General features: G+C 46.6%; 1 protein-coding gene and 1 pseudogene across 6 annotated transcripts; both read left to right on the top strand.

The window, feature by feature from the left end:
• Positions 1-107,376: 107,376 nt before the first annotated feature.
• On the top strand, positions 107,377-286,851 carry NPAS2 (neuronal PAS domain protein 2). 6 transcript variants are annotated; one of them, XM_049696068.1, is made up of 22 exons: positions 107,377-107,692; positions 152,298-152,574; positions 184,925-184,978; positions 214,418-214,566; positions 222,269-222,360; positions 229,333-229,422; positions 240,380-240,500; positions 241,491-241,604; positions 253,652-253,770; positions 254,516-254,598; positions 255,319-255,425; positions 258,247-258,394; positions 260,756-260,840; positions 263,948-264,089; positions 264,612-264,712; positions 267,397-267,486; positions 272,613-272,759; positions 278,286-278,483; positions 280,291-280,466; positions 280,800-280,892; positions 283,372-283,537; positions 285,403-286,851. In XM_049696068.1, the coding sequence occupies exons 2-22, from the start codon at positions 152,537-152,539 to the stop codon at positions 285,568-285,570; spliced, it is 2,481 nt and encodes an 826-aa protein (XP_049552025.1). In that variant the 5' UTR covers positions 107,377-107,692; positions 152,298-152,536; the 3' UTR covers positions 285,571-286,851. The 6 variants fall into 6 exon arrangements, with proteins under 6 accessions (XP_049552025.1, XP_012391391.1, XP_033257663.1 ...); XM_012535937.3 differs by lacking the exon at positions 152,298-152,574 and having other exon boundaries at positions 107,378-107,692; XM_033401768.2 differs by lacking the exons at positions 107,377-107,692; positions 152,298-152,574 and adding an exon at positions 158,976-159,738.
• LOC117195816 (protein Njmu-R1-like) lies at positions 224,907-229,324 on the top strand (annotated as a pseudogene).
• Positions 286,852-288,358: the final 1,507 nt, after the last annotated feature.

Here is a 288,358-nt window from a genome sequence, read left to right as displayed (position 1 = left end):
ACCAGTTAAGTTGGTTGATATCCTTTTGCCTACTATTTCTATTACACGTCTAACTATGATCATGGATTTTTCTATTCCTTTCTTTTTTTCTGAATGTATTTTGAAGCTCTTTTACTAACAACACATACATTGTCAGGTCTTCTTGATGAATTGACCCTTTTATTATTATGAAATATATATTCCTCATTATCTCTGGTAATATTCCTTAAAGCCTATCTGGACATTTTAATATAGCTACTTAAGCTTTCTTATAGTTAGTGTTTCCCTGGTATATCTTTCCCTTTCTTTTGCTTTTAACTTCTCTGTATCTTTATTTTTAAAGTGTTTGTCTTATAAACAGCCTATAGTTGAATTTTGTATTTTTATCCTGTCTGACAAGCTCTGCTTTTTAATTGAAATGTTTAGCCAGCTCTGCTATTTGCTTTCTATTTGTCCCATCTGTTCTTTGGTCGTTTGCTCTCCTTTATTCCTTTCTTTTGAATTAATTGAATAATTTTTAGTATTCCAATATAACTGCTCTATTGATTTTGAGTTTTGTAGTGGTTGCTCTAGAGATTAAAATATGTATTCTTAAGTTATTATTTTTAGATGAAATTATACCACGTCGTGTAAAATACAAAAATCCTACAATAATATTCCATTTATTTCCATTCCATCCTTATGCTATTTTTAACTACATTTTAATTCCAGATACATTGGGTTGGCCAAAAAGTTTGTTGGGGTTTTTCTGTAACGTAACTCCAACGAACTTTTTGGCCAACCCAGTATTATAGGCCCTATAATATATTCTTAATATTTTTGTTTTAAAGAGTCAATTGTCTTTAAAGAAATTAAGAAACAAAAAAGTTTACCATTACTTCTCTCTTTGTTCCTTTGTGTAGATTTTGTGATTCCATCTGATTTTATTTACCTTTACCAGATGAACCTCCTTTAATATTTCTGGTAATGCAGTATATTGATGAATTCTTTCAGTCTTTATTTAGTTTGAAAATATTATAGTTTCACTTTATAAAAAGCATATATTAACAGAAAATAGAATTCTAAGTTGATAGGTTTTTTTCATCAGCATTTTAGAGATAGCATTCTATATCCCATTATCCTTATTGTTCTCTATCAATGTATCTTTTATATCTTCCTGGTTAAAAAATTTTCTATCATTGGTGTTTAGAAATTTTACTTACCCCAAAATGTAGTCTTCTTTTTGTTTATAATACTCAGGATTTGTTTACCTTGTTGGATTTGAACTTGGGTTGATATATTTCATCAAATTTGGAAAATTTTCCACCATTATATATTCAGTATTTTTTTGCTCTAATATCTCTTGCCTCTCTTTCTGAGATTACAGTTACCCATGTGTTAGAAATGTGTGTCAATTTCTTTTCTGAACATCCCATCTGTTTACTTATTATGTCCACATTTTTCTTATAAATCCTTGAACAAATATGCTACAGTTGTTTTAAATTGCTTGTCTGCTAATCCCGTTACTTGTGTCATCTATGTGTCTGTTTCTATGGACTGTTTTTCTCCTGGTATTAGGTCATGTTTCCTGCTTAGGTCATTTTTCCGGCTTTATTTGTCTAATGATTTTTGAGTGTATGCTGTACATTGTGAATGTGATATTGTTGAGGGCCTGAATTATATTTCCTTCCTTTAAAGAAGGTTGCATATTTTTTTGGCTGACAGTTAATTTACTGACAGTGCAGCTTGATTTTAGGTTTTGGTATGATGGGCAAAGAGTAGATAGGATAAGAAAGAGTAGCCCTTAATAATTTAGGACATAGCTTTTCTGGGGTCTTAACTGAATGCTTAGGGTGTTCAGTGAAGTTTCTCCCCTTTGGAAACTTGGACCTCCAACATTTCCCAGCTGTGCCGTCTCTGGAATCTCCATTCAGTTCCCAGCTCCCAGTAGTTGTTCTCTGCCAGGTCTTTCAGAGTCTCACCTGTGCATGTGTAGCTTAGCATTTGTCCATAGACTTAAGAGGTCCTTTATGCAGATTTCTGGTACTTTTTTTCCTGCACAGCTTCCTCTTCTTTGGTGTTCTGCCTCTAAAATTCCAGCTGCCTCACCAAGAACAGACTCTAATCTTTTTCCTCCACCCAATGAGAACACTGCTGTCTATTTCAGTTCCACTTCCACACCATGACTTAGAAAGTGTTCCCAGGCAGAAAGCTGGCAAAAATGTGAAGTTATTCCATGTGTTCTTCTTCTCACAGGGTCATAACCCTGCACTGTTTGTTGTGGCTGAAAACATTTATTTAAAAAATCTTTCCAGTTTCATAGTTGCTCATGGTGGAAGATAAATCCAATACCCAATATTGTGTTATGGCCTGGACCGGAAGCCTCCACGAGCCCCCATTTTACAGATGGGAGTGTGGAGGCTTATAAACTCTATATGTTTTTGCCCCATTAAGGTCACTCAGGCTATGAGTGTCAGAATCCTGAGCAGAGCCCTGATTTCTATGTCTACTTTCAGATCTCTCTGTATCACACCTCACCTGGTGTGAGAACATGGCAGTTCAGGCCATGGGAGCCTCCTGTTCTCACCCCTGGTGTGTTCTGTATTAGTGCTTCAATCTTTTGGAGACTCTGGATAGCAACGTGTGCCAGGTGGGCTTTGGGTCTGGCAGGCCTGTGGCAGAATCAGAATCTTCACTTACCAATGGGTTGACTTTAAACAAGTTTCTTCACATACGTACCTTCATTTCCTTATCTGTTAAAAGAGGATAAAAATACTCACCTTGCGAGAGATTTATGATGATCAAATGTTTAGAGCTCAGCATTGTGCCTGGCAAAGACACATGCTCCGTAAAGGTGAGCCAGGCCCACTCAGACTCTGTGGACTGGGGGTTGATCACTAACAAATGCTGCTCTGTCTCTTTCCATGCACATGGCAAGCCCAAGTTGTTTTGTTTATTCAAGCATTTTGAGGCATTAGCGCTTGGCAAGTCCCAGGTGTTACTAATATCTCTGAATCACTATGTAGTTCTATAAATACCTTTCCTAGATGTTATTGTTTCCCCTTATCTCACTAAAATGTAAGTCAGCAATGGAGTTATGAATTACCAGCTCCCTTATTCTCTGCTCTGTAATTAAGGAAGTGCTAGGTGAGAGCCCTCGCTGAGGAAAGGGGGGTGGGTTAGTGCAAGCAGGCAGCGTGAATGCAGGAGGCTGCCTGCAACTTAGGCGCTACCTGGAGAGAGAGCGCTGTGGAAACCACTCGACTCAGAGTAGCGGAGCTTGATACCCAAAGGCTGAAGGGCATACTCAGTCTCAGTCCACGAGCATTCTCCTTGTTGGGCATTAGCCTTGTAAAACCCAGTTTCCCAGCCTGGCAAGCACTTTGTTTTAGGCCTTAGCATTTCATCAGCATCTCTTTTTGTTTACACATGCCTACCAGAATCAACCAGCCAATTTCAGTTGTACCCCGTGTTCTTTATTTTAAGTTGGAGAAGGAATATCTTCAGTGGAATTTGATCTTTTACAAAAGTCTAATTTCTTAGGACCCAGGGCAGGCAATCTTGTAAAGCTACTCTGCCTCTGATCCCATGCATTTTGAAAGACCTTAAAACATGAAAAATGCTCTTAGGAAGGGGAAAAAACACATAATTTCTGGGGGGAAAAAACATTGCATTTGTTTTCTTTGACCAACAAGATTACTTCTCCCTTAATTACTCCCAGTTCTTAGAAAGAGAGAGAAGTATAACCAGTCAGAATGGCATCATCAAAAAGCCTACAAATAATAAATGCTGGAGAGGGTGCGGAGAAAAGGGAACCCTCCTACACCATTGGTGGGAGTGTGAATTAGTGCAGCCACTATGGAGAACAGTATGCGGGTTCCTTAAAAAACTACAAATAGAGCTACCATATGATCCAGCCATCCCACTCCTGGGCATATATCCAAAAAAGATGAAAACTCTAATTCAAAAAGATACATGTACCCCAGTGTTCATAGCAGCACTATTTACAATAGCCAAGACATAGAAACAAACTAAATGTCCAATGACAGATGAATGGATGAAGAAGATGTGGTACATATGTACAATGGAATATTACCCAGCCATAAAAAAGAATGAAATAATGCCATTTGCAGCAACATGGATGGACCTAGAGATGATCATACTAAGTGAAGTAAGTGACACAAAGACAAATAACCTGTGATATCACTTATATGTGGAATCTAAAATTAATACAAACGAACTTATTTAGAAAACAGAAATAGACTCACAGACATAGAAAACAAACTTATGGTTACCAAAGGGAGAAGGGGTACTAGCTCCAGAATATGACTTCATAGGGCCTGTGCATAGGAGTTACTTGACTCATCCCATCCTTGACGCTAGTGAGGACCCTTTCTTTACGTGGGAACAGGGTTGTGTTCCAACTTTCAGGAGATTGTCTGAATAAGAAAATAACGCAAAAGGCATGAGCTGGGAACTTCCAAAATGGCAGAGCGAGGAGCTCAGTGGGTCCTCTTCCCAACAAAACCACGTTTAACTGGAGAAAATTGAAAAACAGCAACAGGTATCCAGAAGTGTCTGCAAACCTCCATAAGGACATACAGAAAATGAAAAGGTATTAATTCAAGAAATCCATGAACAGTGGGTCCACTGTTCATGGATTTCTTGAACAGTGGGTGCTTCTTCCTACACCCAGCCTCATCATGCCTCGGGGCCTTCGATTCCAGGGTTCAGACCCTGAACCTCAGCTCCCACGAGTATGATCACACCCTGGACCTTCTGCTCATCTGGAGCTACTCCTCTGTTACCACCGCCACTGAGCCTTCCTCCTACCAGCCCCACTGAACCTGTCCATCTTGCCACCTTTATCCCTCCTCAACACTGTTAAAGCAAGCACCTTAGAAGAGGAAGCCCTGAGAGGCTGAGGTCCACCTTACAAATCTGGGTTCTGCTTCCCTGGTCAGACATTGCTGCTCACCCACTGCTTCATCCTAGTGTCCACTTGGCCCCTGACCTCAGGCTTGGCCACCCCTCCCCCTTGAATAAGACCACAGATTCCACCTTTTGGCTTGACTGTGATTGGCCTCTCTGTAGAGTTTTTGCATTTACCCCCAGGCTTCATTTTTCCCCACATCCCACTGCTTAACCAGACCCCCCTACTCGGCCCCAGTTCAGCCCTGTGAGTCTGTACAGCTGGCCTCTCTCCACGGTGGGATCAGGCAAATTCTACTCTTTCGTGTCCTGAGACCCTGATCCCCCGACCCCCCTGTCTATCAGCTCCCTTAGCGGGTCCTCATTACCTCCCACACCATCCCTAATTATCTTGCTTCCCTGTCCCTTCCAGCTGCCGCTCCACCCTTGACACTTCCTCCCTAACAAGAGATACCTCCCCACTTAACGCAGGGGGAAGTGCGTAGCTACCTCATGATGTGTATTGTGAGAGTGGGAATGCGTGTGTGTCAGAGACTTCTGAGCAGGTCAGAGCATTGTTGTGGAAGGAAGAAGAAGCCCTGCGATGCTCATTTCCAGCAGAAGTTCCATTTCCAGGCCAGGGGCTGAAGAGATGCTACCCTTTCACAGTCCCTGTCACAGGAAGGGGAGCATAGAAGCCTGGAGCTTAAACTCAGCCTAAGACCTTGAAAGCGTCACAAGAGGAATAGAGACCATGGAACCTGGCGAGCAGGGGAGAGGTAGGCTCAGAGGCCAGCAATGTGGCATCTCGTGGACCATGATTTCTCTTGGTGGACGCATGGGCTCCTGCTGTCAGCATCTTTGGGAATGTGCAGGGCTCCTCTGTTAGCACTGCTCACTACAGGTTTCAGGATTGTTTTCAGGTCAGGTGAGGTACAGATTGGGAAATGTGCACGGGCTCCTCTGTTAGCACTGCTCACTACAGGTTTCAGGATTGTTTTCAGGTCAGGTGAGGTGCAGATTGGGAAATGTGCACGGGCTCCTCTGTTAGCACTGCTCACTACAGGTTTCAGGATTGTTTTCAGGTCAGGTGAGGTACGGATTGGAGGAGAGGGCTGTTCCATTTTCTTGTGCTGAACCTCAGGTCTTCCCGGCACCCGGAGACGGGAGGCTCTGGGAGCATCAGGGAACGTTATTGTCATCCCTGAGGCTGGTGTTCCCGTGCAGGGCAGCAGCAGGGCTCACCCAAGCGGCTGGAGAGATGTAAACCCACCCGAAGGGCAGTAGAATCCAAGAGGAAGAGGTGGCTGCCATCGTGGGATGGGCTTCATCGTTTGTTTTCTCCAGCCTCACTTTACTCCTTCCATGTTGAACCCTTCCATCCACACACCCATGTAGCCACACACACACACACACACATACACACACACACACATGCCACTCACACATGCCGTCCTCAGGGCCCTGCTCCAGTTGTCACCCTCCTCTGGCACCTCCAGACTTTCCCACCCCTCAGCTCCGTTGCCTCCCCGCTACAATATAGTCCAGCCTCCCCCATCCAGGGACAACCGCCTGTCAGTATTTTCTTTCCAATGGACCATTGGCCATCCCTCTCCTTCCCTCATCAACACATGTCCTGTAAGAGCCGTCTTCTCTCCTCGTCCTCAACCACGGCAGCCTGAACTTTGACCCTCAGCAAAATCACGCCCAACTCCGAGCTCCCGGATCCAGGGCTCTCTCCTGGGTTTTTGTCATTTCCACATCCTCGGCAGCATTTGACTGACCGCTTCTTGCAGCTCCAGACACCTCCCCCTGGTTCTCTGTTTCCTAACTGCCTTTTCCTTGTCCTCCGCCTGGTCTGCACAGGACGCTCCCCTCCTGACATCCCATAAAGGCCTCTCACCTCTTTTCTCTACAACCTTGACCAGAGAGCTTCCTCCCTCTTGCAGCTTGAAGTCTAATCAGAATCTCCCTTCTCACAAGCAGCTGAGCTCCAGACACCAGATTCCTAACAGCCCTCTGCACACTTCTTCCTGGAGGTTGGGAACCATTCAGGCATCTTCAGCTCAACTTGTTCAAATGGAACTTTTCTGTACGACCCTCCAGTGAAACGATGAGGCAGAGAAGGAGGAACCCCACACCCTCCTCTCTCGCATCTCCAAAACCAGTGTGCCGTGTGGGGCTATAGGTGCATCGAGTGACAACGTCACCCATACCGTTTTCTAAGCACAGGTGAGCCACGGTGCAGACCAGCCAAAATGAGACCAAAATTCTGACTGTAACTTTTATGGAAAACAATTGACCATGGTGAAAGGCTTTCAAACTAGTCTATTCTCTAGGTAATTACACGTTATGTTACTGCTAAATGTTGTCCCAATCATAAAAACAATGCACTGGTTGGGTGAAATGTTGTCTCTGTTGTATGCCAGCCCCGTTGTACAGCCCTCTTCTCCTCCTCCACAAGCATCAGCAACTTGGCCATCCAAACCCTTCTGGCACCCTTGCCTCTCCGTCCAATTCTGTTTCTGTGCAGCACCCAGGAGCACCCAGTTATTCCGCTTTTTTACTTTACCGTCCAGGGTGTCAGTCACAGACAGATTACAGGCGAGCCTTCAGCATGGGCGACATTTCTGTTCCGCATCCTCACGGCGAAAGGCATGATTTGACTTTTGCTCTAGTTTTCTTATTGATGTCAGTGCGGGAAGGAGCATAGAAATATATCCATGTTACAAGTCACAGTGCTTCCAGCAAAACACCACTGCAACAACAAAGGAAATTCATTTTCTCACCCTACTCATTGGTGCATGATTTGTTTTCTCATGGAGAGACAAGCACACAGCAGAAAGTGAACGCCTGCAAGCCTGCAAAAGGATTTAAATGGCTTGTATGTTCCCATTAAAATTCAGTCTTAATGTCACAGCAGGAAGGCAAAATCATAGAAGTAAATGATGTTGTTTAGAGATAATAGAGCTGCTGTGGGATGAAAGAAGGATGGACCAGGAAGGGGGAGAAGGAGGGCTTGGGGAGGCGAGAGAAAGATGTTGGAGGGGATGGGGGTTAGTGGACAGATGAGACCTGTGATGCTTACCCAGGCAAGCTTAGCCCCTCTGTGCTGTGTGAGTGCATTCCTGAAAGCCTTACCTTTTCTTTCAGAGAATTTTAAACCTTATGACTATGAAGAGAGAATTGAAAATTGGGGCAGAGATGAATTCTCTAAATCTGCAGCCCCCTTGAGGTTCTCACAGGATTTCCTAGTGACTCTCTTTCCTGTTCTGTGAAATACAGTTGTAATGAAAAAAAAAGTTTCCTAACCCTCTAGAACACCTTTCCATAGGTGTTTCATCTGTGAGTGGATGCGGAGGTGCCTCCGGTGAACGAGTCCAATGTTGGACGCACAGCTGGCTGACCTGCTGGAGGGGTGCCCAGGGCTCGTGTCAGGGTGGAATCGAAGGTGGTTTGTCCAATTCATAAACTGCTAGGTGTCGACACCACAATCAGTGCTCCTCTGGAAGCTCCAAAATGAGGGAGCATCATTTAAGTCAAAAGAGTAAGAAAGAGGTAGTGGTCAGCCACGTTCCCACGGGTGGCCAGGGGAGGAGGGAAGCCGCGTGGTCAGACGGTCCTGGAGGCTGAGCTGTTCTGTCACCTTGATTCCGGCATCGACTGGTCCTGAGTTCAGTTCCCAGCTCCACCAATGACTGCTTAGCACCTCTCCAGGCCTCTCTCCCCCAGTCTAGGGAATGAGAGTGACAAGGGACACATCTTGTGAGAGCGTTGATAGGACTTTAAAGTGTTGTGTGTATAAAGTGCTTATCTCAGCGTGCCTGATGATGGACACGTGCTCAGAAAAGCGGTGGCTGTTTCCGTGGGCTTTCTGGTCTCCAGTAGATGCCACCGCTCCTCAGTCTCTGCTTCTTTTCCTTTGCGCATCTTTCCCTCCGTGAGTGGCCCCGCTTTGCTCACCCCAGAGGTGGACACCTGACTAGCCTGGCCAATCAGCACATCCTCCCACTTCGACACAGACATAGGTCAGGTGGGCTCGGGACCCTCAGGGGCCAACGAGAGCCTTCTTCAGCCATGCCACTGTCTCTGGACTTATTCTCTGCAGGGTGATGGTCATCTCTGCCTTCCCTCTAGAGAGAGTCGGTCTGACGGGGGACAGTCAGAGCTGAGAGATGGAGAGAGAGGATCCGCAAGGCCCACGGGGTCCCGCCGAGCCAGCTGGAACAACCAGCCACTGAAACATTCCCAGCAGGAGCCAATAGACCCTCCTTTCAGCTTGAGCTACTTTAAGTTGGATTCCTCTCTCTCAATGCTAAAAAGCCCTGGCTACTGCATCCTGTCCTCCTTTTTAGGGCGAGGAATGTGAGTGCCCACCTGCACCGTGGTGGTTGTCAACCCTGATAGTGCACCAGGATCACCTGTAGGGCTTTGGAAGCAATGCAGAGTCTAAGTCCCAGCGCTGGAGATCCTGATTCGACTGGAGGGCGTCTGGGCATCCTTCTGTCTTAGTAAAGAAAGAAAGAGAAACCAGGCACCTCAAGGAAAATCCAGGGCATCTCAGTTCCTGTGGGGAGAAGGAGGCTGGGCTGTCAACTGAAGTTAGGATACGGGAATCAAAATGGAAAACCCAAAAGTTTTCTTGTAAAGAAGTCAGAGGAGGGCCATCCCGTCGTCGTCTTTGTTTTACCTGGTGACACTCGGGCTCTTTTTGATAAGAATCGTGATCTTCCATTTGATGCGAACAGAGATCTAATTATAGCATCTTAAAAGTAAGAAACCATTTCTACCAACCCTTAATTGAGGTTCATGCTGAGTCTTAGCAGTGGTTACTTTCTCCCACTGGTGTCACCAAATGTCATTTGTGTGCGGGCACTTCCTGTTCGCAAGCCCCTCCCCCAGCCCCTGGAAGAGACCTGCCAACCCTTGCTGAGCCGGTGTGTGTTGTCGTTCTCCATCCGGAGGGGATTCTCCCCACCGCCTCCCCTCTCGTCTCCAAAGGGCACTGGCACTCCTGACAGCATCTTTGTTCAGCCAAACCCTTCTCATGTTTGAAGGAGAAAACAGGACAGTCTTCTTTGCTGTCATCCTGTGTCAGATGAGGAAGGAGGAAGGATTTTGTTTCAGTTCAGGCCTGATTTGATTAGCCAGTGCTTGGAATGAGTATCTTAAGGCTCGTTTTCCTTAAAACCAGCCCCAGCCATCCAGCACATGGGACTCAGCTTCTAAGCTGAAACCTGGGGTCCACTGTTATCATTCTACACCCAGTTCCAGTGTGTGTGGTTTTTCCCCCGCACCAAGTAATTCTCTGACACCAACTGGGTGTTGTACAGTTCTACTCAGTTCTGACACTATGTACCAGAAGATGACGTCAGATCCTATAGATCAGGGGTCCCCAACCCCCAGGTCGCGGACTGGTAGCGGTCCTCGGCCTGTTAGGAACCGGGCCGCACAGCAGGAGGTGAGCGGCGGACAAGTGAGCAAAGCTTCTTCTGTATTTACAGCCGCTCCCCATCTCTCGCATTCCCCATCCCGCCAACCCGTCCATGGAAAAATTGTCTTCCATGAAACCGGTCGCTGGTGCCAAAAAGTTTGGGGACCGCTGCTGTAGATTAAGAGCTCAGTCCTACAAGACCACCCCCCAACCCCTTCAGATGCCAGTTGCAAATCCAGGTCGTCACCTGTGCTTCTGACTATAGATTGGAGGTTCCAGCCACCCCCTCCTTGGGTTCAATTAATTTGCTGGAGCTGCTCACAGAGCTCAGAGAAACATTTTACTAAGCAGGTTACTGGCGTGACATAAAGGGTACAACTTCTACCTGGAACAGACAGAGGGAAGCATTTATGCACAGGGCAAGGTTTGGGGAAGAGGCTGGGAGATTCCGTGCTCTCCAGTGCTTTCCTCTCCCCAAATCTCCATGTGTTCACCAAGCCAGAAGCTCTCCGCACCCCGACCTTTCGGGTTTTTCTGGAGGCTTCCTTACAGAGACTTGATTGATTCAATCATTGGCCATTGGTGACTGAACTCCAGCCCTTCCCCAGAGGTAGGGAGTTGGGACTGAAACTTCCAACCCTCTAATTACATGGTTGGTTCCAGTGACAACCAGCTTCTCTCTTTGGGTGCTTCCAAAAGTCACCTCATTAACATAACAAAAGACACCTTTAGCACTTAGGAAATTTCCAGGGTTTTAGGAGCTCTGTGCTAGGAAGGGGACAAAGACCAAATGTATATAATCACCATGTCACAGGGGTCTCGCCCTCACCCCTTCAGCCGTATCCAGTCCTATGGTCAGCACCTTCTTGCTCCAAACTCCCAGACTCCTCCACGATTGTGAACTCATGAGTGTAATTTCTAGGCACTGGCTTCAAGGGGAAGTTTCTCAAAATGAGGTCCAGGGGCTGTCCACACCCAATCCCTGGAGATGCTTGGTTTGAAAAAAAAAGAAGAAAAAGCCAGATCTGTATTCCTAGACCTCTCCCAGAGCAGTGGAATCAGACCCTCTGTGGAGCAGGGGCTGGGAATCTGCATTCTCTGCAGCCCCCAAGGCATTCCAAGGTGCAAAGTTTGAGCATCTCCGTGGTAGCGGGGCCCCTGCCGCTCCTCCTTTCTCCTCTCCTGTGTTAAATACTGGAAATCAGACAGCTGGGCCCTGAGCCGGGCACCGGAGGAAGCTGGGACCACTGCTGGTCTCCTGGGTGAGTGTCATGTGTTAGGAGACCAGGGCTGAAAGGCGAGAGGGGAAAATGGTTCTTCCACTAGGCTTGGCATTTTAGAAAACCCTGTTTCAAACACCCTGAATTTCGAGGCCTGAAAATAGTGATTATTTTTGCCCTCATTACCTTCTTTCCCTATTTAAAATGGAATCATTGTCAAAAGAAAACTGCAGCTCTGCACACCCGTGCCATAGCCTCACACAATAGACGCTAAAAATAGGGCTCTGCCTCCGAGCTCGGCGAAACTCTGCAAAATGAAATATATATACACAGGCGTATTACCGGAGGTCCATCCTGTCTTGTCTACTGACATCCATTTTGCCTTCTCTTTCCCCAAAATAGCTTCTCCTTCTTGTGCCGATGACCTCCTTTTCCTGATGTGCACTGGTCAGCGGGCAGTACGGGCCTGGACTGGCCCCCTTGGCCGCTCTTCTTGGGTTTTGTATTTGGATTCCTGATCTAGTTAACTGGGGACAGAGCCCATCCATCTGGAACCTTCTTGGCAAACATCAGCCTTGCCCACAGCTGTGATGACACCATCCCATCCTGCCCACCCTCACAAGAGCCCGGGAGGTGAAAAGCGCTTGGAGATTGACTTGAACTTGGGCCTGGCCGGTGGCTGCCCAGGGTCAGAGCAGGAGCCAGGTGCTGAGAGGCGGGTGGAAGGGAGTGGGCCGCACAGCGGAGCACCCGGAAAGGCGGATTACTACCTGGGAGCCCCAGATCAAGCCAGTGTCTGGAGAGCGGGAATTTCACTCGGGCAGACATATTGCTGCCTTGGCGTTCCGGCAGATCCTAACACCCGAAATAGCACGACTTCTTTTCGATTCCTCCTGGCATCTGCCCACAGCACCCACACCCAGGAAATGGGGTGTGGGGTCTGTTTGGACCCACTGCAGTGAGCTAGAACCACTTCACTCGCTTGGGCAATGAATGCGGTGCAGCCCAGGGCAGGGCCTTCACGGAATGTGTTCGTTCTCTCGGGCTTTTCCTTCTGTGACTGGGGCCTTGCTGTCAGTGTCCCGTGTGCTGTCACACACACCCTGGTGGGGCTCTCCATCCCCCACTAATGTGAACCCGTCCCCATCAGCTCCACAGCTCCTGACCCGGCGTCTAGAAGCTGACGTGTCCCTCTCCTGCTCCCGGGCCAGGGGTCCCGTCACCTCCGCAGCCTCCCCTGCATCTGGACCGGGTTTTCTTTTTTTTTTTTTAACATCTTTATTGGGGTATAATTGCTTTACAATGGTGTGTTAGTTTCTGCTTTATAACAAAGTGAATCAGTTATACATATACATATGTTCCCATATCTCTTCCCTCTTGCGTCTCCCTCCCTCCCACCCCTCCAGGCGGTCACCAAGCACCGAGCCGATATCCCTGTGCCATGCGGCTGCTTCCCACTAGCTATCTACCTTACGTTTGTTTTCTTGTCTCTGCAGTACCACCCTGAGCGGCTCTCGTTTGCTCTGTGAAGCGGGCTGAGCAGCCCAGGGCTGACTCCCCTGCGGTGTCTTATTCTGCTGAGAAGCCAAGGTCAGTCATGTTAACCTCAGACTTTTCCAGTATCACCTTCTCTGGGCCCCTCTGGGTGCGCTGTCTCTTGGGCACCAACAGCTGTGTTCCAGAAGAGTGACGTGTGAGAGGGATTTTCTAAATCTGACCTTGTGCTGAAAGCAAATAATGATCTTAATAGTTGCAGAAGTTCCGTTTTCGGGCCTAATTCTCTTAAGCTGCAGCTCACCTGCAAATTTTTAGTGGCTTTCCAGAGACCCGCACTGTCACATATACGCGGATTCTCTCAGTTACCCCTGCTGTATGAGAAGCCACTCAGATCTACTGGCTGAAAGTAACCATTTTATTATTTCTCATGACTCAGTGGGTTGACTGGGGCTCCGCTGGAAGTTTCCTCTGCTCGTCTTGCGTGGGGCCTCTCATGGGCTTGCAGTCAGATGGCTGGGACGTCCAGTGTGCCTCTGCTCTGGTGCTTTGCCGGGCCGGCTGGAAGGCTGTGGCCTCTCGTTTAACTCACGTGGTCTTTCCACGTTCCTGGCTTGAGTGTCTTCACAGCATGGAGGCTGGTTCCCAAGGACAAGCCCCACTTTGCAAGCCTCTGCTTTCATCCCTCTTGCTGATGACCCTTTGCCCAAAGCAAGTCACATGGCCAAGCCCAGGGACATCGTGGACAGTCCCAGCGGGCAGTGATCCCTTGGAGCCAGAAATGTAAACCGTCCACCCCACCAGTTATTCCACTGAGGCAGCCCCCTCAGGGATAACCAACTCTGACATACATGCAACACCATAAGCAAATCGTGGTGTCCGCTTTGCACAGAGAGGAAACTGGAACAAATAGAGAGCCATTCAGTGTAAAAGGAGGAGCTGACCAGCTCTCCCTAACAGGCAAATTCTCATTAACGCCAAAGGAAATTGGAGCCCTTTTTGTTTTGAAGAGACGTGATCCACTGTTTTGGAGACCAGCAGATAATAAGTTTGAACTTCAAAATCTCAGAAAGTAGATTCAAGGGACATTACTTTGAATGATAGTAATAGACAAGAATTCAAGACATGGAGTATAACATGAAATAGCAACCGGTTTGCAAGGCAGAAATAGACACAGATGTAGAGAACAAATGTATGGACACCAAGGGGGGAAAGCAGGGGGGTTGGTGGTGGGATGAATTGGGAGATTGGGATTGACATATATACACTGATATGTGTAACATAGATAACTAATAAGAACCTGCTGTATAGCACGGGGAACTCCACTTCGCTGTACAGTAGAAACTAACACAACATTGTAAAACAACCATAACCCGATTAAAAAGCAAAAAACAAAAACACGAAATAGCACAAGAGCAAGATGGAGCTGAAGAAGTAATTTTTTTAAAAACTTTTTCTTAAGGAAAATTTGAAATATTTATATAAGTAGCCAGAATAGTGTGATGAACTGTCAGGTGCTCGTGATCCAGCTTCAATAATTACCAGTTTGTAGCCAATCTTCGTTCACCTTCACCTCCACCTGCTGTCTCCAGTCAGGGAAGTTTGAGGCACATCCCAGACATCACATCATTACATCTGTAACTAGTTCAGTGAATCTCAAAATAATTATGCTGAGGGAAGGGAGCTAGACAAAAAGAATATATACTTTATGATTCTATTTATTTAAGATTCTAGAATGTACAAACAAATTTATATTGACAGAAATTAGACCGGTTATTGGGGACAGGAATGGAGAGAAAAGAGGGGGATGATTACAAAAGAACCTCAGAAACTTCTGGGGGTGACGGATGTGCTCATTATCTTGTTTGTGGTGATGGTTTCACAGGTGGCTACCTACGTCACAACTCGCCAAATTTCACATTTTAAATATGTGCTGTTTATTGTACGTTAATTGTACCTTCATAAATCTATCTTATCACATTAGGGTTGAAGGTTGGGTTTAAAAATAAGCAGAGTTTAAAAATTGAGTTAGATGTTTAAAATCATTTGTTTTCTTCTTTCTATTTTTATTAACATAAATATTTAAGGATATACATTTTCCTTTGAGGCTTGCTTCAGCTATAACTCACAGGTTCTGTTGTATAGTTTTTTTTTAATTGTCATTGACCTAATAGATGTTTAGGAGAGAGTTGTTTATCTTTTTTAAAATTTCAGGTAGAAGAATCTCTTCTATTGCTCTATTTTGTAATCGATGTCTAGGGTGGGCAGATGATCAGAGGATTTTGCCCAGTACTGTTCCTACTTTTGGGAATTAGTTAAGATTTTCAGTATGGCCTATTATGTTATCAGTTTTCACTGACCCTTGAAGAGAAGGTAAATTCTCCATTTTCAGGAGATAGATTCTGACATGTATCAAGTCAGATCAACTTTCTTAATTTGTACTTATTTTTGCTACCTGATATAAATTCTGACATGAATTAATAGAATTGAAAAGTTTCCCACCACAGTGTGTTTCTGTTTCTCCTTATCTCTTTTCTAACTTCTGCCTCATGGATATTACTGCTACGTGATTTTTACACGTAGATCTTCATTAACTCCTCTGTCTCCATTGTGTGACGTACCCCTTAGTGTCCTCCGCCCCATATAATGATTTTTATCATGAGTTTCCCTTTCTTTGAAGGCAGTCTGACAACACGTGCTTTCTTTTGGTCTGTGCTTGCCTAGTACACCATGTCCATCCTCTTCATTTTGAAACGTTATGTTCACTGTTTTAGATATGTTGTGTTTAAACAGCATAGAATTGGATTGTGCTTTATGACGTAAGCCCATTTATATGAGTTAATCCCATTTATGTCTGTTGATGTGATAGATGAGTTTGGTTATTTTTTTGGCTGCGTTGGGTCTTCATTGCTGTGCGCAGACTTTCTTCAGTCGCGGCGAGCTGGGGCTCTTCTTTGTTGCGGTGCGCAGGCTTCTCATTGCGGTGCCTTCTCTAGCTGCGGAGCACAGGCTCCAGGAGCGTGGGCTTCAGTAGTTGCAGCATGCAGGCTCAGTAGTTATGGCTCGCAGGCTCTAGAGCACAGGATCAGTAGTTGTGGCGCACGGGCTTAGTTGCTCTGCAGCATGTGGGATCTTCCCAGACCAGGGCTCGAACCCGTGTCCCCTGCATTGGCAGGCGGATTCTTAACCACTGCGCCACCAGGGAAGTCTTGTGATAGATGAGTTTTATCGTATATCTGTCATATTATTTTGTTCCCTGAATATATTGTTTTAAAATATTTCCATATAAGGTCTATTTGTTTCCTGAGGGGTAGGGGGTCAGGGTGAGGAAAAAGAGAGGAGAAGGGGGTGGAGGAGAAAAGGCCTCAAAAGAAGAGAAGTTCTGGTATTTAGAAAGATTTGTAATGTCGTTCTATTGATTATCTTTATAATCACATCATCATATAACCCCCTCGGACATCTGCTTTTTAAACAGTATTGAGCAATGATAAAATTAGTATGTACTTCCTTCCCTTTCTCCTGCCATTCCTCCACTTCCTGACTTTACTCAATAACATTATCTATCAGTTTTTACTTTGGACTCTGTGGGATAGGGAGGGTGGGAGGGAGACGCAAGAGGAAGGAGATATGGGGATGTATGTATATGTATAGCTGACTCACTTCGTTATACAGCAGAAACTAACACAACATTGTAAAGCAATTATACTCCAATAAAGATGTTAAAAAAATTTATATGTCTATTTGATTCTTTAGTTTTAAATTCTTTCCTTTGTCTCCCTGGTTTTGTAGGTATGGCAGTTATCAACTTCCTGTCATCTTTACTCGTTTCCCACCCCAGTTTTTATGATTTGTACTATTTCTGCATTGTCAGAGCACATAACCTTTACATTCTGTGTTGTTACTCTAATCGTCACATTACATTTGCTCTTGGATCTAAATTCAATATAATCAATGCTTACAGTGGGACTTCAGGCTAAAGTTCCTGTAGTTGACTCTCAGTGGGCCGAAGTTCATTTTCTGGTCTTTTCCTCAAGAAGGGCTCATGGGAACCATGTTTTCTGAGTTCTTGAATGTTCAAGTGGTTTGCTCTAGCCTTTAGAATTGTCTAACAGCTTGGATGATATAAACTTTTTGGTTTACACTTTCCTTAAATATCTTCTAAATGTTGCTCTATTCCCTTCTCATGTGAAATGCTGTTTTTGTGAGGTCTGAGTTCCACCTGATTTTTTCATTCCTTGTAAGCAACTTGATTTTTTATGCTTTACTGCCCAAAAGATACCTTCTTTAAGTCCAGTAACTTGAGTAGGCATGTCTTATGGGATAACTGTCCTGAATCAGGTTTCCCTAGTAAGTGTTGGGAACGTTCAATAAGTAGATTCAAGTCTTGTTTTATTTTAGGAAATGTTTTGAGTTATATTTAAAAATATTTGTTACATTGCATTGCTTTGATCTCTTCAGGGACTCCAGTTTTGCATATGTTGGTTTTCCTTAGACTTCCTGCCATCATTGTCATTTTCTCTCTAATCCTTTTAAACTCCTTAACTCTGTTTCATTTAGTTTGCATTTCACATTTCTGTCCTTTATGTCCCTTACAGTGTTTTCTGCAGTGACTCTGCTCCCTTTTTCTCCTTCCAGTTTTGTCTTCATCTGTGTGACGGCTTTATTTTTTTCTACTTCTTTTCCGAGTCTTCTAGCCCTACTTTATCACCTCGCATTGCCTTGTCATCTTTTGAGTTCCTGCTTTTGTGCTTTGTGGTTTTCCTTCAGAGAGAAAATTGTTTTGTTAAGGTTTTTTTTTTGTTCTGTTTTGCTTCTAATTCATGGTGGAATGTTTGATCGTAATTTTCTGTCTTCCGGGCTGTATTTTTCTGGTGCGTGTTCTTCTGTTGACATGATTTGCTGCTCTTTGTGTCTTATGCTTTATCAAAAGTATTCTGTTTCCTTTTTCATTACATATAGAGCATATGGGTTGAACTTTCCTAAATACAGCTTGTTTTGCAAGAAGTTCTAACCAGAGGTGGGGCAAGAACAGCTTTCTAGAATTCTTAAACCCAAAGGATCTCTCTTTCTCTGTTTCCACAGAGGTGGACTGCTTTCTGAAAATATTGTGTGACTCTCTGTAGGGTTCTGCCTCTTCAGCTTCTCTGAATCAAACCTGGTCCCCAAGGGCTCCTGCTGCCCGTCTTAGGACTTCCAGGTCCTTCACCAGCCAGCGCAAACAAGGGAAGATGAGCACCCCACCTTCAGGAAGTGTAGCTGTGCTCGCACTTTCTAAGCCCCACTGCCACGAGCCCCTAGACACTCCTGCACTTCTTCCTGTGAGGTTTCTGCTCTTGGCAGCCCTTACACATGTTTTAGCCCTTACACATCTCTAAATTTCAGTGCAAATTAAACTCCTTGAAGCTGCGTATGATTTCCACGAGGAGGAGTAAGCACCACCATCATGCTCATTTCCAAATCTGATAATTTGGGGGAGTCAACGCTAAGCTTCCGCGCTCTCCTTCTCGAGGCATTTAGCCAGGTGCTGCTTGAGGCATGATGGGGGTCCAGTCTTCCTCCATCACTCTCCTTCCCCATCTCTGACTCTGGTAGCCCTGTTCCAGCAGGTAATGTGGTAATGTACATTAGTGAGAAGGACGGTCAGTGGGGACAACCAGAAGTGGTGGGAGCTTTAGCAAAGTGGAGAACACACGTGTCATCCAAAAGCCATCCATATCAACTAAGGGGAAACATGCACACACACGCACACACAGAACACACAGAACACATCGGCAGGCCCCTGGTGTGCCACCTGGTCTGGACTGTCTCTAGGGTCCTGCTCTGCTCTCCTGCATTAAGAATCCTCACCATGACTGCATACTGTCTTGGTGGCTTCTCTGCCCCGCACCAACCCCAAGGCCATCCTTCATGCTTACTTTCTCTGGTCACAATGAGTTTGTGAAGACACCTTGTTTTTTCCACCTACCCTACCACCCCACCTTTTGCCCTGCTCCAGTCCCACCTCATTCCCTTTAACAGGTACCTTCCTATCACGCAAGGCCTTAACCCAAGCAGCTCTGTGCAGGCTGGAGTTGTCCTGGGTGCACGCACCACCCCAGGGGCTCTGGTTGATTCCAGAGTTAGACTGTGGCCACCCCGACCTTCCAGTGCCCAGGCCCACATGTGGAGTGAGGAGACATTGGCGTGGGCCAGCCCTGTGCAGAGAGAGAAGGCTGGGTGAGCTTCCAGAAGGGGACAGGGACGCTAACATGACAGAGCGGCCTGGGTGGGCCCGAAGGAGAGCTGAGGACAGGCCCGGGAGAGGAGGCCGGTGCCCCTGCATGTCATCTGGGGCCCTGCACGGGGATTTCCAGGCTGCTGTGAAGCTCCAACAGCTCTGGAACAAAGTTGGAATGTTGCTGGAGAACAGCCTTGTCAGGACTAGGGGCCAAGTGTTCTTGGACACTTACCAGCAATAAACAGACTGCCATGAAATAGATCAAGAATGCTTTCCAATTAGGACAGTTGTGTGGGTTTAAAAAAATTTTTTTTTCCTGAAGTTAAGAAAGGGAACAAAATGCAAAAATCTGTTCTTTTCTTCCAAAAGTCTTTAAGTAGCAAATAAGCAAGGTGTCAGGACTGGGAAAACCTTCTGTCTAGGCTCCGAGTAAATGAACTTGCCTTTTGATAAAGAGCTTGAGTTAAAATTAAACAGATACATATGCATTACTTGCAATAGAATGATCCTGCATGTGGCGCCTTAAAAAGAATTCTGAACATTTTTCTGAGTAGGGCAAGCACAGAGACTCAGACAACAGTCCCTCCTCCAGAAATCCATAAACAGCCCTCTCCATCCACAGCAGAGGAAGTTTCTCAGAGTGCCCACCAAATGTCCTCCTGATCTTAACCAGATGGCCCAGGCCTTTCCCTGGGCGCTTCCAGACAAAGCCACTTCGGCTGCTCCTAGAGACAAAGCCAACCTCCAACAAAGTCAAGTATCTAGGACTGCTGCGCCTACCCCAGGTCCACCCCCATCCCTGGCGGTGTCTTCAAAGTCTGCAGAAACGTCTCCAGTCCTTATACCAATTACCTGTGTTGGGCCCATTTTAATGTAAATTTGAATCCAGTTTCAAATTCCAATTTAGATCCTGTGTTCTCAAGACATAGAATGCTGCCAGGCTCATGGTTCACGCTCAGCATACATCTAGAGATGATAGAGGATGTCGTTATAACTTCACGTAGTAGATTTAGGAGAACTATGGAAACTTTGAAAGCATTTCTAACACACATTGCTTGGCTGTGGGAGATGGGTAGAGTAAAGACAATGAACCATCATTTAGGCCGGTAGTTCTCATTGCTTTTTGGTCTTAGGATTCGTTGATACTGCTAAAAGTTATTAGCAGAAACTAACACACCATTGTAAAGCAATTATACTCCAGTAAAGATGTTAAAAAGAAAAAAAGTTTATTGAGGACTCCAAAGAGCTTTCGCTTATAAGGGTTACATGTATTGCTAATACAGAAAATAAAACTAAGAAGATTCTAAACTATTCTTAATTTATTTAAAAACGATAATGATAAACTCATTGCTTATTAACAGAACATTTTTCCTTAGGAGAAATAAAACCAAAAATAGTGGGAAAAGTGGCATTGTTTTACATTTATCAAAAACAAAAAAGAGGGCTTCCCTGGTGGCGCAGTGGTTGAGAGTCCGCCTGCCGATGCAGGGGACACAGGTTCGTGCCCCGGTCCGGGAAGATCCCACATGCCGCGGAGCGGCTGGGCCCGTGAGCCATGGCCGCTGAGCCTGCGCATCCGGGGCCTGTGCTTCGCAACCGGAGAGGCCACAACAGTGAGAGGCCCACGTACCGCAAAAAAAAAAAAAAAAAGAATGAAACTCATGCCTTGCTGTTGCGTCCTGTCTTCTAACTTCCTTTCCTTTCCTCTTTCCAACCGTAGTTGACTCTGAAAACCTGATCTCAGGGAGATCAGCTTTCTCAACATGGCCACAGGTATTGCCCAGCAGAAGGCCATCAACAACCTTAGGGAGGGCTCTTGGGGCGCTTGGGTGACACCCCAGCCCTTCACTCTGTAGAAGAAAGGGCCCTGTCAGGTTGACTCAAGGGATACTGGCAGATACTAGAAACAGTCTGAGCAACGCAGACTCAGGAAGATAAATCACTTTTGCAGTGAACCCCTCACCAAGGGCAAGCTGTCTAGAAGTACTGTGGCAGGAGGTTGTCCGCCCCTGACCCCTGGATGAGTCACAGGGAGCGGACCACCCCATGCATTTTTCTTTCACACACTTGCCTGTGTCATGACCCCCGCATTCTTATTCATTGCTTGTCTAAGTAGACAGACCACTTGAACCTCACTGTAGGGTCTGGACTGACTGGGCCCCGGGAAGGGAGGTGTCCTGTAGCATCACACACGGAGGTGAGGAAGAAACCAAGCACCCCAGGGCCACTGGTGCAGAGCACAACTTCTTTGTCCCTGAGCAGTGCCATGGAATTGGATTTTCCCCCCGAAACTGCAACGCAGTCAGGCCCCAAAGATAAGACCATCTGCTTGACACATGGACCCCCAGTTCCATATTGTGTGCCTTCTGCCCTTCAGGGGCCCCACCCTGTCCCCAACCCCCTCCCTCCGCCTGGCAGCCTCACCCTTTAGCATCTGGGTTTTTTGTTTGTTTGTTTTGTTTTTGCTGTACGCAGGCCTCTCACTGCTGTGACCTCTCCCGTTGCGGAACACAGGCTCCGGACGCTCAGGCTCAGCGGCCATGGCTCACGGGCCCAGCCGCTCCGCGGCATGTGGGATCTTCCCGGACCGGGGCACGAACCCGTGTCCCCTGCATCGGCAGGCGGATTCTCAACCACTGCGGCACCAGGGAAGCCTGCATCTGGCATTTTTGCCAGTAGAAACGCCCACCAGGTGTCACAGGCACTGGCTATCTTCTCCTACTGGTCCCCCTTCTCAGAAGCACAGTTTGGCTCATTTATACTTTTCCTCTGTGTGCCTCGTGATGACTCCGCGCTCCCCTGACACCATTCTCATCCCTTCCTTGCTACTCGTGCAGGAGTGGCCCATGGGATGGATCTCAACCAAAACCTCTGGTCAACAGTGTGAAAGTCTTCAAGCACAGGGAGGTGCTTCCCGACCAGCTGTGGGAAAGCCAGAGGCCCTTTTTCAACTGCCCAAGCCTCTCCAAACATCGGTGCAGCTCCCTGGGAAGCAACATTAACTCTTGTTCCTGGAGTACCGCGTGGGAGCTGGGTGGGATGCTGGGAGATGATAGAAAATATATATTTGTCTCTGCCCCCGGTTCCTGGCACAGAGCTCCTAAAACTCTTGTAATTTCCTAAGTGATAAAAACACTAGCATCTTTTGTTCTAATGAGGCAACTCTGAGTGGGCTCCTAGAAGGGGGCTGGTCCTGGAAAGACCAAGGCATGATTAGAAGCTTGGAGTTTTCAGCCCCACCCCATCCACCAGAGAGGGGGTGGAAATGGAGTTAATGAAGGATCATGCCCGCGTGAGGAAGCCTCCATACAATCCCAACAGTAGGGGGTTCAGAGAGCTTCCAGGTTGGCAAATACATCCACACTGGGAGGGTGATACATCCCCTTTTTCCCCCAGACCTCGCCCTGTGTATCTCTTCATCTGGCTGGTCACCTGTATCCTTTATCATATCCTTTAATAGACTGGTAAACATAAGTAGGCGTTTCCCTGAGTTCTGTGAGCCACTCTAGCAAATTAATTGAACCTGAGGAGGAGGTCATGGGACTCTCCGATTTGCAGCCAAATTGGACAGAAACTGTGAGGAACCTGGAGGCTGTGACTTGCAACTGGCATCTGAAGTGGGTGGGAACAGTCTCGGGGGCGCTGAGCCCATACCTACGGGATCTGACACTCTCTCCAGGTATTGTGTCAGAACTAAGTTAAATTGTAGGACACCCAGCTGCTGTCACAGAGGATTGTTCAATGTGGGGAAACCCTGCCACCCGCTGCTCTCAGAAGTGTCGTGAGTGTCCTGTGTGAGCAGTAAAGGAGACTCACAGAAAGAGAAACACAGAAGGACGTGGAAAACTGGGATATGCACTACAGAGGAGACTTTTTCCTTTCTAGATGCATTTGTGATTTGCGTGATGTGTCCATTTCAGAGAGATCTGCCAGGAATGTTCAGGGGACTTGATTCATTTTGACCAAGTTTGGTATTTGCTTTAAGTTCCATTAAATCTACCACCTCGAAATGTAATTTTCTTAATTAGGAATCTGCAAAAGGGTTTTTTTAATGGGTTTTAGTGCATTTCCAGGATGTTAATAAGGCAAGAGCTCCGAGTGACAGCAGCTGCGGGCTCTTTGTGACGCAGTTATTATTTCCATAGTTAAAACCCCACTCATTGTCGTCATAGGGAGACCATTCAAACCTTGCTGTGAAGGGGACACAGGGTACCACACAGTCCTCCAAGACAGAGCTTCTAAACTTTTATAACGCAGGCCCCTTCTTGTGAATGTACAAATCTCACCCTGTTCCCACCCCACCCTCAAATCCTGAAAGGTCCCCAGCTTAAAATCACTATACATTTGCTACTTCCTTCACCCAAAACACTTCTCCTGAGCTTTCCTTTGGGTTGTTTACACTGCAAGGACTAATAGCTTTTAAAACCTACTTTGTAATAAATGTTTCTGTAATGTTGACTAGGCTTTTTTCACACCAGCATACATGGCTCCTTCCATGTCCCTGACTGGGATGAAATCTGCGGGTAGACACCCTCCTCCTAGACAATCTCTGCTCTAAGAAACAACTTCCTGAGAGCAGAGAGTTAGGGCTTTTCGTGTTGGTTTTGCAGATGTTTAAGCCTGGACCACCACCGCTTTCTGCAGGGACACAGGAGGGTAAGGGAACATTGGGGCTTGACGTGGGGAAGTAGCCGTTGACAACACCATCGAATTTCCTGGAACAGTTGACTTGGGAAAATCATCAGCAAATTAGATACGTTAGAATGGGGGCGAGTTACCCAGGGCCGCTGGACCACTCCAGCCCACCCCACTTCTCCGCGCTGCCTGGGTGTTAGTTTCAGAATGAAAGGTTAGAAACATGCTCAGATATTGTGTCATCAGCAACCTTTTCGTTGTCAATGTTCTCATCCGTATTTGCAGGGATCAGCTGTTGCCGCATCACCAACTGTCTCAACACTCAGTGGCTTAAAGAAATACTGATTTACTGTTACTCACAGCTGAGCAGTCCATACCTTTTATTTACTGATGCTTTGATGTCTGGGGCCTCCGCGCTGACCCTGCAGGGACCACCCCCCCCCAGGTTGGCTAATTCCTAGAGACAGTAGGTGACTCACCTGCACGTGTACCTTTCACATGCAAACCAACCAATCCACAGCCCACATCCTAACCACCACCTTTATGGGGCTCCCACACTCTGGGCCACTGTCCTCTGCCCTAACCACCACGGGGCCAGGTACCAGACAACTAGGGACAGCCCTAATGCCCCAGAGCCCGCTGAAATTACTGGAACTAGCAAATCCTAAACTGGATTACCCCGCCTCGATCATTCCTTCCATGGAAACCACAGTACAGCCTCTTGCTCACGTCCCCCCAACTCCTGACTGACCCTGGTGCTTTCCCATGTGACCCCACCATAGTGTGGTGGGCCCCCTTCTCTTGGGATCTGTAAGTATAACAAACTTTCTTTTCAATGGCAGTCATCTCCCGCTCTGTTTGCCTCACCATACCTGAACCATAGTACAACCTATATTTTAAATCTACAGTTTACAAGTCAGTGAGGCAGCCCTTCTGGACTCAGTAGAGCACCTGCAGTCAGCCATGGGTCCAGCAGACAGCTCTGCCGGTCTTGACCGTACTGCCATGTTTGTTTGGGGATTAGCTGCTTTCTGGCTGTAAACTTCTAGAATGTCCATGGCTGAGCCAGCTGGGCTCTCCCTCCTAAGGTCTCTCTCCCTCCAGCAGGCCAGCCTGGGCCTGGTCACGGGGCAGTGGCAGGGAGTCAAGGGAGTAGACCGGGCAGGACCTCTTCCAGCCTCAGCTTGGAATGGGCACACAGCACTTTCCCTGCATCCTGTTGGCCAAAGCAATCACAAAGCAGCCTAGATTCCAGGGGGAAAGAAATAGACTCTACTGTTTGATGAAGGGGCAGCAGTGTCACATTGAAAATGGCCTGGACACGGTGGAGACATTTGCCAATCACTCCACCACCACGTTCCTCTGCTCAAAAGAACAAAATCTCTAAATACAATTTTCCCTTGTGGACTCAAATAAAGCTATTGACATTTTAAATTAAAAAAGAAAAAAGGAGGAGGCAGCCTGTGTGTGAACAGCTCTTCACTGTTCCATTAGAACTAGAAATCGTCTCAGTGGGTGGAATCACATAAACATGAATGATTGGGACAAAATGTGGGAACCACTTGGAACACTTGTTAAAAATGCAGGTTCCTGGCCTCAAAACATCTAATTCAGTAAAACTCAGGATGAGGTCGAGGAGTCTGTATGCTAACACACACTTCAGGGAACTCAAGGCAGGTGATCCTAAATACATTTGAAAAATGCTGGTGCCAAAAAATGTGTGTGTGTGTGTGTGTGTGTGTGTGCGTGATAATATCTCCATTTTACAAAAAGGAGACTAAAGGCTCTAAGGCCTAGACCTATTTAGTGACCTGTCCAGGTTCACTTAGAAGATTAACTGCAGAGCTGGGATTAGTACCCAAGTCTCTTGGCCCTTGACCTGTGACGTGTGGTTTGAAGGGTGCAGAGAGCCCCCATTCCCCTTAAAAGCATTTCCTCTTAGGTCTCACCACAGTGCCTGAGGGTCTCCCATCAGCTATCCCTGGGCTCCTTTTCAGTGTGAGCAGGGTTATTCCCACCCATTTCCAGACCTTGCAGGGGGTCTAGAATGACTCGGGCACTGGGAAGGTGGGGTAACAGGGAAGGCAGACATGTTAAAACCTGCTGCCCTAAAAGTCTCACACCTTAGCTTAAACTGATGTCTTGTATTAGTTGCTAGCTACCAGCTTAGTCCTGGGGGAGCCTTTTTCATCCCTTGAAAGCAAGCAGTGAAAAGAGAGCAGGAGGGAGAAAGGAGGAGGAAGGAGGACATTTCTCTGATTGGTCCTCTCTCTACACAAGTGATCCTTGTACTCCCATGATGACGGGGCCAGCGCTGTGCCCATTTTACAGATGGAGAAACAAGGATGCACAGAAGCCTACCCATACTTCCAGAGAGAGACTGGACCCCGCCTCTCCTGCCCTCCTCCTGGAAAATGACGATTTGACAAATAGAAATCCCCAAAAGGCTTCGATTTGGTGTTGTTCCTCAGGACCCTGGAAGAGGTATTGATGGGTTTCTCTGGAAGGAAAGTGAGGAATCAGCTCAGTTTTAAGATGAACTAGGTCTTCAAGCTTGATGTGGAAAATGACACCCAGGACATACCCCCAGCTGGGAATTTGTGATAATACAGTTCTACCCCAACTGCCCTTAGACGTAGCGCAATGTTGTCAGGAAGACAGAAATGCAGCCCTGCGCCCAGTCTGCTCAGAACTGTAAGCAACAGTGTCTGATCACTCCTCAGACTGTTGAAGGAAAACAGTCTTCATCAATTTGGCACTGGCCTCATCTCTGAGTTGTTCCCCTGGGGCTCTGTGGCCACTTCAGACGGTGTATTAGTCAGGTTCTCAAAGAGGATATCTGTGGATGTTACATTATTACCTCTCAATAGATAGATAGATAGATACATAGGTAGATAGATAGGTGGATACGTAGGTAGATAGACGGATACATAGGTAGATGGATACATATTTGATAGATAGATGGATACATGGGTAGATAGATGGATACATGGGTAGATAGATAGATAGACAGATAGATATAGAGAGATTTATCTTAAGAAATTGGCTCATGCCACTGTGGGGCTGACAAGTCCAAAATCTGCAGGGCAGGCTGGCTGGAGACCAAGGGAAGAGCTGACGTCGCAGTTCAAGCCTGAAGAGCATCAGCTGGCAGAATTCCTTGTCCCCCAGGTACCTCAATATTTTTTCTATTAAGACCTTCAACTGATCGGATGAGGTCCACGCCCATTATGGAGGGTAATGTGGTTTACTCACAGTCTCCCAATATGAATGTGAACCTCATCTAGAAATACCTTCACAGCCACGTCTAGACTGGTGTTTGTCCAAGACCTGGGTCCCATAGCCTAGCCCGGTTGACACATGAAATTAGCTCACAGCTGGACGGGGAGTATCGAGATGAGGGTGGGGATCTGTGCCCAGAAACAGGCTTAATGCTGAGCTGGATGTGATGGGAGGAAAACAGCACAGCGGTGCAGCCCCTGCACCTGCACCTCGGCGGACAGGGTCAAGAGCTGGTGTGGCCTCCCACACAGCGAGCTGATTCCTTCCGACTGTGTTTTGAGCACACTGGACTCTTGCTGCTGGGATGAGATGGCCTGGCTCCCTTACCCCTCCGCCTCCTTGTGTGTGCTGGACACCCCGTCCTCCCAAAGGTACCCCCAGCACACAGGCGGGAGCACACACACAAACCAGCTCCCAGAGGGACCCACAGAAGGCCTCGGAGTGACAAGAGCCCTGGATTGCTCTGCATGGCGGCTCCTTGATGGTTGTGCATTCGGCCAACCTGGTCCCTGGGAGCCGCGGTCCTAGGAGTGCGACAGAAGAGCTGGGGCAAGTCCAAAGGGGATGCTTTCAAGCAGCGTGAAACCCAGAGAAATGTCAGAGCGTCGGACACAGTAGGAAAGCGCCTCTTTGTTCTCTCTAATGAGCTTCTGCCTCAAAGACGGGAGGGGGTGGGGACACCGTGGGGGGAGGTATAGGGGTTGGGCGGGGCTGCCAGCGACTCAGGGGAGGTGGAGGGAGGGGGCAGGGGGAGGGGGGAAGAGCTGGAGAGGAGAAGCGGGGGAGGGCGGTGACCCTCCGCAGCAGAGAGTTCCGGCTCTGGTCTCTATACAAGACAGAGTGAGCTGGAGACACGTCCGTCACCCGGAGCCCCGCGGGATCAGGGCTTAACTGGGGCCACGCTGGATGTCATTACCCGGATATTCCTGGCGACAGTCGGATATGTTTAGCCTCAGTTATCTGAATAACTTACTTGAATATCTCTAACCGGAGGTAAAATTTGATTGGAAAAGTAGAGAAATGTAAAGACCTGGGGAGGGAATTCCGGAAGCAGGGCTGGCCTGATGCAAAATCGGAGCTTGGCGCTTTGTGTCTTTCCCTGGACCCCTGTCTGCAGGTGACCTTCCCACTCTGTGCCCCGTCCCCACTCCTCAAGGACCTCCGTGCACCGGGGTCGCTCACCTGTGACTCCACTTGACCTGCACCAGGGTCAGCTGCAAGGTGGTAATGATGCTAACAGTCACTGTGCTCTGACCATGCGCCCCTAACATATAGCATCTCATTGAAGAATTAAAAGTCCCATTTTACAGGTCTGTGACACACATGCTAGTGATTCAGACCTCCCTCCACCTCAGAAGTCCATGTCAGGGCCCCTCTGCAGTTCCCCTCGTGCTGTTTCTGATAAAATACTGAGCTGTCAAAGCCCAGAAGACCTCAGTGCTCACCCGGTTGACCCCCTTCATTGTACACGAGAGGAAGCTGAGGCCCAGGGAAGTTGAGGGACCTCTGTAAGGCTGCACAGCTGGTTGGCGGCACGGTCAGGACTAGAATGCAGGCGACCGGACTCCTAGGGTTGCCAAGATTCCTGTTTGTGGAGAAGAGCTGATAGACTCATTCACACCGTGATGTTCAGTGATGTTCATGACTGAGAACAGCTTAATCCCGCCACCCTGCATTTTAATCCCATTCTCTGCATTTTTACTGAGAAAGGAAACTGTCAAACACTGGCCAAGTAGGGCCTAAGAGGCTGGGTTAAAGGAGGTTAAAGTTAGGGGCCGAGGAAACACATTTTGGCTCCTCGGATCGTAACACATGGGCATCGGCTCTGATGCTTACTTAGTGGGCTAGAGCTGCAGAATAATTTACCCACCATCCTGCCTTAGGGTCTGGCTGGAGTGACTGATAAACTCTTAGAAGCTTTGACATGGGAGGGAACTCGGAGACTGTCCGATTGTGGAATGGCAAACACAGCACCCGACCCATGGACGGCATACCAATCAATCCCAGATCCCCGGCTCCCATCACCGCTGAGAAGGGGCTGGTTCTGAATCCCTTTCACCCAAGAGCTCTAGCAGTTAATGACAGTAGATTCAGGCATTGTAATCAAACTGTGACTTGTGGACCAGCAGCCGTGGCATCACCCCAGAGCTGGTTAGCAATACAGAATCTTGACCTCGCTTCATATCTACCAAATCAGAATCTACCTTTCACAAGCTTCTGGGGGGTCCACATGCACAGTGAGTGTTCAGAAACACTGGGTTGGGATTCCTGCTCTGCTGAAACACAGAGAATATTCTTAGAGTGATGGCACAAATACACTTTAGAAGTGGTAGCGCAGGGAATGGGAGGGTCAGGAGACTGAAGCCAACCCCGCTGGGGTAACCCATGTCCCTAAGTAGCTGTGTGACCTGGAGGAAGGGGAGGAGGAGAAAAAAAATAGATCTAAAAAAGAGACAAAGGCACCTGAGCTATTTGGGGATCTTGCCTGATCCCGTACCTGACGTCTCCCCACACTGCCCGCCTCTTCGAGAGATCGTCACTGGGTCTCCCCAGGGCTGGAACCCAGCACCACTGTCATCCCACCAGGATGAATTCCCCCTAATGTTTTGGTAAAATACAACTGGCCTCTTGGAATCCCCAGGCAAACCAGCCATGGCTCAGTTTGACAGAAGGTTATTTTACCTGACACAGGAGTGAGGTTCTTAAACGAATATTTGAAAAGTGGCCTTGTACTCTTGTTGAATTCATAGCATAATTTATTGGGAAGATCACAGGAAAACTGAGACCTATAAGAATGGGCACCCCAAATGCATGCTTGCAAAGCTATCTCCCAAGGAGCCTGTTAAACTCAAACATTTAACAAATAAGCCAGCCAATCAGAATGGATTCCTGGCCATAAATTCTTGGGACTGGGAAGGCAGCCCTGCAGGCTGGGTTTCTATCAGCCCTGCTTAGGGCCCTGAGGTGTGCCTGACATGCTAGTTTCTTGACCACTGGTTCTCCCTTCCTCTGCGAGTCTGTTGATTAAACGTAGCAAAACCAGGATTTTCAGGACCCCTGAAAGTAAAATGACCAAGAATTCTGAGCTGACATGTGTGGTTACAGGGTAGACAAGCACCCATCTCCGGGACCGTATCCTCTCCCCGGCAGTCTAGGGAGTGGGCTGTTCCCATGGTAACCGGATGGTTTATGAGATATGAATTCAATCTTGTTCTTACTATCAGTGCCAGTAGAGTTGTTTTTTCCTTTGCCAGGCCTCTGAGTCCTGGAGAATGTGATGCCCTGGCCAAAGGAGAGAAGGATCCAGCCTTTGATTTCTAAGTCCTACGGGGCTCTTTATCTGAAAAGGGAAAGTTTCTGATGAATGAGTGACACAGGGCAGAAGGTATGGCTCAATCTTGGGGGGTGGGATTAATAAACAGTTTGGTGAGGGGGGCGGTCCACATGTGCTGGAGACCTGAGCCCCAAATATTCAGAGCGCCCATAGGGAAGAATGGCTTCTTGGAGGGCCGAGGGAGCCTGGACTCTAGGGTCTTTTTACCAAAGTGTGGTCCATGAACAGCAATGACCATCACCTGAGGACTCATCAGAAATGCAGAATCTGGGGCCCCTACCAGACCCATTGGATCAAATCTTGTTTAACTAGATGGCCATGTGTCTCATGTACACATTAGACGGTGAGAACTTCTGTAGGTCCCACTGCTGGGGCCTTGGCAGTGATGCCAAGACAAACTCAGAGCAAAGGAAGAAAATGGGGCTGCATCATCAGAATGCTCCCCACTGGCCTTGGACAGGATACCTTAGAGCAGCAGTCAGAAGCCATCCTCCAGTTTCCCGGGCTGTGAAAGCACTAGTGTCTCCTTACCACCAAAGTGGAGGGGTCCTCCAAGACATGACTGAGATGGAATTTCCCATCAACCCTAAAGGTGATTTAGTGAATTTACACAATGTAAAGACACCTGATGTGCCATCCACCTGGGTGCTGTGGAGTCAGTTTAAAGCCTTTACGTGGTTAAATGGATTTCCCGACGAGTTGTGTGTGTGAAATACCTCTTCCCGACTATCAACGCATTCAATAGGTTTTCATTCTTTTTGTTGAAAATTCACCAAGATACGTGTAAGTAGTTTTGCTGCATAACAATCTCAAGATCTTCGTGGCTTAAAACAAGTGTTCCTTTCGTTGCTCAGGGGCCTCAAGCTCCCTGGCTCTGCTGGGATCAGCTGGGCTTGACCCTGAGCCACAGGTGGAGTTCAGGTCTACTCCATGTGTCTCCACATGGCCACAGCCATCCAAGGCATGTTCTTTCTATTGCAGATGGCAGAAACCAGGCATCCAAGCAAAACCATAATGCATCTGCTAGCATCACACTTGTTCACATTTCATTGGCTGAATCAAGTCACATGGCCACGCCCAGGTTAAGTGAGAAAGTCTGCTCCACCCAGTCTATTGAGAAGCAGTGCAACCGCATGGCAAGAGAGGAGAGAAATGGGAACAGAAATCCCATCTTGCACAATATCTTAGCCTGTTTCCTGCCTTGGTAAACCTAATGCACCCAAGCAAGGCTGTCTGGAATGCTGAAGGCTCTGAGCAGCCAGGGTCAACCCAGGACCAAGAATGTGGGCAGGAAGAGAAGGCTGCTTTCTCCATAGAATGCTGAGGGTGTCCTTTTAAATACGCCCTGCTCATTTCTTATTAACCTGATTTGAAAGTAGCAAAAAACAAAAAAAAGAAAAACAAAAAACAGTTAACTTTGGGATTAATTTGTGTAGTTCTGGTTAGTCAAGATTTTCCTGATTGAAAGCAAATGGCTTTATTTTCTTTAATATTCAATAATCATGAATTTTAAAGAAAATTTAGTACAAGTTCAGAACATGCTTTCTTGTTTTTTTTTTGTTTTTTTTTGTTTTTTTGCGGTACGCGGGCCTCTCACTGCTGTGGCCTCTCCCATTGCAGAGCACAGGCTCCGGATGCACAGGCTCAGCAGCCATGGCTCATGGGCCAGCCGCTCTGCGGCATGTGGGATCTTCCTGGACCGGGGCACGAACCCGTGTCCCCTGCATCGGCAGGCAGACTCTCAACCACTGCGCCACCAGGGAAGCCCAGAACATGCTTCCTTATAGAAAAGTTTCAAATAAATAATATATGGTATAATTATAGCAACAAGGATGATGGCAAATTTTATTGAATGCTTACTATGTGCTAGACGTATTTAATCCTCAACCAACCCTATAAGTTAAGTTATATTATTATCTTCATTTTACAAATGAGGAAACTGAGACTTAATTACTAATTAAGTCATTTTCTCAGGGTCAGACAGCCAGCCAGAAGCATGAAAAGGCCTTGAAGTGAACATCTCTTAGCCTCATTGTTCTTGTCCATGAAATGAAGTTAAGAATCCCCACCCTGATATTATTAGCTATAAAGGTAAAATCTGTAACAGCCAGGTATATTGTAGGCTTTCTATTAATGATGCCTGCTTTAAAGGAACACAGCTGCTTGACCTGTAACAGGAAGGCAATCCCTGCACCCCTTCCTCCCTGTAGGAAACAGGTTTAACTATTCTGATAATCAACTCCCTAGAAGGATTAACAACAGATAACAAAATTATTATTTGCTTCCAAGCTTCTCTCCAAAATGCTAAATAAGGACTTGCAAACAATATTAAGGTAAGATGGAGGGGTTTCTAAGAGAGAAGTACTGTGCATTCATCTCTTTCCTCTGGTAGGAGGGGGAGGTTCAAGACAAGGGTGGAAGAACTGAAAAGAAGTGGTTAAACTCGTATCAGTCTTTTCCTAGGAGCTAGCTGGTGGGATCTCTCCCAGGCTGGGGAATGGGGGCCTGACAGCAGCAAAAAGCCCACATACCAGAGAAATCAGCCACCTCCTATGTTTGGTATCTAGACTAAAGATGCCATTCCTGCTGCAAATCCATTTATAATCCCTAAAGACGTATAAAATCCAAAGACCATAGGAGAATGTCACCAGCAAGTTGAGAAGTCATAAGAAGGAACTTAACATGCCTCTTTGTGGAGTGTGTTTAAAAGAGAATCAACCACAGACCCCATAGCCATTGAAAGGATAAGAAATACTATGAACAAGTCCACATGCATAAGTTCAACAACTTGGATGAAATGGACCACTTCCCTGAAAACCACAAATTATCCAAACTCAACCAAGATGAAATAGACAACCTGAATGGTTCTATAACTATAAAATCAATTAAATGTATAGTTAAAACCTCCCACAAAAGAAATCTCCAGGCCAAGATAGTTTCACTGGCAAATTCTACCAAACATATAAGAAATAACGTTCAACATACACAATCTATTCCAGGGCATAGAAGAGGAAGGAAATGTCCCAACTAATTTTATGAGGCCGGTTTTATCAAAACCAGACAAAGACAATACAAAAAATTAAAACTGTAGACCAATATCTCTCATGAATTTAGGTGCAGGACTACTCAACACAAGATTAGCAAATTGAATTAAGGATTATATAAAAGGGGCTGAGTCAGGAAGAGGGTGTGACTTGGGCAAGACAGAACAAGAGAGTCTTTGGGGTGATGGGATTGTTCTACATCCTGATTGTAGTGGAGGTTTGCAGATCAAAGGTGTGTTTAAATTCATGGAACTGTACATACAGAAAAAGTCAATTTTGATGTATCTTAATTTTTATTTTTTATATATTTTTTCAAAATAAAAAGTTTAATTAAAAAATCAATTGGATATAAAATCCACAAAGAGATTTAATTACATTGAAACACTTACCCAAAGCCCCACCCATCTATTGCACTTGTAAATACCACATTTCCCTGGTCTGGAGAGAAGGGAAGGTGAGAATCATCTGTGTCCTTTAAGCCAGTGCTCCAGTCATACACTTGCTCTCCTTGCTCAGAATTTGGATTCACTTGGGATTCAGTCTCTCTCTCTGCTCTTTCTTCTAGCACTTTAGAAGTAAAAAGAGTTCCTGTGAGTGCATTAATCTTTTGCATAATGTAGTGAAATGGCACTGGATTTCACAGTGATCCCTCGGACCTGTTCATCCTCTCTGCTGTCCATGGACCTTAACTTGCCTGCCAGGCGGCTGGAGGTGATGCCATTGTAGATACAAGACAGTCAGCCAGAGTAGCTTTTCCATGGTCAACATGAGCCAAAACACAGATATTCCCGATGTCAGCCGTGTTTTTCTGGAGTTGAATCATCTTATCCAAACTGTTGAGCACCACGGTCACTTATTTCCTGTGACGGCTGCCGTCGCCCAGCCAGCCCAGCTCGAATCACAGCGCCGACCGCACCACGCGCATCACAAGTGCCCTGACTTCCGCGTCCACCTTACGCCCGCGCGCCGGGGCTATCTTAATTTTTAAACACACTTAAAGTCCTATTTCTTGGGGGAATAGATTTCTTAATCAGAAAAAAATACACACCGTGGTAGGCATGGTTATTGTACCCAAATATCCATGCTCCCTGTCTTCTTTGTGATAACGAGTCCTCTATGTGAGTGCTGGAAGGGCACACAGCTGCCCAGCTAGAGCCTGGTTCCCACCTCCCGTGCAGCTACGTGCAGCCCTGTAACTAACTAGGTTTTGGCTAGTGAGATATGAGTACCTCCTTGAAAAAGAAGGTAAGTACACCCTCCTTAACCTTCCCCGTCTTCTCCTGGAGGTGGTGCTGGTGAGCTACTCGCAGCCAGAGGATGAGGCCAAGAGGAGCAGGTGCCTTGGGTCAAAGGACAGCCATCTGTTGACGAAGGCAGCCGTGCAGGGCTAGCTGGGAAACCGGATGACTTCACAGAGTGGAGCCCAACCTCCTGTGCTGGACCGGTAACGTGCGATAAAAAGAAACTTTGAACTTGTATAGATTAATGCGTCTTGCCATCTCTTTGTTAGAGCTGCTTAATCCTTCCCATAATTAATATACATATTCATTGTTGAAAATTTTCAAGGGTAAAATAAAAGTCATCCAGAGTCCTGGACATGGGAGACGGGATATGGGGATAGATTTCCTTTTCAGCCCTTCGATTGAAGTAACCTGCGCAGGAAACACCACTGTCCGGAGATGCCACTGCTAACACACTAATATTTAGCACCAGAGTAAAACCAGGTTTGCAGCCAAGTCCTGTTCAGGCTCTGTTCCTGTACCATCCCTAGTGAAAGGAATTAGTACAATCAAATAGTTAAGAGCTTGGTGTTCAGAGCTGGAAAGCAGTGCGTTCAAGTCCTAGCTCCACTTCTTACTACCTCTGTGACCTTGGGCAGGTGTCTTAATGTCTCAGAATTTCAGTTTCCTCTGCCCTAAAATGGGACTAAACAATAGCACCTTCCTCGTGGAGTTGTTATGAGAATTAAATGTGATGATAGACAGAAAGGTCCTGGCACGTCGTAAGTTCTCAATAAGTGGGAACTATTGAATCATTTTTTCATACGCTGCATGTCAACTAAGTGCCTACTGTGTGCAAGGCACGTTTCTATGCATTGGGCTGCAGAGTGACACAAAAAAGATCCTTGCACCCCTGGAGCTTACCTTCCAGTGGAGGCGACAGACGCCAAACAACATTTTAAAACAATAGATCTGATGAAATGAAGATGGATGGAGAGTGACGTTGTTAGTTGTAATGATAGCTCTGACTTGCATGGGGATGTTTGGATCCAGTATCCTCCCTCGGTCCTGTAGGTCATGCAGAAAGCTGTGCAGGTGGGTGTGGGCAGTGAGGACATTCAGGGATTTGTGCAGGAGAGCCCATGCAGAGCTCCACCCCGTGGCCTGTGCCAGGCACCCTGCTCTGGGTGGTGTGTGCGCCCTCACTGAGTGTGGAGGATGAGCCTGGAATTCTAAGGACAATGGCAGGCGACAGAAGCCTCTGGTACCGCAGCAAGGCTTCAGATCGTCCAGCCCCTCTCCCGGCAGCATAGGTCGATCCCCTTTAGGGACCACTAACAAACAAAGTTAACTTTTCCGACCTAATGGATGGCAGGCTGTTTTCTTTGAGATGAATTTCTCTATCGATGGATCAAGAACTGAACAGCAGTTCTCAACCCTGTAGTTCATCAGAATCACGTCTAGATCTTTAAAAAGCAGCAACACACAAGCCCTCACATTCCCAGACAGTGTGCTTCGGTGCAGCTCTGGGATGAAGACTGGGCACGCTTGGCAATGTTCCGAAGTGGCTTAGATGTGCCCTCAAGGTTGGGAGCCACCCGCTCTAGATCTGATTTTTGTCCCTAAACCAATCACAGACCACCTGTTGCCCCCAGGCAAGAATGGTCCAGATGCTGTGACTCTGTAGGGCCGTCCTGTCACCCTCCCCACCGAAGTTTAGAGAAAGGTGACCATGATAGAGAAGGAACTAGGAACATTCCCATTGGAGAAGCAGGCTGCTTCCCCGTGGTGAGGAGTCCTTCAGTCATGCTCTCCCTATAGCCTGGGATGTTCTCTCCTCCATTTCTCCACGGCTTCTCCAAGGCCCAACCAAACTGCAGGCTCTCCCCTTCCAAACCTCCTCTCTGGCAACAGCAGCCCCCAAGAGCCTCTGCTTTCTTTGGCCCCTCTCGGTAGTAACTGGGTTTTACAGTTTGTAAAGGATCACTGCATATGTTACGTTATTTAACACTCTCAACACCCTATGAGACAAATGTTACAACCATTTTACAGAGGGAGAAGCCACACATTTAGATGGTTTTAAATGAGTTGCAAAGACCCCTTAACCTGCAACTGGCAGGTCTGGAGCCCAGGTCTTCTGCCTTCAACTGCTCTTAATTTCTACCCTACCTGGCAGATTCCTTTAGGCAGCATCCTACCACTTGACCTCTTAATTTCTGTGGGTGTCAAGGTTGTTAGCTTAACCTTCCCAAGTACTTGATTATAAACTTTGCATTTTGTTTTCCTCCTGTGTTGTCTGTTGTGATAGAATGGTTTATTCACGGTAGTACCAATTCGAATACATTTATTAAATTTATTTATTAAATATATTGTTCACCTAGTGCCTAATTGAAAATGATATTTACCAAAAAAAATTATTTTTCATTTTCTTGGAAATATTGACTACACAAAGTAAGGCACACTTTTCTAGCTTTAGTTCTAAGTTCCAGATTTTGAGAACTGACACAGACGTGGGCCAGGCTAAGCTGGTCTTCCTGATTGGTTTACTGTGAGCATAGGAGGCTCAGGGTAATAAGGGTTTGCGTGCTGTTGTATCTTTAACAAGGCTCTTCATGCAGTCACGTTTTCCCCCACATCAGCTTCTATGTGGGCATTCATTTAGTCTAGGTGCCAGAAGGTCTCAAGATAGCAATAAGTCACTTTTTCTGGAAGGCCGGTGGCCTCATCACTTCCACATTTTCTTGCAGGAAAATTGCAAATGATTAACTGAAGGTACAGAGTCATCTGGAAGGGACATTCAAACGATTTGCACATTGAGTAAAAAACATTACCTTCGCCTCATCCTCCGGATGAATTTTTTTTAGGACCCATCACTTTAACATGCATTGATAGAAACGATCAGGTTGCAAATCTTTAAGCAATTGTTAATTTCATTTGAATCCCAAGGATACCAGCACAGAAGGTTTGGCAAAGGGCATTTGCTATTGTCCTCTCACATAGCTCAGATTTCTTCATCTTTCACAGCAGTCAAGTGAAGCAGCGCTGTTGGATGTGGAGGGAACTGGTGGGCTGCCAGCTGTGGCATTGTGTGGACCTGGAGATATTTCCAATTAGACGAGAGTAGGAGGCTGCCTCTGAGAGAGATGACTACTCCGTTTGTGCTGTGAAAGGGAAGAGAATTTGACCCTCTGGGGAGAAAGTTCACCGTCGAGAAATAGCTACCCTCCCATTAAGTCTCCCACAAGGGATCCATGCAGCAGACTAGACTGTAGACCTTCCCTCTCCACGGCTGAGCTGAAGCTGAGCACGGCGAGACCACGCTGGGTCCCTAGTTAACAGAGTTCCCACGGGTGCTTCCCACCTCTGTACTTTTGCACAGTATCTCCTCCTACCCCAGATGGGAATAGCAGTGGACTAGACACCGAAGAAGAAAATATATGAACCTGAAGATGAATGCATAGCAAAATAAACTCTCCAAAATGTATATCAGAGAGGGAAAAAAAACTTTTAAAAGTTAACTTTTAAAGCCATCAGTGACTTCTGGGACAAATCAGGATGTCTAACGTACATGCAGTTGGAGTCCCCAAAAAGAGGGAAAGAGGAAGAAGAAAAAAAAATGAAGAAATAATATTTTCAAATTTTATAAGAACTATAAACCCAGAAATCCATGAATAGCTACAAAACTGAAGGAGGATGAACACAAAGAAAATCACACCACAATCAAATTCCTGAATCCCAGTCGTGAAGAGATCATCTTAAAAGAATCCGGACAAAAAAAGACATTTTAAATACAAAAAGAACAAAGATGAGAGTGACTAGATTTTTAGGAAGAAACGGAAAAAACAGAAGAGAGTGGAACAAAAATATTTAACATACTAAAACAAAGAAAAGGATCAACCTAGAATTATGTGCCCAGTAAATGTCTTTTAAATAAAGAAAAACAGAGACTTTTCAGACAAACAAAAGCTAAGATATTCTTTATCAGCAGACTTGTACCGTGAAAAGTGGTAAATACAGTTCTTCAAGGTGAAGGAAAATGAAACCTTATGGAAACTTGTATTTATACAAAGAAATAAAGAGCAACAGAAAATTTAAACGTGTGTAAGTATGAAAATTTTTTTAGTTAAAAAATACTCCTTAAAAGATAACTGGCTGTTTAAAGCAAAAATAATGAGAATATATTGTGGGGTTTATAGTATAGAAATAAAATACATGACAGTAGCACAAAAGATGGGAGGGGAAATGGAAGTATATTTGTAAGGTTCTTATATGTGAGAAATATCATTAAAGGTAGGCTTTTATTATTATTATTTTTTGCCACACCATGTGGCATGTGAGATCTTAGTATTCCAACCAGGGATTGAACCCATGCCCCCTGCAGTGGAAGCACGGAGTCTTAACCACTGGACTGCCAGGGAAGTCCCAAATAGGCTTTTATTATTAAAGATGAATATGATAAACTCTAAAACACACAAACACACACACCCTAAAACAAAAGAGATCGCTAATAAGCCAATGGTGGAGATAAAAAAAAAAGAAGAAAATATATTCAATACAAAATAAGGAGAAAAGGAGAAAAAAAGAAACAAAGAAGAGGTGGAAAATATTGTTTAAAAATAGAAAACAAATAAGATGATAAACTTAAACCCAACCATATCAATAATTACATTAAATGTGAATGACCTAAACCTAGGCCATCAATACACTAGCCACTAGCCACATGGGACTCTTTAAATTAATTAAAATTTTAATAAAATGAACAATTTACTTCTTCAGTCACACTATCAATATTTCAAGTACTTAATAGCCACCTAGTTAGTGGCTAGCCTATTGGACAGATCATTTATAACATTTCCATCATCACAGAAAGCTCTATCGGAAAAGGCTGGTCTAAATACTCCAGTTAAAAGCAAAGATTATGAGACTGAATTTTTTTTAAAAAGCCATCTTCCAGAAGAAAATATACAAACACATATATATGAGGGTGGGGTAGGGTCAAAAGTTAAAAGATATAAGAAGATTTACCATGTAAATACTAACCGTGAGAAAGCTGGAATGGTTCTATTAACGTCAGACAAAGCAGATTTGTGAACAAGGCACATAACCAGAGATAAAGAGGACCCTTTCAAAATGATAAATGGATCATTTTACTTAATCTCTACGATATTACAGAAGACTTAAACATACTAAAGATGTTTGTACCTCATAACAGAGATTCAAAGCCCATGAAACACTGCACTGGACATGCCCTCCTGCATGAAACATCATATGAACAAAATACGTGAAACAATGGTTTTCAAGCATTGGACATCAGACAACAGAGGATAGGGAGCCCTGAAGGACAGGAAATGAACGAGGTGAGCCCTGTAATTGCCTCATCTACAGGCCCTGCTGCAGGGATGGGGAACTCAGGTGGAGCCTGGTGGGCTCCCCGAGGGGAGGAGACAGAGCTAGTCGCCCAAGGAGATGAAAGTGGCTGCGGATTACAGGGCAGATGCCAGAGGAAAGAGAGAGACTCCAGAGATGGACAGCACTCCCCATCAGTTAGTAAGCAGTGCACCGATCAGCGAAAACGTGTAAGCCTGGGGAAAGAGCCACCCAAAAAGATTAGGGGAAACATTATCTGGGGCTGATGCAAAACCAGGAATAGCGTCTGCTCACCAGACAGGAAAACCTCATAGTTGAGAGGGCTTTGGATAGAATACTCAAAGGGTCTTGCCTACACAGTGTGCAAAAGCTAACCCCAAATTGATTTCACAGGGCTATACATATGTCAAAACTGATCAGATTGTACACTGATATGTGCACAGTTTACTTCATGTTAATTATAGCTCAAAAAGCCACTTTAAAAAAAAGATATATATGAGTGATTTTATGCCAGTAAATCCAACAATAAGGATAAAACGAACAAATTCCTTGAAAAACATCAAGTACTAAAACTGTCTCAAAAAGAAATAAACAACTGAAGAATTGGATATGTATTTGAGAAATTGAATTCATAATTATAACATTCTCACAAAGAAAATTATAGACATAGATGACTTCCCTGACAAGTTTTCTGAAACATTTAAGGAAGGAATACACCAACCCTATTCAAATTCTTTCAGAAATTAGAGAAGGGAACACTTCCCAGCTTATTTCATGGGGCCAGCATTATCCCGATACCAAAACCAATAGGCAAATACATTACAAGAAAAGAAAATTACAGGCAAACATCACTCATGAACATAAATTCAAAAATCCTTAAAGAATTTTAGGAAATCAATTCCAACTATATGTAAAAATAATAACACATCATGACCAACTGGGTTTTATCCCAGGAACGCAAGTTTCACTTAACATTGGAAAATTCATCAATGTAACTCACCATACTAGCAAACTAAATAATAATGAAAAACCAATAAGTTTAGGAAAATCATTTGACAAAATTTAAAACCAACTTGTGAAAAAAACTCTCAGCAAACTAGGGATAGAAGAGAATGTCAACCTAATAAAAGGCATCTGTGAGAAACCTACAACCAACATCATAGTAAGAGTAGTGATGAATAAAGAGTACGCTGCCCCCTGAGTTTAGGAATAAGGCAGCGTGTCCATGTTTACGGCTTTTATTCAACATCACACCGGAGATCAAAGCCGGTGTAATAAGGCAAAGAAAAAAAGATATAAAAGGCACACAGATTGGAAAGGAAGAACTTCAGCTGTCGTTATTTGGAGACCGTATATTTGTATACAAAGAAAATCTTTAGAATCTGCAAAAAAGCTATTAGAACTGAATGAGTTTAGCAAGGTCACAGGATAAAATTCACAAATCAGTAAACAAAATTAATTGTACTTCCATATACTAGCAACAATTGGAAATTGACATTTAAAAATAATACTGTTTACAGTACCACCAAGACCCAGACATAGTTAGGGATAAATTTACACAAAATATTTCAAAGAAATATACAATGTATACCGTAAAGCACTGCTGACAGAAATGAAAGAACACCTAAATAAATGGATAGTTATATCACGTTCACGGGGAAAAAAGACTCTATTATTAAGATGACAATTCTCCTCAAACTGATCTATAGACTTAATACAATCCCTAATTATCAACAGACTTCTTTTGTAAAGTTAGGTAATTCTGAAATTTATATAGAAATGCAAAGAATCTAGAGTATCCCAAGAATTTTGAAAAACAATAAGAAAGTTAGAGTACTATAAAATTTACAGTTATCAAGACAATGTGGTATCAGTGTAAGAACAGATACGTTAACCAATAGAGCCAGAAAAGTGTCTAAATATTATATGCCCACATATCAATTAATTGTTAACTAAGGGGCCAAGGTTATTTAATAGGAAAAAGAGAGTCTTTTCAACATATGGTCTATAACAACTGGATATTCATAATGAGAAAAAAAATGAAGTTCAACCCCTTCCTCCCAGCATAAACAAATAAACTCATAATAAAACTCAAAATGGATCACAGACCTAAATGTAAAAGCTAAAATCATAAGGCTTTTAGAAGAAAATATTGGGGAATATGTTACTGACTTGGGAGCAGAGAATGGTTTCTTAGAAAAGACACAGAAAGCAATAACCATAAAAAGAAAAATTGAGACGTTACATAAAAAATTGAGACATTTAGGGGCTTCCCTGGTGGCACAGTGGTTAAGACTCCATGCTCCCAATGCAGAGGTCCCAGGTTCAATCCCTAGTCAGGGAACTAGACCCACTGGCATGCTGCAACTAAGAGTTCACATGCCACAACTAGGGAGCCCACGTGCCGCAACTAAGACCTGGTACAACCAAACAAATAAATATTTTTTAAATAAATAAATAAAATAAAAAAGATTGATGATACCAAGTGTTGGCAAGGACGTGGAGTGTGGCAGACAGACTTAAAGATGGTACCCAATGACCCCCTCTTCCTGGTGTTTCAGCCCCTGTGTACTCCCCTACCTTTGAGTGTGGATGGGACCTATGACTTGCTTACATCCAGTAGAATATGGCAAAGGTGATGGGGTGTCACTCTCGTGTTTACATTACATAAAATTGTGATTTCCATCTTGATGGCCAGCTCTCCCTAATGACCATCTCCTTTGCTGGGTTTGATGAAGGAAGCCTCCATGGGAAGATGCTCATGGGGCAAATGACTGAGTGTGGCCACTAGCCATCATTGCAGGGAGCAGAAGCCTCACAGCCCACAGGGAAGTGAATCCTGCCCACAACCACATGTGCCTGAAAGTGGATCCTTCCCCAGTCGAGCCTCAGATGAGCCCCAGCCTGCCAACACCTTAATTGCAGCCTCGTGAGAGATCCCCAAACAAAGGACACAGTAAACACTGCCAAAATTCCTGACTTGCACAAACTGTGTGATAACAAATGCGTTGTTTTAAGCCTCTAAGTTTGTAGTAACTTGTTAGGCAGCAGTGGATGGAACAAATGGACCCATCATACATTTTGGCGGGAGTGTAAAACGTCACAACCAAGTTTGGAAGAGAGTTTGGCAATTCCTTATACATATGCATTTACTTGAAGACCCAGCAATTGCACTCTAGGTATCTATCCAAGAAAATTTTTTTATGAACAGCCCCCTCAGGCAGGCTTATAAAAAGGGTACATAAAATAAACCCTTCACATTTTTCTCCCAGCCCATGCTTTCCTGGGAAATCCAAGTGTGGCAAAATAAAGGCAATCTAGCTGCGTTTCCATCCCCACAGCTCCTTACGACTCACCTTGGCCAAGCAAGTGAGCAGCGCTTTGTCAAGCTTACCCCAGGTATTCCTGCAGGTAGGTAAGCAGGTGTGGGAGGCTGAATGTTCATTCGCCCACAGACCCTAACGTTATAGGTTTGTGGAGAAGCAAGAATTAACAATCTAACGCTTTGTTTCCAATACAACATGAATGTTCAAAATTAGCTTTAAATGTTGATCCCTCCTGTGTTTAAAACAGTTCAGTAAGATTTCCATCTACCCTGTTTTCTTGTGATCGCGGAGCAGCGGCCCCATGTAGCTGGTCTGGCCCCTTCCCCATTCTGGGGTGGAAAGCTACTCATCTTTGTATCAGAGACATTGCTCAGTTTTCTTCTTCGGTGTTTCTAGAGCACAGGAAGGAAGAGAAAGCTGCTTTGAGGGTGCTGTAGGTCTGTGTGGCTCAACCTGGTAGCAAAAAGACAGCTCAGTGGGGTTGTGAAGGCTGGGGGTAGGGTCGGGGGCCGGGAACAAACACTGCTGTCCTGCTAAAGCTTCCTCTTCCTTCCTTGGGTCATCAGTGGGGACAGACATGGTACAGCCAGGGGCCACACTGCATTCAGTCACGCCTCACACATTTTTTTTTCTTTTTTGCTAGCTGCAAGAAACTTACTTTATCTTTATTTTTTATTGAATTACAGTTGATTTACCATATTGTATTCGTTTCAGGTGTACAGCAAAGTGATTTGGATATATATATATATATTTTCAGATTCTTTTCCATTAGAGGTTATCCCAAGATATTGAATATAGTTCCCTGTGCTATACAGTAAATCCTTGTTGTTTATCTAACACATTTTTAATAATGCTGCGAATCTCTCCCAAAGCTCAATTCAAGTCAGAATGTGTGTATTCTCATCTACCATAAGGGGTCCTGGACACATCGAAGGGCACAGTGGGCTTTCTCCTGGCCCAAAATGTCTGCATCATATAATTTGTTTTTCTATCGACTTGCTGCTTCACTCCCTTGATCTCCAGCAAGACACATCACACCTTTCTATAACTCAGGGCCAAGGAGGGTGTCCCTTGAGGTGCGCAGAGCCGCCGGAAACAGAGAAGCCCTTACTGGGGCCCACGGAGACCCAGCAAGCAGATGGTGAAGCAGCTGGCAAAATCAAAGTCAACTGGCCCTCAGCGATCTCTTTCTCGTCTGGCCCTCACATTTGCTGGGCAGCTCTCCTGGCCCTCACACAGTGCCATCACTGCTGAGACGGCATAGGACAGACAGACGCAGGCCTGCCCCCGGAGGCCGAACACTGGGATTTCAGTTTCAGAATCTGGTCCACCCCGTTCAGTCCAATCTGACTGCCCCGAGACCAGCCCCTTTCTTCTTGGTTACAACTGCACCCACCCCGCCCCATGGGCCTCTGGAGCTGGCTGCTCTGTTCCCTGGTCCCCAAGTGGCTGCCCCACAAAAATAGCCCAGAACTGAGAGGTTTCCCAGGACGCAGGACTTTTAGTGCTAAATGCAGAGCATCCCAGGCAAACCAGGCTGAGTCGGTCACCCTACTTCAGAATGAAACATTACCTTACAAGGAAGGCAAGGAGGGGTGGAGAAGCTCGGAGCAGCTCCTCACCTGGACCACACGGTGGGTCCATGCACCCCGCACAACTGCACTTCCCTGCAGCGCCTGTGTTCACACACAGACGTGATGGAGTGGAATTTCACAGGCTGTAGCCCAGAAAAGACAGGCCTCGGTGATGTCTGTAGCCCAAGTGCACAGCGGTCCAGTGGACCCAGACCACAGTGGGTCCCGGTGGCCTGGCCCACACCCGCCCCCCACTCCCTGATTCTGCCCTCAGAGTTACCGCCATTCCACCCTCCACCCACATGTCAGTCCCAGAGCCTGCCGGGTCATCCTGGACCTCTGGACGTTTGTTTAGATGGCTCCCTCTGTGCCCTGGCAGCTCCTCATGGATACCCACTTCTTCATTTCTGCCCCTGCCTTGGCCTTCACCCCTTTTCCCATCACTGTGCCCCCTGCCCTGGGAGGCACTAGGGGCAGTGGTTAAGAGCCCCTAGTGGGACTCAGACCCATTTGGGAAACTCAGGGGTTTCCCATATTGCTTCTTTCCAGGGGAAATTGGCCAAATTAGGCTCTTCAAGCCTCAGCTTGCTCATCTGGAAAATGGGAATAACAATGTCTACCTAAGCCCTCAACTGCCGTACACACTCATTTGTTTACAGGCCTTTATCCCTTGGTTCTTATATCCCGAGTGCCTGGCACTGAGATGTCTGTTGAACGAATAAAGCGGGCTGAAAAGATGAGGGTGTGACTTCTTCTAGAATTGGTTCCTGAGAGCGCACCCTCGGTAAACTTTGGAAGCTGTCGAAGTGACGGGTTTTGCCTTCTCAGCTCAGAGGGTGACTGACCAGGACATTCTCACACTCCCCGCATTCAAGGGTGGAATCCCGTTTGGCACACACACAGAGAAGAAGCTTTCCAAAGAGTCCATTCGACCATTGCACTTGTAGGAATTTTTGCTAAGGGAATCATCGGAGATTTATACCAACGTGTCTACACAGGTGGCTAAAATCAGTGCCGTGAATCAGAACGAGGATTATAAATAGCCTAACTAGCCACAGTGGTTGGTAGTTAAATCGATTAAACATGGCGGTGAAGAGGGGCTGCAGCCGGGAGACGGGGAACCCAGGTCCTGAAGCTAGACTTCCCAGCGTCTGTCCTGCTCCTGCCACGGACCCCTGGGCAAGTACTTCACATTTCTGTACCTCTGTAGCCTCACGGTAAAGTGGAATGCATCAGGCTTTTGCTGTGGCTTAGCTACTTTAATTGTCTTCCTACCATTGAAAGTCCTATTGTAGGAGGTTAATGACATGAGAAAATTTTCACAAATATATTATTAATTTTTCTAAAACAGGATACAAAACTGAATATTTAGCACAAGCCTAATTTAAATGCTAAAATGTAGCTTTTAGAACTAGAGGAATAGGTGTGATAACCATCAACGGTTATCTCTGGGCAGTAGAGTTACAAGCGACTTTTCTTTTGGTGCTTTTCTGTGTTTTTCGTTTTCTGCAATAAACAGTGTCTGGCCACATTCATGCTAAAATGATACGGTGGGTAGCGCGGTGACCGCGGGGAACCTTGAGTGGGGAAGGGTGCCCAGGTGTGAGTCCCTGCTCCCCCCAGCATCTGTGGGTCCACATAGCCCTTCCCCTCCCTTGTGGAGTGAAAGGGGGGCAGAGGCAGACCTCCCAAAGCCCCTCCAGCCCCGAGCTCCTCTGAAGGGCACAGTTCCTATGCAGAGATGGGCCAGCTGCTCGTAGAGAGACAGCATGGAGAGCAAGCTGGCTGAAAAAAGTTACCTTTAATTAAATGACGTGGAAGTCATTCTCCACACAAAGGCTGATTCTGACCTCTCTGTTAGTCCAACATGAAGGCCTGGGACGAGCCTCCCACCCTCACCTAAGGGAGTTTGTAATTGATTGTTGAAGCGTTTCACGAAGGCTGCTTTAAAATGCTTGTCAGATGATGCCGACATCTGATTCATCTTGAGGTTGGCGTTAGTTCGCAGTCTTTTCTCACTCAAGTGGAGCTTCTTCTGCTTCTCGGGTGATGTCACAGTGAGTGGTATTCGATTGTGTTCTGGGCATGTTGTCTGCTTGGTTTGGAGATTCTGCTTCCTCGTTAAATCTTTTTTTTTTTAATTTATTTATTTTATTTATTTATTTTTGGCTGCATTGGGTCTTCGTTGCGGTGAGTGGGCTTCTCATTGTGGTGGCTTTTCTTGTTGCAGAGCACGGGCTCCAGGCATGTGGGCTTCAGTAGTTGTGGCTCACAGACTCAGCAGTTGTGGCTCGCTGGCTCGAGAGCACAGGCTCAGTAGTTGTGGCGCACGGGCTTAGTCGCTCCGCGGCATGTGGGATCTTCCCGGACCAGGGATCAAACCCGTGTCCCCTGCATCAGCAGGCGGATTCTCAACCGCTGCGCCACCAGGGGAGCCCTCGTTAAATCTTGTATTTCCGTAGGCAGTCACCTGTTTGCATTTAGCAAGAGGTCCCGGCCTACTTGGAAGGGCTGTGCTTCCAATGACAGCTTTTTCTGAGCATTTGGGGTGTTGTTTTGATGCTTGATGTAGTAGGAGCTGCTGCGGCCCCCTGGGCTGGGGGTGGTGTGGAGGTGGGTGGAGTGCCTCTGGGTGAAGGACGGAATCTTAGACCTGTGGGGACAGAGAGGCTTCCTGAGCCAGGCTGCTTGTTGTGGTGGGATCCCCCTTGCTGATGTCCCCCAGAGGTCCCCCCATCACGCTGTGGGCAACTGGAGTCCCAGGCCTGATGGGGGTGAATGCCAAGGAGAGGAGCTGGAGGTGAAGAAGGGGCGATTCTCAGGAGGACGCTGCAGGCAGACATGTGGGCAGCCTGCAGGTGTGAGGTTCACAGCAGCTTCCCTCTGAGGACCACTCGCCTAAAAGTGTAGGCAGTGGACCTAGTAGGTGGCAGCTTCTGAAAATGCTGTTGGCTGAGACGGTTGGCAGGAGCTCCCAGGGTTTCTTGGGACTCCCACCAGGTCCCAGGTGAGCTCCTAGAAGCTCTGGCTGCAGAGCTGCAGGCTGAGATCCCCTGCTCTCTGCCCCTCCAGCTGTCCCAGTGACTGCAGAAGTCCCAATTCTGTGCTAAAACTCTGTGCTTCTTCATCTTGAAGCTGTGGCTTCTGCTTTCCTGAACTGTGTTTCCATTCACTGTACGTTTCTGGTTTGTTTTTTTCTTCTGGGCTCAAGGAAGGAATATATGGCCATGCAATTGGGGTTGACCACTCAAATGTGAGGGAAATTGACACATGACCCTTAGAGGAAGAAGCTGGAAGAGGCACTGCACCATTCACTACGTTCTCTTCCCTCTCCATGCTCTGATGGTGGCTCTGTCATCCAGACCATCACTGGGCACGTAGCTCGAGTGAGAAGTAAACGTGCCATGTGCTTGAGTTTGTTACAGCAACATAACCTTACCTATCCTGACTGATACAGAAACAATAAATATGCAGATAGGCCAAGACCCTAGTGCAGACACTTCACACCACTGCATGGGTTATACAGTTTGAAGGTGACATATAATTTCAAATTACAGCCTGAATGAGAAATCTGAAGGGGAATCTGCCCATCTGCTAAGAACAGCAGCAACGTATAACTGAATCACTTTGCTGTACACCAGAAACTAACACAACATTGTAAATTAACTATACTTCAAAAAAAAATAAAAACAACAGCAACAAAAACACAGTTCCTCAACTGTCTACATTTGGAAGATTGGAAGTTTGGGATTCACGAACCTTTTTTCCCCCAGTCATTCAAAAAGTATTTCTTGTGCAACACCTATGAATCAGGTACAGGGGTGGATGTGAAGAGTAGAAAGATGAACAAATACAGCTCCTGTTCTCCAAGAGCTTGTCATCTAGCTCTGCAGATCGTCTGTAGCCAAGTGGAAGACGTGTGATATGTGGGGAAGGAATCATATTCATCCATTTCTCCAGCATCTGCCGTGCACCAGCTCAGTGTGCATTGAAGCCTCGCCACAGCCCCATTCATTGGGGATTATGGTCCCAGTATTAGACTTGAAGGAATCAAGGCTCAGAGTGGGTAAGTAACTCATCTAAGATGACCCAGCGGGTGAGTGGCAGAGCCAGAATTCAAGCACAGATTGGTTTACCTCCTAAGCCTAAGCTCTTTTAACACCCATGGCGTGGTAAGTGTTAGAGACATGGCCCCGGTGCCAAGGGAACCGAGACTGGGCCCACTGCTCTTGTCCTGTGGTTTGGGGAGTGTCAGATCAAAACACTCTGTCCTCAGACCAGCTACAGAAAGCCTTGGCGCAAGAGAAAAGCTTTGCTCCTCAGGATTCCCAGAGGTCCCCAACCCTTCAAATGTGGGGACCTGGGACACCAGCCCTTCCTGTGGGTCTGTGTATATCTCGCATGGAAGGAGGCTACAGAAAGTGGACATTCTCTGAGAGCTAATCTTCCACCAGGCTCTCTCCAGCAGCACGGATCTGCCTTCAGTTCACGGATTCCAAATGAAAGTGTCCTTCTAGCACCCAAGGAAGGAAGCCTGAAGGCCCTTCGGTGGCCTCACAGTAAGACACTAGGAAGCTTCCAGAAGCAAAAAAGAGAGCTGGAGGTCAAGACTCTGATGGATCCTGAGCCAGTGGGGCTTGTTGAGTATGTGGGAGGAGCAGCCCTGAGGCTGAGAGCAGAGGCAGGCTCCCCCGCCGCTGCGAGGGTTAGGGAGCCAGTGACGCCAGGCACGTCATGCGGCCCACACTCCTGAGAAGGTTCAAGGGGCACCTTGTCTGCATTGTGCCTCCTAGTGTCCAAAGTGGTCAGGGCGGGCTGGTTATCCTCATTTTGCAACCCAGGAAAGCTTGCCCGGACCAGTTAAGTGGCCCGCCCTGGTCCAAGCCAGTGTCCTTCCTCTGCACCCAGAGATGACCTCTCAGGCTTGAACCAGGGACCTGAACTTCAAAGTGAAGTTTCCATGATGGTTCAGACAAAGATGGGGTGTCCTGCGCCGGGCTTCTCGGCTCTCCCGGGTCCTTCAGGCATTATCAACTAACGCTTAGCTGAAGAATCAGAAACGAGTATCAATTTCCCCAGGGAGAGGGCTACAAGACCCACAGCATCCCATTTTTCAAGCCCTTGGGATCAATTAGTGAGTTGCGATGCCCGGTTTTGCATGGCCCAGACTCTGAGACTCATTAAAGGCCGAAGGGGGAATTTTCATTGTGGAAAAACCCGCTTGTACCTAGCTTGCAAGCGACTCTCAGGGTCCTTGGCCCAGAAAAGCCAGCCTTTCAGATACTTGTATGATTCTTGCAGCGCGATTCCAATGTGGGTAGATTTGCTTAGCGATGCAGTTGCATTTGCTTTATTGTTTGTTTATCCAGAAGGTGAAGAGGAGAACTTTTCTCTACTGACCGTAGGGGTTTCTCCAGAGAGAGTTTGGCAGCCTCTTTTATTCAAACGTTATCCATTGATTTTAAAATAAAATAAACCAAAAACAAACCCGAGTTTGTTAACATTCAGTAGTCACCGATCACCAATCCAAGAGTAGCCTCCCTTTATTTTCCTTGTTCTGGTTTTATAATTTTTCTATTTTTGCTGTGTCCTGTGAAAATAAAACATGCTGGAGTTTTAACAAGACACGGTTTCCAGTAGATAATATTGGTGTGAAGTTAAACTTCATGTTTACTTGTATTTTATTTTTCAAATATTTCTTATAGCACCATAGGGGCTGCATTTATCACCTACTCTATCCTTTGTCTCTGACTGATTTTCTAATTCATGATCAGCAAGCTCTCCAAAAAAAAAAAAAAAAGAAATTGTCAAGTTATAAAGGTTTTTCTTTTCAAGTCTATTTTAATTTAGTTAAGTATCATCCTTTCCAGTTTTCTCAGATATTCTCATCTAGGAATTATAAGAAAGGACTAAATGGAGTACAATTTTATATTTGTAGAGTATGTATGTGTGCTTTCAACTGCAATAATAAACTCAACTGTAGATGGCATAAACAATAAAGAAGATTTACACTCTCATATCACAGAAGTCCCAAGATAGGATAACTCCACGTTGGTGAATTCAGCAACTCAGTGACATCAAAGCCATCCTCCCTCTGCCGTCCTCAGGTTCCCCATTGCCTTCATAATACGACTGACTCGTTCTCAAGATGACAACGCCCAATAGAGGAAGAGATTGACTCTTCCTCTGCATCTCTTCCTATGAATGAGGAAACCTCTCCAAAAATATCCCAAGCAGATATTCTCTGATATCACATCAGCCAAAATTCATCTCCAAGCCTAGACCCACCACCAGCAAGAGGAAAGGGACAAGCCAATGAGCTTGGCAGTGATCCTGGTCTCCTAAAGTTGAAAGATTACCTGGGCTAAACCAGGAGGAAAAAGAAGGGATGTGAGTGCACACTCAGAGAGAACTGCTACACGTAACTTATTTCATTCAGTCCCCATAACACTCTTATGGGCTACCTATTGTTATCCCTATTTTAGAGATAGGAAACAAAAGCCTAGGAATTTCAAATCATTTACCTGATTACCCACACATAGAGAATATGATGGATCAGGAATTCAAGAATCGTTCTCCCAATGAATTCAGACTCAATTGGAACCATTTCACAACTTAGAGGTTACAGAGCTTCTCTGTTCTGGATCATTAATACAAAATTAGGCATTCAACATGTAAAAAGCTCACAGCACAAAACCCACAGAATTTTAGAGTTGAGAAGGATCTTTCATATCCCACCTCCTACAGCATTCATCCAAGGGGTTTTGAGCATCCACCCAGTTTGAAGCACCACATTGGGAACAGCTGGATGTGCCAGGATGAATAAGATATGGCCTCTGCCCCCAGGGCTCACAGACTAATAAGAAGAATGAGAAAGGCATACAAATAACAATACCATATGGCAGAATATGGTAAGTGCCAGGAGAGTTACCCAAAGGCATTAGGGTACTATTCGGGGGGAAAAAACGTTGGCCATAAAAGTTATCATGGAAAAGACATGAAGTGGCAAGTTTCCTTGGAGATAACATTTCAACAAGCAAAGATAGGTGGGAGAGAAGTGGATCCCAGGATGGGAGCCATGCAGGAGCAGTAAACTGCAGGTCATGTGAACAAACATCAGGAAGTTAAATTTGACTGGAGGACGGGAAACAAATTACCTTGGAAAGCAAAGCTTGATCTTAAATTGAAGCGTTTATTTTTAGTGTGTGGGACTGAGGGGGGGAAATGAAGGTCTTTGACCAGGTGTGGCATGATCAAAATTGCCTTCTATAAAGATTAACCTGGGAATAGTATATATGGGAAGACATTCTGTATATCTGTTGGGACGCTTGGTCTGCAAGCCAGAGAAAACCCAACGCAACAGAGCTTGAACAACAGGGACATTTATTATCTCGTTTAAAAGATGCCTGGAAAGTTGGCTGGTTATTTCAGCAGCAGCTTTCCATCTGTCCTTCTGCTCCCCCACTCTCAGCGTAGCTCCCCTTGAGAAAGACGTTGCTGCAGTTTCCAAGTCTCTCGGTTGTAATCAGTAGCGTTCAGGGGAACAAGAGACAATCCCTCCCTGTTGTCCCACTCAGGAAGGAGGGAATCGCTCCCAGAAGACTTCCCCTCTCACCTCATTGGCCAGAGTTGAGTCAGATGTCCTGACCTAAACCAATCACTGATAAGGAGAATGGGGCCGCCATGACAGGCTTCATCAATGAATGAACACCCTGAGGAACAGAGAAAAAGAGTAGACTCGTCAACCAAATTAGGAATCGGCGACTATGGAAGAAGAGAGGAATGGATGCTGGAGAGACAGTGACTAGGGCCACTATGTGTTCCATAAGAGGAATCCGAAGCAAAAAGGCCAGCTAGAAGGCTAGGGCGCCAGTCCAACGAAGAAATAACGACTACTTAGACTGAGGTCGCGTCTACAGAAATGGGAAGCTGCTCTGGTTCGCGTATGACATAGAATCCCTTGATTCATCATATGCACTGCTTGGTTATCTTCAGTGATGGAGAACGCTCAACCTCCTGGGGCTACCATGTTCCATTATTTAACAGCCATTGGTGTGGAGCTGAAACCCTCACTCTTTTTTTCATAGGAACAGTTTCCAAACCAAGAATTCCCCATATTTATGCAATTGGGGTTTTTTTTTTTAATCTGAAATGGTCTTTACTTTTATTACCATAAAATGTAGTTTTGCTGGTTCTAGTACAACATTCCAGCCTGACTTTTCAACAACCATTGGTTAACTCTCCATGGTGTGCGGGTATTGTCGTAGGCACTAGGGGTAGACAGAGAATAAGGAGCTCACAGCCTGGTGGGGAAGTGGACACACGGACAAGGAATTATAAATCTAGTGTGACAATGCTATAACATGGAGTGGGTTGTGCAAAGTGTGATTGTGACAATGACCGATGATGAATTATAAGATTATGACGGATGTTAGAGTAGTCTTGAGAGTGATGAAACAGCATCGTGGCCCCCTGACCCCCGCCTCCCAGCCCTTAAATTCCCTTTGGAATTGTATCCCATCAGTGACTGTGACCACAATGTCCTAAGTTTAAGCAGACACAACTGTCAGTGGTTGATTTGATCAGGGTTGAGATGGGCTGAGTCAGGCCCAAATTGAGGAAATTACACTGAGCAACTTAATTTTCACTTTGCTCTGTGTGGAGCAGACAGCACTCAGCTCAAGTGGTTATTTCAACCTGGAGAAGAAAGAGATGGGTTGTGGTGGGGCTGCGGATGGGTTGAGAAAGGGGGTGAGGTGAAGGGGAGCTGAACAAGGGTTATCAAAGGGCCAGAGGACCCTGGAGGGAAGAGTGGTTTTCAAAAGCATGTTTTTCAAAGAAATGGTATTTCAAGCGGCTGCCCTCAAAATTTGTCCCAAGTCTCTGGTTTCTGTCCTTCTAAGCGTTTGTGCTTTATTGAACATTTATATGGGTGGGAACCTGTAAGTCTTCCAGGCAACGAGGAGACTCGTTGTATAATATCTCCTTCAGTATATTATTGTTGATGCAGGTTTAATTGTCTGATCTCAGTTCATCTATTCACGGGAGGATGGAGTGGCTGGGTCAGCATCTTGTCAAACAAATGACTGAAAAATGGAAACACGGACCCGTGAGCCGGGGTTTGTTGTCGGTGGTGTTTGTTTATATGCGTGACTGAAATAATTGGCTGCTTTCTGAGTAAATGACTCATTGTCTTGGCGAGGAAGGCTAGGAAGGCTCCGAAGAGCTGTTGGAGCTTGGTTCCTCTCTCATTTTTAGGACAGAACGACGGCAATGGACGGCCAACAGGTTAAAAAGAAAGTTAAGGAATCAGGAGAGGGGTGAGAATACATGGTGCTCAGAGTAAGTGGTGCAAAGGAGTCCTCTTGATAGAGCTAAAAGATTTATTTCATTTTTTTAATTGAAATATGGTCGATTTACAGTATTGTGTTAGTTTCGGGTGTACAGCAAAGTGATTTGGTTATACATATATACATGTGTATATGCTTTTTTTTGATTCTTTTCCATTATGGTTTATTACAAGATATTGAATATGGTAGTAGAAAGACGAGTGATGCTGGGAATATGAGAGGACACGACAGACCATGTTGCCCAAAGCCTCAGTTCAGGTCACTCAACTTCCCTTGACGCTAGAGGCTGCCTCCCCTGTAGCCCAGGAGTGAAATCACCACATTCATATCATAGCATGGTTATAAGAATATGTGTGGGAGCTTTGTAAACTGGAAAGTTCTCTCCATGTGGGAAGGGATCTGCTTCCTACGAGGCCTTCTGTGGCGCTGATACATTTCTGAGACTGCCAGAGACTACAGATGGTCCCCCTGAGTCTGCAATGGAAGCACAGACATGGAGGCTTTCCCTGGACCAGCCATTCGATGAAGTGTCCCTATGCTGGCTTGTGGCCTGGGCGGCTAAAGCTAGTTTTACCTTCATGTAAGGGGGGCAAATACAACTATTGTGCATTCAGTCAATGCATTTCTTGTGTATCTGTCATTGCCACACACGGTGCTCATGTACTTGATCATCTAGTCGGGAAGAGAGACATTGTACTCATAATTACCTGTAAGTAGGGTGGCCCTATATCTCAGTCTGCTTGAGACAGTCCTGGTTTACTCCTGGGACTTGGTATAATTATAAAGAGATCTTCCTTTTAGTCTTGAGTATCTAGGCTTGAACAGGAAAATATATGGTCCTCCTACCTATACATCATCAGCGTCTCATCTGATTAACAAACTCTAAGAGTCTAACATGTCTCTAAAACACACATCATTCATTCATTCATTCATTCATTCAGCATACTTTTTTTTTTTTTTTGCGGTACACGGGCCTCTCACTGTTGTGGCCTCTCCCGTTGCGGAGCACAGGCTCTGGACGCACAGGCTCAGCAGCCATGGCTCACGGGCCCAGCCACTCCGCGGCGCATGGGATCTTCCCGGACCAGGGCACGAACCCGCGTCCCCTGCATCAGCAGGCGGACTCTCAATCACTGCGCCACCAGGGAAGCCCTCAGCATACATTTGGAGTGTCTACTGTGTGCCAGGCATTTGGCACAAGGAGAATCTGGGAAGGCCACCTGGGTGGGGTGAGAGCTGAGCTGACCCTTACGTGGGAAGGAGGAGGAGACAAGCCCCGCAAAGAGCTGGGGGAGGGCCCTCCTGGGGAGGGGGGCGCGCGGTGAGGACAAAGGCCCTGAGATTAAAGGACAGAGAGGTCAGTGTGGCCAGAAACGAGGTCAGAGAGTGACAAGGGGCCAGATAAACCCTGAAGGCCATCTCAAAAGGTTTGGCTTTATTTCCTTTTTTTTATAGTTGATTTACAGAGTCGTGTTAATTTCTGCTATACAGCAAAGTGATTCAGTTATACATATATACATTCTTTTCTAAAATATTTTTTTTTTAAATTTAATTTATTTATTTTTGCCTGCGTTGGGTCTTCGTTGCTGTGCGGGCTTTCTCTAGTTGCGGCGAGCGGGGGCTACTCTTCGTTGTGGTGAGCAGGCTTCTCATTGCAGTGGCTTCTCTTGTGGCGGAGCATGGGCTCTAGGCACGCGGGCTTCAGTAGTTGTGGCTTGCGGGCTCTAGAGTGCAGGCTCAGTAGTTGTGGTGCATGGGCTTAGTTGCTCCGCGACATGTGGGATCTTCCAGGACCAGGGCTCGAACCCATGTCCCCTGCATTGGCAGGCGATTCTTAACCACTGCGCCACCAGGGGAGCCTTAAATATTCTTTCCCATTATGATTTATCACAGGATATTGAATCTAGTTCCCTGTGCTGTTATAAGAGTTTCCAGCTGCTAACCCCAACCTTCCACTCCATCCCTCTCCCACCCCCCTCCCCCCTTGGCAACCACAAGTCTGTCCTCTATATCCGTGATTCTGTTTCCCTTTCGTAGATAGGTTCATTTGTGCCGTATTTTAGATTCCACATATAAGTGATATCACGTGGTACCTGTCTTTCTCTTTCTGACTTAACTTCACTTAATATGATCATCTCTAGTTGCACGTTTGGCTTTAATCATGCTTGCAGTGGAGAGCTATTGGAGTGCTGTGCACAGGCTCTCTGACCGCGGAGTGGAGAGTTGACCGCAGGGATGAGAGTGGCCACAGAGAGGCTGATGTGGTTTTCCAGGTGCCCGATGACACATGGACCAGGACACTAGTGCTGTTGCTTCTCTTTTGTTCAAATGGTAGAGTTCAAATACTTGCATTTCATCTTTCCAGCCCTACCTCCCATGTAAAGGCCACAGAAGTTAGATTTCTAGTTACCAGTCTGAGTCTCTATGTAACTCAGAAGTGTCAAGGGGCAGGGCAGGGGGGGTGGTCAAGGAAAATCCAACAGAAGGTTCATTTCCATGGAATCAAAAGCAGAGTGTCTGAGGCTCAAAGAGCCGTGGAACGTCCTGGGTGTCATCAATCTTGGCTTCGGACATCTGACGCTGTTTCCCTTGGGTCCTTTTGCAATAAAAGGGTGCAATGTAGTCTGAATAACAGTACAGTGAGGTGGATTCATTACTGGTTGGACTTCTTTACTGGAGGGTATTGATTTATGGTTCTGAGAAGTCTTGGGGGTGGGCATTGCTACCAGTTCATCCTGGTCATCATTCTCCTTAAGGACTTGAGAGGTGTGGGTGTTTGTTTATCCTTTTTGCAGATGCCTTAGGCCAGGAAGGATGAGTCATGTTTGGAAGACAGACTCAGCATTCAAAGAGTGCCGGAAGTTCACGTCCTCCTTTGTACCAACCTGTTCCCTCCATGTCTTAGTAGGTATCCAACATAATGTGCATGAGAATCAACCAGAATGAGGTTTTAAACACAGGAGTCTGGATTCCACTCCTAGAATGTCTCGGGAGGACAGGAACATGTGATTTTCACAAGTGCCAACAGGATGCTGAGGAAGGTGGTCTGGAGTCCACAGTCTCCTCACTACCTTTGAGCTCCTTGAAGGCAGAGATAGTCTTTTCCTTTAGCATGTGGTACACACAGTAGGTGAGCACTCTGCTTGGCAAGGAATATCCTAACATCCCCTTCATCCTGAGCAGGGATGAGGCCTTCTGCCAGGGTTCTCCCAGCATCCTCTCCTGCTACCTCCAAAGGGATCATAACTTCACAGAAGACACTCATGTCACTCCCTCTTATTTCAGAAGAAGAGTGTGGACTTTGGAAGCATACAGGTCTGGGATCAAATCTGAACTCTATTATTGATTATCCAGGCCAACAGTGCTCAAACCGTGGTCCACACCGATCAGCGGGGGGGCTTGTTCAAACAGATTCCGATGCAGTAGGACTGGGCTCTGTGTCTACGAGCTCCCAGGTGACGCTGAAGCTGTCCAAGGCCACACTCTGAGGACCACATCTCAGAGTCTCAGGCTGTGAATGACCTTGCTCGAGTAGCTTCAACTCTCTGAGCCCATTCCTTTCATTGGGGAAAAAGAGAAGGTCATGTTGGTCAAGGTTGCGTTGATTCCATGTGATAGGAAACAAACAGTGGAAACAATTCATGGGTCTATTTTTCTCACTTAAAAAGCAGTCGAGGGATAGAGAGGCCAGGGCTGGTGTCGGTGCTCATGGAACCAGGCTCCTTCACGCCCCCTGCTTCGGCAGCACACAAAGTTGGAGCCTCCAGGCCACGAGATGGCAGGCAAAGGGCAAAAGCCATGTGCCAGCTGACCCTATTTTTTAAAAAATCAGAATATGTAATAACTTACCCAGAACCCCACCTGGACAACACACTGGTGAGATCTGGGTCAAAGGGCACTCCTGGCAGCTCAGGAGTGTGACAAGGTGAGTATTCTAGCTGGGCACGTGGCGGCTCTGAGCAAGGTCGGGGGTTATCAGTAAGAAAGCAGGGAGGAGTGGACATTGGGTGGCCTCTAGCAGAGACCGACACAAGTATCTATTTTGTGCCATTGTAATGGGGTTTGGTGGGGCTTAATGGGGCCCGGCCTAGCACCTGCCCCAGAGTAAAACTCAGCAAACCTGGGTTTCCTTCCTTTCTCTCCTGTGGTCCTGAGTGCGTCTCCTCCAGGCATTGCTGCAGCCAGGATTGCTTCTCCCTGGTGTCCAGAAAAATCTAATGTGTTGGCTTTTTCCCTTCAGCCTTCTTGACTTACCCTTCCCTCCTAGACTGAAAACCCCTCTCTTCCTGGCTTCCACTCCCCACCATTTTGCACACTTCCCCATCTGTCACCCTGGCAACCATCTGCATTTAATGGGCTTAATTGCCCATCTCTCCCCTCAAACTGCATTCTCGAAAATCAGAAATATCATCCTACCAATGAATTCCAAGAGTCTCTGTTCACTGTTTTTCCCAGTGAGCTTCCTGGCAGTATTCTGACATCACCGCACACACCTCCTGCTTGAAGGACCAGCCTCTTGTCTCTGAGGCACTCTGCTCTCTGGTTCCCCTCCTTCCTCTGGAAATGCTTCTCTTTCCTTCTCCAGCTCTTTCTCTGCCTTTTCCTTGGAAATAAACATTTCCCAAGGTCTCTTTTGCATACCAATCACCCTACATGCTCATTTCATTCATCGCCCATAGTCTAGAGCAGAGGTCAGCAAACTGCAGCCCACTGGACAAATTTCACCCTCCGCTCCCCTCCCCCCAACTCCCACTCCAACTCCAGTTGTTTAAATAAAGTTTTATTGGGGCATAACCACACCCAACTCATTTGCATATTGTCTGTGACTGCCTTTGCACAGCAGTGACAGAGCTGCCACAGCGACCCTATGGTCCATAAGCCCAGAATATTCACGATCGCCCTTTACGGAAGAACCTTGCCAACGTGTGCTTCTGACTCTTAACAGTGTCCAAACACACTTTGCTCCCTGGTGTTCGTTCGCGCATGCACTCCAGACTCTGGACAATGCAGCAGGATCTCCTCCAGCATAGCTAATCCAAGTCCCAAACTGTCTTCCTCCTCAAACCTGTTTCTGCTCTTCTTGGCCATCAATTTTTATCAGTTACCCCATCCGTGACCTACCTGTGGTGAAACTAAACCTTTGCAGCCCATCAGTGGCATCAGGACCATGGAGGGACGAAGGGCCCCCAAGTTCAGTCTTTCAATATATCCATCATGGACACTGAACTGGTTTTGCATGTAAAAATCAGTATGACATCAGCAAAAAAACAAAACCAAAGAAAAAAAAAGACACTTGAATTCAGCTCCTTTTTCCTTGAAATCTGTCTCTAGGTCACAGTGCTGACATACTCACTTAAATGAGGTCCCTTCATGACAAGAGGGGAGGCAAAATTCCATAAACATGATAGTCCTTTCTCTCCATTGACCTAAAGAGCAATCATTCAACATTTAAGTGCTTCCTTCCTAACTTCTAATTGTTTGATTTGCCGCAAGACTGAATTATATATCACTGTAGAAAATGTAAGGACCAACACATAAACAATACCACAGTCCAGTTTGCTGAATAATTTACTTTTTCTGCTTCCCCCAAAGAATGCCCTTCTCAATGTATTCCTTCTCAAGTTATTGAAATGAAATAGAAATTATTTGGCCTATTAAATGCTGCAAAAGTATCGAGTGAACATACCAAGATCGCGGGCAATGGTGGGAGTCCCCTGTGAAAGCTCTTTGAACTTTGCTGGCTTTTTAGCAAAACGGATTCAGAAGACTTTAAAAGCATTAGCAAAGACAAAGAGCAACTGCTGGCCCTTTGATTTGTCCTTTCATCTGTCAGATTCCCGTGCCTCTGCTGTTTGTTAGACACACGTGATAGCTGCTGGAGATGCCAGATGACTGACACGGCAGAGCCTCCCTAGAAGACTTACAAGGGCTCAGTGAGCCCTGCTCACTTTGTAAAATCAAATCCACGGGGCCACAGAGCAAGTGATTCATGATATATATAGAATAAATGAATGTAGGAATGACACTCCCTGGTTATGACTTGCCATCAATTACAGAAGGAAGGAGCTGACCATTTTAGTGCCTGTTACGTGACAAGTGCTGTATTATTTCCTCAGTCTGCAGTATAGGCTGGATAAAATCCTGAGCCTTGTCAGAGACTGATGGCAAGTCAAGAAATGGGTTGTAATAATCAGATTTCTGCACACAGGGACTATATCATCCTTTGTTATACGGTGGAAACAGTCTTCGGCGCCAATGAGCTCTTGTTTATATTTGAATGATTGTTGGCAGTTTCAAAGCACTTTAAAATATGCTGTATCTGTATTCCACCCCATAAAGCTGTGGCCTATGTATTTTCATCCCCATTTGGTAACTAAAGAAACTAAGCGTCGGAAAGTTGCAATGGGTTGCCCGCGCACAGCTAGTGAGTAGTGGGTCAGGCGCTGAAGCTAAGCCCCCTGCCTCTGTGTCTGTAAACCTTGTCACCTGAATTCTCCAAAGAGCCACACAGCTCATGAGTGAGCAGGGGACTCACCACCCTCACCTTGGGCCCAAGCTACTTGCCACATTGGACTTGGCACTTTCTCTCTTACTTTTTTTTTTTGCGGTACGTGGACCTCTCACTGTTGTGGCCTCTCCCGTTGCGGAGCACAGGCTCCGGACGCGCAGGCTCAGCGGCCATGGCTCACGGGCCCAGCCGCTCCGCGGCATGTGGGATCTTCCCGGACCGGGGCACGAACCCGTGTCCCCTGCATCGGCAGGTGGATTCTTAACCACTGCGCCACCAGGGAAGCCCCCTCTCTTACTTTTAAAGTTTAAATGTAACGTTTGAAAATGAGATCTGTGATCCCATAGCAAATCCCTTCTTCATGGCTAGTGAGTAATAATGAAAAGGAAATGATAAAACAGTTAAGTAACAACCAAAGCTCCAACACTGGGTCCCTTTAGGAGAGAGCTTCCCAAGGGACTGTCGTTTGGGCCCCAGCACATCCCAGCCACAGAGCAAAGAGCAGGGGTCTTTCAGCTTGTACCTCAGGTACCACAGGCCCTAGGGACAATGCAGGCAGCTCCCCCAGCAAAGCAGCCACAGGCCAGGCAGGAGGCCAACGACCTCACACCTGGCTTCCTTTCCCTCTCTCCTCGGAAGCAGTCCATTCTTGGCCAGATTTAATATGCTGTCCTGGAATCCAATCTCTGACTTCCTTGCACGAATAATCAGCGCTCCCTTCCCACAAAGCGCAGCGAGGACCCTGGGGCCCTGCCCACCTGACGCAGCTACAATCCCCCAAGGTCGGAGATGCTAATGTCAGCTGCCCGGCCGGCCTTCCTGGCTAAAGGTGACTGATCCTCACATAAACTGAGACGCATTCCTGAAAATGGAAAACAACTTCATCAAAGGTAAATAACAAGGAACCTGGTCTTCGTGTCACATCCCCCACTGGAGAGAGGCGAGCAAGCAGTGGTGCCCGTCTCCCGTGGGCAGCCTCCTGGATCTTCCACGCGTACAAATAAGAAGTCTGCTCAATGAACTGGTCACTTAAACAGGCTTTTTCACCTGCCGAGTTTCCATTTAAAACACCGACAAAGCCATCTTTGCAAAATATTCTCTGGTATTTATCTCTTCCAATTCACTTAAATTAATTGCTCTGCAATTGTTCTCAAAGCTGTGTGATGGCAAGAGTTTCTAAGAATTGAGTTTCTTCTAAGAACATGAGCTCTCTGGCTTATTTGATTTGCCAAACACAGCAAAGGAGCATTTTCTCGACACTTTCCCGAGATTTATTATGGGGCCACTAATTTATTCTCTGTTCAATTGGGCATCTCTAACCTGAGAAAGTTGTTAGAAAATGAATAGAAGAGAGGGACATGTGATCATCCTCTGTGAACAGGGTTCACTTGAATCAATGGAAACTCTTAACACAGTTTCCCCAGAATTTTAGGAGTAACAATGAACGGGTGACGGAGATGGAGCGTGAGATGATACTGCTCCCGAAAGGTTTCCTCATCTTTACGGACGTGCACTCAGCAAGCTCATTCCACCCCACCAGGCAGACAGAGAGTCAAGTTCACCAACTCACATGTAAGGAGAAAAGAGAAGGCAAGGTTCTGGCTGCATCGATGCCAGCCACACTGTCAGTGGGTTATAAGAAGAGCAGAGTTGTTGGCTCAAGCCCCCTCCATGGTGGAAAGTGGTTAAGAGCAGGAGCTTGGGAGCCAGATGGACAGGGTTCAGATCTCAGCTCCAGTTTCTCAAAAAACTAAAAATAGACCTACCATATGACCCAGCAATCCCACTCCTGAGTATATATCCATAAAAACCAAAAACACTAATTTGGAAAGATACGTGCACCCCAATGTTCATAGCAGCATCATTTACAATTGCCAAGATATGGAAGCAACCTAAGTGTCCATCAACAGATGAATGGATAAAGAAGATGTGATCCATATATATCCAGTGTGTATACACACACACACACACACACACAGACATATATGACATTGAAATACTACTCAGCCATAAAAAAGAAACAAAATTTTGCCATTTGCAGCAACATGGATGGACTTGGAGGACATTATGCTAAGTGAGATAAGTCAGACAGAGAAAGACAAATACTGCATGATATCACTTATATGTGGAATCTAAAAAATACAACAAACTAGTGAAGAAAACCAAAAGAAGCAGACACAAACATAGAGAACAAACTAGTGCTTTCAAGTGAGGGCAGGGAGCGGCAATGTAGGGGTGGGCGAGTGGGAGGTACAAACTACTGGGTGTAAGACAGGCTCCAGGATGTATAGTACAACACAGGGAATATAGCCAATATTTTGTAATAACCATAAATGGAAAAGTAACCTTAAAAAAATTTTTTTAATTAACACCTGAAATACAAAGACTTCATCACTTAAAAAAATAATCCAAGCTACTACTTACTGGGCGGCCCTGAACAAGTTACTCACCTCTTTCTGCTTCAGCTTCCTCCATGGAAAATGAGAATAATAACAGTCCCTGACAGGATAATTGTGAGGACTCCTTGATTAATATGTGTGAAGCTGTTAGAACAGTGACATAAACCACCATGAGTTTGCTAGTATTCTATGCACGTAGCAACAGAACAAAGATATACAAGTATTGCTAAGAAGGGGTGCTCTGAGACCCCCTTTGATGCATACATCAGGGAGAGGTCATTTTTCACATGCAGACATGACACTGCTATGGTGGAATTCTGGTGTTTTTTCTTTAAACATTTAGAAACTCTTTGGAGTTTTTTTGGAATGTATAAAAGTATTTATCACATATTTCTTTGTTTCTTAGCTTTGATGTTTCTCTTTCTTGTTTAATTTTTATTTTATATTGGAGTATAGTTGATTTACAATGTTGTGTTAGTTTCAGGTGTACAGCAAGGTGATTCAGTTATACATATACAATATATCTATTCTTTTTCAGATTCTTTTCCCATATAGGTTATTACAGAGTATTGAATACGGTTCCCTGTGCTATACAGTAGGTCCTTGTTGTTTATCTATTTTATATATAGTAGTGTGTATATGTTAATCCCAACCTCCTAATTTATCCCTCCCCCCTACCTTTCCCCTTTGGTAACCATAAGTTTGTTTTCTAAGTCTGTGAGTCTGTTTCTGTTTTGTAAGTAAGTTCATTTGTATCATTTTTTAGATTTCACATATTAATCATATTATATATTTGTCTTTGTCTGACTTACTTCCCTTGCCTAGTATGATCATCTCTAGGTCCATCCATGTTGCTGCAAATGGCATTATTTCATTCTCTTTTATGGCTGAGTAATATTCCATTGTATATATACACACATCTTGTTTATCCATTCATCTGTTGATGCATATTAAGGTTGCTTCCATGTCTTGGCTATTGTAAACAGAGCTGCCATAAACACTGGGGTGCATGTATCTTTTCAAATTATGGCTTTCTCCAGATATATGCCCAGGAGCTGGATCTATTTTTAGTTTTTAAGGAAACTTCATACTGTTTTCCATAGTGGCTGCACCAATTTACATTCCCACCAACAGTGCAAGACGGTTCCCTTTTTTCCACACCCTCTTCAGCATTTATTGTTTGTAGACTTTGATGATGGCCATTCTGACCGGTGTGAGGTGAAACCTCACTGTAGAAACTAATTGATATTTAAAGTAGACTAGTATGGAACTGGTTTGGGTGTAAATTTACTTTCGTTTTTTTTGTTTGTTTGTGTTTTGCGGTACACGGGCCTCTCACTGTTGTGGCCCCTCCCGTTGCGGAGCACAGGCTCCCGACACGCAGGCTCAGCGGCCATGGCTCACAGGCCCAGCTGCTCCGCGGCATGTGGGATCTTCCCGGACCGGGACATGAACTCATGTCCCCTGCATCGGCAGGCGGACTCTCAACCACTGCGCCACCAGGGAAGCCCTAAATTTACTTTGTTAACCCCGTCTCTTCATAGAAAGTGTGAAGAGTCATCACAAGGTTCAAATCACCCAGTTCTGAATAATGAAAATTTTGTTAGATTCCTATTTTACCTGGTTTACATGTAAGAGACGATTTTGAAGCAGAGAAGGGACAGCCTCACTGGACAGCCAGAAATTACCATCTATCCCAGGATATTTTAAAGACACATTAATTTTATTTTCATTAGAACAATAAATATGCCCACTATAGAAAATGTGGGGAACTCAGAAAAGTAGACAGAAAAGAAGAAAAAATTTCTACTACCAGCTTCCAGAACAATTACCACAAATGTTGTGATGTGCTTCCTTCCAGTCTTTTTTCCATACATGGAATGTACAACTTTTGTTGTTTTTACACTGGAACTATGTTAAATAGAAGACTTGTCCTCTTCCCTTTTACCATAAGCATTTTTCCATGTTAGGACCATGCTTCAGATCCCGTCTCATAGCTTAGGATCCCATCTCTGTTTCTACACCAAGACCTCATTGTTCCATTAGAAATAAACAGGCAGCCCAGCTCCATCCTTCTGATGTGTGTGTGGGGAAATATATAGGCTTAGGTATAATAAAACTAGATCAATAAGATGTTATTTTTAGGGTTCCTAGCACTATAAATACATTTATTAGTATTTCAACATAAGAGTTAAATTACCCACAGTAATGCTCTTTTGTAACCAACTGTGGCAGTCCTAGTGTCCTGAGTGGTCAATTCCAGAGGAGATTGTGTTAATTAGCTTGGGTTCCTGTAACAAATTACCACAGGTTGGGGAGCTTAAACAATAGAAATGTATTTCCTCAAAGTTCTGGAGGCTAGAAGTCCAAGACCAAGGTGTGGGCAGGGTTGGTTTCTGGGGAGGCCTCTCTCGTTGCCTTGTCGATGGCATCTTCTCCCTGTCTCTGCATGGCCTTCCCTCTGCACATGTCTCTGCCCTAATCTCCTTGTTTTCTAAGAGCTCCGGGTGTGTTGGATTTGGGTCCACCCTAATGACTTCATTTTAACTTAATTACCTCTTTAAAGACCCTATCTCCAAATACAGTCACATCCTGAGGTACTGGAGGTTAGAACTGTACCATATGAATTTGGGGGAGTGGGGGGCAATGCGCAATTCAGCTTATAACAAGATCTGTTAGGCCATGCTACTACAACTATGAGTTTGCATGTTTGATTGTTTCTTTTAACACAGGGATAAAATTCTTTTTAGTGATGTCAACTTCATATCTAGGCATCTGAGAGCTGAGACTGGGTCTGAGGTCGCTCTTGGCTACTCAGATCTCACCATAGTGCCTGGCACTTAACAGGCAACGAAAGATAGAAGTAAAGGGGGCAGGAGATTAAGTGCATGGACCCAATGCACGTCATCAGTTTGCTCAGGCCTTCAAAACTAAAAGAGGAGGGAGGCTAAAATACCTTGATTTGTGTTCTAATTCAGCTCCTCACTTTATCCTCAGTCATGAAGATATGCAGTGGCTCATTTGCCCAGAGTTAGGGTGAACTAAAACATACTGTTCTTATTTAGTCTGCGGGAATATTTTCCTCAATTCATGTGTGCCTTCAAAGACTTTTTCTTGTATGTGTTTAGTTTTTACATTGAAAATAAAAAGAGTAAAAAAAAAGAGAGAAAAAAGGAAAGGAAGGCTGGAAAGGAGGGAGGGAGGAAGGAAGGAAGGGAGAGAGAGGGAAAGGAAGGAAGGGAGGGAGGGAAAATTTTTGAAAAACCGAAGAGTCATTGTCTTGTATAAGTTATTTTTTCCCACTCTTGCAGCTATTAAGAACATAAGTATGGAGTTCATACACATTATTTCACCTTATCATCCAAAGTACCCAGTTGAATAGATGTTTTCATCAGCACTTTGCACTAGAGGACCTGAGGCTCAAAAAAGTGAAGGTAATTGAACAAATCACACAATTATTTGTGGCAGAATCAGACCTTAACTTTTGTCTTCCAAACCTAAGCCCAGTGCTTGTTCACCTCTATCCTTGGCTCTCCCTACAAAAATAGAGATTCACATGCTAGGCTCCCACGCCTTTTCTACCTTGAAGAACAGTAGGAAATTCGGGGAGAACCATAAACTAAAGGACATGAAAGTCAGACTCTGCATTACACTGTGTTACTCTGAGCACATTACTTCCTGTTACCCTGGGTTCTCGTCTGAGAGAGGATGCATTGCACACGATCATCTTTAAGGTCCCATTAGTTGTGTAAAGATTTATGGTGAACAGAAAGGAAGTCCACATACTGTTGGGAGAGCAGCGTTCGATAATTCTTGCAGTTAATTTCTAACGGGTATGTGGGCCTTTTGCTATGACCACATCTATCTTATCCCTGCTACAGCCCCAGTGAGAGACACATCAAAGGTAAGCTTTGCCTGTTTCACACTTTTGTCTCCATTCTCCTGGATCTTTGTGAAGAAACTCTGTGTAGGACATAGCTGAACCTGTACTTCCTTGGAATTTTCTCCACTGTTAATTTAATAAACATTTATTGGGCACCTGCTACATGCCCATACTTGTCCGGGTAGAGAAGCTAAAACCATGAGTTAGAAATGATTCTCACCTTCAAAATTCTCACCGTTTAGTGGGGAAACATCCATGTAATGGAGAAGTTAGATGGCTTGAATGGCTAATTGAGGAATTGTAAATTTGCCCATCCAACAAAGCAACGAAAGCACTGTCAAAAATGGTCAGGGGCATCCCTGGTGGTGCAGTGGTTGAGAGTCCACCTGCCGATGCAGGGGACACGGGTTCGTGCCCCGGTCCGGGAAGATCCCACATGCCGCGGGGTGGGTGAGCCCGTGAGCCATGGCCGCTGAGCCTGCGCATCCAGAGCCTGTGCTCTGTAACAGGAGAGGCCACAACAGTGAGAGGCCCGCGTACCACAAAAAAAAAAAAAAAAGGTCAAAATCAACTATTTTAGAACTACAGATATTAACCAAAGACTTACAACAGTCTGAGAAACATTTGTTGAGGAAAAAACTGAACCTCTATAAGAATGGCTCAGTGTGTTGTTGACCTACTCCCATTCTTCCCTTGATCTACTCCCATCCTTCCTTCCCTAACTCCATGAAACCTTTGAAAACCAGCAGCCTCACAACCGCAGTGGCTGTGAAAACCAGCAGGCTTGAAGCTACCAGACGGAGCGGATCCTGTTTGAGCACCTCAAGAAGTTTCATTCAGAGCATTGTCTCTATTTGATCTGTTTCTTACATTTCCTGGAAGAGGCCCATTCACAGCGTTTTCTCATTGTTTGGCCCGACTTGCACCTTGTTCTATGGTAAAGAGCCCTACCCTTAAAGCATTTTTTGAAAGTAATCAGCAGCTGCTACCTAACATTGCAGCTGCCTGAGGCTTCTAAGCCACTTGGGGCAAACAAGATCCTGGCTAAAAACTTAAAAGGTAGATCAGGAGCAGGGTGTCTATAGGGGGTATTGAAAAGTTCTGAGGGATGTGAGACATTCTTTCCTGGGGATCTAGAAAGTTGTACCTCTAGTTGGGTCTGTGTACATGCCTAGGAAAGACCTATGAGGGCTCCAGTCTCCCACCATGGGGTGACCCAGAGACCTTGCACAAGCAGGAAGTGAAGGGCAAGGCAGAGAACAATCTAAGTATTGAAGGTATGCCTCAACACACGAAGAGCCCCTTGGCAAGGGGTGGAAGACATAATGGTTCAAAGCATTTAAGGAAATCTCTGATCAGTCATTAGCTGAGCATGAAGCTAAGCAGGCAGAGACTTCAGTGAGCAGACACTAGAGGGAATATAGACTTTAAATAATTAGTCCAGGAAAGTCACTAAAAATACAAACAGGGACAACAAAGCCCGGGAACAGAGGAGATATGATTCCCAGAGTTGCCACATTATATTATCAAAAATGTCCAGTTTCTGGGGAATTTCTTGGTCGGTCCAGTGGTTAGGACTATGTGCTTCCACTGCAGGGGGCACGGGTTCGATCCCTGATTGGGGAACTAAGAGCCTGCATGCTGCACGGTGTGGCCAAAAAAAAAAAAAAAGTCCAGTTTCCAATGAAAGATTATGAAACACAAAATGGAATAGGAGAATATGTACCATGCAGAGGGAAAAAAAAATGCAACCAGTAGAAACTGACCCTGAGGGGGCTCAGATGCTGTACTTGGTAGCCAGAGACTTTAAATCAGCTATTAGAAATATGTCCGAAGAACAAAATGAAACCATGTCTAAAAGAATGAAAGCAAAGTAAGACAATGATGTCCCACCAAATAAAAAATATCAATAAATAGATAGAAATTATCTAATTCTGAAGTTGAAAAGTACAGTAACTGGAAATCGTAAATTCATTAGTCGTGCTCAATAGCACATTTGAGCTGACACAGGGAAGAATCAGTGAATAGAATAAAGATCAATTGAAATTATCCAATCTGAAAAATAGAAAAAAATGAATGAATAAAAGTGAGCAGAGCCTCAGAAATGTATGGGACTTTATCAAGTATCCCAATATATGCATAATGGGAGATGAGAGAGAGAGAAAAGGGGGCAGAAGAAATATTTGAAGAAATAATGGCCTAAAACTTCCCAAATATGATGAAAGACATAAATCCACACATCCAGTACATTCAATGAACTCCAAATAGAACAAACTTAAGGAAGTCCACACCTAGACACATAGTCGAACTGTTGAAAGATGAAGACAAAGAGAGAATCTTGAAAACAGCATGAGAAAAATGACTAATTGTGGGAACAAGCGATCCTCAATAAGATAAATAGCTGACTTCTCACTAGAAACCATGCAAGCCTGAAGCAGTGAGATGATGTATTCAGAATGCTGGGGGAGAGAGGAAGGAAGAAAAACTGTGACTCAGAAATTCCATATCCAGAAAAATTATCCTTCAAAAATGAAAAAAAATTAAGACATTCTCAGATGAACAAAAACAAAGAAATGTGTTGCTAGCAGACCTATTCTACAAGAAATAGTAAAGGGAGTCCTTCAGGCTGAAATAAAGGATAGTAACCAGTCATTTGAATCCACACAAAGAAATCAAGAGCACTGGTAAGGGTAACTACAAGGTAAATATAAAAGAGAGTATAAAGTTTTTTGTACCTCTTTTCTCCTCTTATGTGATATAAAAGGCAACACCATAAAGCAATAATTACAGAAATGTGTTTATGAGCTTATAATGTATAATGACGTAATATGTATGACAATAGGGCTTCCCTGGTGGCCCAGTGGTTAAGAATCCGCCTGCCAATGCAGGGGACGTAGGTTCGAGCCCTGGTCCGGGAAGATTCCACATGCCGCAGAGCAACTAAGCCCGTGTGCCACAGCTACTGAAGCCTGCGCACCTGTGGCCTGTGCTCCGCAACAAGAGAAGCCACCGCAATGTGAAGCCCGCTCACCACAACGAAGAGTAGCCCCCGCTCGCGGCAACCAGAGAAAGCCCACGCACAGCAACAAAGACCCAATGCAGCCATAAATAAATAAATTTATTTTAAAAAAATATATATATATATGACAATAATACCACAACAGTGGAGGAATAGAATGGAGCTATATCAGAACAAAGCTTCTGTATACTATTGAGATTAAGTTAGTATTAATATGAACGAGATTTTTTTAAGATGCTAATTATAATCTCCTGGGCAACCACTAAGAAAATAATAATAGTAATAGTAATAATAAATAAAAAATAAGTGAATTAAAATGGCATACTAGAAAATATCTAAAAATCTGTTTAACACAAAAGAAGGCTATGTTGTTATGTGTATATATGTGTATAATTGTTTATAATCTTTCTGATTAATTGGCCTTTTTGTCATTATATAATGTCCCTCTTTGTCTTGAGTAACATTTTCTGTGTTAAGGTCTCTTTTATCTGGTATGAGTATTGCCTCTCCAGCTCTCTTAGTTCTCTTTGGTTGCTACTTGCATGTTTTCCATTCTTTTACTTCAGTCTAACTGTGTCTTTGAATCTAAAGTGAGTTTCTTGTAGATAGTGTATAGTTGGATCCTGTTATGTATCCATTCTGCCAATCTGCCTTTTTTTCAAAAGTACTTAAATTTAGTGTAATCACCAATACGCAGAATTTACATCTGCCATTTGCTACTTGTTTTCTTTATTTTTTATGTCTTTGTTTCTCTTTCTTCCTTTTTATCTTATATGTCTACATTTATCCTATTAGTCCTGTTTCTCTGGAGAACCCTAATACGCACTACGATGGAATTAAATTATAAATAAATAAGAGAAGGAAATTTGAGAAGCTCACAAATAATGTGGGAAATAAGCAACACACTCCTGCATATATACCAAAGAGAAAAGTTGAAAAAAAAGTGCCCACACAAAAATTATACATGAATGTTCATAATCATATTATTTATAATAGCCCAAGGGTGGAAACAACCCAAATGTTCATCGACTGATAAAACTGATGAATAGATAAATAAAATGTGATATATCCGTGCAATGGAATATTACTCAGCAGTAAAAAGGAATGAAGTACTGACACACACTACAACACATACGACCCCTGAAAACATTACGCTAAGTGAAAGAAGGCAGACACAAAAGACCACGTATTGCATGATTCCATTCGTGTGAAATGTCTAGAATAAGCAAACCTATAGAGACACAAAGTAGATTCGTGGCTGTCTAAGCCTGGGGTTGGGGAATGACTGCTGACAGGTATGAGGTTGGGTTTGGTTTGCTTTTGATATAATGAAAATGTTCTAAAATTAAATTGTGGTAATGGTTGCACAACTTTGTGGATATACAAAATCCCTGAAGTTGTACCCTTTAAATGGGTGAATTTATGATACGTAGATTATATCAAAAGAAAGAATAGCAAACTCTGTGATAGGAAAGGAAAGGTGAGAAGAAGGAAGAGATGATATTTGGCTTTCTTCACAGTTTTGCTGGGCCAACTGTATCTCTGTCCCGTGGCTACAGCCCCAGCCTGATGAGTGCTGCGGAGAGAGGAGTGAGTGACACACCCCAGAGGAAAGGGGAAGAAGGAGCTGGTGTTGGAGTTGGGATGTGAGGGATGCCTTGACCTAGGAGGCGGAGAACAGCACGAAGGGTGTTCCAGGTCAAGAAAAGAGCTGCACTGAGGAACGGATGAGGCTGGGAGAGAAACGAGTCTCGGGTGGGGCAGGAGGGACGGGTGGCCAGGACCAGGGAGAGGAGAGCTGAAGGTGTGCTGAAGAGGCTAGATTTTATCCTGGTTTGGAAGAAGCCAGCGACAGTTCTTAACAAGAGCATCAGAGCTGCTCCTTTTTTTTTTTTTTTAACATGTTTATTGGAGTATAATTGCTTTACAATGGTGTGTAAGTTTCTGCTTTAGAAGATATACAGATTGCCAACAAACACATGAAAGAATGCTCAACATCACTAATCATTAGAGAAATGCAAATCAAAATTACAATGAGGTATCACCTCACACCAGTCAGAATGGCCATCATCAAAAAATCTACAAACAATAAATGCTGGAGAGGGTGTGGAGAAAAGGGAACCCTCTTGCACTGTTGGTGGGAATGTAAATTGATACAGAGTTGCTTCTTGAAAGGTCATCTTGGCTTCAGAGTAGATGATGCATTGGAACGGGGGAGGGGTGGAGAGACGGAAATGAGTGAAACTTGCTAGAAGCCCGATGTAACAGCCGGGGAGAGAGAGCGTGGCTGTTCTGTCCTGATCAGAATGCAGCATTAGAAAAATTCATTCTTCTTATTCAGGCATCCATCTATCATCTGAAAGATTCTAGTTTGGGCTGTCAGAGGGTGGCATTCAATTCTATTACTCAAAGAGAACATCACTCCTCCGATAAAAAGATTTGAGGGCGGAAGCTGTGATGAGAACGTAACAAGCTGAAAGAGAATGCACTTCTACACATCCCCTGCATCGTCTTTCACTGGATACGTTGGAAAATTCTATCACTGAGATAAGTCTCAACTCTATGATGGAAAGAAATGTCATTTTCATCACCGCTTTAATGGGCTCATCTTAGAGGCAGGGAGATACTTAGAAACATGGATGAAGGAGCCTTGTTGTCTCTAATTTGGGGAGGTGGGTATGAATTTTTGCAGGCCCAGTGAATCTGGAAGACTGTGGTCTGTGCTGTTCTTATCGAACTGCTTCATTTCTAAGGCCTCTATTTTTCTAAATGCTAAATAGATCATTGTCTCTTATCACAACTATTAAGTAGCATGGTGAGAATGAATAAACTTCCATTGGTCGGAAAGAGAGTGTTGGGGCCAACAGATAAAAGACCTCAGCAGACATGACCATCTTTTAGGAAATCTGGCTTCTAGAGAAACTGTCAGTTCACTGAAGGGCCCCTATGGAAATTAATGGAAGCATTCTAACTGCTGTTCATCACAGAAGTAGAATTCCAAATGCATTGGAAGAGAGGAAATCAAGTGTCAGAAAAATACTGCTAAGTAACTAGACTCATTTTTTCCAGGAGAAGTAGTAGATATTGGGAGCCGAAGCATTAGGAACTCTGATTTTCCCATAAGAATCCGTCCAAGGGGAAAGGATCGTCCGTCACATCCCATGTTTTGATTTGTTATAGCCAGAAACCATCTGAATGACCTCAAGAAATAGAGGAGTTAATTAAAAATATTACAATACTATCTAATATTTTAAAGCCCTTATCATGTTCCAGAAACTGTGCTAAGCCCCTCCTGTATCATTGAGGCCTCACAATAACCCTATGAAGTTGACAATAGTTTTCTCTCTACAATACAGCTGGAGAGATTGAAGTTCAGAGAGGTTAAGGGGCTTGCCTGAGGTCACACAGCTCCCATGAGGCAGAGTCTCCGTTCAAGTCAAAGTCTTGGAGACTCTGAGCCCCAAACTCTCAATGACTTGGTTAGTGCCTCAAATTTTAAGATGCGAATGCCCTGGAGCTGGAGCAAGAAAGCCACCCAGGCCCCAGGCAGGGCTCAGGGATGTCTCTCTCAGCCTTCACACTTCTGTCCACACCTCCTCACCCTGTACACCCCCACTGCTGCTCCCTCACAATGTCGACTCAACAAGGGGTCTGGCTCGTCCTGGCGTAGAATCAGCCCCGCAGCACCCTGGCCATTGGAGCCCTGCTGCCAACCAGTGCTGTCTCTAAGGACCCAATGCTAAATTCCTGTGAAAAGAACCTTCCAGGTCCAGCTCATCCTCTCATCCGGTCTCACAGGTCAGAAGCCCCTGGCTGATCTACCCAGTGCTACTCTACCCTCATGTCACCTGGTCCAGTCCATAGGGCAAGGCAGGGTCCAGCCCAAGCGGCAGGAGGTGGGTAGGGCAGATGCCACCCCCCACCCCCAGGGGGAGAGGGTGAAGGGTGGGCAGGGTGGGCAGGGCAGGCAGAGCTCAGAGCTCGAGAGCACACCCGGAGGACGGAGCATTCCTCACCAGGACCTACTCACTGCATCCAGGCTCCTCCTCAAGGAGACGTGAGCCTGAGAAACTACAGGGTCTATTTTTTTTTAAATTTAGATCGGAGTAGAGTTGATTTATGATGTTGTGTTAGTTTCAGGTGTACGGCAAAGTGAATCAGTTATACATATACATATATCTGCTCTTTTTTAGATTCTTTTCCCGTATAGGTCATTACAGAGTATGGAGTAGAGTTCCCTGTGCCGTAGAGTAGGTCCTTATTAGTTATCCTTTTTTTTTTTTTTTTTTTTGCGGTATGCAGGCCTCTCACTGTTGTGGCCTCTCCTGTTGCGGAGCACAGGCTCCGGACGCGCAGGCTCAGCGGCCATGGCTCACGGGCCCAGCCGCTCCGCGGCATGTGGGATCTTCCCAGAATGGGGCACGAACTCTTGTCCCCTGCATCGGCAGGCGGACTCCCAACCACTGCACCACCAGGGAAACCCCCCTTTGTTTATTTTTTTATTGAAGTACAGTTGATTTACAATGTTGTGTGTGTTTCAGGTGTACAGCAAAGAGTTATATATATATAAATCTATTCTTTTTTCATATTCTTTTCTTTATGGTTTTTACTGAATATTCACTATAGTTCCCTGTGTCCAGGAGTAGGTTTTTTGGGTTTTCTTTAACATCTTTATTGGAGTATAATTGCTTTACAGTGTTGTGTTAGTTTCTGCTGTATAACAAAGTGAGTCAGCTATATGCATACATATATCCCCATATCCCCTCCCTCTTGCGTCTCCCTCCCACCCTCCCTATCCCACCGCTCTAGGTGGTCGCAAAGCACCGAGCTGACCTCCCTGCGCCATGCAGCTGGTTTTGATCAACTCCCAGCTGCCCTCTCTTCCTGTGGTTCTTCGGGGTCAGCGTCTTGTCAGATCTAATGACTAATCTGGAACATAAGGAAAATGAGGGGGAAACCTTGCCCAGCTTGTTATCGAGCACTGCAACGTTTGCTTCGCAGTCAGAGCTGGAAACCATTTGACCCCCAGAAACCAAAAAGCAGGTTGAGAAAATAGTAATAACAGGCGTTGTCAAAGCCTCCGTCAGGAGCCAGTCACGTGACCTCCGTTTTCTCTAAATTGCATGAAAACCTTGCTACCTGAGGGTTATTGATGCTGCTTATAGATCAGGGGACTGAGGCATGGAGTGTTCACAGACTTGCCCAAGTTCTTAGTCCAGTGTTTCCTTCTGGCTCTGGCCCGGATCCTGGCCTCACGATGGAGGCCGTCTATTAAAATCACACACTCAGGGGCTTCCCTGGTGGCACAGTGGTTGAGAGTCTGCCTGCCGATGCAGGGGACACTGGTTCGTGCCCCGGTCCGGGAGGGTCCCACATGCCGCGGAGCGGCTGGGCCCGTGAGCCATGGCCACTGAGCCTGCGCGTCCGGAACCTGTGCTCCGCAACGGGAGAGGCCGCAACAGTGAGAGGCCTGCATACCGCAAAAAAATAAAAATAAAAAATAAATCACACACTCAGCCCCTTCTGGTCCTTGAGATAGAAATAACCAGAATAACGAACTGTGGCGGTTGATTTCTAACTTTTTGAGTGTGACTCAGCTGAGAGGCCTAGGCCAGGCCTTAGGAGCAGGTGCAACAGCGGGGAAGGTGTTCGCTGGGCGTTTGCTCTGGGTGGGACCCTTGCCCTGCGCACCCAACGGCTATGCTGTCCTGTGGCTGGTGACGCCCGGGACTGTCAATCACGCTGTCCCAGGTACCATGCCAGGCTGGCTCTGCCCTTGGCCCAGATGTGCCGTGAACTTCATCTAAGCCTCCGCTGCTCTCCCCACAGACTAGGCTGATGACCTTTGCTCCGCCTGTCTCATGGGGCCACTGAGAGAGAGAACGAGGCACCGGAGGTGACAGCACCGCAAAGTGTTCTACCTTCTACTGTGACAGTGCTTTCTGCTGTGACAGTCCTGAAACGATATTGTAATTCATGACTGCAAGGCTCTTCCTTCCGCTTACTTGTCAGTCTTGCTTGGTTCTGGTTTGAGCCAAGTGCTGTGGACGTTACAGACCAGCCTCCCGCGTGTTGAACCCCTGGTTTGTGCCAGCCACCTCGACGATCTCATTTAATCAGCACAACAGCTCTATGGCCTGGGGACTCCTGTGACGATCCCTGTTTATCCAGTGAGGAGACTCAGATGCAGAGACTTTATGTCACTTGTTTCTGGTCCCAGAGCTGCGACGGGGCAGTGGGTCAGTCACCCCAGAGCCCACATTGAGCCACCAGGATCCGAGGTCTTGGAAGAAGCGGCTGCCTTAGGACTGGGAGCTGAGGGGCATTTTTAACCCACTGGACACGTCAGCCCTCAGGCAGGCCTGAGCCCCCTTGCCCTGGGTGCTTGCTTGAGAGGAAACCTCCCTGGCAGGAGTGGTTCTCCAAACACAACACCGCAGATGAGCATGGACACCTGGATTTAGTAAAGCAAAACTCACCTTGTTTAGATCTCCTCCCAAACCCCAGGGTTGGGTGTGAACAGTGACCCCCGCTTAGCAACAGAGACACCAAGTCTGCTTGGCTGGCACGATCTTGTTACTCAAAAACTATTCTGTGTGTGACACCTTAGACGTTTGGTTTTGCTTTCAAGCTGAGTACAGTTTGGGGGACAGATTATTTTATACCCTCACAGGTAAATGCCATTTTCCCATTAATGAAAGGTAACCTGCTGCCATCACCGTCCCGCAAGGCTCCTCCCTGTGTGCTGGGTCCCTTCTTCCTGCCTGAATCTGCTCAGCTCTAGAAAGATTCCCCCTTGGCTTCGAAAAAAATCAAGTTGATATTTTGCCGAATTTGAATAGCAACCAGAAAAGAAGGTCAAGTTTTAAAAGAAGCAACGGGAGGGGATTGTAATTAAATCCACTCTGGGCTGGGTACTGATGATTCATCTCACATAACATTCTGGAAACCATGTGACCGAAGGTATTTTTCTAAATAACCTCAACTGCTAGTCAAGTTATTCTTTAAATTGCATGCCAGCGACATCTCCGAACTGGTATTTTGCTTGGCAGGCGCTGAGCCTCTGTCACAGCCCGGATTTTCCTGCAGGCAGAGGCCGGCCTTGTTTTGACAGTTGTTTCTGCCGCCTTCCACTTCTGCCTGGAAGGATGACACAGCCGCACAGGCCCGGGGAGGGAGGTGCATGCTGGGCTCCAAAAACACAAAGGCACCTCTGCTTGGGTCGGAGGAGCTGGTCAGGGCCCTCAGTGTGGGCAGGATGAAGCCTTAGGTCTTTTCCAGAGATGGCACTGCTGAAATTCCTCTTCCAGGAAGCTTCGATTGAAACAGTGAGGAGCCCCCGGGCAACTGTCTGCTCAGAACCTACTCTACCAGCAAGTGACCCCACCCACCGTACCATTCCTGCCATCCAAAGGGTTCCAGAGGTTTCTCTGGTTAGTATATGGTGATGCCGCTCTAGGTGGGTCCTGGGCTAGCCGCCTGAGCCAAGCTGAGCCCATCAGAATCCTTTCTTTCTTTTTTTTTTTAAATTGAAGTATAGTTAATTTACAATGTTGTGTTAGTTTCTGGTGTACAGCAAAATGATTCAGTTATACATCTATATGCCTATTCTTTCTCATATTCCTTTCCATTTTGATTTATTACAGGATAGAATATAGTTCCCTGGGCTATACAGTAGGACCTTGTTGTTTGTCTATTTTATATATATAGTAGTTTGTATCTGCTAATTCCAAATTCCTAATTTATCCCCCACCGCTTCTTTCCCCTTTGGTAACCATCAGTTCTCTATGTCTGGGAGTATTTTTCTATCTCGTAAGTAAGTTCATTTATGTCATGTTTTAGATTCCACATGTAAGCGATATTATATGATATTTATCTTTCTCTGTCTGACTTGCTTCAGTTAGTATGATCATCTCTAGCTCCATCCATGTTGCTGCAAATGGCATGATTTCATTCTTTTTTATGGCTGAATAATATTCCATTCTGTATATACACCACACCTTCTTTATCCATTCTTCTGTCAATGGACAGTTAGATTGCTTCCATGTCTTGGCTATTGTGAATAGTGCTGCTGTGAACATAGGGGTGCATGTATCTTTTTGAATAGTAGTTTTGTCTGGGTATATGCCCTGGAGTGGGATTGCTGGATCACATGGCAATTCCATTTTTAGATTTTTAAGGAACCTCCATACTGTTCTCCGTAGTGGCTGTACCAATTTACATTCCCACCAACAGTGTAGGAGGGTTCACTTTTCTCCACACCCTCTCCAGCATTTGTTATTTACAGACTTTTTAATGTTGGCCATCATGACAGTCCTTTCAAAACCAGGCTCTATCTTGGCCACAAAAGTGGGGAAAGCTGATCTCAAGAAGGGGGGTGTGGGACTTCCCTGGTGGTGCAGTGGTTAAGAATCCACCTGCCAATGCAGGGGACATGGGTTCGAGCCCTGGTCCAGGAAGATCACACATGCCGTGGAGCAAGTAAGCCTGGGAGCCACAACTACTGAAGCCCGCGTGCCTAGAGCCCATGCTCCGCAACAAGAGAAGCTACCACAATGAGAAGCCCGCGCACCGCAACGAAGAGTAGCCCCTGCTCACCGCAACTAGAGAAAGCCCACGCACAGCAATGAAGACCCAATGCAGCCAAAAAAAAAAAAAAGGAGAAGGGGGGTGGGGGTGGATTGATCAAATATGCAGAGAGGAGTGGAACTAAAGCAGAGGGATAGTGTTTGGATGGTGTCTAGGTACCAGGTCCCAATTCTCCCTGAAGCTCAGCTATCCTGAAATCCTGGCAGCAGAATAACCTTAAAATTAATTTCCTTTTCCTTTAGGCTAGTCCAAGTGGAGCTTCTGTCACTTGCAACCGAAAGATTCCTCTTGCACTCATGACCTCACTGGGATGGCCATGAGGGGAGGATGTTGTCTAGTCCTCTTGTAAATGTTGGTCTTCTCCCTGGGCCTCTTCATAGTCTCTTCCTTCTATGTGTGTCTCTGTTCAAATTTCCCCTTTTTATAAGAACACCAGTCATTTTGGATTAGGGCCCCACCCACATGACCTCACTTTGACTTGATTGTCTCTATGAAGACCTTGTCTTCAAATGAGGTCACGTTCTAAGTTACTAGGAGTCAGGACTCCAAAATATCTTTTGGGGGGAAGATACAATGCAACCCATAACCCCATACAATGGAATACTATGCAGTCAGGACAAAGAAGGAGCTGTATCTGCATGTGCTGAGACCACACATATTATGTGAAAAAGCCAGTCTATATGTCTGTATCTTTTTTTGTTGTTGAAGTATAGTTGATTTACAATGTTGTGTCAATTTCTTCTGTACAGCAAAGTGGTTCAATTAAACATATATACATTCTTATTCATATTCTTTTCCATTGTGGTTTATCACAGGATATGAATATAGTTCCCTGTGCTATATGGTAGGATCCACTAATCCCAAACTCCCACTCCATCCCTTCCCCACCAACCCCCTTGGCAGCCACAATTCTGTTCTCTATATCTGTGAGTCTGTTTCTGTTTCATAGATAGGTTCATTTGTTTCATATTTTAGATTCTACATATAAGTGATATCATATTGTATTTGTCTTTGTCTGACTTACTTTAATTAGTATGATCATCTCTAGCTCCATCCATGTTGCTGCAAATGGCATGATTTCATTCTTTTTTATGGCTGAATAATATTCCATTCTGTATATACACCACATCTTCCTTATCCATTCCTCTGTTGATGGACATTTGGGTTGTTTCCATGTCTTGGCTATTGTGAATAGTGCTGCTATGAACATTGGGGTGCATGTATCTTTTTGAATTAGATCTTTGTCTGGATATATGCCCAGGAGTGGGATTGACAGATCATATGGTAGCTCTATTTTTAGCTTTTTGAGGAATCTCCACACTGTTTTCCATAGTGGCTGCACCAACTTACATTCCCACCAACAGTGTAGGAGGGTTCCCTTTTCTCCACACCCCCTCCAGCATTTGTTATTTATAGTATGTCTGTATATTTTGACCCCTCTATAAATTGTGTACATGTGAGTGTGTGAGCACTGACATTAACACTGATACATATAGGTGTATTTCTTTAATTTCTGGAAGGAATCAAGGCAAGTTGACAATAGTTACCTTGTTGAAGAGAGACCTGAAAAAGAAAGGAAAGAGACTTTGCCTTTTCCTCCATATTTTTGACTTTCTGTTTCTATATTGTCTGAATCTCATGTAGAGGTACACATAGATGTGATTTTGTGAGTGTGTATATATACATATATATATATAGACTTCTTTTCTTTCTTATGCTTTTCTGTATTCTATTAACAACGTAAGCTATGTATTGTCTTAAAGATGTGAGTTGATTTACACATACGTTCTCAGGAATAGGTTTTATATGCCAAGCATAACCTACATTCTGTGTACCTGTCTGTACTTGTCAGCTCTTAAGAGCTTGTGTTTGCTCTTGCCCTCATATGTGGTGCTTAGCGTGATCAGCCGGGGAATCAGGTCCTTTCTAGTGTTCTGGAGACGGTGATGGGGAGGGAGTGACGGGGAGGATGATGGTAAAGAAGACAGGCTGGTCATGGCTTAGCGGTTGGCTAGAATTGCTTCCTTGGACGATGAAAGGCTTCTTTTCTAAATACCAGAGATTCATCAGGCAAGGCCTTGGACATACCACAGGCTCTTACTCTATTCTGATACCTGTGGTATTTCTGTAGGTCTGGGAGAAATGTCTTTGGAAGGAATGAGAACGCTGGGATTCAGCGCATCCTTTTTTCTTTTTAGAGAAGCCTCTTTAGGTCAGTCTTTCTCAACCACAGTTCCAGGACCCTAAGGTCCTGAGACACCCACTGAGCGTAATCAATTCACTTTTCCCGCAGGTACCTAGAGCGGTTCTAGACGGGCACTGCTCTTGGGAACATGAAGGGGACAAGCACTCCCACTGTATTCTTTGGGGTCTGATTCTCCTGCAGAATCCAGTTTTAAAAGGATGCCTTAGCATCTGCCGCCTCCTTGCCGTGATCCCATCTCACAGAATCAAACATCAACTTCCGAGAAGGAGCCAGGACTCACTGTAGCCCGTGTAACAGATAACAGCCCGGCCAGGCCCTCTGGAACCTCTGGAAGGTTCCAGCCCCATCCAGAAGGCGGGGAACTATCTGGCACCCCCGACGCTGGGACCTAGAATCTAGCCTGTGCTGTTCAAAATGGTAGCCGCTTGGCTACTTGGACTTAAATTCAAAATTCAGTTCCTAAGTCGCACTAGCCCCGTTTCAAGTGTTCAGTGGCCGCCCTATTGAACAGCGCACATTGGAGAACATTTCCACGACCACAGGAAGTTTTACTGGAGAGCCGTGACAGACTATGATAGTAAGAGGGGCCCAGGACCATACCTCAAGGGAGTCCTTGCTCCAGACTCCACGAGGTCCACACAGGGAATCCCTGAGAACGTCCAAGCCCGCAGCATGGAATGAGAGCTCTACCCAGCTGATCCAATAGTTCTAATAATAAATAATGATAACATAATAAGAAGAAGTTAACTTAAGCATAGATGTGAATGCCAGGGATTATAAAAAGTCCTTGGAGAAAAATCAATTGGTATTAACTCCCCGTCTCTGAACCGTGAGTGGGTACGTGGCCCCTGATGGTACTAGCACATTTGTCTCCCCTCATCCCTCTGTCCCCAGCCCAGCAGCTCTTTCCCTTCCTCTCCATCTTCACGGGAAGGACTCTTTTTCATGCACACTTCAGAGAGTCTGTTGGCCTCTTTTTTCCCAATTGCTCAAAGTTATTTTTCTCTCTCCTTCGTTTGTCAAAGAAATCTGGTAAATGTTTTGTAGAAATGCACACACTCTAGCTCTTCCCGAAGACATACATATTTTTTTCCAATTTTCTTTATTGTGGTAAAATACATCTAACATCAAATTTTACCATTTGGACCATTTTTAAGTGGTATTAAGTACATTCACATTGTTGTGCTACCATCACCATCACCCACCTCCAGAACACTTTTCATCTTGCAAAACTGAAAGTCTGCACCCATTGAACACTGCCTCCCCCTCCCCTCGTCCCCGCAGCCCCTGGCAACCATCCTTCTACTATCTGATTACTCCAGGGGCCTCCTATGAGTGGAATTGCACAGTATTTGCCCTTTTATATCTGGCTTATTTCATAGCATAGTGTCCTCAAGCTTCATCCATATTATAGCATATGTCAGAATTTCCTTCCTTTTTAAGGATGAATAATATTTCATTGTATGTATGTGAAAAAGTTTTCTTCTTTTTTTTTTTTTTTGCGGTATGCAGGCCTCTCACTGTTGTGGCCTCTCCTGTTGCGGAGCACAGGCTCCGGACGCACAGGCTCAGCGGCCATGGCTTACGGGCCCACCCGCTCCGCTGCATGTGGGATCTTTCCGGACCGGGGCACGAACCCACGTCCCCTGCATCAGCAGGTGGACTCTCAACCACTGCGCCACCAGGGAAGCCCGGTCAGCCTTCTTGTTACTGTTCTGTCTCCACTGTCTTTTACTTACACCTGTCACAGAGCAAATGTACACAGTTCCTGTGTGTTGAATTGATTAATTGAAGTGTAACCATCCCAGTGATTAAGTAGGTTAGTACATTTGCCCCCTTCACGTTCCCCCTTGGGGCTGATGTCTGTAAACACCATCTCCCCTGGAGGCCCTTGCTGGTCAGTCCTCCCATTCACAGGGCCACCTTTTTCCTCTTGGCCGCCCCAATCCCATCCTTCAGGTAAGTCCCAGAACAAGTCTGAGACAGACCTGGGACCAGGGACCCTCTACTGCAATGCTTGCACCTGGACAAACTCTCCTCTAGCAACAAAATACAAAGAAACGATAAGGGACTAAAAATAACTGCACTCACGCACAGCTGGGGCAAATTCCGGGCCAAAGGATACAGAAAGATAAAAACAACAACAACAAGAAAAACAGCCAACTGCCACTTCTGAAGAGCCAGGAGTACAAACTGGGCGCTGGGAGCAAACGCAGGGTACTGAGCATGCGCCCTGCACACGACACACAACCGAAGCTTGATGAGACTGGTGGCCGAAGTAGCAGCAAAAACAAAGCAAACAGCCTTGCTCACCAAGTCTTTGAAGCGCTAACAAGATCGTTTTGGTGAAACATGAAATACTTCGGGAAGATAGGGGTGGAAAGCAAAGATATCCATCCATCCATCCATGCATTCCTTTCGGAGTTCAGGTGCACAGGGCTGAGTTAATTACACTTCTCGGCTCAGGGGGCACTGCCATCACAGCCTGGGGGAGGGGCCACTCGTGTTCAGTTCATTAATTCCCTTTATCCCTTTTCCACACTCCCATCCCCTTCTCCCTCCTAACCTGACATGACCATTCTATTTAAAATGTGTCTGGGCTTCCCTGGTGGCGCAGTGGTTGAGAGTCCGCCTGCCGATGCAGGGGACACGGGTTCGTGCCCCGGTCCGGGAAGATCCCACATGCCGCGGAGCGGCTGGGCCCGTGAGCCATGGCCGCTGAGCCTGCGCGTCCGGAGCCTGTGCTCCGCAACGGGAGAGGTCACAACAGCAAGAGGCCCATGTACCGCAAAAAAAAAAAAAAAAAAAATGTGTGCACTTGTTTGCACGGGCCCTTGAAGGTAGAAGATATGAACGGGTATTGACCCAAGACAGGACAGGAATCTAAGGCTTACAGAGAGTGGAACTTCCCTGAGGAGGCAAGGATGATTTCAAGAGAAGAAGCGGGTGCCCGAGCTGCACAGCTCCCACGGTTCTCCTCCTCCTGGGACCTGGCCTCCTGGGCACACAACACCAATGCCAGCCTGTCAGGGAACGTGCCTGGGCTGTCGAGCCAGTGGGAGTTTAGGTCAGGTTATTGCATAATTTCTGTCCACTCTTCCTTCTCTCTCCCGGTCATCCTCCTTCCTGCAGAGACTTGTTCAAGCCTCACCATGCCTGTCTCATCCTATTCTTGTCTCATCCTGGACGTGGCCCTTTCCAGGTTTGGGGACAATCCTCCTGGCCCTGCTCTGATTCTGTGTCTGTGTCTCAGGCTTAAAAATCGAGTTACTGATTTACCCAGGTGGCCAAGCTCCCCTAGTTCCACTGTCTAGCTCCCTCTGCAGTCAACTGAATTACTGTTTACCAACATTAGGTGCCCCTACCTAAGAGAAGATCTTCCCTGCTGTGTTGAATTCAGGCAGTGCCATGCGACAGTGGCCAGTGAAGTGTGAGCCAAAGTGACATGTGCTACCTCAGGGCAGAAGCTGTGAGAGCCACCATGCTCTTTGCCAAGCACTCTTTTCCCTCTGCCCCCATGACCACCAGAGGCTTGGGGTCCAGAATGAAGATGCTGTAGGTAGAGCCACAACCAACACACGATGCACCTGCCACTGGAGTGAAAAATAGACCTTTGTTATTGTAAGTCACTGAGGTTTGGGGTTGTTTGTTACTGCAGCATATCCTAGTCCAGCCTGACTGATACAACCTCCACACCCAAGTCTTACCTTCATGGCCATGTGAGTGCGACTGAGACTGCTGTTGCTAACAGCTAACATTCACTGAGCACTCACTCTGTCCTTGCCTAGGCCCTTTACATACTTCCTCATGGTCAATGCCATTTCATACTGTGTTGTCATTTTGCAGATGAGGAAACTAAATACCAGCTAATTTAACTATCAATAAATCGTCCAAGGTCACAAACATAGTAGAGCTGGTTTGGGAACACAGATCTGACTCTAGAGAGTCAAATCTGCTGCTTGAATTTCTTCCAAGACTGACCACGTGCCTTCCTGTCACCAGTTTCCATCCAGCATGATACCTTCAACTGTCATCCCAAGCATCTGATTCATGCCTCCCAGTGGCAGCCACGCCTGGGGTACAAACCCCTGCTTTAACTCAGTTCTCGCAGAGCTGCAGGATACTGAGAATGCCCTGCTCTCCCATCCCCGTCCTCCCTCCCTTTCTGCAGCTGGGGACATCCCCAAGCCCTGTCCTCATGGGGGCCGGGAGAGCTATGTCTGACCTCCAGGACTTGGACACCTTGTCTGGGTTGCTTGCCCCTGGCAGGGCTCTAGCCCAGACACCACTCTTCACCCCATCTCATCCTTCCCCTCTGACCCCCCTTTCCCCACCATCCCCTAAATGTGGACAGTTTCCATTGTTCTGTGCTCAGCCCACTTCTTTTCTCTCCATGTACAAACTCCCTCAGCAATTTCAGCAGATCTATCCTTTCAACTATTACTTCCATGTGAATGCCTCCCAAACTAGAATTCCATGCTGACCTCACTCCCGAGCCCTGGTCTTGCTTTTCCCCCTCCTGGAGCCGTCTTTCAGGAGACTTGAGAGCGGGACCTCCAAAATGAAGCTCACTTCTTCTACCCCTTTCTGGTGCGGTCCGTGTCTCCTGCCGTCTTCACTTCTAGTAAGAGCACCTGCAACTGTGTGCACCGCATTACCACTCATTCATTCACCCGACCTCTCCTGAGCACCCACGTTCTAGGAGGCCACGTTCTGTGGCCCCCTCTTTCCCCTCTCCCGCTCTCTACAACCGGACTGCTGCCACATCCCGTGGCAGCTCTTCACTGTTTTCAGAATACATCCCCTAGTCATCCACCATTCTGTTCCTTTAAAAGGAACTCTCTTTACAACTGCACACAGAAGAACTTCAGCTCTGTCTTTCAGAAAGTAGAAGCTGAAACCAGAAATAGGAGTCTCTACTGAAGAAGGCCATTTGCTTTCAATTAAATGGAAATGATAAAAGAAGTCACTTACATGGGAAAGCACTTCTCTTATTTGGACGCTGCTAAAGTTTCTGTATCTTACTTTTAAGGAAGCTGAATATATAATCTAGTGAAGAAAAGTGCTGTGTTTAGCCAGGTAAGCAGTTGGAAACACGGGACTTTCAATCAGATCAAATGCCCTTCTCACCATCCCGAGTGACGGATTTTCCTCCGCTGTTTCTTCCATTCAGTGTCCAGCGATAAGGACGGTCTTGCTAGCAAATTATATTCTACGAGACTATGTTTACCTGCCTGCGTTAATAATCATATTGCTATAGATGTCAAGGTTCTTGAGACGCACTTTAGGCAACTGTGGCAAGTCCTAAAACGTAATGTATTCATGTTTTGGTTCATCATCACCCATCCCTGAACTTAGAATGAACTCACAGCATATGTTTTCTTTTTCTTGTCTGCGGCTAATACCTCTCATCTTTTTATTCACTAAAATCTCCAGTCTGATTTCCCACGTTTGAAACTGCCCCTTTGCGCTCATCGCTGTGCTTGGACACTCACAAAACTTTCTGTTGAGCTGTGTCCCCCTAAAAAGATATGTTGACATCCTAACTTCCAGGACCTGTGAATGGAAAGGCGGTCTTTGCAGATGGAATCAAGTTAAAACGAGGTCATACTGGATTAGGATGGGCCTAATCCAGTGGCTGGTGTCTTTTTTTTTTTTTTTTTTGCAGTACGTGGGACTCTCACTGTTGTGGCCTCTCCCGTTGCGGAGCACAGGCTCCGGACGCGCAGGCTCAGCGGCCATGGCTCACGGGCCCAGCTGCTCCGCGGCATGTGGGATCTTCCCGGACCGGGGCACGAACCCGTGTCCCCTGCATCGGCAGGCGGACTCTCAACCACTGCGCCACCAGGGAAGCCCAATTTCTGTTTTTTTAAGCCACCCAGTTTGTGGTCATTTATTATCAGCTCTAGGAAATGAATACAGTTGTTGTTGTTTTCTGAGCGTCTCTAAATGTAAACTACAACATCAAGTGTGTTTTAAAGACTTCAACACTCCCCACCCTACTCTCCAAACCCCACGTGACTTCGCAGGCTCCACCCCGCACCTGCCGTTTTCCTGACTGTTGTCGAATTTCGCCTCCTATCTTGCAGCATCAGGGGAATTGCCAACCTCAGTCATTCCCTGGATACCTAACACAGAGCTGAGAGTCTCTTGTGCCCCCTTTTCTTGGTGGTGGGGAGAGATTCACCCTCACAGTCCACCTTCGATCAGCAGGGGGTCAGGTCCATGCCACAGGCCCAGGAAACTGTATTTTACACAAGCCAGTGGCCGGAGCGTGACCTTCCTCTGACCTACCCTCCCAGGTGCCTCAGAGCCTGGTGTTACCCACCAGGGTTCTTGACCTCCTTAATCAACAGAAACTGACCAGAGGCCAGACAAGAAATTCAGACAAGGCCTGCTTGGGGTCTCTGCTACAGTAGAGGGACTGAGAAAAAGTAACAGTTGCCCTTTGCTGGCTCTCTGATGGGGGGGCGAGCTGATTCCTTAAGTGGGGTGAGGGTAGGGGTGTGTCCAGGGGTCGGACTGCAGGGGGGGCTTAGGTGGTCTGCCCACCCCTTGGTGGTGCGGTGCACGGGGATGAGGACCCTGCTTTTGCTCCCAGCTCCTCAGAAGTGGCAGCTGGGTTTTTGGTCTTTTTGTATCTTGTGGTCCATAACGTGCCCCAGTTACTTTAGTCCCTTATAGTGTCTTTGTATTCTGTTGCTGGAGGAGACATTTGTCCGGGTGCAAGCACTGCAGCAAAGGGTCCCAGGTCCCAGCCTGTCTCAGTGGGATGTGTCCTCCCTCCCCCGTGGCTCACTGCCATGGCTTCCTCCTGAGGCCACACACAGAGGACCAGCGGTGAGCGGAAAGCCAGCAGAGAATGTTTGCAGGAGGGTCGGGGGAGGGACACGACACAGGGAAGCCACAGCTGCTGGGCACGGAGACTTAGGAGGGCAGCAATCCTCACCTGAAGTGGGCCAGGAAGGGGTGCCGGGTGCCATGTCAGGGGGAGGGAACTCCTGGTCACTGCCGGGGAAATAAGACCTTATGTCTCACCTGCAGTGCTTTCACTTTCCTCTCCCTCCCATTAATACAGTCAACTCCTGGCTTGAAACCATCATTATTAAAATAAAGAGTGTTGGGCTTCCCTGGTGGCGCAGTGGTTGGGAGTCCGCCTGCTGATGCAGGGGATGCGGGTTCGTGCCCCGGTCCGGGAGGATCCCACATGCCGCGGAGCGGCTGGGCCCGTGAGCCGTGGCAGCTGAGCCTGCGCGTCCGGAGCCTGTGCTCCGCAACGGGAGAGGCCACAACAGTGAGAGGCCCGCGTACGGCAAAAAAAACAAAAACAAAAACAAAAACAAAACAAAAAAAAGAGTGTTGGTATGCAGGGCAGGAAGCATATGTTTGAGTCTAACTTCTCTGAGCCTTAGACAGTCTCCCTAGGAAATGGTCACGGGCCCACTCCTCCTGCCTTGGGAAGTTGTACCTAAGAAGCCAGGTACTGCAGGTGAAAATGCTTTGTAGGTATAGAATGTTACACACGTGGACCTGTTATTTGTTATCGTTGCTGTTATCCATCTGTTAATTAATAGAAGCTCCCCCAAAGCAGGAATAGTTGGCTGTGGGTGTGATGCAGGGGGCAGCAGGGTGTCCTGTGTGTCACTGGCACATGGTATAGAAGGATGCTGCACGAGCGAGTGAATTTTGCCAAGGGTCAGCCTCCCCATGGTCTGCTCCACAGCCTCCCAACATGCCTGCTGAGCCTTCCCTTCCGACTCTGCCCCCTTTTTCCAGGGACCAGCCCTTCTCAGGAACCCAGGCTGAAGTCCACCCCTCTGGGTCCAGGCAGGACCAGGGAGATCCACCGGGGCTATGCACTCACCGAAGGGCCTTGGGCCAAACTCGCCGTCCCCTTCTTCATTTCATGCACCCATTCCGTGAAGTGACAAACAGAAACGCCAGCCCAGGGTTGGTGTAGGCCAAGTCCGGGAATATTCATTCTTGGAGACAGATGCTGCCTGGTGTCTGACCTCGTGGGGGGCTGATCAGCGTTTTCTAGTTCCCTGGACCATCAGCTCTCTACAGGCATCTTGCCAATCCGCCCCACGTGGCAAATAAAAAGCACGTGTCCCATCCTGGCCTGATTCCCCCCGCTACCCTGGCTTTGTTAAGGTAGAACAGGGGATAACTATGGTATAAACTGCTGAGTTGTAAGATCTCAACTGAAAAATGCAACATACTACCTGCCATGCGCTGTAGGTGACATATATACATTTATGTAAAAATTCATAAAATCTGCATGAGCACTTCACACACACGACACTCACCCCAACACCAAACCTCCCACCTCCATCTACTCTTGTTCGTATCTTTATGCCAAAAGAGTAAGATATGCGGAAAAAGAACCTCTTCCTTGAGAGTCACCAGACCAGAGTGGCTGTGTTACTTTAAGCAAGTCACTTAACCTGGCTGAACTTCAGTTTTCCCATCTATAAATTGAGGATAATTCAACCTAGCCCACAGGATGGTTATATATATGTATTACAGAAGCACAAGCATAGTAAAAATCTAATGATGTCATTGCTGTTACTTGCCTCTTTCAAATAGATCCATAATTCTCTTAAAACCTTGGGATTTTTATGAAAGCCAAATAAGAAGAAATAAGCAAAGAAAACATAAAAGGAGTAGCTGTACCATCACAGCGCGGCTTTCTCAGGCTGCATGCGGACACAGGCAAGTCTGACCTTGTACATTGCACTTGAGAGCCTGAGGCCGCACCCGCAGGGGTGCAGCTTGGAGTCGAAGCAGCTGCCACCTTCCCAGAGCCAGGGCCACCCAGGGGGAGGCCTGGGCACAGAGGAGGCAGAGAAGGTGTGTGGGGGGCATTCCAGAAGCCCCCAGATCCTTTGGGGGTTGGGGGAGAAGAGTGCTCTCCAGACAGAAGACCCAGGCGCTGAAGCCATCCTCTGGCCTTCCTGCAGCTTTGCTTGGGAAGTGGGCCCGGAGGGGTTGCCAGAGGCACCACTCGTTAGACTCCTTCAGGGTGCCAGGACCAGGGACCAATGCCAGCTTCTCCACCAACTAGTTTATACCGAACTCCCCAAGCCGGGGAGTGTGAGCTGGCAAACTGAGCTGCAAGTCGTTTCTTTTGGTTCCACCCCCCCCTCCCCACAGGGTGGTCTGTTTCACACGTGGTAGCTACTGTGAGCTGACCTCAAACTCCATTCCTGTCTCGTTGGAATGTGCCTTCCAGCACGGCAGGAGCTGGAAAGTTTACATTTCCCAGACTTCTTGGCAACTAGGGTTCAGGCTCAGACTTGGGACCTAAGGATCAGATGGAGACCCAGGCAGCTGGATTCCAAACAGCGTTACACGGAGAGAGGGCACAGGTGCCTGTAAGCACCAAATGAGGCACAAGTGACAAGGTGCCGGGCCCAGCGGCCGAGGCAGCGTCTTCCTGGCCAGGAAAGAAGCATCAGCTGCCTTGGCAGCCTGTTCCGTGTGTGATTTTAGATATGATCCTGTTAGCTTATTGGACAGCATGTCTTCATCCTTCCCAGTGATTCTGAAGAGGCTACCTTTACCCCTGCGCAGACCTCCTTCCACCCAGAGCGGATTCTGTTATCTGCAGCTAAGAGTGTGGGCCAATGCAGTCCATTACATTTTGCAGACCCTGAGAGAAAACACACGCTTCAGTGTGCCAGGGAAGCTCTTGCTTATGATTTTCTTTAAAAGAAACGTAACCTGGCATCAGCAGATTGATATATTATGCCATGTCTAGTGCCCAGTGTAAATACAGTTAAGTCCCCTACATACGAATGAGTTCCGTTCCGAGAGTGCGTTGGTAAGTCCAATTTGTTTGCAAGTCCGACAAAGTAAGCTAGGTACACAACTAACACAATCAGCTATACAGTACTGTACTATAATAGGTTTATAACACTTTTCACATGAATAATACATAAAAAACAAACACAAAAAATTTTAAAAAGCTATTTTTAATCTCACAGTACAGTACCTCGAAAAGTACAGTCGTACAGTACAACAGCTGGCATACAGGGGGGTGGCATTGAGCGAACAGGCAAGAAATAAAGATACTGTACTACTGTACTCTGTACAGTACTGTACAGTACACAAAAGCGCAACCCAGCCTCTTGTAGAGGATGCACGCACGTGACAACGTACGCCAGACACGTGAACTAACTTACGTGATTGGACGTGTGAACGCACGTTCGCATCTTTGAAAGTTCACAACTTGAAGGTTCGTATGTAGGGGACTTACTGTAAATAAAACCAAGACTTCAAAAAAGCATCGTTTGCCTCAGCCGGCAAGTTGAAAATAGTTTAATTCACAGAAGCAAGCGGGAAAGAAAGAAATCACAAAAGTGAAGGGTTGCACAAAATAGCATCTGAAAAGACTGGTTTTCATTTACCTTTTATATTAGGTGGTCATTCAGGCTAGACCTGTAACTTGCCTTTTATAAAAGAGAATTCACAATTCTAATTGGAGAGAGTTGCAAACCATTTAGGCTCTCATGTCAGACATCCAAATTTGCATCATTTCCAGAGCTAGTATCATCTTTACGATCATCTGCCTTATTTCTATTAAGTACACGCACATAGTTTCTTCTGCTGTCAATACCAACCACAGGAGGGAAAACAAGTGATACTAAATAAGTTTTGAAAGAGTCTTCTTTGATATTTTTGGGAAGAAGGCATTTTGAATATTTTAAGTTGTGTGAGACAGCCTGCTGTCGGGTGGGGAAGGGAGCCTTGCTTGCGTGAGATCCATCTCTCCATGGAAAAAAGGGTTCTATCCTCGGCACGGCTGCATCTACCCTGGCAACGCTGACGCACAGAATGTTATTGGAAAAGGTAACCTGAGTAAACTTAGTGTCTGCGTCTCTGCACTGTGAGAATGACACGCCCGTTAGGGAGCCTTTGCATCTGGAACCCTCGATCTTTGATGAACCCGATGCCACGGATGAAAAGATGAGATGACTCAGACAGAGATGTCTATTCACTAGGAATAAACAGAGAAGAAATAACGACTTCCTCTCTGAAAACTTAACGGGTCTTGCCGATTGAAAACGGGACGAAATTCTGCTGACCGTTCGGAATTTAATATTAAAAATGGCCTTGCCACTAACCATCATAACAGAAAATTACCATATGGAAAAGTTATCGACGTGTCCTTTTTGGAAGCAGGAAATCACTGCAACATGTTCAAGCATCAAAAAAATCCCATTAAACATGTTTCTGGGCGTTTTTCCTCCCATCAGGGTGAGACTAGCGTTCCCATTAACGACGGAGTGAACTGTTCTTGTTATCAGAATAGGCTGATTGCAGATGAAGGATATGAATTCCGCTCTAGAGCCCAGGCCCAGCTCCCAGGCCCACACAGGCCCGTTCCTGTGGATTCAGGCGCTCAGATGGAGGCATTACTTCTTTATTCCAGAAGCCTTGGTGGGTAGTCCAGGGCCCACACATCAAGGGGCTGGATAACTATAATTTCCCAGCAGTTTCGGCAACCTTCTCCCAGATCCGACTGCAAGTGAGTGGGCGGCGCAGGCAGGCGTGTGGGCGTGCGTCAAGGTGGGCGTGCGTCAAGATGGGCGTGCGTCAAGATGGAAGTCGAGCCTCATGTCTTTAAATTGGCCTTATTTTCTTTCTATGGTGCCAGTGCACTGCAGGTTACTTGGATCTATCTTTTTAACAATCGTAGGGTAAGGGGCAAGGTGTGATACTTAATAATTGCCTAATGGGACATCCATCAGAAGAGAGAGGCCACTGCGGGGAGAGGCTGGGGAATGAATGCACACACGCCAGTCCCCCGAGAGCCCTGGAGCCCAGGGTTGGGGGTGTGTTCCGGGGTTCTCGGGGTGGGGGGGCAACGTGGCCGTGACGGCCCGTGGCTGCTGCGGGGACGGGCACTCTTCTCATCCTGGGTCCTGCATTGTTCCCCATTTCCTTTCTATTCCAGTGAAAATGTGCGAAATTTCCCTGTTCCTTCCCCCATGGGGCTACAAACGCAGCAGGGAGAGAAGATTGTTGGGGAAATCTGGGGAACAAAGACAGGAGAGGGCCCAGAGCGGGGTTCTGAGTGGAAAAGTTCTCCAGCTGGTAGGTCAGAACAGACGGCAGATAATTGACATCTGATGGCGAAGTCGTGTCCCAAGAGCCAGAGTCCCAACTCCAGGTACCAGCTGGGGATGCAGGGCTTGGAGCCAAGAACAGAGCCTGGGCCGCAATTCACCCCCAAATGCCTCTTCTTGGGGCCGGGCATCCCGGGCTTGCACGCCGCCCAAACCTCTGGTGTCCTAAGTCTGTGGTTCCTTAACCACAGTGCACAGAGGTTCTCTGAGCTGGATACAGGCTGTTCTTCGTCCCTTTCTTTCTTTCTGGCGAGAATTCGGAAAGCATTTGATGAAAAAAAATTAAAGAAGAGGAGGGTAGGGGAAGGAAGGAGGAAGAAACAATCTTATTCTAGGAAGTAGGGTATTAAAATGTGCCCAGACCAAAAAAAAAAAAAAAAAAATGAAATCACTTGTTGCTGTTATGGGGATAGTAAACACACATACACAGGATGAAGCCGTTGTCTTCTGGGGTAGGAGCTGGAGGCCACTCCCTCCTCGGAGCTCGTCTTGATGCCTCAGTCAGGAGAAACATCCAACCCTATTTTGTGTTTCCTCTCGCCACCGGCACCTGAGCCCTGTCTTCAGGACAGGCTGTCACCTGTACACCTTGGTGATGGACCAGCAGTGACTCCTCTGGTCCCATCACTTCTGAGGAGATGGGGGGATTTCCATCTCTCTGCCCACAGCAATCTCAGGAGGCTGCCGCAAAGAAATAAAGGCAACTCAGAGGTGTTTGGCATTAATTTTAAAAATATATGTGCAACACCCACTGGGATGGGTATTATTTAATAACAGTAATAAGCACAGATGAGAATGTGGAGAAATTGGAACCCTTGTGCAATGCTGGTGGGAATGTAAAGGGGTGCAGTGGCTGTGGGAACAGTATGGCAGTTCCTCAAAAAATTAACCCTAGAATTACCTAATGATCCGGCAATTCCACTTCTGGGTCTATATGCAAAAGAAGTGAAGAAAGTCTCTAAGAGATATTTGTACCCCCATGTTGATAGCAGCATTATTCACAAAGCCAAAAGGTGGAAGCACCTCAAGTGTCCGTCAGTGATGAACAGATAAAGAAAATGTGGTCTCTCCATGCAATGGACTATTATTCAGCGACTATTCGGCCTTAATTAGGAAAGAAGTTCTGACACAGGCTGCAACTCGGAGGCACCATGAAGATGTTACGCTAAGTGAAATAAGCCTGTTACAAAAGGACAAATACTGTATGTTTTCACTTCTGTGAGATCCTTAGAACCACCGGATCCACAGAGCAGAATGCAGAATCGTGGTTTCCAGGGGCTTGGGGGAACCCCAGTAGCTCTTGTTTAATGGGGACAGAGTTTCAGTTTGAGAAGATGAAACAGGTTGTGGAGATGGACGGTGGTGACGGTTGTACCATGTGAATGTATTTAATGCCACTGAAACTGTACATTTAAAAATGGTTAAATGGGCTTCCCTGGTGGCTCAGTGGTTGAGAGTCCGCCTGCCGATGCAAGGGATGCAGGTTCGTGCCCTGGTCCGGGAAGATCCCACATGCCGCGGAGCGGCTGGGCCCATGAGCCATGGCCGCTGAGCCTGCGCGTCCGGAGCCTGTGCTCCGCAACGGGAGAAGCCACAACAGCGAGAAGCCCGCGTACCGCAAAAAAAAAAAAAAAAAAAGGTTAAAATGGTATATTTTATGTTATGCATATTTTACTATGATAATATATACGTGTGTGTGTATATATAACATATATATAATATATATATTATATATATAATATATGTATAATATATATATATAAAACATTTGTACCTGCCTGAAGCCCTTTGCATTTGGACTTGGGTGGTAAGGGATCTTTTAGCTGGGTCACTGACCCCCAATTTGTCCCCCTTCCCGGCTAAGGAGGAGTAGAAGGATGCGGGAAGCCACAGGCCTGACAAGTAGGCAATAGGCCGCTGGGCACAGAGGGTCAAGGAGGAACCTCCCATCATCCCTTTTACAGACTCAGAGAAGTTAAGTAACCTGCCTGGCGACCCAGCTACTAAGTGGTGGTATGGTGACAATGGGACCTGGACTGCTTCAAAAGCCCTTGATCTTGCCACGGGCTCTATTTGTCCCCTCCTGCAACGTATGTCACCCCCCTCCCAAATCCTCTTGCAGAGTTACCCACTTGCCATCATTTGCATCATCTCCCTAAGGGCTTCCTGAGTCCAAGTGCATTTTTCATGAATCAGTAGTCTGACTACAGGCCCCAAGTTGTGCAGTGCACGACCTGCACAGCTGAACGCTGGACCGTTGATAACGCTTTATGTTACCTGAGGAAGGTAATATAATAGTTAACCAATGTTAGCAGCATTCCTTTATTGCAGAAGCTTCTCCTCTGGTAGAAAACCGGGCCTGCCTTAAACGGGATGCCCCATGGCCTCAGTGCCCGCCTTTAGATCTGACATGACACGCCTCGAGCAGCCTCTTGTGCTCCTTTGCTCTACCTCACCCCCACTTGCTTCTCTTTTGCTCAATAACGAAAGCAGGATTTAGGTGCTGCTTCAGGGATTTCTCAGTTCCTTCATTTGATTTCAACACCATTTCCAAAAGTTCTCAGTCTGCGTCTGCCGAAATCCCAGCGTTAGCAACCCTGAACCAGGACAGCCCCCATCTCACCAAATGATTCTGGGGGCGACCTGGGTGGAACCAGACATGGAGGGACCGTGGCTGGACCCCAGCTCCTCTTACAAGGAAAACGAACCTCCCTGGAGACAAATAAGCGGGTCGATGCTCTGTGGAGGTTCTCGGGCTGAGAGCGTCAATTGAGCTGATGCCACCAGGCCCCCCAGTCCCAGGGGCTCCAGGAGGACAGAGGAAGGCAGTGGATGAGCAGCCTGGGGGTGGGATGCTGTCCCCCAGGGAATCAGGGACCAGAACTCGGGGAGGCTGAGTGCATAAGTCACGTACAGCTCCTGACGCCTCCTGGTGTCCTGCGTACGCGGGGGTTAGACTGGGAAATGACTTCACCTCTCTGAGCCTCAGTTTCTCGTCAACAAAAGGAGAAATGCCTACCGCAAGAGGTAGCAGGAGTATTCAGTGAGAATATCCTAACACCTGGCACATAGTAAGAACTCGGGTGTTCTCAAAACAGTCTCTAGGTCTCCTCCAAAAACCAATCACCACGCGTAAAGCGCTCCAGGCCATGGACTAGCCAGGCGGCTCCATAGGAGAGGGAGTCGTGCATGACTCCTCTGACCCTGAGATGCTGGAACAGGCCACCGAAGCTAAACAAACTCTAAAATCCTCAGCTCCGTGTCTGGGATATACAATGAGAGCTCTGGTCCACTGGGAACCCCACGAGAGAGTGTTGGGATGTTTTTTCCCCTCTTGTTCCAACAGAGCATAAATTTTTATAAGAAACGTCCAGAATCTGCTAGCCAGTTCAGGAGAGCTAGAACAGTCCCTACTTAAAAAAAAAAAAAAAAAGAAGCTGTTGAAATAAAATGTTTCGCTCTCAGGCAGGGTACAGCTTACAGCCCAAAGCGCATGAGGTTTAATTTAAGACGAGACATTTCAGTATGAGGTGCAGCGGGAAAGGCTGTGAATTCTGCATCTATTGGATGCCATCCTCCCGCTGCCGAAGTTAGGATTCAGGAAGTTTCCTTCGCCAAGTAGGCAAAGGGGGTAGAGAAGCCTGGAGTCACCCACCTGGGAGCCATCGGCCTACAGAGTGGACAGGACTCACAGCCATGAGGCCGTGTGGTGGATACAAGGGAGATGCAAGTTTGGGGAAGCAGAGTTGTTTCTGCTCCTACATCCAAAATAACCCTAATTGATACAACTTGAAGGTACTGGGCTATAAAAATTGAATAATACATTCAATTATATATATATATACACACATAAAATAAAAAGATAGATATATTAAATACATATATAATAACATGCATGAAATATACATGTACGCTTATAAATATTATTTTTTTATAAATAATCAGGGAGGAAGGAAAAATTCACACCTGGCCAAAGGACTCTAGGATGACTTCTCGAGAGCACATGAACAAGACCTTGGGAAAGAGAAAGAATTTCAGCAGGGCAGGGAGGGAAAGGCAAAAGCAGAACTTGATGTGGGGACAGTACACGTCACATAGGTGCAATGCAGTGTAGGGAGTGATGGACAATGGGCTGGAGAGCGGGGCTGTGGTTGGGTTCAGGTGGGTCCTGAGGACGCCAAGGAGTGTGCACGTGGTTTGACGGCCACTGGAAAGGCACCGAAGTTGAGACCAGGTGCTTATAGAGTCAGAGCCGTGTGACGGCACAGCCACCAGCAGGGTTCTCACCATCACTGTGTGGTGCGGAGTTTCAGGCCGTCCCGGGGGAGCAGCAGGGAGATGGGGGGCAGTCAGTGGGCTCAGGACGGTGGCTGTTTACCCACGAGCACAGACGGATTTTAGTACATCCACCACTGGCCTGGCTGCACCGGCGTCCACTGGCTCAATACCAGGCCCGTCGCAGGCTCTCTAAACCCATACCCCGGGGCATGTGTCCATTTCCCCTGAGATGACCTGCTTCCTTAGCTCATGGGTTTCCTTCCAGGCCCTTGGGTGTCATCTTCTCTCGTACAACTCTCTTAAAAAATCTCCTGCATGGAGTTCAGGGCACGGAGTTTTGAAGCCCTTCCTTAGGTCACGACTATGTTCCTTTTCTTCCACAATTCATATTCTGTAGTTTCTTCTGGCCAGTTAGAATGCTAGCGAGCCCCCCTACTTAGGGCTGAACCACAGAAGAGAGAGACAACGGGCGTGGGAAGGAAGAGGGGAGGGAACGAAACACCAGGAGACGAGCACCTATCAGCCTCAGCGATAGAATGACAAGAGCAGACGAGAGAGGAAGCGTTTAAAAGCAGAATTCAGCTCTCAAGCGCAGGTAATTGGAAGAAAAGTCACATCATTCATAGGACTAGGGCAGTTGGGAGAATGAGCTGGGGTGGGGAGAAGAGGGAAAAGGAGAAAACAAACTGGTTTTAAGCAAGTGAAGTGGGAGACATCCAAATGGAAATATCGGCGGGCAGTTGGCAACACGGGAGGAGAGCTGTCCCAGAACCAGAGAGAAAGATTTGAAAGGCTTTGGAATAAGAACCACAGGACTGGATTCTCCCGAAAAAGAAGGAAAAGAGCCAGAGGCTGATGAGAGAGGCGCGGGAGCCTGTTCACTTCTGGGGCAGCAGGAAGACGGGATGGAAGAAGGAAGCGGGAGGGGCACGGTGGGGAGAGGAGGTCGGTGAGGACCTTGGTGTGAAAGAGGCACGATGCCGTACGAGTGGAGGAGGCTTCAAATGGGAAGAGACGGGCAGATATGGTACCCTTAATGGACCTTTTTCATTTTTCTGTTAACATTCTTCTGCCGATGGAACTCACATCCAGTGCAATTAACCCACTTATTGGGTACAACTCAGGGGTTTTTAGTATATTCACAGAGTTATACAGTCATCACCACAATCAATTTTACAACATTTCATCACCCAAAAAACCCTATACTCTATCCATCACATCCCAAACCTAAATGCCCCCAGCAGTAGGCAACTATAATCTACTTTCCATCTCTATAGACTTGCCAGTTTTGGAGTTTCCTATAAATGAAATACTCAGTTATTAGTCTTTTTTTAAAAAATAAATTTATTTATTTTATTTATTTATTTTTGGCTGTGTTGGGTCTTCGTTGCTGCGCGCGGGCTTTCTCTAGTTGAGGCGAGCGGGGGCTACTCTGTTGCGGTGCGTAGGCTTCTCGTTGTGCAGCATGGGCTCTAGGCATGCGGGCTTCAGTAGTTGTGGCTCGCGGGCTCTAGAGCGCAGGCTCAGTAGTTGTGGCGCACGGGCTTAGGTGCTCCGTGGCATGTGGGATCTTCGCGGACCAGGGATCGAACCCCTGTCCCCTGCACTGGCAGATGGATTCTTAACCACTGCACCACCAGGGAAGCCCCAAGTTTCTACTTTTGATGAAGTCCAACTTGCCTTCAGTTGTCTGTACTTTTGGTATCGTATGTAAGAATCCTTGGACAAACCCAAGGTCATAAAGATTTACCCCTATGTTTTCTTCTAAGAGTTTTATAGTTTTAACTCTTACATGTATGCATTCGATCCATTTCAGGTTAATGTTTTATACAGTGTGAGGTTGGGGACCAACTTCATTCTTTTGCGTATTGATATCCATTGTCCCAGCACGATTTGTTACAAACACTATTCTTTCCCCATTGAATTATCTTGGCATCCTTGTCGAAATCCATTGACCATAATTGTGAGGGTTTATTTCTAAGCCCTCAGTTCTGTTTCTTTAACGTTTTATACTTGCCATCCAGGCACTATCCTCACATTTTAACTTTTACGTTAATTTAGAGTACGAGTGTCTATTTCTCGACGTGTTGGCTTAGGTCAGTATCTTAGACCTTAGACCTCCAGCTCCCTGTGAGTTCAAACAACGCCAACGGAACCCACCTTGTACAGCATGGGTACAGCTTGCTGTGTTTACTAAACCCCCTGGGTAATATGCCTTTTAACTTAATATCCCTCCCTGCCTGCTTCACTTTCTCTGAAGACCAGAGTCAAGCCAACTGGCTCTCAACACAGCCTGAAGTCACCAGATGCTGGCTCAGCTCTGTGCTTTAGACTTGGCCGGGCTGGACTCTGATGAAGAGCTGAATGAGAACAATGTGAAAGATGGGATGTAATATTTCAAAGCAGTTCATTTCCATGGAGGAGGATGAGGGGGGAGGGAGAGAGTGAGAGCAGGAGCAAAGAAATGACTAGAAGATACTGAGAGAAAGAGAAGGAATAAAGAACTAGGAAAATAGGGAGAAGAATTGAGGAAGGGGGCTTATTAAATTCTTATCAGTCACCTGGCCAGGTGTGCCCATGGCCTGCAAAAGTGCAGGGTGGTCAAAGCATCAGCTTGGGCAGCAGAAAGACCCCCGTCTCCATCCTGCCTCTGCTCCCGGCTGGCCCCGTTCCCTGCACCAGTAACGTAACCCCTCCAGCTCCCATTCTGTCATCTGTCAAAGGGGATAATAACAAAACCATCCTCACAGGGTGATTGTGAAGATTGAATAAATGAATCCCAGCTCGCTCTTAACCCAGAGGCTAGCACAGGAACGGCAATAAACTTAGCTCAAACCGTATCATTGTGGAACAGTCCCCTACCTGCGACATCACCAACTGTCTAAATCAGCAGCTCTCAAATGTTACATCCATTAGAATCTCCTGAAAGTCTTCTTGTCCCACTTTGCTGGGGCCCATTGCCAGGGTTTCTGATGCGGCAGATCTGGGTGGGGCTTGAGAATTTGTATTTCTAACAAGTTCCCAGCTGAAGCTGATGCCATTGGCCCGAGGAACGCACTTTGAGAACCACTGGTCTGAATCATTCAGGGCCAAGAAAACAAAATGCCACCCACTGGCATCTCAAATTCGCAAGTGAAAACTCTTTAAAGAAAAGCCCTAGTACTCAGTCAATCCCAGACATAGACACTTTGCCTCATCTGAACCTCGCTAGTATCACAAAAAGGAAAAGTGGCTTTAATTAGAAACTTCTGGAATGCAAAAATACAGTCAAGCCCTGTTGCCATGAGGAAAGCATCTTTCATTTCAGGGCAATCCCTCCTTTGCCTTGAAAGGAAGAAATCTAGAGAGACATGCAATAGCACATGTTAAGAACATCGAATGAGGTTGTCTTTATTAGAGAATCATGTTCACTGTCAGTGCAAGTGTTAGAACTAAGCCATTGAGAAAAGCTCTTTCTCACCAAAAGCTTGTAACAAAGCTTACTGAGAAAATAATGCTTGTCCATACAGGAAATGCATCTCCTCTGCCTACTTAGGAGGGGTTATAAATAGCTCCTTGGAGAACATTTTTCTATCATTAGCTGTTCACTTCAAGTGAACTGTGTGTAATGAATCTTGGATCACTAAATGTTGTTCCTGGGCAAAGTACATGGTAGATTATGCATCTGTTAGTATAGAAACTTAACTATTCGAACAGCATTGCTCCCAAGTCAGAGAATTTTAAAACGAGACAGAAATGGAAACCACTCTGAGAACGAGCTGAATATGCCCATTTTAAACAAACAGACACACATAAATACATTAAATGACCTCTTAGTTGAGTTCAATGGGACATGAGCTGAGAACAGCAAAAGACAACAGCCACTTGTGTGTCAACACAGCTGTCTTTCTGCCCTGCGTTTAAAGGGTGCTTCTTGTGCAGGTTGGAAAAGCGCATGTCTCTGCAGCTGGCCGGTCCCTTCGTGAATGGAGGCTAGGAGCAAATGCCTTACAGAGTGGCAGTGATTTCTTCTATGCTGTATGTGTTTTAGCTCTGACTCTACAATTGCTTCTGAAATCTGCTCAGCTAATCGCAGGAGCTGAGAGACACCCCATCCTCCTGGCACATTTACAGCCCACCCACGTCTGCATCCCAAGGACCTTCCTTCCTCCATCTCTTGGCATCCTGTGCACAAAAGACTTCCTGCGTTCAGTTTTCTGCCTGCTTTGGAGCCACTGTTCCTTCCATATCTCACAGTCTCACCACTTTCTACAGGCTGTGAAAGGTGGGGTTGCCTAAGTACTTCCTGGCAGCAAATCTGAGCTGAGCCAGTGAGAAAGGCTACAACCCCGGCCACCGCCTTCAGCAGAAGGATGGCCAGAGGCAACAGCTGAGCAAGGCGTCCTCCTTGGGCTGGCCCACCCTGGTCCCACTCTCGTGGGCCAAGAGAGGAAAGCTTTACTGTCACCCAAACTTTCCCTTTCACGGGAGGAATTTGCTTCCTTTCCCAACCTGTGACCTAGAGCCGGTTTGAAGATCACCGATGTTGACAAAAGGACACTCCCATCCAGGCCTTCACCAAAGTCCAAACAGTGCCCTTGGCAAGAGGCTGAGATGCCAATAACACGCGTATGGACCCAGTGATTTTATTTCCTTCTGTGTTTTATCAGGACTAAGTGTTGCTCTTTTGCCAACCCCAAGCCTTCATTCTGGAATTCTATTTCAAGTGCTTGGAAGACAGCTGATTCAAGAATGGAGTAAAGATATTAATAACTGATGTATTGAGAGGAGAACAAGAGAAAACAGAGGCAAGAAATGTGCATACACAGAGCAGCACATGCCTGCTTTGGCGCTAGTTCATCATCCAGCAGGATCTCATGGCGAGTGGATGATGCCATGAATATCTTGGTGCTGGCATCTGACACAGCCGAGTGCTGGATCAGGTGGCAGGGAAGGAGCACAGGAGCAGTGGTCTTCAAGCGAAGATCAAACCTTGGTCTGCCACGCATCGGCCAAGAGACTGACGGTACCTTGAGCCTGAGTCACATTCCTTATCTGTCACCTGGAAATCCTAAATCACTCTTCTTCAGGGACTTCCAAAGATGAAATGAGGTCACGTAAATACCTGGCATGTAAGTGTTAGACAAGTATTACCTGTTATTACTGAAAGCATTACTTACTAAAATATCACTTTAAAAACCCTCTTATCCAGACAACGGAATATTATTCTGTGCTAAAAAGAAATGAGCGCTATGAAAAGACATGGTGAAAACATAAATGCATTTTAATAAGTGAAAGAAGCCAATCTGAAAAGCTAGATACTGTGTGATTCCAATTATATGACATTCTGGAAAAGGCAAAATTATGGAGACAGTAAGAAGATCAGGGATTGCCAGGGTTTAGTGGAGAGGGCGGGATGAAGCGGTGGAGCACAGAGGACTTTCAGGGCAGTGAAAATACTCTTGTACGATACGATAACGGCAGATGCGAGTCATTATACTTTTATCCAAACCTATTGAAGTATAACCCTAAGAGTCAACCCTAATGGAAACTAGAGATCTGGGTGATACTGATTGTCAGTGGAGGTTCATGGACTGTAACAGACGTACCACTCTGGTGGGGCTGGGGGCAGGGTGTATATGGGAACTCAGTACTTTCTGATCAATTTGGTGCTCACCTAAAAGTGCTCTAAAATTAAAGACTATTTTTCTTTGTTTTGGAAACTAAATTAATTATATTGCATATATACAATAAATACCATGAAGAAAGCAAACACACATATAGTCTTTGGTTGAACCATATACCATTCTAAGTGCTCTAGATTACATATACTATCTCACATAATTTCCCAACAATACTACTACTATCCCATTTTACAAGTGAGACAAGAAGTTAAGTAACATGCCCAAGATGACACACACACACACACACATATATATATATATATTTTTTTAAAGATTCTCTTAGAAGAGAAATAAATGGGACCTAAAATCAAACTTTATTAGAGAAAAGGTACATGAAGGGACTTCCTCAGGCGGCTTAACTGTAAGGAAAGATTATTCTCAAGAGCCTATATTGTCAATAGTCTTGCCACCTCTTTTTCCGGTGTGCGTGTGTGTGTGTGTGTGCGTGTGTGCGCGTGTGTGTGTGTGTGCGTGTGTGTGTGTGTGCGTGTGCGTGTGTGTGTGCGTGTGTGTGGTGTGTCCTCAGAAGCACTGCAATTAACTAGTGGGGATTAGCTGGGGCTTTAGGGCTCTGTCACCTCCAGGCTCCACCAGCCCAGCTTTCTCCCCGGGCCCTCCATGCCAGCTTTGTAAGGGAATCTTACTTCATTCTTTGCTTTGCCAGCCACGTGATCTAACAGGCACCAAGGCCAAGTCCAGCCCTCACTCTCCCAGGCAAGCTGCGTGAGGCCTTGATTCTCTCCTGGTGGCATCCTCAGGCCCAGCCTGCTGCAGTGACCGAATCCCTAGCCCGTACTTTTCTCTCGCTATGAAGCTTCTGCAGAACCAAGGCATTCAAATCCTAACCTCAAATTCTAACCAAAGGCAGGTGGACATTCTTGAACCTTTCTTCTCTCATCAGCCCTGGCCTCTGAGTATTCAGTCTCCAGTTATGGGCTCTGAGGTCTCTTCTTCATCTTTATTCTAACCCAGCTTTCCCTTCTGCCTCAGTTGCAACAATTGTCTTCCCTAGCGCGATGTTATTCTACTTGATGATGTATAGAATTGTGGGGATTTTTTCTTTTTAAGTGAAAACCGCTACTCAGAGGTAAGACTCCATAAAAGGACTTCTGGGCATTCGTACAAAAAAGAAAAAAGAAGGCTCTTCTGTCTTAAAATTAGTAAAAAACACGAGATGATGTCATCCAGCATAGAACACTGTCCTTGCTGTTTCTCCTAAAGTGTGTGTTTAATTTACCAACTATACATGCCTAATATGGGGCCCTGAGCTAGTGCTGTAGTTCTTGTAACCATCCACACCTTCCACCTGTGTGTAGCACTATATATGGACACTTCTACCGTACATACTTTGAGAATTTAATTGGCTAAATATTTTTAATTAGGATATGCCACAACTTCTATGAGGGAAAAGAATATCCGATTAGACTGAAAAAACTTTCAGTTGTTTCTCTGCTATCTTCATAGATTGACATAACCGACTAGAGTGAAACAATTTGATCCTCCCCTCCATAAATATTCACTTTTTGAAAAATAGCTGGGGTTCCCGGACATATCACTGCACCATACACTCAATAAAGCCATGTTCTTTTAAAGGACGAACCATGTGAAACTTCAGAATTTCCCCAAATTGGCAATGCAGTTTTGAGATGGTTCCTTTGTTCTATGCTGTACATTTTGAGTAATGCATAGATTTTGATCCAATGAGACTTTGTTATGTGGTCGATGAAAAATTCTAGCAGCAATGTCACCTCCTCCAGAAAGCCCATCCTGATTCTTCTGGCCTCATCTTTATCCCTGCCTTTACATTGTAAACCCTTCTTGTACAGACATAAACTGCTATCAAATTTCCCTCCATCCCACACAGGCCAAGCCCAGCCTGATTCATGACGAGCCTTCAACAAATGCCAATAAAAGGAACTGAACTGCCAAATGCAAAGAATGAACAGGAGGTAAACTTCCCTCTTTGACTCTTGTCTACATCTGGGGAAAGGGCATGATGTGCTCTGGTCCTGACTGGGTTCTCTGCTGCAGACTCCACTCCCCCTTATGGTCAGACAGGTGTCCTACCCCAGTGGAATTAACATTAGGAGATGGGATGGCGTCTGGAATAAGTACAACTACGTATACAACATCTCCGTGATCAAAAGGCAGGAACCACACACTTAATAGGATGTCCTACCAGGCAACAGGTAAAAACAGACTATAGCAAAAATATTTGTTGCAATGTGGAATTACTTGCTGTGTTATTTCTGTAGGCCATTTGTTTCCTAAAAGATCGTTTAACGATTGTTCAACTAGTTCCCAAAAGGGAGAAGGAGGAGGGAGCTGGAATCGTTTTCAAAGCAAGAAAGGAAGGGAGGTGGCTTTAAATTCTGCATTAAATCCGGTTAAAGGCACACAACTTTATCCCTTAGTAGATATTAGTCACGGCCACGCTTTAAGGGCAGGGCAAAACATACTTGGCCGAAGTAAAGGGAGGGGATAAAAGAACAAAGCAAAATAAAGTTTTAAAATGTTCTCCTTTTGGAAAGGGAGGTACTTCAAGACCACAACGTGCCAAACGCGTCCTCCTCCTCCTTGAAAAGCCCTCCAAGTCAGAAGCAAGCCTAAGAATAACAGCTTCTCAGGATGCGCAAGGCTCCTGCAGCTGATTATTTTTCAGGAGGAGAATTAGACAAAAATAATACAAGAGGGAAATAAAGAGAATGACCTACTTTACAGGGGGGAAAAAGGAGCTCTGTGTGAGCGTTTTGATCTAATTGACAGTGCGGCGCTGCATGCCCAAATAAGGCGTTGTGGGTCGGGTCTGCGCGGTACAGGGTTTGTCTTGAACTCGAGCCGGGGGAGAATAAAGCCAGGGCCCTGGAACCGAGTTGGGGGCCCCGTCTAATGTTCAGAGGAAAGGCCCTAGGAGATTCCTTCTGGCCGCAAAACAGGAGTGTGATGGAAAAGGACCGGTGGGGGCGCTTTCCTCTCCAGGGCTACTTGCAGGAATGTGCGAAGGACCCAGGGACATCCAAAAAAAGGCTGCTGGGCGCAGAGCGCTGCGCCAGGCACTGTACCACTGTGATGTCTGGGAAGGGGGACCTCCCGGGGGTAGGAGACCTCGCCCCTCCTTTGGGCTTCTCGCCAGGCGCCTCCACGTGGGGAACGCCGCCGCCGAGGATGGAGTGGGGTCTGCTAGGCTAGGGGAAGCTTGTCACCGATCCGGGCCTCGGCGGGGCGCGGGGTCTCCCCTTCCCACCCGACTCTGTCTCGGAGCCCAGCAGACTATGGAACAGCAGCTCTTGGCTCCTGGGACTATTTATGTGCACGTGTCTGTGTTCGGTGAAAGCCTCCCTGTTTCCTCGCGCGCGCCGCTCCAGCTTCTCCTTTTCTTGGATTCTCGCCTGTCTCCTCCCACAGAAGGAAAAAAAAAAAAAAAAAAGGTCACGTATGTTTGGAAAAATATGTAGGTCAGTGGAACATTTCCTGCACTGGTGCAAAATGAGAGGAGGGCAGCGGGGGAGGGGAGGGAGCGGCCGCGTGGAGCTCCGGGTGCGCGCTCCTGGCCACGGTCCCCCACCCCTCGAGCCTCTGCTTAGGAGGGGGGCAATGAGCCCGCTCCTTTCCATCCTTGACCCATTTTCCGGACCAGCTACGTTCGCCTTGAAAAAAACAGCGATCATTCCTCCCCAGCAGGCGGTCCTCCGCGAACCAAGCTCGCCGGCGTCTCCCCGACCCTCGCCGCCTCTCATTGAGAAAGCGCAGTGGTCGGCGCGCAGAGACGCGCCCGGTGCCCTGGCTGGGGCTCCGCGAGCAGGCCCGCCCCGCTAGGACGGCGTGCAGGGGACCGCGGTGGCGCGCTCGTCCCCCAGCGCACGGGACAGCGGGGTGGCCGCGGGCAGGGCGAGGGTCGGCACGGGGCAGGGGAGGAAGATTCCCTGCCACCCCCATTGACAACTTTGACGGGACATCAGCCGCAGCCCGCATCTGCCGGCCTTCCCTCGGGCCAGTTTCCCTCTAAGCACATCCCCGCCCCCGCCCCGCGCCCAGCCCCGACCCCTCGCCCCCGGCCGGACCCCGCCGCGCGTCCCCGGCAGCCCAGCGGAGGTGGTGGCGGCCTCGGGGCGCGGGTGTCTGCGCCGCCCAGGGAAGCTGGGGGGTCCGGGGGTCCATCTGCCCGTACGGCGCGCAGGGTGCTTGGCCCAGGCTAGGTCGCGGCCAAGGCCCGGCGTGCGGCCAGGAGAGACCCGGCCGGCGGCGGCGGCGGCGGCGGCAGCGGAGGGAAGGAGGAGGCGGAGGTGGAGGAGGAGGAGGAGGACCGAGAGGAGGCGGGAGGAGGGAGGGGGAGGGGGAAGAGGCGGCCGCGGCTCTCCCCGCCGGCGCTGCGTGCGGAAGAGTTTGCCGCGCGAGCAGCGGGCCTCCTGCAGGAGCCAAGGGAACCCGCGGCGGCGGCGGCCCGGGAGCCGCGGCCGCGTAGCTCCGAGACCCGCAGCCGCGGCGGCGGCGGCGGCGGCGGCTGCTAGAGCAGCGCCTCCCGCCGCCGCCCGGGAGGAGCTCGCCGCGCCCGCTCGCCGCCTCGGCTCCCAGCGGCGGCGGCGGGAGGCGCGTCTTCCCGGCCCAGTCCGCGCCCGGCCCCGCAGGGCCGCCCCGGCCCGCTCCGAGGTAAGGGTCGCACCCCGGGACGCGGGTGGCCCGGGTGGGAGGACGTGCGCGCGGGGTCGCGGGACTCCGTCACCTGCTCGCCGGCGCGGTGGACACGCGGGGTGGGGAGGGACGCTTGGGCCCGGGGCTGCGCGGCGCGGGGGTCGGGGGCGCGGGGCGATTGGGTCCCCACCCCCAGTCCCGAGTCTCGCGGCGGGGACATCGCGTCCTGCGGGACCGCAGCGGCGGCCGGGCGGGTGGGCGCCGGCTGCGTCTCGCCAAAGAGGCAGAGGACGAGACACCCCGAACCTCAGGGTCTGGGGTGCTCTGAGAGTACCCTCGGGGTGGGCGGAGGCCGTGCCCGGGTAGCAGCCTCGAGGGTCGCCCATTGGCCTCCCCGAGCCCCACCGCGCGCCGCTCCCCGGAGCGTGGGGCGTCGCGGACCCCCGGAGAGTGCCGTGCGCGCCCCGGGCACCACCTAGGTCGGAATTGGCTCCGGGCTGGAATGGGTGCCGAGCCTTCCCCCTGGACGCCCGGAGAGCGCGTGGCTCAGCCCCTCGCGCCGCCGTGCCACCCGGAGCTCCTCAGGTTGGATGCCAGGGTGTTGTTTTGTGGGGAGGTGTGCCCCCTCCCAGAGGCGAGGAGGGAGGCTTACCTTTGACCTTTCCGTAGAGCGCCGCGGGGTCGGTAACGAGGGTGGTGGTGGTGGTGAAGGGGGGTAGGGACGGGTACCAAGGGGCCAAATTAAAAACCAGCCCCTCTCCTCTGCCTGCCCCTGCTTAACTGCTCAAGGTAAGAAAGTTTGTTTTTAGGCTTGTGGTTCATAAATAATTAGTAACCAGTTTTGTCGATGAAGCAAGAGGGAAACCTTAAAAATACGTACACACTTCCAGAAAGTCTAAAAGCTCCCAAGGTTGTATCCAGGAGGTTTTAGTTCGGAAAGTTAAAAGCCCCTGAGTTCAACAGGTGTTCAGAACGGGTCCGAAAGGGGAGAGCTTGGCGAGTTTCGTCTTTTAAGTACGTGCACCTTTGATTCATTAAATTGACTGGCCTGTTTCTTTAAGGTAAAATATTGAGTAATTATTAACTTAATTAGCAGAGACGAACTGGTCATTCTTGGTTATTCAGAACCCAAATCTTCTTTTCCTTAATAGAAGGGTTTTCCCCATTTGGACTTCCCAGATAATTAGCTCTAAGGCAGTTCCTGGCAGGGTTCAGCCCTGTCCATCCCTCTGTCTGTCGGACACTAGCTAACTCAGTCCCTGATCAGTGAATTGACCAACTCATTATGACTTGCATTAAAACACAGCAAGTTTTATTTGCTCTTCCTTGGGAGGTGCTAGTTCAGAATTCAAGGGCAAGTCATAGCTGTGTCTTTCTTCCCAGAAGATTTCTTGAAGGAGAAGTTTGCCAAAAATAACCCCCAAATGTATTTTAAAATAACTCCCCAATACATATGATGTTTAAATGAGCTATTCAGGCTTGGGCCACTATTTTGCAAAAGCAAAAAATCTGTTTGACTGCACAGCTAAACCAAGACCGGTAGAAGTATTGGCATTTCTCAGCAGTCTACCTAAAGATTTAGTTAAAAATAAAGTGTGCACCGTAAAGGTTTTCAATAATTGTCTTCCGTCTCACGGAGAGATGTGGAGTGTGGATTAGAAGAATTGTAAATATGCTGTTTTTAGCCATTTTCTTCTTGGAAATCGATGCCTCTGTTTATTTGCTGATCTGTCCCACTGTAGCAGACGTAGAATCAGTTTTATTCTCACTGCTCCCCGTACTGACTCCCATGGAGGCCAGAGAAGGGAATATATTCCAGAGGAAATATGTTATTAATAAAACGTTACCCCCCAAAGAGTTAAACATGCCAAGAAAATAACCAAGTGAGGCTTCACTAATTAGTGTGATGAAAAAAATTCCCTGATTGGAGAAGCGAGTGTTCAGATGGTGACTCAAGAATTCATCTTTCTGTAGAAAATGACAATTGTTTTTAAGCTCGTTTGATTCTTGTAAGCGTTTGGGCCCCTTTTTACTATTTCTGGCTATTTAATTATGAAAATGATTTAAAAAATAGTTTAAAATGACGACATCATCTGATGTGTGTCGTTATGAAGTTGAACTCATCTTATTTTTGGAACAATCTTTCTTAACTCTTGGTAATCTTTATAGCTGGCTCTTAGCACTGCTACTAGTTTTTAGGTTAAACATTCAAAGTTAGTGATTTCTTTCAGATTAAAATAACAATGCATGCATATGCTCTTTATATCACCACCTTTATAGTAATTTTTCATAAGTTTGGCTTTTGAACCTTAAGCCTCCAGAGGGCTGTCCTTTTTCGTAATTTCTAAAACAAGTATGTATTTTATTCTTTCCGTGAAAAGTCAGTTTTGCCATGGTGATCCAGGCACCGACTGTCCCATGCTGATACCACGCGCAGGGTGGCATCTCTTTCCCAAGTGAGGTCAGATTATGAGGTGTTGAAAATAGCCCAGTGACACCGGATTCTTGGCTTTCTTACAGCAACAGTGTAATTGGCTGCATCAGAGAAGCATCTAATTGAGTTTTGCATTTAAATAGTGGAAATGATATGCATTATTTGCTAACAGAAATATTTGATTAGCATGTCCCTGATCTTCATTCTATGTGTAGCAAAGATAGGAGGTCAGGGACCGCCACAGTCATACTCCCCCCAGCATCTCATCCCTCGGAGGCCTTGCTAATCATCAGTGCTCAGTAATAAGTAGGTGGAGGAAATGAGCTGACTTGTCGATGACAGTTATCCAAAGGGTAGAAATTGCTGAATGCTAATGGGGTACTCAACTCTGAGTAATTCTAGTTTAAATATGAAGATGATTAATAGCACCTTAGAGCACTAAATAAACACTCACTAAATGTGAACATACTTAAAGGGGGAATTTGTTTTTAATGCAGTCTTTATCTAAGGCGCTACTGTTTCTCACGGAATTCTTTGAGATTGGGGTTCACTTGGCATTTTAAGCAAAGTAATCTCTTAGGTAAAGTTCCCCCAGAGATCACTTGAAGTTTTTTGGGTCATAAGACAATATGTGGTTTCCGTATGATGACTCGGAATGGAAACGTAAGTTTATCTTCTGTGTTGGTGTGAAAAAACAAACAAACAAAGGTATATTAAAAAAAAGTGGAGGGTGCGGAACATCACGTGTCACACTTTATAGCGCGTGGCATTGATTGTCTGGGGACCTTGGGTCTGGGTTGGGACCTGAGATTCCGCATTTCTTACAAGATCCCAGGTGCTCCGGAGGCTGTGACACACTAGAAGTTTCTGGAATATTCTTCATTCAGTTCAGCCTGTGTTGACCAAGCATCTATTGCATAGTAGGCCCAGGTGACGGGGGAAGAAAGCACAGGGGTCCAGCCTGCCCTCAAGGAGCTAAAATGAGGAAGGGAGATTCTTTCTAGACTGAAATGAGACCCTGGAACACCACTCTTCGGCCGTGTGGCCAGAGAGGGGCCGAGGAAAGGGGCTTTTTCTGGTACGGCTCTCACGTTGGTCATCCTGGATCTCTAGTCTTCTTTAGATGGAAAGCTCTGTGACTCGCCAGGAAACAAAATGCAGATATTGAAATCAGACAGACCTGGGGTAGCCTCCCGGCTCAGCTACTGTGTGACTTGGGGCAACTTTTTTTAACCTCCCTGAGGCTCAGTGTCCTGGTCAGAAAAAATAACGGGAAGAATGCTTGCCTCGTCAAGTTGGTAGGATGACCAGTGAAGGACACAGGTAAGGCATAACAAAAGGGATTGCTTTTACTACTGCTGAAGGCTGCGAGGCAAGGAGGAGAAGAGGGTCCTAAAAATATTTTCGTGCGTGGTTCACCAATTAAGAGATTCCATTTGGTTAATCAGCAAACCCAAGGTCGGCAGTAGAGAACCCCGCCTGGGGATGGAGGGCGGGCAGCTGTGCAAGTTAATGGGATGCACAGTGGAATGATGGGAAGCACCCACATCTCCACTCTTCCCCTGCAGGGCCCTGGCTTCTGGCGAGCCTTGGTGATACTCTTCTAGCAATATGTTTACCTGAGACTGTTCCTGGTACTCACCCTGTAGGTTCTGTTGATCAAGACCGACTGGTGTTTGTGGCAGTCAGGCACGCCTTAAAAATATGTTTTGGAGGGAAAGGCATTGGTGTGTCCCTGGCCAGGCCCTTTTAAGGGTCAGAGCCATCCGTCAGCCCTTAATCTGAGCTCCCTGAAGGCAGTGCGGGGCGGGTGGGAATTCACCACCCAGCGCTTTTTTTTTTTTTTTTTTTTTGTGGTACGAGGGCCTCTCATTGTTGTGGCCTTTCCCATTGCGGGGCACAGGCTCCGGACGCGCAGGCTCAGCGGCCATGGCTCACGGGCCCAGCCTCCGCGGCATGTGGGATCTTCCCGGACCGGGGCACGAACCCGTGTCCCCTGCATCGGCAGGCGGACTCTCAACCATTGCGCCACCAGGGAAGCCCCCACCCAGCGCTTTGTACTTCATGCTCTGAGGCGACTGCTTCCTCCTGACGTCTGGGGAAGATGGATTTTGCAAGGTAGCAGTCTCCTTCACCCTGATTTTAGGAGGGGTAGTCTGGGTAGCACGCTGCTCCTATGTGTATGTTTGAGAGTTCCACTTATTATTTGCAAAGGAGATTTCTCTGCGCCCATTCCTACCCCATGCCCTGCCCAAATAAACCTTGAAAGCCAAGCGCAAGAGAATGTTAACGGCCTGTGTGACCCTGTGATATGCGTGAGGCAAGGACAAGTAGAGCAGTGATTGGAGCCAAAGCAGACCTCGGGGAGGGGGTGTGGTAACAAGGGAGGGAAGGCGGGGCAGGGAGCATCTGAACACTTAAAATGGAGATCACAGCAGAGGCGGGGCCCGAGGGTAGGAGGTGGGACCCAGGGCCCTGACTTTATGCATTTAGCTACGTTGCTGAAGGCAGTGGAGGGTTATGTCCCAGGTCACTGAAAATCGTCTGGGCTTCTGGTGGACACAAGCCTTCCTAAAGGAAGGCAGGTGACAGAGCTGAGCTGCGCGATACTTCCAGCCTCTTCTGAACCCAAAGTGGCGCTGTGCAATGTCTCGAGGGATATCTGCGCCCCTTTGAAAGTCAAAATACTGAGAACTGGAGAACATTGTAAAAGTTATTTTTCTGTTATGAAAGTATACTTAATTTTTGGCAAATGTAGAAAAGACTGAAGAAAATGAAATTACCCACAATCTCGAGGTGTTTCCCTTCAGTCTTTTTTCTATGCATTAGAATTATTTTTTTAATGTTAGATTTTTAAAAATAATACAATCTTTTAAAATTTTCAAATAATCCACAACTACTTCTTAGTGAAAAGAAAAAGATCCGCTTTGCTGTCTGGTCCTACCTAACCATCACCCCCTTTTTTCTGCTGGGTAGAAACCTGATTTCATTCAGGAATCAACCCTAGGCCACATGTCTCAGGGGTAAATCCTGATTGGCTGAGCAACCAAATCCTGATTGGCTGAGCAACCCAAACAGGGGCGGGGCCTGTTGTCCTCACCAGTGATTGGCTCGAGGTGAGCAGATGGCCCTCATCTTTGCCAATCAAAAGTGAGGGTGGGTTACTGGAGGGCTTCCCTGACTCTTAAAAAGAGGCGTGGGAGGAAGTGGCAGCTTTTCTTCTTATGGACACAATGCCTGTAAGTGGGGCAGCCGTCAGCCACCAGAGCAGGCTGGGCCAGGTCCCAACTGACCTGGGGAGGAATGCAAAGGTGAAGAATGGGGCCTCCACAGTGCCCTTGACCTTCCGAATTACCCAAGAGGAGTCTCTGATTTAGGACGTTTGGGAGATCCTGAAACCTTCCTGACCCCTTAAAGCAGGTCGAGTTGGGTTTTTTGTTAGTTGTAGCCAAAAGCATCCTAACTGACGCATCCCACAGCTCTCCACCCCTCTCAGGAGGTGATTGCTGTTAGCCACGGGGGTGTAACCTGCTAGTCATTTTCGCTGCATTTACATATATACCCATATCTGTACATTTTCTTTTGAAACCAACAGAACTAATTCTATGCGTTTTATTTAGTGATTTTTTTTGTGTGTGGCATGAGGTGGTTTTTTTGGTCATTTCTTATATCTATTCTTTTTAAAGGTTCCACAGTAATATTCAAAAGTGTGGCTGACACACAATTCATTTAACCCATTCCCTACCGTTAAACATTTATTGTGCTTTGTTTCCACTTCTTGACTATCGCACTCAGTGTTTGTATTAACTTCCTGATCTGTATCTTCAGGTACATTTCAGATTGTTCTCAGGGACTGCCAGTGGAGGATTCCTGGGTAAAGGGGCACACCTCTTGGAAAGATTGATAGATGCTGCTAAGGTATATGGCTAAAACAGTGTGGAAGGGTGCCGTGTCTCCATGTCTTAACCAAACTCCAATGCATTGAATGTTCCGGGTAAACATGATTTTAATGGCCGTGTAATAGTCCACGATAATTGTTCTTGGAGTGTCTCAGTGGTTTGTGAGGACACACAAGAGAATATTTGAAATGGAGGCTGTCCATGAAAACTAACTAGACATGATCAACCTTGCAGTAATCTCCAAAGAGTTCTGAAGGGGTGTTAGGAGACACACCCCTCCAGTGATCTGTTTCCAAGGAGACTTGGAGGAGACAGTCTACCAGACCCTCCTCAATCCAGTCAGACAGTGGGCTGCCCAAGCGTTTCTAAGGAGCTTTGTTGTTTCTGGGATCCACAGAGTTTTTACTCTGACAGACGTTCTATCTCTGCATATACAGGAGTCAGTTAAACAAAGACTTCGTGCATTTCACGAAGCAGAGCTGAAATACGAGTTTGCTGTATGAAATTTTCCAATTCTGCGAGAGAAGACAGGAAAGCAAATGGGATGGATGAAACACATAAAACATGTTAATCACATTTTTTCGCCTTAATTCAGAGAAGAAAATCTAATGTTTCAAGGAAGTTCCCAGGGACAGGGTAATTCCATTTCGAGTCTGGTGCCTAATCATTGATCCTCACTAATAGCCCATTTCGGTGAAATTCAGATTTATCTTTAGTGCTATCTACAGAATGCCAGTATTATTTCAATTTCAGAACTAGAAGGCTTCAATTTTTCCTCTGTTCCGTTTTGCAAGGTTAAGGCCTATTTAGAAATATGCAGCATGGGACTTCCCTGGTGGCGCAGTGGTTGGGAGTCCGCCTGCCAATGCAGGGCCGCCGGCAACTCAGGCCACCTCCCCACCTGGGGGCAGCTCATCACTCATCTTCATCCTGGATGTCCAAGCACTGCCTTGGGAGGTTCTCCCGGCTGGATCTGCCCTGGCAGGTCCTCAGCCAGTGCCTCTACCTTGGCTGCCCAGGGCCAGGCCACCATCCCCTGTGCTCTGAGAAGACACCCACGTCTGGGCAGTGAGACATCTGCCCAGCTTGTGCCCATTTATCTGGACCTGTGCTGTCGGGTCCATATGGAGTTACTGGGTGGGAGTGGCCTGTTTCTCCCCTGTCTTATCTCCCCGCCGGCCTCGACTGGTGGCGTTCTCCAAGCACACAGGAGAAGCTGCAGCTAACCAGCTCCAGAGGCTGGGATGGCCCCTTCCTGCAAAGACCTGGGAACCTGTGGGGCATGCCTATATTTTAAAAAGAAGAATAGTTCCCTCTGTGTTCCCAGTTTCTCCAAAACTATGCTGCGTTTGCACTGGTCAGCTGTTCAGAGTGGCCAGCTGTCTAACCTCTGCTTTGTGGACCAAACCCTGGTTTCCGTCGTGCCACGTGTCTAAGTTCTTGTCTCTGTTAAGCAGCAGAGTCTCATCCCTCAGGTTGTGGGGTGGCATCGTTAGGAGGAACTCACTTGAGGCTGTGTTTGTATTTTCTAACGTCTCAGGTTGGCAGCTCCTATATGTATATTGCAACCTGTTTACATGAGATACTTGTAAAAGCCTGCAGCCTTTTTCTCCCATGTGGCAGCATTGACCTCTGACCTGATTTTAAATCACAGCATGGGGTGGCCATCGCCATATGGGTCAGCAGCATTTTTTTCTTTTTTTATTGAAGTATAGTTGATTTACAATGTCGTATTAGTGTCTGGTGTACAGTGGAGTGATTCAGTTATACATATATAGACATTCTTGTTCATATCCTTTTCCATTATGGTTTATCAGAGGCTATTGAATAGAGTTCTCTGTGCTCTACAGTAGGACCTTGTTGTTTATCCCTGCTCTGTATACTAGTTTGCATCTGCTAATCCCAGACTCCCACTCCATCCTTCCACCATCTCCCTCCCGGCCTTGGCAACCACAGGTCTGTTCTCTGTGTCTGTGACTCTGTTTCTGTTTCACAGATAAGTTCATTTGTGTCATATGTTAGATTCCACATATAAGTGATATCATATGATATTTGTCTTTCTCTGTCTGACTTACTTCGCTTAGTATGATAATCTCTAGGTCCATCCATGTAGCTGCAAATGGCATGATTTCAGTGTTTTTTATGGTGAGTCAGCAGCATTTGACAGTGACTTAGTGAAGACAGCTTGTGGCCCGCAGCAGAAAGCCCTGACACCCTGCCTGACACGGTCGCTGTGGCCAAGTGACCTCAGCAAGTCACATACACACCCAAACTCAGTCTCTTCATCTTAACAGGGAGGCATTGATACTGAAGGGGGAAAACCAAGAGGAGAGAATGTTCGTGAAGGAGTTCCATAAAACTGAAGAGTTGTAGTACTCTTCTTATCACTTGCTGTCGTGGCCAGCTCGTCATTCAAGCTCCTCCGTACCCAGCTGGGTAAACGCCAGCCCCCAGGTGACTTCTTTCTGAATGAAGTACTTGGTTTTCTCTCACACAAGGTACACGCTAGCAATTAAAAACACAATATAGGCCAGTGTTCTCTTGAAAGCTAACGTCATGGGAAAAAGTGAACTCCTTCAACTATAGAAGCCAAACACTTGGAACATCTTGGCGGTGGCTTGGGCTTGCAGTTTGCTTTCGAAAGCTTTTGCCATTTATAAGAACAAAGTAGCCCGATAACATTTGGTATCTGAAAATTCAAACTAAATCAGATAGACTCAGCATGTTCCCACGAATGCTAAGATCTTATGGGTTGTGTGGGGCATTTCACCACGATGAACGTGATGTGCTATTTCTTGTGACCTTTTGTTTCTTTCTAAAGAGGGTTGGCCTGTGGAATTGGGACTCAGCTCTGACCACCCTGGAAGAATCCTGTGACTTTCCTCCTGTGTCCGAATTCCTTACAGAGCAAGGGTCTCCTGATTTTCAGTGGAACCAGGAGTTTAGTCTTTGGACTGGACACACACAAATATGCCGATTCTGGTTAATAAGTTGGTTTTCATTGTGGAGAACTGTGTGGAGGTTCCTTAAAAAACTAAAAATAGAGCTACCATATGATCCAGCAATCCCACTCCTGGGCATATATCCAGAAAAAACCATAATTCAAAAAGATACATGCACCCCAATGTTCATAGCAACACTGTTTACAATAGCCAGGACGTGGAAGCAACCTAAACGTCCATTAACAGATGAATGGATAAAGAAGATGTGGTATGTGTATATACACACACACACACACACACACACACACACACACACACACACACAATGGATTATTACTCTGCCGTTAAAAAGAATGAAATAATGCCATTTGCAGCAACATGGATAGACCTAGAGATTATCCTATTGAGTGAAGTAAATCAGACAGAGAAAGACACATATACGATATCCCTTATATGTGGAATCTTTTCTTCTTGTAAAAGATTTAATTTTATTTATTTTTGGCTGTGTTGGGTCTTTGTTGCTGTGCGGGGGCTTTCTCTAGTTGTGGCGAGCTGGGGTTACTCTTTTGTTGTGGTGCGCGGGCTTCTCATTGCGGTGGCTTCTCATTGAGGAGCATGGGCTCTAGGCACGCGGGCTTCAGTAGTTGTGTGCGGGCTCAGTAGTTGAGGCACGCAGGCTCTAGAGCTCAGGCTCAGTAGTTGTGGTGCACAGGCCTTGTTGCTCTGCAGCATGTGAAATCTTCCCTGACCAGGGATCGAACCCATGTCCCCTGCATTGGCAGGTGGATTCTTATCCACTGCGCCACCAGGGAAGTCCCATGGAATCTTAAAAAGTGGTACAAATGAACTATTTACAAAACAGAAATAGAGTCACAGATGTAGAAAACAAACTTATGGTTACCCAGGGGGAAAGGGAGGGATAAATTGGGAGATTGGGATTGACATATACACTCTACTATATATAAAACAGATAACTAATAAGGACCCACTGTATAGCATAGGGAACTCTACTCATTACTCTGTAATGACCTATATGGGCAAAGAATCTAAAAGAAAAATGGATATATGTATATATGTAACTGATTCATTTTGCTGTACACCTGAAACGAGCACAACATTGTAAATCACCTATACTCCAATAAAAATTAATTGAAAAAATAAGTTGGTTTAGAGATGGAAGGAAAGGACCCACAATGGACTGAATATTTGTGCCTCTTCCAGAGTTCATATGTTGAAACCCTGATCCCAATGTGATGGTGTTTGGATGTGGGACTTTGGGAGGTGATTAGGTCATGTGGGTGGGGCTCTCGTGGATGGGATTAGTACCCCTATAAGAAGAGGCCAGAGAGCTCGGTAGCCCTCCTTCCACAATGTGAGGACACAACAAGGAGGCCCCCACCTGCAGGTGGCAAGTGAATCCTCACCAGAACTGACCACGCTGGCACCTTGATCTTGGACGTCTGACCTCCCGAACTGTGAGAAATAAATTCTGTCGTTTAAGCCACTCAGTCTCTGGTCATTTGTTATAGCCGCCAGAATGGACTGAGACAGGACCTCAGAGATCATCCAGCACAAGGTAGCTCACCTTTTCCAGGTGAAAATTAAGAGGTTCAGAAAGCAAAGGGGCCTCTCCCTGCTCCTGGAGCCCCAGGTCCTGCAGCCAGGCAGACCTGCTGACCCTTCCAGGAGGTTCTGTGCTTCCCTTTTTCCCTGAGACCTGAGGATGTTGCTTCTCAGCTGAAATCCAGCCAGTGCAAGGATGAGGCTTTCCCCAGCCTCGGCCAGTACGCTCACGCCCGGAAGTACTGGGAGAGGGAATGCCAGCAGCTCGAACGGGTCAGCCTCCCCCCAGGTCCGTCCTTTCTCTCGGAGCCCCACGCAATCTGCTCTTCAATGTGACAGTCAGGTAAGGAAGCCAGAGTCCCGGGGTTGCTGGGAATGGAGGAACAGGCACAGGCAGAACACAGACTGCCCACTTTCACTTCTGGAACCCACTCGCTCTTGTAGCTGCTGACATCCGACTTCCTTCCAGAGAAACCAAAGCACAGAACTCGCTCACTTCCAGGATGAAGGATGAAATGCCTCTTTATTTGAACCACTTCCCAAAGTGCTTCTCACATCTGGGGGGCCGGGGTCCATGGTAGGACTTTCCCACCTGCGTGTCTTTTATGCCTTAACTTGGCCACCTGTGCCGCTTGGGCCTTGAGACAAGATAAAATATCACCGGGTCTGGGGTCAGGGCTGTGTCCACTGTCACTGTCGCACACGTGAGCGCCTTGGATTCGACAGCAGTCTCTGGAGGGAAGCGCTGTTTTATCCCCGTTTTATGTACAAGACGCCAAGGCTCAGAGAGGTTAAGAGACTATCACAGGGACATTCAGAGCAGGAATTTGGATGCAGCTCTTTAAAGAAGGACCAAAAATAGAACAGCCGGTTTTATTTACTTTTTCTGAAATGCCACTTCTGAGAAGCTAGGATATGTCTAAAACGAATTAAGCATCTTACATGTGACTTTTTTTTTTAAGCGGGTTTTCTTGAGTATGAGGTTATCATGGGGCTGCTGGAGTAGAAAACAACTCCAATCTGGGGTCCGTTTGCAATGCAGCTCTTTGGAGGCGGAGGCCGTGTGCGAGAGGGCACGGAGAGGCAGGCCGGCAGGAAAATCTCTTTTAGGGCAGAGTCATTATTCTGTTCCTTGCCATCTTTTAGTAGCTAACCTGCTTTTCAGAATGGTTTCTTTTGCTGTAATAAGGACTCTTAAATCAGGCCACTCCTTCCGCCTCTCCTCGTTTTGTCTGGACTCAGGGACATCTTTCTTTGGCCGAACTCAACATAGAGTCAGCAGGAAAAGGTAGGGGCCGCCTGGTACCACATTTGCGAAAACACTTTCACGTAAGTCTCATCATCCCGGACCTAGAAAACCAGCAGCTGCCTTATTGACGCACGAGCCTCCTGGAAGTCACCTGGGTTAACCTGAAGTGTGCCCCTCCACCACACACACACAGACACACACACACACAGGCACACACACACACAGACACACACACGAACCTCAGCACTCAGCAGATGCCAAAGAAAATAGATGCAGGAAAGGTACTAAAGACAGGTCGTTTCTTCTTGATTTGACTCCAGGGGAGGTATCTACAAAGCCGGTCCACTTAACTTACGAAGGGCGGTTCAGAAAACCCCAATCCCACCTCCCTCCAGCTTTGGGCAGCTGTGGGCAGAGGGGCTGGGCTTGCCATGTGGGCTGGGTCAGATCAATTCTGTCCTTGCCTGTTCTCCTGTCCCCACCGTTTATGGAAACAGAAGCAAAACCCCGACACAAGCATCTGTACGATAATCCGGTCTGTCCTGGGATTGGCACACGTAGGCACAGGCAAAAGCAAATGTGTTCCAGCCACTTTGCTCGGATTTGTACCACACTCGCTCCAAAGAGGAAGGATTGGCGATCCAGCACCTTCTCAGAGTGAGTGTGTTACCCTACCCGAGACGTTTCTGTTTTTCTCCACGATCCTGTGATAACATCCTTCTGAATTATTCTGGGCTGTGTATCGGTTCAGAGCGTTCTAAAAACAAACTGATTTAGCATTCTTTTTTTTTTTTTTTTTTTTTTTTGTGGGATCTTAGTTTCCTGACCAGGGATCGAACCTGTGCCCCCTGCAGTGGAAGCACAGAGTCTTAACCACTGGACCGCCAGAGAAGTCCCTAAAAACAAACTGATTTAGGAAGGTATTTTGGTGATGGCAGGTTAAACACGTGCCTTGGACGATGAGGATGGAGATGGTGGGCTTGGGATTCCTTGCTGTTGGGACCAACCATGAACTAATAGGGCCAGGAGTTAACTCTGATTCAAGGGGTACTATGTTGTACCAGTTATGCAAAGGGTGGGCTATACCAGGTAAATGCCCTTTTTCATCAGTTCCCCACACACAGAACTTCTGGCATCTTGGTTTCAATGCTTTCCTGCTCCTTTGGTCTTGCCGTTTGCTCCTATCATGAAGGTGGGTCTCCTACCCCAAGCATGGTGTCAGGGGAAAGAGGTATACGGGGTTTGGAAGGAATGGTTCACCCCAGCTTTCCCAGAGTGTGAAAAGTTTGATCCAAAATATGAAAAAAAAACTTTACAAAGAACATGAGATGAGGTCTGTGAAATGTGGGGCTTCTCTTAGTTCTGGGGCAGATGTTTCAGGATCCAGAATTAAAACCAAGAATACCTTTGAGCCCTTTAGCGTCAGCTTACCTGATGGCAGCCCTTGTGTTGCTATTTCTAGGAAATGACGATGCTTCCAAACACCTGAGTCATTCAGCAGTTGGTCCCCATCCTTCCGGAATTAATTAATGTTCTAGGGCAAACCTAGTATCCCAAAGAGGTTTGTTTTTTTTTTCCCAGCCAAAGAAGAAGCTGGAATTCATTTGAATTCAGGCAGAATGAAGAATTCATTCAGATGACTTGAGGCCCATAGTGGATCTATTTTATCTTCTGTCTAAAAGTTAGATTGTAAACTGCCACGTTTATCCTACTGTCCTAATCTCTTTGTTGCCGTTTTTTAAGACAGTTTACATTTTACTTCAGCAATTTCCGCTTTCAGTAACTATCTGGAAACGTCTGGGAAATATCTGGGGTTAGCTTCTCATCTGAGTGAAGATATACTGAATTTCCTTCAAACTGGTCCTTTTCTCCTCTTCAAGCTGAAGTGAAGAAAAATTGGGCACGTGTAGAGAACATGGTGTGGAAGAGACTTGATTCTTGTGGCAGAGTCTCCCTGGGAATTTGTCCTCCAGAGAGGAGAGTCGGGGGGCAATAGACCTGGAGGAAACCTCAGAGTCTCAGGCCACCAGCGCCATCATGTCACAGATGGGGAAACTGAGGCAGGACCTGGGCAATGGCGGAGTCCAGCGTGGAAGCAGGTCTCAGCGCCATGTTCTGAGGTCATTGTCTGCTTCTCTTCACCTCCCTCCCCTTTCTTGCCCACCTGCCTTTCAGTGTACATGTTGATCATTTTTACAAAAAGGAACAGGATTACAGCTGTGAAAGAAAAGACAAATACGGCCTAGTTTAAGTCCCCAGATCGCCGCCATTGGTTTAGCTCATTTGTATGATTCCCGTAAGTTGGATGGATAACAATAAACATTTTTAATTTGCTTTCTCATGATTGCACGCACTGATTTAACTTCTTTTCCTTGACAGTTAATTTGCATACTCAGTGCGTTGAGACAGAAGGCGTAGTGGCCCCAGGGCCAGCAGACCCCTGGTCTAGCACCTTTTACCCGTGGGGAAGTTCGTTATTTCTCTGCATCCTCTGAGAAGTTGAGAATACAAGGCCTGCCTTCCGACAGGAAGACAGTCTTAGAACAGTAGTTAAAACAGCTGTTGAATGTTTAAGTAACACTTTTTTCTTCTCGATGGAGTTTAGGATTTATTGAGAACTGTGCAGTGTTAGTACATGCAAAGGACGTTAAGGCAAACTGTTCTCGTCTATATCTGGGGTGTCTATATTTTGATATTTTACATGAAAAACAAACGTTAATGGCATTATTTTGGTCACCTCTCCAGACCCCCGGGCCTTTGCCCATACTGTTCCCCCCTCCTGGAACACCCTTCCTGCCTTTATCACCTGCTGACTCCTGTTCACCCTTTTAGACTCAGCTCTGGCCTCCAGGATCCTTCCCTGAGGGGACCTAATGGCTGTGCTCCGGAGTCCTACAAAACCTCTTGCATGTCTTTTTTGTGGCAGTATCTAGATTTTACAGTTTGGAAGTTACCAGCTTCTGTGGCTGTCTCCCCACTAGACTGTAGGTCCCTGGGAGTAGAGATCAGAATTTCCCCTTTGTCTTGCAGGAGCTGCTGTGTAGCAGACATGCTCCATCAGTGTTTATTGAACTGAACCGAAGGACAGAAAACTGTTCATTTGAACTGGGTCATGGGACCCACTTTAATAAAGTTACATCATTTCGTCTGGGGTAGAATGGATACGTGTATATGTATGGCTGGGTCGCTTTGCTGTGCACCTGAAGCTATCACAACATTGTTAATCACTATACTCCAATATAGAATAAAAAGTTAAAGCAAATAAATAAAGTTACATCATTTTAGGTCCTTGAGATCCTGTGTTGTATTCAGTGCTCTCCTCAGCCACGGGCTAATCCACTTGTGTTCACAGGCCCCGGTTCGTCAAAATGCAATCATCCACCTTCTGGTGGCCACTAGACCATCTTTCCGCTACAGCCTTTCTTCTTGTCTTAATCCTTTTCAGCCCAATCTTCCTGAGGCTTTAGGATTCAGAATCTGGAATTCCACATCTGATATCTCAGAGAACGTCAGGTGCCTGTGAAGTCACATGTCCCGTCGCGGTGGGGCAAGGAACACTGTGAACCGCATCCGTTGGAGAAGGTCACATAGGCTGGGTGAAAAGAGCGCGTGACGATGGGTGGTCTGATTCCATTTTAGTTAGAACATGGGAAAATGAAAGGCGTGATCTCGCTGGCGAACAGAAGTGTGGGCAGGTGGTAGAACACAGTGCTTACAAGTCATGGGGATGGTGTGTAGGCTGCCTGGGTTCAAATCCAGCTCTGCTCCTGGCCAGCTGTGCAACTTAGGAAAGTGGCTTACACCCAGAACCTCCATGTCTTCCTCTGTCCAAAGGGGATATGGCGGTACCTACTCTTTGCTGTTGTTCTGAGGATTAGCTGAGATGCTATATGCAGAGCCCCTAGGATTGTGCTGGCAGTGCAGTTAGTTGTCACTGTTCTGTTCTCTACAGTGAACATGTTTGCTCAGGCCAATTATACCTATGAAAATTTTGGAAAAAGTATGAAATGTTCGGAGAAAGCAAGCCAGCATAATCCCTACCTGTATGGCTGGTACAGCTACAGGGCTGTGTAGGAGACAGGCCGGACCAGTGACCGATTGCTGTGCCCAGTGACTAAGTCAATGGCCAGACTGACCCTGCAGAATCACACACACACACACACACACACTCGCGGAGTTAAGCCCCCAGGTGCCAGGAAAACTGGAGTGTAGTCTCCCTGGGTATCTACATGCCCAAAGGGATGAAGCCCAGACTGTGGAAACATCTCAAGGTCATAAAAACCCAGACACAGGAGACTCTGACTTCCACAGATATTTTATTTACATTCCAAAAGGTCAAGGTAAGAACCCAGGGTCCCTTTCCCTCCCATCTCCAAGGAGCAAAGGTTTCTCTCCTTCCTTTCTCTCCTGCACAAAAGCGGACAGAATCCTTTGTTTTCCATCCCGCGTCTCTGGGCTGTCATTGGCACGTGTAGAAAGTTCCCATCGGCTCTCATCACCACGCCCAGGGATCTGGGTCTGGGGGCCCACACTGCAGGGTCACTCCGGCTGCCTCGTGTTTCTGCAGTGTTCATTTATATAAAGCATGTAACTGTGAGTTGACAACATCTCAGACCCTGCACAATTTGACAGACAGGTCCATATAACTGGGTGTTTCGCTGGCCCAGAGAACCCTGGGTCCCTGTCTGTAGGACATGTCTGAGGACCGAGGGAGCTGGGTCAGCACAGCACCCAGGGTACATCGGCAGGACCAGGTGACTCCAGGTGACCTCACTGGCGTTCCTTCTTTTACCAGAGAGACCCTGTACATCAGTAAACAGCCAATTTTTACAAATTGTAGCTGGGTTCTTTAATAGCAAAGTACAGTTCTAAATGAAATGACTGCCCCGAGCTGTTCCTGAAAGGAGTGAAAAAATGCTGCAGTCTGGTGTTCCCACTTCTGAGCAGCCTCATCTGGGAATTTAATCCATTTTCTGATCAAAGTCCAAAGTCTCTGCTTTGCTGCAGCTTTAATCTTTGGCTATAAAGCGTCCTTCTATTACACACACACACACACACACACACACACACACACACACACACACACACACACACACACACACACACACACACACACACACACACACACACACACACACACACACACCAGGTTACAGCCAAACGGGTTCGAGGGGGTGGGTAGGGAATACATATCTAGGTAAAAGACGTAATCAGTGCCTTCATTATGGGAAGGTGCTTGGACAGTTCAGGTAAATGTTAACAATTTTTTCAATTGTCTGAGATATTTTATTCTGTATACTGAATTTTGTTCATTGTTGAAATGGTCCTAAGCCATGTTCTGTTATTTTTTGATGTTTATGTCAAGAAAACGAAGAAAAATAATTTAAATTCAAATGCTTTTTGAACTCCAGTATTTAACTTATTTTTCAAAAATTTTATTCAAATATAGTTGATTTACAATGTTGTATTAGTTTCAGGTGTACAGCAAAGTGCTTCAGTTATACATATATATCAATATATCTTCTTTTTTCCATTCTCTTCCACTATAGGTTATTACAAGGGATTGATTATAGTTCCCTGTGCTATACAGTAGGTCTTTGTTGGTTATCTATTTGATATATAGTAGTGTGTATATGGTAACCTCAAACTCCTAATTTATCCCTCCCCCACCCCCCTTTCCCCTTTGGTAACCATAGATTGTTTTCTATGTCTGTCAGTGTGTTTCTGTTTTGTAAATAAGCTCATTTGTATCTTTTTTTTAGATTCCACTGTAAGTGATATCATATGATGTTTGTCTTTCTCTGTTGGCTTACTTCACTTAATATGACAATCTCTAGGTCCATCCATGTTGCTGCAAATGGCATTATTTCATTCTCTTTTATGGCTGAGTACATATGTACCACATCTTCTTTATCCATTCATCTGTCAATAGACATTTAGGTTGCTTCCATGTCTTGGCTATTGTAAATAGTGCTGCAATGAACATTGGGGCGCATGTGTCTTTTCAAAGTATGGTTTTCTCTGGATATATATGCAGGAGTGGGATGGCTGGATCATATGGTAGCTCTATTTTTAGTTTTTTAAGGAACGTCCATACTGTTCTCCATAGTGGCTCTACCAATTTACATTCCCACCAACGGCGTAGGAGGGTTCCCTTTTCTCCACATCCTCTTCAGAGTTTATTATTGGTAGACATTTCGATGATGGCCGTTCTGACTGGTGTGAGGTGATACCTCGTGGTAGTTTTGATTTGCATTTCTCTGATAATTAGCAATGCATCGTGAACTATTAGAGACATGCTCAACACGAAAACATGCTTAACTTCTTTTTAATTACAAAAAAAAAAGTTTCTGTGTCTGTTAAGGAAATAGATGACATTTCTAAAGGAGTCTAAAGGATCCCTTTATCAAGGAAAATGGAAGGGCTTCTGACGGGCTCCTGTGTGAATGAAATTGCTCTCAGAACATCCTTTGTCTCACCCATCAATGAATTGTTCAGACAGGTGGCAACATGGGGTCCTGTGAAGCCATACCAGAACTAAGCCCGTGCAGCCCCAGTGTCCCACATTCCCCAGAGGGAGACCCAGGTGGACGGTTCAGGAGGTTAGATACCCCGGAATAGAAAAGAGAAGGAGGCCCGCCTGGTCTGGTTCGGCCTGACCCGGCCCTGACATTCACACAGAAGGTCACATCAGCTTCCCTGTCTTGCCAGAGCCTTGGCTTAAAGATAGTTTTTTTTTCTTTAGCTCTGACCTAGTTAACCTATGGTTTGTGTCGTTAGGTCCATAGTCGGTAAAGTGGTTTACCCAACCCACCCAGCATTTCCCAGGTTCCCACAGCGCCAGGCACTGCGCTGGTGCTGGGATGCCTCCGAGGATAGGCACCCGGGGGGCTGGGGCGGGGAGCCTCGGTGCTTGGAGGAGCCCGAGGGCCCTTTCGCCCGGGATGCTTGGAGACTCGGGGGCTCGGATCAGCAAGTATTTTGATCATTTTCCTTAAGCACATACTTCATAATCGGAACACCAGTTTTCAGAGAATTAGAAGCGTTAGGTGTGCACAGACTCTACTGAAAAGCTCAGCCTGTTTTCACTCACTCGATCTCCAGCGGGGCTGAGGACCTAATGATGATGGACCGCGTTCTGCGTGATTTCCTGTCGGCTCTGCAGGTAGGAGTTGTGGGGTACAGTACGGATACACTCAGGCCCAAAGGTGCATTTTGAAACACTACTTAATATCTTTCCTTTTCATTTAGCTCTCATACTTGATGAGTATAGAGGAGCTTCTAGTGACTCCAATTCAAATGAGTGAGAATTCACCATTGATGCTGTGTGGGAAAGTCACATACACGACTTGGAAGTGAGGAGAGACTGTCTTGTGATTCTCTGTGTCGGTGCTGCAGATGAACCATTTTCCAGAGCAGTGGTTGAGCCCTCCGTGGAAATGTATTCATTCTCCTGATGCCGCTCTGATGGGTGAAGGAGATAGGGAGGCAAGGATGGGGAAAGCGCGGGAGACCCTGGACTGTGGAAATAAACGAAGACCCGCCAGATGAAGACCAGCCGAGGCTATTTACTCAGAGCTGGCAAAGCGAGGCAGTCAGCCGCCATCACTCGTGTTGCGGCAGAGCCTCAGAGGCAGGTGGAGGGGTGGGAAGGATTTAGGGTGGAAAGAAGGCAAGCCTCCGGGGCTGCCCTGGTTAGAGGCTGTTAGGGCAGCTGGAGATGGGCTCAGGAGAAGCTGGGCACCCTATGTGAATGGCTAGCGGTATGTATTTTATTTTATTTTTTTATTTTTTTTGTGGTACGCGGGCCTCTCACTGCTGTGGCCTCTTCCGTTGCGGAGCACAGGCTCTGGACACGCAGGCTCAGCGGCCATGGCTCACGGGCGCAGCCGCTCCGCGGCATGTGGGACCCTCCCGGACCGGGGCACGAACCGGACTCTCAACCACTGCGCCACCAGGGAAGCCCTGTATTTTATTTTTTAATTTATTTTATTTTTATTGAAGTATAGTTGATTTACAATGTTGGGCCAATCTCTGCTGTACAATAAAGTGACTCAGTTATATAGACATTCTGTTTTTTATATTCTTTTCCATTATGGTTTATCACAGGATATAGAATATAGTCTGCTGTGCTCTACAGTAGGACCTTGTTTTTCCATCCTATGCGTACCAGTTTGCATCTGCTAGTCCCAAACTCCCACTCCATCCCTCTCCCACCCCCTCCCCCTTGGCAACCACAAGTCTGTTCTCTGTGTCTGGGAATCTGTTTCTGTTTTGTAGATAGGTTCATTTGTGCCATGTTTTAGATTCTACATGTAAATGATATCATATGGTATTTGTCTTTCTCTGTCTGACTTACTTCACTTAGTATGATAATCTCTAGATCCATCCATGTTGCTGCAAATGGCATTATTTCGTTCTTTTTTATGGCTGAGTAATATTCCATTGTATATATGTACCACATCTTCTTTAACCATTCATCTGTCAGTGGACATTTAGGTTGTTTACATGACTTGGCTATTGTGAATAGTGCTGCTATGAATATAGGGGTGCATGTATCTTTTTGAATTATAGTTTTGTCTGGGTATATGCCCAGGAGTGGAATTGCTGGATCATATGGTAATTCTATTTTTAGTTTTCTGAGGAATCTCCATACTGTTTTCCATAGTGGCTGCGCCAACTTACATTCCCACCAACAGTGTAGGAGGGTTCCCTTTTCTCCAGGGGTGTGTATTTTAGCTCTCTCTGGTAGTTCCTAAATTGGAAGTGGGGGGTTGGAAATTAGGGGCACTGTCAGTTATTAATCAAATCCTGGCCATTTGGGGCTGATTGTTATAGGGGTCGTTTGACTTTTTGGGTTTTTGCTAAAGATCATGGTCTGACCTCCTACAAGGGATAGCAGGCTGGCTTCCTGGGCTGGTTACTGTAGATGCTGGGTCAGTTTCTTGGGCAGAGTTCTGTTTTTACATATTGTCTGGCCATTGTTGGTTTGTATATTTAGTAGCTCGGTACCAAACTAACGCTGGCTAAAAATAAGTAAGAGACCCAACGCACCTTTGTCCGGGGCTCTCGGGCTGACTAGCTTCCACCAGGTAGCAGCATCCGGACCCCACCAGTGGTCACTGGATAGGGCCACCCTGTGGCCATGCTGTGATCAGCCTGGTGAACAGCTGAGTCCTTGATCTTGGTGCCGTAGACACTGCAGCATTTGCATGCCGTGTCTTAAACTTGGGATTGACATTAGCGAGCTGTTTCTCTGAGGGGCTCACGGTTCATCAGGCAGGGCCAGCCCCATCCCAGCTTTCAGTCCGCTTTGGTAGGGACTGGCTGACTCCCCTGACAATAAAAGATTCTCTCTGTGTCATTTCACCACTGCTGTCAGCCATGACATGGCAGAGGCTTCTCTGGCCAGGAATGGAGTATTCCAGAGGGCTCTGGAATTTCTTTAGTAATCTCCTTCTTCTTTAGTCAATTTCTTGCCACTCCTGGAAGTTTGGTACCATGGCCTCCCTACTCTGCGTGCTGCGTCTGGCCTGAGGAGGAGGGATGCTGCCCCCAGTGGCTTGGCAGGGTCCATGCCAGCCCTGGGTGCCACCACTCCGTCCTGGCAGACCACGTGGAGTCTTCTAAGGTGGTTCCCCACCCACCCCCCAGTTTTGTTTTGTTTTGTTTTTTCCCAGTTTCCATTTTCCTCTTTTTTTTTTTAAACATCTTTATTGGAGTATAATTGCTTTACAATGGTGTGTTAGTTTCTGCTGTACAGCAGAGTGAATCAGCTGTACATATTTTTTTGTTTATATGTTTGGTGTGTGTTTTGCTTAGGCATTTACTGAAAATTCCTAGGTGGTGACATCATGGATAGCCGGTGACGATCCTGGAATCTTTGACTTTTCTAGAATTTAAAGAAAAAAGTGTTCAGAGTTTATAACATTGTTTTATATCAAATGTGCCTAAAGTATTTAAGTTTATAAAGAGACTCTAAAAATATTATGTAGGGTTTTGAAAGACATCTGCAAGTTTTGAAGAAGAGATGGTTTTAAAAAGGCATCTTTTCTCTTGCCTTTGTGTGTGTTTGCGCTTTTGCAATTAAACGACATCCTCTGAGTGTAGGAGGTTAGTCAGAGCTGTCAAGTTTTTCTTCTCTCCTAATAACAACTCTTGTGCCATTGGCTACCAAGAATAACAATAAGCCTTTTCTTAAGTTGAAAAAGAGTATTTATTTTTGTCACTGAAAGAACAACAAGTATTCATGTTCTTAAGTTATTTAAAGTGTTTTTGTGAATTCTGAGAATAAGTCATTTGGAAGTTCAGCCACACAAAATAAAAGTGCTTTAAATATGTAAGTCCTCCACGTGAAATATTTTGGTTGGTGGGTCTTGGCCTTTCAATAATAGTTAGCTATTTAGGGAGGACTAGTGTGTGACATTCACTGTTGGAAATGCTTTAAATATATTAACTCCTCTGCCTCTCATATTATCCTCACTTTATAGCTTGCACACTGAGGCCCAGAGAAGTTCAGCTACTTGCCCGAGGTCACACAGCCACGATTTGGACCTGGGCCATCAGATATCCACGGCAAGCCTGCGTGGACCCTAGAAGGTTCCACCTTCACGCTGTCAAGGCATTTAGTTTCTCTGTGGTTTTCCCCCAAAACATAACCTTAGAAAGGTAAAGAAATATTTACTATGAGTGTATTTAGCTCAGAACCCTTCAAGCTTTTGGAGTTTAAGAAATAATGATCAGTGGACCCTCTCCTGAAATTTGGCCAAACTATCGCATATGTGGCTGCTGCTGCTTTGCTGTTCCTAGAGCTAAATCTGAGGAAAGACAAGTGAAAAAAACAGGGAGGATGATGGTGGTAAAAATAATCTATGATCACCTTCTTATCTTGGAGTTCTTTTTTTAAATAAATTTTTAGCAGACTTGCTTTTTTTTTATTGTGGCAAAATACTTAATGCCACTTAACTGTGCACTTAAAATGGTTAAAGTGGTCAATTTATGTTATATATTTTTACCACAGTAAATAAATAAGTAGGTTTAAAAAATTGTTTAATCCAGTGAGCTCATGGGTGACTCCTCAGTAAAGCGTGATGTCTGTAGGTCTCGCAGCTTAGGTTGGCCGGTGTGAGATTTTCCCCAGTATGTTACTGTTGTGCCTTGATCTCACAAGGAATGAGAAAGCCTTAGTAGGATATGAAGATCTTTAGAAAAAAGCCAAGAATAGTGCAGAAGTGCCTTCTTTTGGAGCAAGAAGTGGCTGATTTAGTAGCTTCAAGAACCACTTTATTTCCTGCTGTGTTTGGAGAGCTGTAAGTGCAAAGACACTGGGGAGGCACGTCCTCCTTGTGCTTACAAGAAGGAAAACAAAGCCTTGCTGAAGAAGGGGACCCCTGAGCCAGATTTTTAATCTGGATGGATCTGTCTCTTTAAAAAGTGAACGCCTTTAAGGACTTTCCTCCCCAAGGAAGAAGCACAGGCTCCGGGAGGAAGCCTGTACAGGTGGGGGGCCGCGGTGCCTCCGATGGACCCGGCAGACTCAGCTGGGCTCACGTTCTTACGAGGATTTTTGTCGATTTTGCGAGATTCTAGTTACAAAGTCACACGTGTCCTTAATAGTCTGCTATTTTTTTCATAAGTCGTGATTTTTCTTCGGGTGCAGTTTTTCAGCATCACATAGATCATGTTCTAGAAGAAACGCGTGCCTCACACTTAGGAAGGTAGTGCCCTGAAAAGTTCTTATAGTAACAGGGAATCGTCAAGATCGGAATCAGAGCTTGAGTCGTTGCCGTTCTGGGCTCCAAGTGAACTCAACAGACAGTGAAAAGAGAATTTGCAGAGCCTTGAATTCCCCCTCCCACCCTCCAGTTTGGCAAAGAGCTATTAAGTCAGGTCACCTTAACATGGTCACTTCCGTATCTAGAGCATATGCTGTTTCTCAAAAGCATCGTGGCAAACGATAGGCAGGCACACATGCCGTCATGGGTTGAGACAGTGATCCTTTGCTTAAACATGGGGGTGTTTGAGAGAGTTCCTTGCATCATCAGAGACCGTAGAGCTGGAGACACCGCAAGAGACAGTTCCCTCTACTCAGTGAACACGTAGAGCTAGAGCTGGGAATTATTTTTTAGTTTAACATTCACGTGGACAAGAAATGTGCCCATAGGTCCAATAAGACTTTCTCTACTTAGCTTTAGACTGGATACTAGTAAAAATAATTCAGTTTGGGGAAAAGCTTGTTGTTGTTTGTTCCGAACTGCCTTGACAGTCATACTTCTGCCTTGAGCCACTTGGCCACAAGTCCGTGGGCCAGGCAGACGGTCAGCACACAGGGCCATCCGTGGCAGGTCATCTGACAGCCTTTCCCGTGTGTTTGTCTCAGGAATATGAGTTTCCTCCCACATTTTAATCTAGGCGCAACCTGAGTTTAGAGACTTACTGGGGAGAGGAACATAGTCAGTTTCCTTCCCCAGTAGCTGTTACATGATGCATTTCTTCTAGGTGGATTCTTCTAGAAGCATTTCTTCTAGATGCATGTCTTCTAGGTGGATTCTTCTAGAAGCGTTGCTTCTAGATGCATGTCTTCTAGGTGGATTCTTCTAGAAGCGTTGCTTCTAGATGCATGTCTTCTAGGTGGATTCTTCTAGAAGCGTTGCTTCTAGATGCATGTGTTCTAGGTGGATTCTTCTAGAAGCGTTGCTTCTAGATGCATGTGTTCTAGGTGGATTCTTCTAGAAGCGTTGCTTCTAGATGCATGTGTTCTAGGTGGATTCTTCTAGAAGCGTTGCTTCTAGATGCATGTGTTCTAGGTGGATTCTTCTAGAAGCGTTGCTTCTAGATGCATGTGTTCTAGGTGGATTCTTCTAGAAGCGTTGCTTCTAGATGCATGTCTTCTAGGTGGATTCTTCTAGAAGCATTTCTTCTAGACCAATGGGGTGCATCAGCTGAAAATCAGCTCTCCTTTCTCTGGTTTGGAGGGTAGTTGGGTGTTTTGGTTGTGTGTAGCTGAGAGCCTGAACAAAAGTAATTAAGACACCATAAATAGTGTCTTTAAATAAACTGTCACCTCCTGCTTAATTGTGACCACCAGTAAGTCCTGGAAAGGAGAGGATGATGACAGCAGGTCAGTGGGAGGAACACAGTTGCAAGCAGAGACCAGCTGCGCATTCCAGCCCTGGCTCCCGTTGGCTGCAGGAATTGGAACAGCGGATTTTGTGTCTCTGGGCATCCACTTCCTCATGGGGACTGAACTGCAGGTAGATGATCCCAAGGGTCTCTTCAGCTTTAAAAATCTCTGCCTCAACTATAATTCAAATCACAAGATTCTTAGAAAGTGATAAATATGACTTTATAATACCTAATATAACAGAGTGTCTTTAAAAAGCATGATTACATATTATAATGCATTTCCTAATCATCTGTAGGAAGAAATTAAAATTGTTAAATTCTTAACTTTAAAGCAAGGTTGCAGAAGGCTTCGGGTACTAGGAGTTTTCTCAAGGCTAAAGTGCGGGGAGAAAGAGGTTTTGAAAACCTGGAGAGAGGTAGGGGAGAAGGAGAGAACACAGGGCCTGGTTCTGCCCCCATCCGAGGCCCCACTGTCAGTTTAGGGTAAAGGGAGGATGTAAACTTTAAATTTTGTTTTTCAAAATGTCTAACCACTTTCTCTGACCCACACAGAATAATCCCTCCCTCCCTCAATGTCTCTTGATACCTCTTTTTGCCTCCGTCAAATTTTTGCTGACAGTAGTTAGACATTTTGAAAAACAAAATTTAAAGTTTACATCCTCCCTTTACCCTAAGTAGCCAATTGAAATTCCAAATAAACAGTGAAGCTTTTTTGAAAAGCAGGAGAAAAAGGAATATTTGCAAAACTCTGAGAGTAAAGAATATCTAAGCTGAGAAGAACAAAAAGAAATCGCAAAAGAAAATACTGACAAATTAGACCCAAACTCCCGCACTTCATTAAAAAGTGATCCAGATGTAAAGATGGCTACATCTAGAGAGGATATTTGCCGAAAAGAATGAAATCTTCAGTATAAGAAAAGCCCTAGGAACAGATTTTAAAACTAACCCTCTAATCCAGAATTTTTCCAATTCTGGCCCAAGAAACACTTGCATCAGCACTAATGAAAAACATAGATTCCCGTCATCTGCCAAACGCTTCCAGCAATTTCCAGTGCACTGAAGTAGTCCATTGCCCTGCAGAAAAAGGAACGGCATATGGTTAATGGGAAAACAGTCTCTTAAGAATCGAGGAAGTGCAGATAAAAATGATAAGATCATTTTCCTCAATTAAGTTATCAAAAAAGTACTCAAAGGTGATCCCTAGGGACATGAAAAGGGCTTCCGTGGCGTTGCTTGTGGAGGTGAATGCAAGGAAAGCCACCCACAGGAGGTGTCAGGAGCCATTGCCGTCCTCACACTTTGAGCCCCGTAACCCTTCCGGAACCTCTCGTAAGGGAATAAGCCCAACTGAAGAAAAAGCCATGCCCACCACAGTGCGGTTGTGTTAGCAAGAAGTTGGAAACCGAGATGTCTGGAAAGCTGGGTGTGGTTCGGTCAACCCCGAGAAAACACTGGGTGGACTAAAATGCAGCTATTACAAGGATTATTTCTTGCGATGACAGAGTAAGATGGGAAAATGCATATCATGTTAAGTGAGAAAAGGACTCTACCAAGTTATATCCACAGCATGATCTCAACTCCATAAAATGTACCCACACTTAGGAAAGGAAACACAGATTGTTAATAGTGGTTATCGTGGGTCGTGAGTCAGTGGAAGAGTTGAAATTTTTATTTCTCTACTTTTCTGGGTCCTCCAGGTTTTGGAATGAGTATTCTTATTTATGTGGGAGGAGGTGGGAACACCCTCAAAAATGACATTCAGTGAAGGTAAAGAAGTGATGACCTGCTGCCCGCAGGTCAGTGGAGCAGGCAGTTCAGGGGGTCCTGCGTTATCTCGGGTGGTCCTTGTGGCAGCTGAACCAGGGAGATATGACTGTGCTCCCACTTTGAAGATGAGAAACTGAGGTTCAGGCAGGGTAGGTAACTTGCCTTGGGCTCCTCAGCAAGAAAGCGTTTTGGGATTCCCCCCCAAGAAGGGATGCCCATGCCATTTGGAGGAAAGAATTTTTCCCAATGGTCTCTACCCACCAGTGTAAGAACAGAACCCAACTGGACAGATGTTCGCAACTTCAGAGATCTCAGAGCAGCACCGGGTAGCCCATCAGACCCGCAAACCTGTCCTCTTGCTAATGTAGGGAAGCAGGGAGCCTGTGATGGGACAAGGCAGGAGGACATTCAAGCCCCCGAATTGCAGATGCAGTGGGGAGCTGGGAGGGCTGCTCCTGGCCTGTGTCTGCCCCACTGTTCACGTCCGAAGGAGGATGATGTGCAAGACAGAAAGAGCGACCGTTTGTGGCTTCTCCAGAAGGCTCAGACCTGGTTAGCGCTGGTTCCTGGCAGGGGAGTTCAGTGGGGAGAAAAGCGCTAATGGCTCGATATGAATTTCACTCATGATTTTTGCATATCACTTAAAACATTAAGCACACTGAAGCATTCATTAGCTTGTGGAACTTCCTGCAAGGAACAGGAATAATCGGAACCATGGATTTTAACCATCTATCTGTAAACTCCTTCTGCCATGCAGGGTGGAGAGAAGAGACCCCATCTACCTGCCTGTGGACTTCATGGGGCTGGTTCAGATTTCCTAAGACTATGGTGGTAACTGCAGTGAGTGGACTGTTGTTGTCGTGGGAATCCAGTGGCCCAGCGCCTGAAAGGAAGGCCCTCAGCTTTCTCTGAAACTTTCTTGGGAAAAAATAAAACCTAATCCGGAGGGACAGTTAATAAATCCTTAGCTTAGCCATGAAGTCTAGTAGAATTCATCACACTAAAACTCACATAGTAGGTCAACTTAAATTTACATTTCTTAGAATCCTCTCAGTAATTCATTCTCTACAGTGGGGTCAAGGCCGGGCTGGGCTTCATTCCCAGCTTTAGAATAGGCTTCATACAATTTACAAGGAGGCCAGGGAGATCCTGGCGTGGAGAGGCAAACTCAAGGTACCATTCTGCTTCTCGAGGCGGGATGCACGAAGGGGGACAGGAGGTGAGACACAGACTCATGGGGGTGCACCAAGGGGAGCACAGGCTTCTGCAGCAAAGCAGGGCGGCTCAGCTGCCTAGCACACCCCTGTGCCCCGGATGGAGGTGTAAGGGCGAAACCCAGGTGGTGACCCAGGAAGGGAACAAGAGCTCCAAAGCACTGATGAGGTTTAAAAGATGAAAGTCCACCTCTCAGGTCTGGCCCGTGGGCCCTCTGTGGCCTGGGACGCTGTCTCTGAGACAGCCCTAGATGCATGGCGGGAGAATATGGCAGTGGGCCGGGGTTGTGGCTTGGCCTGAATCATGACCCTGTCTAATGAGAGTGACTGAAACACAACTCCAATTAGCAGAAGCAAATGAGAGCAAGTACTGAGAGGATGTGGGGTAGATGCAGAATCCATGAAAGAGAGACCCCAAACCAGGGTCTCAGGGCTGGCTTTCATGGCCCCATCCTGAGACAGGCTCTCCCTGTGATGGGAAGAACCCCCAGATCACACCCCAGCAGCACCAGGGGAGAGAGAAAGCCTTTTTCCCTGGCTTCTGGATACTGGTCCCAGAGAAGATTCTGATTGGCCTGGCTTGGTCATGTGCCCTCCTCTTGGACTATGTCAGTGGTGTGAATTATGATTGGAAAACCAGGGTCATGGGCTCAGTCTGGCAGTCAGGGGTCAGGGATTACTATGAGTTAAGTCTCCTCAAAACCATATGGCAGGAACCCCAAGGAAGTAAGAATAGACCAGAATGACTGAAGCCCCACAAAGGGGTGCGCGCAGACCTGCTTCTTCGGTTGACGCCCACTGTTTCTCCTTTTATCCTTCTGTCCTGCTGGACCTGTGCTGACAGTGCATGGCCGTTAGCCACGTGTGGCTGTTGAGCCCCTAGAATGTGGTGAGTCCAGACTAAGATGTGCTGTGACTGTAAAATACATCCTAGATGTCAGAGGTTTAATAGGACAAAAAGAATATATGTTATCCTATGAATAACTTTTAAAAATTGATTACATGTTGTAATGATAATATTTTGTGTATATTGGGTTAAACAAGGTATATTATCAAAATTACCTCTCTCGCTTTACTTTTCTTTTTTTTTTCCTTTTTTTTTTCCATCTTTATTTTGTGTTACTTTTCTTTAAATTGAGGTACAGTTGTACAATATTACGTAAGTTACAGGTGTATAATATAGGGATTCACAATTTTGAAAGGTTATATTCCATTTATAGTTATTATAAAATATTGGCTGTATTCCCCGTGTACAGTATATCCTTGTCGCTTGTTTTATACCTAATAGTGTGTACCTCTTCCTCCCCTCCCCATGTATGGCCTCTCCCCGCTTCCCTCTTCTCACAGGTAACCACTCGTTTGTTCTCTATGTCTGTGAGTCTGCTTCGTTTTTGTTATATGTACTACTTTGTCGTATTCGTTTTACTTTTTTAACGTGGCCACTAGACGTTTTAAATTACGTAGGTGGCTCGTGTTGTATTTCTCTTGACGGCACTGTTGCAGACTATGTTCCTGTTTCTATCCTGGGGGGGATTCACGTAGCAAAGTAGCAGTTAATCCTTACATGTACTACCCACGGGGTCATGTGCTTGTATTTTCCTTGAAATCATCTCCTGAAACTTCAGTGTGTGCTCCCTGTTGAAATGTTTGAGGATTTTACTAAGTAAGTCATTGTTTGGCCTGCATGATTTGTAGACAGAAGTCTCCCAAATTGTTTAGGCTGTCTCCCCAAGGCCCAGAATGTAGAAGAAGCTGGGACCGCATCGGATTCAGGGGGAGAGCAGTGACTGACAGATGTCACAACTTATGTGCGGAATCTCATTCTTGGATCCCGTCAGCGAAGGCTTGCATCTCCATTAAACCACTAGCGTTCGGAGTCGCTTTGTTTTTGCTCTTACAGGTTTTTTTATTTTTTAAAACTCCTTTGTTGAGTCATCGTGCATTTAGCCTGTAATCCAGATGTGAGAGAATGTTTCAGAGCTTAATCACAGTGGGAGCTCTCTGCCCACTTGTAGATCTCATTTTTGCCTCCCTGCCTCCCTCCATCCAACCTTCCACCCATGCATTTCTTCATTCACAAGTAGTCACACCCCTGGTGTGCGCCTAGAGGCTAGGCAGGCTGCTGACAATACAGCAGTGAGCCAACCAGGCCATTCCCCGCCTCTGTGTTCCTTCACATCTGGTGAATCGGTGGCTCGAAGCCGATTTTCCCCAAAACTCTTGCAGAAAAAGTATAATGTCTGTTATGGAAGGTCTCAGAATAGCTCAGCTTGCATAGGGAAGGTGAGGAAAGGGCAGAGGTCCAGGCCTCTGCCTTCCTAAAGGGCGCCTCTGAAAACCCCTGCTCGAAATCACCCTTCTCTCTCCAAGCATGTTTTAGTTATTATGATTATTAGTTATTATTAGTTATTATGATTATTAGTTATTATTATTATGATTTATAATATATTTTGATTAGATGGATTAGAGCTAAGATCCCTACTTAATCAAGTAAAATTAAGGAGCTTTCCTGAAATTGACATATTGAGAGAAATACATCCCAAAACAAAGAAAAATCGATCAAGGTCTGTCTGGGTTCTTAGGAATCTTTTCTCTACGACAGGCAGTAGATTTCAGGTAATTCTCCCTCTGATTTGTAAATACCCAATAAAAATCAGGTAAGGCTATGAGTTAGGATATAAGTGACACACAGTTTGTTTTTTGCTTGCTAATTACTCATCTGTCTTCTCCTGAATTAAACACATAGTTAATTTGCTCAAGTGATGATAACTGATGCATTAAGCCGTTGCCTACTTGCTGAGCAAAAGCTCCCAATGCTGTGTGCTCTGCCTGCCTTTCCCACGAGCCCTGGTCAGCTGTGCAGATCCAATCACAGGGCAACCTTTCACCTGCTGCTGGAAGGGGCCTCCTTTGATGAGCATTTAAATACATTCCATTTAGACCTTAATGAAACTAAATTCCTGAAGACTTGGGGTGATGAAAAGAAGGAAAGAAAACATTTTCCCCTTTCTTTCCCTTTAAGACTATCTGAAACTGATTTTTTAAAAATCTAACATTTTCAAAGAAAAAAATGGAAATAATACTGCTCTGCAGAATTAAGCCCGTTTAGCACGCTCTGATGCAACTCCGTGTATTGTGTCTGCTTAACTACCACGAAATCAGAAGCAACATAGAACGAACCTGTGGATGTGCCTGGGGAAGGGGTGTCAGAATCGTAATTAATTTGAATCAAAAGGAAGCCTCCGAGGGAGGCGGGTCCATACTACATGGCAGCTGGACTACTGCACCCTGATCTCTGCGGTTTAGTTATGAGTCATTTAAAAACTTCAGAGCAGGGAGTAAGAAGACACCTGGGTAAATAGGCAGGGCAGGTGCTGGCAGGTGCTGGGGTGCCTTGTTGCTGGAATTAGGACGGCATGGGGTAGAAAGAGCAGGACATCCAAGAACAAGCGTAAGATATTGTCATTTCCTGGGATGCCCCTGAGTTTTCATTCATTGGAGTCATTTGCTAGGCCGTACTGTAGACCAAGTGGCCAGGACATAGACATGAGAAACTCAACCTCTGTTCTCAAGGAACGGGCTAGTGGGAGGGGCAGCCGTGTAGACTGTCACTCATGAGACGGCTGCCCTCTGATGTGGCCGGTGGGCTTCCTGGGTCCACGCCTATCAAGGTGAGACAGGCCCAAGCCGTCCACCGCAGTGACTTGGTAAACTGCGGACAGGGGCCGCGTAGGAGTATGTGCTACCACACACCTGTGTGTGTTCCTGAGCACAGGTGTCTGTTCCAGCCTTCACCCTGCAGGTCGGCTCTCCTTGGTCCCCTTGAAACAACCACTTGCGTGTGAGTATCTTGTTCTCTCTATTACATCTTTTCTGGAGAATTCAAGCTGGCCCCCTCCCTGCATTGGAGAACCAGCATGTTGCCCTAATATTGTGTATTTGGCCATTACCTGTTCCAGGTGGGTTGGAAAGTTGGTTCTTTTCTTTAGGAATCTCCAGGAAAAAGTTGATACTCAAGAAGGGGAAACAATGTAGTTTTTAAAGACGTCATGATTTGCCCGGTGTTAACCCATGTTTGCATTGTAGGCAAGAGTAGGGGGATTAAGGCATGGGGACAGGGGGATGGGGCTTGTTTGCTGCCTGTCAGAGCTTTTGCTGCAACTGACAGTACTTCTCACCATAAAAGCCACAGGTCACCGGCCTCGGCCTCTGTCTTCCAGGGCTCAGGGTGCGGTCCACATTTAAAAACCATGACCTAGAGAAAATGAGATCTGGAGAAAGAACGTGATTTTCCAGGCTACCAAAGTGGTGGCAGTCATGAGTCTTGAACTTGGATCTCTTGCCCTTCCGTTTATTGAACACTGTCTTTCTCCCTTGTGTCCTCCCCTTTAGACTTTTGAAAAATGCAGAGAAAACCCACGATTTCCGAAATATGCTCTTGCGTGTATTAATTACCTAGTTTCCTCTCCGAGCAAAGAAAGCATTGTCACACTGAAGTTCTGCTGCATGGGTAGCTGTTTCCAGTTCTCTGTTTCCCCTTTGTTTACAGGGAAGGCTGGCCTGATGGATGTAGACGGGATGGAAGTGTTAGGCTCAGGGATCAAGGAGTAATTCCAGAGAAGGTGACGGGAGCCCGGAGGATGCACATCAAAATTAATTACAGGAAAATACATCATTAACGGCAGCTCTCACAGTAGGTCCCAGGGCGACTATTATGTGAAATTAATTAGTCCTTAAGTTTTTTTTAAGTCACCTTCTCTGTACTATGAAAAGAGTCCTAATTACTGACATCGGTTGTTTTAAGTCATTAAGGTTCATCATTCTACATGTCCCTGTACTCATTCAGTCCTGTTTATTTGGATTTAAAGAACCTCTTCAGCTCTGTGGGCTGGTTTCCCTGTGCCGTAACTTGTTTGGTAGAACGAAGTAAGGCTGGCAAGATCGAGGTCTCAAGAAAACAAGGTATAGGGAGTCAAATAACAAAAATCCACTCATCTGTTGTTGAGTGGCTCCTTTTCTCCAGACACTGTGCATGGACCCTGGGCAAGGAAGGGGAGGGAAACCAGTAGAACCCAGAGCTTATTGACTGGTGGGGAGTGGGGGGGGGCATTAAACGGACGATCCCTAAAACCAACGTAGGGTATCGCATAGTGATGGAGAACTTGATCCAGTCTAAGGACAGGGAATGGCCTTTCTAAGGAAGTGACGTTTAAACCGAGGCCTGAATGGAGCAGTGAAGCAGAGAGGGGGCGTTTCCAAGCAGAAAGAACAACATATATAGAGGCCTGGGGTGGGGGGAGACCGAAATGTGATTTATGGGGTGGTTAGAGTTACGCAGGGACCAGATTACCAATGGCCTGAGGGTGCTTCTTCACCATTCTGTCCTGAGTTTAATGGGGAAGTCATGAAAGTTTGTGTGTTTGAACTTTTTATTCTGAGTAATTTCAAACGTAGAGAAAAGTTGCGAACACCGTCCAGCTAGCTTTCTCAGACCTACGCTAAGAATTCTTGCCAGTGTTTTATCACACCTGCCTTACTGTGCTCTGTACGTACATAGGACTATTTTTTACCAAAGCATTTGGAGGTGAGTTGCTGATATGGTGCCGAAGGACACATTCCTCTGTGTCCATTGTACAGTCATCCAAATAAGGCAATTGACATTGATACAGCAGTGCCCTCAGAGCCTCAGACCCCCGCGGAAATTTTGCAGACCCTCCCACTCATGTCCCTGATGGTCTAGACTCCAATCCAGGGTCCCATCCTGCATGTACTTGTCTCTTCCATCCGGGACAGTTCCTAAGTCTTCACTTGTTTTCTATGGCCTAGACGTTTTGGAAGATGACAGCTCGTTTACTTTCTAGAATGACCCTCCATTTGGGTTTGGCAGATGTGTCCTAATGGTCTGATTCAGATGATGTGTTTTTGGCAGGAAAACACAGAGTGATACAACACAGCAAAAGGCCAGGCCATCCATCAGCCCCATTACTAGTGACATTAACTTTGATCGCTCAATGAAGGCTGTGTTGCCAGGTTTCTCCACGGAACTCTTTCGTCCTTTTAACTAATAAGTGTTAAAAGATATTTTGAGACTAGCTAAACTTACTGTTTCTTATGAAGTGTTTAATATCCATTGATTCTTAGGTTTAGTACCCATTGATGCTTCTTGCTTGACACAGTCATTACTAGGGCGGTTGCCAGGTGGTAAGTTTCAAATTCCTTCATCCTTTCTACATGTAGCAGTTGGCAATCTACTTGGAGGAGGAGCTCTCCTTCTCCCTTATTCGTTCATTTGTTCGTTCGTCCATTCCTTTGTATCAGTAGGATTTCGTGGATTCCTGCTTTATTCAGTAAATTACAATTTGGATGTTCAGACTGCCCCTGGTTTGGTCAGTGAGAGCCCTCTCGAGCTGGTTTTGGACGTGTCCCCGTCAGTCTTTGAGTACGTCTTACTTTCTGACACAATGAGCTGTTCCAGGCCCACCCTGTCCTTTCCCTGCTCTGGTCCTGCAGTCAGCCTGCTGCCCTTTAATGAGGAGCATCATACTGAAGGGCTCTGCGCTGGAGAGTGACCTGATCTGATGGGCATTTTTAAATATTACCGTGGCTGCCTTTGAGGGGAGCCATGAGGCACAGGCAAGAGAATCGGGGAGGCCATGGGGAGGCTGTTCGCTGTCGCTCAGTCCGGTGGCTCGGGCGAGATCGTGACATTGCAGATGGAAAGTGGGGACGGATTGAAGGAAGACTTTAAAGCTAGAACTGACAGGTGATGGTGGGATGTGGGGAGTGACCGCGGGGGAGAATGGAGGTGTCCTTTCCTGGAATAAGAAAAATGGGGCAGGGTAGGTCACGAGTTCCTGTTTGGGTCTGCGACCCTCGAGAGCTCTGCACATCCAGGCAGCCAGGGAAGGGGGCAGGTGGACACAGGAGCCTGGAACTCAGAAGAGAGACCTGGGCTGGAGCTGTGGACCCGGGACTCATGAGGTTTGGCCACATATATGAGGGCCTCATGGGCAGGCTTTGAATCAGGCCTTCCTGGCTGTAACAGCTTCTCCCTCACGCTTGCAAACTGCGTTGTCTTCTTTCTGCAGCTCTTGGCAAGCACTTGGCATTTTCACAACAGAGTTCAAACCTGGGGGCCTGTTTCCTGAACTCACCTTTGATCCATTTAATCAAGAAGGAGGAGTGTAAACAGATTGCCTCCCTGCATTACTCATGACAACAGATAGAACTGCCATGTGACCCAGCAGTCCCACTACTGGGCATATACCCTGAGCAAACCATAATTCAAAAAGAGTCATGTACCACAATGTTCACTGCTGCGCTATTTACAATAGCCAGGACATGGAAGCAACCCAAGTGTCCATCGACAGATGAATGGATAAAGAAGATGTGGCACATATATACAATGGAATATTGCTCAGCCATAAAAAGAAACGGAATTGAGTTATTTGTAGTGAAGTGGATGGACCTAGAGTCTGTCATACAGAGTGAAGTAACTCAGAAAGAGAAAAACAAATACCGTACGCTAACACATATATATGGAATCTAAAAAAAAAAAATGGTCATGAAGAACCTAGGGGCAAGACAGGAATAAAGGCGCAGACCTACTAGAGCATGGACTTGAGGATATGGGGAGGGGGGAAGGGTAAGCTGGGACGAAGTGAGAGAGTGGCATGGACATATATACACTACCAAATGTAAAACGGATAGCTAGTGGGAAGCAGCCGCATAGCACAGGGAGATCAGCTCGGTGCTTTGTGACCACCTAGAGGGGTGGGATAGGGAGGGTGGGAGGGAGGGAGATGCAAGAGGGAAGAGATATGGGAACATATGTATATGTATAACTAATTCACTTTGTTATAAAACAGAAACTAACACACCATTGTAAAGCAACTATACTCCAATAAAGATGTTAAAAAAAAAAAGGAGGAGTGTAAACAGATTGCCTCCCTGCATTACTCGTGACAACCCGACCCCAGCAGACTGGGAAGACCTCAACAGTAATTGTCACACTCTGTGTGTTAGGGATTCTGTACTGAACTGTACATGTGTTAAAATAAACATGTGTGCACATACATGTACATACATGTGTAATATGCAGTACCTAAAATGATTGCCGTCAAAAAACACATTTTCTCAAAATTAAGCTTGACGAGGGATTACTGAAAACAGAATGTAGATAAAGAAGCCCTAATAAGAAGACTTATAATCATGGCTTTCCCACAGCCCATCAGAGGGTGAAAGGAAAATACCGGAAGCAGAACGCCTGCCAACCCCAGAAGGCCGGCGTCGGATCTGCGGCTATGTGGATGCTTAGCGCGCAAACACACAGCGGTTGTGTCACCCGAGACCCGCTCCCCAGACAAGCCGTGAGACGGGGTCCGGCTTTCATGCGCTGAGTTCAATCGTCGCAGGAGAGATGCATGTTGTTTGCTTTGGCATTTTTGCCAAAGCAAATGTTTACGGAGTGATTTTTGCCTCTAAATCAGAAATGGCCAGTTTTACTGATGGTCGTGGGGCTGCTTTTAACGTTGGCTTTTGTGTGAAAAGCAAAGTTGAGGACTTGCAGCGCCTCAAGTTAAATTTTATTTAAAAATCAAGGAGTGGCATTAACTGTAGCTGGGAAGCTGGGAGGCCAACTGGAAAGCGAGTGCCGTGCCAGGGCTGGTGCCATGGCCAGACGGGGGTCCATGTAGAATGCATGGTGGTGGAGGGGGTCCAGGGATGCTGCAGCCCATGGCCCAACAATCCCCATCCCAGTGCTTCCTTATCGTGACCCTCCTGAATCCTTGGGAGACTGGGAAGGCGGGTTTCAGGTTTGGCTCAGAGATTTTACGTTGTCCACAGGCATCCTTTTTTCAGCGAGTCCCAGTCTCTGTTCCTGTTCATCACGCCTGAACTGTGTGTAGGGTCTGGTTTCTACGCATCGCCAGTTTGGCTGAAGGTCTGTGGGGAAGGATGTAGACGGCGCTCCGCTTACCCTTAATGAGAGCCTTCCTTTACAGGGGTCACCGTGTACAGATCCCGTTTTGTGCCCTCACGACCTGAGGAGAGGTAGCTGTCTGAGACCTGTGTGACTGTCTCCTTACACCGCCTTTTAGCGGCATTAGTCACAGCTGCTTGTCGAGCTGGTAGTGAAACGGTGTTGTTGGGTCACAAGGGAGAGAGCCCAGCCTTGGGATGGGAGTAGCGCCTGCTCGCCGCAACTGGAGAAAGCCCGCGACCAGCAGCAGCAAAGACCCAACGCAGCCAAAACTAAATAAATTATAACAAACAAAAATCAATGGCATGTGAAGGACTTTAAATAGCTTTTCTGTCTTTCCTCCTGCAAGTCTAAACGCAGGAATGGGAAATTATGGACGCTAGGGTGTTGCATATTTAAATACAGCTGGACCATTTTCATCCAACACTGAAGAAACGCTTTTGGTGCACCTATTTTATATCTTTGCCATTTTGCCCATCCTTATGTGAGTCTCTTCCATCTGGGCGCTCTTATAGCTCCTACTAAGTATCTAATTCATACAGAACTCCCTAGGTTCCGCTTTGTAATGTGATCATTGCTGTACAGCTCTCTCTCGTAGACTCTACCCTCCCTGAAGGCACACTTTGGCCCTAAAGCACATCTTAATTTGTCACACTCCCTAACCTGAGCTGAACACAGCCCAGCACTGAGGAATTGCAAGAAATGAATGAATGAAAAAATTTCTACTGCATTAAGACTGGTCTTGTGAAAATGCTTTGCTGAGATGTTGTCAAGATGGGATGCGTATTGCACTTGAAATATCAGAAGCTAGGTGCTTAGTTGGGAATTTGGTTGACTTACATTATTATGACTTAGCATCATATTTCTTTGGAAGTTATAAATAATTCAGAGCACATGTGGGATTCCTTTTATCTTTTCTGGCTTGTTGATTTGTGGGTAGTTTTTTTAAATTAATTAATTTTATTTATTTATTTATTTTTGGCTGCGTTGGGTCTTCGTTGCTGCGCACGTACTTTCTCTAGTTGTGGCGAGTGGGGGCTACTCTTTGTTGCGGTGCATGGGCTTCTCGTTGCAGCGGCTTCTCTTGTTGCGGAGCACGGGTTCTAGGCGTATGGGCTTCAGTAGCTGTGGCACGCGGGCTCGGTAGTTGTGGCTCGTGGGTTTAGTTACTCTGTGGCACGTGGGATCTTCCTGGACCAGGGATCGAACCCATGTCCCCGGCATTGGCAGGCGGATTCTCAACCACTGTGCCACGAGGGAAGTCCCTTGTGGGTAGTTATTGGGCGAATAAAATATGAAAAGAGGAACGAGGTCTTATCTGAATGTCAACTCCACATTTTGTGGTTATTGTTTAGTAATTATCACGTTACCTTAAGTCCTAGAGTCAGTGGTCCATCGAGATAAAACATTAGGAGTATATCTGAATTGCTCATAAACTTCCTTGATATTTTCCAAAATATTGTGATATAATAAGATTCTCTCCTTCTGAAGAAGATATAAATAAAACCTCTACAGCATCTGATGGTGATGAGTTGAGAATGAATTTCCCATATGACCAGCTAGCAACTCCCTGGAATAAATAATTCCCTGGGAGCCCAGCTTTAGAACATAGGCCAAGCCGTTTCTGAGGCAGAGGGAAAATGACATTGAAAAATGGTTGCCGAGTCATTTATATTGTTCATTCATCTACATACCAAAAAAATGTAGCATAGCACTGCTTTCTGCTGTAAAGAGACTGCTGAGTGTTTCAGGCAACTGTCACGGCTTGTAAACGGGATTTACAGTGAAGATAAAGAGCAGACGTTCCCAAAGTTACTGATCTTGGGACCCCTTTACACTCTAAAAAACTGTTGAGCGTCCCCCGGTTTTTGTTTATGTGGCTTGTATCCATGCATATTTACCATCTTGGAAATTAAAACTGAGAAACATTTAAAATAATTTTTAATTCATTAAATAATAGTGAACCTGAGAAAACCATAATTCAAAAAGAATCATGTACCACAATGTTCATTGCAGCTCTGTTTACAATAGCCAGGACACGGAAGCAACCCAAGTGTCCGTCGACAGATGAATGGATAAAGAAGATGTGGCACATATATACAATGGAATGTTACTCAGCCATAAAAAGAAATGAAATTGAGTTATTTGTAGTGAGGTGGATGGACCTAGAGACTGTCATACAGAATGAAGTCAGTCAGAAAGAGAAAAACAAATACTGTATGCTAACACATATATATGGAATCTAAAAACAAAAAACAAGGTTCTGAAGAACCTAGGGACAGGACATGAGTAAAGATGCAGATGTAGAGAATGGACTTGAGGACACAGGGAGGGGGAAGGGTAAGCTGGGATGAAGTGAGAGAGTGGCATGGACATATATACACTACCAAATGTAAAATAGATAGCTGGTGGGAAGCAGCCGCATAGCACAGGGAGATCAGCTCGGTGCTTTGTGTCCACCTAGAGGGGTGGGGTAGGGAGGGTGGGAGGGAGACGCAAGAGAGAGGAGATATGGGGATGTATGTATATGTATAGCTGATTCACTTTGTTATACAGCAGAAACTAACATACCATTGTAAAGCAATTATACTCCAATAAAGATGTTAAAAAATAGTGAAAAGTGCATTGCATTCTAACATAAAAATACTGTGTTTCCTCAAACAGTATAATTTAGCGAGAACGGTGGCATTGTTTGAATTTTTGCAAATCTTTTTATTGTCACCAGAAGGGAGGTGTCACCTGTTAACATCCTCTGAAAGACTCCACTGCACACTCTTGAGAAAATGAGATTGAAAAAGACAAATAATGTCTATGTATTATTATAAAATACTTTGGCTCTTCTGAAAAGGTCATGAGCACCCCAGGGGTCACTGGTCCACTCTTTGAAAACTGCTAATGTACAGCAGTTAGTTGAACCAGGATATTCTTGAACGTAAGAACCCTGAACTTAACTAAAAGTCTGTTCTCCGTGCCAAGGTGTTGACAGTCCCTGTGAGGAAGTGTGCTCTGCTGCCTGCCCAAGCTGGTGTGATCCTTGGGCCACCTTCAACCTTCCCTCTGTCCTGGGAACACAGTCTGGCCTCCTGTCTGCTTAGGTGGTGTGAAAGCTCTACTGACCTGCTCTTGTCCTCTGGGCAGCTCACGTGGTTCCCTGACCAGGGGTCACTGACATGTTCTACTTTGTACGATACCTCTGTTCAACTCGGGCAACCTGGTCACACAGACCACCACCACGACGCCAATTGAAATAAGAAGGTGAGCTCTTGAACAAACAGAACCCTAGTCAAAAACCCAACCCTTTGGCCCTGTGTCAGAGAAGAATTTAGAAAAGGGGCAGCTCCAGGAGCTTGGTACTGTTCACTGAATCTTCAACCTCGTGCACAAGGTCATGCTTCCGCTTGACTTGGCAACCAAGGGCGCTCTGTATAGGAAGGACAACTGGCATTTGGGGAACAAGGATCTCCTGTTTGGACCAAGACTTTGTAAGTTTTAGAAGGCTGGAACCCGGAGCAATGCTGCAGAGGGAGACCTTGAGCTGACTCCACATAGACCTGTTGACCTTCCCAAGTGCTTGCCTAGACTCTGGCCCTGATAACTGCATATTCCTGCCTCTTTACCGACTTTGACTCCAGCCAGTGACCCAACCCCCAGCCTGACTCCCCAGTGTCCCCTCCACCCCCTCATCTGTGTTCACACTCAGCTCTTCCCCTTATGAATGGACTGTTTCTCTCCTCATTGCCTGGCATTGATCCCTGCTGTCTAAACACACAGGCAGCTGGAACGGAGCTGTGCCATCAGTCAGGGCTGGAAGATTGGACCTGGAGTGAGCAGCATGACAAAGGAGTTGAGGCCAGAAAGGATAAAAGAGAACAATCGATCAATGCAAAGGATTCCTGTCTACCTTCTGCTTTTCTCTTTGAATGCTCCTGACACAGTTTGTCATGAGTCACTTGTTTACTGTGTGATTTCATTCCCCTCCCTGGAAAAAGAAATACTAGGGAAGTAGAGCTGAGTTCATTTTCCTCTTATCCAGCCCCCTTTCTGCTCTTTCCAGCAAAGCTTACCCCCATCCGCAGGCCCAGATATTTCCGTCAAGGAACCTCTACGTCCAGCAGCCTCAGAGTTAACCTGGCACGTTGAGATGAACACAGATGCTTGTGCTTTCTCTTTGAAAATCGTGTCTGAACCTGAACGCAGGATGATTAGGCTACTCACTTGCCAAATAGGACATATACCACAGGATGTTCAGAATTATTACGGTGCCCCAAGGAAAGGCAAGAGGACACCTAGTAGTAGGGGTATCGTTTCTGTTCATGTGCATCCCATCATTTAAGCATATTTACTGAGTGCTGTAATGTGCCAGACATTGATACATCTGTAAACAAGACAAAGATTCCTGCTCTCATTGTACTTACATTCTAGACAGTAACAAGTCGTCATCCATCCAATATTCTGGATGAAATAAATCTTTTCTCTAGATTCTCAGTGGTCACTTTGGTGGTTGTAGCTTCTGTACCGTTTCTTGTTTGCCTTGGGGGGAGATGTCCAGGGAGCTGAGTATGAGTGAGGAAAACAGAGCTTGTTCTCTTTGATGATATCAGGCACACTGTTCTAAAGGCAATAGCTTACAGATTAAGTTATTTTGTAACCAGCATGGTATCTAGTCACCTTACAACTAGTTGACTTTGAAATAGTTGCTCCAAATCCTCTGTTAGGAACACTGAAAAATAGCGTACTCTGACCTAAAAAAGCAACTTTCTAGATGGTCAGTATTTGTTTTCTGTGTGCTTGAAAAGAGTGTTCAGTCTCCCATTATTGGGTGCAATATTTCATGTATGTCCTTTAGATCTCTGCCATTCAATGATGTTTTATATATATTAATTGTCGTATTGCCTGATATATCATTTATGAAATGAGATACGTCAAACATGTGAGTGTGATAGAAGAGTTGTCATTTTCTCCTTATAGTCCATTACTTTTTGCTTTATATATTTTGATGCTCTGTTGTTAGGTGCATACAAGTTTAGGGTTCTTTAATCTTCCAGGTGAATTGAAACTTATAATATTCTGTGACCCTCTCTTATTTCTAGTTGTGCTTATTGCCTTAAAGTCTATCTATCTGATATTAATAGAGGCACACCATATTTATTTTGTTAGTATTTAGCTGGGATTTGTTTTTTCTCCTTTCACTTTTTAGTTCTCTGTCCTTACATTTCAGAAATGTTCTGGTAAACAGCATTTCCTGTTTTCTTAATAAGCAAGTCTGATGATCACTTTTTTAAACTGGAGAGAATAGTCCATATCTTTATTATGATTACTGAGATATTTTAATTAATTTATTTTTTAAGAACTCTTTTTTAAAGTATTTATTTATTTATCTGGCTGCACCGGGTCTTAGTTGAGGCGTGCGGGATCTTCGTTGCCGCGTGCGGGATCTTCGTTGCCGCGTGTGGGATCTTTGTTGCGGCGTGTGGGATCTTTAGTTGCAGCGTGTGGGATCTAGTTCCCTGACCAGGGATCGAACCTGCATTGGGAGTATGGAGTCTTAGCTACTGGACCACCAGGGAAGTCCCTTTAATTTATTTTTAATCATTTTATAGTATACTTGATATTTGTCCCACTTTCTGCTTCCTTTTTTCTCTTTTTCTTCCTCCTTTGGGATTTTTCTTTTTCACTTCATTACATTTTTCCCTCTAATTTGAATTTATAATGTCTGTGCCTCTGAGTTTAATGATTAGTATTTTAACATGAATACTTACCAGAGTTCAATACTAATAATATTTTTCTTCTTCCCACTGAACACAAGGACCTTAGAATGATTTATTACATACATGCTGTTGTTATCCACCATTTTATTTCCATCTCTTTGCACCCTAAATGGGTCATTATTATTATTGTTATTATTAATGTAAAGCACAATATCTTTTCCCACCATTTCTTCTTGCCTCTTAGAACTCCCATCTGGGATAATTTCCCTTTATCTGAAGGATATCATTTAGAATTTAGTTTGGTGAGAGCTTGTTGGTGGAAACTCCTTTTTTTTCCTGCATCTGAAATCTCAATTTTATCTCAATTCTTGAAAGACATTTTTGTTGGGTACACAACTCTAGAATGATGGTTATGTTCTCTCATCACGTTGAAGTTAATATTTTCCTGTTATCTGGCCTCCACTGTTGTGCTTGCAAAGTCTGGCACCAATCCAGTTGTTGTTCCTTTTTAGGTGTTCAATGTTTTCTCTGTCTGGCTTCACGTAAGATCATCTCTTTGGCTTTGGTAGTCTGCAGTTTCATGGCGATTGTCTCTAGGAGTAGATACATTTTTATTTATTCCACTTAGGATCATTGGGCTTCCTGAATCTAAAGATTCATGTTTTTCATAAATTTTGGAAATTTTTCTTTTGAATATTTCCTGTTCACCATTCTCTCCAGTATCTCTTACTAGAACCAGTTTGACATGTATTAGATCTCTGTCTGGCAGACCTCATTGCCCTCTGTAGCTCTTAAATTACCTTTTCTGTTTTCCGTCTTTTTGTCTCTCTATTCTGCGGTCTAGATCATTTCTTCAAATCTGTCTTAAACTTTACTGATTCTTGCTCCACCTGTGTCTCAACTTAATTTTAACCAGTCCATTGGGTAATTTAAATGATTATATTCTTATTCTTTTTTCCTTTGTCAGAATTTCAAAATGTTTTGTCTTCCTTTTTAGTAATTCCTTGTTCCTTGTTTTTATCTTCAGGCCTCTTGTTTATATCTTTATACATATTAAACATACTCATTTTATAGTTTAGGTATGATCCCTCCAATACTTGGAATCATTGCAAATCTGATTATGCTCTTTATTGTTTCTGCAGGTGTCCTTTTTCCTTGCACATTTTGTAAATTTTGACTGGGCTCATATCCCTTGGAACTTGATCTGTGAAAATTTTTTGAAGCTTGGGTTAAGGTTACTTTCCTCCACAGAGGATTTGGGTTTGTTCTGCTCTGCACGTGAGTCCTGTCAACCTGAAACCACTTAAATTCTCTTATAGATTTTCAAATCACACAAGTGGAATTTGGGCCTGAAACCTATGTGAAGACCATCTTGTGATTATGACTGTTTGGAAGAGATGATTTTTCTCCTTGGGATTGAAAAATGCAAATTCCTTCCTGTCCCTTCTGTGTAATCCTTCTCATTCCCATCCACACTGATCATAGCCCTCCTTAGCTTTATGCAAGGGTCTCCTATTGGATTCCCAACACGGACAGGCTGTGTCTCTTTCCTTCTGCCTCATCCTACACAGTGTCATATCAAAGGTCAAGGTCACCAGGGTTCGCCTCCTAGGAGAACCCAGCTTCAGCCTCATTTACTCCCAGGACCCTGACCTCCACTCTGTGTTTGGCCTGTACAGACTCCTGTTTTCTTATCAGCTCAGCAGTGATTTGGATATTCTTTAATCCTTCATTTTTAGTTGACTTCAGCAGAGGGTTGTCCAAAGTATCTGGAATTAGAACCATGTACAGTTAATCCGCGTTCTCTACTGTGAAGGCCAAGGGTCGCCATCTTGTCTCTCGCAGATGCCTCTTCCATCCAGTTGCTCAACCGAAGGGTGGCGTGGACGGGCCCCGTCTTCCTCCACATCCTTGGTCCTTCAACACCCGCAGCCCAACCATCACTCTAGTGAGAGGGGCTGTACGGACACCAGCAGACATGGATGTGGCAAAGGGTGATGCTGCAGACGCCTCCAGGTGACGATTCCTGCAGGGGCTCGGTGCTTCCTTTTGTGCCTCTGAATTGAGCTGTGTGACCCTTAGTGGCACCTTGGACTTTGGAAGGGTCACGTCCTGTATCACTCAGGCCCGAGCTCAATGACTCTTTGCTCTTCGTCACTGCTGTTCTGGCAGCCTCCTCCCAGGAGAGGCTAGTGTCCTGCCACACTGCCCCAGGCATCCTGTCACCCCTTTTCAGCACCCCGCCCCCCGGCTCTAAGGCAGGGGCTGGCATACAGCCTGCAGCTGCATCTCACTCACAGCCTGTTTTTGTAAATAAAGTTTTATTGGGACACAGCCATGCCCGTTTGTTTTGCACCGTAATGTCCCACCCACAAAATTGAAAATATTTACTATCTATCCCTTTACGGAAAGCATTTGCTGGCCCTGCTCTGAGGCCTCACTAGGCTACTCTCCCCTCCTTCAGCTCCTCCCTGGAGCATCCTGTATCCAGATGCCCCTTCTGCATTACCTGCACTCACAGCCCCACCAGCTCAAGCCTTGCTCCCCCGATGGCTCCCTCCTCTCCTAAGCCTGGTCCTCATTTGCCCTTTGAAACACTAGAAATGCATCTCGGCTTGTTAAAAGACAGTGTGTGATGTGCCCTGAGAAACCCTCCCTTAATGAAGTTAGACTCTGATGGTTTTTGTGCTCCATCAGGAGCCTTCCTCCACCCTGGAATGGGTCTTCAATTTCAGAACTTTTGGGGAAGACAGCTATCTTGCCTCCATCTATTTACATATTCACGGCAAATACACGTTTCAAGCAGCAGTCATAGTCTTGGAAATAAGACAACAACAAACATGTAAAACACTATTTTAGTGAAGTTAAATAGCACTTAATGGCATTAGAGGAGCTTTTCTTTTAAAGCAAAATCTTGAACAGAGGAGAATTAATTTATACCGAAAACAATGCCTGTTTTGCAGAAGAGGCTCGTCTATAGCTGAAAGAACACAGGCCGTTGATGGCCTCATGGCCAGGAGCATGGACTGTGGAGCCAGACCGCTTGGTAGCAGTGCCACTAACTAGCTGGTGACCGTGGACAAGTCTCTTAGTCTTTCCGTGCCTCAGTTTCCTCATCTGGGTAAAGGGGTCAGAGGGCCACTAACATGATAAAATGAGATCAAATGTTTTAAAGTACCTAGAACAGTGCCTGGAACCTAGGAGGCCTTCACGTGTTAGCCATGATCATGTTATTTAATTTTTCTGACCTTGTGTTTCCTCATCTGTAAAATGGACATCACAATAACAAACTTCTGTTTTGTTTGAGGAGTAATCGTGATGGGTTCAAAGCACCAAAACAGGGCAAATAAATGGTAGACAGATACTATTTTTTCAGGTTTCATTAATATTGATAATTGTCCCATATCTCTTTTTCCCTGCTGAGGCTATCTGTAAGTTCCCTTTTTAAAAAAATGGATTCTAGAAATATCCTCAATATGGTGGGCCTTCAGTGACTGCTTTTGGCTTGTTCTGTGGCTGAACACTGCATGAGAAGCCCAGAAAGGTGACTGTTACCTTTTCTACCAACTCTGTTTACCCAGCACTCAGCCACCACCTCCAGGAAGCCATCCCAGATTTCTAAGCCCCACCACCTTGGCGCTTCTGTTACATCACACAATGACTTTATCTGTCTGCAGAGACAGAGAGAATTATTTGTCTGCATATCTGTTGTGACTGGCAGACTATGTTCCAGTAGGTACCAAAGACCTACTGGTTCTGTGCACACAAAAAAATTAACAAATAAACAGATGCCAATTAAAAGTTCTTTGAGAATACACAATGAATATACCTATCTTTAAGAATTGTTCGGTATGGCTCATTTTCTCAACACAATTTCAATCTTGCAAGAGTACTCTATAAATAGATGGCTTTTTTTCTACCTGGCTCCAAATTGCAGAGTTAATGGAAATACGCACACAAGATCACCAGTGATATACGCCAGTTCAGCCATGTTGTCCTTTAAGCTTCTGTGTTTTCTTCTATTCTTTACATTTTGTTCAAATGCCATTTCACTTATTAATGTCACCTCTAAATATTTTAGAATTCTGTTATTAAGTGTTTAATTTTATCATAATTCAACGGGGATTTGTTTGGTTTACACAATAAGCAGGGTTGCTGGACCCACGTCATGGAAGGTCTGAGTAAACTCATAATCCCAGTCACCACCCTTTATATAGGTGTTGTGTCTTCTCTGTTGCTCCTTGTTGGAACTTTCTACAGCTTTATAGAGCTTCAGAAGTGCTTAAGGACAGAAAGTAGCTTTACAGTTCAGTGAACCTGAAAAATGGGAGGGGCCTCTGGTTGCTTTTTATCAGAGGGCGGTTTTAAATATGTAATCAAGGTTTGATTGTCCAGCAAGTAGAGAATAGTAGTGGAATAAAACCCGCACAGTGGAGTGTGACAAAGATTGATTACACTTGAACTTGCCATGTGCTGAGCACCCCACGTTGCCTCACCCAGGCTGGAGGCATGGTTTCTGCTTCAGCAGAGAAACTTGCAATTCTTATATAGCAATTATGATTTTAAGAGATAAAAATAAAGTAAGACATCAGTTTTCTGCAAGCTCTCTTACAGCCCTGCAGTGTGGTAAAGGCGGGGAACGCCCAGAACCCTGGGGCTCTTCACCACAGGCTGGCTGCTAACCTAGAATTTCGGGTGCTCTAATACCAGGTTCCAGGCCACAGCCCCAAGCGGGGTGGATAGACTCTTGTGACCATGTGGTGGGCCTCCTGCTGGATAATTTGTCTGTCAAGTTTGTAGTTATTGAAACTGAGTTTGGAATCCTGGACATGTTGGCAGGTTGAAAAGAGTTCTTTTCATCATTTGTAGACTCAACTGTAAGCACGCGTGGCGTATACACACACACACACGGGAATATTATGCAGCCATGAAAAGGAAGGAAATTCTGACACATGCTGCAACATGGATGAACCATGAAGACATTGTGCATTTTGAATTATGGTTTTCTCAGGGTATATGCCCAGTAGTGGGATTGCTGGGTCATATGGTAGGTCTATTTTTTAGTTTTTTAAGGAACCTCCATACTGTTCTCCATAGTGGCTGTATCAATTTACATTCCCACCAACAGTGCAAGAGGGTTCCCTTTTCTCCACACCTCTCCAGCATTTATTGTAGATTTTTTGGTGATAGCCATTTTGACTGGTGTGAGGTGATACCTCATTGTAGTTTTGATTTGCATTTCTTTAATAATTAGTGATGTTGAGCATCTTTTCATGTGCTTCTTGGCCATCTGTATATCTTCTTTGGTGAAATGTCTGTTTAGGCCTTCTGCCCATTTTTGGATTGGGTTGTTTGTTTTTTTGATATTGAGCTGCATGAGCTGTTTGTATATTTTGGAGATTGATCCTTTGTCCATTGCTTCATTTGCAAATGTTTTCTCCCATTCTGAGGTTGTCTTTTCATCTTGTTTATGGTTTCCTTTGCTGTGCAAAAGCTTTTAAGTTTCATTAGGTCCCATTTGCTTACTTTTGTTTTTATTTTCATTACTCTAGGAGATGGGTCATAATTCAAAAAGTCACATGTACCCCAGTGTTCATTGCAGCACTATTTACCATAGCCAGGACATGGGAACAACCTAAGTGTCCATCGACAGATGAATGGATAAAGAAGATGTGGTACATATATATAATGGGATATTACTCAGCCATAAAAAGGAACGAAATTGGGTCATTTGTAGAGATGTGAATGGACCTAGAGTCTGTCATACAGAGTGAAGTAAGTCAGAAAGAGAAAAATATCATATATTAATGCATATATGTGGAATCTAGAAAAAATGGTACAGGTGAGCCTATTTGCAGGACAGGAATAGAAACACAGAGGTAGAGAACGGACGTGTGGACACGGGGGTGGGAGGGGAGGGTGGGATGCATTGGGAGATTAGTTTTGACATAAATACAGTACCATGTGTAAAATAGCTAGCTAGTGGGAATCTGCTGCATAGCACAGGGAGCTCAGCTCGGTGCTCTGTGATGACCTAGATGGGTGGGATGGGGGGAGTGGGAGGGAGGCCCAAGAGGGAGGGGTATATGTATACACATAGCTGATTCACTTCATTGTACAGCAGAAACTAACACAACATTGTAAAGCAATTATACTCCAAAAAAGAAAAGACATTGTGCTGAGTGAGAGAAGCCAGGGTTAAAAGGACAGTATTGCACAATCCCACCTGTACAAGGTTCCTAAGGTTTGTCAGGTTCATAAAAACACGAAGTTCCATCGTGGTTGCCAGTGGCTGGCGGGGAGTTAGTGCTTAATGGCTACAGAGTTTCAGTTTGGGGTACTGGAAGAATTCCGGAGATGGATGGCCGTGATGGTTACACAACACTGTGAATGTGTACACTTAAAAAAGGCTAAGATGGGAAATTGTATGTTATGTATATTTTACCGCAGTTGAAAAAAAAAAAGCTTAAGACGACACACACCCGACACTGGGGGATCATGCAGGTGTGGGTTTGAAGCCTCATTACTTGGGCTCTCAGAAGGGTGAGAAGGGACAGCTCCTTTCCTGAGGCTGGACAGAATCAGACCTGTGTGGTCCCTGGAAGCGTACACTTGTTGAGACCTGAAAGTGTGGGCAGGGCTGTGTTCTGCTGGCTTTGTAGACCGGAGGTGATTTACTTTGGCATTTTTAACAAAGATTTAAAGCTTATGGAATTTGCCAGTCGGCCTGGTCTGAAGGCCCCGGTTAAGCAGCGTGTACTCTTGTACTTAAATACAGAACAATGGCAGACGGCATAAAAGCTTTCCCAGGGCTATTTTCCCCTTGAAGTAACACAAAGGAAGATGGATGAGGCAAAAAACACCCACATGGAATCAAACACTGCGGAAAGCAAATTTCAAACCACATGATGTTAGCACAGAAGGGAAACGGAGACAGGTGAAAACCGTGTGAAGTGCAGAGGGTTCGCAAGTGAGGGCTCTTAAGCTATTTTTAGCACCCACAATGCTATAAATCCTGTTTTTCCGTGACACTCCGGTGGATTGAATTATTTGCGTTTCTCTGCTTTCACCACACTAATTGTTGGGTTTGATGGAATCAGAGCAGGCCTGCCTGAGCGGCAGCTGACCTCAGACAGAGAGGCCTACTTTGGGGTCAGCTGGGCGTTGCTGGTTCATTGATCTGGTCCTTGTAGTGACACACTGGAGCCACAGATGCACTTTTCAGCATTTCTCCAGGGCAGACAGGACAATTGAAAGTTTTGCACCAAAGCTCGTGGCTGGTACCATTTTGGGGGGCCAGAATGAGCTGCGTGGAGAAATGTGTGGTCCCAGGCCGGCCCCTCGGGGCACCTCCGCTGCTCTGGACATGCGGTCAGCGGGTGTCACTGCTGCGCTCCCTTCTGCTAGGCCCTCAGGGCACGTGAACTCAGGTGTTGGCCTCTTCCTTTGGACCTGGCGCTCTGAGGAGGCTGTGTGTCTGAATCTCTCGGGGGCCCGGCACTCTGTATTTTAGTGGCGCTCCGGCTTAGTTCTGCCGCCCAGGCAGATCTGGGAAGCACAGCTTTTATCAGTTCTCTTCCATCAGTGGTAGCAAATAAAGAGCTTAAATGGGAAGCTGGTGCATGATGGGTGGAGAGGCTGGGAGGGAAGGGCGGTTACTAGGGGCGATGGGCCTGCGTGCTGGTGGCACAGCTCAGCTCTCTTAGGAAAGCCACACGGCGCTGGCATCCGTCTCCTCGGCCGTCTCACCTGTCTGGAACACACGGCCAGACAGGGCACAGGACCACCCCTGCTGAGCTCCTCAGGCCTTGGAGGTGGAGGAGGTCACCTGCTCTCCGGGGATCAGGGAAGAAGTGCTGTGAAGGTGGGCAGGTGGCCCCAGTGACCAGAGAAGCTGATGGCAGAATAAAGAGGCTTGGCCTTCCAGGTGCACTTGACTTTGTACCCGGTCCCCCGTCAGGAGCCCCTCACCCCGACCATCACTCATCACCATCATCTTGATGACCCTGAGCCACCAGGCAGAGGGGACAGTTATGTTCACTTCACCCCGCGGAGGCAGACAGGGAGGTGCGAGATCGCTGTGGGAATTGCTACATCCAACATGGATAAAATAATAAGAGAACTTTCTGGACCAGTTTGTCTCTGAGAAAGGTTTGTTCTCCTACACAGCTGAGCCGCGTAAGGGCTGGCACATCTGAAATTCATCAGCCTCCCCGCCCCTGGGTGGGCTCTGCAGCCCCGCGCCTTCCCCGGGACTCTCATTTGAGAACTGCAGGGACCGTCTCACTATTTCACAGGGCCCTGCATTTTCCGACGCTTTTGCACTCTGTGGTCATCGCTCCAACCTCCAGCGGTGACTATGCCATGGTTCTTGGTTCAACACCCTTCCTGACATGTCTTAGGGAGTTCCATCGTCTTCCTAAGATGCAGCTTTACCTTCAGTTGGTGAACCCTCCTGATTTTACTCCAGCTTGTAAGAAGCGTACAGTACCAGAGACCAAGGGAAACAGATTTATCAAACAGGGCTGAAACACAGTAGAATACTCTTACAGCCTGGGGACTTCAGAATTTGTAAGTTACCGGTGGTAGAGCTGAGCCCAGAACGCTGTGTGTTTGTGGACCCTCTGGACTCCGATGCTGATTGCAAAAAGTGGTGACGACTCGGAGTTACCCAGCGTCCGTGGAAGGTTCTTTGGCAGCAGCTGAGATGGGCGGTCGGCAACAGAGGACGGTCTCCAAGGACTGGGTCAGTGCACGTGGCCGTGCAGGGGTCAGTGGCCCCCGGGCTCCAGATGCCAAGGAAGGCTGCGCAGGGGGGAAGAAAGGATCTAGAGGGCTGTCCCAGGAGCTCCGCAAGGAGACGGGAGCAAGATATTTATGCCTAATCAAGACTTCTACGGGCGGAGAGGAGATGGCGTCCCCATAACAAAATAGGCATGCTTTGGAAACAGCTGAGAACCCAGGAAACGAGCGGCCCATCTTTCCAGCGTTGGGTGAAAACATGGGACAGATCCACAGCCATAAGCTAGGGGAAAACACCTACCTGAACAAAGAAACAAGAGAGAGATGTGGCTGCGTCATTTCTCCTTTGGAAGGATCACCTGGCTTGAGCCATCAGTGGGAATGTACATTAGGCTCAATAGAAATACACACCTTCAGTGATCTGCCAACAGTATCCAGGTAACAGCCTTGCTTTGCTGCAAGAAATGTTTGCTAATGTTGTTGGTGTTGAGTTTGTCGATTTTCATTGATACCCAGCTCTAAGGGCGTGATGTTTACTTGTCTGAAGTTTATCCGAGTTCAAATAATATAACCTGGGTTTTAAATGCTCACCACTGATTTTTTAAAAAGGTATTGTGGGGCTTCCCTGGTGGCGCAGTGGTTGAGAGTCTGCCTGCCGATGCAGGGGACGCGGGTTCGTGCCCCGGTCCGGGAAGATCCCACATGCCGCGGAGCGGCTGGGCCCGTGAGCCATGGCCGCTAGCCTGCGCGTCCGGAGCCTGTGCTCCGCAACGGGAGAGGTCACAGCAGTGAGAAGCCCGCGTACCGCTAAAAAAAAAAAAAAAAAAAAAAGGTATTGTGAATTTTTTAGAGGAAAATGCCCTCTAACCCTTTTCATGGAAGTCAGTAGAAAGTCTGGGGCACGTATGGGTAGATAGGAATAATTTGCTTCTTTGATAATATTGAAATGCTCACGATGTTGTGGACCACATTTTACTTTACGTGATCTTAAAGTGAAGTTAAGTGAATTTCACCTCAACTTAAATAATCATCTGATCTGAGGGCTGTCATTCTGTGTAGCCCTTGGACACATGAGAAGAAATGAGTAGAAGGGCCAGGAGGAGGGATGGGGGGACAGGAGGGATGGGGGGACGGTAGCATTCTGGCTCAGTAGGAAGAATTTTCTAGTAAGTTCAACTAACAGGAACTAGAAGAGGCTGCCAGAGAAAGCCATGCGTGCCCTCTCCGTGGAGACGGACCCCTCACTGGCTGGGATGCTGTGGGTGGCATTCAGGCTCCAGAGCAGGGGTTCTCCATTAGCAGTGGTTCTGGGTGGACGGGAGTCACCTGGGGGCATAAAGAGGCTGGGCCCACCCCCAGAGGTGCTAATGCCATTGGTCTAGGACACAGCCTGGGATTCTGATCAAAGGCGCCCGGTGTCCATCTGCTTTAGGTGGAAGCAGGGGACACTTAGCATCCCTCCTGCCACCCATGCCTAGCGATCCTTGTGTACCTGCAGCTTCGTACACCAGGCGCTGCTTAGAAATGCAGGGTCTCAACCCCGCCCCAGACCCACCCGCTCAGAATCACACTGTAACAAGATCCCAAGGTGATTGGTGTGTCCACTGGCGTTTGAAAGACACTGCTGTAGACCTTTATTTGTCAAACACTTTGAACGGTTTCTTCTCATTTTATCTTGTGAAACATTGCGAGGAGCCACCAGGGCAGAGGCCACAGTCACTGTTGCCAGATCAGATGTGTTTGCCGGTGGGGACGTCGAGGCCCCGAGGGCGTCTCTCCCTCCAGGCGGTGCCAATCTCCTGATGCCTAATCCAGGCACACGTCCTGTGATGCCCTGACCTCAGCGCAGGCTGAGTAAATATTTGATGTGCTGAGAAGGAAGAGACAGACAAAGGGTGGAGGAACCTCGGGGCCCCTTCTGTATCAAGGTCTCAGGCCAAAGGCACCTGAGCTTACCCTGAGCCCAGCTGCCTGTTTCCTGATCTCAGTTCTGTGCTCGGGGCTCTGGGCTGTGATGTGAGGGTCCTGGTGAGGCAGAGGATGGGAGTGGATGCACACGGTGCCTCCCTCAGAGGTGAGAAAGGATGCGGGCGCACCCTCGGCCGGGGCTGGAGAGCGTCTTGTTTCTGATGCGCTGGAGTGGGGACCCAAGGCCGCTTTCCAAGTACTGACCCCCCGGTTGGGGAAGGATTGTTACTAGCTGACGTCTAGGAAACATTTTCATGGTAGGTGACCTTCTTAACCCCTCTCTGCTTTGGCTTCCTCGTTGGTAAAATGGTGAGCATTCCATGCAGCCCTCTGGGGCCCAAGACGCAAGGGGAGAAGGCCTGGGGGGCTGGTGGCCAGCCAAGCACCCCCAAATCAAACCAGTTCCTTTCCCTGCAGGAACTCACTGAAGAATCATGGCGGCGCTAGAGGCTGCCCTGCAGGGAAGTGGGAGGGGAAGGGTCACTAGAAGAGAGCCTGGGAGGAGGCCCTGGCGGCCCCGGTGGCCCCGACGGTCACCAGGCTTCTTGTAAGGACTCCTTACGGTGTAAGCCGTTTGCCCTCCACGTGTGAACTTGCAGCAGAGCTGGTTTGCCAAGTTACCCTTTGAAAGTCTGCAGGCTCTGCGGATGTTGTGATGCTCGCTCAAACCAGGATGGGAAGCTCGGTCAGTGGGACAGGCAGTAAAGACCTGGCCGGGCCCCGGATCTTGGGATACGGCCTTTCTCATCCCGGTGTTCACGGCGTCCAGCATCCACAAGCAGAGGGGTAGACGTGGGCATCTCGGTCCTCCCCCCCCGCCCCTCCCCCACTGAGGGGCTCTTGCCTAAAGGAGCTGCAGGATTCTTCCGGGGGCCGAACCTGCTGGAGGAGGGGGCTGGAGGGACAGGGGGACCCCGGCCCAGCCTTGGGGCTCAAAGATCTGCGGGTCCTCCCTGCTCTTCTTGTCATTTGCTGTTTCCTTCCTTTTTTTTTTTTCTTAAACTTGTTATTTTGAAATAATAATAGGTTCCTAGGAAGTCACCCTTTTCCCACCAGTGGTTAATCTTGCATCTCTAGGAGACAAGGCCAAAGCCAGGAAATGGCACGGGCACAATGTGTGTGTATAGTCCTGTCATTTTACCACACGTGTAACGTGGTATGACCACCCCCATTCCCTTGATTTTCTTTTTTTGCGGTACGCGGGCCTCTCACTGTTGTGACCTCTCCCGCTGCGGAGCACAGGTTTCAGACGCGCAGGCTTAGCGGCCATGGCTCACGGGCCCAGCCGCTCCGCGGCATGTGGGATCTTCCCGGACCGGGGCACGAACCCGTGTCCCCTGCATCGGCAGGCGGACTCTCAACCACTGCGCCACCAGGGAAGCCCTTTTTTTTTTTTTTTTTAAAGAATAGTTGTGGGATCCTCACAAACTCCAAAAAGACTGATTTCCTGGTGGGGGGAAGGAGCTATGTACATTTCAGATGAAGGAGACACAGCTCACGTTGTATCCTGGAGTTGTGTGGTGCAGCGACCCTCTGCCTGGCCTACGTGAAGTCACTCACGCGCACACGCACTTAGACACGCACACACGCACTATGCGCACACAGATGCGTGCTTTGTCTGTGGAAGACGTGGCTGTGTTGGCAGCCTTTTCCTAAGGCTGCTCCCTCCTTGGAAAGGAGAGGAGCCTGCTCTGTTGACCTGTCTTCCTTTTTAGAGGAGAAATCAGCATGAGGTCAGATAGCGATAGAAATGGAAGTTGCTTTCACGTGGAAGGAAAAACGACCCCACCCCACCATCGGGAAATGACTTAGAATCATTTGTGTCCTACACTTCCAAACACAGACATAGCCCTCGAGGACACGGAGTCTACAGTGAATTGGAATCTAAACTAGAGGAAGCATTTGCACCCAGAAACCATAGAGCAGACAGCCCACAAGTCTTGCCATTTTACCTGTTTAATATTAAATTTCGGATAGAGGGGTTAATTTTGTTTTAACCCCAGTCTAGAAAACAAAGGCTGGGATCCACTGGGGCCAGGTGGTGTCCTCAGTGACCGAGTTTATGCCGGACCATCGGCAAGCTCGGTCACAGGTGGTGCAAATGAGGTCCCGGGGCCACAATGGGTTCATGGTGTAGTCCTTGCCACTGACAGCATCAGTACCTGACAGGAGGCCGGAAGGCAGGTCCTTGACCTACATCTGACTCATCTGTTTGCAGACAGACATGTCAGAGCCACAAACCTGGACTTCAGGCAGCACATGCTCCAGGATACTAAGGATTTACGTGCCCACTGTTAAGAGCAGAGCAGGCTAGCACGAATGGCCCTGATTGCACAATCATGGATGGAGAATGCTCTGTCGTGGCCAGGCTTTCCTCATCCTGCCTCCTTGTCACCTGTCTGGACAGCTGGGCAGGTAATTCTCACCCAGAAGAGCACATGGGCTAAATGAGCACCTTCCAATAGAAGACCACGTTTTTTAAACTGAAGTCTAGTTGATTTACAATGTTGTGTTAATTTCTGCTGTACGGCAAAGTGATTGGGTTATATGTATACATTCTTTTTCATATTCTTTTCCATTATGGTTTATCCCAGAATATTGCATCTAGTTCCCTGTGCTCTACAGTAGGATCTTGTTGTTTATCCATTTTATATATAATAGTTGGCATCTGCTAACCCCAAACTCCCACTCCATCCCTCCCCCAACCCCTCCCCTAGGCAACCACAAGTCTGTTCTCTACGTCTGTGAGTCTGTTTCATAGATAGGTTCATTTGTGTCATATTTTAGATTCCACACATAAGCAATACCATTTGTCTTCGGCTTACTTAGTATGATAATCTCTAGGTCCATCCACATTGCTGCAAATGGCATTATTTCATTCATTCTTTTTATGGCTGAGTAATATTCCAGTGTGTGTGTGTGTACACATATATATATACACCACATCTTTATCCATCCATCTGTTGATGGACATTTGGGTTGTTTCCATGATCTGTTGATGGACATTTGGGTTGTTTCCATGTAGAAGACGACGTTTTATACAACATTTTAGAGTGTACAGAGTTATTTCTTATTCCACCAAAGGAAGAAACCACAGTCCAAAAAAAGTGGGTGATTCCCCAAGGTCATCCGGCTGCTCAGTGTGGATACCATAGCCCACTGAATCCTCTGATTCCACGTTCCCACGATAGAGGCCCATCCCTCACAGAGCAGTCCTCCTGTTTGGCCCTGGAGCGTGGCACGCAGCCCTGCAGCATTTTGTGAGCTTGTGGGAGATACAGGAGCAGCCCCGGATTCCACGGGGAGCCCTGCTCTGGACTCTGCTCATCCGGCCCCTTCCGGGCCCCCCGAGGGCAGGCAGGGGCTTGAGAGAACTGGACCCTGGTTCTGGATTCTGGCTTCCAAACCCAGCTCTGGCTGCAGCTCCATGGGGCGTCTGGCAAGATGTTTGCTTTTGAGTAAAACCACGATATTTTTCAGTATTTTCAAGTTTCCTTGAGGCTGTTCTTCCCGAATTCAGTTCCTTCCTCTTTGTCTAAATCCAAGTCATGCTCTCGCCTTCTCCCTATGGCCATATGAGGGTACTTAGGAGCTTATCAGAAAGCAACCAGTACCTTGGGAAGACAGAAAATTCATTCACGGCACTGGTTGCATCTGTTTTTCTGCAACCGAGGTAAGAGACAACAGAAAGAGGAAGGCATATGCTTTGGACGACTCACCACGATCCCACCTCTGCTGCGGACGTGTTCTTCCTGCCCCTGGCATTCTTGGCCTCACGGTGGTATAAATCCTACAGTGTTGCTGTCTTACTGTGTTGCCATGCAACACTTACAAGCACGCGGCACACACACACACACACACACACACAACCGTACATTGTTAAAATCGTAGCTCAGGCTTTGTTGTTTTTCATATAATTTTTCATGACCTCAAAATGTTTGCACGCATAGGGCCAGAGACAGACCACTCCTCGGGTGAGCTGGCCTGGTGTCATTCTGACATAGACATGAACTTAACTTCTACTCTGGAACAAGGCAGAATAAACTAAATCATGTGAAGGAGGAAAGCAACTAGAGTAATTCAGTGAGAGTGTAGGTAAAAAAGAGAACATATTTCTAGAAGAAAGAGTTAGGAAGGACTTAATATTCCTTACTGCCATTTTATTTTTTTACAATAATATATATTAATAAGTATAGGGACGTCCCTGGCGGGCCAGTGGTTGACTTCGCCTTCCATTGTGTGGGGTGTGGGTTCGATCCCCGGTCAGAGAGCTAAGATCCCACATGCCTCGCGGCCAGAAAACTGAAACGTAAAACAGAAGCAATAGTGTAACAGTTTCAATAAAGACTTTCAGAGTGGTCCACATCAAAAAAATCTTTAATAATTATATATGATATATATAATAGAGAACTTGACTTTGCCTAATGAAACATGGCCTAAGATCTTGACCTTTTCATTCTGAATGAAAGAAGGAAGAAATTACAATGAATACGTATTGCTTCTCCCTCTGAAAACAGTGAGATAACTTTTTTTTTAAGGTTCTGATCCTTTTTATTTTATTTGTTTAACATCTTTATTGGAGTATAATTGCTTTACAATGGTGTTAGTTTCTGTTGTATCACAAAGTGAATCAGCTATACATGTACATATATCCCCATATCCCCTCCCTCTTGCGTCTCCCTCCCACCCTCCCTATCCCACCCCTCTAGGTGGTCACGAAACACCAAGCTGACCTCCCTGTGCTATGCGGCTGCTTCCCACTAGCTATCTATTTTACGTTTGGTAGTGTATATATGTCCATGCCTCTCTCTCACTCCGTCCCAGCTTCCCCTTCCCCCTCCCCGTGTCCTCAAGTCCATTCTCTACGTCTGTGTCTTTATTCCTGTCCTGCCCCTAGGTTTTTCAGAACCAATTTTTTTTTTCTTAGATTCCATATATATGTGTTAGCACACGGTATTTGTTTTTCTCTTTCTGACTTACTTCACTCTGTATGACAGACTCTAGGTCCATCCACCTCACTACGGATAACTCAATTTCGTTTCTTTTTATGGCTGAGTAATATTCCATTGTATATATGTGCCACATCTTCTTTATCTATTCATCTGTCCATGGACACGTAGGTTGCTTCCATGTCCTGGCTATTGTAAATAGAGCTGCAATGAACATTGTGGTACATGACTCTTTTTGAATTATGGTTTTCTCAGGGTATATGCCCAGTAGTGGGATTGCTGGGTCGCATGGTAGTTATATTTTTAGTTTTTTAAGGAACCTTCATACTGTTCTCCATAGTGGCTGTATCAATTTACATTCCCACCAACAGTGCAAGAGTGTTCCCTTTTCTCCACACCCTCTCCAGCATTTATTGTTTGTAGATTTTTTGATGATGGCCATTCTGACTGGTGTGAGATGATATCTCATTGTAGTGTTGATTTGCGTTTCTCTAATGATTAGTGATGTTGAGCATCCTTTCATGTGTTTGTTGGCAATCTGTATATCGTCCTTGGAGAAATGTCTGTTTAGGCCTTCTGCCCATTTTTGGATTGGGTTGTTTGTTTTTTTGATATTGAGCTGCATGAGCTGCTTATATATTTTGGAGATTAATCCTTTGTCAGTTGCTTCATTTGCAAATATTTTCTCCCATTCTGAGGGTTGTCTTTTGGTCTTGTTTATGTTTTCCTTTGCTGTGCAAAAGCTTTGAAGTTTCATTAGGTCCCATTTGTTTATTTTTGTTTTTATTTCCGTTTCTCTAGGAGGTGGGTCAAAAAGGATCTTGCTGTGAGATAACTTTTTAATATTTTCATTTAAACCAGACCATCTTATGTTTTATTTATTGGTGGGTTTCCTTTTCTTTCAAAGAAGTTTGTGGAAAGGAAATGTACTTTTGTTTACGTTCATAACATCCAGACATCTGAGCGTGGCCATGGAATGATGATTTCGTTCTGTCCTAAAGAATCTGATAGCTTTTTCACAGACTCGAGAATTCAGCACATTCTAAGGATTGACGACTGCGTGACTTTTTTAGGCGAAGATAAGAATATAACCCCATCATAGGAAAGGAATCTGAAAAAGAATAGATATATAAGTGAATCACTTTGCTGTACACCTGAAGCTCACACAACATTGTAAATCAACTCTACTTCAATATAAAATAAAATTTTTAAATAAACAGTGCCTCTAAAAAAAGAATATAACACCATTAAATATACTGAATTGCTTAGTTAAGTAATCAAGTAACTGGAACATGCTTTGAGGTAATGCTGTATTAATTAGTAAATGCATTGAAGAGTAGATTGGACTGACAGAGTCAACTGCTTTTAACAGCATTTCACGTTCACCTTTGCTAAATTTGGCTAAACATATAAAATTAATTATTTAAAATTAAAAAAAGAATCCAAACTTCCTCCCATTTTACCTAGAATTTCAAAGTTAAAAAAAAAAGTAGTTAATTGTGGCCTCATGGAAAGCAGGTGTATGAGAGTCTGTTACGCAGACTCATGCGTGGTTGAGGAGCTTTGCTTTGCAGAAGGATCAAGAAGGAGGGTGGGCCGTGAGCCACTCACACATGTAAAGTATGATTCAGTTCCCAGAAATGTTGTTTATCACCAACTCTTCCGGAAAATTCTGTTATGCAAGCTGACGTCCCCCGTACAGGAACCTTTCGGATTGCAAGGGAAGTTTAAAAGGGCTTGCCTTGCAGGCTCCCTGCTTGCTGGTAAATATCTTTGGAATTTGAAAATGAAGCTAATTGACGTCCATGGTTAGCATCTGTTATTGAAATGAGAACCTTGTGAATGGTTCCTGGATTGCTCTGATAATCCCAACCACCTGAGCTAACACTCCTTGAACTTTTGCCCCGTGGCTCACAATCTAGGTGCTTGACAGGTATTATGTCCTGAAATCTCAGCCACCCTGTGAAGGTGAAAGACCGGGCAGAGAGAGGTTCAGTGACTTGCCTGAAGTCACTCAGCTCGTTAACGACAGAGTCACACTTTGAATGTGTTGGATCCTCCTGGACCGTTGCCTTTTTGTCAGTGGTGGGGTACCCAGGGCATAACATGTGTGCTGAATAAGCGTGTGAACCAAGGCCGGGAGGAGGAGAAAGGAAGGGCTGCTGTCGAGGCCCAGGGATGCCCTGGCCTCTTGCCTTTTCGTTCTTGAAAATGCCAAGGAGAAAACTTTTCAGAGAAGGTCGTGCCTGAAAGAGGTTGGGTGAATGTTCCCAAACTTGTGGGTTTTTAGTTTATTGTCAAAGCCTTCTGATACCTTTGTTACATAAATGAATACAGGGGGAGCAATGTCCAGCATCTTACACACATCCGCGTTTATAGACTCGGTCACTGTGGCCTGGCCAGGGCCACAAGGCCACTGCTCTCTTGGGAGATTTCTGTGGGGCGCCAGGCTGACTTGGGTCTGCTCCAGGGGCACCAGTGAGCTCTTTGAGGGGTTGAGCTAGGGGCCCGGTAGAGCAGGACCTGGGCCCCAGCGTCCCCAGCATCAGCCTCCAGGTTTGTGCTGGGCCTCCTGAGACCTGATGTCAGACACCGGCTCCGGGAAGTAGGTTAGCTCACTCGGGCCTCGGGGGAGACTCCCTCAAGGTGTCTGGTGCTTTGTTCGACTTCTGAGCCCGAGAGGCCGGAGGGGGTGGGCTTTCCATCTGCACAGCTGCAGTCACACCGAACACAGGCATCGCAGGGACAGTGTGGCAACTTCCCCTCCAGGCCGGGGCCCTGGGATGCGCCAGACATCTGACTCAAGTCCATCCTTGCCCCAGCAAGCGCCTGGTTATTACCAGTAGTCAAGGGTGGAGGGAGCCTGCGAGCTGGGCAGCAGCTCCAAGGACGGCTTGCAGTATCTGTGCACACTGTCAGGAGGGCACACCTTTGCAAGAGAAGCAGGTGACTTCACTGCCGTAAAGACACTAACTGGTTTGTCTTTGAAGACGGGGAAATGGCAGAGGGCGTCTACACTGTTCACTTCCTGCAGTTAGCTTTTTTTTTTAAGAACCATTTACCCACACTTTCTTGGAGTTTTCCTCATTCCCTGGGTCCTCTGTCTGCCCCCGAAGGCTGCCTGAGACCCCCAGGCTGGGCCCAGAGCCTCCGAGGGCCGGAGGGGGGTGGGACGGGGGGGGTGGGGCGAGAGGGGGCCGCCCCCTCCCCCGGCCGGCCCTGCCTTCACATCATTAGTTCATCACCGGGGAAGAACCGCGCTGCGGAGCTGACCTACTTTCCCTGTTTGCCCACATCAGGCTAAGCCTGTTTAGCATTGACCAGAGGGGCCGGGCGGAGCGAGGAGCTTTCCGAGTCTACAGATGGCAGTCTTCGGAGGGAACGTGATTTAATCTGGTTGCCCTGTTTTCCATTAGTCTAACGGGTTAGGACCCGGGGCCCGAGGTGACCCAGGGACACCATCCAAGCACAGGGGCCGCCCAGCTCCCAGGGCAGCCTCCCCGCCTGGGAGCCTGCGTTACGGTGAATGACTGCTGGAGCCACAGGCCCGGGCTTCTCTCCAAACTTCAAAAACAGATTCCTAAGTGGAAGCTCTCCCACCAGGCATCGTCTCTGCTGGGAATCTGCACTGAGCCCGGAATGTCTGCTGAGACGCAGATGGTGGGCACTGTGCTGGCCTTTGAGGAGGTTACCATCCAGTCGGGGTGGGGGGTAGACAGCTAAGGCCAAGGCGGCAGAAACAGATGGATGCTATAATGAGGCGAGAATGGCGGAGGTGGGGCAGGGGGTAGGGCCCAGACCTTGGATGGCGTGGGGAGGGCTGGAGGGATGAAGGGGGTGGTGGTGGCGGTGGCAACAGGAAGGTGTCACGGCAGTGTAGATGTTGGGGGGCGTGGATGGGGGACGACAGGATGGGGTGGCAGTAGCTGAAGTCACACAGGCAGCTCATCGCTGAGGGCTTTGGATGCGTGCTTGGGGATTCAGGTGTGTCCTGGAAGCGGAGGGGTGCGTACCAGTAAGTGTGCGTGCTACACGCACTTTTATTCTTTTTTTTTTTTTTTTTGCGGTACGCGGGCCTCTCACTGCTGTGGCCTCTCCCGCTGCGGAGCACAGGCTCCGGATGCGCAGGCCCAGCGGCCATGGCTCACCACGGGCCCAGCCGCTCCGCGGCATGTGGGATCCTCCCGGACCGGGGCACGAACCCGCGTCCCCTGCATCGGCAGGCGGACTCTCAACCACCGTGCCACCGGGGAAGCCCTACACACACTTTTATTCTTTTTTAAAAACTTTATTTTGTTGAACTATACTCGGTTTACAATGTTGTGTTAAGTTCTGTACAGGAAGGTGATTCAGTTGCACATATATATACATTCTTTTTCACATTCTTTTCCATTATGGTTTATCACAGGATATTGAATAGCACAGTTCCCTGTGCTCTACAGTAGGACCTTGTTGTTTATCCATTCTGTATATAACTGTATCTGCTAATCCCAACCTCCCCCTGCATCCCTCCCCCAGCCCCCTCCCACTTCGCAACCACAAGTCTGTTCTCTATGTCTATGACTCTGTTTCTGTTTTGTAGATAAGTTCACCTGTGTCGTATTTTAGATTCCACATATAAGTGACATCATATGGTATGTCTTTCTCTTTCTGACTTACTTCACTTAGTACGATAATCTCTAGGTCCATCCATGTTGCTACAAATGGCATTATTTCATTCTTTTTTATGGCTGAGTAGTATTCCATTGTGTGTGTGTGTGTGTGTGTGTGTGTGTGTGTGTGTACCACATCTTTATCCATTCATCTGTTGTTGATGGACATCTAGGTTGTTTCCACGTCTAGCCATCGTAAATAGTGCTGCAGTGAACTTTGGGTTGCGTGTATCTTTTCGAATTAGAGTTTTTCTCCGGATATATGCCCAGGACTGGGATGGCTGGATCAGATGGTAACTCTAATTTTAGTTTTTTAAGGAACCTTCGTACTGTCCTTCATAGTGGCTGCACCAGCTTCCATTCCCACCAACAGTGTAGGAGGGTTCCCTTTTCTCCACACCCTCTCCGGCATTTGCTATTTGTAGATTTTTTAGTGATGGCCATTCTGACTGGTACACACACTTTTATTCTTAGCTGGATGTCTCTGCATTGCTGCTTGTGGGCGCAGGATAATGTTTGTCAGAGCAGGGAACAGACATAGGGTGAGATAGTCATGATTGAATAAGCAGATATGGGAAAACAGAAGTTGAGCTTTATCTGTAGTTTGTTTCACTAACTCATGTACTGTGTGCCCAGCACATGCCTCCTAGAAGGTGTCCTGGGCCTGCGCTTTCTCAGCCCTGGCTGACCGTCTTGATGAGGGGTCATGTCTTGCACACTCCCTGACGTCCTGAAGCCTCCACCCGGGCTTCAGAGCTGGCGTAGAAGGGATGTCGGGCCGGTGGGCGAGATGTGCATTGATTAGGGTCACGTCAGGATACGTTTGTAGGAGGAGAGAGCTCAGACTCTTTTTAAAAAGAAGATATACCCTTCTCGCTCCCCTTGGAGTTTCTGCAGCGCTGTCCAGGGGTGGCTGTGAGTGAGGAGAGAGGTCTTCTAAGATATCTTTAACTTACACCACGAATATCTGAAGGTACAAAATGGGGCAACTGGACATTCCCAGTCCTGCCGGGTTGGCCCTTAAAGGTGTGAAAACCAGACACCTCTGGACCTGCTGGCGCTCTGCGTGCTTGATGAACAGGACTGGGTTTCAGTCGGTGGCTTTCTTTCTGCCCGTGGCCGGGTCTTCCTGGTAGAGATGCTTCAAGTCCCCTCTCCCGGGGGAGGGTGCCGGGGGCTTCCTGCCTTACGTGCTGTTTGCGTCTGTTCTGTATCTCATCTCCCCTTTGTGTCCGGAGGGCAGGCCTCTCTTCAGACTTTGTGCGAAGGGTCTGCGAGTGTTTCTTGAGGAGAAAGGCCAGCTTCCGGGACATTTAGGGCCCACCTGCGACCCCCCGTCCTGCAGACCCCGGTGTGCATTTGATAGTGGCAGCCAGGGACGGAGAGACAGAGTACAGGATGCTGCTGGGAAGCCCCAGGGAGACTCGGGCCACTAATGTCCTTACCGTGGGGATGCTTTGAGGGCAGGCATCCGGTGGGAGAGGGGACAACACTATTCTTGTTGTAAATTGTCCCCTAACCCAAAGCCCATGGCGCATCCCCAAATGTGACCCTGGTTCTGGGGCCTTGGATGGGTCCTTTGTCTCATGAATGCGGTCGTTCACTGGGGGGTGGTACCCCCTCCCTCATCAGGGGCTGCTTCCCGCTGGGTGGGGCTGGGCCCCTCTTTGAGGCCCCTGGGGATAGCGCGTTGAGAGCAGCAGTGACCTGGAGCAGAGACACCACTCTGCACGAGGAGCCCACCTCTTTTTTCCAGCACAGATGGGTCCGGGAGTCAGTCACCAAGGCCAGTTTCCCAATGATGGGCTCCAGACCAACCCAGACTCTCATGTCATGTGGGGAGGTGTGTCCAGGCAGCTTGGGTGGACCTTCCAGGCTCACCCCACCCCGGGCAGCTCCCGCTTCCCCCAGGGGAGCTGAGCTCAGCTGAATTGTATGTAGGGAGTGGACAGAAGGATTGTAGGATGATCTAACTTCATGGGTACCTGTGAAAAGTAAGCATGGAAAGTTGTGGTACAGTTGGAAGCATTAGGAAGGGTGTTCTGTGGGGCCCCTGCAGCCCCTGAGCTCTGAGCAGAGGTGGTAGGCTAGAGCTCCCTGGCTTTGTGGGGAGGGCCGTGCTCTCTGTTTAAACTGTAAAGAAAAGAAGTGATTGCAATGATGGGAGAAGAGGGGAGGCAATGCTTGGTACCAACCAGGTGTGCAGCAGTAGGTAAGTTACCTGCGACTCTGAAGATGCTGACCTGCTGTCATTCCAAAGTCATGGCTTCTGCTCACTGAACCATGGAAAGGAGGTGGTTTACCTTTCTTGCCCAGCCCGCCCTCTGCTAAGTGCTTTACACAGATGAGCTGTCCTGTTGGGTTCTCAGGAGGGTGGTGGAAAGTGGGGATCGTCCCCCATTTACAGATGAGCTCCTCATTCCCCAGGCTCTGTCTGGACCACCGCACTGAGTGAAGGAAAGAGGCAGGAGGACACACAAACCTAGATCTCCTTAGCTTCCAAACTAATTTTGCTGCGGCCCACAGTTAACAGTTACAGAAGCATCTCACATTTTTATTAAATGTTATTTGAAGCTCTGATATTAAACCACAGACTCCGCAGCCTGGGTGTCCGAAACAAACATGATTTCTCATCTCAAGGACATCTTTTTCGTGTGCTCTCTTTGCAAACTTGAGTCCATTAGGATGAGCACTCCCACGCCCAGAGGAGCGTTAGGACCAATGGTTAGGTGGCCGGAGATGCCGGGCTGCAGCACCGTCTTATGGATTCATTCCGGTATGTCTGTGGCAGCTGAACGGTGGCTCCCAACAAAGGCCTGCACTGACGCAGTTCCGAGTATGACTCATAAATCTCCTTCCCCCCCTTGCTGATTTTTATAGGCGTCTGTTGTCCACATCCTGAGCACGCACTGTCACCCATCAGATTCTCTAGTTGACTCGGTTTACACCGTGCAGTCCAAATTCTTTAGAAAGGGGCCACTAAAAGGAATCGTGATTGGAACGTAAGTTCCAGAGGTTGCAAGCATCACCTGTCACGTTAGATTGACCCGTCGATCAGGATATGGTAACGATTTCTATTTTGGAAATTCTTTGCTGACCGAACGATGTCATTGCAAATTTACTTAATACCAAATTTCTAACTTTCTCCTTCCATTCCTTCATTGCTTATGTCACTGTTTCCCTGAGTAGTGAATCATCAGACCCTTGGAAAAAGGAAAGCATGAAGGGGGGGCATCGTGATCATAACAGGCAGACCTTGACCTTGGAGATGCTTGTGAGATAATTCTCATAGGATCACGGAAGTTTGCTGAGTGAGGGTCTCTCTTTGGTTTCTCCTGGGAGTCTGGCTCTGTGAGGCCCCCAGCCAGCTGTGGGGGAGGGGGAGGGGGGAGGGGGAAGCTTTGGTAAAGCTTCGGTGAAGGATGGACCCGTCCACCTTGACGTTCCCAATTTGCGGAATGTGAGAGATCACGCTGAGAATTCCCCAGCTGGAGGGGAATTGGGGTTGCAGGAGCGGGCAGCTCTCAGGTTGGCATTCTCCATCTCCTTTAGAAGAACTGTTATTTTTCCCAGTGAATGAATCATTGCAATCAAAATGATGTGCCCTGGAGAGGAAGAATTACAATGTGGAAGTTATTTCCTAGCTTCCCCCAAAGGACCAAGGGAGACAAGTCAGCGCCGTAGCTCATCAGTGACTGTTTCTCAAAGCCTTTTTATTTCTTAAATATAATGAGGAAAAATCATTATCGAGCTCCCACGTGGGAGATCCAGATGTTAATCCAAAGCGACGTGAGGTGCCTTCTTGGGGGGCAGGCTGGGAGGGCAGAAGGCATACTCGCTATTGGTAAATAAGCCCCAGCCGACTGGGGAGATGCCTGCGTGGCGATGCCCCCTTGGATTGCCATTTGCTCTCGTTTGCAGTGTTTTTTTCTTTCTCATGATCGAAAGTCACCAGGTTTGGTCGGTACAGTGAGGAGGAATATTCAGAGTTTCCAGCTACCTTGGGGCCTGTGATTCAAACCATTTCTCCACCAATTTTAAAAGGTCATGATTTTAGTTTGAAAAAACATGGGCCTTGCAATGCAATAGGCTTATAGGGTAGTCATTTCAGGGGAAATTCATGATGATGTGGAGTGACGCACTGGGCCTCTTAAGGCTGTACAAAAAGTTCAAAATGAGAAAAGACACTGGAGAGGAAGGCTGAGCACCGATTCGAGTGATTCTTTCTGGCCCCCATCTTGTTTTTACAAATAAAGTTTTGTTGACACGGACATACACGCTTGCTGACACGCCACCTGTGGCTTCTTCCACACCATGATGGCAGAGTTGAGTGGTTACAGCAGAGACTGGATGGGCTGCATCTGAAGTACTCAGCGGGTGCCCCTTTACAGAAAAGTGTTGCCAACCCCTGCTTTAGGAGAATGACATACCTTTCCACTCCTGGAGCCCCAGGAGTGAGCGGCCAGTCCCCGGGGGGGTCCCTGTCCCCCGTAGGATACATTAATCTCTTGTCTCCCTGCTGACGCACTGTGCTCCCCAGGGCAGATGTGACATGAGAAAGCGGTCACACTGCCCCTTGCTGGTCCCTGTTCAAGGGCCAGCGTTGTGATCCATGGTGTAGTAGGTGCCTGTGAGAGAGAGCCCTTGGGGGCGGAAATTTCACTTAGGCAATGGGGATTTGCCGACCTCATTTGGGTCCTTCTATTCAGTTAGGTCACTAGATGCTCATCGAGGATGTCCTCGGTCATTTCAACCTCTGTTTCTTTCACTTTCTCCTCTCCCTCCCTCCCGTCCTCACAAGGACCAAGTTTCTATTATCACTAGATGCAGCACCCCCTGGGCGTGTATGTCTGTCTGTCTTTCCACCATGCCTACACACACACACACACACACACACACACACACACACACACACACACACACACACACACACACACACACACACACACGTTTTCGAGGCTGCCACTTTTGCGCCAGGGCCAAATGAGTGAGGGACTCTGCGGCCCTGCTCGCCGGCAGCCATAGGTGGTCTCTGGAGGTGGGGGTCTCTGGAGCATGTGTCTGGTGCCTCTGCTGGAAAAGCTCCCCCCCAAAAAAACCAGCCCTCTCTTCCCTAGTTAGGAGTGCCCCTCTGAAACCTGAGGTCTGTGGCACCCCGTTCACCCATGGTGACCTCATTGGGCAGAGAGTGTGTGCATTGAAATTTAAGGCAGAGAAGGAGAACGGATGAGGCTGGACGCACCTGCCTCCGCGGAGGCTCAGGACCACAGAGGGCATACAGAGGTTAGGGTGGTTACGCAGGGCAGAAGTGGGGTGAACGGGGGCCTCTGTGCTTAGGGGGGCACCCTGGCCCTCCTTGCACACATGCACCCTGTCACTTACGCCTCACATGCTCTCTGCCTGGTGACCTCATGAAGTCTAAGGGATTTGCTTCAGGTCAAATGGAACAAGTGGGTCGGAATTGAAATCGAAATTGGGCTGCCTCTGAGGTCAGGAGCCCACACGTCCCGAGCAGGCAATGGGTCAGGTCAGCCCGAGGAGATGCAGTCCAGGGTGGGCTCTATCTGCAGAGCCGGGGGTCCCAGGGCAGCTCAGGGACCAATTATTTAGGGGAGGAGACTATGGCCCATTCCACCGACAGAACGGATGGAGAGGAAATGAGATGATGCTTTTCTGGAACGCAGCGGTGGCCGAGGGCTGGTGAGGGAGCCACTGCCTTCTCCTGAAGGTACTGCTCAGAGTGGATTTTCCCTTTAGTCAGTAGCTCCTGCACACATGGCAATGTTTGTTTTAATTTTCGGTCATCAGCACGTCACTGGACCTGGATTAACCGTGATCACTGAGGGGTGTGTGGGAGTCGGTATTAGTCCGTATTGTGGGAATTCAGACAGGGCTTTGGTCCTGGCTGGGTCCCCCTCTCTTCCTCCCTCCCTCCCTTCCTTCTCTCCTTCATTCCTCATATGTTCATTGAGCACCTGACACGGGTAAGGAGCTGGGCTAGACGTCGTGGCCTGGGTAACGGGTAAAGACGCCTGTACCTAATCCTTGCCATCCAAATGGGGAACCGGATGTTGAGCGCCTGCCAGGCTTGTGCTGGTCCTGTCACACGTGCCGACTTAATTAAGCTCATTTAAAAGTCACGGCTGTCCTCGGAGGTAGGTCTCCATCACTCCTCTGATCCAAACCTGCAGTGCCTTCCCCATCTCACTCCGAGCAAAGGCCAGACTCCATCCAGTCTCCCTGGCGTGCCACCCCCTCTCTAACCCCATCCACCACGCTGGCCTCTTGTTTCTGGCTCTTGTTGCTGTCTGTACACTCACGCCCTCTCTTCTCTCAGGCTATGGCTTACATATCACTTATCAGTGAGGCCGGTGGTTCTCCTAAAGCACTCCCTGTTCCCCCAGGTTCTCCCAGACCATGGCCCCAGCCCACCAGAGCACTCCCTGTTCCCCCAGGTTCTCCTTTAGCTTTCTTCACACCACTTATAACCAATGACAAGCCATATGTTTACTTAGATAAGTGCTTGTGGCTTGCCCTCACCACCTGCCTGCCCCCTACCACCTAAGCGCCATGGGAGCGGGGGCGTTGCCCAGGCTCTCAGGGAATATCTATTGAATCATAGAACATCGCATGTGGATGTCATCTTAGTGCTTCGGTGACCACACCTCGGTGTCTCTTCACAGAAAGACAATCCCAATAAACATCACAGCAGGCATTTGTATAGAAATTGACAATGTCAATTCTAAAACTTATTTGGAAATGCAAAAACCTAAAATAGCCAAGAATCTTGAGAAGGAAGAACAAAGTTGGAAGACTCACACTCCATTGATGTCAAGGATTCCTACAGAACTCCAGGAGTTAAGATAGTGTGGTTCTGGCATTGAGACAGACAAATACAAGATGCAGCAGGATCTGCAACATAAGATAACTTTACTTAAACAGCAGGTTCCTTATGTTTTCAAATAAAACGCTCAGTGTGTTTCCAGGTGAAGTACCTCTAAAGTTAAACATAGGTCCAACTGTTAATCTGATCAGAGTTCAATAATTATATATCAAAGTCTCAAAACACAGGGGAAATTGTGCATTTTGTGTACTTTTTTTGAGACTAATAATTGGACCTACCATCTTCAGTTTAGAGATTCTTCATCTGAAAACAGGATACTTGGAAGTTGAAGAAAAACACATTGTACATATTACGTGTAAATGTAACTACAGTACGATTTGAAGATAAGTTTATTGCTACTTCAGCGGGAGACCACGGTCAACTTAACAGTGATACAGCCTCTTGATACCCTTGAGATGATGTGATGAGAATGGTACTTGAGGACTTCCCTGGCAGTCCAGTGGTTAAGACTTCGTGCTTCCAATGCAGGGGGTGTAGGTTTGATCCCTGGTCAGGGAACTAAGATCCCACATGCCGCGCGGCCAAAAAAGAAAAAAAAAAAGAATGATACTTCACCTCTGTGGGCTTTCTCCTAAAAACCCATCTGCCCAATCTGGGAAAAACACCAGACAAACCCACATTGAGGGACAATCTACAAGTATTCCTCAAAATGGTCAAGGTCATAAAAAACAAGGAAAGTCTGAGAAACTGTCATAGCCAAGAGGAGCCTGAGGAGACATGACAGCTAGATGGAGTGTGGTTTCCTGGATGGGATACTGGGACAGAGCAAGGACATTAGATAAAAACTAAGAAAATATAAATGAAGTGTGGACTTGACTTAATGATAATGTATCAGTATCAGTATTGGTTCGTTAATTGCGACAAATACACCATAGTAGTGTAAGGTATTTATAACAGGGGAAACTGGGTGCAGGATATGTGGGAACTCTCAATACTGTCTTTGCATTTTCTATAAATCTAAAATTGTTCTAAAAAATAAAGTTTACTTTTAAAAATAAGTTTAGGGAATTCCCTGGCAGTACAGTGGTTAGGACTCCGTGCTCTCACTGCCGAGGGCCCAGGTTCAATCCTTGGCTGGGGAACTAAGATTGCATAAGCTGTGCGGCGTGGGAAAAAAAGTCAATTGTATTTCAGTATACTAACAATGAATACCCCAAAAATGAAATTAAGAAAAAAAATTGTATTAAAAAAAATAAGTTTATCCTATGTGTCTGAACTTTAAGGATACCCTATAGATAAATAGAACTGAAAGAGATTCTGTACATACACACAGATATAGGATCACACAAGATATTTGACAAAGTGACAATGCAATTGGGAAAGAAATATCTTTTCAATAAATGATCCTGGAACAGGTGAGTATACAGATGGGGGAAAAAAGGTGATCCTTGACCACTATCTTACACCACACATAAAATTTAATTTGCAATGGAGTGTAAATCAGTGTAAAAGCTAAAATGATAAAGCTTCTACAAGAAAACATAGGATAATTCTTCATGGCACTGAGGTGGCAAAGACTTCTTAGGACACAAAAATAAAAAATATATAAATTACACTTTATCAAAATTAAAAACCGTTCATCAAAAGACATCATCAAGAAAGTTAAAAGACCAGCCACAGGCTGGCAGAAGATGTTCACAATACATATATCTGGCACAGTACTTATATCCGAAAGAGAGAAGCTTCTGCAGATGAGTATGATGAAGATAAACAGCCCAGTTTCTTTCAAAAAGAGGAAGGAAAAGAAAGAAAAGTGGGCAAAACACTTGAACAGACGCATCACAAGAGAAGCTGTCTAGACAGCAAATAAGTCCATGAAAAGATGCTCAACATCATTAATCATCAGGGAGATGGAAAGTCAAATCCCCATGAGATCCCAGAACATACCCACTAGAATGACTAAAATTAAGAAGACATAACCAAGTGTTGGGTGAGAATGTGGAGCCTCTGGAACTCTCGTGTGCTACTGGTGCAAATATAAAAGTGTACAGTCACCTTGGGAAACAGTGGGGCAGTTTCTAATATAGTAAGCATATGGCTGTACTGTGATACAGCAGGTACACTCTTAGTTGTGTATACCCGAAAGAATGAGTGCTTATTTCCACCAAAACACTTGGATATAACTTATCCTGGTGAGGTTAATTTTGACCCCGGGTGAAGGTGGTATCTGCCAATCTTCTCTACTTATAAAGTTACTATTTTTCTTTTATAATTAATAAATGTCTTGAGGGAGATACTTTGAACTATGCAAATAACCTGATTCTCCTCAAACTTTTGCCCGTTAATTTCGGCATCCCTCAGTGGATTTTGCCTGCAACAGTTATTACTTTGGTGTACTGACGGTGATCTTTGATTTCCCTTCTTCCTTCTACATTTATTAATTGAAATTCTTCTGTAAGGGAAACCTGTCCCCTCCTCCATTTATTTATTCATTTAATTATTTATTTGTACCAGTGGACTCATGAATATTTAGTTTATTCTCTGGGTTACTATCCATCGTTACAGATTTTGTTGTTCCAATAGTTCCAGGCTCTCTTTTCCTCAGCCTCTCATCATTCTCATTGGTTATTATTTCTTGAGTGGTCAGTTAGTAGATGCAGATGCCTATACTTGAAATTTCAGGAGATGTTACAAGGTGTAAAAAGACTCCAAATAGTTTGTGTTCCAGAAAAAGCCAAGAAACCCAGAACTGGAAGAGCCCCCAAGAAATGAAATGTACTGGGTGGGCGGGGTCTCCTCCCTGTGCCCCTCTACCCGTCCCCACCATCCTGTCTGCCCCGGAGGCTCCCCTGTGAGGATGTCATAAGTAGCCTCCCTCTCTGTCTTCTGGGTGGTGTGGCCAACAGGAGACACAAGTGAGAGACTGGGGAGGGCGGACAAGGAGGTGAGGTATTTATCCCCTCGTCTCCCTTCTTACAAGGTTTCTTCAGGCTGACTGCATCCCTCCACCAAATGCCACCTCTCCTATATGACACACTCCTTCCAGGTCCAGGTAACCAGTTCCCTCTTGTCCCTTGATGCACAGAGGTGTCAACAGCTCTGCTGACACCAGCCCTAGGTACCTGCACCATCTCTCCTGGTTTCCCTAGCTACCCCACCTCCACACACCTTTACACACAGCCTCCTTGCAGTTAAGTCCTGTTTCCTATTGGGACTGTGATGAAGAAACCCCTAAATGTCTAGCCCATCTAAGATGTGTGGTCACCTGGAGTAAAAATACAGGCGCTTTCTACCGTTGTTCACTTTGGGGGTTATCATATCAACAGTTATTTTCTCAGCTCTACACAGAATCTCCTTTGCCTTCATTGCAGCTCATTTTCTCTTCCCTGGCCTTCTGTGGTCATTAAAAAACAAAAAACTGCTGCTCAAAATCCTTTTTAATTGGAAATTCTTTTTTAAAAAAATTTTTTGTTGAAATATAGTTGATTTATAATGTTGTATTACCTTCAGTTATACAGTAAAGTGATTCAGATATATAGATATATATAGATATATGTATTCTTTTACATTCTCTTCCATTATAGTTATTCCAAGACATTGAGTATAGTTCCCTGTGCTATACAGTAGGTCCTCGTTGGTTATCTGTTTCATATATAGTAATGTGTATATTTTAATCCCAAACTCCTAATTTATTCTTCTCCCCTCTTAATTGGAAACTCTTTATACAATTGGGAAAAGTCGCTGTCACCCCTTAAACTTCTCTGTTGTTCCTTTCACCCAGCCTCACAGGACTACTTTTCTTCCCCTTTTCCCTCTTTCTTGTGTGCTTTGGGCCCCTCCGCATGATGAATTAAAAGAGTGACTCAAAGATACAAGGGGGGAAGGACACCCATGTTCCTCATAATGGTCAAAAGGTGCAGGCAACCCAGGGTCCATCAACAGAGGATGGGTAAACAAAAGGTGGTCCATACCTACGGTGGAATATGATTCAGCCTCACAAAGGAAGGAGATTCTGACACATGCCAAGACACGATGAACCTTGGGGCGTTATGCTAAATGACACAAACCCATTACAAAAGGACAAATCCTGTATAATTCCACCTGTATGAGGGCCCTAGAGTCGTCAGAATCGTGGAGACAGAAAGTAGAATGGTGGTCATGAGGGGCTGGCTGAAGGAAAGTGGGGAGTCAGTGTTTAATGGGGACAGAGTTTCAGTTTTGCAAGATAAAAAGAGCTCTGGAGATGGACGGTGGTGATGGTTGCACCACCATATGAATATACTTAATGCTACTGAGCTGTAGAGTTTAAAATGGCAAATTTTAAGTTATGTGTACATTACCGCAATTGTTTTTTTATGTGCGCTTAACTTTTTAATTTAATTTTTCTTTTATATTGGAGTATAGTTGATTTAAAATGTTGTGTTAATTTTAGGTGTACAACAAAGTGAATCAGTTATACATATACATATATCTGTTCTTTTTCAGATTCTTTTCCCATATAGGTTATTACAGAATATTGAGTAGAGTTTCTTGTGCTATATTGTAGGTCCTGTTGTTTATCTATTTTATGTATAGTAGTGTGTATATGTTAATCCCAAACTACTAATTTATCCCTCCCCCCAACCTTTCCCCTTTGGTAACCATAAGTTTGTTTTTGAAGTCTGCGAGTCTATTTCTATTTTGTAAATAAGTTCATTTGTATCATTTTTTGAGATTCCGCATATAAGTGGTATCATGTGATATTTGTTTTTCTCTGTCTGACTTACTTCACTTAGTATGAGAATCTCTAGGTCCATCCATATTGCTGCAAATGGCATCATTTCGTTCTTTTTTATGGCTGAGTAGTACTCCATTGTATATATGTACCACATCTTCTTTATCCATTCCTCTGTTGATGGATATGAGGAAGGCATGGGAGACAACAGGTGTGACAAAACAGGACATTGGTGTGAAGCTTCTGGGGCAGGTGCTCCTGGGGAGCACAACTCAGGTGTGTTCTCTTCCCTCAGGTGCAGTGGAGCAGAGTGACTTAGGGGTCAGGTGACAGGAATAGGGCAAGGAAATGGGAGGGATGGGAAAGAAAGAACGTGGGTGTAGAACATCAGGGCTTCACGGATTCAGGAAGTGTTTAAGAACAGAGAGAGAGGAATCAGAGCTGCCGCAGTTGATACAGAGTAGCTCTTAGTCATTTGTAGGTGTTTCTACAACGTTTCATGTATGACAAAGCAGCCCCTGTCATCCAAACAGGATTCCAGATCCTCAGCAAAGCAGACCGAAGCCCACATCCTCCCGTAAACGTGCTCTGTCCAGGGGTACCTGGTAAGGGGCACGGCTTTTACCCTTTTACCATGGCTGGATGCGGGCTCGTGCCCTCAGCACACGGGCAGCCACCGCTTTGCATGGAGTGCAGACCTGGGGTAGCACATCATTAAACGAATGGACTGCATTTTTCATGTCTTAAAGCTCTGAACAGATTCCATCTGGGAAACATTAAGCAGATGCCTGTTTGCAGATATGCTAACCCCATTCTAATTATGCCACAGGCCTCAACTGCTGAATGGGGTTTCTTGCGAATCTGTCACTAAAATATGCCTGCTATTAACCGAATGGATCTTGTAAGTAAATAGGAGCTGTGACTGCAGAATTCCTTTTCCTCTTTGCCTCAGACTCATGCCTGGGCTCACAGCAGACCAAAAACTACAAAACAAAATTATCTCAGAGAAAAGATTCATTTGTCCCATTACAAATTTTTATCTAATGTTACAATTTTTTTTTTTTTTTTTTTTGTGGTATGCGGGCCTCTCACTGTTGTGGCCTCTCCCATTGCGGAGCACAGGCTCCGGACGCGCAGACTCAGCGGCCATGGCTCACGGGCCTAGCCGCTCCGCGGCATGTGGGATCTTCCCGGACTGGGGCACGAACCTGTGTCCCCTGCATCGGCAGGCGGACTCTCAACCACTGTGCCACCAGGGAAGCCCAAATGTTACAATTTTTATGTGTGGTTCTATTGGATTTGCTGTTTGGTTGAGAATTCTTATATTCATTTTCATGAATGAGATTGACCTAGAATAATTCTTTCTGTTAATATCCTTGTCTACTTTTGTTACAAAATTCATACTGGCCTTTTCATAACATGAGTTATTTTCATTAAAAAAAAAACAACTGTGATCAGGAACTTGGAATTTTGAGAGTAAAGTTTAGTGCATTTGCAAAGTGTTGATTCTGGAGTTCTGATGTCAGGCCCTCCCTCTGTTTAGAGACCAGAAGCGTGTGGGTCATGGTGATTCCATTTCTTCTGTGGTCCCCACCCTTATCTCCACCACACTTCACCTCCAGTTCCCCCAACTCTGGCCTCAGGGACACCCTGAAAGTCTTTCTGCATGGAGGGGCTGGAGGGGGACCTCCCCCAGACAGATGGGACTCTGGGAAACGTGTGAAGGAAGAGTAATCAGGGATGTGGCTCTGAGGGGTGAAGGACCACAGGCCTGCGTGTAGCAGGGGACACCAGGTCAGTGGGCCCAAGAGCCTTTGAGCCAGCGGCCCGGGAGAGTAGAGGCCCAGGTGATGAGGTTTGGGGCTGTGAGAACATTCCTGGATTGTTACTTCATTTTTCACATCTGTGTACCTTGACTATCTAGGGGGTGTACATGCCTTAAAGATAGGGGAGCAGTTATACTTTTTGGGGCCCCGATCCCTCCAGGCTGCATAAGAGGAATTTGTGTATTTAAATGAACAGATAAAGAAATGCTCTCCTTTAGAACGTCTCGGGCAGCTTGCAGGTTTGAAATAAACAGATGCTTTGTTGAGCTGGGTCCGGAAAGCAGTTCCCAGAGTGTGATCTAGGGACCCAGGGGGGGTCCTTGAGGTCAAAACAGTTTTCCTAATGTTAACATATCATTTGCCTGTTTACTCTTTTGAGTATACAGTGGTCTTTTCCAGAAGCTCTTGGAGTTCTGTTGATGACATCTCTCTGATGCTTAATGGAATATTGTACATTTAAGATTTCTCAGTTTTCACCCACATACACAAGAGGTCTTCAGAGTCCTCGGTCATTTTTGAGAGGGTGCAAAGAGTTGCTGGAACCAGAAAGTTTGAGAACCTGTGGATTAAGGCATGTGATTTAGATCAGACCAAAATGATGGCAACCAGAAAGACCTGTGAGAAAGGTCGAGAATCAGAGAGTCATCATCTGTTCTTTTTTTTTTTTGCAGGAAAAACTGCCGAGACAATCTAATGGATGAAGATGAGAAAGACAGGGCAAAGAGGTAAGAGGGGCGATTTCCCCGCCGCGGCTGTGTCGTGTGTCCGCCGTCCGAACCCCGCTTGTGCTCACTCTACAGCGGAAAGCACGGCCAGGCAGGGGGCTGGGGCACATGTGCTCCTTGAAATACTGCGTCGCTCCGCTGAAAAAATTCAAGCCAGTTCCCTCAGTTTTGTTCCTTACCCAGAAATTACTGATCGTTTGGGACTTGCCAAGTGGTTTATAGCTTTCACATGTCCATGTGGTGACCCTGTTGACGGGGGCCTCCTTTCAGAAGCCTCCAGTTACTGCATTTCCAGGATGGACACTGCGTGGCAAGGCAGCCTGATTAGAGCCAGGCCAGGCTGGGTTTAAATCTTGGATGTGCTGTCAGGGAGCTGTTGGCCCTGGACAGTAATTGGAATAATCATCAGCACGCAGTGAACATGGAATAACCATCCTCGCTGGGCTAAGCTCTTCCATATATGGTATCTCAGCTTCCTCATCGGAAAATGGAGCTATCACAGCTGCTTGGCACTGTTGTCGGGTTGACCAGAAAGCCTGGCTTGGTCGCTGGCATGTCAGCGCTGTTAGAACCACGTCCATGCTTATTCCTTCACTGGACATTTATTGAACACCTACTGTATATGAGGTGGAATCATAAAGTAGGTATTTTGTTTTATTTTATTTTATTTTTATTTTTTGGCCTCACCGCGGGGCATGCGGGATCTTAGTTCCCTGACCAGGGATTGATCCCGTGCCCCCTGCATTGGAAGTGTGGAGTCTTAACTACTGGACCGCCAGGGAAGTCCCCCATAAAGTGGATATTTTGAAGGTAGAGGCCAGTCGGATGGTATCTATCTCGTACGATCAGACCGAGTTGGCAGTGACCACACCAGGCTCTGGGGTAATAAAGATGAATGAGAGGCGTGCCCATGGGAGGGCCCAGGTGAATGGTGGTGATGGGTAGGTGACCACGGATCATTAGGTTGCACGGGGACGGGCCCAGCAGTGGTGTCCTATGGCGACACGGGATGTCCTGTCTCAGGAAGGCCTTTACTCAGGCCCGGAGGACTAGCCTCCTTCCTCCAAGCTCTTTGCTCTCTCCTCCTGCCACTGCCTGTGGCTGGCAGGTCCCTCCGCCCTCTGGCAGCCTCTTAAACACCTACAGGGCTGAAGGGTTTGCCCACCTCCCTTCACAGAGCCCACTACCTGGTTGGCACCTACAGAATCCTCCACTTTCGAATGATGGAGCCCTCAGAAGTCGCCCAGTTCAGCAGCCCCGGGGGTGTCTGTCCTTCCACGTCACCTGGTGTGGGGGCAGCCATGAGAACAATAAGTCCCCAGCCACTCAGACCTCTGAGACCTGAATCTTCCCCTGTGGGGCACAGGGGAAGTGTGCATTGGTTGTTAATTTCCCAAATATTTCCTTAAGAACATCAGGGAGCAGGGCAATGCCGGAGGGGTAGGCAAACTCAGGTTGGGGTGGAGTGAGGATTGCTGGAGCTGGAGGACCAAGGTAAACCAACAGTAATATGAGGAACTCCCCGGATTATTCTGAACTAACAGGCACATCACTTGGCACTGGGGACCATGGCTCCCTTAGGCCACCACCTACAAGGGCTGTAAAATCCAAGCAACATGCAAATGAATAGATGAGATGAGACCAGACTAGAACGGAGTCCTCATGCCGCCTCTCCCTGGCAGGCTTCCAGCTCTCTGCTCTGGGGTATCTCGCCTCTTGGTTGCACGCCAGGTCGCTGTGGAGACGGGGCAGGAGGCAGAGGCCTGAGCTGCATTCCTGGCTGGCGCGGTCCTACCTGATGGATTCCAACAAGCCCCTTCACCTCGCTAAGCCTTCACCTTCTCAGCTGCAACACGAGGGTCATCATTTCTGCCCTGCCCTCCTCGTGGGCTATTTTGGGAACAGCCACAAAATACACCAAGAAGATTTTTATTTTTTAAGTATTCATCGCTACCTGTATGTGAAGATGCAGGACATTTTCCATGAACACATTTATAAGCTACTCTCATTAGCAATAATGAAAAGGTCAGTGGTGCTGGCCAGTGGTCACTGGGCGTGTCCTGTGTGCCCTGATAACTTTCGGGTGCACGGTACCAGGCTAAGTACTTTTCTATGCATTATCTCATATCAACTCCTCCACATTCCTTTGAGGTGTGTATCATCCTTATTCCCATTTTACAGCTGAGGAAACTAAGGCCTAATAAGGTTAAGTAACTTGTCAAACCACCCTAAAGCTCTAACAAGTAGCAGAAGTGGAAGATAAATACAGGCTTCCTAAACCTTGGATTCTGTTCTTATTCTCCGACCACACACATATCTCTTCACATGAGAACTAATTTGGCCTGTCTGGCAGGCCCAGACCGTGTCCTGATGTGACTTTGAGTCCATAGCAGTTTGGCTTTTGCCATCATCATCTTTAATGTCACCCCCAGGCCCACAGTCTTAGTCCTGTCTTTTTACTGCATGGCTTACCTCAAAATCAGGAAGAGGTCAAATGCATGTTTAGGCTCTACAATGCTCAGAGATCATCCAATATAGATATTCCAATAAAATCTTGGCTAAAAATTCCTAGAAATCCAATTGTATGCAGTTTCTTTCCATTTATTCCCACCCCCATTTGCTTTGAGCTGTGGGCACCCATGCCCCCAAATCTCCTATTTGGAAACCTCCCAGCATAGACACTGGGCAGTGAGGCTGCTGGTCCTTACTCCCCTCTTGTCCTCAGGTGGGGAGACGGGTTTTAGAATGTTTAGGAATACCCAGATCTCTTCGCCAGAATAGCAGCAATAATGCAGTATTCTTCGTAACACGTGGGGGAAAAAAAACAAGGGCAAAACAAAGACAATACTAAAATTGTATCACTTCCAAAGCCTCTAGCTATGTGGGTTTTATAGCAGCAACGTGGGAGGCCCTTCCCGTAATCCCACCTGGAGGTCTGATATGAATTGTTTTCTCTCCCGGTATTTTTGATGAGATTTAGCTTCAGATCAGATCTCTCGTTGTCTCCAGAACACATGAGCTATATTAGGCAAGGTTTTCAAAGCTTTGGGGAATTCATGGGTTATTTGGATTGTTTGATCAACTATTCTAAACCAGGACACGGATCCACCTTCTGCTGTGAATTTCCATGTAAAGCCAGTGAGCATTGAGCGCCCTATTGTGTGTACAGAACTATGTGCTTTTTCTTTAGGGAAGATGTAAAAACATGGTCCTTGTACTCAGAAAAGAAACAGTTTGATTGAGAGACATTTGGATCCCTAGATAATGAGGCACAGTTTACCAGTCATAAGCACATTTTTCTAATTCTGATGTGACACTGTTTGGCAGTGTGTGTGTGTGTGTGTGTCATCCAGGAAGTAGTGTGGTGTGGCAGGAAGTGCATGGGCTTAGAATCAGACAGTCCCAGCTTTGATTCTTGCCACTTTTACTTTCCGTCCTTAGACGAGCTTAAAAAAAAATCCTCTCCTAGCCTCAGTTTCCTACCCTGTAAAATGGGGGTGTTAATAGTAGCACGCTCTTCCTAGGGTTATTGCAGGAACTAAATGGAGCTCAGTATAAGACCCTAGCACAGTGCAGGGTACACAGTGCTAATAAGAAAAGCTAACACTTCCGGGGCACACACTGTGTGTCTGCAGCATTTTACATTGCATTAACTCTAAACCTCGACATAGGTTATTTTTAGTCCCATTTTACAGTGGAGAAGCCGGAGGCTGAGGGGTCACACAGGCAGGCAGAGATTCACATTCAGGCATCAGTTCCTAAAGTCTGGGCTCCTGACAACTTCTCATAACATGATTCACCCACGTGCCCAAGGGGTAGGGACAGACAGCACTGGAAGAATCATCACTTTCCAAAGAAAGCAAGCTTCTGTAACTGGGCAGTATTGTAAAATACAGCTCATTCCATTTCTTGATAGAACTGAATGCTAAGAAGAAAGTCTTTCATGAGAGCCTCCTTTAATCCAATATTAAATGGTCAGTTCATTGGCATTAACTAAAATTACATTATCTCTTATCAGTGAAGGTCTATTTCCATAACCTCGTGCATTTTCACTGAGGGAGGGAGGATGGGTGGTGAGTTTAGAATTGTGCTGCCCCTTGCAGGACATTTGGTCCTGTCCAGAATGTCCATGAGACACTTGGTCCATAAGATGTTTGGTCCACGCCAAAAGGCCCTTGAAATTTGGTCCTATCCCAAACATCCATGAACATATTTGGTCCATGCTAAATGGTTTTGGACAGGACCAAAATATCAAGGACCTTTTGGCATGGACCAGATGTCTCCCTGGAAGTTTTGGATAGGACCAAATTTCAAGGACATTTTGGTGTGGACCAAGCATCTTATGGACCAGATGACTTATGGACGTTTTGGACAGGACCAAATGTTTGCTAACCATGTCACCTTTTCTTAAAATCAATGTATAGTTGATTTCCAATGTTGTGTTAGTTTCAGGTGTACAGCAAAGTGATTCAGTTATACATACATATATATCCATAATACATACATATTTTTTCAGATTTGTTTCCCATTTTCAGATTCTTTTCCATTTTAGGTATTACAAGATATTGAGTATAATTCCCTGTGCTATACAGTAGATCCAGTTGTTTATCTTTTTTGTTTGTTTGTTTGCGGTATGTGGGCTTCTCACTGCTGTGGCCTCTCCCATTGTGGAGCACAGGCTCTGGACGCGCAGGCTCAGCGGCCATGGCTCACGGGCCCAGCCGCTCCGCGGCATGTGGGATCCTCCCGGACTGGGGCACGAGCCCGTGTCCCCTGCATCGGCAGGCGGACTCTCAACCACTGAGCCACCAGGGAAGCCCCTGTTTATCTATCTTATATATAGTAGTTTGTATATATTAATTCCAAATTCCTAGGTTATCACTCCCCCCACTTCCCCTTTGGTAACCATAAGTTTGTTTTCTGTGTGTGAGTCTGTTTCTGTTTTGTAAATAAGTTCATTTATATCATTTTTGAGATGCCACATATAAGTGATATCATATGGTGTTTGTCTTTCTTGTATGACAGACTTCACTTAGCGTGATAACCTCTGACCTTCATCCATGTTGCTGCAAATGGCAAAATATCCTTCTTTTTTGTGGCCTTTTGTCAATAAGGATCAGGAGTGTCAGGCAAGAGTAGCTGCTGCTTGGAGTTCTCTGCAGGGCGAGAGCTGGTTCTGAAACACAAGCTAGACCATTATATTATTCTTTGACCCTAATCCTTAGTCTCAACACCAGTGAAATGGTTCAGACAAGAGGGAGGAGTTAAAACAAAACAAATAAGAAGCTTATACATTCAGTTTTTTAAAAAAATTTATTTATTTATTTTTGCGGGGGGGCCGCGTTGGGTCTTCGTTGCTGTGCACGGATTTTCTCTAGTTGTGGCGAGCGGGGTCTCTTCTTCAGTGTAGTGCGCAGGTTTCTCATTGCGGTGGCTTCTCTTGTTGGGGAGCACGGGCTTCAGTAGTTGTGGCATGCAGCCTCAGTAGTTGTGGCTCGTGGGCTCTAGAGCGCAGGCTCAGTAGTTGTGGCACACAAGCTTAGCTGCCCCACAGCATGTGGGATCTTCCTGGACCAGGGCTCAAACCCGTGTCCCCTGGATTGGCAGGCGGATTCTTAACCCCTGCGCCACCAGGGAAGAGTCTCTACATGCAGTTTTGCAGAAGCAGGCATTGCAGAAGGAAAAGCTTCAGCACTGGGAGGCTTGTTGTTACTTCCGGTCCCTCCTGGGGGTGTTGGTTGATGTGGACCAATGACAGCTGCCATTCCATCACCCTTGCATCAGGATTGGTTAAGGAAGCATGTGAGCAAGTGGAAGATACAGAAGGGGATACGGAGCATTACCCTGCCCTCCAAGAGCTTTGAGGCGGGTTGGGGGCATCCTCCAAGCATAAAGGGGAAAGAACGTACCCGAGCGGTGTGTTGGGCAGAGCCGGGAGGATGACCAGAATTTGTGGGCCCTGCTTTCTCAGCTGGGTGTCCTTTCGTGGAGAGTAACTTGGTTAAGAGGGGAGACTGACCTCGTCGTTTTATTTCTCTGTTGTAAATTATGTAGGTGTAACAGGAAAGGCCGGCCTGCACCGTGAAGGTTGTAGCCCACTTGGAGGACTTCTGCCCTGTGCACACTTGCCGATGCCCCTGTGGCAGGCTCAGTGCGGAGTGAAAAAGCCTTGCCCTGGGCATTGCATGTAGCTGTTCCCAGCTGGAGCCCATCTATCATGCTAATTTTGCTGTGTTTTTCTTCCTTAGGCTCCTGACTGGGTGTTCTGTACATCGTCATAAGCCCACACACAGGGAAAAAACGGCAGTAAAAAATTCGAGGCTCCTTTCTGTCTCTTTTATTTGGTGATTAAGGCAGCAGCAGGCATTGCGAGAACATAGTGGTATCAGGACACACGAGTCATTCCTCTTACCCTGTAGTTTCCAGATGAGTGACTCTGCATTCAAAGCAAAGGGGAGGGTAGCAGTGTACTTGCAGGCAGAATGCTAATTCTTACTGTGGCCCAGTAAACAGAGACGGGAACGGTGCCTCCTTCTGTTTGGGGCTCTTGGCTTTCACCCTAGTGGGGTCCCTTGGTTGACAAGAAGACTTGTCAGAAGGAGAAATGTTTTCCTGGTAGGCCTAGAAACTTGGGACTGTCCCAGCTCGGGGAGACCTGGCACCTTCCTGGGGGCATCTAAGGCAAAGGGTAATTTCCTTAACTCCCTTTCAATCATTTCAATACATTTTACTTTTCTAATTTTTATTTTATATTGGAGTAGATTAACAATGTTCTGTTAGTTTCAGGTGTACAGCAGAGTAATTCAGTTCTACATACACATGTATCTACTCTTTTTTTTTTTTTTTGGGCTGCATTGGGTCTTGCTGCGCGTGGGCTTTCTCTAGTTGCGGTGAGCGGGGATTATTCTTTGTTGTGGTGCGTGGACTTCTTATTTCGGTGGCTTCTCTTGTTGCAGAGCACAGGCTCTAGGCGCTCGGGCATCGGTAGTTGTGGCATGCAGGCTCAAGAGTTGGGGCTCACGGGCTCTAGAGCACAGGCTCAGTAGTTGTGGCGCATGGGCTTAGTTGCTTCATGGCATATGGGATCTTCCCGGACCAGGGATCGAACCCATGTCCCCTGCACTGGCAGGCGGATTCTTAACCACTGTGCCACCAGGGAAGTCCCGTATCTACTCTTTTTCAAGTTCTTTTCCCATTTAGGTTATTACAGAATATTGAGCAGAGTTCCCTGTGCTGTACAGTAGGTTAGGGTTGGTTATCTGTTTTAAATATAGCAGCGTGTACATGTCAGCCCCAAACTCCCAGTCTATTTTTTTTGTCTGAATGCTTAATTTTTTTTAAATTGGGGTATAATTGATTTACAATGTTGTCTCAGGTGTACAGCAAAGTGAATCTGTTATAAAAATACATATATCCACTCTTTTTTTAGATTCTTTTCCCATATAGGCCATTACAGAGTATTGAGTAGAGTTCCCTGTGCTATACAATAGGTCCTTATTAGTTATCTATTTCATATATAGTAGTGTGTATGTATCAGTCCCAATCTTCCAATGTATCCATCCCCCCTTCCCTGCTTACCCCCCAGTAACCATAAGTTGGTTTTCTACATCTGTAACTCTGTTTTGGTTTTGTAGATAAGTTCATTTGTAGCCCTTTCTTAGACTCCACATATAAGCAGTATCATATAATATTTGTCTTTCTCTGTCTGACTTACTTCACTCACTAGGATAATCTCTAGGTCCATCCATGTTGCAGCAAATGGCATTATTTCGTTCTTTTTTATGGCTGTGTAATATTCCATTGTATATACGTACCACATCTTCTTTATCCATTCCTCTGTTGATGGGCATTTAGGTTGCTTCCATGTCCTGGCTATTGTGAATAGTGCTGCAATGAACATTGGGGTGCATGTATCTTTTCGAATTACGGTTTTCTCCTGATATGTGCCCAGGAGTGGAATTGCTGGATCGTATGGTAGCTCTACTTTCAGTTTTTTAAGGAACCTCCATACTGTTCTCCATAGTGGCTGCACCAGTTTACATTCCCACCAACAGTGTAAGAGGTTTCCCTTTTCTCCACACCCTCTCCAGCATTTATCGTTTGTAGAATTTTTGTTGATGGCCATTCTGACTGGTGTGAGGTTATACCTCATTATACTTTTGATTTGCATTTCTCTAATAATTAGTGATGTTGAACATCTTTTCATGTGCTTTTTAACCATTGTCTTTGGAGAAATGTCTATTTAGATCTTTTGCCCATTTTTTGATTGGGTTGTTTGTTTTTTTTGATATTGAGCTGCATGAGCTGTTTGTATATTTTGGAGATTAATCCCTTGTCGGTTGCTTCGTTTGCAAATATTTTCTCCCATTCTGAGGGTTTTCTTTTCATTTTGTTTATGGTTTCCTTCACTGTGCAAAAGCTTTTAAGTTTAATTGGGTCCCATTTGTTTATTTTTGTTTTTATTTCATTATTCTAGGAGGTGGATTGAAAAAGATCTTGCTGCGATGTATGTCAGAGAGTATTCTCCCTATATTTTCGTCTAAAAGTTTTATAGTATCGGCCTTACATTTAGGTCTTTAATCCATGTTGAGTTTATTTTTGTGTATGGTGTTAAGGTGTGTTCTAATTTCATTCTTTTACATGTAGCTGTCCAGTTTTCCCAGCACCACTTATTGAAGACACTGTCTCTTCTCCATTGTATATTCTTGCCTCCTTTGTCATAGATTAGGTGACCCTAAGTGTGTGGGTTTCTCCCAACCTATTTTAAATTGAAAAAGGATTTTCGGAAGTCCACCATCTTGAAAATGCAGCCTTCCTTCAGAAGAGTCTAAACATTTCTCTTAGAATTTCGGTAACAAGTTCCTAAGGATTGTGTTCCCATGAAATCCTCCCCCCAGGTAAACATTAAGTAAGAATCACTAGGAAATGAGGCCAGCTTCCCATTTAAGCCTCAACATTTTCTGATAACTCTGGCTAAGAGTCAAGATGTCCCCGTTACATCTCACAAGAGAACAGGCTCAGTGCAGCTCATTTATGCCCCAAATGCTTAGTCGGGGCTGCGCAGTAGAAAACAGACTGAGTTGCCGGATTTTTCTGAGATGAGAGTGGCACCAGCCTGACCCATCTTGATCCCTGTGGGGTGACTTCCCCTCCCCACCTCCCATACAGATGACGTTCTCTCTCTCTCTCTCTTTTTTTTTTCTTCTGATGTTCTCTTCTTTTTCCGTTTTCTGCGGTACGCGGGCCTCTCACTGCTGTGGCCTCTCCCATTGCGGAGCACAGGCTCCGGACGCGCAGGCTCAGCGGCCACGGCTCACGGGCCCAGCCGCTCTGCGGCACGTGGGATCCTCCCGGACCGGGGCACGAACCCGTGTCCCCTGCATCAGCAGGCGGACCCCCAACCACTGCGCCACCAGGGAAGCCCCGATGTTTTCTTCTTGAACCAAGTTGCTGAAGGCTCCTGGGCTCCGCGGTGCCCGCAAACCCCGCTGCCTTGGTGTGCAGGGATGCTGCGTGGTTATGGAAATGAGGAGGGGTGAGCTGGACCTTAAATGGACCTTGCTTTATGCGAGAGTTTCCCAAAATGTATTCTAGGAAATTTTAATCCCAGGAAGTGCCCGCAAAAACACGTTTGAGCCACATGCTGTTTACTGTTTCTCCCTTTTGGAAAGTTTCAGGGCTTCTTAGCACGTGATAGGTACTCCGGCTGCGATTAGCACATAAGCATACCAAACTTCGTTCCATTTTATGTCACGCTGCATTGAAAAAAAAATTATCTGGAAAAAATGTTAAAAAATAGTAACAACAAAACAAACTTCTCTGTCTACAGTTCTTCCCCTTTCTCCAAATAATTCTTCATGATTTTCCATGGAAGACCCTTAGCCCAATACTGTCTTACGCAGTAGGCATGTCAACTTTATTCCCATCATTTGGGGTATGTTTTCTTATACATAAACAATACCAAAACAACACTTGAAAAATACTGAAATGTTGGGACTTCCCTGGTGGCACAGTGGCTGAGAATCCACCTACCAATGCAGGAGACACGGGTTCAAGCCCTGGTCCGGGAAGATCCCACATGCCGCGAAGCAACTAAGCCCGTGCGCCACAACTACTGAGCCTGCTCTCTAGAGCCCACGAGCCGCAACTACTGAGCCCGCATGCCACAGCTACTGAAGCACACGTGCCTAGAGCCCGTGCTCTGCAACAAGAGAAGCCACCACAACGAGAAGCCCACGCACCGCAATGAAGAGTAGCCCCCACTCGACACAACTAGAGAAAGCCCGTGCACAGCAACAAAGACCCAACACAGCCCAAAATAAATAAATAAATTTATTTAAAAAAAAGAAAAATACTGAAATCTTTGAAGAAGTAAACAAAGTTGATTTATAATCATAACACCTAGAGATACAGACACTGTTAATGTTTTGACATATTTCCCATCATGTTTTCTACATTTCCATCAAATTCTAACAGGAACACTCTTTTTAAAATTTATTGAAGTCTAGTTGATTTACAGTGTTGTGTTAATTTCTGCTGTGTAGTAAAGTGACTCACTTATATGTGTATGTACATTCTTTTTCATATTCTTTTCCATTATGGTTTATCACCAGATATTGAACATAGTTCCCTGTGTAGGACCTTGTTGTTCATCCATTCTATATATAATAATAGTTGGCATTTGCTAACCCCAAACTCCCACTCCATACCTCCCCCAACCCCCATCCTCCTTGGCAACCACCAGTCTGTTCTCTGTCTCTGAGTCTCTTTCTGTTTCACAGATAAGTTCATTTGTGTCATATTTTAGATTCCACATCTAAGTGATATCATATGGTATTTGTCTTTCTCTTTCTGATTTACTTCACTTAGTATGATAATCTCTAGGTCCATCTGTGTTGCTGCAAATGGCATTATTTCATTCTTTTTATAGCTGAGTAATATTCCATTGTATAGGTACCACATCTTCTTTATCCTTTCATCTGTTGATGGACACTTAAGTTGTTTCCATTTCTTGGCTATTGTGAATACTGCTGCTGTGAACATAGGGGTGCATGTATCATTTTGAATTATAGTTTTGTCTGGATATATGCCCAGGAGTGGGATTGGTGGATCATATGGTAACTCTATTTTCAGCTTTCTGAGTAACTTCCATACTGTTTTCCGTAGTGGCTGCACCAATTTACATAACAGGAATATTCATTTTTTTAATTTTTTTTTAATTTTATTAATTTTTTTTATACAGCAGGTTCTTATTAGTCATCAGTTTTATACACATTAGTGTATACATGTCAATCCCAATCACCCAATTCAGCACACCACCATCCCCATTCCCTGACGGCTTTCCCCCCTTGGTGTCCATACGTTTGTTCTCTACATCTGTGTCTCAACTTCTGCCCTGCAAACCGGTTCATCTGTACCATCTTTCTAGGTTCCACATACATGCGTTAATATACGATATTTGTTTTTCTCTTTCTGACTTACTTTACTCTGTATGACAGTCTCTAGATCCATCCATGTCTCAACAAATGACTCAATTTCGTTCCTTTTTGTGTGTGTGTGTGTGTGTGTGTTTGTTTCTGCGGTACGCGGGCCTCTCACTGTTGTGGCCTCTCCCGTTGTGGCACACAGGCTCCAGACGCGCAGGCTCAGCGGCCATGGCTCACGGGCCCAGCCGCTCCGCAGCATGTGGGATCTTCCTGGACTGGGGCACGAACCCGTGTCCCCTGCATTGGCAGGTGGACTCTCAACCACTGCGCCACCAGGGAAGCCCAGTTTCATTCCTTTTTATGGCTGAGTAATATTCCATTGTATATATGTACCACAACTTCTTTATCCATTCGTCTGTCAATGGGCATTTAGGTTGCTTCCATGACCTGGCTCTTGTAAATAGTGCTGCCATGAACATTAGGGTGCATGTGTCTTTTTGAATTATGGTTTTCTCTGGGTATATGCCCAGTAGTGGGATTGCTGGATCATATGGTAATTCTATTTTTAGTTTTTTAAGGAACCTCCATACTGTTCTCCATAGTGGCTGTCTCATTCTACATTCCCACCAACAGTGCAAGTGGGTTCCCTTTTCTCCACACCCTCTCCAGCATTTGTTGTTCATAGATTTTCTTATGATGCCCATTCTAGCTGGTGTGAGGTAATACTTCACTGTAGTTTTGATTTTCATTTCTCTAATATTAGTGATGTTGAGCAGCTTTTCATGTGCTTCTTGGCCATCTGTATGTCTTCCTTAGAAAAATGTCTGTTTAAGTTTTCTGCCCATTTTTGGATTGGGTTGTTTGTTTCTTTAATATTGAGCTGTTTATATATTTTGGAGATTAATCCTTTGTTAATTCATTTGCAAATATTTTCTCCCATTCTGAGGGTTGTCTTTTCGTCTTGTTTATGGTTTCCTTCGCTGTGCAAAAGCTTTGAAGTTTCATTAGGTCCCATTTGTTTATTTTTGTTTTTATTTCCATTACTCTAGGAGGTGGATCAAACAAGATCTTGCTATGATTTACGTCACAGAGTGTTCTTCCTATGTTTTCCTCTAAGAGTTTTATAGTGTCCGGTCTTACATTTAGGTCTCGAATCCATTTTCAGTTTATTTTTGTGTATGGTGTTAGGGAGTGTTGTAATTTCATTCTTTTACATGTAGCTGTCCAGTTTTCCCAGCACCACTTATTGAAGACACTGTCTTTTCTCCGTTGTGTACGCTTGCCTCCTTTGTCATAGATTAGTTGACCATAGGTGCGTGGGTTTGTCTCTGGGCTTTCTATCTTGTTCCATTGATCTGTGTTTCTGTTTTTATGCCAGTACTATATTGTCTTGATGACTGTAGCTTTGTAGTATAGTCTGAAGTCAGGGAGTCTGATTCCTCCAGCTCCATTTTTTTCCCCTCAAGACTGCTTTGGCTATTCGGGGTCTTTTGTGTTTCCATACAAATTGTGAAATGTTTTGTTCTAGTTCTGTGAAAAATGCCATTGGTAGTTTGATAGGGATTGCATTGAATATGTAGATTTCTTTCGGTAGTATAGTCATTTTCACAATATTGATTCTTCCAATCCAAGAACATGGTATATCTCTCCATCTGTTGGTATCATCTTTAGTTTCTTTCATCAGTGTCTTACAGTTCTCTGCATACAGTTCTTTTGTCTCCCTAGGTAGGTTTATTCCTAGGTATTTTATTCTTTTTGTTGCAGTGGTAAATGGGAGTGTTTCCTTAATTTCTCTTTCAGAGTTTTCATCATTAGTGTATAGGAATGCAAGAGATTTCTGTGCATTAATTTTGTATCCTGCTACTTTACCAAATTCATTGTTTAGCTCTAGTAGTTTTCTGGTAGCATGTTTAGGATTCTCTATGTAAAGTATCATGTCATCTGCAAACAGTGACAGCTTTACTTCTTCTTTTCCAGTTTGGATTCCTTTTATTTCTTTTTCTTCTCTGATTGCTGTGGCTAAAACTTCCAAAACTATGTTGAATAAGAGTGCTGAGAGTGGGCAACCTTATCTTGTTCCTGATGTTAGTGGTTTCAGTTTTTCACCATTGAGGACAATGTTGGCTGTGGGTTTGTCATATATGGCCTTTATTATGTTGAGGAAAGTTCCCTCTATGCCTACTTTCTGGAGGGTTTTTATCATAAATGGGTGCTGAATTTTGTCGAATGCTTTCTCTGCATTTATTGAGAGGATCGTATGGTTTTTCTCTTTCAGTTTGATAATATAGTGTGTCACGTTGATTGATTTGCATATATTGAAGACTCCTTGCATCCCTGGGATAAACCCCACTTGATCATAGTGTATGATCCTTTTAATGTGCTGTTGGATTCTGTTTGCTAGTATTTTGTTGAGGATTTTTAAATTTATGTTCATCAGTGATATTAGCCTGTAGTTTTTTTTGTGACATCTTTGCCTGATTTTGGTATCAGGGTGATGGTGGCCTCGTAGAATGAGTTTGGGAGTGTTCCTCCCTCTGCTATATTTTGGAAGAGTTTGAGAAGGATAGGTGTTGTCTCTTCTCTAAATGTTTGATAGAATTCACCTGTGAAGCCATGTGGTCCTAGGCTTTTGTTTGTTGGAAGATTTTTTTTTCGCGGTACGCGGGCCTCTCATTGTTGTGGCCTCTCCCGTTGCGGAGCACAGGCTCCGGACGCGCAGGCTCAGCGACCATGGCTCACAGGCCCAGCCGCGCCGCGGCATGTGGGATCTTCCAGGACCGGGGCATGAACCCATGTCCCCTGCATCGGCAGGCGGACTCTCAACCACTGCGCCACCAGGGAAGCCCTGTTGGAAGATTTTTAATCACAGTTTCAATTTCAGTGCTTGTGATTGGTCTGTTCATATTTTCTGTTTCTTCCTGGTTCAGTCTCAGAAGGTTGTGCATTTCTAAGAATTTGTCCATTTCTTCCAGATTGTCCATTTTAGTGGCATATAGTTGCTTGTAGTAATCTCTCATGATCCTTTGTATTTCTGCAGTGTCAGTTGTTACTTCTCCTTTTTCATTTCTAATTCTATTGAGTCTTCTCCCTTTTTTCTTGATGAGTCTGGCTAATGGTTTATCAATTTTGTTTATCTTCTCAAAGAACCAGCTTTTAGTTTTACTGATCTTTGCTATCGTTTCTTTCATTTCTTTTTCATTTATTACTGATCTGATTTTTATGATTTCTTTCCTTCTGCTAACGTTGGGGTTTTTTTGTTCTTCTTTCTCTAATTGCTTCAGGTGCAAGTTTAGGTTGTTTATTTGAGATGTTTCCTGTTTCTTAAGTTAGGATTGTATTGCTATAAACTTCCCTCTTAGAACTGCTTTTCCTGCATCCCATAGGTTTTGGATCATCGTGTTTTCATTGTCATTTGTTTCTAGGTATTCTTTTATTTCCTCTTTGATGTGTTCAGTGATCTCTTGGTTATTAAGTAGTGTATTGTTTAGCCTCTGTGTGTTTGTATTTCTTACCGATTTTTTCCTGTAATTGATATCTAGTCTCATAGTGTTATGGTTGGAAAAGATACTTGATACGATTTCAATTTTCTTAAATTTACCAAGGCTTGATTTGTGACCCAAGATATGATCTATCCTGGAGAATGTTCCATGAGCACTTGAGAAGAACGTGTACTCTGTTGTTTTTGGATGGAATGTCCTATAAATATCAGTTAAGTCCATCTTGTTTAATGTAACCTTTAAAGCTTGTATTTTCTTATTTATTTTCATTTTGGATGATCTGTCCATTGGTGAAAGTGGGGTGTTAAAGTCCCATACTATGATTGTGTTACTGTCAATTTCCCCTTTTATGGCTGTTAGTATTTGCCTTATGTATTGAGGTGCTTCTATGTTGGGTGCATAAATATTTACAATTGTTATGTCTTCTTCTTGTATTGATCCCTTGATCATTAGGTAGTGTCCTTCTTTGTCTCTTGTAATAGTCTTTGTTTTAAAGTCTATTTTGTCTGATATGAGAATTGCTACTTCAGCTCTCTTTTGATTTCCATTTGCATGGAATATCTTTTTCCATCCCCTCACTTTCAGTCTGTATGTGTCCCTAGGTCTGAAGTGGGTCTCTTGTAGACAGCATATATGTGGGTCTTGTTTTTCTATCCATTCAGCTAGTCTGTGTCTTTTGGTGGGAGCATTTAATCCATTCACATTTAAGGTAATTATCGATATGTATGTTTCTATGACCATTTTCTTAATCGTTTTGGGTTTGTTTGTTTGTTTGTTTTTTGCGGTACGTGGGCCTCTCACTGTTGTGTCCTCCCCCGTTGCGGAGCACAGGTTCCAGACGCGCAGGCTTAGCGGCCATGGCTCACGGGCCTAGCCGCTCCGCGGCATGTGGGATCTTCCTGGACCAGGGCACGAACCTGTGTCCCGTGCATCAGCAGGCGGACTCTCAACCACTGCACCACCAGGGAAGCCCTTGGGTTTGTTTTTGTAGGTCCTTTTCTTCTCTTGTGTTTCCCACTTAGAGAAGTTCCTTTAGCATGTGTTGTAAAGCTGGTTTGGTGGTGCTGAATGCTCTTAGCTTTTGCTTGTCTGTAAAGCTTTTAATTTCTCTGTCAAATCTGAATGAGATCCTTGCTGGGTAGAGTAATCTTGGTTGTAGGTTTTTCCCCTTCATCACTTTAAATTTGTCCTGCCAGTCCCTTCTGGCTTGCAGAGTTTCTGCTGAAAGATCAGCTGTTAACCTTATGGGGATTCCCTTATGTGTTATTTGTTGGTTTTCCCTTGCTGCTTTTAATATTCTTTGTATTTAATTTTTGATAGTTTGATTAATATGTGTGTTGGCATGTTTCTTCTTGGATTTATCCTGTATGGGACTCTCTGTGTTTCCTGGAGTTGATTAACTATTTCCTTTCCCATATTAGGGAAGTTTTCAACTATAATCTCTTCACATATTTTCTCAGTCCCTTTCTTTTTCTCTTCTTCTTCTGGGATCCCTATAATTCGAAGGTTGGTGCATTTAATGTTGTCCCAGAGGTCTCTGAGACTGTCCTCAATTCTTTTCATTCTTTTTTCTTTATTCTGCTCTGCAGTAGTTATTTCCACTATTTTATCTTCCAGGTCACTTATCCGTTCTTCTGCCTCAGTTATTCTGCTATTGATCCCTTTTAGAGAATTTTTAATTTCATTTATTGTGTTGTTCATCACTGTTTGCTTGCTCTTTAGTTCTTCTAGGTCCTTGTTAAATGTTTCTTGTATTTTCTCCATTCTATTTCCAAGATTTTGGATCATCTTTACTGTCATTACTCTGAATTCTTTTTCAGGTAGACTGCCTATTTCCTCTTCATTTGTTAGGTCTGGTGGGTTTTTACTTTGCTCCTTCATCTGCTGTGTGTTTCTCTGTCTTCTCATTTTGCTTATCTTACTGTGTTTGGGGTCTCCTTTTCGCAGGCTGCAGGTTTGTAGCTTCCGTTGTTTTTGGTGTCTGTCCCCAGTGGCTAAGGTTGGTTCAGTGGGTTGTATAGGCTTCCCGGTGGAGGAGACTGGTGCCTGTATTCTGGTGGATGAGGCTGGATCTTGTCTTTCTGGTGGGCAGGTCCACGTCTGGTGGTGTGTTTTGGGGTGTCTGTGGCCTTACTATGATTTTAGGCAGCCTCTCTGCTACTGGGTGGGGTTGTGTTCCTGTCTTGTTAGTTGTTTGGCATAGGGTGTCCTGCACTGTAGCTTGCTGGTCGGTGAGTGGAGCTGGGTTTTGGCGTTCAGATGGAGATCTCTGGGAGATTTTCACCATTTGATATTATATGGGGCTTGGTGGTCTCTGGTGGACCAGTGCCCTGAACTTGGCTCTCCCACCTCAGTGACAGTCCTGATGCCTGGCTGGAGCAGCAAGAACCTGTCCTCCACACGGCTCATAATAAAAGGGAGAAAAAAAAGAAAGAAGAAGATAAAGTAAAATAAAATGAAGTTATTAAAATAAAAAATAATTATTAAGAAAAAAATTTTTTTAAGTAAAAGAATAAAAACGGACAGACAGAACCCTAGGACAAATGGTAAAAGCAAAGCTATAGAGACAGAATCTCACACAGAAGCATACACATACACACTCAGAAAAAGAGAAAAATGTATATATATCGTTGCTCCCAAAGTCCATCTCCTCAATTTGGGATGATTTGTTGTCTCTTCCGGTATTCCAGAGATGCAGGGTACATGAAGTTAATTGTGGAGATTTAATCTGCTGCTCCTGAGGCTGCTGGGAGAGATTTCCCTTTCTCTTCTTTGTTCGCACAGCTCCCAGGGTTCAGCTTTGGATTTGGCCCCGCCTCTGCGTGTAGGTCAGCGGAGGGCGTCTGGTTTTCGCTCAGACAGGACGGGCTTAAAGGAGCCGCTGATTCGGGGGCTCTGGCTCACTCAGGCCGGGGGGAGGGAGGGACGCGGAGTGCCGGGTAAGCCTGCGGCGGCAGAGGCCGACGTGACGTTGCACCAGCCTGAGGCGCGCCATGCATTCTCCCAGGGAAGTTGTCCCTGGATCCCGGGACCCTGGCAGTGGCGGGCTGCACAGGCTCCCCGGAAGAGGGGTGTGGAGAGTGACCTGTGCTCGCACACAGGCCCCTTGGTGGCGGCAGCAGCAGCCTTAGCGTCTCATGCCCGTCTCTGGGGTCCGCGCTGTTAGCTGCGGCTCGCGCCTGTCTCTGGAGCTCCTTTAAGCAGCGTTCTTAATCCCCTCTCCTCGCGCACCAGGAAACAAAGAGGGAAGAAAAAGTCTCTTGCCTCTTTGGCAGGTCCAGACTTTTCCCCGGACTCCCTCCCGTATAGCCATGATGCACTAACCCCCTGCAGGCTGTGTTCACGCCGCCAACCCCAGTCCTCTCCCTGCGCTCCGACTGAAGCCCGAGCCTCAGCTCGCACACCCGCCCGCCCCGGCGGGTGAGCAGACAAGCCTCTCGGGCTGGTGAGTGCCGGTCGGCACCGATCCTCTGTGCGGGAATCTCTCTGCTTTGCCCCCCGCACCGCTGTTGATGCGCTCTCCTCCGCGGCTCGGAAGCTCCCGCCTCCGCCTCCCGCAGTCTCCGCCCGCGAAGGGGCTTCCTAGTGTGTGGAAACCTTTCCTCCTTCACAGCTCCCTCCCACTGGTGCAGGTCCTGTCTCTATCTATTGTCTCTGTTTATTCTTGTTTCTTTTGCCCTACCCAGGTACGTGGGGAGTTTCTTGCCTTTTGGGAGGTCTGAGGTCTTCTGCCAGCGTTCAGTAGGTGTTCTGTAGGAGTTGTTCCACGTGTAGATGTATTTCTGGTGTATTTGTGGGGAGGAGGGTGATCTCTGCGTCTTACTCTTCCGCCATCTTGAAGCTCCTCCATCGCACCATGGATCTCTCATCTAGTAGCGGCAGGATATTTTTTAAATGTCAAAAGAAAAGAACCATTAGCCCGGAATTATATATCCAGTGAAAATATCCTTCAGAAATGAAGGTAAATGAAGATATTCTCAAATGCAGGAAACCTAAAAAAGCTTCTTATCAAGAGACCTGCTCTGAAAGAATTGCTAAAGGATTTCTTTTTTAACAGAAAGGCAATGATACCAGATGGAAACTTGGGATATGAAATAGGAAGAGTAACAGAAATGGTAAATATCTGCCTAAATATAATATTAATAGATAGTCTGACATTTGGGGAAAAAAGTAATCTGATCTGATTCAGCGCGTGTAGATCTGATTCAGCGCGTGTAGATCTGATTCAGCGCGTGTAGATCTGATTCAGCGTATGTAACATAACTGCAATATAAAGACGGGGAGGGTAAAGGGAATTATTAGGAGTAAAGTTTCCACATTCCACTTGAAATGGCAAAATATTCTAAGTAGGCCCTGAAAAGATGTTTTTCTATTATAATCCTTAATTACTAAAAACTATGCAAAGAAATATAGTAAATAAAAACACAGTAGATATTTATTTTTTTAATTGAGGTATAGTTGATTTATAATGTTGTGTTAATTACTGCTGTACAGCAAAGTGACTCATTTATACATATATATATATACATTCCTTTTTTTAATATTCTTTTCCATTATGGTGTATCATAGGATATTGTATATAGTTGCCTGTGCTACACAGTAGGACCTTGTTGTTTATCCATCATATATATAAAAGCTTACATCTGCTCACCCCAACCGTCCCTCCCCCCACACCTTCCCCCTTGGCAACCACCACTCTGTTCTCTGTGTCTAGGAGTTTGTTTCTGTTTCATAGATGGGTTCATTTGTGTCATATTTTAGATTTCCCATATAAGTGGTATCATATGGTATTTGTCTTTGACTTACTTCACTTAATATGATAATCTCTAATTGTATCCGTGTTGCTGCAAATGGCATTATTTCATTCTTTTTTATGGCTGAGTAGTATTCCATTGTGTATATGTACCACATCTTCTTTAACCATTCATCTGTCAGTGGACATTTAAGTTGTTTGCATGTCTTGGCTATTGTGAATAGTGCTGCTATGAACATAGGGGTGCATGTATCATTTTGAATTATAGTTTTGTCTGGATATATGCCCACAAGTGGGATTGCTGGATCATATGGTAATTCTATTTTTAGTTTTCTGAGGAACCCCCATATTGTTTTCCACAGTGGCTGCACCAACTTATATTCCCACCAACAGTGTAGGAGGGTTCCCTTTACTCCACACCTTCTCCAGTATTTGTTATTTGTAGACTTTTTGATGATGGCCGTTCTGACTGGTATGAGGTGGTCCCTTGTAGCTTTGATTTGCATTTCTCTAATAATTAGTGATGTTGAGCATCTTTTCATGTGCCTGTTGGCCACCTGTATTTCTTCTTTGGAGAAATGTCTATTTAGGTCTTCTGCCTATTTTTTGATTGGGTTGTTTGTTTTTTTTGTTGCTGAGTTGTATGAGCTGTTTGTATATTTTGGAAATTAAGCCCTTGTCAGTTGCATCATTTGCAAATATTTTCTCCCATTCTGTAGGTTGTCTTTGCATCTTCTTTATGGTTTCCTTTGCTGTGCCAAAACTTGTAAGTTTCATTAGGTTCCATTTGTTTTTGTTTTTATTTCTATTGCCTTGGGAGACTGACCTAAGAAATCATTAGCATGATTTATGTCAGAGAATGTTTTGCCTATGATCTCTTCTAGGAGTTTTATGGTGTCATGTTTTATGTTTAAGTCATTAAGCCATTTTGAGTTTATTTTTGTGTATGGTGTGAGGGTTTGTTCTAACTTCATTGATTTACAAGCGGCGGTCCAACTTTCCCAGCACTACTTGCTGAAGAGAATGTTTTTTCCCATTGTGTATTCTTGCCTCCTTTGTCAAAGATTAATTGACTGTAGCTGTATGGGTTAGATAAATTAAAATGGAATAAACCCAAAAGAAGGCAGGAAAGGAGAAACAGGAACAACAAAAAAACAAATGAACAAACAAAAAGTGAAAAAACAGGAAACAGATGGTATACCTAAATCCAAACATATAAATAATTACATTAAATGCAATGGCCTAAACATGCCAAGTAAAAGACAGATCTTCAGAATGGATTTTTTAAAATGACATGACATTCACTTTATATATGATGATGTAGATAGGTTAAAAGTAAAACTATGGAAAATGATATACCACATAAATTAATTGAAAGAAAGCCAGAGTGGCAATAAAATACTATAAAATAAAGTATACTTCATAGCAAAGAAAATTGCCAGGAATAAAGAGTGATATTACATAATGATAAAGAGTCAGTTTACTAAGAACACATAACAATTCTATATGTGTATATACCTAACAACAGGGCTTCGAAATACATAAAGCACAACCTAAAGAACTGTGACAAGACTTTAATATGCCTTTCTCAGTAATAGAGCTAGTATATAGAAATTCAGTAAAGATATAGAAGAATTAAAAAATACTGTCAACCAAAAAGATATGCTTGACAATTGTAGAAAACTCCACCCAACAGTAGCAGAATACACATTATTTTCAAGTACACGTTGAACGTTCAATAAGATAAATCAAATCCTTCTTCACAAAACAAATGTAAAAATGTTTAATGAACTGAAATTAAATTAGAAACAGAAATATAGTGGGGGGGGAGGAAAAGATAGCACTTTTTTGACAATACATTTCTAAGTAATCCAAGGGTCAAAGAGGAAGTCTCAAGGAATATTAGAAAGTATTTTGAACTGAACAAGAGTAAAATTATAACATAGCAAAATCTGTGCGTTACCTCTAAAGCAGTGCTTAGAGGGAAAGCTGTATCATTAAATGTTCATAATAGAAAAGAGAAAAGGTCTTAAGTCAAGAACTTAAGCTTCTGCTGTAAGAAACTAGAAATGAAAGAGCAGAGTAAGCTCAAAACAAGAAGAATGGAAATTATAGATACAAGAGCAGAAATCAATAAGAGTGAAAACAAAAATAATAGGGAAAAATCAGTGAAACGAAAAGGTGATTTTTAAAAGATAAGTAAAATTGGTAAGCCTATTGCAAGAATGACAAAAAAAGAAGACATACATTACCAATAGCAGGAATTTTATAGAGGAGATGTCACTGCACCACCCTTCAGACATTAAAAGGACCATAAGGGAATTCTTTGAACAACGGAACCTTTATAAGTTCAACAACTTAGGTGGGAGGAACCAATTACTCAAAAACTATAAACTACCAAAACTCATACAAGAAGAAGTAGAAAGCCTAGAATCCTGTAACTAATAAGGAAATTGAATTTGTAGTTTAAAATCTTGTGAAAAAGAAATCTCCGTACCCACATGGTTCCACTGATGAATTCTGTCAATCATTAGAAGAAGAATTATCACCAATTTTACACAGTCTCCTCCAGGGGAGGAAATACTTCCCAACTTTGTGAGACCAGCGTTACCCAGAAGAAGACAGTACAAGAAAAGAAAACTATGGACCAATATTCTTCATGAACATAGATGCAGAAATCCTCAACCACGCATTAGCAAATCATGTCCATCTGTCTATCTATATCTATCTATCTGCCTGTCAAATACATCATGACCAAGCAGAGTTTTATCCAGGGAAAATAAGGCTATACAATATTTGAAAACCAATCAGTGTATCAGTGTAACCCACCAAGTTTGAAAGCTATGGAAGAAAAACCAAACCACATGATTATATTAATTGATGCAGAAAAGGAATTTGACAAAATTCAACTTCTATTCATGATATAAACTCTCAGCAAACTAGGAGTAGGAGGGAATTTCCTCCTATTTATGCATTTACGTAAAAGGCATAAGGGCATTTACATAAAACCTATGGCTAATATACTTAATGGCAAAAGACTGAATGTTTTCCCCCTAAAATGGTAAACAAGGTAAAATTATCTGCTCTCATGACTTTTCTTCAACATCATGCTGCTAGTTCTAACCAGAGTAATGAGACAGTAAAAGAACTCAAAGGCATATTGACTGGAAAAAAAAGAAACAACACTTTCCTCATTCACAGATGACATGATTGTGTATATAGAACATCCAGAGAGACTTACAAAAAAAAAAAAAAAAGCTCCTATAACTAATAAGTGAATTTAGCAAGGTCACAGGATACAAAGTTAAAACACACAAATCAATCATCTTTCTATAGGTTAGCTATGAAAACTATTAGAAACTGATATTAAAAACATAATTTATAATCCATCCCCCAAAATGAAATACTTAGGTATAAATCTAATAAAACGTGTGAAATATGTATGTAAAAACTGCAAAATGCTCCTAACAGAAATCAATGAAGACCTCAGTAAATGGAAAGACAATGTATTTATGTATTGGAAGACTCAGCAGAGTAAAGATATCAGTTTTCCCCAAATTGGTGCATAGATTTAAAAGAATTCCAATCAAAATCCCAGCAGAACTCTTTGTAGATAAAAACAAGTTCCTTGGGGCTTCCCTGGTGGCGCAGTGGTTGAGAGTCCGCCTGCCGATGCAGGGGACGCGGGTTCGTGCCCCGGTCTGGGAGAATCCCACATGCCGCAGAGCGGCTGGGCCCGTGAGCCATGGCTGCTGAGCCTGTGCGTCTGGAGCCTGTGCTCCGCAACGGGAGAGGCCACGACAGTGAGAGGCCCGCATAACGCAAAAAAAAAAAACCAAATTCCTTGTAAAATGTAATGGAAAGGCATAGGCACCAGAATGATCAAATTAAAAAAGAATGAAATAGTGCCATTTGCAGCGACATGGATGGACCTAGAGATGATCATACTAAGTGAAGTAAGTCAGACAGAGAAAGACAATATAATATCACTTATATGTGGAAACTGGAAAAAAATGATACAAATGAACTTATTTACAAAATAGAAACAGACCCACAGACTTAGAAAACAAATTTATGGTCACCAAAGGGGAAAGGTGGAGGGGAGGGATAAATTAGGAGATTGGGATTAACATATACACACTCCTATATATAAAATAGATAATCAACATGGACCTATTATATAGCATAGGGAACCCTACTCATTACTCTGCAATATCCTATATGGGAAAAGAATCTGAAAGAGAATAGATATATGTATATGTATAACTGAATCACTTTGCTGTACACCTGAAACTAACACAACATTGGAAATCAACCATACTCCAATATAAAATAATTTTTTTTGATTTAATGGAAAGGCATAAGCACTAGAATGGTCAAAATAATTTTGAAAAAGAATAAAGTTGGAGGAATCACATTATTAATTTTAAGACTTACTATAAAACTACAGTAATTGCACAATATGGTACTGGTGGAGGGAAAGCTCCACATTTCCCTGGAACAAACAGAGAATAGATAACCCAGAAACTGAATCACATAAAGCTGACCAGTTGATTTTCCACAAAGGTGCAAAGGTAATTCAGTGTAGAAATGTCATGTCAAACAAGTGGAGTTGGAACAACTGGACAGCCATATGCAAACACACTTTCACCTAAACCTTACATGTTATAAAAATAACTCAAAATGGATCATAAGTCTAAAGGTAAAATGTGTAAAACTCTTAGAAGAAAACACAGGAGAAAATCTTCGTGGCCTGAGGTTAGGCCAGGGGTTCTTAGATCTGACACCAAAGCACAAGCCATAAAAAGCAAAAAATGGTTAACTTGGGCTTCATCAAAATTTAAAACTTTTACTCCGTGAAAGACACTTATTAAGAGAATGAAAAGGCAAGCTGGAAAAATATTGACAGATCACATGTCTGACAAAGGATTGTATCAGAATATATAACGAACTCTCAAACCTCAACAGTAAGGAAACAAACAGCCCCATTTTAAAATGCCGAAGGGCATGAACGGGTGCTTCACCAAAGAGGATGTACAGATGGCATAAAAGTACATGAAAAGATGTTCAGCATCATTAGCGATTAGAAAAATGCAAATGAAAGCCCAATGAGCTAGCACTGCACATCTCTTAGATGAGCTAAAACAAAAAGTACTGACAATACTAACTCCCCTTGAGGATGTGGAACATCTGGATCACTTCTACAGCGCTAGCAAGAGAGAAAAGGGTACCGCCACCCTGGAAAACAGTCTGGCGGTTTCTTAGAAAGTTAAACGTACACTTTCCACGTGATCCAGCCATCCTACTCCCAGGTTACTTACTTCAGAGAGCTGACAACTTAGGTTCACACAAAAACCTGTACACAAATGTTTACAGCATCTCTACTTACGAACGAAAATGGGAAACAACCTAAATCTCCTTCAGCAGGTGAATGGATAAGCCAGCTGTGTTACATCCATGCAGTAGAAAACTACTCATCCATGAGAAGGGGAAGGTGTTGGTAGGTGCAGCAACTTGGACGAACGTCAAAGGCATCGTGCTGGGTAGAAGCCAGCTCATAAGTTTACATGCTGTCTGATTCTGTTTATGTGACATTCTCAAGAAGAGAACACAGTGATGGAGAACAGAACCGGGGCTTGCAGGGGTTACAGATGTGGAGAGAATGAGGGAGTTGTAGAAGGAGGTGGGAGAGTGCAGTGCTTCATAGCATGGGCACCTGAGTTGGCCTTCTCCACCACTTCATAGTCCTGTGACGTCGGGAGTTATACAGCCTCTCAGTGCCTCAGCTTCACCTGTGAAATGGGAATGATAACAGTACCTACCTGCAAGGGTCATGGTGAGGATTAAAGGAATGAATACATGTAGGGCACTTAAAATAGTGCTGTTACATAGTAAGTGCCCAGCAAGTGTTATCTGTGTCACCAGTGTCCCGTGGGAGACATCAGAAAAGCTAACCTGGAGCTCTTGGAGCCCCGCATTCAAAGCCAAAGGCTGAGGCTTGTATCGATGTATGTTTAACACACACACACACCCCTTCCCTTCCTCCTGGACTTCCTCTCTCTTTTTTTTCTCTCTCTTAAACTCAATAAAAAGAAGACAAACAACCCAATTGAAAAATGGGCAGAAGATTTGAAGAGACACTTCACAAAAGAAGATATACGAAAGAGGGTTAAGCATGTGAAAAGATGCTGACATCACTCATCATGAGAAAAATGCCAATTAAAACCACAATGAGATAACGCTACAGTGGCTAAAGTGAAGAAAGACTGACAATGCCAAGTGTTTGCAAGGATGTGGAGCAACAGGAACTCTCATACGTTGCAGGTGGAAATGCAGAAACAGGACAGCCATTTTGTATAACTATACGGTACTATGCTACAATGTTAAACATACTCTTATGATATGACCCAGCAGTTTCATACCTTTGTACTTAGCCCTGTGTCTGCACAAAGACAAGGAAATGAATACTCAGAGCAGTGTTATTATTTTTTTGATTTTTATACTAATTTTAAAGGTTACTTTCCATTTACAATTATTCCACAACATTGGCTTTATTCCCCATGTTGTATAATAAGAGCAGCATTATTCTTAATACCCCCGAAGTAGAAACAGCCCAGTTGAATACTAGTCAGCAGTCAAAAGGAGTGAAGTATTAATATATACAACAGCATGGATGAATCGCCAAAACTTTATGCTAAATAAAAGTCAAAGATTCTGGTGCTGGGCTTCCCTGCTGGCGCAGTGGTTGGGGATCCGCCTGCTGATGCAGGAGACACGGGTTCGTGCCCCGGTCCGGGAAGATCCCACATGCCACGGAGCGGCTGGGCCCGTGAGCCATGGCCGCTGAGCCTGCGCGTCTGGAGCCTGTGCTCCGCAACGGGAGAGGCCACAACAGTGAGAGGCCCGCGTACCGCAAAAAAAAAAAAGATTCTGTGCTCTCTGATTCCATTTATATGAAATCCTCGAAAAGACAAAACGACAGTGACAGCAGACCAGTGGTTTCCCGGGGCTGTGGTCCGGGGAGATCAGCAGCGAAGATGCAGGAGAAACCCTTTTAGGATCGAGGAGCTGCTTTACAGCTCAATTTTGGTGGTGGTTCCAGTTACCAAGCTTCATCAAACTACGCGCATAAAATGGATGCGTTTCACTGAACATAAATAACGCCTTAAAGGAAAAAACAAACCCAAAGGCTGATTGTTTAAGTGTCTTTCAACCTGTTTTCCCAGTGCCTTAGGCATGGTGGTCTCGGGGCCTGCCCAGCAGACCTCCTTATCAGAAATAAGGTCATTTAAGGCTTTTTTTTTTTCCTTTTTGGCTCAGAGCTGTGGATTCAGCTGACACTGACCAATTTCCAGTGGGCACCATCATGTGTCCCAGGCGGAGGCTGACAGAAACAAGCTTGTGTTCCCGTCACTAATGATATAAGCCTTCATCATTGTCTCTGCCAGGCTGTGTTCATTGTCATTATACCCACTGAAGAAGAGAACAGAGTCATAATGAGCTGGGTGTTATCTGCTCACCAATAATTTATAATGGGCAAACTAGGACAGGAACAGAGCTTTTTTTGACTAAGGAGGTTGCATGTCACTCTTCAAATCTAGGCCAAAAAATTATTTATAATGCATAGACAGTCACTCAGAAAGTTAAAAGGTTCCTTTCTTCTCTCCCATGTGTTTGAACAGTATGCTTTTCACCTTGGACTGGCACAAAGGCACCTCGGCATCTTACTGCTACACCTGCAGTCAGACTGTGGGAGAGATTGGGAGAGAGTGTACTTGAAGATGGTGACTAGCCTAGGAATGAGGCCTTTGTAGAAATGCCTTGAGGATTTCGGGTCCTTCCAGAAATCCAAGGAGAGAGAGGAGGGAAAAGTCAGGAAAAGGAAGAGACCCTTAGGTAAGGGTAGCTACCACACGCCTTAGGTGAGCTGTGAAGAATTACCTTTGTTATCAGGAAACCCTCCAAACCGAGACGAAATCAGCAAAAGATGACTTGTATACGGGTGGGTTGAAACCAAGACAGGTCGTGTGCAATTAGGCAGTGACAAGCGGAATGGTTGTGGCCATCACAGCATCAAGGGAAAGGGTGTTAGGCGTGTGTGCCTCTGTTTCTAAGGGCTGTTTGGGGAAGCTGTATCTATGGGGATACTGACATCTGTGGATATTGGTACCTGCCCTAGGGGAGGCGAATCCCTCTGAGGGGAACCTGCTGAGTTGTCACAAGCCACCAGCATCCTGTCCTGACCACGCGTTGGCCAGTGGCCTCCTGGTGGGTGATCTGCTGCTCCAGGCACCTTGACCCCGGGCCCCAGGGGGCCTGGACCAGCAAGTTCAATGGACCCTGCAGCTGTGGCCCTTGTTCTGTCTCGGTAAGCTGACTTTCTGGAACGACTCCATCTGGGGTGAATTTGGGAGGGGTGGGTCAGCTTTGAGTAAGGGGGCTGTTGGCCTGTGGTGTGTCTAAGGATCAAGGCCTCTGGGGTGCCACAGCTTCTCAGACTTCTTCAGGTTATGGGGGGGGCGGCCTGATCCAGGCAGCCGCGATTTCCTATCCGAGTTCCTGGGATCCTAGGCTGCCTCAGTGCCTCAGTGGCTCAGAGCAGATCCCTTCCCCTCAAACTGAGCAGCTCCACTTTGATCTCTTCTGTAGGCGTGCAGTGTAGTGTGTCATTTTTAAAAAAAAATAAAGTCTATTTTTAGAGCAGTTTTAAGTTCCCAGCAAAATTGAGTGGAAGGTACAGAGATTTTCCATATGCTCTCTGTCGCTATATATGCACAGCCTCCCCGATTACAAACACCCCACCAACAAGCCTGGTCCGTTTGCTGCAACTGATGAAGCTACATTGACACATCACTGTTCCACAAAGACCGTAGTCTAGGGTTCACCCTTGGGGTTGTACATTCTCTGGGTTTGGCCAAATATATGACACACGTCTGCCATTATAGTATCATATAGACTAGTTTCACAGCCCTGAAAATCCTGTGTCCACCTGTTCATTCCCCCCCTCCCAACTCAAGCCCTGGCAGCCGCTGATCTTTTTACTGTCGCCATGGTTTTGTCTTTTCCAGAACGTCATAGAGTTGGAGTCCTCGAGTGTGCAGTCGTTGCAGATTAGCTCTTTCACTTAGTAACATGCATTGATGTTTCCACCATGTCATTTTTAAAAGGGTTCAGCAACATTTAGCAGCTTGTCACATGCGGTCCCTGTCATGTTGCCTCTGAACCGTGTGTGGCTTGTAGATGGTTTTGCATGGGGTGTGCCTGGACTCCCCAACAGGATGATGAGCTCTGGGGCAGTGGGCAGGACGTGTGCCCTGGGTGGCACTGGCTGTCTACTGGACACTCAGGATGCCTGGTTATCCCTCGTGACTTGGCATCGGGGGCTAGGCGCTCTGGGTTGGAGGGGACCTGGTTTGGGCCTGAGGACAGACTGTCAGAGCAAACCCCTCGGGGCTGTTAATCGTGATAATCAGCATGTCATTTGTTCTCTGGAGTCAGAGCATCTGGCCACAGAGCCGATCTGTAAGATTTTGCATCTGAGGCATGACTCACTGATCCTGTCTCTCTTTGTGGCCAGGAGCCTAGCGTAACATTTTTTCTGTCCCTGTTACTCAGCTCGGAAATATGGCGCACGTTTCTTTCCTTGAAAAGTTTTGATTAGATGATCTCAGCAGAACACATTCTGACCAAAAGTGCGTCCATCCCGTAAGGAAGGCTTCCAGAAGTGGAATGTGCCAGTAACCTGTGTATTTTGCGTTGACAGAGCTTCTCGAAACAAGTCTGAGAAGAAGCGTCGGGACCAGTTCAATGTTCTCATCAAAGAGCTCAGCTCCATGCTGCCTGGCAACACGCGGAAGATGGACAAGACCACCGTGCTGGAGAAGGTCATCGGATTCCTGCAGAAGCACAATGGTAATGGTTACGCTTCTCTCCGTTTTTACTCCGTTCCTGCCATTTCCCTTTGGCAATGACTTCACCAAGTTGGTCTTCCTGCTTGGTTCTCCCTCCCCAGCAAACCTGATCTCCTCCGTCATAGGTTTCCTCTTTCCAAGGCGCTCCACCCTCTAGAAAAACCCTGTCTCCAGCAGGTTTGGGACAGGACACTCACCTCCCAAATTGCTTTCTCAGCCAGAGGAGGGAATCCAGAGCAGACTCACAGGTCGCACCCAACCCAAGCAGGGCGGCACTAACAATGGAAGCATCTTGATTAGAAATGTCTGGAGCGAGCCTTTTCGTACAGCCCTGCCATGACCAGGTATTCATTTTCCAGTGGATCAGACGGTACTGGTGTCTCCATCCATTGCCGCCACCGCCCCTAAACTCTTTGGCCTTCTACCAAAGAGTTTAGGTAGAAGGAAAAAATTAATACCATGGGAAAAAAAATACCATGGAAAAAAGTAATCAAAAATAATTAATTGACTTAATATCAAATCCGTTTTTTAATTGAGGTGTAACTCACATAGCATAAAATTGACTACTTTAAAGTTTATAGTTCTCTGGCTTTTAGTATACTCACAGGTTGTACAACCATAGACACTATCTAATTTTATCATCCCCCAAAGAAACCCTGTACCCCACTAGCAGTCACTTCCCATTTCCACCCTCCCTCCAAGTCTTGGCAAGCACTGATCTATTGAATCCTTCTGTCTCTATAGATTTGCCTGTTCTGGGCATCGCGTACAAATGGAATCATACAATATGTGGTCTTTCGTTTCTGGCTTCTTTCATTTAGCATCCTTATTTTAGCAAGTATCTGTGTTTCATTTCTTTTTATGGCCAAATGATATGCTATTGTGAGGATATACCACTTCACTATCTGTTTACCAGTTGACAGGTATTTGGGCTATTTTCACTTTTTTGGCTGTTAAATAATGCTGCTGTGAACATTCCTATACAAGGTTTTGAGTGGATATATATTTTCAGTTCTCTTGGGTATACCTAGGAGTGGAATTGCTTGGTCGAATGGTAACTTGGTGTTTAAATGTTTGAGAAACTGCCAGACTGTTTGCCACAGCAGTGGTACCATTTTTACATTCCCAGCAGCAATGGATGAAGATTCCAGTTTCTCCACATCCTCACCAACACTTGTTATTGTCTGATTGTGTGTGTGTGTTTATTATAGCCTTCCTGGTTGATAAGAAGTGATATTTCATTGTGGTTTTGATTTCCATTTCCCTAATATCTAATGATGTTGAGCTTTTCATGGGCTTACTGGCACATGGCAAATTTGTATGTCTTCTTTAGAGACTGTCTATTCAAATCCTTTGCCCACTTTTAATTGGATTATCTATGTTTTTGCTATTGAGTTGTAAGATTTCTGGATACTAGACCCTTATCAGATATATAATTTGTAAATACATTCCTCATTCCGTGGGCTGTCTTTTCACTTTCTTAATGATGTCCTTTGACATAGGAAAGTTTTAAGTGTGATGATATCCAACTTATCTTCTTGGTGGTGGTGGCGGTTTCTTGTGCTTTAGGTATCATATCTAAGAAACTATTGTCGATGAAGGTCATGAACGTTTAAATCTATATTTTCCTCTAATAGTTTTATAATTTTAAGCTACAATTTAAGCACTTAGATATAAGCCATAGGTTAAACATTTAGATATTTGATCCACTTTGAGTTAATTTTTTGTATATGGAGTAAAAGTAGGGAGTCAAAATTCATCCTTTTACATGCGACTATCTAGTTATTCCAGCACTCCACTCTTTTTTTAACTTTTCAATACTTTATAAAGGTATAACACTCATACAGAAAATACACAGATCATAACTGTACAGTTGAATTAGTTATGACAGAGTGAATACAGCCAGGAAGCCAACACCCAGGTCAAGAAATAGAAGCTTTCTCAATAGTTGCCCCTTCCTATTTACCTCTGCTTTCCCCAAAGGTATTCTCTGGCTGACTTCCAATACCAGAGATTGGTTTCATCTGTTGGGCCCTCACTCAGATGAAATCGTACATTATGAACATGATGTTTGTGTGACTAATCTGTATTCTTCCAGTGCAATGGCTAATTCATTTTCATTGGTGCCTAGTATTCCATTATACGAACTTATTACTTGAATCCATCCTTGAACTCATGTCTTTCTCAAATCATCCTGTCTCCATTTTACTCTCCTTCCAACCCTTTTACCTCTTAGCACGGCCCACCCTGCACTACTGCTCCCCTGTGGATGGTACAAAAAAACTGAAGAGTTAGGCCGAGGGTTCAGGAGCTACTAACAAGCAAGAACAGAATTCTTTTTTTTTTTTTCCTTAGCCATGACACCAAACATATTAAAGTCAGAAATGTCAGATTACTGAGGAGATAATTACACATCTTCTGTGCTTACCGTGTTGCTTCTCCTTCACTGAACATTTTCCTAGACAAGATGATTTCATGGAAGAGGGCACAGCTGGGACACTAGAAAGTTTCATTATACTTGTTATTCTTTTATTATTTCTGTAATGATTGTGTATACCTATTACAAATGTGACAGTAATGATATATCTCCTTTTTTTACCCCAAGGCTGCCCAGGGGAGAGTAAAGAATATGTTAATTGCTTTTGTTAAAAGTCAGGGAAGAACAGTCAAGCCGGGAACAAGAATAAAGGATTGCAGCAATATTTGATTGCCCCCAATAATTTAAGCAGAATGGTTATATTTCCTAAATGATGATTTAGCTAAATGAAAGGGCAGGTTGGTTTGATTACCAAGATATTGTGTGCAAATTACTCAAACTAGGTCAGTGCCACTGAGAAATAGGACAGCTGAGATCAGGTTCATCAGTGTGACATTTATGTTGGGCTCTGTCCACGGTGGAATTACAGAATTGTCAAATCTGGGACCTGGAAAGGATCCGTCAGCAGAAATGCAGCCTCCCACCACCAGGAGTGCCTGTGTCCATCTCACCTTTTTCTTAAGAGTAAGGCCTACTCCACACAGCCCCCTGAAACGCAACCAGGATCAACCCCAGATCTCCCTCATCCTTATTCCACATTCAAAAGAAAATAGAAAGTCCAAGACAGATTTTATTGAGAAACATCATGGTTGGACCAAAATTTAGATTAAAGCAAAAAACAAAAACAAACAATAACTTAACTTATAATCCAAATGGACATGAACTCCACAAGCATCTGCGGTGGAGTGGAGGATAGCATGGTTAGCATTAATTCGGGGCCCACCTGGAGCCAGGCAGGCATTGTTCTAAGGGCCCCATAGAGTAACTCACTGGAGTGTATCTCATCTGAGCCTTGCAGTGACCCTTTGGGTTGGTACCTTTTCACAGATGAGGCAACCGAGGCACAGAGATGTTCAGCCACTATTATCAGACAGCCAGGAAGGTGCAGAATCTAAACCAGGCATTCTGTCTCCAGAGCCCAAGGTTTTAACATTACACCGTACTGCTTCTCCACAGGACATGATTTATGGGACGCTTACAGATAGAGACGTCATAGCTACACTATAGCTGCTGATTAGTGTGGCCACTTAGACTACTGGCTCTCACCCTTGGTGGCCCCTTAGAATCACCTGAGGAGCTTTTAAAAATACATGGAACTGGGTCACACCTCACAGGCCAACACCTCAGAATTTCTAGGGGTGGAACCCAGGTTGTGAGCTGGAGCTGGCTCAAACCAGCTTGCAAAAGGTGATCGTTAAATTTTCAAGAGTTTTCCAAGCCAGTTGACATCAAGTTGGCAGCTAGAAATCAGCCAGGGTCTGAGAATTTACACCATAAAAACAGGCAAACACTACTGGTGTGGGTGTGGAGAGCCTTTTTCCAGCTCACCCCTGGGTCAGGCCTAAGCATCAGTATTTTTAAAGCTGCCCGGGTGATTCCAGCATGCAGCCAGGGTTAAGAACTGTGGATTTAGATGTACTTTCTGCCTTCACGCTGAAGGTGGCCCACGTGATCTGTCAGGCATGATGATGAGGTGCAGGTAGTCGTTATAATTATTTAGCTCTTTCCTCAATAATCTGTCAGCCATCCCTGTTTTCTCAGCCTGGGAGATACACCTTGATCCTGGAGTGCATACGTTTTCTCTTTGGAGTAATCCAACTCAAAATGAGAATCTGGGGCTTCCCTGGTGGCGCAGTGGTTGAGAGTCCGCCTGCTGATGCAGGGGACACCGGTTCGTGCCCCAGTCCGGGAAGATCCCACATGCCGCGGAGCGGCTGGGCCCGTGAGCCATGGCCGCTGAGCCTGTGCGTCCGGAGCCTGTGCTCTGCAACGGGAGGCCACAACAGTGAGAGGCCCGTGTACCGCAAAAAAAAAAAAAAAAAAAAAAAAAAAAAATGAGAATCTGACCGTGTTTCTCTGTAGGGAACTGTTGTGTCATCAGGATCTGTTACAGGAGAGAAACCCCTAAACTATGTGGATAGCAAGGCATATTGGGCAGTCTTATCCACACCCGTGGAAACGTTACTTCTACGAGACCAGGCTGACCTGTGTGCTTTCCTCTGCCTGTGCGAGTCTCAGCTGATTCAGTGTCACTTTCTCCCAACATCAAATTCTAGTCTTCATCCTTGCCCCTTCCGTACGTCTGCCTTAGTGAGCGGGGGTGGGGTGGAGATGGCGGCAGAACAAGGAGAAATGTCCCTGTTGGACAGGGTGACAGTTACCCCATCCAGCCTATTTTCTGCCCCATTTTCCAGACGACTCCTTGACCATATATAACCTAAAGTCGTACCTGCTTGTTCATGCGTAGCATGAGCTATTGGGAGGTGAACGTTCTAGGGCACAAGTACAACTTAAACTCTGGTAGACTTTGGGGGTTGAGCTTCTGATTGCAGTGTTCCCCTGCAAAATTGCTCCCAGATGGTTGTGCTTCCCTTGCTGTTTAGAAACCACTCTGACGATATTGCTTTGCTAATCCTGCCCTGTCACCTATAGCTTGTCATATTGTTCCTGTAAAATGCCAGTAGAGATGTGATTATAACACTGAATTCGATTTCCCAGTTTAACTTGCTCGGAGACATTTTATCTGTCTATTTTTTAACGTGCTATGGATGGAACCTTAACTTGCAAGGGCTGTAATCAGATTATTGAAAATCAAAGTGAATGAAATGGCAGCTTTCAGTATTATTATGCTGTTGCTGTGGAAAGTATCTAGTCATACTGAATGATCTAAAAGAAATGTAAGTTGGATGGTCCTTGTCTATATCAGATTTGGGCTGCCAGAAAGACTCTTCTCCTAGACAGACGATTAACCTACAGTTTCATCCTGATGGTCAGAGGAATTTTACAGAAGAGCGTATGTGTTGGGAAAAGGGGGAGGGTATTTATGGGTTCGTTGATAAGCATAGCCGCAAGTCCATCTCTTTTCTAAGTGGTAAAAGGGTCGCAGTCATTGATCTGAGGAACTGGGAGTTTCACCCTCTCCTCTTTGGCTCAGCTGGGACCCCAGAACGGTAACTGGCCCAGATGTGTGTGTAGCACCTGGCCTCTGCTTCCCAGGATGCCTTTCACTGGGCACAGCCTGTGGCCACAGTGGCATCAGCTGAGAGGGGTCCCCACACTGGTCCCCGCTGGTGGCCCTTCAGTGCTGTTGGCTGACTACCTGTCCACCATGGTTTCCTTTCCTGGGTTTCTTCCTGTGTTCAGTGACCAATGGCTGTTAGTGGCTCTTTTGTGCTCCTTTCAAATCATGAAAGACAAAACTTCAGTTGTGTGCAAGAGCAGCAAATATTCTTTCAGAAATCAAGAAGGGAGATCTCTTCCCCGCAGGGAATGCGGGGTGACTGAACTCGGGGAGGTTTACAGAGTCACACGTGTAACTCACCCTTCACAGCATCTTCATTCAGGAGTGACCACTTTCATTCATTCACATCCATTCACTCAGATGTCAGGATGAACTCGCCAAACTCCCTGCGGAGAAACTACCAACAACACAGCGTCAAAGGAGAAGGCCTTTAAATGCCTCTTCTCGTTTAAGTTGATAGATTATCTGCCTGAACAATTTGCATTTTCTAGGAAGTTGTTGAACAGAACATGATTCTCTCTGAGGTAAAGAGATAAATCATAGCTACGTGGGTTTTTCTTAGCACCAAGAAAATAACCCCTAAAGAAACCTCTTACTACATAAAGTGGAGCAAAACATTGGTTAAAGATGGAGGATAAGCTGAAGGAAAAACAAATATATTCAGTATAGCATTTGAGCTCCCTGTAATAATCTTATAAGAGATATTTTATTAATAAAGCACCCTCTTTCAAAAAGGCAGAAGCCAGACATGGAAACAACCTAAGTGTTCAACGACACTTGAATGGGTAAAGAAGATATGGTACATATATACAGTGGAATATTACTCAGCCATAAAAAAGAGTGAAATCATGTCTTTTGCAGCAACATGGATGGACTTGGAGGGCATTATGCTAAGCGAGATAAGTCAGATAGAGAAAGACAAACACTGTGTGTGCTGTCACTTATATGTAGAATCTAAAAAATACAACAAACTAGTGAATATAACAAAAAAGAAGCAGGTTCACAGCTATAGAGAACAAACTAGTGGTTACCAGTGGCGGTGGGAGGGGGTAGACAATACAGGGCACAAACTATTGGGTGCAAGATAGGCTCCAGGATGTATTGTACAACACAGGGCATAGAGCCAATATTTTATAATAACTGTAAATGGAAAGTAACCTTTAAAAATTAGATAAAAATTAAAAAACAAAAAAGAGGTTTGAAGATTAGTCAGTAAACCAAAACGAAGTGAAATGCCCTGAAATCTTACAGTTTTCATAGGAAAGAAACTTGATGGGTGTTTTCCCGAGCTTGACAAAAATCCTAAGAATTTACATGAAGTTACCGAGTTGTGAAGCAGAAGGAAATTATTCTAAGTCATGAATAGTAAAAACCAATTTCAATCAACTATGATAAAGAAAAGACAAAAGGGCAGGAGCGCTAGAGTGTTTAAGGAGTCCTGTGTAGACCAATGACTATTAAATTTACAAATACGAAAAACGTCTTCCAAACAAGGTAGTTACTTGAAACGGGCAAAGTACAGATTAACCCAAAAAAGTTTTGGGAAGAGTAAATTCTGGCCTTAAAACAACTAAGTAACATGTTTTTGTTATAGCACATTATACTTCAGGAACTGGAAATGCTGAAAAATACATGACAATCTGCACAGACACAGTAGGTTAGATACTACGCACCTAAGATGTTTCTGGAATTTTGAAAATACCAGCTCACTAAAGCGTTTTGTTTCACCTTGACCATGAAGAAGCAGCTTAAGGATGTGACCCTCCATCCCTGTCCTTGTTCCTGTTGCCTTGAGAGGTGGCAACCACTAACTACAACCGCTGATGGGCTTTGTCATGTAGAAATTCAAGGGCATGGTACCACCTGCTAATTGTAGGCACTACACCCAGTGCAGAGGGTGGGCTTCTCTCCTCACAGAAGCCTCATTAAAGGGGTGTGAAAACGTCAAGAGGTGTTTTTAAGCCCATTGTGTCCAAAGCACCCAGTCCTCAGAAATCAGAGTAACCTATGTCCTTATATCAGCTTCTTTCATTAAACTACACATTTACGCAAAATCACATAGAAATAATGTGTGCTTCATCTGTTAATTCCAATTTCTAGGTGCCTTCCCATCTAAAAGCTTGTTTATGCTTTTTTTTTTTTTAGAAGTCTCAGCGCAAACGGAAATCTGTGACATTCAGCAGGACTGGAAGCCTTCATTCCTCAGTAATGAAGAATTCACCCAGCTGATGTTGGAGGTGACATGCACTTTCCAATTAGCTTAACGGGTTGCAAATTAAAATCTAGCTGCTTGCTCCAGATAAGACCCTGTGCCCAAAGTAAACAACCGTTCTCGACCCTGCAAAGAGGGCTGGGAACAGATAGACTCTTGAAAAATCTGCCTGCTCTTGCTTATGTTTTGGCTACCGAGTTGGGCAGTAGAAGCGAGAATCCCCAAACTCAATGCAAGTGTGTACCGTTGCCATGGTGACTGCCAGCCCACTCACATCTCCCAACCAGAGGATACCTCGTTGGGGAGCCAGGCAGGAACAGAGCTGGAGGTAGGGTGAGTGAGGGGATTACGTCTCTGCCCTGTATTTATGTAGGATATAATGCAGCAATTATATATTTTTCCCTCAGTAGGACACATTTTGAAAGCCAGAGTCTTCTTTTAAAATAATGCTTTTAACTTGATCTCCGATTCCATCAACATGACGTGTGGATATCAGCCATACGTGACTGTGTCTCCCCACCCAGCACGTGGTCTCTCTGTGCCAAGAAGGATGCTCACATTTCTTCCTCCAGAAAGTTAAGGGCCCACGCCCATCTGCTGGGCTGGATTTGAGGGAATCTGACCGATCTGAGTGCCTGGCCTTCTTCAACATCATGTTTCTCTATGGGTGAAACTTCTCAGTACAGATGAGGATAAGTCACTGCAAAAACATCTAGATGGTGCTGACTTCTGAACTGGGGATAAGACTGGGAGTGTTCGGATACAATGGTGGACAGAGAGAAAGCCCCAGACGTGGCATGTCTGGGCCCTTGAATTAGAAGAAGAAACCTGGGATGGATGGGTTCAGCCAGAGGAAGTTAGACACTGGCTGTGTCTGTGGTTCCTGGCAGGGTTTTAGAGAATGGCTCTTTGGGAATCTGTCTGTCTAGATCTCATCTTATGTGCCTATATAAGACTGATGTAAACGTTAATTTACATAGATTAACTGTGCAGAAAACAGAAAGTTACTGGAGTAAGAAAATGCCAGAATGAAGATGTCCAAATATTATGAAATATAAAAGCATTAATGTACATTTGCATGAAATGAAAGATACTTAAATCTGCATGTGAACTATATTTAAAGAAAATACAGAACTTTCTCCAGAAGCAATGCATTTTAAGTATGTTAAATTTAGAGGAGCTTGTGAAATATCATGTTGAATTAATGCATCATTATGCTACTTCACAGAAATCATTTTATCTTTTAATTCTTAGGGAAAAGTAATTAAAACACATAACCCTCTAGCATATAACCCTCTTAAAAAGTCTGTAGCACAACTTTTCCCCCCCGCAAGGAGTTTCAGGGTATCAGAAGTATTTGAGAGAACAGGACTTTTATAAGGTTAACAATGTATAATAGTTGCTTGTAGTAGTCTCTTATGGTCATTTGTATTTCCATAGTGTTGGTGGTAACTTCTCCTTTTCCATTTCTAATTTTACTGATTTGGGCCCTCTCCCTTTTTTACTTGCTGAGTCTGGCTAAAGGCTTATCAATTTTATCTTTTCAAAATACCAGCTTTTAGTTTTCATTTATCTTTTCTATTGTTTTCTTAGTCTCCATTTCATTTATTTCTGCTCTCATCTTTATGATTTCTTTCCTTCTGCTAACTTTGGGTCTCGTTTGTTCTTTCTCTAGTTGCTTTAGGTGTAAGGTTAGGTTGTTTATTTGAGATTTTTCTTGTTTCCTGAGGTAAGCTTGCATCGCTGTAAACTTCCCTCTTAGAACTGCTTTTGCTGCATCCCGTAGGTTTTAGATCATCGTGTTTTCATTTGTCTTTAGGTATTTTTTGATTTCCCCTTTGATTTTTTTCAGTGATCCATTGGTTGTTTAGTAGTATATTGTTTAGCCTCCAAAACACGTGTTTGTGTTTTTTGCAGTTTTTTTTTTTTTTCCTTGTAGCTGATTTCTAATCTCATAACATTATGGTCAGAAAAGATGCTTGATAGGATTTCAGTTTCCTTGAATTTACCGAGGCTTGCTTTGTGGCCCAGCCTGTGATGTGACCTGGAGAATGTTCCATGTGCACTTGAAAAGAATGTGTATTCCCTGCTTTCAGATGGAATACTCTGTAAATATCAATTAGGTCCATCTGGTCTAATATGTCATTTAAGGCCTGTGTTTCCTTATTGATTTTCTGTACGGATGATCTGTTGATGTAAGTGAGGTGTTAAAGTCCCCCGCTATTACTGTGTTACTGTCGATTTCTCCTTTTCTGTTTGCCAACATTTGCCTTATGTATTGAGGTGCTCCTATGTTGGGTGCATATATGTTTACAATCGTTGTATCTTCTTGGATTGATTCCTTGATCATTATGTAGTGTCCTTCTTTGCCTCTCATAACAGTCTTTATTTTAAAGACAAAAATTTGGGCTGAACTGAGACTTAGGAGACTGAAATTTCTAGAAAAAGAAGATTTTAGATTTGTATGGATATGCACTTTCCTCTGCTCCCAGTGTAGACTCCCTAAAGCCAGTCTAAAGGAAATCATGCTAGATGAGTGAATTGGACCCCAAAATTAAGCCTATACAACAAGTGGACCTTCTGGGTGAATTGCATCTTTGAGGCATATGGGAAACCCACCGACTAGAACTTTTGGCTTATCTCTGACTGTTTTAGGCTCCTCTTCTACCCTCTTGCCCCTCAGTAGACACAGGCCAGGTGATGGGTGACTGGAGCCTCCTGTACCTTCCCCATGATGGTTCCCACAGGATGATGCTCTCATTTCCCAAGATGCAACTTCTCCATAGTGTGTGTCCCATTCCAGCTGCATATCCCCCTCCTTTGTTCAGAGCCATTTCAGGGAGCATGAGGAATCAGATGCCATGTCTTTATAACCAGGAGGTTCCTTTCTAAATGAAGATGAAACCCAGGACAGAACCCATCAGGCCCCAGGGAACTGCACTGCTGGTGCCGTTTGGATGTGAATCCCTCCTTCTTCCCTCTTCTCCCAGAAGAGCCCCAAACCAGACTCCATGAGAATTCATACAGTTATGGAATTTGAAAGAACAAAATGACTTGGTCGCAGACCAGCCAAGCTGCTTGAGTGTAAACTGGCCAAGATGGTGACTATAAGCACTGGAACAAGTAAACTCAAAAAAGGGAAAGCTCTTACTGACTGGCAACTGGGAAGTGTGTGGTATTTCTGAATTTTGTTCAGAAAAGCTACAGCCATCTTTTTTCTTAGCCCAGATGTTGTCCCAGAGAAGACAAAAAACATTCTATCAGAGCCAGGAATTGGCAGAAAGGGGTGGTTTCGTTTCCTTCTGGTGTGCGGCAGGTATGAAACTCGGGCCATCATGGCATCTCTGGCGTCCCTGAAGCTCCTGCCAAAGTCCCCATTGCAAAAAGAGGGGCACATCGCTTTTCAGTCACGTTCTACTGAGTCCCTCTCAAATGCTGCGGATGGGACTTCCACAACCATGGCGAGCATTCTTAAAGCAGTGACTCGGTGTAATTCTTGTGCATTTGATGGAAAACGCCAATGGGCGTTATCTTCCATCCATAAATACCTTCAGCTTTTTAACACCCACTTGCTTTACAACTTCAAGAGGGCATGGGCTCCGGGTGCAAGAAGGGAACTTATGTTGTTCCTGCTTTTCCCGATATTCTAATCTACTTTTCCTAAAATGGTCCAGCTGACGTCACCAACAGTGCCTCCACCTGTTCAAAAAACTTCACTTCCAGGAGCACTGCTACGATGATTTTTTTTTTTTTAATTTAGAAAAATACTTAAGGGAAAAAGAAATAAAGTTCACTAGGGTGTACCTCGGTGTTCACCATGAGCCGTAAGTCGGATCCCGGATCTCTCCAGCTCAGCACGCTTGGCATTTCAGACCTGATAATTCTTTGTTGTAGGGACATCCTGTGTGTTGTAGATGGGAGGTTTCAAAGCATCCTTGGCCTCTACCCGCTAGATACCAGGAGCACCCACCCCAGAACTGACAAGCAAAAATGTCTCCAGACATTGCCGGATATCCCCAGGGGGGCAAAGTTGCTCCCAGTTGAAAACCACAGATGAATTCCAAGAGGATGAGGTCCACTTAAGAAATGTGCTTTAAGATATTTTTCAGTCTTAAATCCTGCAGTACGTAAGTGTTCAACAGTAAGTGACCCACATGTTAATCTTCCTGGTGAAGAGAACTCCCACTTTGGTGCGTGGTGATGGTGGGTGCCCTTCTCTGCACACTTAACTGGACTATTTCCGCTTACTGCTGCCGTGCACTTGGCCACACCCTCCTACCCCGAAGGAATCCGTGCCCTTTGGCTGTGCAGATGCTCAGGAACACCCTAGGAGGATATAGCTGAGTGCATACAAAATGTTTCCAGAACTTTCTAAGCACATATTTCAGTTTGGGGTTTTTTCCCCCAAAGCGGAAGAATTCCTATATTTGCAGAAGATGCTATTTTAACAATACAGTCAGTGAGGCAACAGTGATAGTTTACAGGGATGGTCTGCGTGAGCGTATTACGTCCTCAAAAATTTGTTTTTGGGGAGGTGGACTTTGTTTTTAATCTCCTCCATCTCATCACTGTGCCCATAGAGCCAGTTGCCAGGATGACCCCATTCTCTGCTGAATAGAGTCTGAATTTTAGAAATCACCTTTCTCGTGTGTCTCATGAGAGCATCGTGCGCCCCTGATAAGGAATCTGAAAACAAAACAGTGAGTCTGTGAGAAAACACGGACGGCCTGTATCTCTTCTCTCGTGAGCACCCAGAGCAGTGCATCTAGCATAGAGCAGGCACTCAGTAAAAACTTCTCAACAAAGGAATTTTCCGGTTATTTTGAAATACAGTTGGCCCTCCGTGTCTGTGGGTTCCGCTTCCGAGGTTGGTTGAATCTGAGAATGCAGAGCCCACGGATATGGGGGCAACTCTCAGGGACTTAAGCATTCGTGGATTTTGGTGTCTGCAGGGGTCCTGGGACCGGTCCCCCACGGATACCGAGGGACAGCTGTTCTCATGGGTCTGGTTGAGTCACACAGCACGTCCCCATCGGTCCTTCCCTTTCGCTTTGGTGGATTCATGTGAACGTTCTCTACAAACACTTCCTTCAGGAGGTCTTTCTATGGCAATGGATGTAAGCAGAGGTCTACGCCAACCAGCAGGCACAGGTTTTCTTTTTTTTAACACCTCTGTGAGGTCTGCCATCTTAGTAAATGTTTACCAGTGAACTCAGAGTGATATTGGGGGTAGGACAAGGACTGTAAAATATCACTGACAGCTTTTAATGGGTCACCGTGATAGTTCTGATTCGGCCCAAAGGTACGCTTATCATTAAAACTACTTAGGTACAGGGCCGTTCACAGGCCGCCGCCATGCTCCCCTCCTTGCAGGAATCGCTGGATGGAGGTGAGGGGGGAGCGAGAGAGCAGCGAGGAGGGCAGCCCCACCGAGGAGTGGAGACTCAAGCCACTGCCCAGCAGCCGCTACTGTGTCTGCAGCTACTGTGGAAGCAGATTGGCACAGCAGCGAGCGGACAGTGATGGTGGAAGCCCAAGTGGCACAGATGCAGAAACTCCCTCCGGTGATGATTTCAGCCTCTCCTTGGCGGATACTAATCTACCCTCTGAAGTGGAGGCAGAGCCGCACAGTTTCATCGCTAAGCATCTTTCTAAGGGAGCAGTCTTGGAAGGGTTGGGTAGTGTTGCATGAGTGGAGCTGAGAACTCTAGGTTACAGCATCAGTTGTTACTACTGCCTTTTCCACAGGAAAAACTGCTTCCCTAAACAGCGACGACGGACTCCGAACATAACTCTTGAGTATACGGTCTGCTTTTTAGGAGGATCTGAAAAAGGACTTGAGCTTTTCAGGCTTGAATTGGACAAGCATATTCAAGGGCGGAAAAATAACAGGAACTGTGAGGAAAGGGGTGGGGAGAACCGCATACAGTCCTGCCCGAGCAGCTGTTTTGAGGATGCTGTATGCCCAATCCAAAGGGTGGCTCATCTCTTTCAGAAGAAGCTTACCTTTCTGCTACCTGCTGCTCTGAGTTATACTCCTGTTGAGGTTAAAGAATCAGATGAAAAAGCAAAAAGAGACCTTCTCAGGCTTCTGAGTGTGGCCAGTCTCCAAGGCCTTATTCACGAAGGCACCACGACGTCTCTGCATGGCCACCACGGAGAAGCAGCGTAAGTCCGTGATCATCGACGCTAGTAGCTCCCAGCCTCAGTTCCACGGCGCAGGAAGCAACTGGTCTTGTGAGGATGGAATGCAGGCTTTTTTGAATGGTGCTGACGGAGGTAACCCTTTTCTTTTTCGGCAAGTCCTGGAGAACTGTAAACTAAAGGCCATACAAGACGCAGATAATTTGAAGAGATTTCTCTGGCGGGCTGAAATGAATCATTATGCTTTGTTTCAATGTTTCATGTTCCTAAAGAACTGTGGTAGTGGAGATATCCTTCTGGAGATCGTTAAAGTGGAACACGAAGAAATGCCCAAAGCCGAAAGTGTGGTAGCTGTCCTCAAAGGATTTATGAAAGAAACTCCTGCCCAAAGTTTTTGATCACATGTTTTGAGATGATTATATTGTGAAGTTATGCAAGCCTTGGTGTTTGAAATTGCAGTTGTTATAACTGTCATAGGATTGCTATTTCAGATTATTTGAGACACATCCTAGATTTTTTTCATTTTGTACTTTTAAGATTAAGCTTAATTAGACATTAAAAAAAAAAAACTAGTTAGGTAGTTTCCATGGCTAAATTCTATTTCATGAAACCAGTAGGTCCCGTTTTTCACCAAGCCTTTTTGTGCTTTGCAAGCAGTTTGCCTGGGCTAGACAGATTCTGTGTAAGAAACCGCCTTGTGTGCCAGACAGGAAAGTGCTGTGAGGTTAGTCGTGAAAATATTTGAAGGGTTACGAAATAAAGTTGGCAACCTAACCCGGGGTCCTTGGCTTCGATGACCCTCTCGTCCGTGAAAGCATGACCGAGGAGCCTTCACCTGTTGTGTTTTCCGCAGGCATTAGACGGCTTCATCATCGCTGTGACGACGGACGGCAGCATCCTCTACGTTTCTGACAGCATCACGCCTCTCCTTGGGCATTTACCGGTGAGTTTCTGTTCTGATGGCCTTTGCCAGTACGTGTGATCCTCTTTCCTGGAGAACCATTCAGATCTCAGAGCCGGGGCGCTGCAGGTGTGCGGGAATCTGTGTGTGAGGAGGGTCAAGGAGTGCCCTCCACCAGGCCGAGGCCAAGCTCGGAGGCTTCCTGAGGGAGGCGGGTGCAGGCCTGTGTCATCCTGGAACAAGCAAGACCTGGAACAGGGGCTGTGGTGCAGGTCCTCACTCTCCAGTGCCCCAGAAACCGCCCAGGAGCCGTGAGCCTACAGCACAGTTAGCAGAGCTCAGAGCCTTTATGGAGGCTGACAGACACCTGCAAAGAAAGACAGGGTCCCCTGAGAGCTGGTGGAGGGATGTGCACCAGACGGCTGGGGACAGAAGGGGGTTTGGGGGTCACTGGAGATGTAACTGAGATGCAGTAGGTTGTAACGCTTGCTGGTGGTAAGGGTTCAGTGCCAGGGATGATGGTGGGAGGGGGGAGTGAAATACTCTGGGAAGATGTTGTTGGACCAGGAAGGACTTGAGAAGCAAGGAGGGTCTGGGCAGGAGGGCAGGCTCTGCCGTCGTGTCCCGGGGAGCCAGGTGGGGTGCGGAGAAGGGCGAGTGCCGTGTGGTCCCGGGCCCTCGCCCCCATCTCCCTCTCCCTCCCCCTCCCTCCCTCTCCCTCCCCCTCCCTCCCCCTCCCTCCCCTCCCTCCCTCCCCCTCCCCTGCTCCTCCCTCCCCTCCCTCCCCTCCCCCTCCCTCCCTCCCTCCCCTCCCCCTCCCCCTTCCCCCTCTCCCTCCCCCCTCCCATCTTCCATCACACTCCCTCCTCTCAGCCTGAGCCTCACGGGCTCCCTGGTACCCCCGTCAGGATGCTCTAACTCAGAACAGCACCCGGCTGGTGGAGGGTCCACCTTGGAGGGCCCCTCGGAGGCATCTGGTCAGCCTTCCATTTCCCACCACACCATTGTTTATTCCCACAGAGACCGATCTGGAAGGAAGCTTGCACCCACCTGTGGGACTGATTGGGCTAAAACGTCCTCTCTTCTCTCTCCTCCCAAAAAGCCCCGCCAAACTGCTGCGCCCCCACCCGACTCCCACACGTGGGTGGATGCGCGGCCAGGACACATGAGGAGGGTGGTAGCTGCCCTGGGGGCCTGCTCGTAGGGAGTCGCTGGCCGGGTGATGCTGGAGGACCGTGGTGGCCTCTCCCGAGCCGCACCTGCCCGGGAGCGCTGTGGCCTTGCTGTGTGGGCAGCTCGCCCCCCGCTCCGCCGGCGGTGACGACCCCAGCTTCCCTGATGGCCCAGGATTCCACATCGTCCTGGATCATTGTTTTCCTCAGAAGCCACTCCCCACTCCCGTTGCTGCTGCAGACGGTGCTGTGTGTAGATCAAAACCCCCGTCCGTGTTTTTCCTTTGTGGGTCACTGTGTGTTGTAGCCCAGAAAAGCATTTTTTACGTTGCAAGGCAGATACCTTTGCATTACTCTGAATCCATCTGCCCTTTGTGGTTCAGCCCATTTCCAGGGTGCACGAGGCTGGGGGTTCTCTCCTCTGAGAGCCGTCAGAAGAGACTGGTTCTCACTCAGCCCTAAGGAGTCGGGAAAGCAGTTTCATCTTGATTTTCGTCTCATGCTGGAGTAGTGATGAGACCCCATCAGATCACAGCTTCTCTGGGCTGATCTGAGGAGGTGGGGCGCTCCTCTGGAGGGGGTTGGGTTTTGTACTGAGTGGATGGGATCAGGCAGTGCGAGGCACTGATGAAAAGCAAACAGGTGTCAACTCCAGAATGGCCTGGGAGTGTGGCCAGAGCTGTTTGGGGAAACAGGATTTGCAGTGTTCTGATTTCTCCTCTTGGAATTACCTGATGACCCAGTTGCCATACGTGGCAGAGCGAACTTAGTAAGTTGGGGACTCCGATTCGAAATTCTGGAGCAACTTAGAATCACCTTTATGAATTATTTTCTTACTCTGGAAGGGCCAGAGAAATGGCCCTTCCAGAGTAAGAAAATGACCCCAACTCTCATTTGTCAATGCCCGACCCATCTGAATGCTTATTAAGTGCCTGTCTGTGGACCCAGACACACACCGAGTCAGCCCTCACACTCCCCAGCGGAGGTGAGGCCAGGATGGACGATCTCCACATTAACTCCTGCTTACTTGTAGCTTTTACCCAAACCGTCATCTTCTTCCCTTTTTACTTACGATTCGCTGTATCCCTGCTAGTGGGTGGACAAGAAACTTCCCTGGTGCCCATCACACAGCTGCCCTGTCACCTCCACTTGACAGAGGATGAGACCAAGGTAGCCCAGCCAGCAAGGAGCAGAGCAGGGCTGAGGCCAGGCCCACTGAGCGCAGAGCCCAAACTCGCCACCCCTCTACCTGGCGCTTTTCTGATGCTGAGGACTTGGGTTGCCATTTAGGAATTCTGCTTTCAGTTTAGTTCACTTCAATTCAAACTGGCTTATTTCTCAGTACAAGCCCAGGACGTGTCCACGGACAATGCAGTGATTCAAATGGCCCATATGAGGTTCTTTTTTTTTTTTTTTTAATTTCTATTGGAGTATAGTTATTTACAATGTTGCGTTAGTTGCAGGTATACAGCAAAGTGAATCAGTTATACGTATACATATATCCACTCTTTTTTAGATTCTATCCCCATGCAGATCACCGGGGAGTATTGAGTAGAGTTCCCTGTGCTATACAGCAGGGTCTTATTAGTTATCTATTTTATATATAGTAGTGTGTATAGGTCAATCCCAGTCTCCCAATTTATCCCTCTCCCACCCTTTCCCCCTTGGTAACCATAAGTTTGTCTTCTACCTCAGTGACTCTATTTCTGGTTTGTAGATAAGTTCATTTGTACCATTTTTTTAGACTCCACATGTAAGTGATATCATACGATATTTGTCTTTCTCTGTCAGACTTCACTCAGTATGACAGTGTCTGGGTCCATCCATGTCACTGCAAATGGCATTATTTCATTCTTTTTTATGACTGAGTAGCGTTGCATTGTATATATACCACATCTTCTTTAACCATTCCTCTGTTGATGGACATTTAAATTGTTTCCAGGTGTTGGCTATTGTAGATAGTGGGGCAATGAACATAGGGGTGCATGTATCTTTTCAAATTATAGATTTTTCCGGATGTATACCCAAGAGTGGGATTGCTGGGTCGTGTGGTAGCTCTATTTGTAGATTTTTAAAGGTGCCTCCATACCCATTTCCATAGTGGCTGCACCAATTTACATTCCCACCACCAGTGCAGGAGGGTTCCCTTTTCTCCACACCCTCTCCAGCATTTATTGTTTGTAGATTTTTTTGATGATGGCCATTCTGACTGGTGTGAGGTGATACCTCATTGTAGTTTTGATTTGCATTTCTCTAATGATTAGTGATGTTAAGTATCTTTTCATGTGTCTCTTGGCCATCCCTATGTCTTCTTTGGAGAAATGTCTGTTTAGATCTTCCGCCCATTTTTTGATTGGGTTGTTTGTTTTTTTGATATTGAGTTGCATGAGCTGTTTGTATATTTTGGAGATTAATCCCTTGTCAGTCGCTTCAATTGCAAATCCATATGAGATTCTTTAAACCTTAAGGGTTTGCAATTTTGTTGAGAGATTTCATCTGTTAAGCCATTAAAGACTAATAAAAAGGTAGCCAATATTTATTGAGCATTTACTATGTACCAGGCACTATTAAGAGTCCCTTCTATGCATTAATATGGTGAAAGCACTTAGAAGGTCCATTCTCCTTATACTTATTGGTCCTTATGATGACTCTGTGAAATAGGTACTTACTCCTGTTCACAGATGAGCGGACCGAGGCACAGAGCAGCTGAGGTCCCACAGGCAGCACGTGGTGCGGCTGGGATTTGAACTCGGACACTTTGACCCCAGAACTTGGTGCTTACCCACCACTCAGGCATCTGCATGTGACAGTGAAGCTGCTCTCTGGTGGGGTGGGTGTTGAGCAGAGGTGGGGTGAGGACCTGGAAGGCAATGTCCTGTCTCGTGGAAGAGGCAACCGTCAATCGAGGCATGGCCGGCAGAGACAGCCCGCCGGAGGCCAAGGGCCTCACAGTAGCAGGGACGCCCCCTGTTGGCATCACAGGCTGGCATGCCAGGCGTTGGGTCCCACCGCGCCCTGTGTGGCCAGGGTTTGGGGGACCATTGGCGATTGGGGGGCGGGGGGAAGAGCAGCAAGAATTCCTTTCTTCTTCTAAGTCTGTCAAAAGTCTCAGTATCTCTCTCTGTGTGTCCTTCCTGCCACTAGAAACTCAGACACTCCAAAATTCACACGATAGATTTTCGTACAGCAGTGTCCTGATGAAAGATCCTAGAGCTTGCTTTTCCAGTTTGACAGAGAAAAGCTAGAAGAAAGTAGCTCAAAGCAGAAAATGATGTTAAGGGAAAGTCACAACTTACCCGTGGTGGTGACGCCAGTACCTTTTGGGATCCAGAATTAACATAGGCGGTCAAGGCAGAGACCTGCCCGGCAGATGAGCTGATGGAAGAGATCCAAGGGGCGGGCGTCACACGCCTTGGACGTAATTGGGAAAGAGCACGGCCGAGGCAGAGCCAGATGACACCCACAGCGGGCACGGTCTGCGTTTCCTGTTTGGACGTTGATTTTTTAGAACATTTAACTTCCCGGATTGCTTTTCCGATCTGTTAATGAACGCCACGTTGGCCTAAGGAGCTGGATCACACTTCGCTCGTCAGGCACAAGCCCTGTCCCCAGCCCCGAGCAGATACCCACGTGCCCGAATGCTCGCTGAATGAGGGACTGGGTTTGCAGGTGGGGCTCCTGCATGGAGAGCAGTTGCAAACAGCTTGGCACAAGTGGGCAGGGCCTCAGAGTGAGAAATACAGGCGTGGATAACACAGCTTCCCCCCACCCCGCCCCCCCAAAAAAATCTAAGGCACAGAGTGACTATAAAGTTGGAGAAATCTACTCACCAAAAAAATACCTCTGTGTAATGCTGTTTCTCCAAGTAGAAGCTCTGGCTGGAAGTACAAGGTCAAAGGGGACAGTGGGCCAGGTTCCTGGGGCAGGGGTCACAGCAGGGAGAAGAGGTCACAGAGGAGGAAGACAGAGCGCCTGGCTTATGACACCGTGAAATGCAGCAGCAAGTCCCTGGCCGCGCAGGGCTTTCCGGGAAGCATCCCTCTGCCCTCCGTCACCCACCTGTCCTCACCTGCTGGGAGAACCCACCTGGTCCAGGTCAGCTTGTCGGAGGCTTCACGTCAGGGCGGACCTGGGTGGATGCTCTGTCTAGGTGGGGCCCCAGTAGGGAGGTGTGGCTGCAGCTCAGGGTTGATCACAGGTTAAAAGGGTCCAGGTTGCCAGTTAGATTGGTTTGATTTTTATGTGCCTTTTGATCTTTCTGTATCATACCTGCAGAGCCGTGTATAAAACGTAGCTTACATTTTAAAACACGATAAGGTGAGCACAAGCGTACATGTAGCTGTCACCGAGGGTATGAAACAGAGCGTGACCAGGCCCGCAGACGCTCCTGTCTTCTCCTTTCCCATCACACCGCCCCCTTCCGCATAGAGATGACCATTTCCCCATCATCGTGTCCTTGCTTCTCTCTGCAGTTCTGCCAACTTTTAGTTCATCATGAATCCCTGTAATTTAGTACGACCTTTGGCTTAGCTTTATGTAAACAGAGTTGTAGGACGTGTACTCTGGTGCACTCTCCTTCCGCTCAGCTTTGCTAAGGGATTCGTGGTCTCACACCGTCCAGAGTCGCTGTCGTGGGTTTGTCCTCATTGCTGTAGACACATGCTACGATCCCTGCCCCCAGGCCAGTGTGGAGCTCTGAGAGGGTGTGTCTGTGGATGTCTGTACGTATTTCCTGATGAACATCCTCCAGAGAGCTGACTGTGTGTAAGATCGCTGGGTTGCGGGGTAGGAACCCGTCGCGCTTACTAGGTGATACCTAGTTGTTTCCATGGTGATGGTACCACTCCACCATCCAGCAGCGGGGTGGGGAGTTCCAGCTCCTCCATTTCACCAGAACTTGGTGTTGTCAGAACTGTCCATTTTTGTCACCCTAGCGTGCGAAGGCATCTCACGGAGTCTCGATTTGCTTTTCTCCCAGCTGATGGTGTGGCTGAGTGTCTTTGCATAGTTTGTCGGCCGTTTGGATTTCCTTTTTCTGTGAAATGCTCTTTCAGGTATTTTGCCATTTTCCTACTGGATTGTCTGCGTCTTTTGTGTAATGATCTGTAAGCGTTCTTTCCACGCTAGTCCTCTGTCGGGCATGGTTTTAATCGCGTCCTCGTCACTCTGCCCTAGGGTGACAGGGATGGCCAAACACACAACAGCCGATACTGGACAGGTGAGACGGTGTATCAACTGACGGTGTGTTAATCACGTGTACTTACGGCCCCAGGGAGGAGCGTACCGCGTGCCATGCAGGGACGCACGGGGGCTGCACTTGGGAACAGAGTGAACAAGCAGGGGTGGTGTGGTAGTAGCAAGAGGGTGGGGTGCCCCCTGGTTCCCATAGAGGATGTGATTGGCTGGCAGGGCGCTGAAACCCACTTGCAGGATGAACAGTAACTGCGCCTGGTCCTCTCCACCCCCAGCAGTAAGGAGGCTTGTTAGCCAGGGGACCTTATCAGTGGCAAGAAGGAGCTTGCCGTTACAGTGGGGAGGAGAACTCTGGTTGGTCCAGTCAAGGCCCTCTCGATTTTGCCAAATGACAAGGCAGCATGTCACACTGACCCTTCCTTCCGGGCTTATACCACAGGTCTGTGTGCCGCAAATATCTGATCTCGCTCTGTGGTTTGCCTTTCCCTGTCTTCAGGGTCTTTTGATGAACGGAGAGAGTCTTTAGAGTTGGTCCTTCTTCTACCTGAATTCATTCCTCACTCCTCCCGGGTCGAAGCTATTCTCTATACTATAGTCTTCGGAAAGCACCCCTCTTTGGCCGTCAGTTTGCTTCTGAATCTAAACCGAATCAAAGCAGATGACGTATGCCTCCCATGCCCCGGTCGTTCGGGAGCCCAGGGCCCTCTGTGCTTGCCGAGCCCAGTCCTGCCTCTTCTCAACATGAGGCTTCTCACCGATCCCCCTTCTAATCGTGGCCGACACAGATCTCCAGTCAGAATGGCCGGGGCCCCTCGGGGACATCCTGAACTGGATGTCCACACGGCCCGCTTCCAGCTCAGCCGGCCAGTCTGCGGACTCTTGTGCAGGCTCGTTTAACTTTGCTGGTGCGACTGCACCGGTGCTCTGGGTTCAAAAGACAGAGAGAGGAATAGGCTTCCTGTCTGTTCACATCCTCCCCAGGCCGTCCCAGGGCCTCCGGAGAAAAGGTAGGAGAAGTGTTGTGGGGATTTAGAGCAGGTGTCTAGTGCAAAACTCAGAAAAGGGCCAGGTTCTTGACAAAGTAGCCAAGGGCATAGCAACAAGTTTGGATGGAGAACCTCCCGCCTCCAGCAGGTCAGTGATGTTCCTAATAAGGTGATTCAGCTGTGAGGATGGTGCCTTCCCTCCCTTGTCTCTGTAATTGCCATGATTTTAATAAACAGAGCTCAGCGCATTCCAGGGACAGTTCAGTTGCAGATATAATTTACTCTCCTGTAAGCGCTAGGCTTTAAATTCTCAAAATATCATTGTTCGTGTTGGTTTCCAGCACATGGAAATGGCCCAATGGGAGTATAATAGCAAAGGCATAGCAAGAGCTTGTTCTTTGCCAAGTGTGTTCTCAGCCCTCCTCGTGTGTCAATTCATAATCCTCATGACCCCCGCCTCCCTCCAGTGTTCGTCTTTATTCTGTGCAGAACTTGTCACCTGAGATGCCCTGTGACCTGCCAACCGTGTCCCACAGGAGCAGCGAGGCCAGGCGCCCCCCCACCCTGCGCTCTGCCACCCCCTGCATCAGGGAAGTGGGCTTCTGACTGGCCCTCCGAGAAAAGACCATGTGGTGACGGAGTTAGCATTTTCAAGTATCTGAAATGTCTTTAAGAAGAGAGAGTACTGTCATGTGTGAGCATTAGTCATGTTCTAAAAAACTAAAGGGATTGGGCTTAAAATAAAGTCAAGAACATCAGAAGGAACTTGGAGAAAAAGCCAGAATGAGAAAATGGTAGCACAGCTAGTGGGGGGGGGGATTGCGGAGTATTTGTCCACAGAGATCCAAACAGGGGCCTCCAAGCAGGGAGCCTGGGGACCCCCAGAGCCCCTCCTTCCGCTCCTGCCTGCCCTTCCCCAGCCACCAAGCACATGCTTACAGTCCTGGAACCGTGGCTGCAGGAGGGGAGGCACCTGCCCCCTTTGCCGTGCTTCCCTCCGGTGCCGGGAGCCGCGGCTGGCACACGGCACCCTGAGTCGGTGTCAGTCGGATGGTGGTGTTGGCTGAGTCGTCTGGACACGGCCCCTTCCTCTGTGTCTCCCCTTCCCCGGACCTGTTCAGACTTCGACCACTTCTAGCCTGGCTCCTGTGCCCCCTTCCTCCCCAGGCCACTAGAGGGTCCGAAATACAAGCACAGTCCTCCCCACCTTCCTCCACGTGCCCCAGCGGGTCCCCTGACACACAAGCTCAGCCTTGACTCCTCTGTGGGCTGCTAGCCCTGAGCCCTACTGCCCTTCCCCACTCCTCCCTCACCCACTGTGCTGTCAGGGCTCCCACCCTCACCCCCATCCCCACTTCTGTGTGGGCTGTGCCCCTGCCTGGAGCACCCGGGCTGCCTGGTGGACACCGCCTTGTCCCCAGACACCACCACCCCCGCCGCAAGGATCCCTCCCCATGGGAACCGTCCCTGGGAGGCTCCCCTACCCCGTCATTTTGGGTTCTGCACCCCATGCTCAGAGTTCTCCAGGCTCCTGGTTTTTGCTTCCCTCGTAGCACTTGCCATGTTGTTCTTTCAGTTCATCAACATGTTTTTCTTGAAGGCCAAGCACCATCTGATGTCAGGGGTGCAGGCAGGGGACACACGTTATCATGGGAAAGAACAAGAAAGCCTGGAGTTGTTTCCTACATGGTTAATGAACCCCTATCACGCCTGGCATCTGCCGTGTGCCCTTGTGTCGGCCGCTGACTCAAAGCAGCTCGTGTCACCCTCACAGCCTCGTCATCTTCCCGTCAAGCAGAGTGCAGCTTGGAGGGCAGAGCTGGCTCTCACCTGCCTCGCCGGCCCTCCCAGGGCTTACTACGTGGTCACAGATGTGCCCTTCCCCAGTGGGTACAGATGACACGGGCGCAGCGGCCAGAGGAGCAGGGGCAGTGGTCCTGTTCTGGGTGAGGGGCTGTCAGGGCTGCTTTCTCAGAGGAAGGGACTTCAAGGCCAGGACTTGAAGGCAGCACGGAAGTTCCTGAGCACAAGCAGAGGGTGCAGGATGATCCAGCCTGAGGGTGCAGCCTGAGGGGCGGCCCAGAGGAAGAGGAAAGCCGGCAGCCGGGAGGAAAGGCAGTTTGGAGGGCTGGAGACGGGCTGGGAGCGGAGGCTGTGCTCTGCTGAGCCCGACTAGTGAACTGGGGAGCTAAGGCTTCATCCCAGGAGCAGCTGGAAGCCCACGAAAGTTTGTCTTTTTAAAATATTTATTTTATATTGGAGTAGAGTTCATTTACAATGTTGTGTTCGTTGGCAAGGTGGTGACTTGGTCTGATACGAGGCTGCTGGCAGAGAGCAAATTGGACAGAGACGAAAGGTGATGTGGGAAGGCCAGTTTGGCCAGTTCACTGCCCAGAGGACATGATGGCCTGGACTAGGGTAGAGGCCAGAGGAAAAGGAGTGAATGGATCTGAGGGAGTTCGAGGGAGGAAAATCTCACAGCACTGAGACCCTGTTTGGATGTGAAGACGACAGGGAGAGGTCAAGGATGCCAGCTGGGTGTCGGGTATGGGCAGGTGACCGCTTGACAACACCACACGTGGGGACAGAGAACACAGCGGGGGGAGGAGATAATGAGGACATTGGGGGTGTATGTGGATCTGGGGTCCCCAAGTACATCTGGGAGGCAGATGGGATGTGAAGCCAGGACACCCAAGAGCGAGTTGCCTTGGCGTGCAGATGAAAGGGTGTGCACAGACGGTGTTTGAAGCTGTCGGAGGGGGTGAGTTTACTGAGGGGTACAGAAGCGCCTGTCTCCTCTCTCCCCACCGTGATCTCCAACCTGCACCGTCCAGTATGGGGGCCACCGGCCACATGTGGTGATTTAAATTTCAATTAAAATAATTAAAGTTAAATACAATTAAAAATTCTGTCTTCAGGGACTTCCCTGGCAGTCCAGTGGTTAGGACTCGGTGCTTCCATTGTCGGGGCCCAGGTTCAATCCCTGATGGGGGAACTAAGAATCCTACAAGCTGTGTGGCGTGGCAAAAAAAAAAAAAAACAAAATCCAGTCACACGAGCCCTGCTTCAGGTGCTCGGAAGCCACGTGGCTGGTGGCTTCCCTGATGGCCCATGCAGGTTACAGACCATTTCCATCATCACAGACCGCTCTGTTGGATAACACTGAGTCTAGACTCCATTGTATTTATTTTGTGTCCACGGGTGCCCAGGTCCTCAGAGAAAAAGTACAATTCCTTTGATTACAGACCTTTAGAAGTAAACAGCCGTTTGCTGGCCTAGAGGTAGGAGAAGGAACCCGTGGGCTCTTCAGGGGCCTCCATGTGCGTGGTTGGCCTCGAGCTGGGGCTCCCCGCCAGCCCCGCCGCCCCAGCCGGAACACGGGGGTGTTGTCAGCACACGGGGCTCCAACGCGTGTTTGTCTGGCTTGAGTCTTAGTTCCTTCTCAGACCCACGGGCAAGAGCACGTTTGCATTTGAACAGGTGAACCCTTTTAGGTTACAATTCAAAATTCCAGAGTCTTCACAGAAAGTCAGGTCTGGAACTTCTCATTTCAGAAACCAGTTCTGAATTGTCACGAAGTTGCAGCCTTTGCTTTTTATTTTTCGTCTTTGTGGAATGTGTGCCTTGGTTCTTTCTTTTCTTTTCCAGTCGGATGTCACGGATCAGAATTTGTTACGTTTCCTTCCAGAACAAGAACACTCAGAAGTCTACAAAATGCTTTCTTCCCATATGCTTGTGACGGACTCCCCCTCCCCAGAACACTTAAAATGTAAGTTGAACTTCACTGGTTTTACAAGATAGAAAGACGAGGATGTCACTTCTGAAAGGAGGTTAGAATGAATTAAGAAGGGAGGACTAATTTTAAAAATAATTTTCCTTGTGACTCAGAACATTTCCAAGATCCGTAGAGGTATATTTTAAGTTCAAAGCTAAAACCGGAGTTTGGAATATGGAAGACGTTGAACTTTTATGCGGAAAATTTTAAAGCACAGAGCTTAAGAATAATAGCTTGTTTTGCATGTAATACAAGAGATCCCTTTTTTTTCCCCCACATGAGAGCCTTTTAGTATAAAGGGTACAAAAATAAGTGAATAATCTTCTTATTTTGGAGGACACTGTGAGGCTAGATTTGTATTTATGATACTAAGTAACCAACTAAAAACTGAATAATTAGGTCAAAACTCCAAATTCTCTTCTGAGGCTGTCATCTGGTTATTTATATACATTTGCAGGTTTTATGGAATTTTAAAGTTTTTGTCAAAATTGGCGACCTGGATAGAAAGCTGGTCCGGTCACCTAATGAAACATGTATTTTGACGGCAGTAGCAAAGGTGCCTTGTACTTATTCAAGCCTTACTCCATTTTCCGTGAATAATGTGTCCCATTGTACATCTGATTTTCCTTCAGAGCAAAGTGGAAAGATTAAATTAAGGAGAGCAGCTCTGAGCAGCTTTATTTTAATATACAGTATGAAAACAACCAGAACTAATTAAGGCCGACAGAACCAACCACAGACATCTGTGAGCAAATTAAGACTAATCGGGTCCGAGTATGGAATGCAAAACATCTATAAACTACAGAGGGGAAAAACCTGTGTTGCAGAGGTTATAAAACCATGTCTGAAAGTCAGTCATAATGAGAGAAATAGCCCGGCCATGTGTTGACCAAACCCTGTGAGTTTCACAAGATGCGGCTTGTTTAGTCTAGAATCACTGTAGAGCTCTCATTCCGTTTCTCCTTTTTTCCTTTAATGGCCCAGCTGACAACGACTTAGAATTTTATTGCCATCTTCTCAGAGGCAGCTTGAACCCAAAGGAATTTCCAACTTATGAATACATAAAATTTGTAGGAAATTTTCGCTCTTACAACAACGGTAAGCGTTCATTGTTGTATGATTGGGGCAGTGGCTTTTCTCATGCAAACGTGCACGTAGGGGCGGGAGGGAAGGGCACATATGTGCTTTCCATATTTGCATTTGGATTTCTGTGTTCCCAAGATGTGTTTTCTGTGCTCCTAAATGGTACCTCCCATTCGAGAAGAACACGCATCCCCACCTGTTTATGCCAGCACATGAAGTCCCAGTGAGAGGCACCTTATTCATTTATTTATTTTCAGGCTAATGGAATAGTTCTATGCTGTGAGAAACAACTTACGGTTAATAAAGAATGGGCTCAGCCTACACACAGCCAAATAGGGCTTCATTGTGACATGAAGATCCCTAACCTTGGCTTCTGCTTTTTTTTTTTTTTTTTTGCGGTACGCGGGCCTCTCACCGCTGTGGCCTCTCCCGTTGCGGAGCACAGGCTCCGGACGCGCAGGCTCAGCGGCCATGGCTCATGGGCCCAGCCGCTCCGCGGCATCTTCCCGGACCGGGGCACAAACCCGTGTCCCCTGCATTGGCCTGCGGACTCAACCACTGAGCCACCAGGGAAGCCCATCCGTTTTACTTTTGACCCAGGCAAAATGGGGATGCAGGCCTGATGCCAGAGATTCAGAAACACAAGTCCCAACACGCAGCCCCACTGGGGAGCCCGGCACAGAGTGGCCAGTCCTCAAAACCCAACACAAAACACCTAACTTTGAAAGCTCTAACATTTCATAAAATAGCAAAGATGGGGCAGGGGGAATAGAAGGAAGTGTTGACAGGGAATGGTAGAAAGACAGAAGAGGGAAGGAGAAAAAATGGCAAAGGGAAACAAATACAGAAAGGTGAGCCACGGGAAGGAGGGGGTGCGCCGGTGGGTGACACGAAGGAGTGGCTGCTGGCCGCTGACTTGCGGCGCTTCGCTTGCTGTTGTTTAACTCTGGACCCACGGTCCAGTCTGTTACCCCCGTCGGATGAGTCCCAGAGTTTCCATTAGAAGCAGCCGAAGTAACGGCACTGAGTCCTAATGACGGTCCCTGTTGTATGTTATTTGCGTGCATGTACATGCTTTGCTTAAGGGGCTCCAACTATTTGCTGAACAGCTCGATCCTCCAGGCCCCGTGTTCAGGGCTGACGCCTGGATGATGGGCTCCCTGGCCAACTCGGGGCCCTTTGCGGAAGCTCCCCGCCTAGGGCTCGGGGTGCCCGAGTGGTTGGGAGTGGTGGCAGGTCAGCCTTCCCAAGGGCGCCCCTAAATCTGGGCAAAGCAGGATGAAGCCGAGACCTGCCCGTGTCTAATCTGACTCACCTGAGAGGCTTTCCTGAACCTCATGAGACACGTGTGTGATGAACCACACGACTCAGTAAAGAAACCGACCTAAGGGGTACCTCGTGGAAAACTCCACGTGGTTCCAGTCCGGTGCTGTGGTTCCCTGGGTGAGGCAGCCTGTTACCGTGCAGATTCTCAGATGTCCCTGGAAGATTCTAGTTCAGCACACCTGAGGGCACGGCTGGGACTGAGCAGTTGGAAAACAACCTAGGGGTTCTGATGCAAAGGGTCGTGGACTTTGAGAAACACTGCCCCACTGTAACACTACATGGCATTCCGTAGGAATTTTAATGACACTCCTCTTGCTCATGGTGCCAGGCACCTCTATCCTTGAATTAATATAAGCAGTGGTTTGGAATTTGCTTAAAATGTGTACCGTGGCCATAATGCCAGCTGCTGGGGTAGCAGCCTATCCCAGTTGGTCGCATGCAAGGAAGGGTCCCCAGAGTGCCGAGACTGTGGGAATTATGGGATGCTGCTCCCACGTGTCTCCGTGATAACAGCACACGCACTTAATGAAGGGTACCGTGTTGTGATTGGCTGGTGACCAGCGTTATCCTGGGAATGTACATTTCCACGACTCTCATTAAGATGCTACTGGACGTCACTTTGAAGCTTCCTGTCTTTTATCACGTTTTAGAGGATTTCAAGGAAATAGGCAGGCTTCATTGTGAATACCTGAGACTTTTTTTTTTTTAAAACCAGCAAGGCTTTATTTTCTCTTCAAGTTGAGACAGTGTTTGTTTGCCTGAAAGAATGTGTGGAAGTTATGTGTGATTTTTTTTTTTTTTTTTTTTTTTGGTGGGGGGAACTGTTACTGCTATAAACACACGGCATTGAAAGTGGAAGTTTTAAAACCAAGAGTTTAAAACCAGAGTGTCTTTGCAGAGCCTGCTAAACAAACCAAAGTTAGGGGAGCTTTCTTGAGACAAGAGTCTCCAAATGTAATTGTGGACAAACTGAACTATAATTCTCACTTGGATTAAAACAGCCAAAAGTGTCAGTCAGATGAGTTTCTAAGATGGAACCCTATGAAGTCACCAACATGCAACCATTTTTGGCCGCTAAAGTAAGGTTTAACGTAAGAAATCATTCAGATTTGATTCTGTAGGTTTATTTCTCAATAAACGTGGAACGATGGGATCATAAAAATAGCTCCCCTTTTAGGAGTGTTTCCTCAGTGCCAGGCCCTGGGCTCAGTCCTGACACTGGTTGTCTCGTTGAATCCTGGCAGCAATCTCATGAGATGGTCCTAATGGCGTCATCCCATCTTTTTTTCTTTTTCTTTAATTGAAGTATAGTTGATTTACAATGTTGTGTTAGTTTCAGGTGTACAGCATAGTGATTCAGTTTTATGTATATATGTGTATATATATGAATATATATATTTTTCAGATTCTTTTCTTATAGGTTCTTACAAAATATTGAGTATAGTTCTCTGTGCTGTACAGTAGGTCCTGGTTGGTTATCTATTTTACATACAGTAGTGTATATCTGTTAATCCTGATCTCCTAATTTATCCCTCCCCCAACCCCCTTTCTCCTTTGGTAACCATAAGTTTGTTTGCTATGTCTGTGAGTCTGTTTCTCTTTTGTAAATAAGTTCATTTGTATCTTTTTTTTTTTTAGATTCCACATATAAGTGATATCATATGATATTTGTCTTTCTCTGTTTGACTTACTTCACTCAGTATGAGATCTCTAGGTCCATCCATGTTGCTGCAAATGGCATTATTTCATTCTTTTTTATGGCTGAGTAATATTCCATTGTGTAAATATACCGCATCTTTGTTACCTAGTCATCTGTCAGTGGACATTGACGTTGCTTCCATGTCCTGGCTATTGTAAATAGTGCTGCTATGAACATTGGGGTGCATGTATCTTTTCAAATTATAGTTTTCTCCAGATATATGGCATCATTCCATTTTTTTGAATTTTTGAATTTTATTTATTTTTTTATACAGCAGGTTCTTACTAGTTATCCATTTTATACATATTAGTGTATACATCTCAATCCCAATCTCCCAGTTCATCCCACGCCCCCCAGCCCCTCCGCTTTCCCGACCTTGGTGTCCATACATTTGTTCTCTACATCTGTATCTCCATTTCTGCCCTGCAAACCGGTTCATCTGTACCATTTTTCTAGGTTCCACATATAAGGCCTCATTCTATCTTAACAGAGGAGGAAATTGATTCATAAAAGAGTTAAGTCTCAAGTGCACAGGTGGGATGTGAGAGACCCAGATTCAGAACCATTCTAACCCTGAACTCATACTCTTAACCTCAGGCTTTGCTGCTTCCCACAGATCGAGGTGGCTATTACACATTTAGATGCAGACGCAGGCCTCTCCCCGGCGCCTGGCATTCTGTTGGTCCATGATGTCTGTACCTGTGCACATCACGTGTCCTGCGCCCATGTACCAGGCTGTTTTAAGAGTACCCTAGATTTGTTTTAAATCAAATATGGTAAAACACACAGACATGGAAAGGACTGTGATGAAGGAAGAGGTTTATGCTTACAGATCCCTAGAAACGGTCACAGCACGCCATGCAGGGCCACACACGGGGGCACCAGGATAGGCCAAAAGCAGAGGGAGCTCAGGAAACATGGACAGAGGCCTCTATTATGGTTTCTGCAGAAAAGAGCAGGCGAGGCAGAGTAAGCAGGCTTGGGTTTGGCTGGTTTGAATAATTACAGCAGGCTGTCGGGTGTAAGGACTGCCGCTGGTTGTCTGGCCCTGGGTGGGGGGCGGGGCGGGGATTAGGGCAGGTGGATAGTGGCTCAGAGTATGAGAGCCTGATAGAGGAGAGGGTGCGGGGTGTGAGCTCTGGATGGGTTGGTTTTGCCTCCGAAACGTACACTGGAAGTGAGTTGTTTGCTATCTCTAGGAGTTGTCTGACCCTGAGAGGAGCAGCCCCTCTAGGGTCAGCACGGCCCCAGATGTCAAAGCATCAGATCCAGAAACATGATTATTACACGAGCCACCCCGGGCAGCTTCCCCAAGGTCCCAGGCAGGCACAGGGTAAGGAGCAGTACGTAAAGGATAGAAAGTATGACCGTGAACATCAGTTTTATTTTCTTTTTTTTAAGACTATTTTTTATACAGCAGGTTCTTATTATCTGTTTTATACATATTAGTGTATACATGTCAGTCCCAATCTCCCAGTTCATCCTACCACCACCCACCCCCGCCTTCCCCCCTTGGTGTCCATACGTTTGTTCTCTACATCTGTGTCTCTATTTCTGCCTTGCAAATCAGTTTTATTTTCATAAAATACCTGCTCATACTTCAAAGAACTATGCAGAAAACCCTACTTTGGTCCATTACCATGAAAAGTCCTATCATTTCTGTAGGGCTGATGAGTTTGAGGAGTGTTGTCTGATGTCTTCTTGTTTGATGCCTGTCAAGAGGAAATAATGGATTGGAAAGGATGGGGAGCTTTACTCACCTGTGGACTCATTGCACCCCTCCCTGGGCCCACACAGTCTGTGCCTGGCATATAAATAAGTGCCCAATGGACTCAGGTTGACCTACACTGAGGCTCAGTCCTCAGCCCTGGATGCACAGGTGGAAGGGGGCAGATCCAGGGTTCAGGCCAAAGACTTCTGACTTGTGGGGAAATAACGTCCTTCCCTGGGAGCTGAGGATGGAGCATGCCTTAGCTGAGCCCAGAGCACACTCCAGGGAAGGGGCAGCAGCTTCCTGGAGGGCTCCCGCCACTTCTTTGTCCCTAAATCCAAAGCGAAGATGAAATCCACTTTCGTACACACTGGGTAAACTGGAGTGTGTTACTTTCTGTTGCCCTGTGAACTGTCTGCACTGGCAGGCCTCTGGAGCAGTGCTGAGTGGTCAGAGAAGTTGACCCCTGGCCTCCATTCACTCCCCACTGACCCCCTCCCACCTGGGGTCTCGGGGTGCTGGGAGGCCAGTGGCCCCCCTTCTGATGTCTTTCCCAGGCCCCTCACTCGGGAGGCCCCCCAGAACTGTCGTTGACACCCTCTCCCGGCCTAGAGCTCATCTCAGCGACCCATCTGATAGATAGATGGGAACCCAGGCTGATAAGTGCTGGCTGCTACCCCAAACTTACATCCACGGGAACCCTTGGGCCTTAAGCTGAAAGGCCCCAAGTTAAATGTGTAGGCTGCAGGGCAGGGAAGAGAGGGTGGGACGGAGCCAGAGAGGAGACGCTTACACCACGTAGATGAAGATGCCATTGGCTTCACCTGCTCAGATCCGTCCGGCCCTATGACCCTGGGAGGCCGGGGCGGGGGAGGACAAAGCACCTTTGCCCTTGTTGACGGGCTTAAACTCTCTAATTGGATGTTTCCAGATTCACCCATCCATTGTGCCACCTTACCTCCCCCCACACACACACTCCTGGGCACTGGGACAAACGCACCAACCATTGCCTAAATACTTGAGCAAAATGGAATTTCCCTACACCTGTATCCTTACGTCTTGGTCACTCCTTAGGATTCCATCATTTGCCGCAGATGCTCTAGGGGACGGGAGGCAGACAGGACTTCCCATCTTTAACCTAGACTTTTCATCAGTGTGAGGACGTACGTGTCAGGAAATGGGATGAGAAAGTCGTTTTCTTCAAATTGTTTCACTTCGGGACAGTTTCTGTCCTGCTCTGTGAGAAGCTTCCTGTAGGAATCTAAGCTGGGATGTAGCTTATGTCTCATCCTGTCCCCATAAAAAAGCCCGCTCTGACCCCAGCCATGTGGCCTGGAGCCCGGGGTGGACCACTGGTCAGAGCAGCCCCTGGGCCCCCTCTGCTCTGCCCACTGTTTCCAGAATAGAGTTGAAACAAAATTACTTTATTTGGGGCTATGTTTGTCTGCTAACAGATTTTTTTTTTTGAGCTTTCGAATAAATACACCCCCAACCCAAGTCAGGTAGCCCCAGCCCTACAGTCTGATCGGGAAGGAACCGTCCAGATGATGTTCACAGGCATAGTGAACAGTCCTAAGAAGGGGCAGCTTGAAGGGGTCCTAAGAAGCAGGTCCCCGTTCCTCAAAGAACTTGGTGTCTGGAAGCAGGCTGTCCTCTCTGTGAGCCGACCTCCGCCCCAAGACTTGGATTTAAGCGCGCATCTGACTGAAATCCAGAAAGCAGTATTTCAAAAGTGGCTGGTGTGCTTCCAAGTAGGTCACCCTCGGCAAACATGCTGCTCTGGGCTTTCCAGAAACCACACACCAGAGGATAAAAGTTTCCCTGCCCTCACTTTACCTACTCACCTCTAACCACGCAACCAGATTTGAAATGCTGGCAGAAGCGGACGCTTTCCAGCTATCAACCTTGATGTCCTGTGGGATTGCCGTAGGTTGCCTCACTTTACGGCTTTGGCGTTTTTGGTTTTTTTTTTTCCTGAGCTGAACTAATGGAGACGTCTCAGTGAAGGGAACCAACCGCACGCCCACCAGACCTCACTGGGAGTGGGGACGTGAGTTTCGCCCAGAAGGACAGCTTCATGGAAGGAAGTCTGATCTGTCTGTCCCAGGCCCCCGAGAGTAAGCAGCAGAGTGTCCCTGCCACCCAGACGGGGATGCGCGGCGTCCTTCTCCAGCAACGGTCATTGCTGCCGGATTAGATTGCAGAGGAATCACGATCACAGTCAAGAACAAACTGTTACCCAAGGGCATCGTTCCGCATGAGCATCTATTAAAATGGAGGGGTGAGGAACGGTCAGACCTTTATCAACCCCATCTTCCTGCTTGTTTCAGCCCGGGAGCAGGGAACTTTTGTCCGGGTTGTCCGATGATTGTGATAAAAATGTGCACAAGATATCCACTTGGAGGAGGGGACGAGGGCCTGTAGGAAGTTCAGTCTCCTGAGGATCCAGTAGCCAGGCCCTGTGGACCAACCGTCTGGGGGAGATCTTATCCCCTCACAAGCTCCTGGCCCCGACGAATACTCATTTTAATTGATGAATGCCAGGGCAAAGAAGAAATTCAAGTAAGACATGTATTTTCCCATTAGGGTGATTTTTTTTTTTCTTCAGTCCAGCACATTGCAAACCCCCAGCTCCCTCGTGTGGCTCTCAGCCTTTCTCCGACATTGTTTTTTCCAAATGCCAAACAGAACTGGCAGAAAGAAAAGAAGAAGCGTGTATTACCCCAGCAAGATGGGTGGTGGCCCAGGCTAAAAACTGCACGGGATTATCTTGCTGCCACTCTCCTAAGAGCCCAGTCACCCGGCTGGCTTTTCACAACACACTGGGGGAAGGATACTGTGAAGAGAGAGAAAGAGTCTGGAAAGAGTGCGTAATTAGAGATGATTTCTCATGAAGGTGCAGAAAATTACTTTCCCTCCACATTCTAACACTCCATCCCGAACATTTTGGACATTTATCACAAATGAAATTCAGGGACTTCATTCTTCCTTTACAAACCTCCTCATCAACTGTTTCACGTCTTCCCAGACACCTACCGGATTTGTTTTTCGTTTGTTCCAAGAAGGGCAGAGAAAGCTGTTTGTCACTCTCCTTGTGGACTGTTAGTGTGTTTTCCTACAGCTGTTGCGACTAATTTATCAGCAGGCCATCTCTGATCAGAATACTCCATTGTGTGGGCCTGATGGCTGAACCGATGCTGAGGAGAAAAAGTTACCTCTTTCTCCATTTATTCCCAGTTTGTGCTGTTGGCTGACCTTCCCTGTCACCATCCCTGCCTCTCCCTCCATCTTTCCTATCCCTTTGGAAGCCGTCCTCATACCCCCTGGGGTCTCCCTGCCCCCATGGTATCCTTATCTCCTCGTCATGACTGATTTGGGAGCTCACCTCTGTCATCAGGCAGACTTGGAAGCCAGCCCCGGATGCCAACTGAGACACACCTCATCCTTCTTATCCTCCAGAGAACCTCTGGGATCTCTTGGTTTGGGCCTAAGAATGCCAGCCCACGCAAAGTTCTTTCGGGATCTCTGTAATCAGAGGCTTCAGTGATGAACGATCTGGGAGTAAAGAAGGGAATCCGTAACCCTGTAGACCCTTTTAACATCCTGCATCTCCCCAAGCACGAGGCCCACGACGGGCGCTTGACTGTCTTCCACGGAGTGCTTTGCAGCTGGTTCACATCCCATCTCGCCCAGGCGTCCTTCTGACCGGTGTTAATGCATCAGGGGGCAGTGAGTCAGCCTGAGCCTCTGGAACCAGAACCGTGTCCGTGGGCCACCTTCCCACTGCGCGCCAGCCACCGGCAGTACCAGGCTGGGCTGTGGAAGGGAAGCCACCTTGGGATCTTAAGGTCTGCCTATTGGTTGCTGGCCAGGATCAGAAGGTCTCTTCCCGAACTAGGCTTTAAGCCGTGAGCTGGAAGGTCATCTCGTGAGAGCATCGTTCAATAAACACATGTTGGACGCCTGCTGTGGGTAAGACGCCCACTCAGAGCTGGAGACAGACGCCTCGCCCCTGTTCCCGCGTGGGGAAGGCGAGTTCTTTAGTTTTGGGAAAGCCAAGGTCGCTTCTTCTTTTGGATACTATAAAAGCTATGTATTCACTCTACACAGAACATGTAAATCACTAAAAAGTATAGTTTGGTGAACGTTTTCTCCATTCCAGAACATACTAGATCAGTCAGGAATAACGGCTCTCTGTCTGCCTCGAAATAATCTAATTATGGCTCCCAGAGTCTCCTTTACATCTGATGCAAAGTAAACTACTTATTCTGGGGATTGTGTCCTCATATGTGTTTGAGGAGGGCAGAGGTAACAATTAAATATCTCTCTAGTGTCTTGCAGTCCCTGCACGATAAATCAGTTTATTACAGATTAAAACAGATAGTTTTTCATTATTTGTATTAATGGGATGCAAACACATACTGGATCCTTTTACATGGCAAATAACCACAAAATTACTTATCTTTGATAGTATATTGGGTTTTATAATGACACAAGATATAAATGTTGTAAAATATTGTTATGAATAATACACCTCAAACAAAACAGTGAGGCCGCACTGTAATGATTCACTAGATTGTGCTCAGATCACTTTTGAGTAACTCTGGGGGGCTGGGATGGGAAGTGTGTCAATAGCAAGCATTCATCACTTTTGTTGGTTGTGAGTGTGTGTGTGTGTGTGCACGCACACGCACGTGTGCACACGCATGCCTGTTGGGTGGCGGGGAAAGGAAAAGTCTGGAAGCAGTCAGAGATCTGATAAGATGGGGCTGTGCTGCAATGAGTGGTTAATCCTTCTGAGAGGCTAGGGAGGCCAGTTGTAATTAGATCTATTTTTTTCTATGACTTAAATCGAAACAACTAATTAAATCCTTAATTAATGTTTTTAAACCACCTCGGGATAAGAAGTACCAGAGAAGTTACTCTAAGTATTCCCTGTTACCAGGAGGTCCCGGGGCACAGCCTGCTCTCGTTGACTCTAGAATTTGTGAGAAGGCTTCTGCTGAGAGGACAAGTCATTTCAGGTGCAACTGGCCAAAGGTTGAAAGTGTCCTCCTCCCCCTGGTTTTCCCCCAAGGTTTTCCCCTTGCCCTCTGTTACAGCTTTCAGCTTTGATTCACATTCGCCTTTGATCAGGCCTTCATCTGCTTCAGGTTTTGTGGTGGGAGAAGTTTGTTCAGAAGGAATTTGCTCAGTTCCAGGCCCCTCTGTAACAGATCTGGCTTATCAAGTGCAGACTCCAGGCGATCTTGAAATTTCCCTCCTGGGAAATTTCCATCTCTAAAGCCTTCGAAGTTATAAAAGGACTCTGGTAAAACCACCTTGGGAGACACCCAGGCCAAGGGCAAGGTCTGCAAAACACCCACTTAATTTCCACGATCTGAGGCTCTGCCCCTTGAAGAAGTGGTCGGAGGCTGGTGGTCCCAACCTTGTCCCCCTCGCTGTAAATCGCTGAGGAAGGCGCTTACTGACAGCACGTGAATTTAGCAGCCGAAAGGATCAAACCAGCTCATGGTTTAGAGACAGATTAAAGAGACTTTCTCTTAAATGCCTGGGAAGTCCTCAGATGTTCACTTGGAAGGTCTTGCTATCCTGAAAGAGAATTTTATTAGGTTGTTTTCTGGCGGGAGATGTCTGATAGATTCAAGCAGAGAGGATATTTCACATCTGGGGAATTTTAAATGTCTTTTTATTATGCAGATGTTCACATCTGCAGGCCCTTCCCTTTTGTGGATTTATTTTCCTTTCTCTTGATGACTTCCTTGGCTCACCCTACAAATTGTGGAGGCCAACAACGGACAGATGTAAACTCTCTCAGGCCCACGATTTTTTATTTTACCCACTTTATATTCATGTTTGGAAACCTTTATTGGTATTTATGTGAATGCCTTCAGAGACTATGTTTGGTAAAAGGAATTTATTCATGTTAGTGAGTAGAAGACCACTATAGATAGAAGACCCATTATAGATAGAATCACTTAGAAACCTGTAAACATAGAAAACAAAGGATTCCCGGAAAGCCAAAATCCAAAGAGAGTCGCTCAGATTTCATTTTAGAACGCAGTTAGTTTTCTGACGCCTTCTATGTTCTCAGATTGGAAAACATAACTCTGTCTTAATCTACAAGTTCAGAAATGTACAAGATATAATCAAATACATTTTAAAAAGCAAGAGGTGGTATAGTTTATCTCGAACAATTATCCTCAACCCTGGCTGCACGTTAGTAAATCTGGGGGGCTTTGAAAAGTGCGGATACCTGGGCTTTACCCCGAGTTTCTGAATTAGCTGACCTGGGATGGGGGCCATCATGTAGAAGGTTCTGGGGAATCTGGAGAGAATTCAGTGAGTTTTCTCATATTGAACAGGGCTCTTCTTCCCACCTAGCAAACTCCACCTAAAATAGCAGAATTTGTCTCTGGCCTGGAAGGTAAAGCAGTTTTTCACAGGCACCATGAAGACAGGTATTCGGCTCCCAGGTCTCTGGGGGCCTGGTCTCAGCATCATGGTAGGCAGGAGCCCAGAAGAGCCCCCTCTTGGGAGTCCCAAGACCTGGGTGGAGGCCCGGCTGCATCATTTCCACTCTGAGTCACCTCAGTTAATATGCACAAGCTTCCTGGACCTCTCAGTATCCTCATTTGTAGAATAAGGGAAGTCACACCTTCCCGGACTTGTAAGAATACATAAGACACAGTGAGCAGGTTTTGTCACCTGTGCAGTGAGTTTTCTCGTGGACACTGCATACCTGTTGGGGCCACCCTGAGTCCTGAGTCCATCTCCTCAGTGAAGCCGCTGCACCAGCATGGGCTCCTGGGGGTGGGTAGATGGGGGGTTTCAGGACAGAAGCCCTTGAATCCCAAGTGGGCCGCTCCAGGGCCAGGGGCAGAGGTGGGGTCACCGTGTGTCAAGACCTGCTACTTCCCCTGAGCCCATCAGTATCAGAAACACCGCCTGACGGTGCAGCTCATCCTTTAGGACACTGGCTGATGTGCGCACCCAGGCCCTGCTGCAGCATGGGGCTGGCTGCTCAGGTGGCAGAGAATTTTTCCCGGCACAGTAACCGCCGTGGCTGCAGGACTGTGGCGGGGGGGGGGGGGGGGGCAGAGCACTGTGTTGCTCACTCGAATTCCAGCTCTGTTTGGCCTTGTGCGAGTTGCTTCCCAGTCTGAGCCTCGGTTTCCTGTGCAGGGGGGATGAGAGTAGCACCTAGGTCCCCGAGTTGCCGTGAAGATGAGGCAGTTGATGGACCTGAGGCCTCTCAGTTAGTGCCCGGTGGGGCTTGGCTCTGCACCAGCCGGGGCTGACCTGTGTCTCTTCCCCTCTGCCCAGCGCCCAGCCCCTCCTGTAACGGCTTTGACAGCGCCCTTTCGAGGCCCTGCCGAATGCCCCTGGGAAAGGAGGTCTGCTTCATTGCCACCGTTCGCCTGGCAACACCGCAATTCTTAAAGGCAAGTACCCGGAGAGAATTTATCATGCGGAGCGAGTACCACTGAGTCACACTGAGTGATGGGTAATTCATTGTCTTTCTGGGAAAGAATAAGATTTCGATGAACTCGTCACCGACTCTGAGAACGTTAAATGTCTGATTTCTGTACGGTGACAGCCCCGCAAGCTCTTTCCCCGAACTTTGGTGGCCTGCGAGCCATTTTGTTGGAAGGCAGCATGAATTGCTGGTCATCCTGCAGAGATGCTCTTCTAGAACTCTGTAAGCCTCCCTACCCTTCACATCCATGTTGACACCACTCAGGGCAGGCGGAGGTAAAAACTGAGTCAAATTGAGGGCTGGCCTGTGGTCTCTCATCTGTGATTGCTTTCGCATCAGAATTTAACGTCATGAACTCAACATGAATTGCATGAATTCAGCATTGCAGATTCAACGTTGCATGAATGTTGAGTTAAATCAGTCATTCAAATTCAGATGGAAAGCCATTTTCCACATGTTTACCACACGTCTAGATAATAGGAAGGGAGTGGTGTGACATTTTGGTTCTTAGGTATTTCTCCCCAGCTTGTGAAATAAATTTAGCATCATCTAATACCAAAATTAGCTACAGATGCGGAGTCGCAGTCCAAGACAACTTGGAGACTTGCTCCAAACGATTTTAACTTCTGTTGCCGACCGCGCATTCTTGAACTAACCGGCGGGGGGAGCATCTGGCACCCCGAGTAATAGCTTTCTCCCTCTTAATACAGGAAATGTGCATCGTTGACAAACCTTTAGAGGAATTCACTTCAAGACATAGCTTGGAATGGAAATTTTTATTTCTGGATCACAGGTTTGTGAAAAGAAAAACATATTTGGGTTGGGTGCTTTGCGAGTGCTTGTTTCCATGAGCCAGGCTCTCCTTGGGGGAGGAAAGTCAGGCCTGGTCTCTGCAAGAAGGGCTCTCTGGCAGTGGGGAAAGTGCTTCCCAGCCGGGGGCAGGAGGTTTCCCTCCACTGCATTTGCCCCCTCTGAAGATATGTCCTGGGTTTGGGTCAGAGCATCTCAGGAGAGCCAGGCATTGCAGCCTGGGACATCTTTGGGATACCCTCACCCGCCACCCGACTCGGGACCCTCTCCAGCTCCCATCAGGCAGGACCAGATGTGAAGGAAACTCTCATCTTATTTCTTTCACCACCCTTCTGTCCCTTTAACCCAATCTTCTTACTTTCTTTCGTGACATTTTTCACAGTTTAAGAACAAGAAATCTCCCCTTCCCACCCTTTGATTTTCTATTACACTTTGAGGTTGGGCTGAGCCAATCTATAGCTGTTTTTAATTATTCAGTAGTGACCACATTTATGATTATCGGGGCCAGGTCAGGCCAAGGGAACTGAGTATCTAAATGCCAAAAAAATTTTGAGCACTTTGGAAAACACAGCCTCTCTGGTTTTGACCATTGCAAAATTATTTTCCTGCTCTTATTCTCGGGAAATGAGGCCCCCAGGTTGATCATTACGCAAGCCCTGCGGTACTTCCTCTCTGATGAATGACCCCCCACTGTGCTCGGCAGAGCTCCTCCCATCATAGGATACCTGCCTTTTGAAGTTCTGGGAACCTCGGGCTATGACTACTACCACGTGGACGATCTGGAACTCCTGGCCAGGTGCCACCAGCACCGTGAGTACCTCACACCAGCCCTGGCCAAAGCCCCCCCCACCCCACGCTCTCTTCCCGGAGCCCTGACAGCAGGACTCTTAGGCTTTGGAAGTCAACTTAGTACTTGGTTTCTTCTGAGGTGGAGGGCTTGGTCTTCTCTGAGATGATCTAGGAGTAGGTGGAGGTCCCTATCCGGATCCCCCCGTGTTTTGCGTTCACCCGGAATTGACTTTGGTCTGTCTGCTTCCACCTCCAGCCCCTTCCCAGCACCCCTGACATATGCAGGCTCTTTGATCTTAAGAAACTAAGGTGATGCTGGCCCGTGTTTTTTTTCTAAGTTACGCAGTAACGTTTCAAAGACAAAATACCGAATTCACTTAACTCTTCTTTAGTCAGCAGACATGTGTGGGTCACAAGCAACAGGTCAGATACTGAGCGAGGCCCACAGCAGAAAGATGACCAGAATCCCCTTGCTGCCCTGCAGGAGGAAGGTTTGATGGAAAAGCAGTGACTTGACGGGATGTTGGTGTCTGGAAGGGGCTGTGCACAGGGTATCGAGGGGCTCAGGGGAGGGTCCCTCACCCCGCTGGGGGACGGGGTCAGGGAAGGCGCTGTGCCACAGACCGGGGGAACACACTGGCGGAGGGATGGGGGGCGAGGCTCATGGTGTGACGGAGGGGAAACCACAAGCACATCTGGGTTCTCACTTAGCAAGAGGGGTCGAGAATTCACCATTTAAAGCCGTATTTTTGGCGCCAGGTTCTGCCTTTGAGTAGGAGCATTTGTAGTAATACTGACCTACGGTTCCTGCTACACGGCTTGACCACCAGCACTGCATTTCGCCGGATGCCCGTCTGTCCGACCCATCGTAATCTCGTTGACTCGAGCACAGGCGTGAATTCCATCAGGAACCGCTCCTAGGTGTTAATAAGCCTCACCTTTAACACGTTAACCCCTTGCTTCTCAAAGGTGGTCCTCGAGCAGAGCGCGGGTGTCAGAAGGAGTTTGTTAGACGTATAGATCCTCAGGTTCCCCGCCGCCAGGCCTATGGAATCAGAGCATCCGTTTTAACAGGATCCCCTAGCGCTCCGGGGGCCCGTGAAATGTGAGAAGCACGGCTACTTCAAGCCGCTGGCCGCTTCTGACTCTTCCAAAGGAGAAAGGCCACCCAGGGTGTAGAACTACCTTTAGCGTCTGAAGGAGCGGGCAAGACACTCTCAGTTTGTTGGGCCTCTACCCTGACCCGCCCCGCCTTTTGAAGTTCCCTCCTTTTTTTTTAAGCTTTAGAACGTTTGATTAACAATTATGATGATCAGGCCTTTTAAAATGACCTCAAGATATTAGTCTCCTAGGAAACAGAACAAACGTTTTTGATAAGGACAAACTGTCCATTGAAGAGGTTTTTCTAGACCCCCTGGAAGACAGTAAACAGTATGATTCCTGTAAAGTATCAGGAAAGTGTTTTCTGAGTACTCTGGGGTATATTTTAGGCAGTCGAAAAAGTCCCTCCTCCTTTTGTGTTGAGGAGAGGCTGACGGCATCTTGAGTTTATAATCCAGTTGGATCTTCCTGTGAGTAACTTAGTTGTCTACCTGAGTCTCCAGCTGTCCCCTTAGCAATGTGTTGGTACAATCTTCATTTAATCATGTCTCAGGCTCAAAGAATTTATTACAAATATTATTTTATTGGTAGATGCAGTGCCTCCTTTTCACTTGCGTCTCCTAGTTAGGTTTTCTCTTGATCGTTTGCATGAATAGGAGCTAAATTCCAGGCACTGAGGCAATAAAACCCATCGGCTCTGCATAGCACGGGGAGATCAGCGCAGTGCTTTGCCACCACCTAGAGGGGTGGGATAAGGAGGGTGGGAGGGAGACGCAAGAGGGAAGAGATATGGGAACATATGTATAACTGATTCACTTTGTTATAAAGCAGAAACTAACACACCATTGTAAAGCAATTATACTCCAATAAAGATGTTAAAAAAATATATATATCCAACTGCTGGGACTTCCCTGGTGGTGCAGTGGATAAGACTCCACGCTCCCAATGCAGGGGACCCGGGTTCGATCCCTGGTCAGGGAACTAGATCCCACGTGCACGCCGCAACTAAGAGTTCCCATGCCGCAACTAAGGAGCCCGCCTGCCGCAACTAAGACCTGGTGCGACCAAATAAATAAATAAAAATAAAGCCCAACTGCTCCTCTTCCTGGGACCCGTGGCCCAGCTTTCTGCCCTGCCCAGGCTTAAACCAGCAGCATCCGTGTGTGCTGGGCGCCCCCAGGGAAGCCAGAAGAGACTTAACCGTAGGGGCTCCACGCAGCCCTGCACGGTGGAGCCGCGGTGGAAGGCACCTGTGGCCGATTCTCTGTTTAGAACCGCGTAGAAGGAGGATGCACAGCAGACTGGCAGCCGCAGGATCTGTCCAGAGGCTGCTGGCTGGCATGTCTATTTTCAGTCTAGTTCTCCCAGCGTCTGAATTGTCTTTCCCACGCTGGGCTCCCGCAGCTCCAAAGACGGCTCCACCTGCAGCAGGAGGATGAGCCCCAGGAAAGCCAGGGCCTCTCTTTAATTAAATTCCAGTTGGAGAATCTGCCCTGATTTAAGGCTCTCTTAAGCCTTTGAGCATTTGGGAAAGCAGACGAATCATTCCTCAGTTGTTTCAGAATATCCGTTACCATTTACCGTGACCTCGATAATGACTTAAAATCCATCACAACTGGGGAAGTGACCAATGTGTGGCGCTGTCTTTTTGAAAGCTGGTGTTTTTAACAGTAACTTTGGGGCAAAAGGACCATTTTCGTCCTAACGTTGGTGATATGCAGACTCCACCTTCTGTTCACAGTGATGCAGTTCGGCAAAGGGAAGTCGTGTTGCTACCGGTTTCTGACGAAAGGGCAGCAGTGGATTTGGCTGCAGACTCACTACTACATCACCTACCACCAGTGGAACTCCAAGCCCGAGTTCATCGTGTGCACACACTCAGTGGTCAGGTGCGGGCAGGGGGCTGGGAGGGTGGGCCAGGCCCGCGGCAGCTCCGTCAGAGCCCCATCATCCTCAGTGGACTCCGTTTCTGGGGAGTGAGCTCCGGGCTTGAATTCTTCAGCGGGGCCTGGGCCGTGCTCTGCAGTGAACAGGATAGTCCGCAGAGTTCAGATCCCTTCCGGCTCCACACCCAGCCCTGTGCTCCCAGGGCTGAGGCTTCCTCCCAGCATCCCGTCAGGCCCTTCTGAAAGCCTCATTGAGCTCTTCCAGGCGGCCAGGATGTTCCTTAGTAAGTTACTGCTTCAGTGACCTACTTACATATTTTCCCCTCATCTCCATCCGGCCCCCAGCCTTCCCTTGTTGCTGTTTGGAGAAGAAGATTAAAATTTTGCCTCTAAATAACTCAGAGACATAGTCCCCTTTTTGAACACTTTAAAAAACCCCTGCTGGCAACCGAGGCAGGGTTGGTACCAGAGCCAGGCTGCCAGTGGGAGAGGGTTCCTGGCGGTCCTGTGGCCTCGGGGGCACCCCCAGCCCAGTGTGGGTGGGCGGGGCTTCCAAGGGAGGCAGCACACCGGGATTCCCTGGACGTGGCCGTGCGGGTCACAGTCCCTCCCAAAGGTAAAGGAGAGGTGCTATTTGGGGGTTTCCCAACTATACAAATTTTAAGAACATAAATCGGTTTTAAACTGGTCTAGAGGAGAGCATTGGAGGAGAGCAAAGAAAGAAGGACTGCATTTTGTATATGTACATAACAGATAGATGATAGATAACAGATGATAGGTGGAGATATACATACCTACTGCGTTATATACATGTACATAAGAGGTGGATGATTGATAGCAGGTAATGGGTAGGTAGGTAGGTGGAGAGATGGATGGATAGATAATAGATAAATAGATAATGGATGGCTAGATAGATAATATATGGATAGATAGATAATGGATGGATGGATGGATAGATACATAGATAATAGATGGATAGATAATAGATGATGGATGGATAATAGATGGATAGATAGGTAGATAATAGATACATGGATAGATAATAGATGATGGATGGGTGGATAGATAATAGATGGATAGATGATGGATGAATAGATAATAGATGATGGATGGATAGATGGATAGATAATGGATAGACAGGTAGATAGATAATAGATACGTGAATAGATAGATAATAGATGATGGATGGATAGATAATAGATGGATAGATGATGGATGGATAGATAATAGATGATGGATGGATAGATAGATGGATAGATAGATAATAGATAGATGATGGATGGATGGATATAGGTAGGTAGATAGATAATGGATGGATAGACACCATACACACACACACACACACACACACACACACACACACACATACATACACACAAGCACAAGTAAATCCCTCATCTTTAGTAAGTGGGGAAGGAGGAGAGATAAGAAACACAGGTATTTCTTGGCCAGGGGCCGTGATCATCACATTGCGCACCCACTCTCAGGGACCTGACCCTGGCCTCCCAGCCTACCCTGGGCACGTCAGCAGCCAGTGGTTTCTGATTCCACGGCCAGTCCCCCCTCTCCGCCTGGGCCTTTGCCAGAGGACCCCTGTGCCCCCAGGGGAGGTGGACATCATCAGCTCCTTCCTCCTCAGATCTGACCTGGACCCTGTTCTTCCTCTGCATCTTCTATCTCCCAGATCCCAGATTTTCAGAGAAAGTAGGGAGTGACCTATTGAGTAAACGAGGTCACAAGCATTCTATAGGCCCAAGACCCCTCGCCCAGCCTGCGTCTCCACACACGAGGCAGAAGTCACAGCTGAGTCACTCAGCCATCCCCACGTTGAACTGATTTACCCGCGCTATTCAAAAAGTGGGTCCATAGACTAATCGACAGTCTGGGTCTGGTTAGTTCTAGGTTTGGTCGAAAGAAAGCTTCCGGCAGTTTCATAGTCTGTTATTACTAAAAAAAAAAACTTATGTGTCACTTCCTCCTATGCATAGTCCAAACTGAGTAGGTCTTAAGAAAGTCTTCTAATTATTTGAAGGCTGAGGCTCATTCTGTAGAGGAAAGTAGGTTTCTAAAGGCAATTATGTTTGGGGGTTTCGGGGTGAGGGTAGAGATCAGTAAAGGAGAAGGAAATAAAAACATCCTGGAAAGGGAGATAATTCTGAATGTCCCAGTGGAAGTGATTGCAGTGGAATTAAGGCCCAGAAAGAAACTCCATCCTCAGACGAGTAACAGGGCTAACCTCCTTGCCGGTGGCTGTTCTGGGAGGGGTATCACACCGGGAACCTGGACCTGTCACACTAGCCCTCTTCGCTGGTGTCGTCCTGGAATATACCCCCTCCAGCTGTGGTCTCTTGATTTCCTGAGCAGTTACGCGGAGGTCCGGGTGGAAAGAAGGCAAGAGCTGGCCCTGGAGGACCCACTTCTGGAGACCGTCCACCCTTCGGCACTGAAGGTATTCTGATGCCCAGCAGAGGGTAAAGGCAAAGTGTGGCTAAGTAGAATCTTCCGTGAGTTGTGATCATACAAACGGTCATACTAAACATGGCGGGTCGTATTTATTGAGCTCTTGCTATGTTCCCAGTACTGTTCAATGTAATTTTGGGGTATTTGCCTATTTGCCCCTTGTGAGGTTCCTGTGAGGTGGGCACTGTTACTGTCCTTCTTCAGGTGAGACAGCAGCACACAGAGGATGTAGCTAACGTACCCAAAGCCACCGAGTCTGGGAACTCACAGAGCTGTGCGAGAAACAGCCTCTGGACTCAGAGCAGGGCTGGGCACTTTCCAGCCTTAGAGAATGGCCGTGCAGGCACACCTCAGAGATGCTGTGGGTTCCAGACCACCGCAATAAAGCGAAGGTCGCAATAAAGCGAGTCACACACATTTTTTTTTTCGGTTTCCCAGTGCATATAAAAGATCTGTTCACACTCCACTGTAGCCTATTAAGTGTGCAATGGTATTAGGTTTTTTTAAATTGTACCTACCTTAATTTAAAAATACTTTATTGCTGAAAAAGTACTAAGTATCATCTGACAAGGCAGGGTTGCCACAAACCTTCCATTTGTACAAAATCGTGCTCCCTGCGAAGTGTGATAAAGTGGAACGTGATAAACGAGGTCTGCCTGTAGCACGTCCACTTGGTGTGTGTCGCACGGGTGAAAAGTTGGGGGTTACTCCGTCATCCCATCGAGGCAGGGAATAGTCTGTGTGCCCTGCCCTCCCCTTAGCCTAAGGCTGATACTCTGCCTACAAAAGAGCGTCCCACAAGCACGCTGCCCCTCGCACACCCTCGTGGCTTCACTGGCAGGGTACTTCCCATTTCTGTGTCTGGGGCTCTGAGCTGACAGCCTTGTTGGAGCCAGCTTTGCATCAGGGAGCTCCGAGAGGTGCTGGAGAGGTATTTCTCTTCCCAAAGCCCAGACCTCCTTCCTCGCCCAGCCTGAACCCCCTGGACCCTCTGGCCAGGCTGCCCCCGTCTCTGCTCCTGGCGTGTCAGACACCTGGAAGGGAACTTGGAAGTAGACGAGAGCTCTTTCTCAAAGGTCATTCTTCAAGCAAACACAAATGTTGGGAGAAAAAGAGCGAAAGCAAGAAAGGGAGTGTTGTATTTCATCAAAGCTAAGAAGCCATCAGTTGTAAGGTCTACCATTATTTTATCTCGACTGAGAAAGAGAAGATGCTGCCAATCTGTGCAGTCAGGATTTCTTATCATTAGTCGAAGGACACATCCCAATTTCAGATATGTCAAAACGTGAGAGGGAAAGGGCCTCGTAGAACTGATGAGACAGGGTTCACGTTCCAGCCTGCCCGTGACCTAGAATCCAGTCTCTGGCCGGAAACTGACGCAGCAGCAGTGGTCCAACAAAAGCATCTCTGATCCATTGAGAACTCAGTTGGGAAGAGGGAGAAATCCCCTTTCAAGACCAGACAGCAGTCGCATCTTTGCTGAGCCTCCCCTGCTGGCGGGCTACGTGGTGACGTGTTGTACGGTGATTCATAACCAGCTCACTGATGAGACACCCCTGTCATCGTTCATGGATGTGTTACCCGGCTCTGTCCATTCATGCATCATGTATCACGTCCAGGGGTGGAGTTAAGCTGTTAATAGGCAGGTGTTAGACACACCATACGCCACAGCTGAAGATCGGGCCGAGTGTGTATCGTCCAGTCGGAAATGGATTATTGAGGTTTCCAATCCTTTGGGAATATTAGAGCCCAACGGAACTTCTCATCGACCTGCACTTACGTATAAGCACACAATCTCAGGCTGCCAGGTTAAGAAGCCCCTTTTAAAGGAAAAGCTCCAGGACCGTGCTTTTCAAACTCTCAGCAGTAAGGGACCATTTGGTTTTTTAATTTCAAACCTGTCACTGACGGAGGCTTTTTTAAAATGCAGATTCCCCTGCTTGGATGGGATGTGTGGCTACGTCAAACGGCTACAAAAGCTTCTCAGCTCCTGCTCTCACTTCCTGTACTTACTTCTCTGCTGACCAGGAGCATACAATTCGCCAACGGCCATGGGCCAGGGACCCCACTCTGAGGGGTGTGATCTGGGAGACACTGACCAAGCAACAGGACCTCAAAATGAACATTTAGCACAGCAAACCCAGGCACATCCTGCGCTTCTGTTTTGCACAAAGCCCCGTAGGTCTCGTAGCAATCATTTCAGCCGTACTCGGGCACACGCAGTGTCCACCCTCACTGGAGCCACGACTCAAAATATAGAACAGCCATGTAGCGTCACACACGGAGATTTAAGAACTGAGACCAGGAGACGTCAAGCAGCCCAGGAATCTCATCATCCTTCTGAGACCAGGTAGAAGCCTAGCCCAGGAGAGTAAGCATTACGTTCCTTCTTTAGCTTGAACATCATTATAATCCCTGTTTTCTTAGGCTTGTGACACCTACACCAATGCAGGATGGAAAGATGGTTCCTCAGCGTTGCAAAGTCACAGCTGCTTTCTCACCCTTCTGTGCTCAAGGCAGAGGCATCCGGGGGGCCCAGCATCAGTTGGGATCCAGGGGTCAAGAATTGGAGACCATTGGCCCTTTGCCTGTTCTCCACTCGGGGACCCTGAGGTTGCAGAGGAAGTGCAGTGGGGAGATAGTGTCCAGAAGGGTCCAAAGACGTTCGTTTCATGGGAGTATTAACAATCCAGTACCGCCCCCAACCTTATGTCTAGACCCGGCCTCTCCGCCTGCTTCTGGGAAAGCCAAGATTCTGGGCATGAGGTGACAGTTTTAAGGAAAAAACAAAATGCCGAATCCCTTATGAAAATCTAAACTATCAAACTACAGGGTAAGAAAGTATAATAAACACTGCTTACAGGCTACCAGCCTCTTGAAGATGCTAGATTACATCTTTGTATAAATAGTCCACCCGAATGTGTTTGGAATTATCTCCAAACCGTTATAGTATTTCTCTCCATACCCTTCAAAGTTTCCTAAATATTTAGAGAACAACTGAAGTCACCTAATTCATTGCCGTGATCTCGATGCTGAAATATGGAACTCTGTGTGCGTGCGTGCGTGCATGCGTGCCTGTGTGTGTGTGTGTTTCAGCACAAGGGCTCCAGCCTGGAAGCTCAGCAGCACTTTAATGCGCTCGACGTGGGCACCTCGGGCCTTAACACCAGCCACTCACCATCGGCGTCCTCAAGAAGTTCCCACAAATCCTCGCGCACGGCTGTGTCCGAACCCACCTGTGAGTGTGACACCGCGGAGGGAAGGGGTGGGCGCCTGTTGGGCTGGGGTGGTGGTGGGTATACAGAGAGTCCCATGAGGGACCCCCGAACTTGAGGAGAAGCAGGGCAGTCCGTGGTCTGCAGCAGAAGTTGCCATTCGGTTGTCGTGCCTTCCCTTCTATCCCGCTGGTCTCTTTCCCCCCACCCCTGCCCCGGCTCCACACTCTGGTTCCTCCACTGGCACACGCAGCCGACATAAAGCAGGCGACGTGCAGACCCGGTGAGGTGTGTGATCAGGCAGCTGACTGGACCATGTGGACAGAAAGCTCGTGGATGCTCTGCTGTCATCCACCTGCTCCCAGGGGATGCTGGAGGCGGGCAGAGCCTCCGTGGTTCTCAAAACCACCTCCACTTCTGCTGGGCTTCCTTTATCAGATTCCAACCAGGCCCGTGTTGCGTGCACACCGTGGTCACTGTTCCCCTCTTTTGATAAGGAAGCTGTTAAGCGTGTGCAAGTCTGAAAGGCGATGTGTTTCTTGCAGCTACTCCAGGCAAGCTGAGGGCAGAGGCCGGCACCACGGCTTTGCCAAGATCGGCTCAAGAGCTCCCCGTGCTGGGGCTCAGCCAGGCAGCCACGATGCCGGTACGTGAGTGACCCCAAACTTTTCACCCAGCCTGTGCTATGGCATTGCAGGGGCCTGCAGGGCCACAGGACCGCGTGCTGCATCTTCGCAGAGAACCAGCTGTACTTAGAGATTGCTGGTGGCAAGTGGGGGTGGGAAGTTAAGATGTTTAATTGGCAGCAAATTTGAAACATTTTTATTCCAAAATTAACATGGATGTATATCCATAGAATTCAAAATCCAAAAGAGTTTTAAAGATAAAGTTCAAAACTTCAAATTTGGGGTTACACCCCCAGAGCCTCTGGGGGTACGTGATTAGGACCCTCCTATTTTAGATCCCATTTCACTCCATGCAAATGTCTGAGAAGCTTGATGTCAACAAGAAGGTCCCCCTGCATATATCAGGCAGTGTCCCTCATATATGCCAGGCCTTTCCAGAACATCAGGGAACGTGTGGCCTCCTAGAAAGCACGCTGGCTGGATGCAAGGTCACTGCTGTACCTACCACACTCCCGTTCTCCATCACCATGGAACAAACCACACCAAACTCAGTGGCATAAAGCAACAGTCATGGGGCTTCCCTGGTGGCGCAGTGGTTAAGAATCCACCTGCCAGTGCAGGGGACACGGGTTCGAGCCCTGGTCTGGGAAGATCCCACATGCCGCGGAGCAACTAAGCCCGTGCGCCACAACTACTGAGTGTGCGTTCTAGAGCTCGTGAGCCACAACTACCGAGCCTGCGTGCCGCAACTACTGAAGCCTGTGTGCCTAGAGCCCGTGCTCCGCAACAAGAGAAGCCACCGCAATGAGAAGCCCGCGCACTGCAAAGAAGACTAGTCCCTGCTCGCTGCAACTAGAGAAAGCCCGCGCGCAGCAACAAAGACCCAACGCAGCTAAAAATAAATAAGTTAAAAAACACGAAAAAAAAGAAAGAAAGCAACAGTCATTTTCCACGTTCATGGATTCTGGGTCAGGAATTCAGAAAAGGCACAGTGGGAGTGACTCCTCTTTGCCGCCTGGTGTCGGAAGCCTTCCCGATCAGGGCCGGGAGGTCCGCACCCCTGGTGTGTCTGCATCCCCGGCTGATGGCTGGGCCCAGCTCCGAGCATGCTCTATTGACTTGCATGGACCTCTCCATGCCATCCTCCCGGCATGCTCCTGGGTTCCAAGAGGAAATATCTGGAGAGGGACTTCCACTAGAGCCAGGTGGAACTGCGTGGCTTTCTGTGACCTTGCCTTAAAAGTCCCACAAGGGCTTCCCTGGTGGCGCAGTGGTTGAGAGTCCGCCTGCCGATGCAGGGGACACGGGTTCGTGCCCCGGTCCGGGAAGATCCCACATGCCGCGGAGCGGCTGGGCCCGTGAGCCATGGCCGCTGAGCCTGCGCGCCCGGAGCCTGTGCTCCGCAACGGGAGAGGCCACAACAGTGAGAGGCCCGCGTACTGCAGAAGTCCCACAATGTCACCTCTACCATCCCTCTCGGGCAAAGCAGTCCCAAGCTCACCCACAGAGGGACACAGACCTCGCTCTCAATGGGAAGGGTGCCCCCAGATTTTAGGGGCCACATCCACGTAGTGGCCAAGTACCTCCCACTCATCCCTCGCTGACCTTTTTCAAGATGGGAGTGAAGTGTCCCCTTCCTTCTTGCTGTCACCATGGAAATTATGCCCACCCTGCTGAAAAGCTTGGGCAACGTGTTTCATTTTCAAGCAGAACATGACAAAGACCGCCTTCTTTGTCCCCAGCCACCTTTTGATGAGCTTGTGAGCTATGATGGCCGCTCTTCTGATGTTGGCTGTCCATGCAACCCTCTCTGCCTCTGTTGGTGACAGTTCTGTCCCAGCTGTGCAAGGGAACAAAGCTGGGAGAACCAGAGCCAGTCCCTGGGATTCTCACTCAAAACAGGTCTCCTGCTGCCCCTGCTTCTGATCTTGTTCTGGGGACAGCTTTCCGGCTTTTTGTAGTCCCCAGGGCCTGGGGCAGCTTTGGGATAACCTCAGAAGAAGCTTTTTACTTTTCTTTTTAAAGCTCTCAAGAGCCTCGTGAAGCTGACGGTTGCATTTCTTGTGTCCACACGTTGTCCCACCCCACCCCTGCTCCTCTGCCCACCTGAGCGATCAGGGCACAGAGGCTGGGACTCCGCTGACCTTGCAGGACTCTCTCCACCAGATTGCAGGCAGAGTCTGGCGAAACTGCAGCCACATTCGCTGCCTGGGCGGGTCAGCGGGTAGAGACGTGCAGGGGCCTGTCCATCTGCATTAGTGTTGAGCAGGAGGGCCAAGGTGTTGTCTTTCTGCTGGACAACACCGCTAAGAAAGTATTGATCTGGGAAAAGAGCGACCAAATCCGCCAAGAACGGAGCCTAGAACAGGAGGCTAGGCAGGGTGGGGTGGAGATGCCCAGCTCCGGCCGGTGGCAGCGGCTCTGCAGAGCACACCGTGATGGAAGGCATCGGGCCCAAGTGCCCCCATTACCCCCCACCCCTCACCAACCGCGTGTCACCGCTGACTCTGTGCCCTGCAAGGGCAGCAACCTGTGACCCCACCTTTCCCAGGGAACATATGCCTTCCAGAAGTAAGCCGTCCACTCTAGGGCAGAAGGGCCTCCCTGAGGCCAGAGAACCCAGCTGGCTGAGGGACGGCACCCGGCCCTTTCTGTAGCGGCCCAGAAGCTGCATTTGACAGCAAGGCCCCTCTCCTTTCCCCAGGCTCCCCTGCCCGCCCCGGCGTCCTGTGACGTCACACAGCAGCTCCTGCCTCAGGCCATCTTGCAAAGCCCACCTGCCCCCGTGACACAGGTGAGTCTGGGACTCAGGGCAGGGGAAACTCGGGGCAGCACTTCCCCGAGACGGGATGCTGGGGTCCTCTGGAGGGTGTGGGTGCGGGTGCCCTGGTGCTGACCTACAGGCTCCACACCAAGGCCCCCCGGACGGGACTGTTTCTCCCCACGTGCAGGTGGGGCGTGTGGAGCTGTGGACGCTGCCCCTCCCCCGGCTTCATCTCCATCCGTCCTCCTGCTGATCTTCTCTGGCGTCTGTTTCTCAATCCTTTTAGCGATCTTTCTTCATCTCTCCGCCACTTTTCCGTGTTCCTCTCATTTTTCACGACTCCTAATCGGTCACGATATTTTAGAAAAGGTCTGAAGGAAGCCAAATGTTACAGGAAGACTTTGCAAGGGTTTAAAAGCTCTGAGTCCAGTATTATAAATACCACATTTTTAAAATAAAGGATCAGGGCTTGGCTGAGTGATTCCTCCTATGTTGCAACAACATTCAGCGAGTTACTGTTTGGGTGAGTCAGGAAGTGAGTGTGAAGGACGCAAAGATGCTTGTGGCGCAGCCCTCGCTCTTGGACTTGGAGTTCAAGGGCAAGATGGGCATATAAACAGAGAAACCGGGCTTCCCTGGTGGCGCAGTGGTTGAGAGTCCGCCTGCCGATGCAGGGGACACGGGTTCGTGCCCCGGTCCGGGAAGATCCCACATGCCGCGGAGCGGCTGGGCCCGTGAGCCATGGCCGCTGAGCCTGCTCGTCCGGAGCCTGTGCTCCGCAATGGCAGAGGCCATGACAGTGAGAGGCCCGCGTACCGCAAAAAAAAAGAAAAAAAAAAAAACGGAAACCGCCACGGCAGGGCATGTGTTTTTATAGAACCAGTAAGAAAATACTCTGTCTACGGAAGTCCAAGGGCAGTTGAGCTGACGGGTCAGACCTCTGATTTCCATTCCTTTATGAGATATTGAGCTCTGCCCCCTTTCTGGCCACAAGGGGGTCCCAGGGGGGCAGTTCACCAAGATATGTCCCTGGCCACACACTTGCCAAAGTGTGGACGTCTGTCTTGGTGCCAGTCCGTCACCACTGGTGAAAACTCTTTCAGAACATACATCCTTCCCACGAACAGTGGCCTCACATGTTTTCCTGGAATAAGAAAGACACGTGCTGCTAGCATGTGCTCCTTGCCAGAGTTAGGCTCAAGTAAGGATATAAAACCTACCCAGCCAGAGTTGACTAATGCAAATGATCTATATTCATCCTCATTAGGAAAAAAGAGAAAAAGAAGAATCTTTTTTCTCTTCAAATTTCCAAGGCACATTTGGTGTGAAATGAGTAACTTCTTCAGTCCAAAGGCCCATGAAGTGAGAACCCCTTCATCTTGTGGGCCTTGCATTGTAAGAAGTCATGGTGTGATAAAGGCCCCTTTGGAATTCTAGTTTTTCATATATTGATCTTCATTTTAATTAACAGTAACAGTTCTTAGTCTCTTAGGCAGGTTATACTTAATAATAACCATATTTTTTTATTGGAGTACAGTTGCTTTACAATGTTGTGTTAGTCTGTGCTATACAGCAAAGTGAATCAGCTATACGTATACATATATCCCCTCTTTTTTTGGATTTCCTTCCCATTTAAGTCACCACAGAGCATTGAGTAGAGCTCCCTGTGCCATACAGTAGGTTCTCATTAGTTATCTATTTTATACTTAGTACCAATATATGTGTATATTTGTCAATATATATGTGTGTGTATATATATATATATATACACACACACACACACACACATATATATATGTGTATATATCTCAATCCCCATCTCCCAATTCATCCCACACCCCCCTTCCCCCTTGGTAACCATACGTTTGTGCTCTATGTCTGTGTCTGTATTCCTGCTTTGCAAGTAAGATCATCTATACCAATTTTTAGATTCCACATATATGCGTTAGTATATGATGTTTGTTTTTCTCTTTCTGACTTACTTCACTCTGTATGACAGTCTCTAGGTCCATCCACCTCACTACAAATAACTCAATTTCGTTTCTTTTTATGGCTGAGTAATATTCCATTGTATATACGTACCACACCTTCTTTATCCATTCCTCTGTTGATGGACATTAAGGTTGCTTCCACGTCCTGGCTATTGTATATAGTGCTGCAATGACCAGTAACCGTATTCCTTAAGACGTTCTTGTGTGATGCTGGCCTTTCAAATCAGATAGTTCTCATACCTACTCACGTGAAATAACGAGATTCTACAATTTTCTCTCTTTCCCCTCACTGATGTTATCACTGTGGTACCCTATCGAGGGAAAGGGGAAAAAAAAAATCCAAAATCTGGGAAACAGTCATCTGGCTAAGTGATGATTTTGCTTCATAGTGTGTTGCTAATGTGTCTCTAAGTTAGGGGAGATCTCTTTATCAATAAGGCCACAATCAAGAATATAACAAGAGACTCATGCTTGGGTGTCCTGGAACGCCTTGGGAAAATAAGAATAAATAAATAGAGTAACTAACACTCCAGCTCGGTCTGCCACCTTGCCGACCACCGGCCCCCTCACTGTTTCCCTTGGGAGCCATCTACCCCTGGATGTGGATGTCGTAGCCTGAACTGTCTCCAGACTTTGTAGAACCCAGCACAGATGCTTTTGTCTTTTGTTATTTTAATTGAATACCTGATACAGCTTTTCTTTCTCAGTCGAATTCTCTTTCAGAATCCCAGCTGGTGGTTTTTTTTTTTTTTTGCGGTACGCGGGCCTCTCACTGTCGTGGCCTCTCCCGTTGTGGAGCACAGGCTCCGGACGCGCAGGCTCAGCGGCCATGGCTCACGGGCCCAGCCACTCCGCGGCTTGTGGGATCTTCCCAGACCAGGGCACGAACCCGTGTCCCCTGCATCGGCAGGTGGACTCCCAACCACTGCGCCACCAGGGAAGCCCCCAGCTGGTGCTTTGATGAGTGAGATTCTGACTGAGACTTCTGTGATACAGTCTGGTGTAGGTATTTTTAAGCCCGTGTTTAGCAGCAGGATTTTTCAGTGAAGCCTGAGGTCAAAGCCGCTCTGATTGGGGTGGAATTGGGGGGTGGGGAGCTGTCATTGGCAAAGTCTCTTGGCCTCTCCCACCTCCTGAGACTCTGGGTTCACACTGCGGCCGCCCCCGACCTTGCTGTGGACCTGGAGCCACTCACAACCTCTCTGCGTGGCGTGGGCGTGTTGCAAGGAGGTACAGGGTCCTGCTTTGCTGGCCTGGCAAGGGTAGGTCTCCACAAGTGGTGGCACTTGCCACTATTATTCTTCCTGGTTCTTTTTCTTATTATTCTGCTGCTCTAAAACCATCCTCTGGTTTATCCTGCCTGTATTCTAACCTCTCCCAGGCTCCCTGCGTTTCCATGGATGGGAGGGCAAAGGGCAAAAGAAGAGAGACAATCTCTGGAGGTGTTTGCAAAAGACAACGGGCAAGAAACAGACTCAGGAGGTTGTCGGAGACAGAGATTGAGGGAATGCAGATTAAGTCACTGTAAAAAAAAAAAAAAAAGGGGGGGTGGTGGTGGGGGACAAACTAAAGAACAGAAGCGTCAGCCTGGCAAACTCACTTTCCTCAGTAAGCAGGAGTCACCGACAGCCCCAGATTGCCCAGAGCAGGGCGGGCAGCCCAGGGAGCGTCAGCTTCACCTCCCATCTCATGACCTCCCCCCTCCACATTTCCTGCAAGGAAAGAACCTTGTGTCAAGGCAGACAGGGGACACAGGGCAGAGATCACCTGGGAAATCTTCCTAAAGCCAGCCTCCATCCCAGGAAGGAGGCAGGAGGAAGGGGACGCTTGGGCTCTTGCACACAGCAGACGTCAGTGCTCGTGCACAGTCACCTCCACCAGCGGTACCCCCCGGGGTGCACAGAAGGCGATTGTACTGTTTGTCTCCTTAGCTCTTTTTCACACAGATTTCCAAGAAGTGCAGGGACAGCCTGCAAGTGAGCCTGGGGAAGTGAGGGAGGGCGATGAGGCTTCCATGGCCCCAGGAGGGTTTAGAGTACCATCAAATCCAAGCTTGGGCATTCCCTGGCCGTCCAGTGGTTGGGGCTCCATGCTTCCACTGCAGTGGGGCACAGGTTCAACCCCTGGTCAGGGAACTAGGATCCCGCATGCTGCATGGTGCGGCCAAAAAAAAAAAAAAAAAATCCAAGCTTGTTTGTGAATTGTTCCAGAAGAGCCCTGCTCTCCAGCATCAGTTTTAGGATAATGATAGGATCCAAAATTGCATGTGAAGCTGTCACATGCAAATCGTCATGCCCTAGATGAGAGATAAAAGGGAAGGGGGCTCTCTGATGCCTTGCTTTTCTTTTTTTTGAGATATAGTTGCTGAACAATATTGTATAAGTTACAGGTGTACAACACAGTGATTCACAATTTTTAAAGGTTACACTCTATAGTTATTATAAAATATTGGCTCTATTGCCTTTGCTGTACAATATATCGTTGTAGCTTATTTTATTTTATACTATGATAGCTTATACCACTTAATCCCCTACTCCTGTCTTGCCCCTCCCCTTTTCCCTCTCGCCACTGGTAACCACTAGTTTGTTCCCTATATCTGAGTCTGTTGCCTTTTTGCTGTAATCACTAGTTCGTTTTATTTTTTAGATTGCACATATAAATGACCTCATACAGTATTTGTCTTTCTCTAACTGACTCTAATACTGACTGACTTAGCATAATGCCCTCCACGTCCATCCATGATGTTGCACATTCTCGTGCCCTGCTTTTGACATTCCTCTCCAAAACCATGTGTCCGTCTAACCGAATTTAGAATATGAGTTTGTAAGCACTGCACTGCTTACAAAATCATGTCCCGATTCTGTGGCCCTCCCAGACTCCAGTGCAATAAATGAGACCTACAGGTTCCCTAAGAAAAGTTCACGGGGGGTTGGGGGTGGGGTGGGCAGGGGGCCCTGGGCCACCCAGCCCTCAGCCAGAACCCCTGCTCCCCAGTGAGCTCCTCAGGTGGGTCGCTCATTGCAGCAGTGGGTCAGAGATGCTGCAAAGGGTGGGTAAAGGGCCAGAAGTGAAAGTGTGCAGGGCCGCTCAGATGAGCAGCAACATCTGTCTGCAAGGCTGAAATAACTCTTTCATCGGGTTCTGTGTTTTGACCCCGCCTTCAAGTTTTCAGCACAGCTCAGCATGTTCCAGACCATCAAAGACCAGCTGGAGCAGAGGACGAGGATCCTGCAAGCCAACATCCGGTGGCAGCAGGAAGAGCTCCACAAGATCCAGGAGCAGCTCTGCCTGGTCCAGGACTCCAGCGTCCAGGTGATGCCCCTTCCTGGGCCGGTGGTGCGCTGAGCTCTGTCCTCCCCCCCCCCCCCCGCTCTGTGATGTGTCCTCATCCACCCTTGCAGGGGCAGGCAGGACTTCCTCCAAAGTTCTCTGTGCTGCCTTACTGAGCTCTGCCTCCTAAACAAATTGAAACCTCCACCAATGAAGTGCGAGGAATGAATCCCACCTCCTCCATCCCCAGCTCCAGGCCAAACCTGAAATTCACATGACATCCTCTTCACTCACTCCTCACTCTGTTGGGCACATGTTTCCTGCATCACATGCACTTTCTTTCACGTGTTTGGTGGTTGGTCGCCCTGCCCTGACTCTGGCCTCCCTCCTATGGGGTTTCAAACTCCCAGCACATGTGTAACTACTTTCTGAACACCAGCGCAGGCTGCTGACAGAGAGATGGAAGCAGGTCTGCTCTTCCCTCTCATCCAAAGCATGAATGCAGGGAGATATGGGAAATGATCTGTGCTGTGCACCCTGCACCCTGCGGGGAGCGGCAAAGGAGGTGGGAGCTGGAGGTCAGTACCCTGGCACCCCCGGGCCACCCCACTGCAGCATAGCGATTGGGGCATCATTCTGCATGCTCTGAGAGCGGCTGCTTTTAACCGTGACCCCACCCCACCCCCAGATGTCACATCTTTGAAGCCTTTCGAGAGATTCTTTCTGGAGGAAAAACTTTATATATTGGATCTCTTTCAAGGATAAATTATTTTCACTTAAATTAGTCCAGGACTGTTTTTCTTCCCAAGTGCATGCCCTTGGTTGTAAATGTCGCCAACCTTGGAGTCTGCCCTGAGAGAGGTAAGCATTGGCAGCCACTTGGGGAGACAGAAGGAAGAAGAAGACACCCCTGGGGGAAACAGCTGGAGCACTGGCCCTGCTGCCCCCTGCCCCAGCATCCACACGGCCCTGCGTGTGGACACAATAACACCCCAACGGGCACAGCCCTGAGCGGAGATGAACGCAGGATAGTGCAGAGGTGTTAGGCAGCCTGGAGACGCCTACAGCCGGCCATCCTGCCTCCCTGGGCCCCCATAGGCGCTCCCGGCTGGCTCTCCAGAAGCTCAGGGACCCCAAGCAGCCTTCTCTGTCCAGCGGGGCCCCTCCCCCCACCCAAGGCAGGGGAGCCCAGTCAGGTGCGCCTGCGCAGAGCCCTGGGCACCAAGCCCCGCCCACAGCCCTGCTCCCGGCCCACAGCCCCTCACCCCACCCACCTCCTCAGCGACACCCCCAAACTGCCTAGGGACAAGACTGCAGCATTTAGGTGAAAACGCATGGAGTCATCAAGGTGTCAGTCCCTTGTTACTTATTTGTTCCCAGCAGTCTTATTTTCTCACTGATCCAGGGTCCGATGGCTGGAACTCCCAACTCCAATTACTTGAATGGAATTTTTACACTAACAGGGAGGGGGCCTTGCGTTAGAAGCTGCTGAAAGCAAGGTAGGCGGATAAACAGCCGCCTCACAGCCCGAACTTTTCTATTTTCAACTTTAAAGCTGAACTCTTAAATAACCAGGACACAAAGCTATCTCTTTCACTCCTTGACATGAAGGGTTATTGCTTTTCTTTGTCCTGATAGTGCATTTTGTTGACCCCCCCAACGTCTAGCACCTGAGCTTTGTAAGGGATGACGTGGAAACCAAGCCTCCTGCGTTTACCTCTCCTGGTTTCTTCCCTGTGACCTTATCTTTGCAGTGGAATTTTCCAGTGAACTTGGAAATCCACAGATAGTCAAACCAGAGAACGATTCCTCAAGGACTCTTTCTTCATGTATTTTTGCAAGTCTAAGGATTTAAAGAAATACGTTCTGAAATGTTCAGCCAGAATGTGACGTTTAAAAAAAAAAATACGTGAGTCAAGCATAAAGGATAAGCAAGTAAAAATTACTCCACTCCTCCCCCCCGAGAAAAGTGGGGGGATAGATTAAGAGCAAAACGTTGATAATTGCTGAAGTCTAGTGATGATACGTGGGACTTCATTATACAATATCTATCTTCTGTACTTCTGAAATGTTTTGTAATAATAAGTATTTGTAAAGCTAAGCATATAAGAACAATGACAAACCATATGTGAGCGTAGGATTGGTTTGTTCTGGAAAATGAGAAGTATGTTTTTCCTCTAATGACTTTTTCCACTTGAATTAGGGAACTGTTTCTCTCGTGCTTTCTCTAAAACTGACCCCAGAGCCTAGTTAAGAAGTCATCTTCTTAAGCTATAAATTCTCCTTTATTGTCGCTAAAGCAGAGGCAGGTATGTGTACCCAGTAGCAATCCCCCTCGCCCCTCCCCCCCGCCCAAGTCCTTTATCCCAAGTTCAGCGGACTTTCCTACCTAGTCCATTGGCTCGGAGCTTTCATTGAGACTATACTATGTGTGCCTGAGATGCTTGCTAAGTATGATTTTTTTTCCAAAAAAGATTGGGTTATGAGGGAGAGGTTCTCAGGGTGTTGTGTTTGCACCTAGATGGGGTCATGAAGGGCGCTACATAGATTGCTGTTCTGTTGAAAAGTTGTCACCCCTTGCGTCCGTGGGAGGCCGCTTCTTAATTTATTTTTGAGAGAGCATTCGCGCCCTCTACTGGCGGTTGAAAGAAATACCGAGAAAGACACCTGTGACAATGGTGTCTTTGGTTCTTTAATCCATCCTTCCACCTTTCCTTCCATCCCTCTATTCATTCACCATCCATCCATCCACACACCCATACACCCACACACACCCCCACCCCTCCATCCTTCCATCCATCCACCCACCCATCTGGCAGACACCCAGTATGTACCAGGCCCTTGATTAGGTGCTGTGGGGATACAGAGACACTCAGGACAGGGTTTCTGCCCTCAGAGAGCATACATCAGTGGGACAGAGTAGCAGACCAAGCAATCTCTGCCATAACGCAAGCATAAACAGTTTCCCTTTGAGCAAAAGCTTAATCTGTTTGTTGATTCATTTATTTGTTCTGTTCATTCCTCAGATCGTTTTTATATGCCCAGAGAGGCAAAGGAGCTCCTTTTCTATTTTAGTGTTATTGTTATTAGCTAACGTTTATTGAGCACTTAGTGCTATGCCTCAGCATAAGTCCCATTTAATCTTTATGAGGTATGTGCTGTTAATGTCACTGTTTTATTAGTGAGGAAACCAACAGTGACTTTGAAAAGTTTTGAAAAGGGCCCAAGGTCATACCACTAGTACATAGCGGGGTTGGAATTTGAACTAAAGTCTGTCTGATTTAAGCTAGATTATACTGCCTGTCATGCATAAAGGTTGCATTTATTTGAACTCTAATTAGACGGTAAATTGTATCCCACCAGAAAAATGCATGTTATTTAGTTTGAATATTGGGTTTTTGCTGAAGTGTAAATTACCCTGTGTGCTCTAAACAAGCCAGGTCGCTGAGATTGCGTAAAGCACTAATCCTAAAGGTTTGGGTGTTGAATCTGAGAGGCTGAAGACCCAGAACATTCTTCTTCACTTCTAAAGTGACAAAGAGCCCTCATTCAAAAGTGCAGGCTTTTCTGGTAGGGGTGGGGTATGAAGGAAAGTAGGGAGACCTGGTGGTGTGGCAGGAAGGGCACTAGATGGGAACCTCGCTCGGGTCTCTGGGAGATGACTTGACACCCCCTACGGAGCGGATGCTTGAACTAACTGTCTGCCTGGCGTGATTTCACATCTGTTGTTCCAAAACCCCTCTGTCACTCAGGAAATGTCGGCATGTCAGTTCCATACTGGGTATGAGGTTATGCTACACAGAGTACAGGAATCGGGGTTGAAGGAGAGAGCCTTAGCCGTCAAAGCTAAGGGCCTAAAATGGAGTGCAACACTGCTTGTCAAGAATCTGATACAGACAAAGTGAGAGAGTGGCACGGACATACATACACCACCAAACGTGAAGTAGATAGCTAGTGGGAAGCAGCCGCATAGCACAGGGAGATCAGCTCGGGGCTTTGTGACCACCTAGAAGGGTGGGATAGGGAGGGTGGGAGGGAGACGCAAAAGGGAAGGGATATGGGGATATATGTATATGTATAGCTGATTCACTTTGTTATACAGCAGAAACTAGCACACCTTGGTAAAGCAATTACACTCCAATAAAGATGAAAAAAAAAAAGAATCTGATACAGATAATACCAGTTTTTAATGCCCAAGAGGAGCTTTTGTTAAAAGAGCTACAGGTCTTAGGTTTAAATTATTATTGAAATTACTGAAGTTGTTTTTCTTAAGCCTTTAGCGTCAATTCACAGATTATATTTTATTTCCAAATCTACTGATTTGGCTGAAAATAGCAATGCTTTTACTTGTGTTTGTTCACGTTCAATCAGTTTATAAATTTAACAAATGGTAAATAGTCAACATTCTCTACCAAAGCCATTAACTTACAAATTTAATATATCTGAACCTTTCAAACATTTCATGTACCTAACAAGGCAGACTTATAAACCTAAGAAGTAAAATCTTTCTGGGCACTTAAGGAATTCTTTTAAATTTAATACGCCAAACTTATAAACGAGGTGTATCAAGGTTCTCAGAACCACTTAAACACTCTTTATAAACTTCATCAAATTCTCTTAAACCTTTCCCATTAAAACAACCAGGCTGATATATTGCAGCCTATTGAATGTCTGAGACATCTTAGGTAACAAATAGAGATTAGCATGGTGATTGTAAAACGTGTTCTTTTTTTTTTTTTTGCGGTACACAGGCCTCTCACTGCTGTGGCCTCTCCCGCTGCGGAGCACAGGCTCCGGACGCGCAGGCTCAGCGGCCATGGCTCACGGGCCCAGCCGCTCTGCGGCATGTGGGATCTTCCCGGACCGGGGCACGAACCCGCGTCCCCTGCATCGGCAGGCGGACTCTCAACCACTGCGCCACCAGGGAAGCCCCAAAACCTATTCTTAAACATCATTTTAAAGTACATGGACTTGATGTTATGTCACCCTTTGGATTTATTTGCTTTCCTGGGAATGCAGAGGCAACTAATTAACCAGAGTAGATCTGCCCTCTCAGCTGGAAGCTGGGGTGGAAGATGCTAATCGCAGGATGGGTACAGACCATGGTCACGGTCAGAGGTTCAAGACCAGGCACAGGTCCTACTGCCGGGACGATGCGCCCCACACCACTGGTCAGCCAACCCTCCTCTGCCACTGTGATTGCATCATTCCCTCCATTCACAAGATGTTTTTCCTTCTAATAAGAAATGGATAAGCCAACCCAGACTAAACAAGCATATCAAATGACATATCTGGGTCTCAGCATCTTTCACACTGTTAGAACCCCAGTCGCTCAACCGGAACCTTCTTGAGGGCAGGGTCAGCATCCGTCTGACCCACTTCCCCTCTCCGGGCCGTGCACTCTTCTGGTGGCATCCCAGGCACTCAGTCCAGTGGGTGAACCTCCCCAGGCAGGTCAGAGGGAGTGAGAAAGCTGCCATCTTGCCAGGGACAGGCCATACAAGAAAGGTGCAGGCCTGTGAAGGCACTGTGATCCCAGCCTAAAAAGCGCTTTGCTTCTGCTTCCAGATGTTTCTGCAGCAGCCAGACGTATCCCTGAGCTTCAGCAGTGCCCAGCGGCCCGGGGCTCAGCAGCAGCTCCAGCAGAGATCGGGCCCAGGCCCCCAGCCCCAGCTCGTGGCCAGCCCTCAGCTTCTGGGGCAGGTGGCCTCTGCCCAGGTCACAAGCCAGCACCTGCTCAGAGACTCGAGTGTGATATCAACCCAGGTAAACATGCTTGTCTCCAGACTCAGTCCTTGCCACCAGCAGACCAGGAACCTACCTCCCCTGTGACCGGAGCTGGTGATGATGGTGGGGTTTTTCTGTTCTTTATTTTGTCACTTTGAAGCCCCAAGTTCCATTGGTTTCCTTCTCTGTTTTATCAGTATATTAACATACCTTAAAGGTATCATGCAGGGAATTCCCTGGCAGTCCAGTGGTTAGTACTCCACGCTTTCGCACTTTCACTGCCGAGGGTGCAGGTTCGATCCCTGGTCGGGGAACTAAGATCGCGCAAACCTTGCGGTGCAGGGGGAATAAATAAATAAAAGGAACAACTTTATTAGAAAAAAAAAAAAAAGAAGAGGTGTCATGCAGCTGAAACTTTCAGCTCTGATCCTGAGCTGGGCTGGAGGTGGATATGGCCATCCCAGACATGCATGCCGAAAGCCACACGTCCCCACATGCATGTCCTTGGTGCCCATCACTGACTGCTGGTTTTAGCCATTACCAGTGTGAGAGCACAGTTATCCACTTCTGTTCGTCATCCCTTTCCCCAGGGCCACCAAGCTTCTCCCGGTCCCCCAGATTCCCTGTTGATCCCCATCCTCACAGCCATTACCACTTACTACAAGCCACCAGTGACCTTGCAGTCTGACAGGGTCACCCATCAGTCAATGGAACTGAATCCAATGGAATCGAGAAGTTCTGAGCCCTCGTTTCCCGATGGGCACAGCTTGGAAGGCGGGATACAGCCTCTCCTGAAGCCTCTTATGTTCACATGGATTCAGTGACATCTTCTGGGCTCCCAGGGGAACAAAGATAAATGAGAGCTGTCCTTGACCCCAGGGAGTTTCTAGTCTAGCAGGAGTTCTGGGACATAAACATCGATGTACAATAAAATATGGAGAAGTCTATGTATAGGAGAGTGTCTCCATCTTCACCCAGATTTAAGGGTTTTACTTTAAAATGCAGCCTTTGGGTTCTAAAGGTTAACAGGAAAATTAATGGATGAGACTAGCCAAGAACATTCTGGAGAAGAAAAAAACTGAGGTAGGATTTACACCATGTTCAAAGATTCTGTAAACGCTCTGAGAATATGGTGGTACCATCATATTAATGGTGTCAGTGAAACAGAGTGGAAAACCCAAAAAGCAAAAGCACATGCAGGCTCATTCCCTCATTCATTTACAATTTCACCCAACAAATGCGTGCCAGGCACTAAGTCCTGAGCACTGAGGGGCGGCAGTGAACGAAAGAGAAAAGGAAAAAAATCTCTGATCCAAGTGGGGAGAGAGAAACAAACAAGTGCCAATTAACAGTGTGACAGTTGGTGATGTGAGACGGCTGGGGAGGGCGGGCGAGGGGCTGGAGGTTCACTGAGAAGGTAATATGCGAGCGAAGAACTGAGCCCGTGAGAGAAGGAGGCATACTGGTACCAAGAAGAAGAGCATTCCATGTAGAGGAGGTGCAAAGGCCCTGGGGCAGGGGTGGGCCTGGCGATTTAGAGAGTCAGCAAGGAGATCCATGAGTCGGGAGTGGAATCTATGAAGCAGAAAGTAGTTCCTAGTTCCATTCAATGCACGTTGGTTGCTTGTCTGCCGCAAGCCCGGCACTGTCCTTGCCCCAAAGGATTTAAAGAATCCTTGAGATGCTTACAATCCAACGGGAAAGACAAGTTCATAACAGCTCAGTCAATAGTCATTGGGTCCTAAGCGAGTGCAAAGGCCAAAGTGGGTGAAAGACAGAGGTTCTGGGGAGGTGATACCCGAGTTGACTTGAAGGTTTACCTTTCTCACCGCAATGGCTGCTCCAGGGTCCAAAGCCATTGAGAAGCCCGCAGATGATGCAGGGGAACAGCCTGACGCCCCAGTTCAGCAGCACCTCTGCTGTGCTCCCGCCGGCTCTGAGCCTGACCACGCCTGCTTCCGCCTCCCAGGAGGCCAGCCAGGGCCAGCCCAGCCCGGACTTCAGCCACGATCGGCAGCTCAGGTGCGGACCCTGTCCTTGTTGGAAAGATGACTGAGACGTAGTTTTATACCGTTCGTTTCTGGTCTTCTTTCTGCCGGAGATGGAGGCAAAGTTCAGACCATTAGTCTCTGCAGCTGATCTCAGCTCAGGAAGCGGCAGGACAGGGCGAGGGTCTTGATGGCCAGAGGAAGTGACCTGCTGCCTCAAGGACCCTCTGAGGACGGAGCAGGCCCCGTGGGGATCCGGGTCAGCCAGAAAGGGCGCAGGCAGGCTGGGCAGGTGCTGGGTCAGCCGGTGGGCCTGCAGCGTGGGCACTGATCGAAGCCGCCCGTTTATCTCTTCCTCTGCTCGAAGGCTGCTGCTGAGTCAGCCCATCCAGCCCATGATGCCCGGGCCCTGCGACGCGAGGCGGCCCTCAGAGGTCGGCAGGCCTGGACGGCAAGTCAGGTAGGTGGCCCGGGGGCGGGGGGAGGAGGAGCCACACCGAGCGGTCTCAGGCTGCCGGGGTTTCACCTGCCTGGACCAGCTGCACCCCTTGTGAGTCTGGCACCACAGGCAGGGTCCAGGTGTGCCAACACCCTTCGAAAGGACTCTTCTCAGCTCTTCTTTCTCCATTCCCCGTGGCGGGAGAGAAAACTGTGTCGGCGTCCCATGCCGAGAACAGGACCCAAAGGAAACTATTAGTTATACGTCAAGTGTGTCACCACCTTCCGATCTTCGCAGGTCTAAGTGGTAACATCCCAGGTAAATGGAGCCTTCCCCGCCTTCCCAAGGGCACACCCAGCTCGCCTGCTCTGTGGTTCCGGTGCCGTGCCGGGGGCTGGAACCCCCTGCAGATGTGGGACTCTCCTGCCCTCCCAGACATGCATGCTTCTCTCTCTCTCTCTCTTCTCCCCCGGGCTCTTTGCTTGCAACCCTCGGGACCCGAAGAAGCAGCTTTGCTTTGCCGTTGAATTATTAGGGACAGAGGTTACTGAAGACAGAGGGAATACTTGAAAAGCTACTGGAAAATAGTTTCTAGCCCTTGGAGATGAAGCAGACACCATTGTCGTATACAACACTGGTTTAATTTGTGTCAGAAGTTCACGGGGACAGTGCTAGCTGATGAGGCCTGCCGCGCCCCCATGCGGGGGCCTTGCAGCCATCCCCTGGGGCCGTCCCCTCCGCTTCCTTCCTCCTGTGTCCTCCTTAAGCCAGTAATAATAGTAACATCGGGTGGTTACTGCGTATTCTGAGGGTTGGGGCCTGTACCTACATCCGTGAAACCCCTATGATGGTAGAGGCGGGCAGGGGCTGGGCACTGCGGGGAAACCACCTTCAGATTCTCTGATGATACTCTCAATCAGGCAGGGGGTGCGGGGAATGTTGGGTTTGGTTTCTGACCTCTCCAAGTGATCCAAATAAGTGGAAACAAAAACGTCGCTGTCCAGAGATGCTTAAAATGCAGTGAACTAGGCAAAACTGGATATTCTTTCCTCTGGGAACTCTAGAGGAAAGCTGCCATTTTCGGTCAACCCAATTATTTATACCGTCCCCACCTTCTCTTCCAGACATGACCTAACACTCCATCTTCTAGGGCGGGTCAGGGTCTGCCTGCCACACACAGAGGCCCCTTCAGGGGAATTTTGGAATCCCCAATGCCTGTTACTAAATGACCCATACAGCGATATAACATTTCTAAAAATATAATGCTAAATGGACTTCTCTGTAGTGTCTTTAAATATCTGTTCTTGGTCTGGGCCCCTCCAGAGCTTTCCCAAACAGCCTTCCCCTTGTTATTGGACCGTTTTCATTAACTACTCTTTCTTTAAAAATATATATATATATATTCTCCATAACATGAAATTTCCCATTTTATCTATTTCTGAGTGTAAGTTCAGTGGCATTAGTACATGCACGTTGTTGTGCAACCATCTTAAGATGTTGTGCATCTTAAGAACTTTTTCATCATCTCAAACTGAAGCTCTGTCCCCATTAAACCCTAATTCCCGATTCGCTCTTCCCCCAGCACCTGGCACCCGCCTTTCTGCCTTCTGTCTCTATGAATTTGTCTCCTCTAGGTACCTCATCTAAGTGGAATCGTACAGTATTCGTATTTTGTGATGGGCTTATTTCACTCAGCATAACGTCCTCAAGGCTCACCCATGTCGTAGCATGTGACAGAATTTCCTTCCTTTCTAAGGCTGAGTAATAGTCCACTGTCTGTATAGACCACGTTTTGTTTATCCGTCATCCATCGACAGACACTTGGGTTGCTTCCACTTTTTGGTTATTGTAAAAAATGCTGCTGTGATCATGCATGTACACATATCTGTTTTAGTCCCTACTTTCACTTTTGGGGGGCATACACCCAGAAGTGGAATTGCTGGATCAGATAGTAATGCTAAGTTTAACTTGTTGAGGAAACTTCGTACTGTTTTGCACAGCAGCTGTACCATTTTACACTCCCACCAACAGTGCACAAGGGTTCCAGTTTCTCCACATCCTTGCCAACACTGTTACGTTCTGGTTTTTCTCATAATAGCATTGTAATGGGTGTGAAGTGGTGTCTCATTGTGGTTTTGATTTCCATTTCCCTAATGACGAATGGTATTGAACATCTCTTCACGTGCTTATTGGCCATTTGTAGCTTTTCTTTACGGCGATGTCTGTTCCAGCCCTTTGCCCATTTTTTAATCAGGTTGTTTGCATTTGTTGTGATGGCTGAGTTGTAGGAATTGTATTTATAGCCTGGATGTCAGTCTCTTGTTAGATATATGATTTGCAAAGGATTTTCCAGCAGCCTTTTCCCTGCATGGATAGGGTGACGCACACAGGTCTTTGTGATGAAGTGCAGTCTGTCTCTTTTTCCTCTTGTTGCCCATGTTCTAGGTGTCATGTCAATAGCTTTTTTTTTTAAAGGTCTTTCTTACGTGTCACCAAACAGGTATCCACAGAGCCAGGCCGCGTGTCCAAACCCAGACGTGCACACCACCACCAGCAGCGCCTCGACCCCTGTCCTGTTGATGGGGCTCCACCCCCACTTCCCCACCTCCCAGCCGTCGCCCCTGAAGCCTGCGCAGACCCAGCAGCAGCCTCCGTGCTTCCTGCAGGTGGGGCCGGGCTGCACCTGGGCGGGGGAGACAGGGCCGAGCCCCCAGCCCAGGCCTGACAGGCCCTCCCTCCCGGGCCTTCCGTAGGGCTCTGGTCCTCAGTATCAAAATAAGCCCCAGACAGATTCATAGTTGAATCTTCATAGTTTCTAAAGTTTATAATGCTCAAAGTTGGTAAAGTCTATATACAGTGTGAGGAATTCAGAAGCAGCTCTTATGCCTCATGTGGTTATGTGCTAAAAAGGTCCTTTTTTTTAAAGTAATTTAATATTATGGTGTCTGGAGTTTTTAGAGCAAAAATCAGACACTGATTGCTATGTGTGTTGGACTTGTTAGTGTGTTTATATTGCAGTCTCATACAAATATAAAACTAAATCATGTTTAAAGATTCATCAAACTTCCTTTAAATGAATGAGATGGCGTTGCATGGAATTGGGGCTGTCCAGGAAGATGGGGGGCATGTTTCCTTGTGGTCACTTCTTACTTCCAGCAAGTACCACGTGCACTGGAAGGAAGGAGGGGAGAGCAAGTGGCTGGGGGCTCAGATGGGACAGAAGTGTCTGCTGGGGCTCTGGCCTTCCCTCCCGCACCTGCCCGGGTGCCCCTTCCTGCCCCAGCCCGACCCTGTCATGTGGGGCCTCCAGCCCCTAACCGCACCCCACCCCCGGCTTGGGCCCCTTCAAAGCCAGAGGGGGCTGAGCAAGGTGACTGCGGTGCAGAGTCTTCCTTGAGGTCTAGAATGTAATTGAATTCCAGAGCTGCTCAACTGTGGTATAGTGTTCAAATCTCCCTGACTCCAGGCCTAGTGGGAGTCAACTCAAGACGTCAGCTTTGCCTGTCCCGTCAGCCCGCAGGACCCCCGAGGGATCTGGGCTGGGAAATGATGGGCTGTGAGAAGGCAGGGAGCGTCTGGCGGCGAGTTAGAGGCCGCCCATATATTCCTTCATCCGGAGTGACAGACGTGTTGGCAGGGCTCAGGGTACAAAGGGCGCTCAGGGGCCTTGAGCACAGGGAGACAGGGGACATCGCAGAGGGCACCCAGGCCTGGGTCTGTGTGGGTGGAGCGCTGTGGCTAGGTGGCCTGGCGGTCCAGTGGTTGCGACTCCGCGCTGCCACCGCCTGGGGCACAGGTTCAGTCCCTGCTCGGGGAACTAAGATCCCCGCATGACATGCTGCCGGCTTGGCCAAAAAAAGGGGGGGTGGTGCGGGGAGAGGCCCTGGTGGAGAAGGGACGGGGATGGCTGAGTGGGGGCGAAGGGGACAGTGTTGCAGCAGGTGAGGCAGCCTGAGCCAGGGTGGGGGAGCAGCCATGCCTGGGTGGCGTGGGAAGCAGGGCAGACCGGATTGCCTGGCGGAGGAGATTTCATGGATGGGGACCGTGGGAGGTGAGATGGAGGGATCCAGAGCTAACGTTTGACCAGTTGAAGGTTCTGAGCTGTAAATTAGGATGCTTCCTGGTGGATGCCGGCCGGTGATAGTACTTGGAAGTAGTTCCGGAATCAGGGGCCACCGGTGAAAAGTAGGCAGACGGCACGCAGGCGCGGATGCTGCCCCATCCATTATGTGTGTGTGGTCTCAGGTTCCGACATCCCAAAGCCCACAGGCGACGTGCAGCATGTGCTCAGGAAACCGTGCCCCGGCCGCCTAGGCCCGGCCGCTGGGCCAGGAGGTACCCCTAGCGCTGGCAGAGAGCTGGGCTTTAGAATTCGCACCCTTCTGGCAGAGCCTCGGCTTCCTCTCTCCCGGCCTGGCGCTCCCCCAGGCCCCGGCCGGGAGGAGGGTCTTTATTCTGACCACATCACCGCCCCAGCCGTTCAGGGGAGGAGTCCCTGAAGCGCAGAAAGAGCCATTTCCTTTCTTTCCAGGTGCAGGCACCAACCTCTTTGCACAGTGACCAGCAGGACTCGCTCCGCCTCTCCACCTACTCGCAGCAGCCAGGGACCCTGGGCTACCCTCCTCCCGCACCCTCGCGCCCTCCCCGAAGGCTCAGCAGCCTGTCTGAGTCCTCAGGCCTCCAGCAGCTACCCCGGTAGTGCCCTGGCGCCTCAGTTGGGTCTCATCAGCTTTAACCAATGGACGGTCGAGGGGGGGATGGCCAGGGAGTTGGGGAGAAGAGTTTAAAGGACACCCCGGCTTTCGTGCGCACCGCGTCCGTTTCAGAGCTCCTGAATGGTGACAACGTCTGAGCACAGCGGCCGGCCCGTGGAAGTGGGCAGGGACACTGGCCGTGTTTCCCTGTCCCTGCACTTTACGGCCACAGTCTACAGCCATACCTGGAAGGGACCGCGGTCCCCACGGGAGTGCATCACTTAGTTCACCTTAGTGGCGGCTCATCTCGCTGCATCCTGCCCCCGCCCCTGGAGCGCGCCGGTCACTCCCACCGCTGCCGCCCGTGCGCACGTGCTCATTGGCCTGCGCTCTCTTGACTCTCTTTCCTCTGCGTTGGAGAAGCACCGGGTCAGGGATTTGTTGAAGAGAGAGAATAAAGAGATGATTTTTTTCGTTATTTCTAGATGATTGCTTCTGTTTTAATTTGCACAGCTGCACAAGGAGATAACTTAGGCACCTTCCTTTCTTAAAAATACTGTCTCCTCTCATGACTTCATTTGGAGACCCCAGTAACAAAAACAGCCCACCAATCAGATGGCAAAGCTGGTGGTCAGTCACCAGGCTGCAACGCCACACCCTCCGGCCTGACCCTAATGGAATAAGGCTTTTCACCCCACACCGTTCCGGTGGGGTTTGGTTTGGATTGGTTTGGTTTGGGGTGTTTTTTTGCCCCCGAATATAACACTGGACTGTTTCCTGTTTACTTCGGCGATTACAACCACGAAGGCGGACTCAAAGCAAAGCACAATCCCGTAGCTGACGTTCTGGAATTCTCGTTGAGGACTTGAGGACTGGGAAGGTTTTACCAGCCAGACGGGTCCGTGGAGCGGCAGGTCCCCAGGAAGCCCCATCACGTGCTGGCCCTTGGAATGAGAATGCTGCATCTTTCTACATATCTTTCCTGATAAGACCGAGGAGTGGATTTTCCTTTTCAAAATGCACTTTGCTTTTTTTGTATGTTTTGTTATGTTGAGATGTTTCTAAAGAAAAGATTTTATGTAATTATAAGATGATGTGTAGTGAATTGTACAGCTGTTGTAATAAGGACCTATTTCTATATAAAATAAAATTGTATGGATTATGTGTAAATTATTTTGTATCTGAGACACCAGTTCCTTTCCCAAATATAAGAGGATAAAAGTTTTCTTGTGTATTTCTGTGAGTGGACATTTTGTAATAAATTAACAAATTTGTATGATTTCCTTTGGAGGCAGTTTCTGTCCCTTTTTCTAGATGCACGCATACATCTTTTCATCAATAAACTTTTTTTTTTTTAATTTCAAGATGTTTTTAAGGATAATCAAAGATACGGAAAAGGCGGGAGCCAGCAACAAGTAAGCCGGGTGATGACCTTAGGATCTTTGACTTCAACATGCGCTTCAGCCTGTCGGGACCCTGATCTTCATTTGAGAGATTGTGCCAGAAGGAAACAACAGTTCACTGTAGAAATGACAGCAAAACAAAGTGACAAAACCAGAAAAAGCTCCTGGAAACATCTCCACCTTAGAGACACAGGTAATCCACGGAGGTGGCCAAGCTGTCATCCACCAAAGCAGGCATAGCCCATAGTTAAACTCACCTGGGCTGGAGTTGCATGGGCTCTGCCTGCTAGCACTTGCGCAGGGTTTGTGTGTCTGTGTGCCCACGTCATGTGGACGGGGGAGGTACAGCAATAGCAGACAATTCCCCCCTTCCCCGTGAGGCTTCAGCACGCTGGAGTGAGGGTGCCTGGCACACCGTGATTGAGAATCACTGACATGGCCATGCTCAGCAGAGCCCTTTCTACAAGCATTGGCCCAAGAGAACTGAGTTCCTTTCCTTGCTCCATCACTGGAGTTCTGTGCTTCTACCTGCTTCCCTGCAAAACAGGGGAAACTCCTCTCCGTTCTCTGGCCAGGATCAGTTTTCAGTGGCATCAGAGGCTGCCAGGTAAATACATCAAAAGGAGTTTTATTATTCACACAACTGCAATATTCCTGAAAACAGGTAAGTCTAAATATTTTGCATATATTAGGATCATTTACTCTTTAAAGGAACCCTCGTTTTAAAACAAAAAGTCTGTGTGACACTGGATTACCTATTTTGTAATTTAACTGTTTTGTAAATTCAAAGGTTTACAGATCTGATTTTTCTGTAGAAGAATTTGTATTTTAATTGGCTGTCAGAATCTGCACTTCTAAGTAGAACAACTTTTTTAATGGAAACAGCATATTTGTTTTCCTAGGATTTTCTAGCTGGAAGCCATTAGAAAAGGGTGGAGTACGTCACGCTACTAATTTAATTTAGTATCACTTAAACCTTACACATGTTCAGAGTCTGGATAAACTCAGAAAACTCTTATTGGGTAATAATTCTTTAAACCCACATAACATCAGGGGAAGTTTAATCCCTTAGCTTTTGATTCATTTAATTTTGGTCATTAAAAGACTGTTTTGCAATCCGGTTCTGTTTCGAGAAAAGCCATGACCTTTCTATTTGGAAAACTGTAACGTCTTGGCTCTTGAGAAGTGACTGAAATGTGAACTCTGGAATACACCAAGTTTTAGAATATTTTAAACTAACTCAGTTAAAATGTAGTATCTTCTGTCTCTAATGGCAACTAACGTCCATTAAATTAATTTAAAATTTTTGTTTATACAGGCAACACGGTGAACTGATCAACTATGAGATCATTCTAAGTCATGACATGTTGGACTCTTGCCAAAATTATCT

The sequence above is a fragment of the Orcinus orca genome, chromosome 13 (genome assembly GCF_937001465.1).
Source record: "Orcinus orca chromosome 13, mOrcOrc1.1, whole genome shotgun sequence".
In the NCBI taxonomy this organism is placed as follows: Eukaryota; Metazoa; Chordata; class Mammalia; order Artiodactyla; family Delphinidae; genus Orcinus; species Orcinus orca.
Note: the sequence above shows the minus strand (reverse complement) of the source record. Positions and strands in the feature narration are given on the sequence as shown.

Excerpts from the sequence above, each read along its gene's own strand:
- NPAS2 (XM_033401768.2), top strand. The coding sequence starts at position 159,560 with ATGGGACAGATCCACAGCCATAAGCTAGGGGAAAACACCTACCTGAAC. Across the intron at positions 222,361-229,332 it reads TCACCCAGCTGATGTTGGAG|GCATTAGACGGCTTCATCAT; the intron begins GTGACATGCACT and ends TGTTTTCCGCAG. Across the intron at positions 267,487-272,612 it reads CACCTGCCCCCGTGACACAG|TTTTCAGCACAGCTCAGCAT; the intron begins GTGAGTCTGGGA and ends CCCGCCTTCAAG.